The sequence below is a fragment of the Centruroides vittatus genome, unplaced genomic scaffold, assembly GCF_030686945.1.
Source record: "Centruroides vittatus isolate TY-2023 unplaced genomic scaffold, ASM3068694v2 contig_4, whole genome shotgun sequence".
NCBI classification, from domain to species: domain Eukaryota; kingdom Metazoa; phylum Arthropoda; class Arachnida; order Scorpiones; family Buthidae; genus Centruroides; species Centruroides vittatus.
Window position 1 is genome coordinate 4,290,643 of NW_027122214.1, and position 246,062 is coordinate 4,536,704.

General features: G+C 34.2%; 2 protein-coding genes across 4 annotated transcripts; one reads left to right on the top strand and one right to left on the bottom strand.

Moving 5' to 3' along the window:
- Positions 1-435: 435 nt before the first annotated feature.
- LOC136976311 (histone-lysine N-methyltransferase MECOM-like) lies at positions 436-50,539 on the top strand. Its single transcript, XM_067271561.1, is given in 7 exon segments — positions 436-540; positions 25,768-26,024; positions 38,855-38,989; positions 43,618-43,738; positions 45,013-45,154; positions 47,780-48,758; positions 48,760-50,539. Coding segments are annotated over 7 exon segments (2,892 nt in total). The 5' UTR covers positions 436-497; the 3' UTR covers positions 49,975-50,539.
- Positions 50,540-88,682: 38,143 nt separating this feature from the next.
- Camta (Calmodulin-binding transcription activator) lies at positions 88,683-235,696 on the bottom strand. Of its 3 annotated transcripts, XM_067271558.1 has the most exons (26): positions 235,405-235,696; positions 200,076-200,133; positions 183,504-183,547; positions 164,734-164,781; positions 160,992-161,089; positions 157,781-157,848; positions 154,047-154,182; positions 152,310-152,381; positions 152,095-152,236; positions 149,703-149,749; positions 145,124-146,323; positions 135,415-135,541; positions 135,200-135,331; positions 135,023-135,126; positions 132,016-132,282; positions 127,641-127,858; positions 124,825-124,889; positions 120,219-120,305; positions 119,826-120,144; positions 114,073-114,251; positions 112,719-112,864; positions 112,379-112,641; positions 112,231-112,305; positions 112,044-112,071; positions 95,745-95,870; positions 88,683-92,435 (listed from the first exon to the last, which is right to left on the bottom strand). In XM_067271558.1, the coding sequence occupies exons 3-25, from the start codon at positions 183,526-183,528 to the stop codon at positions 95,748-95,750; spliced, it is 3,969 nt and encodes a 1,322-aa protein (XP_067127659.1). In that variant the 5' UTR covers positions 183,529-183,547; positions 200,076-200,133; positions 235,405-235,696; the 3' UTR covers positions 88,683-92,435; positions 95,745-95,747. The 3 variants fall into 3 exon arrangements, with proteins under 3 accessions (XP_067127659.1, XP_067127661.1, XP_067127660.1); XM_067271560.1 differs by lacking the exon at positions 164,734-164,781; XM_067271559.1 differs by lacking the exon at positions 112,044-112,071.
- Between the last annotated feature and the right edge of the window lie 10,366 nt (positions 235,697-246,062).

Sequence of the window (246,062 nt, forward strand, 5' to 3'; positions counted from 1 at the left end):
GCAATCTAGTCAGTTTATAGCGCCGTGTTACCTACTTGTGAGTTGCATCGGGTTTCTTTATCTAAAGATAGCAAAATCAAGTGATGTTTCTCGGAAACCGATTCATACTGTGCTTCATTGTAATCGATATACAAAACCACAATTATATCTTCCGTTTGAATAACGGCAAATTTTTAACAGAAGCACAAAGTCGATGGGGTTCCGCGCCAACCGGAATCCCAAACGTGGATCCGCATCCGGAACGGTTCATCAGTCTCGCAGTAGATGGTTTCTCTTCGCGTTACGCTTCCGTTTCGAACACCTTCGGGAAAGCACCCAGCTCGATTATTCTCGTTAAGAATTCTTCGCCGCGGTCTTTATAACGCGAAACACAATACGCATGCGCTATTAGGTGGTTTTTTCCTCACGTGTGCCACCTCTCCAACAAACAGGTTTGGCCGAACGGACCCTAAAATCATATCAGAAATGTAGGGAAAGAATTCGAGTCGAAAGAAAATATGACGCGAATATGCAAAATTGATGTCGATGCAATGCGTGGAGGTAAGTTTTTCCCCCCTTAAAGTATGTTTAAGTCGATTCCTCCGGTGGAAAGGTACCTGGCGCTCCGTGAAGGCCGTACGCTGCCAAGCATTCCTTCCACTTTTACAACTGCTACTCTATTAAATTCGATTATTAAAGTATTAATTCCCGAATTATCGCTATAATTACGGCATAGAATATGATCCTTAAACACGTGATCGCATCGGATAACGGATGATAAGAGATAGACAGTTAAAACATGTGTTATTAATGTAACACATTTAACATTGACACTCGGGCATCGTTCTATGCAAATTTGAGTACGGAGCATCGTTCTTGAGAATGAAATTCACTCGACTGTGGCAGAAGTGTAAGGATGAATGTCAAAATCGAGCCTTTTCTAATATTTTGCCGTTTATCCTTCCAATCCTGTGAAAGTCCTGTAGAGAAAGAGAATTTAAAGAAAAAGCAATTTGAGATTTCTGAATTTTACTTCTTTAAATTTCTATGAATTTATTCTTGAAAGGAGACAATTAGTAATAGAAGTAATTGTGTTCAACAGTTGGAATATAGAAGAATATTTTCTGAGTAAAATCCTTCATGGAAGTGTCTAAAAAAATAGTAGAAATGATTAAAATAGCAAAAAAATTTTTATAAAACAACGTATTTCGATATGAAAGTATTCAGTTTTTCGCAGTTTATCCAGGAAAAGTACGGACAATAAATATTACGTAAACATTTGCCAGTGTCCTACTTTAATAATGTCAACATGGCTGTAAAACGTGGAAATATCTCGAGAAATAAATGAATAGAAATGTGTATAAATGCCGTTTTTTAAATGAAATCTAAAAATATCTTTACTAAAGAATATTCCGATTGAAAGAAACTGTTTTTCTCTTATTTCTAAATGGAAACTATTGTTAATAATCGCTCGTTATAACACAAGAGACTTTTGATTGTCTATAAATTGTCTCCACGCAAAATACGTTCCTTAAACAGGCAGGAAAGTTTGATTTTTTTTCTGTTTTAAAATAAAAAATGAAAAAATTAACATTAATTTCAATTAAAACAAAAATAAAACAAAACAGTATATTAAAGAACACTCCTTTAGCTGGATAAATAGAGCAAATGATTATTTATTTTTTTTTTAAGTATTTTAAATTAAAAAGTACCGCTTCCTTGTCATAAAATTGTCATTATTAAATTTAATTAAAGGTGTACATCTCAATTATTTGTAACAATAAATCACTCATCTGCCAACTCACTCCACAGACATTCGATTTTAATAAGATTCATTAGAAGATAGAAGTTCTACATTCATTACAGGCCATTAAAAAAATCTTCAAAAATATATTCCTGCTCATTTTTATTTAATATATTTTTTAGAATTATTCTAAAAATTCTTACAGAAGTTTTAATTGGCGGTAGAGACTCGTAATTATCCACTCGCGACTGCTCGAATCTGATGCGAGTACGTGTCAACTTATGATAATATACGAGTTATAAATGTTAAAATTAATGATTATTTTGCCAAGAAGAGGTTCGATTCGCTTTAAGGCGTGGTCTTTTTTGAATTTTTATTAAATTGACACTTCGGTTTTGCCTAATTTTGGAATTCCGTACATGTAAATAGGTCTGTACTGTATGTTATATCATATAAATTCGTATACATTCTCTCGTATTTAGCTTAAATTTCTTCTCGCAAATTGAAATTAGTGTGTTTCTACATAAATTCGCATACTTTCTCGAGATTTAACATAGATAATTACTACAAACATTCTAAATAAACCTTAAAATGTTTATAATGTGGCACGTTTATATATCTTGTAATTGCGTGCATTAAATTGCCAAGAGAAGGCTTCTAATAATTGCATGCATTGTGCTAGAGGAGGCTTCGACAGTATTTATTCTTGTTCTAATTCTAAAAATAGTAAAATGGAAAATAATAAGGTTTATCATTAATGGCTTTACGCTATTTTTAATTTGTACTTGAAGTAAATTGTATGCTTTAAGTCGTCAAAGACCAACTTTCATCCTTTCTGCAAAGGGGTATTAATAGAAGTATCGAGACCTGGAACAAACGGTGCAAAAATTTAAAGACGTGGAAGAAAGTTTGTCCGTCTGTCGACCGATCTTAACAGAAACGTGAAAGATTCGAAACTAAAGTAGCTCAATCGATTATTTTTTTGAAAGCTTTACTTTTACGCCGAGTCAATATCGTAATTGTTCTATCGACGAACGTCGAGTAACAGTCCTCTCGCAACTACTCGAAAATGAATTGTTTAAACGAATGCCATTCTTGTGAGTGACCGTTTATCTATACCATTTTTCATTTGCTTTTTTTTTTCTTCTTTTGTAATTTTATCATTATTAACGGATAGACAGGCGAACTTTCAAAAATCTTGTAGGCCCGTTTCTTAGGTAAACCCTCGATATAGTGAACTGTCAAAGACATTCAGTAGATACATAAAGGAGGAGGCGATTAGAAAAATCGTTCGCTAAATAGGGTGTTCACTACATCGAGAGTCCACTGAATAATACACATATTTTGCTAATTATTCTCTACGTCGGTAGTGGATTTTTTAGAATAGTTTACGAAGTAAGAAATCGATTGTTAAATTTTCTTTAAATTTCTACGTTGTTTTATCATTTATTTCATTAAATTTGGAAATTTTTTATAGCGTTTATGTATATTTTTTGATAAAATTACCTAAAATAAATGGAGTTGTTTGTGTAGCCTTTATGTGTAAAGTACAAAAGTCGTATTTATTAAGAACAATTAGAATTTGATAATTAACAAAAAGCTTTGTGTTTAAAGTTTCGTTAATTACTTTCTCAGTTGGTTTATAATATTTCAACTGATAAAATTTTGGAAATAATTATTGCTTTTTCTTGCTCAAAATAAATTAAAAAAACAAAAATGTTTTTTTAAACTGCTCTTCTAAATAACGTCACACTCGACTTAGTACCTATTTCAGTGGCAAAAAAATGGTGACGTTAAATCGAGGTTTGACTGTACTGTAGATAAAAATTAGAAGCTTAATTCTAGGATTTATTTATAAAAATATTTCTAATTGTGAAGAGAAAATTCAAGAATTTCTTGCATAAATTACTCATTTAAGACGTTCTGTAACACGATTTAAGAGTGTTATTCTGTAAAAAAAATTTTTTTTTATAAACGAATATAATTTAGTTATGCTCTATTTAATTAAATAAAATTACGCTTCATTTTTCTCATAGATTAACGTAGAACAAAAGCTGATAGTAGACTTTGGAGCATATATATTTATGAATTTTTTAAAAATAATTATTTAATAAATTACGTAATTTGTGTTAATTAATTTATCTTATTTATACTTTACTCTGCATTACGTAATTTTTATTGTCTCCCTCGTTTTATTAGTTTTAGAGAAAAATTGGAAAATCGGAGTTGCTTCAATGAAGTGTCTTCACTGAACTCTGTTACAAAATTGAACTAAACACTTCACTTACATTGAAATTATTAAAAATGATTTTATAATTAAGTATATATTTTTGAATAAAAGTTTTAATTAATTAGTCGTTTATCGTTCTGTAGTTTAAATGATGATACACGAGTAATTATTATTGTTCATTTTCACTAATTTTATTTGTTAGAGTAGTATAAAACTGTAATTTTTTTTAGATCTTTTAGATTGTCCATTGTATTCAAATTTATACAGAAATCATAATTAATTCTCCAATTTAGAGTTATACTGATGATTTTTAATAGCAAAAACTTAACTTCTGTGTTTAAATCTTCGCAATAAAACTAAACGTTATAGGCCTGTATCCCTTACTCTCATCATCATCACCATCATCCGTATTACAATAGGGAAGTAGAAGTAACAATTCTTTGCTACTGTTTCTACTTTTACTCTCATTTTCCATCCTCCTTATCTATTTATTATTTTAACTTTCGCAACTTCTAGAGGCGTTTTAGATCTTCTCACTCTCTTCGCTCTTCCACTCTACTTAATATCACCCTCTTTTTGTTAAAGAACAATATCTATAATTAACGTAAATTGAGAAATTAGTGAATTTTATAATTAAGAAGAGAAAAAAAAAAAGTAGATTTTACTTGCCCTCTCCGTAAATTGGGGGATTCCGTGTCGTCCAAATTCGTGCTTTAACTTTTATATTTAATTTGGACTGAAATACTTTTCTTCGATTGTTATTCGTTTCGGAGAGTTAATAACATCGATCGGAAAGTGAATAATGTCTATATTCGTAGAGTAATCGAAGCCATATACAGTGCATTAAAATATATCGACGGTTCGAGTACGTTTCAATCGTCTTCCACGCGCGATTCTACACACTCCACTACTTTTGAATACGCAAAACTTCCCCACTCGTCTCTAAAACTAAATTCTACTCCAAGTAACTTGGGTTTTTATATCGAAATCTGAAAATATTTTAGGTCTTTATATGTCTGCGTTCGATTGTATCCGAATAATTTTCTACCCCCTTTCATTAATAATTCGATAGCGAGCCTTCGAGGCTTTTTAGACATTTTATATAAATTTTGTCGAATCGGAGATGTATAAGACCCCGAGTAGGAAATAATCAGCCGGTCATAAACAATAATTGGCTGTAGTTACGAAAATAATAGGGTCTGCAAGTGTATAATTGTTCAATGATTGGAAGAAGGATAGGAGCGTACACATCAGTGAAGTTATCTATTGGCATTATTCATAGAGTCACTAGACTTTGCAATAATTAACTTGATTTACTATTGTTTTTAAGCTTAGATGAATAAATTAGCGAAATTCAATTCAACGTTATAATTCCTCGTATTGTTTTAAATCCTAATTTGATACCTCTCATACGGAACAAATTCCGTTGATTTTTTAAAAATCATTTTATGATATAGATTATGGTTACGGCGGTTTTATAATTAGGAAAACTCTTACGTCAACTTTCAAAATCCTTCGCGTGACTAGAGAAAAAAGAGCAGCAGCAATTCGTTAAATATCTGAGTATGATCTTAACGATTCGATCTTTCGAGGGAACGATCATCAATACAACCTTTTGTAAATCGTGTTTAACATTGAGACTTCCATTAGAATGAATGACGTGCATTTCAAATATTTAAATTTAGTTTCGTCGGTATCTTAGAATCGGATGAGATTCAAAATATTACTTTTATCTTCCACTTCATTATGACGGTAAGGTTGTCGGTTCTTTTCGTATAATCCAGTTCGCAGTGTTGTACACAGGCTATTGGTGTGTGTACCAGAGACTTAGCCTATTCCTCTTCTGGTAATTATTCCACTTTGGTGGCATTCTCTTTGTGCAAATCGACGACAAAAGTTTCAAATTGGAAGGAGGCGTATGAGTGGGAAGATGGATCAATCGAATGGCTTCTTTCTAGACACGTAATTTATTTCGTTTAGAAGTTTAAACGGATCGAAAAGTGTACGCATTAGTATTTTAAGAAGGCGAAAAAGTTTCGCTCTTCTTATTGATTAGGATCTCGATTCGACAAAAATCCCGAATGGAACGATTCGAAAGATAGATCTTTACGAGACGAAATTTGAAGAGAAAGCTCGATTGATATCTAGCATAACTCTTTGCAGTCGATTCCTCGAAAGTAGCATTTCTCCTTCTCGGAATAAAATGACTGACTCGCTTATGATTCGCGCATTTTATTTCATTTCCTAAAGAAGATGCGGAGAAATAGTTGCAAATTATCGAATGAAGAGAAGTAACTTGCGTACGAATACCCTCGAGAAATATTCATTTTTGTGTGTTTCTATTATGATTTCATCGAAACGAATCGTTATAATTAAAAAGTAATCGATTCGAACCGATAAAATAATATCCGTCGTCACCTATAACAGTTCTGAAGTGAATCCGATTTGTTTTAGAGACGAATTAAAGATTAAAAAGCAAAAATTCGAAAAAATAATCTTATTATAAAGTTAAAAACTCTTATACGAAGCGAAAAAATATTTTTTTAACAAAGCAGGATATAGCGCAATTCACATTGTGGGTCCGAACCCACGCCCTTGGACAACGCATTCCGGTTCCCACCCGGGATTAACGAATTTCCGTTCGAATCTGGATTCTTCCTTTATTAGACACGCGAGATTGATGAAATAATCGAATGGCATTATTTGTCCCTGTTTGTTGGTGTTTATAAACATTAAACGTTAACAAATAATGCTCGCGAAACACATTTAATGTTTAATAAACATCTGGCGCAACGAGAGACAGTCTCATTTAACGATACAACTGGAAAAAATGTATTGTAGCGCGTGTTTTTGAATAGGTACCGGGAGGGATCGGTGCCAGGCGAGTCAATTATTGCGTTTGTGGACGGGTCGAGTCAAAACGGGTTTAGGAGTAGAGGCGCGCATTTCGTGCGTCGAGCGGATGTGCCACGCGAACTCATCACAACGTTTCATTGACCAAAGGAAACATGAATAAAGCATACGGGGTTAATTGTCGAGAGACCCGGTGGCACGCAATTAGACTGTGTAATCTTCGGGGGCAGGGCGTGTTGTAACTCGGTCCCCGTTTCGGGAGTCCTCGATTAGCAGGAAATTGGATCCGTTTAAGTCGCCACCATCGATCTAGCGGCGCGTCACCCCAACGACGCGACCTCGAGCGCTCTCTGGGCCGGAGGTGGCGGAGATGGGCTAACGCGCGACCCCGGCACACGGTTCGTTTAGTACGGTTACCATGGCGACTCGTCCCCTGTAAACTAGCGTGGGAGACGGTCGCAGGAATTGGCTAGGTAATTAACTGCGGATCGCTAAACGTCTCGTAACGGACGGACAGCCGGACGCTCGCTTCTGTCGTCCGTTTTCAACGGGTTCTTCTCTTTCGTAATCTACGAATTGGCTTAGTTTATGCGACTTTCTCGTTTTGATTATCCGAAGAAAACGGAAGTAATTGATACCGAGAATCGAAGCAGATAAAATCTTGGAGGCGAGCCAAGCTCTAAAAAGAAACAAAAAAATGCTAATAGAGTCGATGTGTATCTGGTTTGACCTCAAAAGACTGATCTTTCTTAAACGATTCTTCTGTACGTTTGATTTTTATTCGAGAAATTCTTAAGCATTTCGTTTGGCTCAAACCTTCTCCACTTCGAGCCAAGTAAAAGTTTCGAGGTTCGTCATTCCCGGTGTTTTTGTTAGCGTTAATAGTGTATTTATACTAAAAGATTTAACTCTTTTGCAATCTCGGATACTGTTAAAGAGACAAACGTGAGCCGGAATTGGTACTCGATCGATACCAAACGTGTTTTGTTTGCAGCTAATGGCTTTAGAGCCGGAGGCGGAGTTACCACCTGTCCTTACGAAGTGACCCATTGGCGACGTTATGGGCAATCATTGCCGTTTGTGGGGTTTCCATTGTTGGCTCTAATGCCACCGATAGAACGGCTCTTCGACGTCGGATATCACAATGTCCTCCCGCGCCTCGTCTTCTAGCATTGTTCTTCATCCCCCTCCGGTTCCGGCCAAACCGGACACTTTACTAACCACGTGATGGCGGGTAAATAGTTACATCTCTGTGTGTTTGCGGTTGTAGTAGGTAGTCGGTGGTAATGGAAGGGGGTCGTCCGTGAATAAGTGCGTGCAAACAAGAAACGGTGCCCGTTCCCCGTTCGATCTTCGAACCAGCGCATCCCTCTGTTCGCCACCAATATTTGCAAGCGCAGAGTAAACAATCGGTGGGTTTGACAAGTGATGAGATTTGGCCAGCAAATTGTCTGGCTTCTTTAGCGCGACAGAGCTCCTTTGATGCGGTGATGAAACTAACCAGATCCTGACTCCTGGGTTCGAGACAGTGTCGCTTTGTCTCCGCTGCTCGCTCGTCTCGTTTTTTTCGTCCCGAGCCGGGCGGTGAGCTTCAAATGACAGGGATGTGTCAAACGAAGAAGTTAGTAGGAGTGCACACTCCCGTTCGTCTCGAGCGAAATATTCGGGGCACGCACCATATAGGAGCTTTTATCTGCCATTGTCGGAGCTTTGATTCTTCTTCTACTGTCAAAGAAAGAAGTATTACAGACCGAGCGGACATTTGCACGTGCAGCACCTCGTGGCTTCGTTCGAAACCGAATACGAGCGATTTTTTTCGAAACCGTTTCGCGGGGTTTTTCTAGCGAACGAGGCAGCGAAATGGCGAAACGGCTGACGTTTAAGGGAGTGACCAATTTGATAAAGATAGTCTGTAGCTTGATGAAGTTTGACGAGGTGTGAAACGTCATTACCTCCTCCCAGAAAGAGGGATCGGTACCGCCGAGTACAGACCGGTGATGAATTGTTTTAAGTGGATACCAGCTGCAACTGTCAATTCACTATTTATGAATCGTCTCGAGATGGGTTATTGGATTGCATTCGTCTTAAAAAAAACAAAAGAAAAAAATATTAGCGTCCTCGAACATTAAAGACCCGCTTTGATTTCGTTAGCCACATCAATCGATTTTTGGATAAAAATCGATTTTCCATCGAGTCGAGTGGTTCGGGGTTTTCACCCGAGAGTGTAATTTTCGAAACCTTTGCCTGAATTATTTAGTAATGTCGGTTGGCCACTTAGTCGATATTTCAGTCCCTGTCTAATCATCGCGGCCGAATGAAATAGCGGCCGCGCGGTCAAAGACGAAGGGAGCGCTTTTAATTACGTCAGCTATACATCACCTGAAGGGTATATAGACGTAAACTAGCAGCCACACGTCTGTAATTTACGGCTAAACTTTGGGCGGTTAACGGTTGTCGTAAATTCTCTCCCGTCCGTCTCATCTTCCTTTCGTTTGGGCTCACTGACCCCGAGTGGTGTCGGTGGCACGCTCGCCGACGTAACGATTCGGGACAGTCGCTCACCTCTCCTCTAACTAGATTGATTGATCGACGCCTACCTAAAACCTGGAACGAGTGAAAATGCCAAAGAATTAGCCATTTCCGACCAGCGCCTTGGCTAAGAATTTCCACTTTTCACAGTCCTAACACGTGCTGTGAGGCTAATCAATCGAGAAAGTGTCGCGTAATTACCAAAAAAGAAAAAAGAAAATAGTTGCCAGTGAAATCGAATCGGTTCATAAGAAAGATAATTTTGAGAGCGAAATAAAAAACAGTTTCCAGATCACTCGGTGAAGTAATGACCGGTCCAGCTGGAAAGTTATCTGGCAGCCGAATGCTGGAGTGTCATGTGATGACGGACAGCACCCTCGAAATGTCTCCCGTCGTCGTGAAATATCGCTGGCTTCTTTCAGCGCAATTCTGAAAGCAGGTAGTGGTCTGAAGGTTGCTCCGCACTCGGCCTTTCCCCATATCGTCTCCAAACATCAGAGGAGTAATATCTGCACCTCTCTGTGGGACCGTGGCTTTAGGAGATCAGCAGGTGGTATAAACTGACTGAACAGCTATCGTTCGAACGAGTGTCGCCAAAAATGACAAAGTTAGATTCTAGGTCATAAAACCGACGATAAGTTACGTTCAAAAATGAGTTAGATACTAAAGACACCCGCGTTCAGAATTCGACTAAACTCCACTTTATTTTACTTTAAAAAAAGAAAAAATAACTGGAGCAGAAATTTTATTCGCCTTTTCTTTTAAAAAAATTCGATTTTAATTTACTGCAGAAAGTGTGCAGAAATTTGATTAAAAATAGTTCCCACAGTTGGTGAAGACACACGAATGGAGTCACATAGTTCTCTTATCTGCACTCCACTTTGCTCTTTCCATCTCGTCTCTCCCATGTTTCTGATTTATCTTCCAACTTTAGACAAATATGCTTTTTCCCAGACAGGAAATGCGCCCAACGGGGTCGATATGCACCGAATATAATTCAAATTAGATAATAGGGACGAAGGAAGATTAAGTGAAGGAGAGGGTTCGACCGTTTTGCCGGACACTTTTTGATTGTTTAGTTAAAGAGATATTGGGAGAAACATAGTGTCGATCTACCGATTTACAGGATAATCGTTCCGGTTCGTTTGAGATGATGGATAAACGAAGGGCGAAATTGCGAAAGAGTCACATTCTTGCTTAGAAACACCTGCAAAGTTTCGTCGGAAAATCTTCCAGACGCCCCGAAAGGCCCATTATGGCAGAGTAGCTTCCATTCACCCCAATAAACGGCCATAAAGGTCACTTAGCTTTTAGAGGTCCGTCGTACTTCATCCTCACCACTTCCACTTCCAAGCAGGCCGTTCCCCCCTTTTTTTATATAAATTACAATAATTTCGAAGTCTGTCCTGTTTAAATAAATAGAGAGATTAGTCGGCGACCCCCGGTGACGTTTTTATGGTGTCGATCCCTTTTCCATCTGCGCGGAATTAGGGGTTGACGTATTTACTATCGGTAATATCTGTTTCTTGTCTGTGGTAACAATTAGCGTAGGGGGTCGAAGGTCGTCTCGGAGGTCATTTCTGCGATGACCAACCTCTTTGTTAGAAAGGCCTCGGGGCCCACGTCTAGTCGACAACCAAAAAGTTTGACTTTTGCTACTGTAAGGCCCCCGAAACGATTGACTCGTTAATTTGACACAGGAATTTTTTTAAATTTTCAGTATATTTATACCGAAATAAGCTATTAATTGTTTCAGTTGTAGATATGACAACGCGCTGGTATTGAGACACTAATTAATTCGAGGAAAATATTTGTGTGTATTGTAAAAATAAAAAAAATAATTTAAAAAACCCCTTAAATATTCTAATTTAGCTGTCGATTTATCTGATAGACTACGTGTTGCGTTACATACATACATGATACATATGTGTTGCGTTAGACAGTTTATTACATTTAAACTTCAGCGATCGATGAACCACAAAATAAAGATGAGTAAGGTACCAAGAATTAAACTATTCTATTGACAAGACTTCAATTGTAAACAGGTTGGAGATAAAACGAAACCCTTCTTGCATATTTGCAAATTTGTCTGTAGATATGCTCGTAAAGATTAAAGCACATATTGTAAGAATTAGTTTAAATGTGGAAATCCACATGCAAGATCTCTTCTACGTATTAAAAATAAATTAATTTTGGAAGTTTTAATAGTCCTGTGTGGATTTTGTAGCGCGTGTGAAGTATTAAAATGTGGACTTCGTTTGTTTTCGTCCGGAATTGAATCACACGTAAACAATTATTTTTATTCTAAAAGAGAATTCCTGTGTAATATTTTGTTTTTGCACAACACTTAATTGTAATTAATTAGCTGTAAAAAGTTGAATAATGTATATTACGCATTTAGGTATAGAAAGGGCACGTTGGCTATCATTTCATATAGAATACAGAAATCCGTGACGTTAACTCTAGGAAATGGACGCGTTACTAATGCAAATCATCTAGAAAATACATTATCGTGTAAACGTTAGATACAAAAAGGTACAAGTGCGCGTAACACTTCGATCACACACACACACGCGTAACACGACCGTGCAATGTAAGTGTGGAAAGAAACGCGCGAGGTACAGGATCCCAGTTTATTAAAGTTCCAAAAGGTAGCGCGCGTAGTGTGGAACGAGCCCCGTCGGCTAATTAGGTCCCCATTACCGAGCCACGCCCCATCTCGCAGGGATCGTCAAATTGTTTTATCGACCCGGTCGTCTGGCGCAACTCCCACGATATCAAATTGATTTAAATGCTCTTCGGTAAGGGGAGAGGGGGTGGAAGAATCGTCTCGTTAACCTTAAACCACATTCAAATTCGCCCGGTCGGATTGCGCTCCGTCCTCTGAAACGAGAAGGATGTAGATAAAGACGTCACGACGACAATGTGGAACGACGACGATTAAGGGAGCTGCAGTTCGACCGCTGATAGATAGACCTTGGCTTTGTTCCATTCGGTGTATTCCTTTTGGCTTTTGTAACCCCGTCTTAGGTCAAAAGAGCCCCGGGTGATTTGTTGCTTCCACTCCGGTCCGAGGGAAAACCGATAGCGACTAGACTACGTCATCCCCGTCCGAATACTCTTTTGTCCCCGTTGACCAAACGTAAAGAATGGTGGGATTTGACCGTTCGCACCCCCTCGATTCTGATTTTAGAACTCCGAAGTTGACTAGAAAAATAGAAGGACGCCAGCATTTTCTAACTGGTTAGTAAACAGGCACTTACAAAGTTGGTTCGCGGTAACGTCGACCCTCGTGATTTAATTGGGTGTAACTGTAAATAACACAACATTTTGTGACCGAGAAAGTGGTGTAATTTCTAAAAATAACACAAATATATCGTATTAGATAATGGTTATTGAATCTTAACACCGGAAACTGTTAATGTACCTTCCTTGTAAACATTGTTTCTTACGAGTAATAAAGTTGAATATAATATTATGTATTTGTATTGGTCGCACGCGGCTTGCACATATCGCGTGTGAAGAAAAAAAGTCCAGTAAATAAACAAGTGTGTGCAGGGAGTAAACAATGTTGGAATTGCCAAATAGCCAGCATAATAAAAGGTGAGCGAAGGTAAATGATTTATTTTGAAGACGTTCTGTTTGTCGGGTGGTGCGTGTGTGTGTCCGGGGGTCTGTTAAAATGTGGCAGGAAACGGGCTCATCTTCCCCACCCGACAACAAACGACGTTTCCGAATGCGATCTTTTTAAAAGATAAGAGCATCCGAGAAAGGGGAAGGATAGGTCTTTTATTAAATTCGTCAAAAGCTCGGGGGAGGGAGATCCCACCGTTCGGTCACTCGGAGCACAGACGGAGCAGAAGGTGATGTCTTTATCCGTTCTAACTATTTAGCATGACAAGGGGAGGGCAAAAATCTCCTTTACACCGCAGGTGACAATATTGACGCGGTAGAAAAAAGGGCAGGGGGTGGACTGGGATCATGTTTTCTCCGATTCTATGGCCGTCCCGTCCCCCAGAAGCTTCCTGACCCCGTAACCGGTGAATGTAGCGAGGGGTGGTCCGTCCGACAAAGGGACGGCTCCCGGACTGCCATCTGTCTGTTTCGACCAATTGTACGGTCCCGATGAAGCGATCAGAGGTACGGGGACAGGAGTGAAGCGCAGGGCAGCAACGTTTCAATACCGTCTGACGGCGCAGCTAAGGAGGAACTATTGTCTCGTTATCACTTCTGCTTCAACACTTCGTCAGAACTATCGGTGGGATTAGCGAAATCCCATAACTGTCCTCTGTCACCCCGAACAATAGGCCGGACCCTGCGACAGACGGGGAACCTTCAATGGGGGACAGGGATGCCATCTCCTCTCCGACAAACAAGAAGCACTCTATCTACTTACAGAACATCCCCAGATGGTCCCAACTCGTTCTCTTACGGGGGTTGCGGTTAACGCGCGCGCCCTCCCTCCCTCCCGGCTGCAAAACGCTCGAAAATTCTTTCGTTTTCGGCTACACTGGCGAGGCGCTCTTTTTTTTTTCTCCGGGAGCGAGTCTCCCGTTACAGAATCGTCGGTGGCACTCGTTGTTTATACGCCAACACGTGGCCGGCCGCTCGTCCTACCCTTATTGGTCAATTACGCGACGCGTTGGCGATAAAACTTCCTCAATTAGTGTTCCTACGTGACAATCGGAGCAACCAATTAGCCCCTTCATCTCGTTTCGCAGACGTTTCCTCAGTCTTATCTCTTCTGACCGCAAACAGGAATTCTCCAAACGTTACCCGAAGCTGAAACTCACTCTCCAGATAAGTTTTATCGAACGCTGCAAACTCTCCTCTATTCCATCGGTAATTATGTATTTATTTTGCCTTAAATACTCGTTCGGCGCGCGCTCGCGCGGAGAGGGGACGCGCCACGCGGGCGACTCTCGGCCATAAAAAATGTAAAGATGCCACCTCGGACCCATCCGAGTACTTACGAAGGTGGAACTCGATCACCACCGAATATCCGGATGACCCGACGGAGCGGAGGAAGCGGCCAATGGACGACTCTCCTTCTCGTCACGTGAGCACGGCGACTCCTCCCTCCGGGCAGGACCGCGAATGAAGTCCATACGTCATCGACTCGGTAGGTCGGCGCGCGCGATGGTCGCGCTGGCAATCTTCGACTCGTGCAGATTCGCGGACGACCCAAAACCCGACACCTTCCATGAAGAAGACGGAAACTTCGAACAGTTACAGTAAGTTGGAATTTCTTCTTGGTTTTGTCCTTCGCACGAGCGCCGGACGTTGGACCCCACCCGACTCCCCGAGTGGTCGCACTTAATAGGACCCGGGACGGATCCGCGGATATCGGAACACTACAACGCGTACTTAATACAGGATTAAAACTCACAGGTTGCCTTTCCTCCACTCGGACAGGTCCTTAAACGCCGGGAGTCCAACTTCGAAACCGAAACAAAACTTTCCGTGATTCATTAGTCCAAGACTGGGATATCGGCGATGATGTCACGGCAAGGAAAACGCGTATCCGACCGACGTTCCTCGATAAACTACGACAAAGTTGCCGGAATGCTCCCCGTCGAGAACGAGAAGGAACCGACGAGGCCTCACTCGACCCCTTACGGTTCACAGAAAAAGAACCGGGCCCTTTTAATATTTAAATAATTTGTTGGTGGGAAGTTTTCGCGCACCCCGTCGCACGAGCGGCGAGCGGTCCCCCAGTCTCAACCGTCACTTTGCGTTCTCCGACCGAGCTTTTGTTAGAGGCGTCGTCCGCGACGCCACGGCCCGAGATTAAGGTACTCGAAACTCGCCGTCGCCCTCGTAACTAACGAGAGACTCGTCTCCTTCCCTAAAATATCTTATTTTCTAACTTAAAGGCGACTTTGGTCGGCGAGAAAGCGAAACTTTTCCTCCCGTCAGCCATTTTCGTTAGGCCTATCCTAGTGGGGTGCGTATTATTTGCCGAGTTTTAAATGGGAAAGACGTTAGTCGAAAGGGGCGCATTTTCGTTTACTTTCCGCCCAATTTCCGGTTTCTATCTATCGGAATCGAAACGTTCTTCTTCCTATCGTAATTGGTTACATTTGCTCGATGATTCATTCCTGTCGGACGTCGGTGTTAAAGTCAAAGAAACTGTATTACTCAACACAACGTCGATACGAGGAAATGGTTTGTTGACCAAACTGTTTCTACGATACAAACAAAATGAAATCTTTCCTAAATACGGGATTTTACACCAATTTATACCTTTTGGTTTGTATGCGGAATAATGGCCAACGTCCCGTCACTTTTCGTCTGGTGTTTAAGAGTGTAATTTTGCTTCGGGGGGTGCCCAAATGCCAAACCGATGTCCGATAAGGAAGACGGTTAGCTAAATTCGAGGGACGAATCCGAAACGAAACCTATAAAGTGTTTCGGGTGAGGGAAATGAAGCGCCTGGGTTGCGTACGTGCCATCTATTTGGCTCTTGTAAGTCATCGGCCAGGCAGCTTCCTTTTCGAAACCGACTCATCCACATTCGGAACACTTATAACATCTGCCGACTCTCTCTCACTTTATTTCCATCACGTCCCGACGTCGCTCTTTCTGTTTTCATGCATTAGATGCGGCTTTATCGACTTGGACGCCCAGAAATTCGATCCCCGGCGGGATATTGTGCATTTTGGACAACCGTTTCTCTTCCCTCTTCCCGTCTTCTAGGCCTACGCTTCTTACCACGCTCCTCTCGAGCATTCTGCTTAAAAGTAAATATAATTGGTCTGTGAATGTTCTTAAATTTGATTTTCGAACAGTTCAGCTATCTGCAGTCTCCCTGCTGGTGTACTCTAGTGTTTCGAGTGTCTGGCTAGTGGGATAGGCTCATTTGTACGATAGCCTATCCGTGGCTCACCGCTCCCGGTTTTACTTCTTCGGGATCATTTAAACGCACGTTTTTTTAGTTTGAAAACTTTCGATTAGTTATAATTGTTTCGAGTATTAAATTGTAATTTTGTTGTAGAATGGGAGCCGGTAGTTACGTCACAAAAGCAACCCTGTTGTGATGTCCCGCAGCTTTGGAAAAAGCTAAGGATTATTCAAAAGTAGATTGATTTAGAAGGATTTTTATGGTGAAAGAAAAGAGGAAAAAAAATTGTTGTTCCTCGCGCCGGTGGCAATTAAAAGTGGAGGAGAACATTGCAGATTTATCAGTCTGCACTTCCTCCCCTTAATGACGAATCTGGCGAACATCACCGGCGTTGGCTAGAGAATCTAGAAAGAGAGGACTTCCCATAATTAAAACGGAGGGAAATCATTAAGATATCGTAGGATGCGGATCAAAACCGTGAAAGGGGGGAATTAGAGGGTTGACTAATTAGAGCGTTTGATAACGTTTCCGTCGGGGGGACGAGCCCGTAAACAAGAGGCACTCGTCTTCCCATTAGGGAGCGACCGAAGAAGTGTCGTTTTAATTAAAGTTTAAGAAAAGTGGCTCCGAATATAAATTCTTCGCCCGGGTCGCGCAAATGGCCCTCGCTATAACGCCATCTGTCGGCAGTAACTCATATCTATGTAGTTTTAAGAGCGAACACTACCCGCCGGCCAATTATTAGGGCAAATTTGTCGACCGCGACCGATTTGGGTAGAAAAGTTCCAAAAAAACAAGAGGAAAAAAGGAGCGGAGGGAACGGCATTAGCATAGAATGACGTCATATTTCAGTAGGAAACATTACCGAGTTTTGTGCTAAGCTAGGAGATTCTTGGACAGATAGCGACCATTACCAATGAGATAGGTGAGAGCAGAGAACGGGAAAGGAAAAAAAAATAGCTACGATTTCCTTTGGAAAATCGCCTTTGTCCATTGAAGTGACTCGGGGAAAGGGATGGTGGAAGTGACATTTAGAGGGAGGCGGTGGACGTGGGACGACAACGCTTTCAATTTTGCCAAAATCTATCTATTGCTCCTGTGGGGAGGGATCGAGAAGTAAAATCGGAGTGGTGGGTCCTTATCGGATCGCCTTATCGCTGGCGAAGTGCGAAAATGGTATTCCGGCCTTAAATAGCCTCGTCCACCCGTCCTTTTCGCTGTCGGGTGCCCCATTTGGAACGAAGATTTGTGTGCTTCGGCAATCGCCCCGCTGCCCGACGTTTAACCCTAATTGACTCGGGGGGACTATCCCGTCCCCTTCTCCCCTCGTCGTTACGGAACGTCGCTCCATCCCATAATGGAAACGGTGGCGATTCCTCTTCCCTTTAATTTACGCCATTATCGAAACGCAAACCGGTTCGGACCGGGTGCCGAAATTTCGTTCCTTACAACGTCGCGTCTTCACGCGTTACTCCTTTTAGTTACGAGTTTGATTAGAGGGGAGCGCATTTTTAATTACGTGGACGACCCGGTAATTAGAAGAGATCGGTTACTCGGCCGTAGACGAGGAAAAAAGAATAATCTTACACTCTGTGTGTGTGGACGTCGTGCCTCGGCATCGGGTCGCAATTAAAATTTTGCTGCATCACTTCGAATATTTTCGCTCCGCCGACCAAATTATATCTCGCTCGTGTCACTTTCGATTTTTGGAAATATTTCGGACAAAATATTTTCTAGAAAATCCCATTAAAACCTACACGCTTGTAGAGAAGACAATTAAAAAATTCAATTTCTCGTCGTCTCCCTTAAATCCTTCCCGTCTCTGCTGGGTTACCTGCCGTCCAACTTTCTCAATTGTCAATTTATTATACGATTTTAAAATATATAATGGCGGCCTAAGAGTTGAAGTCGTCGGAATTTGCAAACAAAAGAAGGGCCATCCTTCTCGTAATCGATGACACACGAATTTCGGCCGGGTTTGTGGAGGACCTACTTGGATTTTTACAATTTTTTTTTACTTTAACCAATTGATAGATGAGTCATTCTAATAATATAATCGTTACCGTAAGAGGTTTCATAAGGAAAAGTGTTGGTTGTCGTCGCTGCGAAACTTCTTTCCTCGTTCAAACCACTAAAATTATACATATCAATACAAATAAACAAACATCCCGATATGATTTATACTAGCTTTCTGTATTCTCGTCTTCGGTAGGGTGAGTGCTAACACGAAATTTCCGGGTCTCTCCGGGTTCATAGTAGGAACGTGGACAGTGTTAGAGGGAGAAACTGCTTTCTCCTCGATTTAAGAAGTGTCTTAGATTTCTAGATCGTTGTTATCCTATAGTTTTCTTTAGAATGTAGAATTTTCGACGTCGTTATTAGAGGGAATGGTATCTAAATCCGGGTGGCAATTTCCTACTCGGCCTATTCTGCTTGGCGGAGAGAAGTAAGAGAGGGAGAGAGAGAGAAAGTCGGGGTAAGTGCTGCCACTTTTTTCTGTCACCTGCACAATACCACATGAACCTCGGCCCGAGTGTTTTAACTGCTAAAACCTGTCGGGGCAGCGGTGAAATCGGGCGGGCGCAGCCATTCCGCTTACCTATTGGCTGTCGGGGTCTAAGCGGTAGTTCCCGACCAGTCGCCCGTAAGAGGGGGGAGGAATAGAAGAGGCCGAGATCCCGTCAATGGTTCCGGTTAAAACGTATCCCAGATTACACGGAGGTAATGGGATAAATTTGTTTCAAATGAGTTGTTTCCAGCAGAGATCTCGAGACGGGAGACCGAAATGATTTATGACGTTCGGGACGGAGGCAGATATTAAAGTGTTTTTTCCTGCACCAGCCAATACTCGGCCATAAGGTTGCGGGTTGAGGGAGGGAAGTACTCCAGATGACTCCGACTTACTTCGTAATATAGCGTCCGCGTGTCACCCGGTGGTGGGTCGGATTTCGGAGATGGGTCCCGTTTCTCTAATCGCGTGGCATCGCCGATTCCGCTCGTTCTTTTCTAATAACTCGACCCTCCGTCCAATAATTGCCAGCTCTAAGAGAATTTTTGAGAAAGGATCGCTTAAAGTTAAAGCTCAATCCCCCGTTGACGTCACCGCTGTTGACACTGGTCCTATTTCCTTCGTCCCGGGAAGCGTGACCAACGGATCGGTCCTTCTTCGCGTCACGTCTCACACTCACCGGTGTAGGATTTCTGTTTGCTCATAACCTGGACGGCTTCCTTTAATCCTCCTACGACGCCCGTTGTTTCCCCCGCATCCCCGACCCTCCTTACGAATCGAAACTTTAACCGTCGGGTTACTTAATAGTCGCACGTGGGTGATCCGTACAAACCATCGCTTTCCAATGAACTATCGAATGACCGGAAGGACGAACGTCGTCCGCACCCATCCCCAGGACAATTCGGTAACGTATGACGACGGAGATGACTCAAACAAAACACGTATTTATAAACCGTACTCGAGAGATTTAAGTGGTAGAGACGGACGGAGGAAGAGGAAATCGAATGCTTTCGACCAGCCTCTGGGTTCTGAAAGGTATTTGGTTTGTTTAAGAAGGAAGAAAGTGAATAATTCGAAAGTTTATTTAAGCGTTACTAATGTTAAACGTGGCTCTTATCGTGCCAATTATCCATAGCAATTATCCGGACATTCAACGGGTGACGTTCTGTCGTTCGGATTCGTCTATCTCCTTTATCGAAGTGATCTTCGACAATATTCCACTCTCGTCTCGGTTGTTAATTAAACAATTAAGTCCCGTTTCTATGCGGAAAAGTGCAAATTTTCACGTTTGAAGATACGAAACTCCCCCTTCTCATGAAAAAATGCATATGCTGAGGGATGCAAATGCTAATTTTAAAGTAAATTACCTTGTGTTGTAGACAATGTAACAAAGTGAGGTATTTGAAGTGTAATCGACGAAGAAAACGAAATCCAAAAATATAAATTTAGATTGCTTTTTTGGGAGCGAATCTCGTCGAATATTTGACGCATCCCTTAGAAAATTAATCAGCGACCTTCGTTTAGTAGCGTAGCAACGCACTTTTGCTTTAAATCCGGGGATGCGAATTCCCCCTTTACTCCTCTTCCGGTCCGTTCCGCTTCTCCTTCGACGGAACGTTAACGCGCAACGCGTTGCGACGCGCTGCGCGTTGGGTTAAGCGTAAAAGGAGAGTGGAGACGATGCGGAAGAACGGGCGACCCCCCTCGGAGCGAGGAAAGAGGCGAACGCATTAGCGAGAGCGTTTGGTTTACGACACGTATGCACAGATTGTTTGAACTCCGTCAATAAATGATGGCAACAAAACAGCCATCGAACGACGCGTCACGCGATCGCCATTTCCCAGAAAAGGTACAGTAAAGTACAGTACGTTCTGTCGGTCGAAGCGGCGTAAAGTCCGCGAACGGAATGCGCCGTTTCTGCTATTTCCCGCGTATTTATCGGGCTCGTTTAATTTTATCCCTTTAAACGAAACAATTTAGAACGATTGTTTTTTTTTCTGCCAAAATCTCGTCTTAGACAAATGGACGAGAGCGAAAGTCGAGTGGGATTGGGCGGTTGTTCGCGTCGACGCCCGAGAACAATACCCCGTCTTGGACCCGAACCGATTATTAAAACTAGAATAAATAGAATTGCCTTTCGATTATCGAATGGACTAATTAAGCAACGACTAATTGAATGGCGGCCTTCGTTTTCCGGCTTCCACGTCCGTATTCTTATCGTTTAATTCTCTAAAACCCTCTTACGTTACCTCGTCGTCTATTGGTCCTTTTCTCTAGTCTTTTAAAATTCGATCCAATCCCGAAAAACATACAATCCCTTTCCGCCCTAATGTATTAACGACGTTAAACACGTTAGGTTCCATCACTCTGGGGCCTTAAACTGGAATTCTTCCGCTTATTATTACTTAAGTTGGGGAAATGTTAGAAGCTTTTCTGTAGAATAGAATTGACAGGCGCTGTCTAAATTTCGATTTAGACAGCGCCTTATAGGTCTTATAATAGTCTAAACTTAATTTGGTGTTGCAGTTTGCTAGTTTATTGGTTTTTCGCCTATTAAATTCGGACGTTGGAACTCTTCCCGTTTATTGCGAATTGAAGAAAGATTAGAGATTTGTCTGGAATAGAATATTGTTCCGTTTTTAAAATACTTCTGTTATAAGTTACGTTTATTAAAATAAAAAAAAATCACATTTTAATAGAATAAATGAATGAAATTTTACAATAATTAGGCTATACATTTCGACAAGGCATTAATACAGAATATAAAGAAGAGCTTGTGGGTCCTATTTAAATAAGTTAAAACATTATTCTTTAAGACCCTTCTTGATGTTTAGAAAAGCAAAATGAAAGTTCTTTCCTTTTATTTTTTTCATAAATTTCGTTCTTGCGCGAAGGGGTTCTCTGCAAAGGGCACAAGAATGTGTTTAACACGAGTAAGTAGAAGGACGGAGGTAGATAGGCGAAGAATAGTTGGCCATATATCATTGTTGAGCAATTATAATATTTTGTTGCCGTTTTCCGGGAGCTAATTTCCTATTGGTGATCAGTCAACGGTGCAGAACCACTTACAACGGATTGGCATGTTTGGCTGGTGGCATACTTTAAGACACAAAATAGATATAAAACCCATTAAGAGAATCTAATTCCGCCTCTTTTATCGTGCTCCGATAGACGTTGTGGCACAATTCCAAATATATCATTAAACGCGTTTCATTTATCAAAAAAATAAATGTTATCGCCTCTAAAATCGCATTGTTAAAAACGCTTCTGGCCATTTTATTATAAAAAACAATTGGCCTTAAAATTACTAACGTCTGTTTAATTTAAGAGAGAGGCCTAAAGGCCAACTGTGTTATTGGCATTCGGCTTCTTCCCAGTAACTTTAATACAGAATAATTACTGATCCAGAAAGTAAATAAAAGTACAGTACATTTTCGAATGTTATATATGTCCAATTATAGGTTATTGTTATATATTATACTGTTTATATAAAAATTATTTCTTACATTTAAAGAGAAAAATTATAGTTACTTTAATTCTATATATTTTAAACTGGAGATTTATTTGATTGGACATTTCGATTTCTAGAAAACTGGCACATTTCTGTTTCGAACAAAAATAGAAATTCATATTGTTCAGATATATTACTTTCTAGGAAATCCAGTGACATATATTGTTATATTCTATATTTCGTGTGTAATGACAGGATTTGAAGCTTAGAAACTCTTGAAATCCTATCTTTAACAAACAGGTTATATTGTCGGAGACAATAAACACGAAAATTGGCACATCTTTCACACTTCTGTCGTTCTCTTGTGGCTTTTAACGTGTGTCGCACGCGCAAAAATCCAAATTTGGGTACGGCTTAAGATAGTGTTCGAAATAGAAGCGGAAGAAAGAGAAAAGGTAAGGGGTGCGGAATCTGTATTGTTCGAACTTTAACATTAAAGAGAAGAGTTTCTAGATGGGTCGTATCTGTAGGAATAAATAATTATTACGGTTAGGAACCGGTAAAGGGCGCAGCATAATTGTCGTGCTCCGCAGCTGTTTGTTAGACACATAGAATGTAAATATAAAGTCCTGGGAGAAATATTAATTTCTACGTGTCACGGGAGTGAAGGGGAATGTCTAAAATTGATCATGCGGCTGCCGTGCTGCGCGAGAGAAGCCGCTGCTGCTCGCCGCAGCAATTTAACGAGTTCATATCATACAAGACATGTGCATTAACTAGTAGCTCACGAGAGGAGGAATACTTTCCTTCGTGTCACGCTACGGGCCGGGTGGGTAGGTCGCGAGCAGGGGGCGTTTGCAAATGCCTCTATTGCCTCTCTCTGCGTGCTCTACTTTTTGATGGGAATTCATTATATTGATAGAGCCGGATCTAAACTACCGAACGTTTTAGAAAAAGGGTGATTTCCGGTTTTATTTTGAAAAATATACATATTAAATTTTAAATCCGCGGGGAGGAGAGAACCCAGAAATCTGACCTAATTAATAAATAATTATCGGATGCCGTTATTTAGAAGGTCTGATACGTTTCCCCGGGTGACTTGTCGATTGATGTGTCTGTGTCACTCCTCTTATCAACCAAAGAAGGGCGAAGGCATAGTTAAATAATCCAAACCGGATTTGATAGCCAAAACTATAAATCTGAAGCCGACGATGAAAAAATAGTATTGTTTATAAAATAAATACCGGGTGACAATCTCTGGCTATTTAAATAATCCTCAATTGAAAGCGCCGTGTTTTATTTATTCCTCGGAGACTTATTTTAATAAATATTCTAATTATTAATATACACATTTGTATGTTATGATTTAACACAAAAACCAAACGATAAGAAGAATAAAAATCTTAAATAAATACAGATAATGGTATCTATGTGTGCTACGAATCAGTCTGTCCGCATTATTTCTCGCTGCGAATTCATAAACTAGTTTTCGTCACAAACAAACGCGTTAAGTATTAGTTTTTTTTTTTTTTTGAATGTTTCGTTCTTCCAAACGAATATTTTAATATTTTATGTCTGTTTACTGTTTTGTATTCTCGTTTTTAAAGATAATTTCGATTTTTGTAAGTCGGAAGCAATTTTTAATCGAAAAAGAAGTGTCTCTTACTGGGAGTGTCGTAAACAAAATTGGAAATTGCTTATTTTGAAGAAAATAAACAAGTGTTAGAAAGCGAATGAGCAATTAAACGAATGGAGAAAATGGAAAGAAAGTTTCTAAGAAGAGAAAAACAGAGATTGGATCGATAAATGAAAGATGTAGAATAAGCCGAAGACTGTACCTGCCACTCCCAATCCTTCTTCCACCCGTAGCCAATTGGTGCTTTGCCAGAAAGACGCACTCGAGTGTTCTCTGACAGTACGGCCCTTTGTCTTAGAGAACACAGATGTCTCCGGTGCCGGTTGTTCGGTCTGATTTAAACGGCGGCGAGGGAGGAAGAGAGGGGAGTATCTACGTTCGAAAGGTGTAAGAAAGATATCTTTACAGTGTCGAATAAGTGCGACAACTATCGTTTACATTCGAGGGGGAATTATCCGGGGAACAATCGATTGTTTTTGCCAAGTTATCTGCAATTCCCGATGCAAATTAGTCTCCGCAGAAGTCATTAAGCGAGTTGCTTAACTGGGTTATTGTCAACGCCTTGTTTCCAATTACCGTTGCCAGTCTCTGGAACAAAACCAACGCGGGGCCGAGGCTCCCGAGAATTATTATTATCTGTCTATTGTACGACGCCTCTTTTGCGCGCAATCGACAAAAGGTGTGGCAAATTTCGAGCCACGCCGTCTCGGCACCCCAATCTTCGTTCTTAGTAGCTGGCGATCACGCGTTTACGCTTAAGGACGACGCATCGGTTCTACGCCCCTGAAGGAACTTTTTGGCCATCTACAGACACCGACAAGGACGTACTCGACCAGAGATTGACCAAAATATCTCTTTCTCAAACGAGGGTTATCATCCCAATTAGTAAACGAAACGTCTTTGTTTCTCGAGTGCGGCTGGTTGTAATGGGATGTGTAATTAGCACTCGAAAGCCGTGGCGGTCTCGTGTCGTTTCTGTTTAACTCTTCCGTCTTTTTAATCAGCGACACGCTGTGAGTAAACTCGTCCACGGGCTTATCTGCGGGTGCGTCAGCTGCGTCGTCCCCATCTCCACAGCGTAGTACACCATCTGGAATCATATCAGACACACATTGTGCCGTTAGGCCGTTTAATTCCCGAATCTGTTACACATTTATTCTTAGTGGTAGATAGGCGCTTCCTACCTTAGACCTCATTTTCTCTTCACTTTTACCCGCGCGTCTGGCAGAATAGAGGCGGATTAAAGGGTCGTTCTTATTTATTTTCACATATCTTTAGATCTTTTAGTTGCGAGGGTCCGATCCACCGTCTCTTCGCACCTTATACACTACACCACTCTTTGAATTCCAATCACGCGTTAAACAGGTGGTTCCTGCTACGGGGAGCTTCCATCCGGCGTAAGATGAATTGAAAAGCCAACAGTTCTAAAGAACTTTAGAATTTGGTTACCGGTGGAAAAATACTTTCCGATTGCCGAAACATCATTTCTTGCGTACCATATCTGTCTATTTTTCTGTGTAGAAGGGAGGCAAATACCTAATTAACACAAATGCACCTTCTTAAGATTACACACAATTTACTCGAGTCGAAGAGATTGAAAAAAGAAAAGGGGACACAGAAATATTAAAAATGCTTACAAGTTAGTGTTGTTTATGAGGAGGTGGGTTTGAAGTGAAAAATCGCAGCCCATTCTCTAGTTTAGTACAATTAAACAAACGTCTTCAATCACAGAAATGCAGCACAGTTTGACAGTTATTATACAGATTATGATAACTATTGAGTGTAATTATGAATAGTAGGATTAAGAACGAAAATATAATAATGCGTCAGATACAAGTAAGTAGTATTAGTTTGGAACGGATGCAGTTTAATTTTGATGGGAAAAAGCGGAAGAATTTTAGAGCCCCCCAAATCGAGTTTAGTTTTACTAGATTTTATAAAATAACGCGTATGAAATGTCGTCCATTTTCATGAGCCTAAGACCTCTTGCAGGTGACGGAGATGAAGTCCTCAACGTGGACAGTCCGTTGGTGACGCCAGACTCGGACTTCGATTCGACCCCCGGGGAAGACGGCATGGCGTGCCTCGGTCCCACCGACCTCTTGCCGAGTGAACTGGAACTGAGACCGGGTCTTCTGCCCGGCCAGGTCACCCTCTGGACCAAAATTAACCTGAAAAAGGGGACTCGCTTCGGACCCATCCCCGCACAGTTAAGAGAGTCTTCGCCTCCTTCGCCGTACGTTTGGAAGGTAGGAGTTGTTCTTTGCCAACGATCCTTTCTTAAATTATAACCGCCGTTTTTAAACACTGGGGGAATAGAGAATGGGTCACGCGACGCACGCGGAGGCGTTCGCCGGTTGGTGCGCGGCATCAACAGGTGACCAACGAACGCCTTATAGCGCTCACGTCACGCGTCGGGCCAATTGATTTAGCCAACCCCCCGCAGACGAGCGCGGGGATCAAGCGATTTCGGGACGTGGATGGGCGCGCATAAATCACACCGGTTGCCTATAACCTGTTTATTTGATTAGTGCCACGGGCAGTTAAAGGGAAGAATCCCGGAACAGATAACTCGGAGCCGGGTTAAGATAAGACCGGAGTCGATTTGGACGCCTTTGCAAAAAGGAAATAGAAAGCATTAAAGGCGGACACGGCCTGACCTACTGATAATGTGTTTAGATAGTGGATCGGCAGGCATTAAGAAAGCTTTGCCTCTGACAAGGTCCGTCAGAAACCAGGCGCGTGGCTTAGTGGTCACCCATCCCGGTTATTGGTCATATTTCTTCTGACCAAATCCCTGTCGCCGGCGAGATCCTTTTAACTAATCCCTGCAGCCAGGTGTCAGTTGTGGATGCTGAGCTCGGATTTCTTCCGTACAAACTCGTGTTGTTCCGAATTTCCAGGTTTGATTTTCTGCCGCTCGAATTCCGTCTGCGCTTAAATCTAACCGTTGCAAGTGCTCGAAAAGTTTAAATTCCTATATTTAATTTAACTATCGACACTTTTTCCCAACGTTTTACGAGAATAAATTTGCCCGGATGCACGAGGAAAAAGAAAAAATATGTGTTTGACTGGCAAATGTTTGACGACGAAGAAAAGATTTGATGTAAAATTCAATATCGGATGTAGAATGAATCGCTTTTGAATGGCAAGCGCGTGAGATTAAAATTCTCGTGGTGCGTAATAACACAGAGTGAAGGCTGGTTGTAGTAGTGTACACGTCTTGAATGAGGTGCTAGTCACTCGTCGGCCGGGTCACAAAGGACAGCTCCTCAACGTGCAAAGTTATTGAAAGGGTCTGGTGAGAATCTATTCTCGACGTGTCATCTCTTTGAAGACCGAGTCCGAGTTCGAAGGTGGTTGCTGACCCCGTAAGTAATGGCGTCGGGGAGGGTTTAACCAGAAGATACGAAATTGGGTATTTTTGTGGCTAGTTAATCGGGCGAGACGTATCTTCTTTCTGCTAGATTGCGTTTTTCCGATGATTGACAAAAATCCGGAAAACGGTTGGGTTGCATCGAAGACGGCCAAGAAATGGGGATACCTAGGAGTCAATCAATCACCGCAGCCCGGTGCTCCCTACAGATAGAATAAGATCTATCACAAACACTAATGGATATCGGTACGGATGTAATCGAATGGAGTAGCGGACGGAAAAAAGATTTCCATGTTGTCTGTGCGTTCATTATAAAATGCCACAACCAGGCGGTCAGTGATGTCAGAAGGCACTTGGTCCTCTTTACCATCTCCCCGCTCAAAGTAAATGATCTGTTTAATCACGGTGGCAGCTAGATTTAACAGGCAGAAATAATCTCGTACTCAGTCAATATTGAGTCAGAGGGAAGCGTTTCTTCCTTCCCGGACATATTGTTCCGTCAATAGACGAATTTGATTGGCGATGGTCTGTCACCGTGTTGGTGGCTCAGTCTACGTCTGATGGTGATTTGATGGGCTGTCGGAGGGACCAGGCACCCGTGAATCATAACGCCAGAACTGGACGTAGTGGATTGGCTGTAACAGCTTGCACAAATGGTCTACTGTTGGCCACTTGCCCGGTTCTAACCTCAGGACTACGGATAGAAGACTAGCAGCATCAATCACAACTCGCATACTCGGATTCTTACAGGCTCTACTGTCACTGCTACCCCTGATATTTATGGCCTTAACATGTGTCGCTGATCCACTGACTGGCTGCAAGGTAATTCTCGCAATTCGCCTTTTGTTTCGCTTCCTGTTTCCGCTCCACAGACAGCTTCTTCGCTCTTCACTGGTTTCGTTCCAACTCGTCCACTCAACCGTCTTCAGGTAAACTCTCCATTCTGCCATTTCTCCACGAATTTGCAACCGGAAATTTATCAAGAGGAAGGTCTTTTTTGCCCTTTCCCAAATAAACTCCGGACAATCTTCGCAATTTGGACAAATCCCGGCAGATTTTAGGGATTGTAACTTCGCCAGACTGATCTATATATCTCGTGATTTATAAGCCGTGAAAGAGCAAAACACTCTATAAAGGATCCAAACACTAGAAGCAAAGCATTAATTCGCATAATTTACCATTTTATAGTTATTCCTATTCCGTTTAGTTTCCCCATTGATGCGGATCGATTTTGTAAAAACAAAAAAGAGGAAAAAATTAAACCAGTCTTCTCCATTTAATACGTCATAAGAATAACCATTATGGGTCGATAAGCCAAAAACTTTCACCGCAGCCACAAAAATTCATTTTCATTAGACGATAGTCAATTCGAAAATTGCATTTCACTTAAAATAACTGGGAGATGTTTCTGATAGAATTTATATTTTATAAAAATGACATTCTTATCTTTTCTTTCATGTATATACGTTTAATAAACATTTTCTGATTTCAAATAATTTTTCGAATTTTGTCAATGTTTTAATGAAATTCGCGCTATTTCAAATATCCTTATTATGCTCCAAAAGGAGAGATTTGTTTCCTGATCATAAATTAATCCTCGAGTGAGCTACTTCAAAGAGCAATGCCAAGTATCGGATAGCTTTTGTAGAGAGGATCATTTCTTATGAAGTGTTTTAGTTGTTTGATATCCGAATTTTTCAATTCTCTCAAAATTCGCCCTTATAACTGTATGTAGATTCAAATAGGCATTTTTGCTGCTCTATTTTCAAATAGTTAGAGCCTATCGGGGGTTCTTAACTTGGAGCACATGGACCCCTTGGAGATTCTTAAATAGATTTCAAGGGGTTCGGGAATTTGTATTGGAAAAAGTTACATCGTTTATTTTCATTAACATCTGAGTATTTTCTTCAGTTTTCAATATTTTCGAAGAGAAGTCTACATGCTTACCATTGTGTATATGCTTGTCATTTGTTCCGTGCCAAAAGGACTTACCAAATGGCGCAAAAAGAAAACTCTAGCCCCTTCTCTAGAGAATACCACTAACCGAGAAACTGTATACATTATCCGTCTGATTTTAAGTATAAACTTAATAATATTTTCTACTTTCTCGGTAAAGTTAACAATAAAATACATAAATCAATTGTCAGTTTTTCAAAATGAAGATACTTTAATTACTTTAGTCAATTTTTTGATCGATTATATTAATATTAACAACAATCGAGCTATTCTGGAAAGGTTGGCGGTACGAGTGTATGTTAACACGTAGACTAGAAAGTCGTATGTATTATCAAAGAGAGCGAGCCAGATGTTTTTTTGTAATTTCGGGTACCGACGTCACTCGTATCGAGTGTTATGATATTGATTACGAGGGATAAGACTTTTATTTATATAGTAAATTACATTCATGATCTCCATGTCAGATTTTTTTTTATTGTTGAGTCTCCTTCGAATCTTCGCTACTTTTTCAAATCTAAGACGTTTGGTTTCGTTGAGCCAGAATTTGTACTAAATTATTTGTACTAAAATATTTAATTGTATTTTCTTCTGTAGATTTATATTAAGTTACTAAATGATTCTATAATTAAACAAACTCAGATTATCTTCAAACCATTTCCAGCAGTCAGATTTAATTTTTAGAATTATAAAGCTTTAATAAATTCACTTTAAGAATCGCATTTACAAATATACTTGGAACAGAACACGGTCGGTTCGCTCCGTACAGTACAATACACATGTATATTATTAACAATCAGAATATAAACTGATTTTAAAAGCGAAATAGGGATTGGAAATCTTTTGTTAATTGAACTATAAACCTGATTTTAATATAACGAATGATTTATTTAAAAATAATATATCGTGGAATAATCTTAATTTTTGATATTTTAGAAAAGAAGACAATTATTTTTCAATATATTCACGAATATGGAAAATGTAACGAGTTTTATGATGGTTCTAAGACAACAAAAGATCGTTTAGAGCCTTTATTAATTGTAATAGAGTGATTGTTCTCTCTAAATCGATATATAAATCTTCCTTCTCTTTTATCTCGTTTCTCTCAAACGACTTTATAAGATAATTTATGACAATTTTAACATTTTCATTAGGCCTATACTAAATTAGATTCCATTGCTTTATTTACGCGTGGAATAAAAGTCTAATTTATTGTTTTAAGTTAAATGCTTTAAAATATAAATATATGAAAAATTTACATTAATGTAGAGGAATAGTTTTTAAAGAATCTAAATATCTCTAAATGGTAGAATGAATAGTGAGCTTCGGAGGATCTTAGAGAATTCATCTAATCTTCAGAAAACGCAAACAGTTTTTTACACACATTTCTCAATAATTAAAAAAGGAGAGTCTTCTCTTCCTACTTGGATAAATAATTAAAAATAAATCGATTTTTAGTATCAATATTACTCCTAGGATTATCCTGTGTATTTAGAACAATAGAAATTCCCGTTTTTAGAGCAGCGTTTATTAATTTTCTCTTAAAAATTTCCCATAAAAGCCTCTTATTTTTTTTTAGTCAATATTTTTTCCAATCGCCTCCTAACAAAATTTAAAAGAATAATATATTTTATACTTATTATTATTTATCATTTCTTCCAAATAAGTCCATTATTTTTCGTCTGATAGTGTTTAACATATTCTGGCTGATGTTATTTCCCATAGTTTTTCGTACGTAAAAAATTTTTCTCTCCAAGAAATCTATTTTTATCCCTTGATAAACACTGTTTTAAATGAATAAACTGAAAATTAAGTAAGACTATTACTTACATTTTATAATATTGTTTTTATAGTTCTCGGTGTGGTTTTTATCTTAATCTGTCTTGGATATAAAAAAGTGAGTGGCCATTTCCCCTTGATACAACTTCATTGCAATTAATTCACCAGTTGTATTAATATTTTTGATTTGTTATTATCAATAAAAATAAAACAATACTTCGAACACTTCGTATAGTTTTACAAAGTTCCAAAGATGGAGATTTTCATTCTTTCGAAGATTTTTGCGTTATCGCTCGGAGTATAAAAGAGGTTGGAAAGAGGAGAGTGAAGTCGACTTGCCAATGCCATTAATGCTTTGCATTTAATTTGTTACGGGAGTTACGTCCATAATGGCCAATGTCAGAAGCTTATCACAGTGTTAATACCGAAACGTCACATATCTTCTAGTAACCGCTTACCGTAGCTATTACTCTTACTTTTCGAATTGTCCGTTTTTAACGCCAGTTCCTTCCACGAAAATGACGAAGTAAAACGATACATTTATTTCCCGTATTTAAGAAGAAAATAGAAATTGAAATTAAGCCAACTTTCAATGAAAATTAACTCGACGTTTTTAACAATTCCCCCTCCCGTCTCTCCTGTGATGGGGACGAAAACTGCTCTTAGCGCCCTCTAGAAGCAAAATTTTCAAAATAAAATAAAATAATTGTGCCCTTTGTCACGTGATTATATTATTAAAACTCTATTAAGATGTGTGTAAGTACTGTTTAAACATTCAAAATGGAGGCTTTCGAATATTTTTGAATGCCATACTCTATTCAAGTTAACGCAAAAAGATGTCGATTAGTACTATTTCTTTGGGAATTAAGAGGAATTATTAATTACATTTTTGCTTGGAAGACATTATAAATGGACAAAGTACAATGCTCTTCGATAATTTTAGCTATTTTTATAGTCATTAAAAAAAATTATAGTATGAATAAGTGAGACATTCATTTCGGATTGGAACATTTTTCTCGGTTTTTCCCGTTCACTCGTCTTCCATAGAAACGTGTTTTTTGGCTTCTTCCCTAGAAACGAGTCTTCAGCTTCTATGAGTGAAAGTCTATTCGAGAATATCTCGGTTAAAACGTTCTGGAGGCTCTCTCCACGGGTTTCTACTCCAAGTTCCAATAGCATCAACGTTCTCTCGGATTCTTTATATTCTCTCTTTCGAGTTTTCTCGATGGACACTTGTTATAGAATATATAAATATAGGTCCTACAGAGTGCGCCATATTTCTAACAATTAATCTTATTTAAATATTATCCTCACTTGAAAATTTCTTTCTTTTTTTTCAATATATTGTTCAGTCAGGCGAATTATTTCCTTCAGTTATTCCAAAGTGTTTTCTTTAAAACCCTGATAACTTTCTTCTATTCTTTCAGTATCTTTCTTCACTTGTTTTCTCCCCCTCTTACTCGGTCGTCCTCCACTCTCTTGTCACAATGCCTCAATTACAACGTTAAAGCTTAGTTCGGATTAGGAAATGACATTTAAATCTTCGAGGGAAACGACGCCATTATGGATTTGGCTCTCCTTTACTAGAATATTTCATAAGATTCGTATTCGTTTAACTTTCCGCTTTTTAAATAAATGTATTAATGGGTCGTTACTGATTATCTGCGCTTGTTAAACTTATCAAAGTAGATTTCCTCTTTAATTTCTCGAAACGTTGACGTATATCAGAATCACACTTAATATTCGTAGAATTAAACTGTAGGTTGAAACATTTAACAAATTGTGAAGAAATATGTAATGTGTAAAGGTGTAAAAAGAGTTAAGAAACGTAGAATTTCTTAAGAATTTATTCTTTTACAAGTAAGTTTTTCCGATTAAATACAACAGCAGTAGAGGCAAATTTCAAAAATAATATCGTATCCCAAATAAAAAGGCATTTTTTAGATTCGATAGGAAAATAATTGTTGTCACCGTTAGCAAGTTAGAGGCTATTTAAATAAATTAAAATTCAAAATAAGTTTATTTATTCAAACATTTACATTTCACACATTTTCCTTCAGACTTTAGGTTTCTCTCTTTGCAAATTTTCTAATAATTAAGGGAAAAAAAACTGGAATTCCGTACGAAAAAATTGAAAAAAAAGTGTTTTGGAGAGAAAGTTAATAGGTCCATTTAGAATTAAAAAAATTAATTAGTAGACATAATTATTTTTTAATTAAAATGCGAATCCACGGTTAAACTTTAAGGAAAGTGTGTGGTATAAATTTGTATTTAATACGTAAATATGAAGTGTAGGACAGAACGAAATTGAATGGCGATTAAGACGTTAGCCTCCAACATCCGTCGATTTATCATGGAAAGTAGATGTTTATGGGAGGGAGAAAGTACACGATAAGAACCGAAACGTCTTTAAGTGTCGCGCGCGCGTAATTTTTGGGCAAATCTCGGGCATATTTGAACGTCGTTATAACCGAGGATGGTAAGAATTCGTCGGGAGCGGGATGGGTTTTTGTGACGTCGACAGATTGGCTTAATTAATGCGGGAAGAGGCCCGGACAGGAAGATTTCTTTGGGGGAATTAAAATACCGGAATCGACGGCGGTTAAAAAGTGGTGTGGAGTAAATGGAGGAGCGGGCAGGCTCGTAGGAGCGGCGTAACGGTGCTGCGCCCTTCGGAGGGGAGAAGCCGAGTAATTGGTGTCGAAGCAGGAATCGGACAAGAGTCGTCCGCCATTTTTTTAATGCGGGATGGCCGAGTCGTAAGCGAATGCGGAGAAAGATAGCGGCGCGAAGCGAGCGAGGATATTTATTCAGCCAGCTGTAACTAATGATGGCAACGACAAAGGGAAGTTCTATTCGCCTCAATCGATTCCGACCGAGCAGTGATTGATAGGCTCTTCTGGAGAGTGCAATATTAAAGCGCTGTTAGAAGGCCCAACCGTGGTTCGACATTCATCACGAGCTCGGCGTCTCTCCTCCTCTACCTAATGACAAGCCTAATATAGTCCGTACTTTCCGACAGTTTATAGTTTCCAACTCCAGCCGTAAAACCGGTTCTCGGTTAAACCGGAGCAATTATGTCCGTGTCGAAGTGATAATGCGGCTCCTTTCGCTGGCTCGTTAGTGCGAAGCGTCGGAGGACGAAGAATAACGGCCGATTCTCTTCTTCTTCTTCTCGAAAGACGAGAGACTGGAGAGGTTGTCCCCCGCGGGACCGTCGGAGCGACGTTATTACCTAGCGGGATGCTTGCAGTCGACATCTGTAATTTTCCCCCGACAGCTTGCGGTATCGTTTACAAAACATTGGACACTAATTGAGGAACGACACCTCTCACACCTTGTTTGACTCGCCATCGACGGAGCCTCAGCTCGGAGTTAATGAGGCGAGCGCGGGGAGGCACTGAGCCGTCTCTCGGTCCGGGTTGGACCGTACCCGCTAAATTAAACCGAGCGTAGTTGCAACGGCTGGTCCCATCATCTCCAATAGCAAGACGTTACAGATTAAATGGTGCATCCTCGGTTCCGGCCCGGCACATTAGCATATCGTTACCTCGCTGCAGCTCGCAAATATAGTCAATAATATGCAAAATCCGGCGAAAGACATTTAACACAATCGCCCGCTTTAATTGCGGTTTCTCTTTCTCCCTCCTTTTTCAATTTCTCGTCCCCGACGCCTCCCTCGTCTCCGCCCGATTATCGCCCACCGTGCAAATTCCTTGCAACTTTAACGACTCGGTTCTGAATTTCCGACCGGGACCGAATTCTTCCTCCTCCTCCTCCTCCTAATGTAATCCCTCTTCCGCTCGAGATTTTCCATCACCCCGTATTAGTTACGGGGAAAGTAGAAATTTTTCTTTAATCTTTCGGGGGCGGCGATGGCTAATGAAAGAAAAGGCGAAGAAGCTCGGCAATCGACCCGAGCCTGGAGCAAAGAGACTCATTAAATGCGCGTTCATGTTCGTCAGGAATGCCGGAGACACGGTGATGGATCCGAAGAAACCCTACCCTTTCTGGCGGGCCGGATCTGCGGCCGGTTCCCGACACCCGATTCCTACCGTTGGGGAAAGACGACCTCTGGACCGCCGTCGCCCCTACCTATAATGGTGCGTCTGGTTGGCAACTTGTCTCCATAAATCTGTCCTCCGTGTCTACCGCCGATCTCTCGCACCTGTTGGACTCGCGATTCTTCTCTCCTCCTCACCTCCCTTACCTTTCGAAATTACTCGTTTAGAAAATTTAAATCTTTATTTTCTCGTGCCACTTCGTAAACACTTCGAGTCATGCGTGTTCTAGTGTCTTACACGTGCTTCTGCTGACAAACATCAAGTAGTTTCTAGAAAATTAAATACATGGAAACTTTTCGACGTAAAAGGGGAATATCTTCACATTTTTCTTTGTTTATTCCGTTAGAAACAAAAATTTCCCCACGAGATCTTGAAGAACAATCGCAGTTCTTCCGTAAATTTCATTAATTGGGAATCCCGTGCCACTATTTTTCTTTGTCGTCAGTTTAGAACACTTCCTTAATCCGTAAGGATATAATAAAAAATGACGTTATTTGGAGCGCGTTAAACTAAAATGAAAGACGTCTTATTTGAAAATCGTACAGACGACACGAAAAATGCAATTTTTTTAGTCTTGTTTCTTTGTGGAGGAAAGAGAGGGACGGGAGTAATTAAAACGGGAATACGTGAAGAATAAATTGAATCTCCGCTCCGCAGCCCGGATATCAGGGTTTCAGAGGGGCTCCTATTACGGTCGACAAAGTCCACTTCTTTCTGTTCTGCATTTCTTCGCTTCGTGTTAAAATTTCGGTGGACACCGAAACCGACTTCGCATCTCCCGTTGAAAAAAATAGAAAGAAAACGATAGGCCTTTTGTTCCTATGGTAAATTTCTCTCGTGCTATGTTCGGGTAATTGTTAGCTTCGCTTAATTTGAAAAACTAAATTGCCCCCTCAGCAAATAACTTGCCAACAGCGGCCTTAGTTTTAACGACAACGCCATCTTATCCGAAGCTTTTTCGTAGTTTTAACCCTTAACCAATTACGGATTGGTTGAAGTTGCACGAAAATTTGGCTTATTTGATATAAATCTGATGTTTTAATAACTGTCGGGTGGTAATAAACCGCGGACGGACGGTCCACCGGAGGGAATCGTCGCGGCGGTCCAAGGTTAGAAGGATGAAGAATAGCGGCGATTCATATACCACCTGTCAGATTAGATATCTGGGAAAACGCTGTACTATTTGATGGGCTACCATAAATTTGCATTAGCAGCTAGACCCTGGCTGACCAGAGATCACGAATTGATTTTTGGGACCGGCGTTACGGGAGAGCTATCAACACCGTGAGAGAACAAAGCGATCACCTAATGGACTTCAGACCGACTGACACCTTATATAAATGGACAGGACCGTGATAGGGGACCGGTGAAGAATGGAGCCTTTGGATCCAGAGTCTGCGGGTTGCTACAACAATGCGTAGCTATGGGTTGTTCCGTTACTTTGCACAGGAAGTGGTAAGTTCCCTTCTATTTCCGATAGATGTAAAATATTTCGTCCTTTGACGAGCATCATCGATCCGGAGATTCTCCCCTACCTTCTCTTAAAGAATCGAGTAAATCGACCACGAATCAAATAAATGACGCTAATTTTTTGGCTTCTTTGGCAAGTTAAAAAAGGAAAAAAAGAGGCTTTCTCTCTCTTCCCCGTGCGGATAGGTAAGAAGCAGTCATTGGTCACCCCGTCTGCCAATCGAAACTGGAAATTAACTAAAGGGGGATTCGATTCTAATGAATGGAAAATTTCTTAGGTAGGCGCTCGATCAATGGTGCGATTGATGCGTCAGAGTGGCCCGTCGTCCGTCCCAAATGTAGCACAAATGGTTCTAATGGATGATGGGTAATAGAGACTTCTCCATCTCCTGTCTAATTAACGGCTGATTAATGGTTAAACTTTCCATCCAATATTCATCAGTACATTTCCTACCAGATGCCGCCTGTTGGCCATCAAAAAGCAGTTCATTAATTTGCCGGAGGAAGAGGTGGTGAATAATAAGAAGCCTGCATCAGCTTTTGTCGTCATTACGGCCGGTAACTTTCTAGCACGCTAATTAATAATAAGGATTTATAAAAGAATTTCGTCCTCTTATTTCGTGCCACATCCTCGTCCCGACCGGGCTCTTTGACGACTACCACCATCTGGTGGCCGACACCTAAACTAAATAGAGAACCGGTAACCGAACGCAATGTATAAGAGTACGTAACGTCACGCGTGAAAAACGCTACGACGGATTAGAAAAAATTCTTGAGGGAAATTACGGGCCAAGAAGGAAGAGTTGTGTTCATATTTAGGAGGAAAGAGAAAGAAGTGGCTTTAATAAACAGTCGAGTAATTTGTCGTCGAGCCACAGATGGCGCTAGCAGCGTCGATCAAAGAGTCCGATCTGCCGAACGGAGGAAGCGTTATTCTCTTGCCAATTAATCTTGTGTGTCCGGCAAAAGTTTAAACGGAGGAAGGCAGAGAGGAAAAAAAGGCGCGATCGATGTTGATGGATGTCACGGAACGTTGTTTTTCTATGTCGGTTGCAAAGGCTATCGCTGTCCACCCAATCTCTTCTGGTAGCAGCTACAGATTGCCTACCTCGTTTATCACCGTCTCTCTTCTTCTTAATTTGTCCCAAAACCCGACGGCCGCCGCTTCGAACTCTGAAGAAGTTGCGACAGTTTCGACCGTTCTCTTGCCTCATCGTAACCACCGCGATTACGTCACGGGCGATAGAGAAGCGTACGGTGTAGAGAGGCGGTCGTGACTCACAGCGCGCCAGCGCGTTTCGAAATCTCCGATAATTACGGTTGTTTTCTTTCCCCCTTCTTATTGTCCGCTTCTCACTTAAGCGCTAACGAGCTATTTAAAACGAAAATAATCTTTTCTCGCCAATTCCAGCGTGGAGACATAATAAGAACTTTTTCGTTCGGCCTGAAAATTCCTATCGGTTACTTTACACTTGTAACTTTCGTTAGTTCGGGAGGGTTTAGCCACGGTTCGAAAGATACAATCGTCCCGAAATGCCAGCATAAATGGCACACGCAGCCTTTTCGAGTCTTCGCAGCATTTGCAGGTGTTTTTCTGCAATTCTGAAGGCTTTCTGCAGTACGTCGATGGTGCCAAAAACGCATCTCGAGTGCTCCTCTCTTATTTTAATTGTTTGGTGCTAAATTTTCCGTGTTCCGCGATTTTGCAATTAGATGCGGGTGATGTTTTGGACGAGATAGGATGGAGACGGTTGTGTTAGGTAATGACTTGGAAGCGGTAGTTTGTCGAGTGAATGGATGGCAGGAAGTCGGAGGTACAATAGAGTTAGATGGAGTACGTGGGCATGGCCCTATCGCTGCAGACGGAAGCAGATGGCATTCTATTGTTACTTCGACAACGGGTGCTCAAAATTAGCGGTACGATTGTCACGGAGAACGGTCGATCGCCAGAAAACGGTCGGCACCGCCGACTTTACGCTGTGGCATTCCATTTCTATACGCCCGGGGGCTACACCCCGATGCGGACACACCGGGACCGATCCACGCGACGCCAATTCTGAAAGTCGCCGACGTTTCTCCATCTTCCACGGAGAAGAGGTTGTTAGCACTCTTCTTAAGTAAAATATATTTAGACGAGTGAAGCCTACAGGCTCGCTCAAGGGCAGCTGCAAAAATTAGGCCTCGCGAGGGTGTGTCCGAAAGGCTCGACAACAATAGCCGCAGCGAAAAAAAGAATGCTGCGCCGTAAAGGTCGTCGAAATCACGCGCGGCGCACGAATAGACACGCAATTTTGACCATATGATTTAGAAAGACATCACAAAGGTCAATAAGGCCCGCTTAGCGACTTGGCTTAACGGTAGCACAGGCAATGGCCGTCGTTTAGTAATTACGCGTGGCTTGGTATTAACGCGATTCTGGTTTTTTTCCGTTTGCCAGATTGTGGATGTTTGCGGAGTGACCAAGGCCTGGGTGGACACGACGGTGGCCAGAGGGGGACAGTGGACGGCATTTTTGAGGAGAACGGAAGACAGGTTCGCCCACAACGTCACGCCGGTCATCTGTAACGGTCAGGTAATTAGTTTTATACTAGTCGTAATCGATGATCCAGCGAAATCCCCGGGAAGTCTGCCGATTTGGGGGGTGCCGGTGTTTGCCCAAGGCACGAATTCCGTAGGAGTGCGTCGTTCGCTTCCTCCCGGGAAATGAATGGCGAGGAAAGAAAATATGACAGTGACATTGTCCCGCTTCCCTTTCCACTCGACTGTTATTTCCTAATGATTGCGCACGACTCGGCGTTCTTGCTCCCGTGTTGTAAATTGTTTACGTCACAGCTTTTATTGCCTCAAACTTTTCTCCGCGTTTCGAAGACGATATTTGTCAACAATCGACATTCTTTGGTTATACAACGTTCCGTTTCGAGGTCGAGAAATGGGAATTGCGGATGCAAAAAAAAAGTAAACCGGCCCCTGGGGCCTTCGGCGTTTTTATCAAAGAGAGAAAGATCAGATTCCATCCCGACGTCCGATAAAGGTGCGGTATCGTTTTTTCCGTCCTAACGAGGTAACCGATTTGGAAGTGTCATTCCACTCTTCCCAATCAAAGGCCATTGACGGTACCTTATCTGTCCCAGAAGGGCTAATAAACCAGTTGTTGCTTCGGTACTCCTATTGTAAACCAATTAAGCAAACCGGTTCGAGCCGGAACGAAAACGGAGATGACACTACCCCATTTCTGGAGGGCGTTGCCTACTCTCCTTTCGGCCCGAGGAAAGTAGCGAAGTGTCTTTTGATATATCGATTTGTTGATATCGGGGTCGTTCACCCTCCGCGTTATTCCATTCACCTGTCTTTCCACAGGTGCCGCCAGTTAAGACATTATACCTCGGGAGGTAATATCCCCGTCCCGGGTGCGAAAGCGGAGACCGTTAGCTAGCGTGATGGCCGCAGTCAGGATGTGTTATTAGATAAGGATGGTTGGCGTATAGCGGAACGCTTCCGCACCAGACTCCCCTGCTAAACAGAGGTGAAAACCACAGCACGAAAAGTCACTTAATTACCGTTATTTGACAATCATTAAGTTTCGGCCAACTGCTCCCGTTCTGACTGTAATTACCGCCGTGATATTCACAGGCAGGAAATCCTATTGATTGGCGAAAGTCAGTGGCCATCGCTTCCGTCTCCCTCATCCCCGACTCTCTTCCGGTAACTCTGGACGCCATTTTGGCAGCGCCCGAAAATGGCTACCGGTGGGTCCCTTCGAAAAAAAACACACCGCACGCGATGATTCCCGGTGATGCGAAACTCCCAAGTTTCTCAGACATCACGCTTCCCGGCACTTCACCCCGTCGGGCCTCAACCCCTCGCATCCTCTTTTGTTTATAAGAAACACAATTCGGAACGATCTAGATTCAATAGTTTCTCACCGCCGAACAGTAGTCGGGCCGAACCCGGCGCGATCCAGTTTTTTTTCTCCGCCCGATCTTTTAAGCAAGGACAATTAGACAATTAAAGCGTATTGGTTACACGCGATGGCTTTGTATCGAGAAAGTGGAGCATTAACACCCGTCCCTCGAGTCCCGTAAACCACATAGCTTAGTCCCCCACTTTTCTCCTCTAAGTACCCGAGTTTAAACGATGCTTAAACGATAGAAAGCTGACGAGGCGGGACCACACCCCCGCGAGTGGTCCTTCTGAACGAAATTACGGTCCACCCGAGGTCGTTCCATTGTTTTTAGCCGGCACCTAACGATGTCGGTGTCGACCGGGTGAACCTGCCATTTTCTGGGTCATCGCGGAAACCACCCTCCGACACGATTTCGGGCGATTCTGCCGTCCCTTCTACGAGATTTGTTTCTGGAGAAATTCGGTCCCCGGTCCTTCACAGTCGGTCGAACATCCCTTTAATATAGCTAGGTAAAACTCAATCGCTCGGACTGTCGGTTCGTTTCGGATCCGTGCACCCGACATATCGGCTGTCTGTCGGTGAAAGAACAATCAAGTTCTGTCAAAAAACGGTAAATTGTCCGTCAGCTGAAGTTGGCATCCGGTACTGGGCACTGGCTAGCAACGACGTCACCGTCCAAAGCGATGTGCCACGGATTTTAGACGTTTGCCATCGATACGATTGTAGACGGCGCGAGGTCAAGATCTGTCTGGTTTAAGTCGCCGTCCTTGCCAAACCGACTTGGCCATAAACCGTGGGAAAATCGATCGATCCGATCAACCCCCCGCTTTATCGCTTGTGACGTCGCAGCCACCCGATTAAGCCGCATCCCGGGCGCCTGCTACCCGTTCTATTCGAAATTCCCCGTCCGGGGTAAGAACGAGTCGCCGAATCGCTTCCGCTCTCGATGACAAAAAAGGGACACGGGCCGATAAGAGTGTCGACTACAAATAAACTCGGGGTCTAAATATATCGACTGTCGGAGTTAAATATAGGAGCGCGCGCACTTATAGAATGCGGGTCGTTTTTGATGTCGACCTGTTTCGGCCCAACGGTTTTACTCTTTCTTACGCCTAATTAGGTCGAAGAGAATGGATGACAAAACAGTGACTGTCTCCGCTAAGTCACGTTCGGAATGTCTCCGTCACGTGACCACACTTACATTCGTCTTCCGACCGACGATTTCGGAAGAACGTCCGGCGGTCTGCCCGTCCCATTCGGTGCGAAATTCTAATTTTAGAAACCGTCGGACGAAGGGAATACGAACCGGATCACTTTTTTATTTATTGACATGGCCCTATAAATAACCGGAGCGAAGAAATAAATAAAAATCGAAATCCCCGGAGATAAATTTCCACTTCCGTATACAGTTACATCAGTATGCTAGTGGTAGAGAACCCAGTCGGACGTAACCGCACCCAACCTGTTCCGTACCCTTTCTGTCGTTCGCGACCACCACCCAGACGGGTATGGTGCCATACGGCAACAGGTAATGCCCCGAAGAAGGCGCCTCTGCCCAGCCCGCAGGCGCCGAGACCTATTTGTAACCGGCGAGATTATTTTCCTATCATCTAACCGGTAACTCCCGGCGAACCAGGCACGTCTTGTCACTGAACTCCCCGTATGTCCTCTGTCCTTAATGATGTGGTTTTATAGGACACTGTGTCAACGCAGTCGAGCCTCTGGCAAGGGTAGACGCCCCCCCCGCCCTAGCCCCGAGTCATCTCTACAGCTCAGAACTAGTTCCGTCCAATCTCATCTAACTTTCGAATGTTTTTATGCCGGGATGTTCGACGACCCACTTAACTCTACTTTCTTCCCTCTTTTCTAGCGAAATCGCGTTTTTCTTTTTCCGTCGCCACTCCTCATCTACACACTCGAAGCGTCCGTCGGCGCGTGGCCCGCACGCTCCTCCTCCGACTACGACCCCCCAAATAACGAGTTAATTATAACGAGCGGTCAGTAGCCTCGGCGAAAGAAAAAAAAGACTATAAATAATCTGCTTCGTTATTGTAAGGGGAGGGGTGATTGTTCGACTGCGCCTCCTCGCTCGATACTACCTTTTATCAATTTTCTTCGTATGTCACAACAGTTACGCGCCGCGGGAGCCCGAGGAATGCAGAATTTCGTCATTGCCATTATTATCCGGTAAGTAGTGTTCGTTTGGTGGTGGTGGATCGCCGGTGACGGGTGTTTGGACGCGTCGGTAGGCGCAAAATTTCGTTTTTCGGGCTACCTAACGCCAGAGGTTTTCGGCATTTTGGGTGGTAATCGCGTGCGTGACGGACGGACCCCCGGGTGGACGATCGTGACCGTCATACTCGAGTGGTTGCGATTGACGGATGATCGGCCGAACCTCGATGATCGTCTTTAATTTCTCGTCCGGAGCAGTTCAAACCCGGTCCCCATTGTGCAATGTTGATCTATGATCCGCCGTCAGAAACATTAATTACTTCTGGAAGCTGACAGTTGGCAGGATGGCATCAGGGTGTGGCAAAGCTTCTTTCGTCTGCCAATGCCTCGTTGCCATCGTTACTTTTACTGCTTGCGAAGGACTGTTGTTGTCCGTAGGATTCGTTCCGGCTCCTTTTACGTGCTGGCAAATTCTTAATTTATTCCTCCACTACTCCGCTACACCAAACTGCAACGCAATTTATTCCCCTCTTAATAATTATAATTTTTTCCATTTTCTTATTATTTTTAATCGAAATGATTCTCGGGATTGCTTCCTTAAGGATGACGCGACCTGGAACAACTTCCATTAGAAAAAAGAGGACCGTTGCGTTGCAAAAATGAATTCGCAACAGAATATCACAGATTTCTCTGGCACAATTTGCTAAGCGCGTTAATTGTTTCCTCCCTCTTAAAAGTGCTGTCAATTAAATCGAAATTATTGTACGGCACACCAAGTCCTTCGCCAGACATCCCCAAATATTTAAAAAATGGGTTTAAGTAACGTGACTTTCAGAAACACCCGGTATCTTTTGAGAAATATTTGTAAACGAACATTACTCAACCATTGTCATACACCCATCTCGGTGCGATATAGTGCAACGACCCGAGAAACCCACATATATATATATATATATATATATAAAGAAAAAAAGTCTGTCACTGCAAATAATGCCCGTTCGGATACGCAAGTGTCGGTTACAATTTCTCTAAATTTACTTTCGCGTAACAGAAGTTAAGTAACGTTCGACTTTTATTCTGTTACGATGGCTAAATAACAGATTTTTTCCCCTGTTTTTTGGTAGCCGTATCTCGAAGTCACCAGGGACATAGAGAACAGTCAAGAACTACACTTGGGGAGTTGCGAAATCCTTCTGACTAATTCGGAAAACTTCAGAATCGACCAGTCGGGATCGGCGTTGCCAGGTAAGCTTACGCGTTGGACGCGTAAATTCTTAAGAGTTGAGGGTATTTACGAACGTATTGGAATCGATCTCGGGAGGCCCAAAGAACCGAACATCTGTAAAAGCTGCTCCACCCACGACTTTGACGTCTCTCCTTTAATTACCACTCGCGCTGGCTGTCATAACTCCACCTAGATCACATCTCCCTGCCTATCACGCACATCTTCGTGATGTCACGTTACTCTCCGCCGCCATGACGTCACGCGTCGCAAATATCACGTGATGAGCTTCTGCAGTAGCGTAGATATCGGATTAGGACGGGCGATGCCCGGGATAAATTTTCTAGGTTGAGGATAAGATTCCTCCGATAAGGAGGAGAGAGAGAGAAGAAAAAAAGGAAGCGCGAAACGGCAGGAGGAAGCGACGGCAAAATGGATGGAAAGTAGTTTTTTTCGGTCGAAACGAAGCTCTATTAACCCAGATAGTTTTTTAGTCGTAGGAACGGCGCAGAAAGTGACGTTCGCTACGCCATCATCAACCGTAACGTGTAAAGTACACGCTAACAAGTATATTGTTAAATAAAAAAGTATTGTAGTTAAGGTCGCGCCTCGTAGGAAACTGTTGAGAAGAATTGCAATTAGACGAATTCTTGTGTAGGTTTTGCATAAATTGATAGGGATAAAAGGGTGAGGACGATTGTTGCGGAGTGGCAATAAATGGCGGAGAAGGTATCCAGACAAGCGTTCTTAGAGAATCGACTGGTATCCGGTTTACGTGATTCTCCCACAAAATGCGGGAGGCGTAGTCGAAATCCGTAGCCCCGGGGTACCGGAGGTGACGATCTTCAAGGTTGACTGTGTCGGCTTCCCCTCTCAGACAGCGAAACAGGTGGGTCGGTTCTTTCCCCCCGAGCGCACACAGGAAGTCCGCAACGATTCGGGAAAAGATGACAGGGGTGGCTTCGACCGTCACACCGCCATCATTTGACATCTGTATCGATCGAGAGACGGTTACACCGACCAGGTGTTGCGTCGCGCGCGTCCGGATTGCGGAATAGTCGGATCGACATTCGAGCACCTGGCGAACGGGAGGAAACGTATCGAGTGACAATACTGGAAGATCCTATCGTACTCTAGTGGTTCGCTCTCATTGGCACGTCCGACACTCGAGCCCAACCCCTCGCCCGTTTCCCGTCTCGTCGGCCAAAGCGCGCGGCCACACCGTATTTGGCCATCCACCCGGTTACCGACCCAACTTGGGTTTCGTTTTCTCTGCTGACTCGCCCGTTCTTTACAGTCTGTTCGGACAACGTTCGCAACTCGGAATCGCCGTCCAAGAGCCCCGACGGGGATCAACCTCAACCTCCACCCCTCATTCCTATCCCAGAAGAAGCGGCCAAATGCCCCGCCTGCGAAGAAGTCTTCGGTGACCGGCTCAGGTAAGTGCCACCTTCCGACTGTTACTTTCCGTGACCTTGACTTTCGCGGCAGGCGACGCGCGCGCGCTGCCGGTACGGGTCGCGGCACCCATTTTTCCTTTCACCACTGCCACCGCGTCGGGGGACAGACGGGCACGAAGAGGGTGCAGATTCTTCGTCCGATAGAAAAAGCTCGAACGAGTCGTTGCCTAATTGCGTGGAGGTAAACAATAGCCCGGAGCGAGAGCGATTTCGGCGACGATTGGCGACTGGCGTCGAAAGTTACCGCGAGTCGGATGAAATTTCTGAGGACGATCCCGGTGGCCGGCCGTGACGTCATCGGTGGACGCGGCGTTTCGAAACCAGAGTTTTCGCCCGGAGCCAAAAGAGTCGTCATCTCGAAAACAATTTCCTTTTCGTCGGCGCACGCGGAAGCGCGCGGGGATAAACATCGTTGCGTCGCGAGGAGCAATCTTTGGAGTTAGCCGGTCAGGAAAGGGAGTGGCCGTTCTCCGACGACAACGACGGGGGGCAAATAGAGAGAGACGGACGACACCCCCGGAGGGACGACCGAAAATAGCCCGGAAGACGGAAGGGTCGGTTCCGGCCGGCGAAAGCCACGCCCCACCCACCGTCCGAGATGGTACGAGAGAAGTGAAAGTCGCGTTACGCGGACAGGTAGGTCGCGTAGTCGGAGCCACTCGCGAAGGGAGGAGCCGTCGGAAAGTAGGGCACGGAAATCTGGAGCGCCGTTTAATTGGCCGCTCGGCGCGGGTCCTTGAGAAGTAACCCGTGGCAGGTGGCGGCGCGCGTCACTGTCGACGGCGTCTCCGATCGGCCAGGTGGGAAGTTTAATAAAGGCGATCCGACGAGTCGTCGCCCGTGCGGATTATATGCACCGCAGTCTCGGGATGTTCGGACCCGGTTACGCGGATAACTCTCCAGGTAACCGCCAGCTCCCTAACTCTCTTTCGGTGGCGGCACGTAACGCGCGCCTTGGCGGAACTAACTTATTTTTCTCTCGGAATCGCGTAACGTTACGTCGCGATCGATCGATTCCGGTAATTAGTTCCGATTCGGTCGTCGATAATCGTCGCGGCGGTTCGCGGGTATCGCCCGGCGACGGCAGGCCAATTTTTCCCAAACTCCGCGGCGGTACGCGACCGAAGATGGCCACCGCAGCGACTCGGCCATTGTCCGAAGGCTTTATGGGATTGCCGCGAAAAGAAACGTTAACGTTAACGGTCCCGCTGCCTCCTTTACCCGTTACGTTTCCTCGATTTTCTCATCCCGGGTGTTATGTAGGCCGAAGCCGAGCTTGCTTTCCAGGATGGAGGAAACTTTATTTTGGGGAAAGCCGTCGAGTAATCTTCTCGTTAATGAAATAAAGAACGACCCCCGGAGGTGTGCATGGGATCACGTGACCGTCAGATAGTGACCTAGAATTCGACGGGGGGAGAGGGAGACGTTTGGGAAACTCCCGCTGCCGACGACATTGTTTTAGTGTAGAGCGCGAGGGGCCTCGTCGGGACCTTTCCACTCGGTAAGGCCGTGTAAATACGGAGGAGAGAGCAGGTGTTTGCGGCTGCGAGGAAGGTGCCGTCTTTCCTTCCGCCCTAGGAAAAGTTGGTCGCGCCTTCGTCCAATGAAACGATCCTCTGCGACGGTCCGTAAAATTGGGAGCAATTAAAACGTCGACGATCTTGTGCGTCTGACGAATCTTCCAGGATGGAAAATTGAGATGCCACGCTCGGGTGGAGAAGTTTCTCTTTTCTATCTAGGTTAGTGTTCTTACGGCTCGTTACGACTTCGCTTCGTCTTTAACAAATTGTTTACTCGCTTGACACACTTTAATCACGTGAACCTTTCGAGTCACGTGATGCGTGACGGCTGGAAGAATCGGACACCCGTATCGAGTGACATTATCTGGGAAGGCGTTAAAGACAAGTTTCGTGGATGAAGTGTCGTCAATGGTTCTTAGGGACCGAACTTTATTTAGGTCGGAGAGCGCGATAAATTAAAAAATAGCCGGGTGTAACGGCTGATCCCGGGCATTTCTTTCACGCCTTTCGAGGGAGAGAGTTAAAGACGAAAAGAAATCGCCGGCCGGTCGACGATCCGGTACGTCTTAACGCGGTTCCGGGAACACCTGGTCCGTCGAGGAACAAAGAGTGTCGTCGCGTGCCTTTCGACGCCTTAAATATTTATTTTTGTGTCGGTCGCCTTATTATTTGCGCCTTCGGAGGCCAAGGGACCGCCCGAACGCGTTTGGGTTAATTAGGAGTGATTTTCCCCCGGGGGGAGAACGTATCCAAGGACGGGAGCGTTAAGTGGCTCGTGCGCGCTTTAGAGCCGGGTGGAAAGTCTTAAGCTGGGTGTGAAAACCGCCGGCGCGGCCATTCGGTGGTGTCCGACGGAGTTAGCGGGTACCGAGTCGAGGAAGTAGGTCATCTAATGAATCCGCCGACGGGGGCGTGTCCCTTTACGTGACGTTTTCTATCTGCAAAAATCGGTTGCGTTACGGATTGCGGCCGTAATTAGAAATTCTGCCGCGATAAGAAGTCGGTCGTTCGACGAGAAGCTCGGTGGCGGCCATTGTTTGCCGCTTTAATAAAGACGCCGTCTAATTGTCTCTTCTGTTCTCAGGTTAAACGACCACATTGTTGCCTGTCATTACCCCGACGAAGGAGGAAACGAACGAGAGTACAAGTGCAACCAATGCCCCAAAGTATTTAATTGGAAGAGCAATCTCATCCGACATCAGGTAGCGCATGACGAATCTCGACGCTACGTCTGCGAAAACTGCAAGAAGGTCTTCACCGATCCTAGCAATCTCCAGCGCCACATCCGATCTCAACACATCGGAGCCAGATCCCACGCCTGTCCCGAGTGCGGCAAGACTTTCGCCACTTCCAGCGGTTTGAAACAGCACACCCACATTCACAGCAGCGTCAAACCTTTCCGCTGCGAAGTCTGCTTCAAGGCGTACACTCAGTTCTCGAACTTGTGTCGGCACAAACGCATGCATGCGACGTGTCGCATGCAAATTAAGTGTCACAAATGCGGACAGGCTTTCTCGGCTGTTACGTCGTTATCCAAGCACAAGCGGTTCTGTGAAGGGACTGCTACCGCCGACTCTAGTTTCTGCGTCACCAGCACGGCGCCCGTGTCTTCTTACGAACCCGACAAGACGTCTCCTATGAGCATAACCTCTAACCCATTAGTGTTTTATCCACGTACCGGTCTGCCCCTCTATCCGCCGTCCTTATTTGGTTACCCTTTGTTTTCCGGAACATCTCTACCGGCTCCACCTCCTCTCATTCCGGACACGTATTTCGTGGTACCTCCCGGAGCATCTCCCAGTTCGACGACGAAACAAAACGTCCGATCCCTGGGGAAATCGGAAGCGTCGGAATCTGAAGCTTCTGAAGAAATCACGTCGGACACCGCAGGAGACGACATTTCCTCTTTCAGCGACATCGAGTCTGAAGGGGATCCAGTCCCCGGCTCTGGAATGTTCTCCAGTCAGCGCCAGAGTTCGCCCAAACAGGGAGCCGTGTGTCCGGAACCCACCAACATCACCCCTAACATCACCTCCAACGGTCTCTTGCGTCCTCTGTCGATGAAACTGCTCTAGTAGTGTAGATATGGAAATGCCTTTCGATCTCTCTCAAAACAAGACCAGGATACCCTCAATGGAGTGTCGCCAGTTCCAGTCTAACGCGAAAGAAGAAGGAAAGACCGACGAACCTCTGGACCTAAGGGTCATTCACAAGAAGATACCTTCCTTGGAAGACAACCAGCACAAAACTCATATATTCGGCGAGAAGGAGAGATCGCTGGCGCTGCCGCTACCGCCTCCGGTGGGACACGAACCCGCACCAATTTCTCCCAGCAAACTACCCGTGGCGTATCCTCGGCCCCTTCCTCCCATGTTTTTGGAATCGATGTACCGGCTTCAGGAAAAACCGCCTTTCAATTTGTTCGCCAGTCCCGACAGATTGATGGCGCCTCTGCAGCCACCCTATCCGTTCCTCAGTCCTCTATTGGGTAGCAAACCGACGTTCGACTTTATGAGAGCTCACATCAACAAAGTGGGAAAACCCATGCACGAGATGCTGTCGCCTCATCTGAATAAAACAAAGGAACGTTACTCCTGTAAATTTTGCGGAAAGATCTTTCCCCGTTCGGCTAATTTAACCAGACACTTACGGACTCACACCGGCGAACAACCCTACAAATGTAAATACTGCGAGAGATCGTTCAGCATCTCGTCGAACCTTCAGCGACACGTTCGCAACATCCACAACAAGGAGAAGCCCTTTAAATGCCCCTTGTGCGACCGGTGCTTCGGTCAGCAGACCAATCTGGATCGTCACCTGAAGAAGCACGAGAGCGACGGTCCTACTATTCTGGACGATTCTCCCAGAGCTCCGGAGACGGACGACAAAGACGATGCATACTTCGAAGAGATCCGCAACTTCATAGGCAAGGTGACAAATCCTCCGAATAACGAGAGCCAACAATTTGGCAACAGCGTGGACGAATCGGGAAAGCCGTCCTGCACCGTCAAAGAGGAGGAGGAGGAGGAACCGACTAGGAAGAAGTCCAAGTTGGAATCCAACGGAGGAAACTACAGTAGTTCCGCCAGCGAATGTAATTCCACGGGAGACTACAGCGACAGCGAAGCGGCATACCCTTCTCCGTCCAGGAACGGAGAGACCAACTACGAAGTGGTGATGGCTCTGAACCGAAAACTGGACTTATCCAACGGCTCTAAGGATTGGCACGAAGAGAAGTCGGACGAGAAGGGAGCCGCCAGCAAAGAGAGCGCGGAGTGACAATCCTCTACCCTAGTCAACAAATATTTACCTTCGACCTACACCAAAGAAGATCAGATGTAAAATAATGTTATAGTGACCTGTATCAAATCGGACTCGTTAACGCTCACTACCCGCAACAATGCGATCCGCTCCAAAGATTCCTGTACAAAATCCAACCGTTTCCGAACTCGATAGAGATTCTTTGGAGTCGGAAGAAGGGGCCGAAAAATAGTTATTTCTCGTCGAGGCGGCAATACCGTTACTCTGCCTGTTTTCTTTCTTCTATTTATTGCTTATAGAATCATCTAATCTGTATACGGAATTTGGGAAAAAGAATTATTCTGCGGTATGTCCTGTGCCTTATAATTTTAACTTCTGGTCATTTACGCTTCGTCCATCCTTTGTTTCGTTTCGTCAGGAGTCGCGACCAACGGACGGTGTACCCGATGGACCGGCAGCCGTTTGTCTGTACAATTTGCAATTTCTGTCATCCGAACTTAGGAGCTGTACAGATCGCTCACCGTCTCCGTTCGTGTAATGTAGAACTTTCAAGTTCACAATAAAAGAAAACGTTTACACCAGATTTCCATTTCCGACTCGTTTATTCCTTCCGTTCCGCACTCGCCTCACTCTTTTAGCCCCACGCGGCTCGAATGCGGTCCCTTCCCTCCCAATTCATTTGAAATGCCCGCCAGGATGGGTTGGTCATCCATCTTTTTTTCCATTAGTGGACGGTCGAGGCATCCGTCTCGGTCCGATTTCTGCTACATCCCAGAGAACACGCGAAAACGCAATTGCGCTCTCTCAATTGATTCCCTCCGTGACCGAATGTCTCTCTGCCGTGATTAAAATGATATTTTACGCAGTCACGTGATGGAATTTCGGCGGAAACGACCGGCAAACTGGCCAAATCGCTTCCGAAGAGACGGAAGAAGTGGACGGACGAAAACTCGGATATTCCGTGATTCGAGTCACTCCCACTCCATTAAGAGCCAATGGGCGCTCTACTCGACTGGGTGTCGTCTGCGCCTCCGATCGATCGTTTTCCCTCCTTCCGGGATAAAGTCTCTCGCGCTAAATTCTACCCCGTCCGGACGATGAGGCAAAAACTTCGATTTCTGTAGAAAGTTTCCGTCTGTAGCCGGACGGGGAAGCGGATAGAGTGACGATTTTCGTTAGTGGTAGGCGCCCGCGGCGCGTGGTCGCATCTTAGACGCGCGCCTCTAACTGATCCCCGTCCCTCTAATTTGGCTCTCCCCGACGGCGTTAGAAAGTATATGGTAAGATGCGGCATCACACCTGTCGGACAGGTGTGCCGCGAGAACGGTCGACACACTTCGCACCACCTGTCGCTGCCGATCGTCTCGTCTAGATTGGTGACCGTCCTCCTCGTTCGACCCGGGGTGACGTTTATCTTCTCAAACACGTTCGAAGAGCCGCGAGGAAAAGATGATGGACGGGGAAAAAACATAGGAAGAGGAGAGGCGATCGAGAGGCGGTGGGGTGAGGGAAAGCACCGCCATTTCTGTAAACATGTGCTAATAACCTAGATCTAAATGTTAATCGCGTTAGAAAAAGCGATTTCACAAAGACCTATTTTATAAATTATTACTCAATTATCCCCACACACCGAAAAAGCGACAACCTCGTTCCGGGATTCCTTCTCGCAATCGAGATTCCGTCCACCGTTCTTCGGGGGGATTTTCTGTTCCAGGACCAACGCCCCACTGCTCTAAACCGAGATAAAGAGAAGAGAAATTGGAAAGGACGATCGGGTGGACGGATGACGGCAGACGACCGAACCACAATAAGGTAGGAATTCAGAACACGATGAGTAGGAGAGCATGCACGTGCAGGGATGCGTGAAGAACATTTTCCGGAGCAACCAGCCAAACCGTCGAAGGATTGGGAGATTTGCAGGAATTAATAAGTAAGAAAAAAGAATTGAAGTCACCGAGTGGGATTCCAGTCGATTAGGGAGACAATAACCACCTCTGTAGAAGGTAACAGGGCGTGGTCGGTGAAAACTGGGTCAGCGAGAGGATAGGCACGGGCCGGTACGGTCCAAAGAGAAGAAAAAGGTGCCGTATGGATCGACGAAGGACGTGAGATTTTCCGCGATTCGGTGTCGAGGTGACGAGGCCGTCCGGCTCGCTCGGAGATCGTCCGGTCCGGACGACACCCGTCGCGCGGGCAATTATCTCGGACGAGTTACGCAAGGTGTCCGGGGGCCGTCCCCTTCTCCGTTCCTCATTGTATGGCGCCGCGTGCGGCAAAGTGGCATCCGACGGCGGCGGTAATGACGAGTGTGCGTCACTAGATCTTTATCTCCTCTTTCGAAATTTTCGCCCCCGCTTTCGACTACCATATCGTCTTCTTAGTGACCCCTCTTCTCTGCACGCGCCCGATCTGGCCAGGTCGTTGTCAAGTAACCTCCCGGGCCATTCGATCGGCATCTGGCCCGATGATATCAAACGAAGTGAATTTTCCTCGGTCCAAACCCCCGCGGCCGAGAGAACCTTCCATGCGTATCCGCGACAATTCATTGTTTTTTTGTTTCTGTCGAGTGACAATTAGAATCTCGGGATGGTTTCCGTCATCGTCCGACTTTCCTCCAAGAAGGGTCGTTTGGCAGAATGCCCGTCGTCATTATCCGTTTTTAATGTTCTTGCGTAACTTAAGAAGTCACGCACGTTACTGCCAAGTGGCAAAAATTTCCGAGGAGCAAATGTTTAATCTTCCTACTCGTTACCCGAGGCGACGTAACAGAAACGTCCCTGGCAATGGCGCAGTCGATTTTTCGTGTCTACTAAGAGATTTTTCGGTACTAGAAAGACAATCCGAGCGGAAGTATAACGAGGTGCACGTCCCGAACAGCGAGAAACTTAACTCCTTTCCACAACTAGGTCAAACTATGAATAGCGGCTAATTCCGATGTTAAAAATTATTTACGTACGCTATCGACAATAGCGGCGAAGCGCTCTTACGCAACACGACCAAAGACTATTCTGGTAACAATTAAATGGCATTAGCAGACGTTTAAGGGCCGTTTCTCCTAATTATTTTGGGCGTATTATTCGCAGTAGGACAGTAGAAAAAAAAACCCACGACTCTTCCGGGCTGTCATAATACGAGAAAGTGTTACAAAAGCCCTCCGCGGCGTAGAAGAGATAAAACTAGCAAATGCCATCTTAACGCCAATAAGTTACTACATTTAAGGCAGGTATATTCTAAATCAGAAAATGCGCCTTACGAAATCTTTTCCGTAAAATATTCCTTTAATTACGAGTTATGAAATGTGTTTGTTTTTGTTAAATAAATCCGACTTTACGTGCAGAAGAGGACGGAAACAAAACAGAATCTGTTAGCGTTTTCAAGGTCGCTTCGTAGTTTTCCTCCATATCAACCATTCCCGATGTCATTAGCTAATAATAACTTCTCAGCGCCCGATAATCAGACGTACCCGCCCATCTCCAGGCGGGAAATTCTCAGAGTCCAGGAAGACGTCCCTAGATAAACACGGTCCGAGCAAAAGAAAAGTTAATAGTCTGGAATGTCTGACTGAGCGGCTTCATCCCCTTTTGCAATTACGTAAAGAAAACGTCGGACATTTCGAAAGAGGAAGGTGGAAGAGAAGATGCGGCTTCCTAGGCGGAAATAGGTGATGTCACGCGAGATGCTGAACATTTTCGGAGTTAACGAACGTCCTTGTTGTCGACGATCCCTCCGCCCATAGCTCGAGCCAGAGACGGTGTCCTAGATCGACGAGTTCCCACGGCGAGTGCATGCCGAAGTCAAGGCTAAATGCGCATTCGGTATCACGTTTATTCGAGATGTGAATTAGGACAACCTTAGCGGTTCGTATCCAATCCACTTTCACACGAAACTCTTCTCGCAAACATCACCGTGACACGCCCTTCGTTGCCTCATCGCTAACCGACATTCCACCCCTTGACAATATTGACATAGTTCTCACTCGGGGAACAATTCGACTCGCCCGCGCATTGTCTACGCGTTCTTAATTATCTCGGGATCGGACGGCGACGCCCGACGAGCCGAGGATCCTTAATCTCCCGGACGCTTCTAGGTGGGTGATAGTCCGTACGTGTCACCGGTACGCACAATTTCGACCTTGGATGGTTCTTTACCAGTCATTGCTAGCCTTGAAACCGAAAGAAATCATGTGTGTGTCGGCACTTTGAATGTTTATTTCTACTTCTGTTTCTTTGTTAATGTCTGCTTTTAATTGTCGAGCCGTCGTTGTTTCTCCGCAAGGCCGATTCTTTCGTAGAACCCATTGACACTCCGAAACCGGCGACGGAACCATCCGGTCCTCCATTGTCTTGCCTAGCCGAAACGGTAATTAAGGCATCACTCGTTCTTCGTCCCTCGACTTCCGGTTATTTTAAGGGAGGAGACGAGTCCTCCAACGGGTCTGTCCACCTTCTACCGGATCGTCCAAGGACGTCTTCTAATCTACTTTCGATTCGAATCGGTAGCCGCAGATTATCCATAGTCCGAGGCGACCTTTTCCTTACCGGAACGACTCTCGGGAGGGTGAGGGGAGGAGAGAGGAGGCGAATAATCCGACACTCCATTACCTGCCGGGTGGTGAAGCACCGCGCGTCATTATTAAGAACCGGAGGCATCGAGCCCACTTCTCGGGTGAATCGTGATTGAAAGATTTGTCCCTCCACAAAAGACTCTAACGTTCTTTTGTGCTATTCACACCGTACACCTCGCGCGACAAGTGTTCGCGTCCTGTCGATTGTTAGCAAAAGTTCCTCTTAACTCCTAGAGAAACCCCCCGTCTCCACTGCATTGGTTAAGATCTCGGTCCAGTCTACGTCCCGTTTCCATCATATTCTGTGCCAATCCAAAAATAATGGGTATCGTTTTCGATTAAACGGTCACGACAGATTAAAAAACAATGGTCTATAATGAGACAGAATATGAGGAAGTTGCGACTTTATTTATTATTTTAATCTATTTTAATGTGTTAGACAATTCGTTTGTCCTTCCTCGACTTTTCTTTTTCTTTGTCCATCTCTCGCAGATATATCGATTAAGCGATAATTACACTTGTCTAATTATTACTCATTCCAATTATTTTAAATAAATAATGCACTTCGTTTCAAATAAATTCTAATGGATAACGATTAAAAATTTTAAATCTACGCGGGGAAGGTGACATCCGTTCGTTTTCATTGCTTTTCGTGCCAATTTACTTTCGAAAGGTGCGCGAAATTCTCATTTCTCACCGAAAATGTACCTTTTTTGTAGACGAATGAAAAATTATACAGTTGTCAAAGACAGGAGAAACGGAAATTTCAACACGTTTACTCATTCAATAATACGAGAGAAAATAAAAAGTATTGTAAAATAGATCCATTGCCGCTTCAGACCGTGGAGAGTAGATCAAAGTTAAAGAAAGAAGAAAAAAGAGTTTTGTTTAAATCGCTCGGGGCTTCCACTTATCCTTGGGATAGAAGTAGTCGCTAACTTTCTATTATCCGCTCGGCTTCTTTAAAATCTCATACATTTTAGTAAAAATTCAATTATCCGTCTAAGTGGTCAAACGACTCGACTAATGCATTCGAATATCTCCAGTTTCCTTAATTTCCAAATTCTCTCCACACAAAGGAATACTTTCGATAATTATTCCATTATAAATTTCAATTTAAAACTCTATAACTAACAACATAAAAATACCTTTTATTACGAAAATAATTGCAAAAAATGGATGGGAAATACCTCTCGATTTCGTCACTTTTTCATACGATCTACCCCTACCGAATAACGCGGGTGCGTATATATATATTTATACATAAAATAACATAATTATGTTGTATAATATTTCAATTGCATTCGACATACATCTATCCTTATTATACGCATGGTTTTTATCTTCAAATCTAAACGTTCGTTCACATCTTAGGGATAACTAAACTTTTCACACAAGCTACCACATAGTTTAATTGTTTAATAATAGGTTATAAAGATACCGATCCCTGTTATATATTCATTGTACTCATTATATAAGAAGTATATTGTTAATCCCTTTAGAGAATGCTGGATATTGGACTATTGTTTACAATTCATTTCATAAAGGAGGATGGAACCACGGACGTGAATGGTAGAAATTCTTATATCTTTCAGCCTGTATCGTGAGCTATTTACAGGTTAATATAATTAGAGAATGATGGATTTAAAACGTAATTTTTTACGTTTTAAATCGCTCTTTACCAGAGATAAAGTAGGGTAAGAGTATCTCCTCTCTCGCATTAATTTCTGTTTTCATTTATAGAAACACATAGAAAAGTTATAACAAATTGACGTTCGAAGATATGATTTTGTATGCATAACATAAATGATATAAATCTTGTTAATAACTTAAGAATTAGAATAGTGGCTAATTACTCGACAATGATAAATGCGGTAACAACAACGGCGATGATGAATTCGTAAGTGACTTATAAACAGGAAATTTCACAACGAAGCGTGTTCGTCATCTTTCCCCTGTCTGCGATAACATGACGAATTCTGTAGGTAGGGCCTTTATCTCTTTATATTACTCACCTTCTGCATCTGAAAGAAAGGTATAAGATGTTCTTACGAAGAATACAACTTATTTTTTAATAGAAAAGTAACGTCTTTTGCTATTTACTGCGTGACTTGTTCTAGTTTTCTCTACCTTTAAATTTGGTAAATCATTTTTACTCGATTATATCTTACGCGAAGAATTTATTTTGTGAAAGAAAGCATTTATGCTGGCAGAATTTATAGAATTTTGTCTAAAAACTGAAGAAAATAAGAGACGTGATCCAGTTAAAATGGTTTATAAAGCTACACATTTTATCATTTATCTATAATATTTATTGATATATTATCTTGTAAACAAATGAATAACATTTTATTAAGCTAAAATATATAGATTTTAACAAAAAATTAACAATAAATAAATAGAAAAATATCCAAAATATAAAACCTGACATACATAAAAACTGACTACGAAATAATAACAAACGGGATACGAACCCACGTCTTTTTAGTAACGAGTGGAGGGAGTTATCGAAGGACGTGGGTTCGATCCCTTTCGGAGGCAAAAACACAATTGGTCTGTCTGGGTCTTGGACTGGCACGCGGTTTGTACCGATTTACACTGGCTCCCTGTCTCCTCCACCCCGTGTTTCCTGTTTGTTAACATTGTCAACTACTCAGCGGGTAAATAACATTACGAATTCATGGTTTTTCTTTAAGAACATTACAAAAATGATAATCCATTTCTTCTGTATTTTATTATGCAACAGACATTAATAGAGGTGAATGGATGGATGCGAACGTTGTCGAGCAGGGGTGGCACCATTAATAACCGAAAGATTTGAGTTTTTCGGCCACTCCAACGCTTTAAAACGAAACGATTTAAGTGTATGCCACTCTCGCAATATTTTTTGGGAGTTTCCCACATAAATTTATAGCGCGACGATTCACGTTTATGGTCCTTCTCGTTATCTTCTTCGAAATCTGAGAAAAACCGATTTTACACTCGACGATATTAATACTTGATTAATATTAATGTAGAGTGTCTGGCGCATGATTAAATTTTAAAGTATCAGTAACTTTAACATCTGTAATGATTAAATTTATATTTTGTAGAAGAATGAGATACTGTTGGCAGGTTACGGGCACAATGGCAACTCCCAGAATGAGACGGGAGACATTATTTTAGGTATCAATAACGTCGCTTAGAGAGAAACTAGCACGCTATTATGCTAAAATTCTTACTTAATATGTTAATACATTCGTCAAGGATAAGAAATTACAAGATAATAAATATTTACAAACAATGATTTTGTATGAAAAAAACAAAAAAATGTTGAGCTGAAATTACCTGGAAGTGTTCATTCTTCCATTGTTATTTATTTTTTATTTTTTAAATAATAATAAATGGATAAAACGCTCAAAATATAGGTTGGTGAATGCATTAAAATATTGAAAAAAATTCGGATATTTTTCGAAATTCAACTTAAACACGTAACGTTTGATATACTTTAAAGTGGCCTTTTAACTGGCTTTTGTCTAGCCGAAAAGGAGTAAGGACTAATTCAATATTATCGCCATTAGATATATTAAAATTACATTTAAGAATTAACTAAAATCTCATTACATATCGAATAACTTACGACAAACCCCCATTTTTAGGAAAAAGGTAGGTGCTAAATCGGCTCTAAAGCGTTTATTAAGGAGTATTCTGTCTAAGGGAAATCCTTAATCCTAATTAATTCGTAAGACAGTAGTTTCTTCTGTTTCTAAATCTAAAAAAAAACAAAAATAATAAATAAAAAATTCCGATAATTGTTATTTACAGTTTATTTAAAGTTATCTTTAATAGAATAGTGTAACTGTAGCAAGAAATCCATCATCACTATTCTTTCCTCGTCACAGGAACACCGAATTAAAATCCTACAGACGAACATAATTGGAGGGGGAAATATAAAAATAACCTTTTCATCAAAATTCCGAACGGAAGTGTGATAATTACACGAATAAATACCGTGCAAACCGAGGCGACATTTAAAATATAGTAACGTGATCGATCTATCGGCGTGACATATTTCCTGTTTACCTTTTCGCAGTTAAAGGCAGGACGATCGCGTGAATTCGGTAAAATTTTAATCAGAATTTGTATACATTTTCGAAATTTTTCCACAATAATCATATTTATATCGATGGCCGGCGGTAGAAGTATTTTCACACCAGAGTAGAGACAATGAAGTACAGTACAAGAAAGCGAATAGCCATTCGGGTATCTCGTTACGTTTACAATGAGTGGAAAAAAATTTGTTAACTAAAAGAAACAAAATACGTTATTAGATAAATGTTACAGAATGATGGATTCTATAAACTTGTTAGCGTGATATTTCTTCACAGATGAGAAGATGACCCATTTCCTTTTTATGTATAATCCTCTCCTTGTACGAAACACAAATATTCTTAGAAAATGACGTTTATTACAGGGGGAATATTTTGATTATTTTTTAAATAAAAATCTACGAATTTAACACTGTTTAACTGAATAGAAAAATACGTAAAATCGGTGTGAAATTCATTTTATTTCACTTGTTTCCTAGCCTGTGGAAACGAGTGAAACGTCTTATTTCTATAATTGTCCTAATTTTAAATAATTAAACGTTTGCCTTACGTCTAGGAACTTTTAAAAGGTGAGATTTATAACCGTTTTCCTCTTGATAACTTACGCGTTACTTAATCTAATGCGTTATGATTAATGCAATCTTGGAACATAACTCTTTAAAATATATAAGATTGCTTTGAACCGGGCCTATAAATCGTTTTGCAGCAAACAGCACACGTTTGATACTTATACATTCCAATATATCTTATTAATATATATATATATATATAAGATGTTATTAAACAAATCTAGAAATTATAAAATCATCGTTTCTATGAGAAAACACTATATGATTAATGATATCCTCCTATCTTAAGCTTGTGATGAATTGAGGTCAGAGTATTATTTTTCTTTATATTTTTTTGTTTGTTAATAAGAATATTCCTTCTTTTGTATACCGTTCTCACCCTCCAGATATCGAGGATAAAAGGGTATACAATAAATAATATTCTAGACACGATTAACAGCCCCTGACAAATATCAACATTGTGATATGGTTTCTGGTAGCCTCTGTTTAAATTAAATTCGATCGCACTTTCTTCCTTGTTTGAATATTTTTAACGTTTTCTATACAAATATTTTGTTGTTTACCTCCATAAATAAACTCATTTGCATTTTATAAAACTGGTATAAAAATAAAAGTGGATTTATCCGACCATACTTCAAAGCTAAGTTACCACAACTAGAAATAGCACTTACAATAACGCGTGTGTAGACGAATTCTTTCTACTGCACGATGGGGAAAAAATCTACATTTTTTCCCTTAAATTAACTATTTTCGATCTATACCTTTATTTATGTATATATATATATATATATATATTATATATATATATAACACTTTTTTAAATACATATTAATATAACTGGCGTGTCTTCGAATTTCCTCAAACGGTAACTCCGTCTTCCAGTGTTTGTGGAAAATGGAGGAATACACTCGAACAGTCGGTCTATCTCATAACACTTTGCGGTGTTTAATTTGTCACGTGTCCGAGATTAAGGCAGGTAAACGTATGAGATGGAGTTGGCGGTAATTATAGTCTTACCCGTGTTTTTTCTCATTGTTTTGATGACGTATTTTACGCTTGCCATACTTTCGAACGGTGTACTAAAAATGACTTAACCTTCATTCATTCGGAAAATTACGATTGAATAATTATCATAATTATCGTTCTCATTGTTTTTCAGCCATCGACAGCTAGAAATTTCTTAACACAAACTTATTAATCATCGTTCGAAAATCATTTCCTATACCCTTTATTCTAATGAATTACAAATTTCCGATCTTTAAGTATACAAAATAATTGAAACAAACGGAATAATAATAATAATAATAATAATGGAAAGAATTGTAACTTGAGTAGTTTGTTGGTTGTGCCGAATTTCGTCATCGCTTTGGCATAAGGCCAGAGGAATCGTAAGTTCTGTCATTGGACAAATTACGTAAAAAGCAGACAATATTATCAACAAACGTATTAATTTATGGAGCGTTTTTTGATTTCTGGAATATGAATAATTCATCTGTGACGTCAGCATTCTGAAGGGAGAAAGATGCAAATTAAATGGCGGTCGTTATTCGATTTTATACAAAGATTTGGGATTAGCAGTTTGTTTATTGTTAGAGATATTACAGACAAGTTTCTCTACCACGTTTACGTCCCTAAAAAAAAAAAAAAAGAAAAGAAAAGTGTTAACGCTCTCGATTTGGCCACCTTCTTAATTATTATTATTTAATTATAATTTATATCCTCTAGGTAGAATTTTGTTAAGGAAGCAATTAGATTTTATCAAATTTTTTCTTCTCTTTGAAGAGGAAACTAAAATCTCTTAACACAATTAAAATCTAAGGTTCCTCATTCGATTCGATTAAACATTTCTGTACCCAATTTTCCTACATTTAAGTAAAAACTGGTACTGTTTAATCCTTGTTTTTCATTTCTCCCGAAAGATTAAAGTTAAGGAGGTTTATTTCCCATCTATTTTTAAGGATTATATAATTAATTTAATAATACCAAGTTCGTTTTTAGCGAATTTAATAAGACAGTGTGGCTATAAATGAATCGTCCAATTAATATTATTGGATAAAGCATTTGTGAATTATGTAGAAAGATTTGCTTTGAGTAACCGTAGTTAATGTATAACGAGGATAACAATACCCTACAATGTTTTTAAGTAGGTGTTTCCCAACCTTTCCTAATTGGCGACCCCCTTTCGACGTGTGGAAGACCGTGACATTACATAGGGATGTGGTTCGCGGTCCACCGGTTGACAAACAAGTTTACCCGTTGGGAAACCAATATACTCTATAATAGGCTTCCCGTTCTAATATAGAAAGCAGCCTAATTCTCCTTTGAGTTTTTATAGCAGCGTAACCAGTATTGCCTGGAGTATAGATTTTGTATAAAAATAAAAATCGTCAACAGTATACGTGAATATCTGGAAGGTACTTTGCCTATATTCAGTGATAAATTTGCTCTAAAACCGATTGAGCCCGCGGCCATTATCGAATCTACTTGGACTACTTATAAACATTATTTCTTAAAATTCTCTCGGCATATTTTTATAAAAAGCTGAAATTGTGATAAAAACAAAGCCAAAAATAACATTTAATCGTCGCCGGATCTTGCCAACTTTAACAATTAGGCCTGTGTTTAAGTGTGAAATCCGCAATTAAATTATCGAAATTCTGCGTAACACACGATGAAATTTCCGTTTTTTGATCGTGAAATTCTTTATTTAAGAACAAAAATAGGCGAAGAAAGTATGGATTTAACCTTAATTTCTCTAGAGAAATGTCTCAAGGTTTTAAACTGGTTTGGGAAAAATTGTATTACGGCTATTGCTTTGTTTGTTTAATCGTTTGTCGGTCTGTCCGTAGATACAATGTTAACTCCTAATTATTTATACGCCAGAATATTCTGGAAGGGTAATTTTTTAAATATAAATTCGTCGTGTACAATATGCCTGTATCAGGAACACAGGCTTATAAATTGGTTCACCTACGTCTATAGAACTAAATAAGGTGAGCCAATCGATGTGTACGGTACAAAATTTGGCTCAAATTCATTCCGAATATTTTTAGACTCATTTAATTCCCACTTTTTCTAACAACGAAATAAATATCGAGGTGTTAAACTGTGCCAAATATCACGGTTATAATTTTATAATTTTCATTTTTAAAATTAGCCATTCAACTGCATTTCTATCAATAAGGAAGTCGTTATTCTGCCAGATTATTCTAGAAATATCAATTTAAATCGCAGTTTTACACGAAAAAACCCCTACTAAATTGCGGGTAGAAAAAGTATTTCAATTTAAAAATAAGGGAGGAAAGTGGCGTGGATTGAAATTTATTTTGTTAAAGGTATTTTTTTTTTTCACGTCGATTTTTCTGTTAATTGATTCGACTGACAAATGCCAATTGTTTCGACTTATTCAGAAGATACGATAATCGAAATAAATTAAGCATTATGTAAGGTAGGAGGAACGTGCTTTATTCCGCTTGCTTCCAAAACACAAATCCTAAAGAATCTAGGAATGTAATTAGCCTACTTTTTTCCATTTTATTAAGTTCCTTAGATATTATTTTCAAAACACTAAACACAAATCGTTCGGTTTTCGAAAGGTCTCTAATTAATTTCATGAAATTTAATCGAGTAAAGTAAAGTTTGCTCTCTACTATTTAGCAGATTGTCCTTCTTCAACGCCGAAGATTGATACGAACGTATATCTCAATAACACTATCCTAATGCCTTTATTTTTCTTTCTTCTTCTTCTTCATACACTAAACTGCGAGTCGAGAACGTTGTACCTTTATATGTGGTGCAAAAGAAGCCTCGCAATCCTAAGAGAGTTAGCTTTAGCTATCGATCCTTCTTCTCTGCAGAAAACTATACCTTTACTGTGCAGCCACATCGATTGGTAGGTTCGTGACTATTTTTTGGACTCTAAAATTAGTAGAGATGCCTAGAAATTAGAGAATTTTTGCGTTATTTCTGTTTTCGATAAGACAATCGACACGACTTTTCTAGAGATTTTTTTTTATTTTTATAAATGGATGAGGTAAAACCGGATAATTCCAGAAATTTTCTGATATTTTAATCCATCGATTATCTAAAATTGATTATGAATTATTGATATTTTAAAGATAAAATCGAAATCCTTTACTGTAGTCCTGTATATACATATTTTCATTGGTTTCATTAAAAAATTGTGGATTTTAATTTAAATAAATCTTACTTTATTCTATTAAACACACGAATAAAACCCTACCTTCGAAATTTTTTTTTTTTGCAAAGCTAACGATTTATTCCGCGCAATCGCCCGTCTTTAAGTATAGAAATTCGAACATTTTAAAGCATATTTTTATTTTTTTCTTTTATTATTTTCTGTGGATTGTTTCACGCGATTTTATTTTATTGTAACGACAAGTTTTATTGCAATAAAATTCTTACTGTAAACCGAAATTAAAGTAAAAACTCGCAATGAAATTATTATAAAATATGGGTTTTCTAACCAGTGGGTCACGAACCATATTGTTGGCCTTCGACCAACGAGAAAAAATGACCGGACGAAAGAAATTGAGAAACATCGATAAATTGGAAAACCGCATAAAATAATGTAAAACTGTTACATTCTTCACTAAATTGTGACTGGTGGAATGTTCGGATCATTTCCTAAATTACTTATAAATAGATGTTTATAAAAGGGTTGTTTCGAACCCTTCCGATAGAACTTGAGGAAACTAACACGCGACGTATTACGTTGAACAAAAAGCATAGTTTCAAGAATTTATATGCAATAAATTGCAAAATAACTGATAAGAAAGCAAAGGAATTATTTCTAAAACCTCGATGATTTCGACTTTACCGGCTTTAAACCGAGCGTATTGTTATTTTGACAACAAATTTCACTTTCTCTGGCTGACAAAGAAAAGTTACAAAAAGAAAGTTTGGTGTGGTTGTCGACTTTCGTAACGAGTTTCAAAACTGGGTAGACCTTTGAAACTGACCTCTTCTCGTGCCTGCTTTGCCATGCACGAAACGCAAACGCTGGTGTAGAGAGGGACCGAATTCGACATTAGAGGTAAATGGGCATCTTCCGTTTCTACTTCGATCTGTAAGTAAATGAAAACGTCACGGGCAACAATGGATTCTAATTGGCACAACGGGGCAATATAGGGCAAAGGGTGTGTCTTCTCTTCTAAGGCATCCTGATGAGAAAGGCGAATCCACTCTGTTCTACTCCTTTCGCTGGATCCACCCTCACACAAAGTAAGGGTGTGGTCGACCCGCCTACCATCGGGCATTCACCACATTCCAGTCTCGTCTCTTATTTATTATGTGATAGTCGTTCGATGATAATGAACTAGCCCTATTTATTCTCATCGTCGGTCGACTCCTCGCTCCCGATGACTCAGCCGCGAATTACTTTTAAAACGTCGTAAACAAAATGGCTCCTCCGACGTCCAACGTCTAATCGAGCTCTTTACAAAGCCAGCGAGGAGTAGAAGGAGCGAGGAAAAATTGAAGAGTGGTTCTGGTGGCAGAACCGCTTTCGCTTTCTCTCGGCCACCGAATTTCCCTCTTTTCAGGGCGTGTCTCATATTGTCAACGAGATGACATATTTACGTAGTTCCCCCGCTGAGGAATAACCGAGGTCACGTGATGCGGCTACATCCTCCCGGATTAACCCTTTGGCAGGGGTGGAGTAACTAAGGACGTAGGTGTTACAGATAAAGACCGGTTCGTCGCCGTACGGCAGCGAAGAAGAATCGAGTTTTATTCTCTTCAATGTTAGATTTTTCTTCTTCCGTCACGAGTCTGTTAATGTTTACACGTTAATACGCATCGCGTTGCCGCGGTGTTTAGCGGTTGGTCGAGTGACTCACGATTTACGTGAGATAAGGTTTCGGAAAAATTGCCGGGGCAAAAACCTACGTGAGGAGGTGTTAAGATGATTTTCCGCGCACAATTTCGGAATCGAGCCTTGGCTACTATTTGTATCGGTGACCACCTCGAGAGAAAGATCCCGGGATGGGAAAGAGCAAAACGGTCACGCCCGACTTCGTGATTCGTGACTCTGACGCACTCACGATGCCAGAGATGGGACGTAGGAGGTGCCTTATCACGTCTCGATCGCTAAAAAAAAAAGAAAAAATATACTTGATTAATCAAAGCCCGGCTCTTCCCGAGGTCTTCTGCATTACAATGTGGTAATGCCACTTATTGCTTAATCTGAGTGCGGAGAAGAATAGCGTGATGCGCTTCCATTAAGTCGTGTTAATCAGGAATTACTGCCGAGCTACTGTGACTCGGCCGAACCGGGGAAGCCATTTTTCATTTCTGCAGAAAACACTAGTTCGACCGCCCATCGGACCTTTCCAAATCGGACGTTCTCTGGAGGCTCTCGAATTAGCCTTGTAAGTAAGGGAGGAGCCGTCCATCGGGCGCGACCCTACAACAGCCATTACGTCCGAACGCGACGACGAACGGACGGATGTCGAAACGAAATCGCTTCCGAACCCCGTTGTAGGCGTCGATAACAATCGGACAGAAGGGTCACGAAGGAATCACATTCGAGATGCCCTCCCGCCACCATAAATGATGACGAACGATCGATCTGCCTCGATCGAGCTTTTAATCATCCTCCATTTCTTCCAACGGGCGTTTTAATAATTCGTACCGGTCCGAGTACGCGGGGGTAAATTGCGGTTTGGAGGCGCGCGAAAACGGCGCGATTTAAGTATTTATGGGGCAGTAAACGAACGGGTGCTAAAGAGTGGGCGTCAGAGAAGACGTAAAGCCTGGGCTAATCGAGAAACTTAATCCGAACGGTGATTGATCAGAGTTGTTTTTCGTCATCGAATTGCTTCCATCGATGAAGAAACGCCTTTCCATCCATCGAGATAGCGATCGATGGCCCCTTTGTCGTTATTGCTCGCCAATGACTTCCATTTACTTCCAAGTATTAAGAAACGCGTTTCGAAAGGCCGTGACGTTTGTGCCAGGATTCGATCTCCGAACGAACGAAGCTCGGTTCGAGTTCGATTGAGAAATATCACCCGGCAAAAAAAAAAAAAAAAAAACACATCGATTCTTTCGAAAACACCACAAAAATTACCAGTTTAAGCGCAGAGAATCGCGACGATAACCAGATACGCCCCGATATAAAACTGGCCGCACCTCGCTTACACTGATTTTTTTTACGCGTCACTTAAAAACACATGCTTTTTTACACTTAATAACACCTTTACGTGTGTCGTTTCCACGTTTAAGTTGCTCTCGTTAGATTTAAATACTCTCGTTCTGTAACCAGATCTGAGCGATTACACAACTCTTCTCGATCCGAATAAGTTACGACTGGCGTGATACGCGCGAATTACATCACAATTGCTTTTCTTTTTTTTGTGTGTGTGTGTGAAATTCGGCGAACGGAACGTGTCGCGTCGTATCCAAAACAGATAATAATTTTGGAAAATATCCAAAACAAAAGAAGATAGAAGACGGCTTTCGATTCCATCGTATCGAACGTCATCTGGCGAGCGAATCGGAAAGCTGCGCACTTTTTTTTTTATGCCTCTAAATGAGTTCTCGAGTTTCGTTAAAGCGGGGCAAATCGGTCATATTTAAAAATAATCTTTGTCTAATGCCGCCATAAAAACTTGTCGCATGCAACGCGCAACCCGAAATAGCTGTGGGCGGCGCCAGGCTGCGGGCCATCGGCTTCCAGTTCAGAATCTTCGGATTAAGTAGGCAACGACGCCCGATCCGTATTTAGATGATCCGCGTGACGTCACCGATATAGGTCGCGGGCGACTTTCGGGGGGAAAAAACACTGCCGAATTAAGCTAAACCGAGGAGAAAGAACCCGCAGAGGAAGCCGGGAAGCGGAAGAAAATTCGGAAGACGGGCGATTTTGGGGCAGAGAAGTCAAGAGGGGGAAGGCGTCCGGAAATGGAAAGAAGTCGACTTCGGAATTCCAGTTTCGGTCCGCTCGACGAGCAATTTGGAGCCATCAATTCGTCTTCCGGTCGACAGTCACGTGTTTCGAATTAGCATTTTAACGAGCGTAGTGAAAAGTGGCGGGACGAAATCAATCGTGAAATGCCGAGGATCAATCTCCGACGGTGACCGGGCGGAAGACGGATTGGTTCATTTTCACGACGACAGGTGTCGCTGTACACGTCGGTGGCCCGCGCGTCAGCGACTTTAAATTAGAAATCCGTTCTTCCGAGAATTGTATAAATCACACAAACTGTCTGCCACTCGACCCGATCATTAATTTTCTCCCGTATAATAATTATTTGCTCATCGTCTCCCGCCGAAACGCCCGCGCCTCTGGCCTCCCTCCCCGCGGGAAGGTAACCGGAAGTCAAAGCGATTTTTGGGGAATTCGCTTATTAAGCGGTAACAATCGAAGGGTGGAATCCGTCCCCGAGTTTACCTAATACCCTCCGCTAGTTGACCTACATTCGGCGGAACGTAACGCTCCGCTTAACGGGCCGTGGGTCACCGGATCCAGATCGTTTCGTCGGTCACTTTCTTCCAGGGGAGGCAAAAAAGTGGCCTGGACAGGTAATCTGGCGCTTTCCCGGAAAGATTAAATTCGGACGTAACGTTCCGTTCCAATGGCCAAACTCCTTCGCCGCGCTTGCAAAATGCGTAAAGGAAATAAAAGCGGCCGGGATCGGCGACCTTGGCCATTTTCTTTTTGCACCGTCGGACCCAAGGGCTGTCCCCAACCCTAATTTCCCTGTGCGTATTACTTACCGCTTTCCTCACTCCGGTAATTACTCTCGCTTCTTTCTCGCTACCGCGAGATTTATCGGTTTCCATCGGCCCGATCTAACCTATTTCGTGTCGCCATTTTTTTTTTTCTTATAACTTAACGATTTCTTATGCCAGAAACCCCTAGGAAAACAATAAATAAAGCTTAAAACCTCTTAAGAACGTCGAGGAAAAACGCGTCTACGTCGCTAAGTTCTGGAAAATCCGTCGAAACGACTAATTTTACATTTAATTAGAAACAGAAATAAAAAGTGGAGAGTTCGTAACGAAATAATTCTTAAAAACCGTCATCGTTTACTTTACTGCATCAGTTAAATCCGCATTTCACTTCATTCTGGGCCATGAAATTTTGGGGGGGGTCTTCCATTATCGCTTAAGTTGTATTTCAAGTTAAGCTAAAATACAGTCGAGAAAATGGGACTATTCTACTTTCCTTACGTATAATACAAAAAAGAAAGAAAAAGATGAATTTATGATGGGTCCGAAAGAGCAAATTTTAAAAAGATGAAGAATTTGAGGGTCTAATGGAACGTGTTTATTTACAAAAGAGAAACGTTCGAGTTACTTTACATGACTCGTTTTTCTGGCAACGTTTACTCCGTCCGAAAAACAATTACCAGGTAATTAACAAAACAATTCTATTTAAATTGTCTATAAAAGTACGAGGGGGACTTTTATTACTTTCTAAAAATCCAACTAGGGAGCGACCCTCATATTGCCATTAGCATTAGCATATTTACTGCGTCTTTTGCGGTATATTCTCGTGATTTCCAGTTTTATCTCACTTCTCGATCGAAATTAATTTTCCTCAAAACACCTATTTCTTACGGAACCGAAAATTACTTTGGGAGATTTCTTTAGTGTTTGTAATTCCCCCTTAAGGTCACCTTCTTCCTTTAGTGATGACAAACACCGAAGCATTGTATAGAATCCGTGTAATGAATGAGAAACAGAAACCTAAAAAGTCAGCAAAGTAAATGTATTTGTAGTTAATTGATATCATTTACATATGAAAACTTCCGTATTTATACGTAGTTAACAGCATCGCAGAAGGTAAGAAAATACACAAAAAAAGGGGGCAGGCTTTTTTTAGTACAATTTCTCGATACCCTTAATTTACAATAGCTTAACGACTTCAAAATTTTATTTTATAGTTTATTTCACCTTCAGTTTTTACTTTTTGTCGCCTAGAAAACAGACAATAATTTTCGTCTCGATTAGTGTTAAATGACGAAAGTTATAAGCACATAATGGAGAATAAAATACAAGTGTTTTTGGAACGACTTAAAAAAAAAATAGGCCTATATATGACGATTGGATTTAATGTCGAGACGAAAATTTATTGGCCAGAGTCACGTGTCTGCATCATGCAAATAATATAATTAAAAAGGGGTGGCGGGGAACAACACCCCTACTCCGCCATGCTTCCTGTTTTAAGTGTTTGTTGGAATGGCGGGTGAAGTAATGTATAGAAGCATGCATCGCAGTAAGAGGGGAGGCTCGTACCTACGAGTGGAAGGTCCCGCTTTGCCTGCAGACGAATCGGTCATTTGAATGCAAAACATTCCTGACGATTCACAATGCCAGGCGTGGTCCGGTAACATATGTGGGTTGACTGCCATCGTGCTTAACGATCCTAGTTAAGGATTCGTTTCCTTTATTCTCGGACTTGTTTTCTAACGAAGCTGAAAGGAAAAACGAATAATTGATGCGTTCCGACGACTAAAAAAAAAGGAAAATATATAATATCGGGTGTCCGATTTTTCTGGTTCTACCCGCTTCGATCTTCGTTACTCTTCTTTTGGGAACGGCCCTAATGACGTGGCCAGAAACGACGTGTATATATTGATTACGTCACTGGGACTACGACTTACGAATCGAGCCGGGGATGATTTTATAAGGCTGACGGGTCACGTTTCAATTACTAAGGAACAACAAACGATTTATATACCTTAAAAGCTTATGTTTCTCGCCGTACCAGTCTGACGTGGGAAAACCTTGGTGTGTTATTCCCTCGGTAGCCAAACCACGTTCTGTAAGAAAATTGAAGGACGCCGCTTTATCAGTTTTATCATCTGTCCGCAGGCCAACATTACCAGACAATTACTTCTCCTCATCTCAACAAGGTCGATCATCCTCGCCTCTTCTTTGTTCCTCCTACCCGCAAGAACTTCTCCGACACCATTGTTTCCAACATAATTTCTGTACGAATGTTTCGGAGTGCATCATTCTCACTAACCCCAAAAAAATGATTTATCGTTGGACTAATTCGTTGATGATGAAACGTGGTTTCAATTTTCGAAATGAATCATATTCTTTAGTTATTTCTAATCAAATTCGTGGCATAGAATTTCGTACAAAAGTAGAATCTACCAAGCCATACTACGCGGGATATGTCGAATTCTCGATTATTTAACATTAAATATATTTATATATTTATTGCTCGATTATGGTAGGTTATTATATGGCACAGAACGGCTCAACAGAAACGTAACAACTTTAATTGGGTGCTCCGCATCCAGTGAATATAACTGACACATTGAAATACTCGAGAGGTCTTATCTCGAGTACTTCAGTGTGCCATTCAAGTTTCTTTAAATTATAGAGAGATATTCATTACAGAGAAAGTTGCGCTTCAAGTTGATAGGTACAGTACTTTTTGGGCCATCCCGAGATTTTTGCGTGACGTTCACGAAATGGAATTTAAAACTCGGGTTTGCGTTCCGACTCTACAATAACAAAATATCAATTATAATTTATAATTGTAAATTATTGATCAGATAAAAGGCCGTCTTTGAAGAATTCGTGCGCAGTCGTGGAATTTATGCATTACCGAATAGTTAAGTGGTCAGTAAACGTGAACGCATAAAACTCGGTCATCTCTACCAACTAAACCATCTTTTATCAGAATTAGCCTAAATCTTGGAAAAATATTATTATGGAGAAAACAGAGAAAAAGCTTTTAGACAAAATCTGAAAGCGTTTAAACTTAAAATTTCCAGTAAATTCGTGATGTGGAAAGTAAGAAGAAAATGAAATTTCTGGATACCAAAATGAATTTTGCCCAATCTAACTCCACATTTGGAGCAAGTAGATTTCAGTTTTCATGCGGGTTATGACTCTGTTTCATCTTTCTGATCTTATCTCGCTCTTCTTTCTGCTGATTAGTGGTTTCATAAATGTTCGTAAGAAGAAAATTATAGTTTCCATAGCGAAAAAATTTAGTTGTTCCTCAAAATGATATTTAAGATGAAAACAGAAGTTTAAAAGTATAAACTTATGCACTCACTTACCTCGGAAGATAAAATGCTTAAAAGAATACTTTATTGGATAAATAAGCCCTAAAAAGATGTATGTACGAGTACTAGAACAATACTTTCTCTGGGGAATTCAGTTTGATAATCGTGCCACTTTAATTAATAAAACCTCCTTAAAGACTGTTTTAATTTTATAAGAGAATTTGAGATGGCTGTAAGAAACCTGCTCGAAACAATTAAGATCTGTTAGATTTATTTTATAGAAAACTCAATTCAGTTCAACGTTGTAGATCTACTTTCACATTGAATAACTGAACTTACCGAATAACCTTTTTCGCCGTGCCAGATGGGCTATTGTTTCAGCAGTTGCGAGATGCTACACGCCCCATTAGAGTGAATTTTTGTTGCGAGACTACACAATAAGATTTAATAAGAATTTTTCGTTATTCGTCCGAATATCAATTTCATATAAAAGAAAATTGCCAACTTCATCAAGTGGTATTATAATATTCTGTAATTGTTTACACGCGTTGCACGTGTTAATGCCTCGATCATCCGGTAAGAACAAGAATCGAACTCAAATCCTCCCAATAAAAGCCAGACACGCTCTTTATCTATCGTTAAAATCCTCGTTTTAATGCCAGAAAGGTTAAAAGTTCGGCACCGCTAAAGCTAAGAATTTGGGGGAAGGGGGAAATTTTGTTCTCTACAATCTACGGTTCCGGTTAAACGATTACGGAAAAAAAGCAGAGCCGAGGGTTGGATTCTTCGAGCAATCATTAGCGAGATAATCGAGGCTCAGACCTTCGCACCAGTCACCCGACACCCGAGAGTGGTCAGACAGAAGGCCAATGGGACGATAAAGTCATTAAAAAAAACGACGTCGACCCATAACAAACGACTGGAACCAAACCGAGCATGAAAGGACCGACTAATTCTTTGCATCCAGGGCCAACATAGCCTGCCACTGCACTCTCTCGGTCTCCATTATCCGAGCGGAAGAGGCTGTTTTGGCAGAGTTTCTATCACGTGACGTCGAGCTCGAAACCCGACGATACCGGATTAAAGGGGAAAAAAACCATCTTATTTATACTAAAATCTGACCCAGACGGGACATTCCCGATTGGCAAGTGTTACGAAACAGGCTCGTTTTATCGATTTCGGTATCCGATCGAAACTCTCGATTCGCGATCAACCTAATTACCGCTTCTATATTTTGAAAACCTTTTCTGAAAATAAAAACCAGAAACGTAACTTTATATTTAGTATCTTCTATTTCCGGACCGACTTCCAGATACTTTTAGAAACGATCTCGCTTCGATACCGAAAAAAACCCGCACCGTCCGAGACGACACGAGTCGCCCGATGACGTCATAACCGTTTATTCGAAGGTACGCCAGAGGGGGGGCGGTCGACCACCAAATCGCGACGGACCGACGACGAAAAACCAGTGTGACGTAGTAACCGCGGGCTAAGGCGGCATATATCGGAGAAGAGAATATAGGGCAGGAGGGCCACCCTCGTGCCATCTACACGCAAAACGGAGAAAAAAGTTCCAGCGCCCGGGGCTAAGGCCGGGCTAAGCAGAGGTCCTTGCTCTAGATGAGACATTGTTCTCGGTTCTCTGTGTACCATATGGAAACCTGCCGCGGGTGTGGTCGACTCAGTTCGTCAGGGACAATGTGGCGGGATTTCACCACACACCGATTACCTTTCCGCCCTTTCTACCAATCCTAATTATCTATTTCCTTGTTCGTTCGAGTATCTAATTTTCGTGTTTACTTTTTGCCGATAATGCCCGTAGAGGACGTTAGGTGTCGCTCGTGGCTATACGCTTATAACGTTCGGTACAAAAAACTTCGCCATCTTGTTTTAACAATTGCATTACCTCGTAAAAATGTTAATGATCTTCTGCGAACTTTTCTTTTTTTAAGTTTCGTTGTTATTCGGCTCTAGTCTTCACCTCTAAATGTAACCGCAGCGTTTCTCGGACTCGAAAATTTTCACGAAATACCCCAAAGACCCGAAGCGAAGACCCAAATTTATTCACTGTAGAGTCGTACTTCTTTTTTTTGAATGTCCGTGTGGTCATAATTTCCAGAAAATAAAGATAAGAACGTCGTGAAAATAGCAGTTATCAGTGCACAGTAGTAAAGTATACAGTAGTGAAATCGTGTCTTCCTCCATCGCGGTTTTGATAACCCGGGGTCAAACATGACCTCGCTGTACATACTTTTCTTAAGTTTTAACAATTACATTATCTCGTCGGTCGGAATACGTCACGTTGTTTGCCGAAGCGAGATTTGTATCTTCTTCTCGAACGGACAATTGGTTTTGTGGAAGACGGCACCGATGCTCTCCGCCAAGCACTTATTGACGCCGGCCACAATTTAAACTCGTGCGCGACGACACCCGGAAAATCGACTCGTACGGATAAATAAACGCGTTTCTGCCCAAACGTTTTCTCCCCAGATAGGGCCAATCGAGTCGCACCGTCCAAGTCGCAACGTACGCCAGGAATTCGTTGTAACCCGACCTTCGTGGGAGCAGTCTTAGCACGTGACTTGGACGCACTTTAGAACGGGAGATGAAAGTAAGGTTCGTTGGAAGGGGGTTAGTCAGTGTTCCATTGTGCCGCTAACTTTCTCGTTTTCTCATCCTTCGTTACCTTAACTCGTAGACCGTTCCATTAAATCGAGACGGGTTTAGAAAACTCTCATTGGCTTTTCTTTTTTGTGTTTGGTGGAGGAACGAAAAGGAATCAAAGATCTGCGTTTTAATCCGGGCGGGAGAAAAGTAGTTCGTCTTTCATTATTGTCTCAAAAATAATCACCCGACCAAAAAAAACGATACTAGAAAAAGCCACATTTTCTCCGCAGATTACTAAACGAGATATTGTGACGTAACGCTTATTGAGGTCAAACCATCTCACCGGGACAGTCAGCGTTTCTTCTCAGCCATTCCTAACAAGGAATGCTTTGTTTCGCGGAGGATTTTTTACCTTCTTTGTAATGGCGAAACGCTCTTTATGTCCCAGCCCGTTTGTTTCGTCCCAGGCTCGTTCAAGAACAGAAAAAGTTCTTTCGACTCATCGAAAACCAGTCTGGGTGGAGTAATGTAGGTTAGGGAGATCGTTTCTTTCAATAAATAAAATTATCTGATAGGCCTATATAATGCGCGAAGGTTGAGGTGAAAGACCCGCCATATCGCTCCAATAATGTTCCACATCCAAAACCAATATCGAACTTTTTTCCATATATTTTCCGACAGTGTTCGAAATCTCGTCGATACTGGAAGAAAGACGAGACTAGTTTGTCGGATTAGTTAACGAAAACTTTCTGCGAAATCGTTACTAATGCCAGTAATTTGCCAGAAATATTTGTACATCGTTGTGTTAACGCGAATATTCTTCGAAGAACAGTCCAAAATATTCGAATAATCATTGCGGTTGCTCAAAAGTATTCCTGTAACGAAAAACCGCTGGGTGTTGGCGGTTCGGCGCGAAGAACAGAAATCCCCAGCAGCGTTATTCTTTGGGACGAGGCAGGAAAAGGTAAACCACCAAACCGTGATTGCTATTTTAATTTAGACAAAAGAGAATGGCGCCGGGAGGTGTATTTTTTTTCCGATCGAGACTCGGAAAAGCGCCCAGCAAGCGGGGTAGACGACCGAAAAGAACTCCCCACGCCCGACCCCAGAAGAGTGGAAATGCGTGCGGACGAAAGAAAGTTAGAAACACGAGACAGTTCAGTTACATGTGTGTCAAACAACCGGAGCAAAATGCCCGTCTCATCAAACGCCGCTATTAGCAACAGATGGTTATCGTGTTTGGGGTAAATACCCCGCGAGGGGCGTTGGCCAGGCCTGTCCCGGGGCCGAGAAACATCTTCCTCGTTTCTCCCGCGTCACGTTTTTCGTCCCGTCCGACTGCCGCGCCGTCGAGTCTAATATGTAAATGGCACCGGCGGTTTGACGAGGAAACGCTAAATTCTTCGACCTTTGTTAAGAAGTTCGACGAACAACAGTCGACGCGAGAATTAATTGCCTTCACTTTTTGATTACTTCGACACTTGTCGGTTTCTTAAGCGAAATAAGCACTGACAACTGTGCCGCCATCTGTCGTCTGTTTCCTAAAACGTTTCGGTTGTTATTTTAATATTTGCTAAGCAGCGCTCACTCCGTAACTGACACTTCGAACAGATTTTCGAAATTAACGAATTTACAGTCTTTGATAGATTTTATTCAAAGTGACGCTGAGCATCGTGAAGTGTTCGAGTCAAAGTTTAATTCCCCAAATATAGACGTGCGATGTACTATATTTAATTTTAATTATCATCATTAGAATTTCCTTCGATGCTAAGGATATCCTCACCGAAGAAGTCTTTTAGTTTCTCTTCCACGTTGTTTTGCCTAGAGCTTCCTTTCTCAGTCCCTTCTTATTTAATTAGCGCTTTTGTTATTTCGTCTTTCCATTTTCTGTTTGGTCTATCAATGATAACATAGAAGAGGGTTTCTCTTTATTCTTGTAATGTGTCTAAATCATCTCACTCCCCTTTCCTTCCTGCTATCTATGATGAACTGGTTCGCTTCCATTTCGTCCTGGACTTCACGATTTGATTTCCTCTTGAAATTCTCTTAAAATTCTGGCTGATCTCTTTCAAAAATCCATTTATATCGCAAAGAGTTTTCTCTATTGTACACTTCTCACTGTCCACATCTCTGATCCACACAAGAGCATTCATTGAAAAATGATTTTAAATATCAGATTTTTGTCTTTTTCAAGATGAACTCAGTTCCGTGGAGTAGCGACACGTCAAAAGCCTTCCGTGTTTTCGTAATTCTACTTTCTATTTCTTGTTTGGATGGGCATTGTATACGACTATAAAACCAACATAGTTGAAATATGTGACATTATGTTGTAACCATCAAATGTTCAGTGACCGGTTTTCAGTGCTCATATACTGTATTCCATTTTTTCGAAATTGATCTTGGAGTTCCCATTCTCTGTTTTCGTATCGTATTCTCGAAATCTTTTATATTTTGTATTGGGGTAACTTGGCTATCGATAAACAATAAATTTGATAGAAACATCCCGTTTGTTATCTCCAATTCCATTTTTCTACATTTCTTGGTCCAGGCTCTTAATTCTGCATTATTGTAGACTTTGAATAATGTGGGCATGGTTCTACAGGGATGTTGCGACATCCCCGTTAAAGACCTTTAATTGTATGGAATTCTGATATACAGGATAGGCACAAAGTCTCGTCAACCTATAGAAAATTAATCGTATGTTCCGTTTGTTGTTTGTTTCGGATCAAACAATTTAAATATCGGCCACTGTTCAAATAAGTAAACCATTGAAAAACTTGTAATCGCTAGTTGTTGGATTTATAAAACGGAAAGAACAATAGAAATTCGTGCATATTCCGGCAGAGATTTGGATGACAGCCTCCGCTAGAAAGAACACTTCGCTGGTGTGAACGTAAGATTTTTACAACAGGATAATCGAAGCAGCAGCGAACCTTCCATCAGATGTGAAAAACGCAACGAAGTCGAGGAATCTTTGCCGATGAAATAAATGCAGAAAAATTCTGTGGAACTGGGATCCTTTGCGTGATTTGTTCTAAAAATATTAAGCTCACACCAGAAAAGTATTCTTTTTAGCGGAGAATGTTGTTCATGTCTCTGCTGGAATTCTGCAGGCACCTCTTCCATTGTTTTCTGTTCTTTCCCTTTATAAATCCAACAAGTAGCGATTACACGTTCTTTAATGTTATAGTTACTTGTATTAGCCATTATTCACGTTCTTTGATCTGAAACAAGCAACAAATGAAACATACGATTAATTTTCTATAGAGTGACGGGACTTTGTTCTTACCCAATACAATGGCCTATTTTAATTTTGGATCTTTTACAGTATATCTACGCATTTAAGTTTTAGTAATTAATTATGGCATAAAAAGATGCTTTAAAAATACACCAAAACTTAGGAAATTTTTACAGAAGTTTTCGTGAACATCTTTTCCCTGTCTAAAAGATAATTTTAAAACTACACAGTTTGCTCCGACCCATAAAAAATCCAGCAACGAGTTGCTTACTTTCCCGGCGAAATTTGGCGGCGCCATCTGTTACATTTTATTTTTAAAAATATTTTTATATTTTTAATTACTATAAAATGGCAAAAAGCTTAATTTTGAGGGTAGGGATGGGTTTTATAAAAAAAAGTTGAAAATGCTAATAGCGAGTAACAATCGTTTGACCCTATTGGAGATACACGACTCCCTTTATCTTCCCACCCCCTCGATATTTAATCACTAAAATTTAGCGTCATCAATCCTCCTAATAAACAAACCTCCCTGCAAAATTTTAGACATTTTCGACAAAAATCACAGGAGTTATTAACACCCAACTAAGGGCCAGTTCCCCTATTGAAAGACCTACCGAGAGGCACTCCTCTTGACAGATCGCCCATGTATTGCGTTATCTTATTAATTTTATCTTATACGCTTGTAAGGATAGGATAGGAGAGGATAAGATAAAGTATTTTAATGTAAAAACAGATACTTAAATAATTATTTAGCAAACTTTCATTTACCCGGCTGTTATATATAACAAAGTACGGCGATCGATCAAAAAAATGACCCCTACCCTAGATTTTTACATTTTTGAATTCAGGGAAACGTCGAAAAACGGGGGGGGGAAATCGGGAATTTTCCTGTATGGGTGTGGGGGATTTTGTTTACTCTCTTTAAAGCTTAAATACGTGAAGAAAAACCGAGAAAATTCCACGTTGTTGAGGCACAAACCCGCAACCGAGTACGAATATTCTATGGTTTCATCCACTCGGCCACTGGTGGGCATCATCTTATATAAGATATTCAAACAATTTACTATCCTTCTTAATGAATTTACATGTCAAACTCAATATAACGCCCTCCTAATTATCGTCAATAGATACTCGTAAAAGGATCTTCATCCTTCAGTAACAATTATTAAATACGATGTTGTATTGTGAACGATGTATGAAGTTACTACATATATTTGTTATCGTTTGAGTTTCGTTATACTCAATATAGTGCTACTTTCAAAGGCAAACAACTGGTGGCACTAAAATGAATTTTGAAACTAAATGGTAGTACAGTAACAGGCGAAATATCCGGAAAGCCTGGGACCAGAAGAGGTCCGGATTTCTGGACACAAGCTAAATATATGCCTAACTTAATATATAAAATAAACAATGGAAATTAAAGAACGAAACTGTCTATAACTTACCTTATACCAGCAGTTATGCTGGAACAGGTGTTGTGCGACGCGTACGCCACAGAAAACATAAATCGACAATAGATTTCTACGTGCAAACTAAAACGCTCCTCTCTTTAACGTTGTGCGCGCAGATTTAATATCAGATTATAATTCTACTACAAACAATAAAATTTTGAAAACATTTCTCATCAATTTACGGAATTGTTTTAAATCTCCGTAGTTGGGGTATGTTTTCGAGAAATCAGCAATTTTCCAAGACTATCAATCATCGTTCCAATTTGTACAATCAATCTAATTTTCGTTTGCATAAATACTTGATATATTGTCTGATGTGATTAAAAAATACGAGTTTAATCAAAAATTCACAATTTTCCTTAAATCGTTGATTTCTTTTATAGACACGGACTCCGTCTTTCAGATTATATGATTTTGTTGCCAAATATAAAATTATGGCTAAAGATTTATCAATTATTATTACATATCGATTATGATTCTTCTGCAGTTTTATATACTGAAATCTTATGTTAATTAGTATTATTAGCCATTCATTATTTCTTGTAAATAATAATAAATTATTAATAATGAAACATTATCTTGTAATCTAAAACTATTAAAATTATACAAATGTAAAAATTTCCGTACATAAATGTTCGTAATTTGCAAGAACGTTCAATTACGTTCTTTCATTGCGCTCATTTGAATTGCAACGAATCGCGTGTAAAGTGTAAATAATTATAAATTCTACAGTCAATTATAATCTTACTTTTCTTTAAATTTTTCACTATTTCCGCCGGACTTGTAATGAGTACGATTTAAAGGCTCTCCGAGTTCACACAAACTGCACTGTGGGCCTAGTTGAAGCCATGATGTCTCGTCCCTGATGGTGAGGGATAAATTTGACGTATGAGGTATAGTCCGTCCTTAATTTTTTCAGCTAGTGATCTGGATTCGAACCCGATGTTAATTCCACTAAACTAAAACACTACATACATATAAAGAATATAAAGGTATCAGTAATTGAAGGATATGATTTTCAAAAACAATACTGTATTTTCGTTAATAGCCATCTACAATTCGTTAGTTCTTAAGTGAGTTTTTGGGGGTAAAAATATTCTCTATAATCTTAACGATCTCATCTAGAAATTCTCATTTACACAATCTGAATTGCGTGAATAAATGTAAACGCTCGATAAGCTTTTTAATCTAAAAAAAACTAACATTCAACTTTTAACTTTTCAACTTTGAATTCACTTCTACTTGTTACAACTTGTTTTCGTTGAAAAATTTCCCAATAAGTTACGCTTTAATTAATTCTGCAAAGTAGGCCTATAAATAAAACAGTGATTAGGTTCGAGTAAACTATGCTAATTTCAATTCATTTAAAGATACGTTTATAAAGTATTTTGTATTGAAGAATGCAAATCGAATGTACTGTACTTCCGTAGGAAACAACTGTAATGTTACCTACGGAAGAACCAATTAGTTGGTTGCATTCTTTCCAACGCTGTAATCTTTGTCTCGAAACACAAAAAACCATTCTAAAAATGTCCTCCAGTTTTTAATTATACCAAGTCTTACAGACGAAAACTACAACTGTTTTGTTCCAGTCTTCTTCTGTGTTCTTCACAACTAAAGACACCAAAGCAGCTGAATTGACATTTTAATTAAGTTCTCCCCATATGTATGTTCCTGTAGTTGCGGACAAGATTACAATTACCTTGTACTCGTCTTCATTTGTAATACTTTGTCAATACTGTATTTCGTTCTGAAATTTTAAATTTTTCAAAATTTTAAAAATACAGTATATGTACAATTACTCTGGAAATGCTATAATTTAGTTTACTTCGTTAATATCCATATGTATTAACTGTTACTGTATCACTTTGAATAATTTCTCTAAAGACACTTTAAAAAATTATTTGATAAAAGTTTTGATCACTGTCGTTAAGACTTCGTTTTCAGCCAAACACGAAAACTTCGCTCACGATTTGACGTAATTTTGTAAACGCAAAAGTAGAGAATTTATATCTTTGAATAATGAAAGGATTGAGTTTCAGTCCAGGGAGTAACGAAAACTTTATGACAAATGACATTTGACACGCATCAAACACGGGAAACACGGTAATCCGTTGTTTAATGTCATAGTTCATTAGAAACGAGTAATTAATAAATCCTTTTCTCTGGTTTGCCTATTTCAATTTTGATACTTCACTACTTTCTTTCCATAATCCATTTTAAAACTTTTCGATACTATAAACTAACTTGGATTAGTTTATATAATATACACTCATATTTTGCAAAGAATGTTTGATTTGAGACTTTTTACAGTACAGTATAGTAATAGTAAACTACATTTTAGTATATAAAAGCATTCATTTCTGAGTCGTTTTAAACGACTTTTATGATGTTAACCGTACGTAATATTCTATACAATACCTATCAAAAACCTAAAATTTCGTTAAGTCGAAACTCGAATATTTTTTTGTTGCTTTCGAAATCAATTTATAATTAAATTGTAACAATGATGAAATGAAGTTTTAGTTAGTAGAAGATTACAGGCTGTAATTGTTTTTTACGTACCGTATTTTCCGGCGTAGAAGACGACCCCCCCCCCCGACTTTTACAGTTAAAATATAGAGTTTGGGATATACTCGCCCTATAAGATGACACCCGGCGTATAAGACGACCCCCGACTTTTGAGATTTTCCTGGGTTAAAAAGTCGTCTTACACGCCGGAAAATACGGTATATTTGTTAGGAATGAAAGTAAAGTATTAATTTGAATTCAATTTTACACTCGCTTAAAAAGCAAAATTGCTTATTCTATATTTTATGAACGTAATATTCTAAGCAAATAGAAACTTACCGATGATAATCCAAAGAAATGCTCCGACTTTTGAACGCTTAATATTTATGAAATACAGTAGAGCGTCGATAAGTGGAACCAATTGGGGACTGGGGTCCTTCCAGTTAATGATTTGTTCCAGTTTCCGACTTTGTACGAAAAAATACATTAACCTGTCCGATGTTCAAATTTTTCTCCGTTGCGTATCGCTTCCTGTTGAATTTTTCTCCGTTGCGTGTCGCTTCGTGTTGAATTTTCGTCGATTTTAAGCCTAACGAAAATTTTTATAATAATCATCGAGGCTATCGTATCGTTAAAAATTATTTCTGCATTTTGTACAAACAAAATAAATATATTAAAAAATATAAAAAACACGAAAATTATACTTTAGAAGTAAATTTAGTATCAAAAACATTCGATTCAGCACGACACAGTCCGACTGAAAATCGTTCCACTTTCCGACCATTCCACTTACCGACGTTTCACTTATCGACGCTCTACTGTATAAGTATTCTTCATGTTATGCTGTAGTTTGATCTGGCATCACCCAGACAAGGACTAAAGTGATTACGGATTTTTCTAAATCTGGAGTTTTAGATTAATTATTCAATATTTTCTAAATTAAAACACAAACATCTGAGATGTAAAAAAAAATATGCGCAAAGTAAAAACTTCCGACGACAATTTAAATGACAGTAAAATTTCTTTTCTTAGTTTTTCTTTGGTAAAGATAAGCTTGGCGCTTCTTGTGGATGCCAAGCTTATCTTTACCAAAGAAAAACTCAAAAGAAATTGACTGTAGTGTAAATTGTCAGAAATTTTTTACATCTCAAATGTTTTTGTTTGGATTGCATTATTACATCAGGACATGACGGACTGTACAATTCGATCGGCGCTCAGCGACGATCGCTTTCAATACGCCGTTGGTAAAATAGTTATAAAATGTTTTAATTGGCATAAATTTGAGCTTTCGTCATTTCGAATAAAATTCATTTGTTTCCACGCAACTTTATTCTTATAAGTATGAAATTAAGCGATAAAAGTGAAATAGCTCTAGGGGAACCCCGCCGTTAACTTTAACCTATCGACCCGGAAGTTTCGGCAGCACCTCACTGATGGAGATGATTAAGTTTAAAATTTGAGCTTTCTAGACCCAACAGTTGTTTTCTATAGGAGCGTATGCATTGTCGGATGAATATACATATAACGAAATATTCAGAATTACTTTAGACGTTGGAGACGGAGAAATCGACCCCCGAAAAATCGCAACTCTAGCTCTCCTATATATGTAATTAGTCTATTTGGCACGGAATCACTGCCATGACTCTTGATAAAAAAAACGTTAATAATTTACCAATTACAAAGTATAATGCTAAAAAAAGGGAGTAAATATTGTTAAAAATTTACAGACTATACCATCGCTTATAAAATTTCTCTTTCTCCAAATGGAATTCCAACATAACTTTTTTCTTCTTTTATACATTCAAAAATCAAATTATAATTAATTTTTTTTTCAAGAAAATTCTTCTATATTTAACAATATTTAATATTGTTTTTGTTAAATGTAGAACAACTTATCCTATAAAAATGAACGTTATGTCCAGAATAACCTATACAGCGGATGCGTATCAAATCTGTATTGCACGTATGAACCATTTATAAAATTCAATACCGAAAACTATTTTATTTCTATCCAAAATTCTTTTCGATATTCAGAAACGGTCATTTTCGCCGATATTGTCGGATTGCAGGTGTTCTCGGATTACGGATTTCCTGACGGCGTGTACTGGTCTGTATCAAAAATGTCAGTAGTAATTTTCCACGTGCCGTACATTTTTAAAAGTTAAAATCCTGCTTTTAATGATAAATAATTTGTGAAATCCGAAACAGGCGTGCGTTTACAATGTACGATTTAAACCGGCATAGATATACAGGGTAGTTTTGAGATGCCCAACAAAACCTATTAAAATACTTTAAACACTTCCTATGAAATTCGAATCTATCGAGATCATTACTCGTATTTTAAGTATGGTTATCTTTTAAGTGTTTACATTAATTCCAAGAAATAGATATGCTAAAGTATTTCGAGAGGTCCCCTTTTATCAAACACCTTCGTGTTTGATAAAAGGGGACCTCTCGAAATGAATATTTCAACAGTAATCAAAATAACTCTTCAAGGAAACATTTCCATTCATGAGATATTTATGAAGTGTTCATTGTCAAAATGTGACGAGTACGTCCCGAGCGGCAATCGTGTTATATATATACGTACACGATTGCCGCTCGGGACGAATACTATTGCGATAAGCCTAAATAAAATTACAATAGTATCCGTTTCACGGTGTTCTACTAGTAATGCTAATTTTCAGTTCGTTGACGCGATCCTGTTAAGACATTTCAAATAACTTTCTTAAAAAATTAAAACTTGCGTATTTACTTTCGAATGATGCCCTGTAATTATTTTATTATAAAAAAAATAGATTAATGTTTTAGCAAACTATCTTACAATATCCAGTTTCACGGCCCTACTCAATGTTAAATATAAAGACTACGCTTATTTAACATTGAGTTCATAATAATGGAAATCACGCAACATAAAAATCAAACCTGTGATATCAAATCTTCTCAAGGTAAATATTAATATCTTAAAGAAATAAATGCTGTAAACTATTACTGCTAAGTTTTACATTGTAATTTTCCTCAGATAGTAGTCAGAGCAATATAAAGGTGCTTCAAATTACATCGTTATTCATTGGATAGGAATGTTACAAAAAGTCAGCACTCGGATGGCGAAAACGATTCTTTTTCCTGGAGTCAGTAACACGGTTTTTCACAATACTCGAATTAAAATGGTTGATTTAAAGGACGAGGAAGAATTTCGTGATAATAAACACACTTTTTATTTAATTAAACCGTTTCCAAAAAGGATACTTTTACGACCCCATTTCGTACTGTACATGACATTAAATGAATGTAGGCGGAAAAATGCCTTAAGACAAATATAAGATAATTTAAAGCTTAGCTATTTCGTATCATTTCCTAAACAATGCGTTTGTTTAGATCTAAAATAAACGTTTATAAAAAATGTCTACTTATTCTCACGCATTTTCTCATCTCTCTAAAATATGCACAGTAGATAGATACAGCCTATTTCCTGACTTTTTTTTTTCAGATCTCAACACGATACTGCAGTTTGATATTTCCAGAAACAAAACTTCCATTTACGATATCCAACCCATGGGAAATTACAATTCGATTTACCATGACTCGTCTATGGTTTTCTGAGTATTAAACAGTATTGTAAACTTAGATATTTACCGCAGGCTAAAGTGGATTTATTACATTTAGGATTCACTTTTGAAAATGAGAGAACACTTTAATATTACAACTCTTTTTTAATAGTTTATTTAAATCAACTTACGCAATTAAGCATTAATAATTAAATAATAATAGAAAAATGGTTTCTACTTACATAAACTTGCGGATATAGCTCATATTTTAATTATAATTCTCATTAATCGAAACTTTGCGGTTAAAACCAGTCTTTAATTTCCATTCGTTTTATATCTTATCAGACGATAGGTTTGGTTGGGATAAACAATTTTAAAACTCGAGGTGACTTCAAATTAAGATACAAGTCTGCATCATTCCAACCGAAAGAACAGAATAGCACGTACTTTATTTTTATCCATCTCAGATAATTAATTTTATTTTTTATTAAACAGAGCCGTCAAATTGACATAATTTTCACAATTTCCACCAAATAGCATTGCGAATACAGTATTTTCAGACAATGCATTTTTTACTTCACTTTTAATAACTGTTCAATTATTAATGATTAAATTTTGAAACTAATACTCCTTTTACGAAACAAAGGAAATTAAATTGGTCAGTTCGTTTGGGATAAAATACATTTTCGTATCAATTTGACGTCAAATTTACGTCAACGTGCACTATCTCGACGGATCCAACGGAATTATTATTAAAACAAAAACAGCTTTAATATAACAATCTATTCTAACCCGGCTCCTATTTTAACTAAATATAAAAACCGCCTCACCACTGGGTATTTCAATTTCTTTACTCAACGTTTTTCGGTTCTATTAATGAAATTTAGGATTTTAATATTAAAAAATTCGTTAACCTACATTCTTGTTAATTCCATTGTGAAATTGTAAAGAAATGCTCGATGTTGTTCCGAATTCGAACACAATTTACCCGACCAGGGCTCAAACAAGGCCGAAAAGTGTTTAGTAAAGAAATTTATATACCCCAGTGGTAAGGTGTTTTTTTTATATTTAGTCAAAAACAGCATGTTGAACAACTTAATTCAATGTTTTCCGTATGAAAATCCCCCTCGATTATACGATACATAGCATTATTAATTAATAATATTCCTCGAACTCTATGAAAATGTAATTTGAAACAATAATATTTTTCATAATTTCTACAATTTGCCATTTTTATTTGAAATGTTTGATGTTACAACCATTTATAATTAATAATTGTATATTTTACAGATCTATACAAGACATCATAGGCTATATTTAAGGTTTTTTTTTTTTTATGTAGCAGATTCAAAATCTCAAAGCAAGGAAAAAATTCATATATACAAATGGAAATGATTTCTCTCTTCCTCTTCTATTTTGATCAGATTTCTGAATGAAAAGTTGGTTTAAATTAAATTTTTTTGAAAATGAAATTAAAGTAGAAATTACATTTAATTATATTAAAAAAATATCAAATGTTACCTAAATATAGAAGCAAACATTAATCTTTAAATAAGAAATATTTTACGTTCGAAATTATTATTATTTTTTAAATGTCATACTGAATACTAGAATTCCTTTCTATATTCTTGATTGATATATTACTAATGTCCTTAACTAAAAGGGAAATTTTTTTCAAATATGGTAAAGACAATGCTAAGTACATAAATAATCTAATGTTTGTGTTTTGATTTAATTCAGATAACTTAAAGTAATTTAAGTCTTCAGGATTGTTTTAAAATTCTAAATTTATTGAAGTAACTAATTATTAGAATTAAACCTGATTCAAAATCCAAAATTCAATAGTTGAGTTTAAAAACTTTGAGATTCTGAATCTAAATTTTAATGGCTTGTATTATCTTGACACCACTTTTTTAATTGTTAAATTTTATAGTTCTAAATTTAGAATTATAACTATATTATAACTTTACAGTAATTCCAAATTTGTTTTTCTGAGAATTTCGGACAAGTGTGGCATTTCTATTAATAAATCTGGAAACAATTTGAAATGATATGTGAAATATTTTAAAATATGAATTTTTAAAGAAAACTTGTTAAATCCATTACAAAATTAAATATGTAGAAGTATCACAAAAGTGTCTTCTTTTAAATTTTAAAGTCCTTTTCACACTGAACTTTTGTGATACTTTTACACATTTAATTTTGTAATTTTGTCCTGGCATGTTTTAATTATATTTTTTTAATTGTTAAATCTAATTGATAAAATTTCCTTCCTTCCTATTTTAGAGAGAGATTTAAATAATTTAAAATAAATTTGGAGTTCTGGCATAAATTACAATTTTTTTTTTAATTAAAAAAATGGATAAAATATTTTACTTTTAACATTTAATTTGTTTTATTTGTTTTATTCTTAAAGTAATCTTTTGATATCTATATATCTATAACTAATTTTATTTTAGTAAAATGAGAGTGAGGTCTTAAGGATTTCGGGTAACTAGAACTATACTGCTCATCAAAAGTTAAGAGAAAAAGTCTAAATATTTCAAAACACTATGTATATAATCAAATGAAATTTGTCCATAGTATAATATAAAAAGATATGCAAACAAAATAGCTAAATTTTAAAATATGTTTAAAATACATTTAAACAGTATAAAAAAAAAAATTAAAATTGAATGATCCTCTTCTTCTAGACATGAAGAATGAAATTAACAGTAGCATATACTTTAAAAAAATTCTCACACAGTTCTAGATAAGATTATAAAGGTTGATAAAATCTTTTAAAAACACCCAACAAACATTCTATTGGAATATATGTTAGATCAGTGACTAGTCACTGTTTGTTGGATATTTTCACTTTCCTCTCCAAAACATTAAACCCCTATAACATTCTTGTTCTCCAATCTTGACAAAACAAGAAAGTTTCCAAACAGAATTCTATAATAATGTTGGCAACTGCAATTTAAATGGGTTTTGACAGATGTCTTTTGACATGTGTTATGATGAAATAATGCACAAAGGCCTTTTCCAACAATCATCAACATAATACAGATGATATAAACTTCACACAAAAATGGTAAGTTGTGATCATTATAAATAACTAGCAGTTAGGGCAAGAAATTAATTGTTGTCTGTTTTTAATTCTGGGATTATCCTGATCTACAAGACATCTCAGCTTGTGTCTGATTAGTCTCAAAGCTTTTAAATACTATCATAAATAACTTTTATATTGATAAGTTATTTTCAAACTTTCATAGCCAAAATACTGAAAAGTGCTTATAATCAAATAAGATTTTAACAGAAAAAGAATTTAATATTTGCATACTAAATAAATTACTTTTACCACATTTTACAAATATCAATATGCAAAGACTTCACAAAAAATTAGTTTCATATCTTAACTTTTAACAAGCAGTATATTTTGAACTTATCTACCCATTGATAGATTCAGAATTCATTTAGAAAACTTTGGAAGCTTTTAATCAGACATCATCCTTTCAAATAAAGCAGAAATATACTATAATATTTTTAATAATAATCAAAATTTATTTTGAGTATGACTTTATTCAGATAAAAAAAAAATATATATATATATTATGGATTAAAGAAGATATGAACATTTTAATCAGGTGATAAATCGGGTAATAGGGCATCGATACATCAAGGCACTGCATGACAAATTAGCTGTGCCATGCCATGCATTGTATCTGAATTTTGTGTACAATTATATTAAGTGAATAGATGAGAGAGAATTAAAAATTTCAGTTTACTAAAACTAAAATGTTCATTGCACAATATAGAACAGTAAAGAATACTGTGATAATAAGAACTATTGCTGATTTTGTTTTCTTTTTTTACAATGTTTGTATCATTTCTTTCTTTCATATATTTAACATTGTAAACAATTATTTAAACAAAAGTTTACAAAATTAAAAAAATTGAAGATACAAAATTACACATTTTGCATAAAATTATTAAGACTTTTATTGTATGAATTTAAAAAGAGCATATAATTCTTTTCTTTTAAACTATATGTTCTTTAAACTATATAATTTAGAATTAACAGACGAAAAAATATATATATAAATTCAAATCTAATGGATACCGAAGTCAGATCAACATATTACAAGTAGTAAAAAAAACAAAAAAACTTATTCACAATTTTAAAATAAAAATTTATTTCATGGAGGCAAATATATTTTTCAACTGACAGGAACTGAGGACTTTTTATTCAATTCTTTCTCTTATGAGGCACACCCGTTTAAGAACACTCCATTTTTCTTCTTTTTGCACTTCAAAAATATGGAATTTAATTTTTGTATATATAGATATATATATATATATATTTTAACTAAATATTTACAAGGAATGGACCCATAAAATAAATATAGATTAATATTTGAAATTCTACAATTATGGCTCCTTACTGGTGCCATAATTTTTATGTATAGTATATCATATACTACACTGATATATATGTATATATGTATGCATGTACAGTACACACACACACATATAATATATATATATATATATATATATATGTATCAATAACAAAAGGGATGGGAATTATACACCATTTGTAGAAGGGTAAAGAAACAAAGAACAATGTGCAATATGACTAGACATTTTATAACAAAGGAAGAAATTATAAATGGAGTATTTTTCGTTTGAATCGGCAAATATGATCAGCCGAATTACACGACGAGAAATGAATGAAGTAATATTGTTGATGGCAGAAACCGAAAGATAGCCTAAAATATTTACGGAATCACATTTAAATTTTCTTTACCTGGAGCACACATCGACTCCACCATTCTTGCTGCAATGGGAAGACGATAATGCTTTTAAAATCATGAGGAATAAATTTGAACAATTTACAGTCCACTTAAATCTTGTGTACATACTTTAGGCTAATAATCAGATTTCTGCAAATTTTGTAATTTTTTTTTAGTTTTAAAATTTCAACACAAAGAAATTTTTACAATAATATGAGAGAATTACTATTCTCTGTTAACTAACAGCATAGTAAGTCAAAGAACATTTAAAATGTTCTATCTATTATAATTAGTCACCAAAAACTGTCAATATAGAATCTTTTAGCAGCATTTGGTTTCAAACATTAAAACTTTTAAAAAGAAATATCTATTTGTTTACTACAGAGCATTAATTTTTCTAGAGTATTAACAATATTACTGATTACATTAAATATTTGCAAACTGATTATCTCCAAGTGATGATTCTACACACTGAGAAATTATACTGATATACTGCATTGAGCATTTGTACATGTTCTTTTCATACAGAGAGTACGGACAAAGTTAAAAAACACTTTCATAACTTATACAAACGGGACAAAATTTAAAAAAAAAAATTAATAATAAAAATAAAAACTGGAAAAAACAGCACATTTCTTGATTTACGGTCAAAATGGTATGAATTGCAAGCGTGCCACATAGCAGCTACACAGCATTATCTCTTGAGCGTATCTTATCACACTACCAAAATCAAGTGCTAAGCACTCATTAAAATCCATGTGGCAGCTTTCGTCACAAGTGTTGAAGAATAGAATAAACCTCTGAAAACAATCAACAATTATTTACAATAACAACTGTGGCAATTTGAGTGTTTGAAGGGCGTCTCCTAAAATGACTATTCCCATCAACACTTGTGTTTAATATTTTATGAGCTCAAAGAAGAAACGTAGCAATACGTGTCAATGTTAAAATTGCAATGTTAATACACATGATAAAATACAGATATTCCGAGAAAATTTGATGGGTGGCAGATGCTAGAGAGTTGAGTAAGGTTTTTTCTTTTTTTTCTTTTTTTTTTTATAAATTGCAACAATACAGCAGCAGTTAAAGTTGATTCTCTCCAAGCATATACTACACACCTAAGTAGCATTACTGGTAATACAACAGATGAAAGTTAAGTAATATTTTATGAATAACATATTTAGTTTTTTTTTAATTGTCACTAGTTTTATTTGGAAAGAGAAGTCAGTAAAAACTTGCCTTGTTCATTCAAAGTCAACAATTTCTTCAGGATTATTTAGAAATTAATTTCATTTTACTAATATGTCTGGAAAATTAAATGACCCTATTTTAAAATCACAGTTCGTACAATTTATTTTATTTATTTATTTTATATATATAATAAAGCAATGACTACGTCACTACCACTAACAAAAGTATTTTGGGCAGTCATCTTATATTTATAATTTGTAGGATGAATCACCCAAAATACAATCATTATAATGCCAACAATACTGATTAAATTTTAAAAAGAAAATACTTTTTAATAAAATACAATGGCAACAACATCAAATATGCCACTAACACAGAAAAATAACAAAAAAAATACTTAATAATAAATATATTTTAAATATTTAACAGCAATGAAAACATTAAGAGGAGAGTAATGCTTAGCAACTTGTTAAACATTTTTTCCCTTTTTAAACTTTCAATCAGATCTATAATATAATGTTCAAGCAAATGATAACAATCCTGGCATGCACGTGTTTTAATGCAATAAATAATCAAAATGCATAAAAAAAAAGATTCAATGGAAACTAAAAATCTCTAAAATAAAATAAAAGAGTAATGTGGAATGTATCAGTCAGGGAGAAGCTCCAAAAAAATTATTTTTGGACTGATCTACCTTAACTAAATTCAATTATAATACATTTCCATATGATGATAAATTTCTCTCTTTGAAAAACTAGTCACAATAGAATAATAAAAATATTACTATCTATACGAATGCAACCAAAAAAATATCACTATTTGTTTCTTAACTGTACAATTGATCATACAGGGTGATATCTGTACAGTGATTTTTTATTGGAGGCTTTTCTTGAAAATATTTCATTTTACTAAAAATGCCAAATATACATAGTTTCCATTTGTGTGTATGTGTATATATATTTATTTATATATACGTATATATACGATATATATAATGAAGAAAAATTAGCTGCAGTTATATTTTGCTCTAAATTTCCTCCTGTTAAAAGAATATTTATTCATACTAATAAAACGATTGCTTTGGAAATTGCCAAAGGATTAAAAATGAAAACAGTAGTCCATAAAATAAATAGAAAGATATTTACCATGACATTTTGCTGCTTTTTTAAAAAACAAATCATGACTTTGAATAAATTTCTCATGAAATTTCTGAGCTGCATGATATGTTTACTCCTTAAAACTTACGGTATGCAAATGATATGATAAACTTTTAAAATAATAAAGAACTATATATTTTTAGTTTGAAGTTAAATTAATTGATTTTGTTCATAATTCAAATATAGAGAATAACAATAAATAACAGTAAGTCCACAAGATATGTTTATCAATAACTTATCACACTAAACGAATGAAAAAAGTAAAACTGAACAAGTGAACAACTGACACAGCAGATAAATGTCATTGCATATAATAGCACTATGAGAACTTTCATTGTAACAAAAAATTATTTTTGGCAGAATATCATTCATTGAAACAAATTCTTGGAATTGGCTGTTTCATGAACACATAACAGTCAACTTATAGCACGTTAATCTCCCACATTTTCCTGAGACATTTTCTTCATCCGACATTATCTACAGCTGATCTTGCAAAATAAGCTCATCATTGTTGACTTCAGTTATTAAATATATTATGTTTACTAGTAGAAAGAGCAATATATGCCATTAAGACACCCCACAAAGAAATGTAAATGGGTGATTATTCACACTAAAGTCTGAACGATTCATTGTTTTTCGTATTCTCATTCTTGATTCAAACGTATACATTTCCTTGCCTTAAAGCACTTTCTTCGCCAGTGCTGGTTAAAACTTGTATCAGTTTTTATTACTATTATTTTTTTGACTCTTCATTATTGTCTATCAGATGCCTTCATAACTAAATGAAAAATTAATCAAAACTGTAATTAATTATAAATTTTCAATTTTGTCATATTAATAAATACTTAAGACCAAATAGTTGTTTACAGAAAAATCTTAAGTTAATAATATATATAAATAAGAATAATTATTGCTACAAGATATTTCTTATTCATTTACAAATTGCAACTGTAAATGTTTAGAACTGTGTAAAACATGATCATCATACTCAAATATCATGAAAGTAATTGTTATTTATTCTAAAATTAAAATGTATATTATTCTAATCTGTCAACTGTTTAATTTTATATTCTATTTTGTGACATGTATCTAAATTCTACTTGGTGTGTTGTTGCTGGGTTAAATTAATATAAGAAAATATTTCTAAAAATATAAATAAATGAATATCTTGATTACTTAAACTTTGCAGTTATTTTCATGATATTTAAGTAAATGTTAATTTAAATAAATCAATTACTTAAAAATATCTGTTTGGTCATCATGCATCATCAAAGACTATAAATAAAAAGCATTATCTATTTATAGTAACACAAGGAATTCACTAGAATTCCACTGCACATTGTATTAATATAAAATTTTTATGGTATCAAAATTTTGTAACATTTATATATTTATAAACAAACCAGAAATAAAATATCTGCAAATCAAAAATAAACATGTCACAAAATAAAACAATCATAAATCTTTGCATTAATATTGGGCAAATTTTGAAGATAATTATTTAAAAAACAGTACTTATTCTTTTCCCAAGCATAAAATAATATAAAAGATTTAAGTAATTGCTCTTCATTGCATCAGTAAAGGAAAAAGTTATTTTGATCTATTACTACAACTTTTTTTATGGTTTCTTATAATTTGAGTTATAAAACATGTATCTTTAAAAATAAACTTTTGAATTAAACAGAAAAACCTCAAATGAAATATATCTACAAATTTTAATTAAAGAAGAAAAAATTTACAAATTAATATTTTTATGCTGATTACTCAATTTATAGAAATTGAGTTGAAGATATTTTCTGTTTATTAAAATTATTTTTGGAAAGATTATAATTCAGGAAAAATGTAAACTATATATCATCGTATACTAATAACAAAATGATTTTTCTCAGTTGGATTATGACAGGAAAGCAATAATTACACTACCCAACAAAAATTTTTTAATATCTCTAGCATTAAAAGATTTTCATATCACCACAAGGATCAAAAGTTATACAACACATCTTTGTGTAATGGTGTATATGCAAATAGAATGTAGACATAGCACATGTATCTGTAGAAAACATTCTAAGATGGTTCTACTTATTTACACCATTTTGAATATCACCAGATGTATCAGGATAGGAATCTACATTTTTATGAGAAATTCAAACCATACTTTGATCCTATAAGATATCAAAAGATCTGCACTAAAAGTGGCTGTTCTACAAGCTAAATGTGGCTTTTATTCATATTAATATTTAATTATATTCAAGTTTTATAACACACAGTAAAATGAAAATAGAGCAAGCAATTATTTATTGTAACATTGTCACAATACCGAGCTGCAATTTTTAATCATATTCTTAATTTATTCAATTTAAAATATATGTTTCCCACTCAATTTGTAATGTCTTGCCAGTCATGTATGTAACTCCATTCAGAAAAATTTTTGAATTGAATTCACATCACTTCTGGTCTAGAATGGAAGTTTGTATGTAGTCGATTGTGGCCTCCTGCCCCCAAACTATCCATATCTGGTCTTGACTTTCATCTATCTAACATTGTTCTCAAGATTAAAGTTGGACAGACAGACAGTTGGACGACAGTTGGCACTTATAAATTACATTTTTTTCAAACTGCAGCCCAATAAAAATAAAAAATAAATTAGAAGATGCACCACTTGTCTTTTTGACAATTAGCAAATCTGTGAAGGCAGATTCCTATTTTAGCCAACTATACTCATTTCAAATAGCAAAAATTACTGTAGTGTGGCCATCAGCCATATTGTTTTCTTGTTTAGTTCATAAGTTGTAAATACATATATATATATTTTTTATCTTCCTTCTTCCTTCATTCTATTCTCTTATTTCCGTTCCTTTCTCCTTTGTCTCAACAACCTGACCGTTATCGCTGGAGGGCAGGATTACCCCTCCTGAGTAAGAACAAAAAAAGGAGAAGACGCCCTGAAGGCTAAGTGGTGGAACAAGGAACACTTTTCTACTGGACCTCGAGAAGGACGGAAGTGTGAGCCAGCGATCGATGAGAAACGGGAAAGATTGAAAGGAGGCTACAGGACCGTCGAGGTCAAAGGAATATAGACACAAAACCGAGGGAGCACAGAGGGAATCGAAAAACGTCGAGGGCAGACAGCCGGACAAGGAAAAAGAGAGAAAAACGGCTGCTATTGTGGAAATACACTCCAGCGAAAATACCGATCAACGTAGACCCGGGTACCTTCCATCTGTTTCTATATACTTTCCGTCTTTCCTAAATCTATCTGTTTCCCCTTTCCTTTTTAGTTTTTAAGGTAGATATAAGTTTAGTTTTCAGTCGGGTGTAAAAAGTTTGTGTTACGAGCGCAGGTGTGATTCTTTGTACGTGGTGACCCCCCTTCCTCAGTGAAGTTATTCCAGTTGGGATCATTTGTAATTAGAAAAGAAAAGAACCATGTTCCGGAGGAGAAATAAAAGAACTTTTAATTGTGTAACAGTCTGTGTTCATACTTGTAACGTGCATTCACGGGTTTACAAGCCTCTCTCCACGAACAACCACAGTAGTCTGTCTGATTACAATTACAATAGATTCTTATTAAATTCTGGAGATTAATATAATTTGTTCAATGTAAATGAAAATTTATTTTATTTGAATATCATCTGTTCTCAATAAACTGATCCAAGCCTAGCAACAAAGCTCAGTTCCGGTTTAGAAACACTATCGGTTTCATATTTCAACTGTTTGTTTTACTTCACTGAGAGTGCTTTCTGTGGTATTAATTCCTAATATTGGTAGTGTTATATCATCTACTTTACATTATTTAATAAATACACAAATAACTGATGTAAGGCTTCAATACCTGAAAACTAACATGTGACATTTTCATGCTGAATTTTAAAATGCAGACATCAGAATTGATAAGAAATCCCCCTTTATTTTCTTGGAGGTAAAAACCATGTTTTTTTATGTAATTTTAGTACTTATTCAAAATATAACATTTTAAACATGCCACATCAAATTATTCACAATAAATATTTAACTGAACTGAACATTTAAAACAAATACTTAAATGATAATTTCTCATTTAAATTAATTAAAAAGAAAATTGTTTTACTTTTTAGTGGTTCCATCCACTCTGTTCATAAGTTGTTCCTGGGATTTTTGGTGCAGAGCCGGTTGATTCGCTGGTTCCACTACTAGCTTCTCTTTTTCGGCTGCTAATGCACGTTCTTTCTGAACTCTACAAATTTATTAAGAAATTCCATCATTATTAAATTTATATATAGTCATTTTTACACCAATATTTTATTTGAACCACAGAATAATTTTATTTAAAAAGTTTAATTATGTAATGTATGAATAATTGTATATATGTGGTACGATCCAAAAGTTCGGGGAATGCAGTAATCTATGACAACAAAAGCATGTATTTGTAGTTACAGCGTATGAAATAGATTCTACCAAACCACCTCTATGAGTTCAGGTTAATTTCACCCATGTCATGTGATTAAACCGCAAGCGCTGCTGTTTTTTTCCGGAGATAGTTATCTTTGTTCTGCGACGTAATCAAAATGGAGTTTCAAGAACAACCTCCAACATTAAATTTTGTCAGCGTTTAGGTAAAACACCTACGAAGATTTTAAAATTGCTAAGAAAGGTGTACGGTGATTCTACGGTGAAAGGTCACGGTGAAGTCGAAATGTTAGAGGTTGTTCTTGAAACTCCACTTTGATTACAGAGATAGTTACCTTTGTCCTGCGACGTATAAACAGCAGCGCTCGCGGTTTAATCACATGACATGGGTGAAATTAACCTGAACACGTAGAGGTGGTTTGGTAGAATCCATTTCATATGCTGTAACTTCAAATACATGCTTTTGTTGTCATAGATTACTGCATTCCCCGAACTTTTGGATTGTACCACGTACATTAATAACAACAAAGTTACTTGACTATATTAAAAGACTAATATAAAATCAATCAAATAGTAAAACAAATTGCTTTTTTATACAAATACCATAACCCTAGTAAGACTTCCTTATTTTCAAAAAATTTAAAAACAATTTTTCAAATGATATTGTAATTGGTTATGAAATTTTTTGATGTCATAAGAATAGACAAAGAACATGCTAAATAGAAATTATTTTACGGTGGTGGTCTGACACTATAACAATGGAAATAATTCAAAATTATCAGCTTAAAAATATATAACATTGAAGAGGAATAATTATTTATATTGTTTATAAAAATAAAATCAAAGAATCTTGAGTAGATGACAATATTAATATTAATTTCATAACAAAAAACAATTATTTTAAATTTTGAATACCTCAGATGGTTAAATTCCTGAATTATACTTGAATATAGCTATTTTTTGATTTTGTTGTGCTAATTTCACTATGAACTTAGAAGGACAGACTTTTAGCCCTTGATTATTAAAACAATTTCATAAAAAAATCATAACACAGTACGAAAAAAATGTCAAACATAATGAAATTAAATATAAAAAAACCTGCTAATATGAAATAAATATCTGTATATTTTGTACTTTATCAAAAATTAAAAAAAGCATTAGAGAATTTGGTTAAAGTTTACCTAGGGAACCCCAACAGCCGCACTTCCAGAATCTCAATAGCATTTGCGATTAGAATGCGAATTTTTAATTTTCATGGGCTCCAGGATGCATGTTCTAATCTAACCTAACCTATTCTAATAAATTACCAAATTATTCGTTTCTTCTGTTTGCTGGAATCAGGGAACATCATCTAACCTAACCTAACCAATTCTATTCCATAATAAATTACCAATAATTTGGTAATTTATTAGGATAGATTAGGTTAGATTAGAACATGCATCCTGGGGCCCATGAAAATTAAAAATTCACATTCTAATCGCAAATGCTATCGAGATTCTGGAAGTGCGCCTGTTGGGGTTCCCTAGGTAAACTTTAACCGAGAATTCTAGTATTATGAACAAAAGAGATTATTATTAATTTTTCTATTTTAATCAATTTAATTTGTAAATTATATCACTTATGTAAATATCTAAGCCTAAATTACAAAATTGCCAAATATTAACTGCCAGAGTAATTTCAGCCTAGAACTTTGCTGCTATTAATAATCAAGACATAGTAATTTGGTCCAAAGAAGAGGTAAGTTGTTAGGTATCCCGTACTAAATTTAATAATTTAAAATATTTTGGAAAGAAAAGGGCAATTTGAATAGGGTTTGAACCCAAAACTTTGCTTACCATGAAGATGCACTACTAATTAAAGTATCAGATCTTTCCTTCCAGATCAATTAATAATTAAGAGTAATAATTTTACAGGTCACCCACTGCACTGACTGAGGATGATTTTGACAACAATCCACCAACCATATATGATTTTGTACGATTTCATATTTATTTTTAATTGGTCTGGAAACAAAGATCAGCCAGATGTCAAATTGCCTAACTGGTAACATCTGCATAGTAAGTAGAATATTCTAAATTCTAGAAAACCTAATTTTTGAATTAATATAATTATTAAATTTAGTACAAAATGAGTTTTACCCATCAATCTTCATGTCAAAGTAATTTGTATTGGTTATTATTGTAGCCACATTCTAGTCCACAACGATTACATAACACATTTAAGCAAGGCTGATTTTTTGCCAGAACACACCAGTATGCCATACCAAAAAAAGTGCCTATATAATCAGTACACAGTATTGGCAGTTGCTCAGTAGAAAAAATTCTAAATGTTCAGGAATGAAATATGGTGCCTGGCATGATAAAAATAAACAAACTGAACTGGATCACTATCACCACAATAAATGCTACTGGCCAATTGGAGATAACAAAAAAAAAACAAATGATCCATATGCTTTTTACATCATTGGGTACATCTTTCAATGAAAAAACAATAATTCACTGTATTGTATTGTCTGTCTCTGCTATGTTCTTGTTAAGAGACAAGGTATGGAGAAGTGCTAATGACAATATTTTGAAAGAAAAAGACAATAATGTGGTTATTAAAAGGGTATTTAGCAGTTGACACTCTTTCCTGTTTCTTGTTATGGATTTAAAGTGGAAACAAATATAAAAAAACATTTGAAAAATATTATAAATGCTGTAATATTAATGTATTCATTTATAAAAAAAATAAATAAATAATTAGTAAAATTAAACATTGTTTTTAGTTAGTTACATTTTTCCTAAAATCACAAGTTTTTTAATCATCATGTGTGTGTACTGGCAATAAATTTTTTTACAAAAAGAACACTATTATTTAAACATCATTATTTTCAAACATTTCATTTAGGTCCATACAGTTTATACAAATTAGAAAAGCAATAAACTAACAGAATTAGTAGATAATAAAACATCAGTACAAGTACTATATAGTGATAAACTTATGAAAATATTAAAGAAGAAAATATTCATAATATTCCAAAGAATTCCACAGCTGTAGAGAAGATGACCAAAAACTCATTCCTACTGGAAATGAAATCACATTTCAAGAAGGGATGGATTTTTGGTACACTGTAGAAAGATTTTAACTTTACTTTTGAGCAAGTTTCCTTAATATATACAGGGTGGCCTAAATAAATTTACAGCTCAATATTTGTTATTCAATCAATGTTTGAAAATAATTTTTTTGTTAGTGGTTAAGTTACAAAAGATGCTATTAAATCAGCTAAAGAACTCCTATGTACTCTCTTGAGGGAATTGGGGATTAACTCAAAATTCAAATGGAACTATATAAAATTAATGTATTTGGATTCTAAACTAAAAAGACATCAACTTTTAGGTGATGCCCTTTAATCTGGAAGATTTTCTTACATTACATTTTCTAAAAAAAAAAAAAAAAGCATTATGTAAAGTAGAAACTAACAGTTAATAAAATAGTTCAGACATTGTAAGACTGGAATACAGTATGTCAGAAAAAAAAAAAATCATCATGCAAAAAGCTGATAAAAGTAGATCAATGGTAATGTTGAAAGAAGAGAAATGCAAAGCCCTTTTAAACCAATATATCAGAGAAACTTGCTGCAAACAGATTGAAAATAACTACGTTGACGAATTTCATAGACACATCATTAAACTCACACATACAGCACGTGCCAAAAAATTAAAAATTGACAAGATGGTTATGACTTCTGATACCCCTAAACTATTTGCGTTCACAAAGATCCACAAGCCAGGCAACACTATGTGACCCATTGTTGGTAAGGCTAAATCACTTACTAGGCTTTTAGAAAAACAAAATACACAATTTATTCAGAGCATTTAAAAACCTACAGCTTCTCCATTTGTAACTCAGAGCAACTTATTAATGAATTGAGACAACTCCAAGTAACACAAAATGTTTATATTAAAACATTATACTTTGTATCATTATACCCCTCCATTCACTTACATCCATGTTTTTGCATGCTTAGAGATTATTAGAAAAAACAGTATTACCTTCATTCCTTTCTAGCATTATCTATATCAGTGTTTCCCAAAGTGGGGCGTACGCCCCACAGGGGGGCAATTTGCTGGTTGGAGGGGGGCAATTTGAGAATTGACATGACATAATTTACCCCCTTCGCTATGAGCTTTTTTAACGCAACGCTTTAGGTGACAAATAATATGAAAAAGCAATTTTTTAAATAGAGGACTTTAATTATTTATAATAATTTTTAAGATGGTATCAAAACTTAAACTATGTTATTAGAGTCCACAAGTACTGTAACTTTTCAGCTTTTCCCTTTGCTGTATCTCTTGTCGCAGAAATCTTGTATCTCTTAAAGTCGCTAAGTAACAACGTTTTTGCAAAATTTTTCTAAGAATTTAACTCTTATATTTTTAACACCTATATGTCGTAATATTTTTAATTGTCTGTCATTTATATGATTAAATGAATTTATTGATACATGTTGTATAAATATAATTTTTATGTATTGAATAATTTTTGTTTATTTTTTAAACATTTAACTTTTTATATAAGTTTTTAAAGTTTAAAACTATTGATAATATTTATAAACTAATAAACTGTGCTATTTTTGTTAGTTTGAATATCTCTAATAGGAGTGTCTTTGATAAAGGAGTCCATAAGAATTTAATTCCCGCAATCTAATCTTCTGTAATCTTCAGGGCTTGCGTTTATCCCTAGTATTACTTGCGGCAAAATGTATATCTACACAAAAACAATTTTTTCTTAATTTACGTTTACTCTGTCACATTGAATTATTTTTACAAAATTTTATTTTTTTAGCCCATAAAAAATGAGTGGAACAACAAAAAAGAAAGTTCGTCAATATTCAGAGGAATATCTGAAATATGGATTCATACCAGCAGTTAATGATGAGAGGATGCCGTTTTGCTTAATATGCCAGCAATGTTTGACAAACGAATCTATGAAATTGGGTCGGCTTGAAGCACATTTGAAGGCCAAACACAAGGACTATATTAATTCAGATTTAAGTTTCTTCAAAACATTGAAGGAAAAGTTTGAGAAAAGGATGACAATTACTTCAATATTCACGTCTAGAAATGTAACAAATAGTCGTATCCAAGAGGCTAGTTACCAAATCTCTTTGTTAATTGCTAAATCAGGGAAGAGCCACACAATAGGGGAGAATCTAATAAAGCCCTCTATTTCTGCTTTTATGAAAACCATTTTAGAAAAAGATGACGAGGATGTAGTAGCAATGCCTCTTAGTAACAATACTGTCAGCCGAAGGATCGACGAGATGGGCAATGACATTGAAAAACAACTTGTTTTGAAACTAAAAACCAGAAATTTTTCTGTGCAGATGGACGAGTCAACTCTAAGAGACAGTGAGGCCGTTCTTATCACTTATGTTAGATATATTGAACGTGGACAGTTTGCAGAAGAAATGCTATTTTGTAAACAATTAGAAAGCACTACCAAATCGAGAGACATTTACAACATATTCAAATGCTACTTGGATGACAATGAGATCCCCATGAAGAATGTTATTTCGTGTGTCTGCAGATGGTGCCCCCAATATGATGGGCAAGAAACATGGTTGTTTACAATTGATGAAAGCTGATAATCCAGAAATGACCCTTATTCACTGCGTTATTCATAAAGAAAACTTGGTGGCTAAAAACATGTCTCCTATCCTCCATGAAACACTAAATGCAGTTATCAAATGCATTAACTCGATAAAAGCCAGCGCTAAAACCGAGCGCTTATTTAAGCTATTTTGTGAGGAGCAAAATGAAGACCATGTACGATTGTTACTACACACTGAAGTAAGGTGGCTATCAAAAGGGAATTGTTTAAAACGATTTAATGAGTTGTTTGATTCGCTTAAAAAGTTTTTAATTGATAAGCCTGAAATGAAGTTCTTATTGACAACAAATGGCAAAGCATATGTAAGTTACTTAGCCGATATTTTTGAGAAGCTAAATATATTGAACAAGCAACTACAAGGACCAAGCAAAACACTGGTCGATGCCAAAGCAAAAATATTTGGTTTTGTTAAGAATCTAGAATTAAGTCAGAAACACTTAAGTAACAGAAATTTTGAACAGTTTCATTGGCTCAACAAGTGTAATGTTTCTGACTCTGCAATACTTGAAATTGTTAATCATTTAAAAATTTTAATTACGGATTTTAAAGAGAGATTTGCTGATTTAAAAGAAATGAATTTTCCGACATGGATGGTGCAACCAGGTTTGGTGGATTTAGCTGATATATCCAATCTGCAATATCAAGAAGAACTCGCGGAGTTGCAAAGTGACGAATCTGTAATAACTCTATTTAATATTAAAGGTGCGATGGCATGGCTTTGCGATGAAACAGAAGAAAAATACCCCAATACCACAAAATGTGCAAGAAAACTCTTATTACCGTTTCCATCTTCATATCTAGCTGAATGTGGCTTTAGAGCTGTGAGTGATTTGTTGACTAAAAAAAGAAATCGTCTGGATATAACACAACGTGGAGATTTGAGACTTACGCTAACTAAGCTTGAGCCAGGTATAAAATCGCTGTGTAAAAAGCATCAAGTCCACAAATCACATTAAATTAAGTTTTAAAAATATCTTATTTTTATTTATTAAAAGTTCGTTTCTTTGTTTTGACAACAGTTGTAAGAAATCGCTTTCAAAATTATCATTCATATTACTAAAAAGAACAAAAATAAATTTTTAACTAAAATTATTATATGGGGGGACATGATGATTTTAGAAATGTTAAAGTGGGGCGTGGCCTAAAAAAGTTTGGGAAACACTGATCTATATTATGTATATTGACGATATTTTTATAATATGGAAAACAAAATCAAATATAGTAGGCTTCTTAGAACAAATGAACAACAACCTATATGGGCTTTCTGTACAATTAGACCAAGCCAACAATTCAAAGGTACACTTTTCGGATCTCAATATCAGCATTATAAGTGGATTTATCCATACAAATATTTATTATAAACCATCACACCTTCCATTATTTATACATGCAAACTCCCACGACCCATACATTTACAAAATAGCTGCATTTAGATCTCTAACCAAACTTGCTTTTACCCACTGCACAAATTACAAAATCACACGAAAAGAACTAAAGCATTTGGAGGATATAGCCACAAAACATGGTTACCAAAAACACCTTATTTTGTAATTCAGCTAATGCATATTACATATTAGCTAATCCAACAGGGGTACTTGTTCTATGCCCACTAACAATATACCACAGATGGGAAACATACACAACATGCACCACATTATTCTAGATTATATCATCATCATGATAAGCTTATATAAAGAAATTGCTTGACTGAAAGGTGATAGATTAACTTGTAAACATGTTCTTACTGTATAAAATATCCTTAGAAACAGAAAGGACAACACTGACATACTTTGGGTACCAAGAGTTTATAAGACTCCATTGAAACACAAGAGATTCGAGTGTGACCTTGAGTACATTGGCACCACCAAGTGATCACTCAAAATAAGGTTTGTGGAAACAGATATGATATTGATAAAAGAAAATGTAACACTGACCTATCCTAACGAGGTATGCCACAGACAACGATGTTCCAGTCTACCTGGACAAAGCTTCCATTATACAATGATCTAAACATGACGACCAAATCAAGATACTAGAGGCCCTTGAGATATTCAAATCTGAAAAGAAGGGCTTTTGCATAAATTTCAAGGATGAACAATGATTATTATATGCATGGCAATCTTTATACCAACAATGACAGATGTAAAAAAATTTGAGATTTGAGGGTTTGATGTCACACTGATCTTTTGTTTAAGCAAGAAAGGAAGATATTATCACAAAGGTTAATTATGTGTAGATTTCTTTATTTTTGTGAGCACTTTTGATGTTTTATAATTCGTCATCCTCAGGCAGAACATAAACTCGAATAGACCTTTCGAATTAAAACTAACAATATTTAGTCCTTTAGAACAAACCAAATTTAAAATAAAAATGTAAAAAATTTGAATTAAGGCATGCGTGATGACAATGCGCATGTGCCATATTGTGTTGAATAGGTGCCAAAAGCAGAGCTAGAGATGATGTTTTAATCTTTTATATAGTCTGACCCACATTGCAGGCAACTCAAGCATGGGGGAGTTGCACAATTTAATAATATGGTAAGGAGGGCCTCCTAAACATACACCAGGCTCCTCTGATCACAATACCTGAGCATTGCCACACAGTCTCACAGTGGGGTGTGTTGATGTTGTAACACCATTCTAGCCAGCTCAGTGTCACACCTTCCTGTCCCGATGGAATGCTGGTGTTCAGAGATGCGGCAACATAACATTCTAGTTGTCGCTCTTATGTAGTGAGTGCAAATGCCAAATGTGTTTTCTAATGGGATAGAGTATACCTCAGACTTCTCTAGTATGGAGGCAGCATCCCTGTTGTTGCATAGAAGCCTCCTGAGACTTGGTCGTTAGCTTAGAACCAAGACTTAGAGCTGGAGACTTAGAAGCATCCCTGTCGTTGCATGAGCCAATCACAGCCCAGCACACGGGCTGTGATTGGCTCATGTATTTAAGTGACTCGTACAACACGGATTCATATAACACGGAACTTATCTACTGTGTTATAGGGGGTGTCTACTGTATTTAACAAAACAAATATATTGAAATTATTGATTGTAAAAAGATTAAGACTTTTTAATCAGAATTTTGCTTTATTTTAAAATATAATTTGTTTTACTTTATGTAAGAAATTACAGTCAAACCTCTGGTTTCAAACTTAATTCATTTCTAGAAGTTTTAACTAAATATAAAAAACACTTTACCACTGGGGTATTTAAATTTCTTTACTAAATGTTTTTGAACTCTATTTATGAGCCCTCATCAGGTAAATTGTGTTCAAATTTGAACAACATAACATCAAACATTTCTTTACAAATTCTTTATAAAATGGAATTAACAAGAATATAGTTAATTAATTTTTTTAACATTAAAATCTTAAATTACTATTATAATAATAAACTATCTCCAAAAAATTAATACAATAACTTAACTAATTAATATTTAAAATTGACAACAGTTTTTTATATTTAGTTAAAATAGCAGCTGGGTTAGAATGGATTGTTCTATTAAGGCTCCTCCAGCAAAAAATATAGAAAATTGGTTATTGCGTTAATCAACACCAAACTTAAATTGGAAGTTCTTCAAGAATGTAAAGAGAACAGTTTTCCTGATGTCTATATAGAGGATTACACTCCCAAAGGAATACAGTTCTTTTTCACAAAGGCAATTTTTAATGTGAGAAACACCAAGTACTCCATATTTTCGAACTAATCAAGTTTGAAAATAAGATTTATTTTGAAGGCCCTAGACAATTGGAAGAAATAAATAGATGGGTTGTACTGTTAGCTGAAAAAGTAAGTATTAAACAGAAACAAAGTATGTTGAAAAGCTAAGGTGGACCTTGAAGAAACAAAGGAAGGGTCCACAATTAAAACCCGTGACATCCCATTTGTGGTTTGGAATAACATCAACATACCACATAGAATAAAAGCCACTTTAGAGAAAGGCCCGAATTTCATTCTAGGTGGAAACAACTTATGTAATTTGATCATCCCTGAAATGGAAAGAGAACTACAGGGCTTTTATACGACTAACCTCTATTCATACTGGCCAACTCTGCTGACTCTTGGTCATATAAAGCATCTACTTTCTGTGCACTTGTGGCTAGAGCTGACTCACATTGTATGCAGCTCTCAGATACTAACAATGAGCTAGAACAAGTGAAACATATTGCATCCAATCATGGGTACAGCCACTCATTTATCAACAATATAATGTCCACATATCAGGCCATGTCAATTAACACCAATACTAATGTTAACAACACAGAAGAGAAACGGGTAGTTCTAAGTTACGAACCATCCCTCCATCATATATACAAGAGAATGGCCAAGGATTTAAATATACACATAGCGTACAAAAGGAAACCCACAGTGCTCTGCCTTTTATCTAATGCAAAGGATGAAACTGAGGATGATAGAGCACCTGGAGTTTACTGCATCCCACTACAGGATGACAGGTTCAACAGGACACTAACCTACATTGGTTCCACATACAGATTATTACAAACCCAATTACGAAATCACAGGTATGACATGGCAAAAGAAAACAACAACATGGCCCTGGGCCAGTATGCCACTGAGCCTGGAATTTTCCCCTTATGGGAAGAGGATACCCTAATACACAGGGTGTTCGACAAACAACACTTAAAAACATTAGAGGCCGTGGAAATCTACATGGCCAACATAAGAGGAGCATGTATCAACACGGAGTGCATTCCCGTACCAACTGCATGGAAGTATTATTTAAACTCTTTAAAGAAATATATGTTGCTTAATATACGTCACAGCCAATGTTCAAAACTGATTTTAAAATTGTTTAAAAATTACACGTACAACACGGCAACATTCTATAAATAGAACAGTTATTTTTGTTTGACTTTTCCTGATGAAGGCCGATTAACGAGTGACCGAAAACATTCAAATGATGAATTTGGGTGTTTTGCTGGAAATTTGATGTTTAGGTGAGGACATATATATTGTTCCAGTTTATTTTGTGGTTTTTTAGAGACAAATAAAGATTATTTTAGCTAGAAAACTGTACTGCAAGCACAGATTTGTAAAAAGAAAAATATTGTAAAGAATAATATAAAAATAACTAAAAGATGGTTGCAAGAAGAACAGCTAATACTTACTAAAGTTGATAAAAGCAAATACTTGGTAGTTACAAAAAGGTCTACATGCTTAGAAGCATTAGAGAAGTATATTGAAGATACCTAATGTATTCCTATACATTGAAGTTAATGAAAACATATTCATCTGTTATAAGAAAATTATAAAACTCCTCAATGGCCAAACATTGGATGTTCATTAAGAAATGTAAACCAACATGCCCAAGAATTCCCAGGCTGTTTGCCTTTGCAAAAATACACAAGGATGGGAAGCTATTCAGACCAGTGGTAGAAAAAAGGAATGCTCCAAACATAACTTTTAGAAAAAGATTTACATTACTTCATCAAACACTTTTTACCACAATATCAATTCAGTGTAAGCAACCCTTTTGAAGTGGTTGAGGATCTACAGAACATCCTTTTAATGCATGAAGAGCTTGCCACACTCATGGACTATGAAGCTTATACCCATCTATTGAACTCCAGCTGTGTTTTGAAGCACTTGTCAATTTTTTATACCAACAAGTTCCAGAATCAGACAGACAGAAAATATGCTAGAAATAGCAGACCTAATCTGCAACTCTTCATTTTTCTCCTTCAATAACAGAATTTTTAAACAGTGTAAAGGGGTACAATGGGTAGCCCAGGGGTGGCCAACATACAGCCCGTGGGCCGAATCCAGCCTGCGTAATGGGTTTGTGTGGCCCGTGATTAATTTTTCAATATTAGCTACTTAACTTCCAATAATTGGTCAAATGGATGATTTGCAATACTTCTTCATTTTTAAAAAAAATTCCATTGTAGAGATTTACAACTTTTGTATTCATCTGTTATAAGATTTACAACTTTTGTATTCATCTCTCTCTATTTAGTGTATAAGAATACACTATTTGAAGAATGAAAGACCCTACACTCACTGAAACTCATCTACCATTCTGCCATGTCACTCTGTTTATGCTGACGTGTGACGAACAGCGCCGCCTGCCTGTCAACGATTTTTTTTTTTTGCTTGTAGGTTTCTTCACATTGTAAAATGACATTGTGCATGCATTAGGAATTTTCTTCGAACAAACCTGACTGGCCACCCAGGTCAGTGTATTTGTATTTAACATGATTTAATTTTAATATTTCGTTCAACCCGTGAAAAAATTTTTCTTTCCAATTCAGCCTGGGGGCAAAAACTGTTGGACACCCCTGAGGTAGCCTCATGTCAGGCCTTTTATGCAAGCTAGTGGTAAGGAATAAAGAAAACCAAGTTATCCCAGAATTTGAAGAGGACATATTGAAATATAAAAGATATATTGATGATGTAAATCTTTTTAAATCTATTTGTAAATCTATTTATTTTATAGAGGAAGAAAAAGTATTTCCAGATTTAGAGATGTAGTAAATGACAACAACAAAGGATTGAAGCTAAAACTTAAAAAAGTAAGAGTAACATGCATTTTCTAGATATTGATATTATTGGAACCTGAAGCAGAGCCCAGAAGGGGTTTGAAAACATTTGTTAGTTGATATTTTTAAGTGATCACACCTTAAAAGGTTCTAGGTATGTAAATTTTTATTGATATTACCTTAGGATCAGAAAAAATCAGCACAAAGGTGTACATCAAACCAATGTTCAGCCTCTTATATTCTATGATCCAGAATGATATAAAGCATCCGCATTCAGGGCTTTAATTAAAAGAGCTCACATGTACAACATAAGTATGGTGGACAAGAGGGCAGGATAACTGAAAAACTGGGATACTCTAACAGATGGTTTATGAGTCTGGTTAATCCTTATAACAAAATCAGTACCACTAAAATGGAAACAATGAAATGGTTCAAACAAAGATACCTAAAGGAGATCAGGAATATAATGGAGGAGCTTTCCAAACAAAAGAACTCTTACATGGTATATAAAAGAGCTCCTAATTTATATCATATACTGCAAAAGGACAACAATTCACTCCCAGAAGTAACTAAAGCAGGAGTATACAGAATCCCAATAGTTAATGAAAAGCTTAACCTAAAAACGGCATGTGTTGGAGTAACTAAGAGGAATTTAAAAACCAGAGTTAAAGAACACCAATATGATGTAAGGGAAAGTGTAAGAAAACATGGCCTTGACAGAAGTCACAAATGTACAAGGAACTTCAATACTTTGGAAGGAATCTAAAATCATTAATGAAGTACACTCACCCTCTACAGCCATAAATAAAGAAAAAAAAATTAAGATTTTTAAACACAAACTTAGAAATGAATGCATTAACACCAGGGATGTAGAGCAATTTCCAATGGCATGGAGATATGCTATTAAAAAAGACTTGGGACAATTAAAAACACCTTGTAATATGTACTGTACAACATTGGACAATTGTCAATCTTAGATATTAATTAGTTAAGCTATTGTATTAATTTTTTGAAGATGATAATGATAATAGTTTATTATTATTATAATAATTTAGGATTTTAATGTTAAAAAATTTGTTAACTATATTCTTGTTAATTCCATTTTGAAGTTGAAAAAAAAATGTTTGATGTTATGTTTTCCAAATTTGAACACAATTTACCTAACGCAGGCTCATATATAGAGATGGAAAACATTTAGTAAAGAAATTTAAATACCCCAGTGGTAAGGTGTTTTTTTATATTTATTTAGGATATAAAATAGGAGCTGGGTTAGAATGAATTGTCCTAAAAGTTGTTCTAAAACCAAAACAAATTTTCCCATAAGAAACAATACATTAATGGATTAATCTGTTCCCAACCCCCAAAACAAAACCTTTTTTTAAAATACCTTTTTAGTTGTAATTCATTCATAAAAATGCATATAAAGGCAATATGTTCCATCACCACCAACCAAAACTGAAACCAACACTTTACAAAGAAATGCTACACAGAGAGTCAACTCTGCCTGCATAAAATATAACAAAATCAATCAAGATGGACAAGTACTTTATCCATACTGTCTGAAATATTGTGTTTCAATTGATTTGATTTCAATTTTAATTTAATTTTAGTTTTCATGTAAAGACCAGTTTTAATTATTATTTTATTACTTATAAATTTAATTATTATTTTTAGTTTCAATTAACTCGCTACCTAGTATTAATAAATATTAAATATTAATATTATATTAATAAATTTTTGTCATTTAATTTAACTTACGCATATTTAAACAAATTCTTGAGAGCAATTTATATTATGCAAATGTCAATTAATGAGGTTTTTATTAATTCAATTGATTTAAATTCAACTGTGGCACATACCAAAAAACAGAAATAGTAACTTTCCCACATGCAAATTGAAATTTAATTTAAATAGCATCATCATCAATGATTCATATGATGTGACATGAAGCGATCTTGGTGCCACTAATTTCTGAATTGGTAATCCTGTCATTGATTGGTCAAGGCCATCAATTTCCTTTAACACAGGAAGTATAAGAAGTTGACTATCAGTGGCTGGCTCTGCCAAGTAGCTTGTTCAGTGACCAGAGGCAAAAATGAATTCAAAATTTTGTTCATAAACTGAATTGATTGAAAATCAAGTCATTCAAAATCGAAGGTATGACTATATTTAATCTCTCATTGAAATTTGTGTTAATTTTTAAAACAAATTCAATTCTAAACAGAAAAATTCTAATGAATTCTCAGAATTTGAAGTATTTGATGCAAATAAATTTTAAAATTATTGGTAAGTTTTCTTTATCAATTTTAATAATCATTACAACAGAAATTTATAATTAGTTGTTAAAATAAAAATCACCAATTCTCAACTTTCTTGGGTTAGCAGTACACTTGAAAAATGTAGCATCTTTATCATTAAATATTAGTAATCTTTCCAACAGAAGATCATGTTCAACTAGTTAACCATGATGCTACTTTCAGTTAACATCAATTTCAAAATCTTGTTCATGTTACTACTATCCATAGTTAGTTGAGCTGGTAGGAAATCTCTTTCTTTTCTCTTGTTCTAACTCTGTATTTCACACAGAGATTTACAAATAGTCAACTGAACTCAAGATCACTAAACTATAAAATCAATCTGTCATATTTTACCAACTGTTCAACTGTAGAATTTAATATATTTTTATTAATATGCCAATTTCATATTAAATAAAAAATATAATTAAATTTAAAAATATTAATACAGAATTTATTGTTCTAAAGTTATATTGGAAGAATATTGAAAGTAAATATCAATATTCAATAAACTTAATTCTAGAAAATAAAGTGCTTCTTAATTTGTTTTTAAGTTGTACATCTTTTAAAATTTTACTACATTTTTTTAAATTGAAAATACACTTATTTAAAATTAAACAATATTCTGTAAAATAATCTTTGCATAATGACAATGTCAAAACTAATATGCAGAAACTATATGATGAAAAGTTAGTAATTAGTTTAAAAACAGTCTCTTACCAAAACTTAATGAAAAATTTCTAACAGAATAGACATTTTTCAATAAAATACCTATTAATATTCAGATAATTGTTCAATGTTGTGATCATAATTGTATACCAGATTTTGAAAAAATTCTACATAAAATTTTATTGATTGATGTCAGAATCACTGCAGTACATTCTTGAATCTACTCACTGCTTAAAAATGTTTGCACTCAAGTATTTTTTTTCAAATCCAAAAAGATTATATTATAGCCCAGATATGATTCTAAGTAATTACCACTTTTTCAGACCTTTCTAAAAGAACACTTGAATAAAGAATGTTTTTGTGCTGCAATGATTTTGACAGCATTGAACAAATGTCTGAATGTTGATAAGGATTTTGTTGAATAATGAATGTTCTACATCAGAAACTTTCTTGCTTATTTTTTGATAAGTGTCTGCATGTAACCTAATTACTGACTTCCCTCATATACAGTATATAATGAGAAAAAAAAAAGCAGATTCTACATCATCAAATTAAATTATTATCTTAAACTGCCAACAAAATCAAATACATATTAAACAATTAAACACAACTTTACAATTTATTTCCTAATTTATATTTTTCAAATATTCTAAACTCATTATTTTTAAACTATATAGTTTTTGGAAACAAAAAACTAATAATTTTCAATATTTCTTGCATTTTTGTTTTACTTTATAACTTTATTACAATATTTATTAACAGAAAAGAAAGAAATATAGCAAAGACATTAATAGTAGTAGCTTTTGAAAAAAGGGCTAAACATTGCCTAAAGAAAATAAAATCACAAAATGTTGTTTGAATAGCAACAATGGATTCAAACTCACCACTTTCCCATGCAAATAGTCCCAAATACTTCAGTGAAGTTAGCAATAGAAAGAGAGATTTATTTGTTAGTCAGTTACTTTTGTTAATAGTCTATTCAAAATAAATATTTTGACTGGATAAAATAGATCAAAATTATATTTAAACAATAAGAATTAAAATAGATTCCTATAGGATCATTTCACTAACTTGTTCTTGGATTGCCTTAAAAACTGTTGAATCTTTCTGGCAGCTTGATGTTGTCGTCTTTGAGAAAATGTTCTTCTGGAGAGAAAAGCATTTAATTAATTAAAGTCAGAATTCTAAAATAACAGCAATTTCAAAAATAATTGTTTACTTTAAAGCTGTTGTTGATGATATGCTATCCCTGTTCAGTCTTTTGTCTGAATCAGAGAAATTGTAATAGTAGTTTGTTCCATTATTACTGTTACTATTATTTCCATTTGCAGTTCCATTTGAATGTAGTGGACTTACAGTTCCTGAAAGATTACTACCATTTTCTCCTTCTTGACTCTTTTTGAAACGTTTGTGTTCACAATAATTACGAAATTGATTCTGAATAAGTTGAGCTGCTTTTGTCATTTGCTTGTAATACATATACTTTAAAAAAATTTTAAATTTGTTAAATTATTGAAATTAATTTAACTAGTTTTAAAAAAAATTTTATTTAATACTACCTGCTTATATCTTCGGTAATAACTCTGAATTAGAATTGCAGCAGCTCTTTCTTTTTCATCTTCTTCCTGCTGTTTCTGTCCTTTATAGGATCGATATGCCTTTTGTATAATTTTTGCGGCTTCATACAATTCACGCTGTTCTTGATCTACATAATATAAATACACAGTATTAGATTCTCACATGACAGTTTGTTTATCACAAATATTTTTGAATCACAACACTAAAATTAATATAATTTTGTATTCAGTGGATGATCGGTTAATGAATATAATCTGTTCCAAGACTTTGTTCGCTATCTGAATTGTTCGTTAACCGATTATCAATTTACCATAGGTTTTTATGGGAATTTGATTAATTCATTCTGGAAACTCCAAAAAGTAAAAAAGTATATACTTTCTTACTACATTTATTTATATGTAATAATAAAAATACCTATATACACAGTCTTACATTTTTATTAGTCATGTTTTTTCCGTTTATGGGTGTTAAAGAATCTGTCTAATGTCAATTGCTTTTCTCTCTTCTTCAGGATTTTTCAGAAGTAATTAATAGCATTGTAATTGTACAGATCCCCAAGCCTATTAACCTCAACCTGGTTTGGATGCCATTCTAAGACTGTTGTTCTGACATCCTCCCACTTTGTCAAAAGATCTTTAATAGCAAATATCAGCATTAATCCTCTTCTTCAGAAAAAATATATCTTGCCAAGTTTCTTGGTGTTCTTCATTCAAGGATTCTTGGCATTCTTCTGTTGTCAGATCGGTTTCAGATTCCATTATGAGCTCTTCAAGCTCTTTATTTCTCAGATGTGATTTTTGTTACTCTTTTAAGCTGCTTGAGCCTTCTTTATTATACAGTATCTTTCTTAGATAAGATTGAACTGTGGCCTACTGTAGACCTGTTCAAGCTATACTGCCCAGCAACATCAGACATCTGCTCACTCTCTACCTTTGCTATTATACTCTCACCTTTCAAAAATAAAAATCCATGCAAAACTTAATGAGTGCATGCCTGACAGTCTCGCAAATACTATAAAAAAATTGTTTCTCTCAAAAAAATAAAAGGCTGGAATTACAAGGAAGAGTTTCAGAGTTTGGAGCAATACTATCTGATCAGTATATACCGGGTTGACTGTTGATGTCGACATCTCTCGCGCTCCAAAAAGTTTTGAATTGTTGCTTGAAGACAAGGTAAGACCAATCGGTATTCATTATTTTATGTCGCTTCTTCTTGTGTTTGTTCTGTGAGGTGTTCATTGTCCGAACATAAAAATCTTTCGCGAAAGTGTTCATTATCCAATTTGTTCATTAACTGATCACCCACTGTATATTTCAAAATAAAACATCCATGTACCAGAAAGAGTAAGTTTTGAGAAATCAGTTTCCATCATTTTCCCTGAAGCTTGGAAGAATTCACAAAAATCGGCAGTTGTGGGTGGGGGTGATGGTGATTCTAAGGTGAAGCTACCAGGACTCTGAAGACAAGATGAAGCGGGACTCAATGATGATGATGGTGTGCCTACATCGCAATACCTAAAAAAAAATATTTTGTCATAATCTTACAAAATCATACTATTATGACCAGCTGACAATATTTTTCATTAGCTATTATGAGGAAGAATTGATTAAAATTTATTTTGTTAGAATGTTTTTCAGGAACAAAAACATTTTGAAAATCCTAGTTTGCAATGAAAATTTAAGCATCTATATCAAAGAACTAAACCTTTAATATCCAACATTTAATTTTTGTATGAACTTTTACCTAATTTAAACTTAATCAGCCAACATCATAGTTAAATATATTAAATATTAAACTATAAAACATCATTTCATTTCAAAAATTATTCAAGATGATCTTACAATCAAATAATTTTTGAATGATTTTCAATTCTTCAATTATTATCTGTGATGAGTTAGTTATATTTTCTTTTAAAATGGTTTTACTTGCTCCATAATAATTTACAGCATTTCTGATTATCAAAGAAGAAATTTATTCTTCTTTGTTCAATGTCTAATTTTTCTCTGACTGCACTTATAGAAAAGTAATCAAAATATTCCTATGATTTTTTAATAAAAAAATATATAATTAAATTGTATTAAGAAACTGTCAGCATATTAAGATTCCTTTCCCTTATGCACAAGAAAAGACATATTAATAAGATTAAAATTTAAAAATGAGATATGTTTAAATTTATTTTAAGAATTTTAAGAGTAAGCTAAATCAGAATGAAAAAGTATTCCAAAGATGTTATATTTAGTTAATACACATTTTGTCTGAAAATGAATTAACAAATGCTTTCAAAGAACATGTATCATTAGATTGTTTAATATGTTTACAATTTTAGCAATATTAATAAAATTGATTAAATAAGTTGAAGTTGCTTGTGGTGCTATCTGTTATAAGATTCTATTAAAAAAATAACTTTTATATTATCAATTATTATAAAAAAAGCAAAAAGTTTATTTTTGGGTAGGAGTGAGTTTTTAAAAAAATTATAAATGTAAATGCTAATAATAATAATAACTTTTATCAAGTCTGACCACTACTCATGATATTACACAATTCCCCTTATAACTCTTTATCTTCGTGACCTTTACCAAAATCTAATACTATTAATACCCCATATATGTATATATATAATATATATACTTGTTAAATTTCTGGTCCTATAAATTAACCTACCAAAATTACGAAACTTGGTAGGTTTATTCATACGACCAGAAGAATCACTTTTAGAACCATTTATTCCTTTGGTTCTGAGTTTTAATGTAAAATACATGCTGACACAAACAGAATTTTGTAAGGGTTTTTCTTAATTTTTGGGCTCTTGTAGTATTAAAACATCAAGAAAGGCAGAAACACCAGAGTGGTTAAATTTGACACGATATTTTCCTTGTTATACTCTATAAACAGCAAAGAAAGTAAAAATACATTTGACTTAATTATATGATTTGCTTAGTAATTCACTTGTAAAACTGTTACTAGAAAGACAATCTTCACCCGTGATTACCGGTACATATAAAGTCCAATACAGCCTCTTCAACCTTAAAATTTCCGGTACACAAGACGACAGTTAACAAATAAACTAACGTTTTCGATCCTCCACCGAGCTTTTCGCATTCCACGATCAAAACGAACCTGACGAAGACCTCGGTGGAGGATCGAAAACGTTAGTTTATTTGTTAACTGTCGTCTTGTGTACCGGAAATTTTAAGGTTGAAGAGGCTGTATTGGGCCTGAAAACTGTTATTGAATAATTGTTTGCTAATAGTTAAACTAATCATATTAATCAGCTACTGAAAAATTATGAGGCAAGTTCAATAGAAAATCAAAACTGTCATTAAAAGTTGAGATGGTGAGCAATAGCATAGTAAATTTTGACAAGATAGAGTTAGTTCTAATGTTCAAAATTTCCCAATTTTTAAATGGCACTTTTCAAGTTTTCTATTGAACTTGCCTTGCATTACTGTAAAATTATTATTGAATAATTATTAATCATATTAATTGGTTCCTCCACCAATTATTCGTCAAGTGATGATTAGTCTCTAATAGTCAAAGAAATTGGTAAATAAACATTCCACTGAAAAAACATTACTTTATATGTAATTATGTCCTGGCAGCACTGCCTTGCAATTGTTGCAAACATTCGCACTGATTCGGCATTCGGGTAATGACCTTGACTATTCACAAAAACATCGTATGGGCTATTCTATTTTGTGGACATATCCTACTCTCTACTAGTAAATAATTACTGTTTGTCCATTTTTTATAATGGTTTTAATTTATATAAATTTCAATCTAATTTTTTTTGTATCTGTCCTATAAGACGACCCTGGATTTTGGGGCCCTTTTTATGATTCAACTATCATCTTATCTGCCAAGATATACAGTAATAATGATAATTCAGAATAATAAATGGCAACACATCCAGTTCATTCAGAAATCACTAGCTTTTCTTATTTGCATTTTTAGTTTGAAATTTTTTCAAACTGGAAATGTTTTACTATGGTACTAATAAATTTTTAGAATTATATATTTATTAAGGAATAAACTTCAGTCTCATTCATAGACAATTACCACATTTAATCAATTTGATTTTGCCTGCTTATTTTTGAAAGAAACTTTTTGATTTTAAAAAAGTACATTGTTATTATATTGCCAATTATTTGAGTTTGTTAATTACATTGCATTGGAAAGAATATCTAATGCATCGACATAATTATGACAATCCAATTAATAATGTAAAAATGCTACCACTAGAAATATTTGCCATTGTGCTAGTTTTCTACCTAGCTATAGATGTGTTGGGTTGGATTAGTTATATTGGTCATCTGAGAATAAGAAGCAATCTGCCAAACATATTAGGAAGCATAGGAAAAGAGTTCATAAAACCCAAGCATTTTTAATTTATGAATCCTGAAATGAACATAATCGCTATTTATGTGTCAGTTATTACAGGGTTCGTACAGGTAATTCCATCTTCAATTCACTGACAGTCTCTGAGTTTCCACGACCAATTATGACATTATTCCCTGACTTAACATCTCTACATTTTCCCTTTCCATTATGTAATATTCAGCCAAGTCTATTTAAGCCCATTTTATACATAATTATATAAATTCTTTTATTAAATTAAAAAAACACTTTATTCACTTATAAAAAACAAAAAACTTCTCATAAAATCAATTAAGTAATTAACTACATCATTTCTATGTCATGTAAAAAAATTTATGACTCAATTTAAATTAATTTATAAATTTTATTTAAATAAGAAAAGACTCAATTCATAAAATTGAATTTTCTTAAAGTGAGAAGGTGGTAAATTCAAAATAATTTAAACAGAAGAAATTGCACACTCCACAAGAGTGAGAAATTGCTCATCGCATGCTCTTTTTGGTCAAGCATGGACCCATTCAAGGTCATAACATTTCTTCCCATCCTTCCCAAAAACTTGAAGTGGGACCGAGAGAGTTTTGGCAGGAAAGTGGATCATTGTCGATGGTGTTTGTGAAAACTCAACTTTAATTAACCAGATGTTCACAGGCCAAAAAAAAAATTGGGAGGGTTGTGTACAGGACACAATAAAATTATTTAAGGCATGGATCTGTCTTTGTGTTATTAGAGAAAGGATAAGATGCAAACAAATAAAGTCTTGGTGGTAATAATATTCCAAGTTAATATCTATCAGTTCAGCTGGCAGCGCACTCAAAATATTTGTGTCAAAGTTGATACACTCAGTTTTCTTACACTCACTAAATAAACTGCATCGTTCAGCCTTAGTCATTTTGGGCTTTTCTGATTCCTTTTAAATTTTTTTTTTCCAATGATATATATCTCTTACATTTCTGTTTGTATTTCCTTTGCAATTTCTTCAACATTATAAAAATTTTCTTCAACATGCACAGTTATTGGCTTATAACTTTACAAATTCTATTTTATTGGTTATTATTGCTAAATACAGTAGAGTCGTTAATCTGAACCCCGGTAATTGGAATCGCCGGTAATCGGAACAATTTTCAGTCAGACTGTGCCGTGCTGAATCAAACGTTTTTGATACTAGATTTACTTCTAAAGTATAATTTTCATGTTTTTATATTCTTCAATATATTTATTTTGTTTGTACAAAATGAAAAAAAAAATTTTTAACAATACGATAGCCTTGATTATTATTATAAAAATTTTCGTTAGGCTTAAAGTCGACAAAAATTCAACACGAAGCAACACGCAACAAAGAAAAATTTGGACATCGGACAGGTTAATGTATTTTTTCATACATAATCGGTAATCTGAACAAATCACTAATCTGAACAACCCCATCCCCAATTGATTCTGATTAACAACTCTCTACTGTAATATTGTAGATCCTGACAATCTGTACAAATTGACACAAATTTTGGCATACTATCTCTTTGCCCTCCAAATGCCACACTGTGTTGACAGTTTTGATGTTCACATGCAACCGCCATCCCCCTCTACATAGCTGCCCGCCCCTACCCACCATTTTAAATGGTGGGTAGGAGTGGACGTAAACTTTTTATTCAACAAAATTTAAATTATTAGATTATCATTTATAGTTCATGACATATAAGCACAACAAATCTTGCCATTTGTTTGGTTGCTCCAGTTTTCGTAAACCTTCCTATACCGAACTGAATTTAAAAACATGTTCAGATCAAAAGGGAGTAAGAGTGAAAGACAGGTTCCATGGTATTTATGAATTCCCTGATTTTTTTTCTGCTAAAAATCTTATTCCCTGACTTTCCAGGTCTGTACGAACCCTGTTATTAACAATGTTATTTACATTACATTACATTAATTTTAACTCAATTACATAGCCACATGCATTGTTCTCCTTCTTAGCATCTTACATATCAAGCAAGTAGGCCCAATAGAATATAATGTGAACAAGATGTTAACTATGCAAAAGAGATCCTGATTTCTTTTTATTATGTGAATATAAAAATATAATAATTCCTTTTTTATTATTATTATTTGTGTTGTGAATGTGCAATGCACTGCTAGTACACTGACTACTCTAATAGAGATTGCATCATTTCTTACTAACTAATGACAAGGAAAAAATAACAAAATCATCTCACTCCTTTGTGTAAAGATCAAATCTCCAACTACTAAAATTAATAGTAACCCAACTTCAGTGAAGACAATTTAAGTAATTTACTTTTCTGTACTTTCATACAACTTTAAACCAGAAATAAATAAAATAAATATATATTTAATTGGCAGTTACTAAGCAAAACTATTATTATAAAAGGTAAAAACTAAAATTGAAAATAAATAAATTTGAAATTTTATAAGATTTTAAAAATATCTGACAGTAATTAGTTAACAATTAATTATCCATCATTAATCAGCTAACTTGAGAATCATCCACTCTATGTAAAAATAGTTACTAAATTGATTAAAATTAAAAAATATTGTATATTTAACCAAAAGAAAGTTTCACATCAATAAAATAAACATGTAATTAAAATTAAATTAATATTCCATTATATCCATATATATATATATTACAGTATAATAAATATTCTAATATATATTCTAATAAATACTAAATAATAATAATATAAAAAATTGTAAATCTATACCTGTAATTCTGGTCACTAAATTCAAAAATAGAATTGCCATTCAATAATGTTAATGAAGGTGGAGAACCTTCAACTGAACACATTTCTGGATCTTGAGATAAGAAAGAATGAGATATATCATCTTTAAGATCTCCATTTGTATCTGAGATCTCATTTGAATTTGCCACTGTAGTAGCTTTAATATGGTCTGGCATTGCAGCTATTATTTGTTCTGCAAGAGTTAAGACATTTGTAACATGATTTTCTGTTTCTGATCCATGACTTGACGTTATGTTGATATCATTACAGTTCTCTTTCTGATTAGACATTGAATCGCCATCTGTAACAATGATTGCTCATAATTTAATACAGATTTAAAACTATAAATTCGAATTATGTAAATCGAAGACTTACTTCTTGCTAAGGATTTATTTTCTGCTTCTTCATCTGATACTCCAACAACATCAATATATGGACTTTCATTGTTATTTTGTATCTCACCTGAAACATTTAATATTTTTTCCAAAACATTATTCAGTCAATAAATGTAAAGTTATATTTCAAAGACACAATGAAAATAAATGGAAAATAATAGGAATTTTTAAACAATTTCAAAATATTCCTGTCATTAAGTTTAACATTGGAAGCAATAAATGACTAATATTTTGGTGAAGGAATAAATTAAATGGTAACAATACTGTTCAGCTAGTTGTAAATCATTTTTTAGATCACATATTCTTAATTATTAAGTTATTTTTTATTAAATTTATTGTTTTCAAATGAAAATAACTGAATGCAAAGTTAAATGTGTTATGTTTCTGTGATGGATTAGTTAGTCTGTAGATAATGATATGACAGATTTGGTTGCTAAATTAAACTTTTATGATCATTAGAAAAATGTGTGTAAACTTTTGAAAATATTTCTTTAAAAGACAATGGAAAACTTCATAAGAAAGTTAATTTCCTAAAGCAAGGTTGTAAAAAAAAAAATATTCAATGGCACCAAGAATCGAAACAAACATGTATATAGATGTCTCACACAGATACAGGAAATCCTCATTAATTTGAACTTGGATAGTTCAAAATTCCCATTAGTTTGTAACTGTACTTTTGCCCCAGCCAGGGATATAGAGATCTGAATGTTAAGGAATTTGGTTAGTTTGAAATTTAAAGTGGAAATTCTCTCTGAACTGTGATAGGCATACATTCAATCATTCATTTACATTGAGGTACTTCCATACCTTAAGAGAACAATAGACCAAGAACAACTCTACTCTGGTCAATATGATCTTGCTTTTATAGTAACATATTTTGTCACCTTACACATGGACTACCCTTTTTTCTCTCTTATCTTGTAAAATACAGCTGGTTTTCAGGATTGCAAGATTGGGTTCTGAGTAGCAGATTGAGATATTTGTAGGGCTGTAGGCTACTATATTTGGGCAACTTACTACTTTTTGGATCACATTAAAAATAATTTGAGCTATATTTTGAGGAATTCCGCTTTACTTTTATAAAACCTATGCAGCAATCTGTGAGGTTCTCACCGGACACATGTGTGGGTGCCGGGAGGCGGCCAAAGTCTCGTTCCTCCTTTTTGTCGGCTAACAGGTCCGTGAGACCTGCCCACGTCAAGATGGCGGTTCGGATGAGTTACGCGTTTTTATGCGAGTGGAGGAAGTGAATGGGGTCGACGGTAGAGCGGCGGATGATAATATTCGAATAAAGGACACTACAACGGATAATAACAACAACGATTTATTAAAGCTAGCAAGATAATTACAAAAGGGGCGCGCGACGGTCGCCTCTTTCTGGATTCGCGGAGGGAGAGTTTACATAAATTCGGGACATACCTCGTGATCCGGGTCGGTCCTTCTCTAGGTCAAGGTATCATCGGCAAGGTATGCCTTTCGTTCGGGCGGGTTCCGTCGGGACTCGGGACGCTCACGCTCTGTCTAATCGACACTACGCAACCGACTTGGGGTCGATCGGACGGACTCTATGTAACCGACCCCCTTTTTCCGCTCTCGTCGCCCATTTATTGAGGTGGTCACGTTGTTCAGCTTCACCAATCCACACCTTTCGTCGGTTGTTCCTTCTGATTCATTTTTTTCCCCTTTGACTCATATCCCTTTTCCTTCTACACGTGTGGAAAAGGATGTATCATTACCGGCTTAATTCCGGTGGGTTCGAACTTTCACACATGCAGTTTACCTCAAGTTTATTTATATTATTATTTAACAAAAATAGTATTCTGTACATGTAACCATATTCCATTTCCTTAATAAATTAAATCAGTTAAGTGGCAATCGGCATATTGTACAGAAATATGTAAATCTCAGATAATTTGAAGTCACAATTATTTCATCCCTTGAATTTCAAACTAACAAGGATTTCCTGTACAAACATACCACAAACAAATGAACAGAATTTCTCTTTTATTTATAAAATAGTACAAACAGCAGTTGTAGCAACACATCTGAGTAAAAGTTTTTCTTTATATAAAATTTATTAATGCAATTTAAAGTATAAATATAAAAATTGTTATTTTTTTCTAATCCAATATTTTGGTAAAAATAATGTCACAGAATAGAAATAGTAGTTCAAAAGTTAATATTAAATTGGTTTCCTAACACTTAAATTTGAACATATTTTTGCTATAATAAATGCTCATATTTACAAAATATTGCAAAATAATATCATATCAAACATATACATATTGCATTAATTCCTAAATTACCTACAATTAAAAAACTTTAATTTAAAATCATTATTTTTAATTTAAATTCAAAATGAATAGAAATCCAAATACTTTGTTATTTGTATTAAATCAAATAATTTTTCAAAAATTTTCTTAATCTTGAATAAACTGTATTTGATTAATTGGTATTTAAAGATTGTCTGAGAACCTATTTGAATAATTTTATAGAAAAAAAAAACAGTTCATTAATTCAGCATCGAATAATCTGGAATATCAGGTAATCAGGCACCATCTGAAAAGTAACAGATAATCTAGAATTGTTTAATAATGATCTAACATGTATTTTGCAAATCAGAATTTGTTTGGACATGTGCACTAAAAACTTAAGGCAAAAAACTGAGACAAAGGCAGGGGTGCAGCCACGCATGCTGCTGTATATTTGATTTCTCATATTCTGAGCATAGGTAGCTTTTGTGTATTGTATGTATATAACATGTCTGGAAAATAATTATTATATGTATATGTATCATTTTGAATATTAATCTTATGCAATAATGTGTTCATTAAATGATGTTTTTGCAGTACTGCAATCAATCTTAACACAGTATCAGTCATGCATTGTATTGTCTTCTGAATGATTAAACAGTGTGAATAAAACCATCTGAAGCACACATCAGTATGTGCTGATACAAAATACAAGGGCTAATCTGAAAGTTTTGCAATACAAGAAAATCATCTGTGATGAATTAAAGTATTTATTATTTTTTAATAAACTTCATCTGACACATTATGCATAAATAAATTTCATCAATTTCCCTTAATCTAAATGAGACAGATCCCCTTTCTAATAGTAACAATGAAACTTTCTAGAGTAGCACTTCATGCAATGATTTACTATAATTTTTGTGATAGACTGAATAACAAAGACTGTTATAAAAAATTGAAATTGCTTTTGGGGATGATGCTCCATCCTTTACTATTGCGTTCAGATGGTTCAAAAAATTTCAGATGTGTGATACTTCCTTCCATGATGAACCATGTGAAGGATAACCAGAACAGCAGTGACTACTAAAACTGTAACTGCTGTCCAATGTATGATTGCAAAGATGTACTGTACCTATGAAATGATACAGCAGAGACTATAAATTGGAAACTCTTCAGTTGCAGACATTCGGCATAAAGAGTTATGGTTAAAACAATGGTAGCGTCTTGATGAGTTGACAGATATCCAAAAGTCAGAGCCTGTCAGAATCTCTAAGAAAACTCTGGAAATGTTGAACCAAGGTGGGACACCAGACTATTTCCAAGATTGTCACAGATGATGAGACATACATATCATTTTATGACTGTCTCACATGTCAAGAATGTCAGGTATGGATTCATAAAGATGATTCAATTCCAACAACTGTGAAAAGGCAGAGAAATAAAAAAAAAGTCATGTTTGCTGTTTTTTCAGCAGCACTGATCTGGCAAAAGCAATTAAGCTTGATGAACAGAAGACAGTAACAGCTAATTGGTACACTATGGTTTGTCTTCCTAGAATTCTGGAATCACTGGAAATTTGAGTCAAATTTTGCATCATGATAATCCTTCATCACACACTGCCAAGAAGACTGCTGATTTCCTTCAAGCTTATAATAATATAAGAATCATTCAACATCCACCATATTCACCAGATTTGTTATTTGTGTGAGTTCTGACTATTTTTCGATTTCAAAAACATTTGAAGAGTTGCAAATTTAACACAGGATGAAATTGAAGCTTCCATGACAGAGTATTTTGATAGCATTCCAAGTAAATGAGTGGTGTCATGCTTTTGATCTTTGGAAGGAGCGATTACGTAAGTGCATAAATAAAAAATATTTTGTTTCAGGCCTTACAGTATTCCTGTATAACAAAACTTTCAGAGTCACCACTCAATGTCTGCAATGTCTGAAACATTCAGATTGCATATAACTTGCTGAATTTAGTAAAAAAAAAAAAAAACATCCAATAGTCTAATGTTTTGATAATCCAGAGCCACTCTGGTCTCTTAGGTTCTGAATTAATGAACCTTTACTGTATAATATTTTGTATCTCAAAATGAAATTCATAAGATTTAAAGGAATGAAATCTAAATTCAATGAAAAATGAGAATTATGAATGTATAAAAATAATTATTACTTGCTGCAAAATATTGAAAATTGTATACAAGGTTTTATTTTTATAATTAGATTTTGATATTTTTAATAAAAAAAAATTAATATTAAATTTTTCAATTAAACAATGTTTTAAAATAAAGCATTTTATAACAGAAATATAAGATAAAACAAATTTTACCTGTATCCATAAAACAAGGAGAAGTGACTTTTTCTTCTTTTATATGAACAGTAGAATTGTCAAACCTTGAAAAAAGTTTAAATACTCTTAAATTAATTTTTAAAAATTTAAAAAGATATATATAATGATAGAAAAAATATTTTTGAAACACTTGTTATTTAAAAATTGCTTAATAAGTTTTATAAAAATTACATTGTCCAAAGAATTACATAACTTTCATTGAGTGAAATGCTCCCTAACACCAATCCCAATTAGACATGTTACTGTATGCAAGACAATTTTACTTTTATTATGAATTTGGCAGAAAAATTAAAGAATTATTTTTGTTCAAAAAATACCCAGAGTTATCACGTAATTAGCATATGAAACAAAATTCTTCACACAAATCAACTCAGATAAAACCAAACAGAGATTATAAACAGAGATGAAATATTTGAAATTGATCGATCAGATCAAATGCTTTATTATTATTATTTGGCACTAAGTAGAAACCATCAATTGGAAAAAACTGCATTACACATTCTTGAAATAGTTATTCATTGTGTATACATCCTTTTCTATTAAACAATTGGTTAAACCATAAGAAGTGAAATTCAGAAGAAAAAAAAATCATTAAATGTTTGATTGGAGACAATGTGAAATACTGCATAGAGAATTAGGACTGAAGATGAATTTCATTATTTACACACAGCTATACCATCCAGTGAAAAAAAACTACTTGATCATGCTATGTTGCAAAAAAATTTTAAAAAAGCTGTAAAACACATTATTATTCTGTAGCATGCCAAGAGAAGCTAGCTACAGAAAAGTGTTTCAATAAAACATCACATTTGAAATTGAAGCTTCCATGACAGAGTATTTTGTATATTGAGTTAATTTTGTATTATTTTTCTGTCAAAAAATTCTATTCTCTAGCACTATAGCTTATTTTTCATTATTATTTCAGATACCAACTATATACCTATTATTTATGCAGTATCTATTTACTACAAATATTCTTGTTTCCATCACTAAAAGTGAGACCATATTTGACAAGAAACTCATAGATGGCATCTGGTAGAGGTGCACCAACTACAATTGAATCAAAATCCCCAGCTTATTACATTTAACTCATATTTGAAAATCAACATGATAAATAGGAACTGGAAACTTGAATTTATATTTGCAATGATATAATACACTGAATAAATTTTTCCAATGAAAAGAACTGGTAAATATAATCAGAAATTACACTAATATCAGTAACATTATTAATAGTATTTATTTCAAATCATAATTCTAACATTCATCCAGTACAAACTCAATGAAATTTTTTATTCCCTATATTAATTATAACACTTATATTTGTCTTCATCAATAAATTATTAAAAAATGTATAATATACATAATTAGTAACTTGAAGTAATAGTTAAATTACTAGTTATGTCTTAAGAGAAATTATTATTAAATACTAGCAGATGAGCCCAGCGTTGATCAAGCAGAACAGTAGCAAAGATTAAGATTATTACATTATAGACAATCTTACCTGTTTTCACCAGGTGCAAGAACTATGATAACCTTACTTGAATAAAATGATTAATTTTAAATTCTAAAATCTAAGAAAATTTGTTTAAATTCGTTTATTTTGGATTTATTGTTTTTGGGTTACCCAAACAGTGGAAATGATTAAAATATTTATTAATTTCCAAAATGTATACTATATGTGCCACTATTTACTTTCTTTATTACAGCAGAGCATCATTTATCCGAATCAATTGGGGACTGGGGTTGTTCAGATAACCGATTATGTACGAAAAAATATATTAACCTATCCGATGTTGAAATTTTTCTCCATTGCATGTCGCTTCGTGTTGAATTTTCGTCGATTTTAAGCCTAACAAAAATTTTTATAATAATAATCGAGGCTATTGTATCGTTAAAAATTATTTATTTATTCTGTACAAACAAAATAAATATATTGAAAAATATAAAAACAAAAAAATTATACTTTAGAAGTTAATCTAGTATCAAAAACGTTCGATTCAGCACGACATAGTCCGACTGGAAAGCTTTCAGTTAACAGATGTTTTGGTTGACCGATTTTCAGATAAACGATGCTCTACTGTATTTACATTTTATACTGACTAAAACTAACTCTCTCTTCCTTTTCCCTGGGAGAGTTGAATTTTCAAAAATCCCTTCTTAATGTGCATTTTCATGGCATACCCTACTAAAACACAGTCAAAAATGCAAAAAAACCACATCTAAAATAGTACAACAGAAGCTGAGTTCTTCAAGATAATCCTTAACCCTCTACCTCTTCCCTGCAGGATTTCCAAAAATTTTTTATTAGGGTGCATTCTCATGGTGTACCCTATTGAAGCACAGTTAAAAATAAAAAAAAATCGCATCTAAAATAGTACAGTAGAAGCTGTTTCTTAGGATAAGCCTTAATCCTCTCTCTCCCCACGAGTGATTTCAAAAAATCCCTTCTGTTAGTGTACATTCTCATGACGTACCCTGACTGTGTACCAAATTTTAACTTTTAACTCCTAACTGTTTGGGCTCTGCACTTATTATTATTATCATCATCATCATCATCATCATCAAATCTCGATTATATTATAAGATAGTGCAATTTGAATTTTAACTATCTTAATGTAACACGATAAAAAAAAAGAAAATTTTTCATACAAACTAAAATAGACACAATGTCAAATGACAATATAATCTTAACTTCATATACAGTATCAGTAAACAAGTATTTCAAAAATGCACATACACACTACATATATAGGTTTCTCCTAAAACTTTACATTATATACAGATTATATTACCTCTGTAATAGTGAATCAGTTCCAGATGTGTTAACAAGATCCTGAATTTGAAGAGATTGTTCAGTTTTTTCAATCTGTTCAACCAGATCATCGTAACCTTTCTCTTTGGCCATGGAAAGGGGATTTCTTCCTTGAGTGTCTGTCACTTTAACAGCTGTTCTGTTCCACTGGTAAAGCAACAAAGCTACTTCTTTGTGGCCCCGTTCACAAGCCCACATCTAAAAAGTATGCATCATTTATACTTTTTTTTATCATGCCAATTTCATTCAGTTTAAACTGTAACAAATATTCAAACTTATTTTATGTAATTATATAAATAAAACCTAGATATATATTTAGATTTGCTTTTATCCAAGTCCAATTATTGTTAAGAATATGAAAAGCCTTAAATTTAAAAAAAATCAACTATTGTGCTACTTAATTAAAAGTCATAACTTTGTATAAATCTTGTTTTTATTACCATTTCATGATTATTATATTTAAGATTTAAATTGAATAGTAAAGTTTAATAATAATAATAATAATAATAATAATAATGCAATATCAAAATTATTATTAATGTATTTTGTATATGTTTAGTATGTGATCCTAGACCCAAAACTTACTTGGAGGGATCACATCCACTATACTTACGACAAGATTGTAAGAATCAATCACACACTTAGGTGCATCACCCACAACTACTGGGGCTTAAACCATCAAAACAGTAGGACAATTTACAAGGGGGCCATAGAGCCAATTCTCACGTATGGTGGTGAGGTATGGGACCATGCTGTTGCAATACCCACATCTGCCATAAACTCCTCTCAGCACAATGGACTTCAGCCACTGCAATTACTAAATCCTATAGGACAGCCCCCATGGATGCCCTATTGGTTATTGCAGGGCTACTTCCTATTCACTTGACTATCTTATACAGGTATATTAAGAACCTCTTCATAAAGATGATCACAGCAGACATCAATCAAGATCAACTCCATAAAATCATCTCTGACCTTAAGCTTCCTGCTCTTACCCACTCTCTTGTCAAAGAAATTGCTAAGAATGGTGTTGACTTTAACATGAATATGGAGAACAAACACCTAGCTAGTAATATCTCTAGCAACTTTTACCTCAAAGAAACCTCTATCCCAAATGGCCTCAACTTCTTTACTGATGGTTCTAAAACATCAGATGATGTAGCTGCCTCAGTATGCCGGAGTGCCCTCTCAGTATTGGATGAGAGGGCACTCCAGCAACCTCGGGAATGATAAAGCTGACTACTTAGCCAAAAAAGCTAAGGATATTGCTGCAAATTGCAGTCACTTGTCACTCCCAATGTCCTATCTCTGCAGCAAACTTAATAATATCATCATAGTCAGGTGGCAGGAAGAGTGGGATAAAAGCAACACTGGCCACACCACTCATCAATTCATCCCTAATGTTAACAATAGGATGCTTAACAAACATGTAGATACTACACATGCTCTCACACAGATTCTGACAGTGCATGGTAACTTCAGGGCCTATCTTTGTCGTTTCTTAAAGAAAGGCAATGGTCTGTGCAATTGTGGTGTAGAAGGTGATGACCCCACCATCTAATCTTTACTTGCACTAAACATACTACTCATTGCTCCCATATGAGACAACTGGTGGAAAATGACGGACACCACTGGCCCTGCAATCTAAATACCTTCATGGACAACAGGAGAATCTACCATGTCTTTATGAACTTTGTACAGAACCTTAATCTTATGAACCACCTGCAGACCAACATAAGCAACTTGTAACTCCATATCCTCTTTGCTGTGTTACCCTACTGCTACTCAGCCTAGTGAATTGTATCTTGTTTATCTATGGCATCAACGATCTCCTTCTTATCATATTCAACCATTGTAACTTATATATCCAATGATATAAGGCTACTATTGTCATTCATCTATCCATTGTATTATGTATAACCACTATAACTTGTATACCCTTTGTTACACATATAACCATTAGTCTATGGTTATCTGTTGTTTTATGTTTAACCATAGTTCTACGTAATTCTCTTGTTATGGTGGTACCTGTAGACCGCCCCCACTAATGGTTATTGTCATGTCTAACCTTCTTACTTGTATATTACCCACATGCGGTCCCTTCTGTATCATTTGCATCCCACAATTGGTTCCCAGCAGATGCTCTGTGATCCTCTTTTCCTTCTCATTCTCACCCCACCTCACTCTCTACTTAACCATACATATCCTCCTTTCCTTCCCAAGGCTATACCATTGAGTCAGGCCTTTCCTTTAACATCCTATCCTGTATGTTTAGTATATAATTATTGTAACTTTGTGAAATAAATACTTATATACTAAATATAAATAATTAACAAAAATCAAAGTTTTTTTTATAATAAAATTAACCACCTAAGGTATAGCTAAGTTTAGACAATTATAAAATTCGATACATACATCAATGTGATATACATCATTCTGTACCAAAAACATTTTTTTCTATCTTAATCTTGATTTCTTTCTTTGAATGAATGAAATGTGTAGTCCTAGGATTTATACTTTATTTATTAACAATGTCAGTCAGTCAAATAATTTTCTGAAATATCTATTTTCAAACAGTTTTAAGTAATTTAATCAATCAATTTAATCAATTACCTTTGTAGTACGATGTTTTATTGATTATTTTTAATTTGAAAAAGTCCACATTCAGAATTGATCAATCCTTAAAATAAAACTGTTCTAGAATATGATTTGTATTCATAGAAATATTTTAAATAATCTTGTTAATAAATGAACTAAAAAGTTTTAGTGTCTAAAAATTTATTTTTGATTAAACTTTTTTGAGATATTTATCATCAAATCATCTGAAGATAAATGAAAAATACTTAATCTTGTTGATGAAAATGGAATTACTAAGCAAATAATGTAATTTATAACTGCTTAATTACCAACTCAAATTTATTAATACAGAATTACAGATTTCCATTTTTTGATTATTTGCATTACAAATAATTAAACAACAGGCTGTATTCACAGGCACTTTCTCTAAACAGCAATACTCATTAAAAGTGCATTCATGTCTAGAACATTCAAATTAGAGATGTAGCAAAAACAGACAAAATGATGACAATATCAATACAATTTACAAATGAGGTTGTTTTTACCTGTTTTTAAGTATCCAATATGCAATAATATACAAATTATCCCATATTTCAAAACTCCTTATTTGCATTCTGGTCGTCTGCACATTGGAAATAAGAATTTCAATTTTCTTACCTATGATGCTGTAATCAATGTTGACTTTTCAGCATTTGGTCAACTGGCTATGGTGGCAAATAAGTATTTTTGTTCTCTCACAAAGGAGATTGGATTGTAAAGGAAACTGAAGTTTAGTGTCAAGTTACTTGTAATTTAACAGTCAAATTTCTGGTCAAAATTTTTTACTTGTAATCAGATATTCAGTAATTATAATTTATTTATATATAATTGTTTTTGTAGGTTTTTCACTATCAACATCTAAATTAATAAACAGGGTCCCAATAATTGAGAATTGTTCAATGATTGATGTAATATTTATCATATTTTTAAATAACTTTACAATTATTATTTAAAATAATTTATTAATTAATATAATTTTAAAATAAATCTAATAAGTTGACAATAAAAATAGTATATCTGTAAATTAAAGTACCATATTTCTCAATTAACCTCAAAGAACTTAAGTTGCTGTTAAAAATAAACCTCAGCATGAGAAACACGTTGACGTACTGCAAAGTATAAGATAATGTAGTTTAGAGCAATATACATGAAATTTAAAACTGAAGAGATAACTCTTCAAATTGTCTAGAGTCAAATAGCATTCTATTCTAAGGTTCACTGGAACATTTTTGCAAACAAAATTATAAATACTGTCAAATATTGAGCATGGGAAAGTCACAAATGAGTTCATAAATGAAGAACTTATCAGCAATGGGTAATTAGGAAAACTCAAATTAAAGATGGTAGCCAAAATCCTGATTCCAACAGTGACATCAAGATGACAAATCACAATATAACAACCAAATTGGAAGAAACTGAATCTGGTTAACTATGAAAACAATAATTATTTCAAATATTGTACTTAACCCATAAATACAGTCAATAAATAGTTTTGGTAGTTTCAAAAATGTACATTTAGATTTTTTTTCAATTTTTACTCACTCATCTCCTGTTGCAAGGTAACAAACCCTAGCCTTGAAAAAATTCCAAGAGTTCAAATCCCAGGTGTATATATGTTTTAAAAATAAACTCCCCTCCAGGATAAATCAGGAAAATATGATATTTCAATGACAGAATATAAAACTCTTGAAAATATATTAATAAACTGTAAAAAAAAAATTAAATTAATGAAACCTTACCAGTGGAGTGCAATCATGTTTGTCTCTACTTAATGCATCGACTTCTGCTTCGAGTATGAGAGATGGATTTTCAGCTCGCCAATGTAACAAGGAACACACTAGACGACTATAACCAAGTGCTGCAGCTAAATGAAGTAACGTTAATCCAGGACAAGAAGAATACGTCAGAGGGCTTGCATCGTAACGCTGAACCCATGTGGCACTCATTAAATGTTGGCACAATGTTACTAATCGATCTTCAAACGAATTCTCTTTTCCAAACATAACCTATTCAAAACACAATAAAATTATTTTAATAATATGTTTTTAAAAAAATAAGTGTATAATACTTTAACATTATTTTAATTTCCCTAACCTAACAAAAAAGTTTTTTGATTCTATCTTTTTATTTTCTCATTTAATGAACATTTTAGACATTTTTACTATGTTCAGTGGGTTCTGTTCAAGTGACATACATGTTTTCATGAGCCTCACATACTAAAAAACAGTTTCCTACTCATATACAAGTAAATTAGGAGGACAGATTCCATGAATTCTGTAAGTGATATGATGAATTAATAGAATAAACCCTTCTCAGCATTGAAAAACATTTGTCTTTAAAACAATATTACCCATTAAGATTTGAAATTTCTTTAAAAAAATGTATCCAGAATTTGTCTTTCTGATCAATTTTCACATAGTAATTCTTGGTAAGGCACATTTAACACCATCCTAATCACAAAATTTTTTCACACATTTGGTTAGTCTTCTTCAAATATCATACAATAAACATTTGATAAAATGACTAGGATTACAATTGTAAAATTAATGAGTAGCCTCTAATAAAAGGTCGACTCCACCATAAGACTTATTTTCCTGAGGTGTGAGAAAGAACATCAAGAGACTCATTTGTATAGTCTTAATTGTGTATTAATCATACAATAAAATGCATGATGATGGAATGCTACTTTAGTTGTTCATATGTAAGTTAGCAGCCTGATAGAATAATGATGCTGCTGCTGCTTCATTTTTCTATTGCATCAATACTTTATTATTCCTATCAACTTGAGATTCAATCAATTTCTTTTTCATCAACTTTCCTTAATACCTATAATGAATGTGTTATTGACAATGAAACCTCCATATTTATTGCAAATCTGAGGATGCAGTTCCTTTGACTCATTACCTCACAGGTGAATCATAAAATGTATGGAAACCATCAGCGTAAATGAAAATCTTATAAAATTCATGGAAAAAACAATGGAAAAGTGTAAGACAGAACTGCTTTTTGGTAATGAAAAATACAGAATGGTCAACACCGAGAGAGGAATCTTCCGAGGTGACTCATTGTCATCTCTTCTGTTTGTCATAGCAATAATACCATTGTCATTGATCCTGCAGAAAACAAATATGAGATATCAAACAGCTAGGAATGCTCAGAAAATTTCTCATTTGCTGTGTATGGATGACCTGAAACTATGGAAAATCAGAAAGTGAAATTCATTCATTGACCATCACAGTCCTTATTTTCAGTTCAGACATTTCAATGGAATTTGGATTGGAAAAAGTCTATTGCTATGACTATAACCAAAGAAAAACTGACAAAAAGTGAGAGAATAAAAGTACCAAATGGTCAAGTTATTAAAAATAGCCAACAAGAGGCCTACAAATACCTTGGCATATTTGAGTTAGATAAACATCAAACACAGTCAAGTAAAAACAACTGTTAGCAAAGAATACACCCAAAGGGTCAGAAAAATCCTGAAGACAAAGCTAAATGGAGGCAATACAATAAAGGTCATGAATTCCTGGGCTATTCCAGTTGCCAGATACACTGCTGGCATTGTGAACTGGATGCAGGCTGATTTAGATGATCTAGATCAGAAAACAAGAAAATTGATGACAATTCACTATGCCCTATACACACAATGACACTAACAGGTTGTTGTACCTGCCCCGCAAATCTGGGGTCAAAGGTCTTTTGCAGATGCATCAAACAGTGGAAGAAGAAAAACATGCCCTAGTTGATTACAGTAACAATAGCCAAGAATGGGCACTAACAGAAGTGAAGAATTGAAACCTGCTCAGGTTCAAAGCACAAAAAAATATTGCCAAAAAATACCAAAGGACAGAGCAGAAAATTGGCAAAATAAAGTAGTGCACGGCCAATTTCTGAAAAAGATCGACAGAAAAATGGACAAAACCAAAACTTGGCAGTGGTTGATAACAGGAACATTAAAAAAAGAAATTGAAAGCCTTATCCTCACTGCACAAGAACAAGCAATTAGAACAAATGCTAAAGCTAAAGTTGAAAAATCAGCTGATGCTAAATGCAAACTGTGCAATGAATCAAATGAAACCATAGACCATATTCTCAGCTCATGCAAAAAGATTGCACAGACTGATTACAAATTGAGGCACAACAGTGTTGCCAAGATGATTTACTGAAACATTTGTGAAAACTATGGTTTACCCACCTCAAACAACTGGTAGGATAATATCATAAATGTCACTGAAAATGAGCAGATAAAAATTTTACAGGACCAGATTGCAAACCAATAAAGACCTAGTGCACACAACACAACCAGACATAACCATTGTTGAGAAGAAAAAGAAGTGGATTATTGATGTTGCAATGCCTGGTGACAGTAGGGTTAATGATAAAGAACAAGAAAAAATTACAAGATACATAGACTTGAATTATGGCACAAACCAGCAGCAATAGTACTAGTGATTATCAGCACAGTGGGTGCAGTTTCCAAAAACCCGAGGCAGCACTTAAAACAAATTAACATTGACAAAATTAACATCTGTCAATTTCAAAAAAAAAAAAAAAAAAAAGCTGCACTGCTTTGGTCTGTGAACATTGTACACAGCTACATTACAACATCCTATGTTCTTGGAAAAAACCTGATGCAAATATTAGTCAACACGAACATGTGATCTGTTTGTTGTGATTCATCTAATAGAAATAAATCAATAATAATAATAATAATAAATATAAGTGAAAAACTTAAAAATGTCATACCTGTGAAAATAATGAAGAAACTTCATTTTTATCCTGATTGTTAAAATTAATTTTTCCTCCCATTAGTTCTAATCTTTCCAGCAATGAGAATTTCAAAGTAGTTTCTAATATTAAAAAAAAAAATTATTAAAAAAGTTAATAGAATTAACTTAATGATAAACAGAAAACTCAAATTACCTTCAACATCAAACCAATTGTCTGTTTTCTGGGAAATAGAAGAAGGTTGATGCCTGTATTCAAATGTTACAGAATTGGAAATAACAAAGCCATCACAGGCAACTTGTAACGAAACTAATCCAGCTTCGTGACCTTTAAAGTAAATAAATTTATTGGATAAAATTGTTAATCTTACAAGTTAATAAAAATTGAGAATATATTAAAAATAAACTTACTTGGGCAGTAACACCTTAATACACCACTCTGCACCAGAGTGGTCGGAACACTAATTCTATCAAATAATACTGAATAGGGAGATGAAGTTGAATACCAAGGTCCTGTGACCAAGACTTTCACTCCTCCCTGAAAATATAAAAATAAATTTTATAGAATTCAGAAAATAAATACAGATGTACAATACATACAGTACATCTGTATTTAGAGTAGACCTGCGGTAATCCGACAAACGTTTTGCAAGGCGGTGTTGGATGATCGAATTTGTCGGACTATAGAGTGCTGCCACCGACCCCTTGTAGTCCAGAACTTTTTATGGATTGCTGATAGTGTGAACGACGAAAAGATGGACTAAAGCAAGGTTTTATCTTTGTAAAAAAGTTGTATTTATATTTTTGTAAATTTATTAAATGCTTAAGCATGCATTGTTGAAGATTTGCCGTAATAAATGGGCTTTGTATGTACTGTTATAGGCATGTCGGATTATAAGGGGTGCCGGATTACCGTGGGTCTACTGTATATATAATATATAAATCACTTGAAATCCATCATTTTCTTGAATATATTAAAATTTAAAAATTAATGATTAGTTTATTTATAATTATTTTATATTAAATGCCAAAATATCTTAAATTATTCTAACTTTTTTTTACTTAAAAACAATTATAAAATAGAAGTTAAACAAAATATAAAGACAGATCAGAAAGTCATGTTATAAAGTCTATATTTCACATACAATAAAGTTTAGTTGGCATTTCAATTTTTATAACCGATTGTGTACATTAAAAGATACTGCATATGAAAAGTAGGCTATGTTTTGTAACTATGATATATCTTCATAATAATAATTACAATAATGAAAGATAAAAATTTTAAATATTTCTTTGTAAGAAGCAAGCCATTTCTGTGAAACTCCGAAAGTGGGCCTAGAATATGTGCACAAAGAAAAAGGATTTTAATTTTGTATAGAAGAAAATAATTATAATGATAATTAAATGTTATAAAAAGAAACCGTCAAAGAAAAAAAGGGGGGAAAACGATAAATGAATATTTTATGTCCATAAAAGGACATGTCTGTAGAAATTTCCAAGAAAGTCAAACTACTCAGATTAAAACAATAGATGAATTTGAGTACTAAGATCGAACATCTTCAATAAGAATCGAATTGCCAGTCAGTATTGACTCATCCCACGATCTGGGTTCCGATCTCGTTACAACTCGTAATGAGGGGGGGTCAAGTCAGCATCAACCTATCGGAATGTTCGATCTGGGACCCAGAAGGAACTTATAAAAACCATGTGAAGGTAGGATGTGATGTTCTTGTTTCATAGCACTCCTCTCCTGGAATTTTTGGTGCTCCTGTCCTTCCACACCGAGGGCTTGTTCAATGTCCCAGGATTCATTTTCCTGTCCCATCAAGAACCAGCCCAGGTGCACCAGGTCATTGGAGGTTATCGCTGCGAGTTGTACTGTGCACTCTGGAGCCATCGTTCCCCACTTCACCTTCACTGATGGAACCTAAACAACTGTCGGGACATTTGGACTTTTTTTTTTTTTGAAGGACTTATTTCCCTCCATTGGATTGGATTATGCTTCCTTGGCAGCTTAGTTGTAAGAAATTTGTATTATTATTAAACGGTTTGATGATGGGGAACCCATCTCAGAGTTTTTCCTACTCCCACATGTTGGTCGTGACCGCACAACAATCCTGACTAACGTAGTCAGTCGGCAAACCTCACATTTCCATGAATTTGGTATATTGTACATCAGAAGTTTAATTACTGAATAATAATAATTAAAGATATAAAATTTTACTTCAGTGATGTGTCTCACTGCCATAATGAAAACAAGTATTAAATGATATATTTAAATATTATTTGAAAATCACCAACATTTATCTGATTTTAGGATAAAACTAAATATAACCATTATAATTACTGGATTATAATTTTTTAAATTTAGTTTTAGAATTAAGCTAACAAATTTTTTATTTATTGAAATGATCTATCACTATATTCAGACTGTACTGAAATCTGTTAATAAATGCATTTAATGATTAATTTAGAATTGTGGAAAAGAACAAGTAGTGCTCAAATCTAATTCTCACATGCAAGATGGATACATTATTAAGCCAATAAATTATATAAATTTCTCTTTAGATTACACCAATTTCAAACTTATATCTAATCAAAGCAATTAGTTTTGTCACACTAATTAGGTAATTTTGATGGTATAACATACCTGTCTAGTTTGTGAAAGCTGAAAAAGTTCCATAAAATTCCTTTTGTTTTTTCACAAATATTATATCTTCATTTATTATGTATATAAATTGATAAATAACAGCAAATGTAAAAACAAACTGTACAACAGTAAAACTAACACTTATGTGAGCCCTGGGGAGGTCGGAGAAAATCGGACGGCTCCTTCCGGTAACAGGTCATTGACCTACTTACTTGTCAAGGATGGCTGTTACATTTTGTTACACGTTACGTGAGTGGAGGAAGTCAGTGGAGCCGATGATAAGATGTGGCCGACAGTCAAGTAAAGACACCATTTTAACAACGAAACAATATTTATTAAAATCAACGAAAAAATTTAGTTACAGTTCTAAGCTTTCTTTGTAAAGCTAATTCTCTAGTCTGCGTAAGGGGTCGATAGAGAGCTACAATAATCAGTGATCATACCTCTTTGAAATTTAGGAGAGAACTTCTGGCTGAAGAAGGTCCTACGTGGTTCTGGGTCAGGGCACTGGTTATCCATGAGGCACTTGGTCAATTGTTCGCGACTGCGAGGAATAAGTAATCCGAGGTTCGTTACGCAGCACATTTGACTGCAAATTGAATGAGGTTCCCCAGAGGGGGGAAAGAAGCGGTTTTTATACTTTCGTGGTGGGAAATTATGTCACGAGGCCGATTGTTTAGAGGTTAACATTGTCGTTAGGACTAAAACAAATGACGAATCTGGACATTAAGTGTAAACTTTACGTCGTTATTGTGTGGGAACGTTTGGTTTAATAGGAAGAGTTATAAAATTTCCCACAAACTCCATTGTTCTCTTTCATAGTCATAAGAAAAATAATTTAAATATTAATAAATTAATAAGATTCCAGATCTCACACTTATATGCAATTTCCAGCAAATAACTGTAAAGTTCTAAAGTTTTCAGCCACAATTTAGAGGCCCTCCTTAGGAAATAGAAGTGTGATTTTTTGGTTTATCATTTGACTAAGAATACAATTATGTTTAAAATAGAAATTCCAAACATTCAGAAAGTTATCAGAAAGAACTCAGCAAAATGATAAACATATACAAAACACCTTTTAGTTGCAGAGAGAAATATTTAATTCAAACCAAACGTTTTCAGCCTGATTTACAGGCCATCTTCAGGTAGAAAACGAGATCGGAACTAATACATTCCATAAATGGAATACCAAAATTCAAATCAAAATTTAAATAGCCAATGGAATACAAATACATATAAATAAAATTAAGATAAAATACAAAAATAAAATTAACATAAAACCTCTAACGAAATTACTAATTATCACTGGTTATGATTTTCAGCAAATTTCTAAAAATTTGCTAAAAATTTAGAAATTTCCTAAAGATCATAACCAGTAATAATTAGTAATTTTGTTAGTGTGTTATGTTAATTTTATTTTTGTAATTAGTAATTTTGTTAGAGGTTTTATGTTAATTTTGTTTTTGTATTTTATCTTAATTTTATTTATACGTATTTGTATTCCGTTGGCCATTTAATTTTGATTTGAATTTTGGTATTCCATTTATGGAATGTATTAGTTCCGATTTCGTTTTCTACCTGAAGATGGCCTGTAAATCAGGCTGTAAACGTTTGTTTTGAATTAAATATTTCTCCTAACAACTAATAGGTGTTTTGTATATATTCAAAAAGTTGTTTGATAAGTCATGACTAGTTTAAAGCATAAAAATAAATGAAAGGAAGTAACTCTCCTTGTGTGTGTTTAAATGAAAGGCTTTCAATAATTCAATTTTCTACACAGCATAATAATAAATAAATTAAATTCTGTGCACATCTATAAAATATTTTCATGCTTGTGGTCTAGAATGTAGGTAAGTACTGTAATGACATTAGAGCAGTGATTCTCAACCTGGGGGTCGCAGTGATTAAAGGCGGGTTGTGAAACAATAATGAAATCATTTTATGAGAAAAAATTATTTATTATAAACTTATAAACATTTCACTTACAATAAGTACACGTGTAAAGAAAAGAAATTAATGTGATGGTTGCATTTGTTTTTCATTTAAAATTTTCTCCATATGTGGATCTACGTTAGAAACACACAAAAGCAAATTGTTTTCGAGTGATAAAAGACTATTCCTGTATTTAGTTTTTAGCGCAACCATAGACGAAAAACCCTTTTCACAGAGATAAGACATGGCAAAAGAAATTAATATTTTCAATGCTTCTGTGACTAAATTTCGATATTCATATCGACGAACAAACCAAAATGTAATTAAATCTTCAGATGTAAATTGCAGTTGTAGCGTTTTGCTGGCAGACATTTCGATGAAGTGGTCGTGAATCTCAACTGATAACTTAGCAGCAGCAACATCATCATTTTCACTAAATGGATTCAGTAACCGTCTCTTCGAGAAATCATTTTTATATTCCGGGAAATACCCCGTCAACTGAGTTTTTAGTTCATGCAAATGCATCTTCATGCAATTCAAACTGTGGTGAATAATAGTGTCTTGTTCATTCAAATTTTTCTCAATATAATCTGAAGTGAGTGGGAACATATCCAAATTTTTGCTTTGAAAGCGAATAATCCAGATATCAAGCTTCTTAATGAATGCATGAACTTTGTCTGTCATTAATAAAATGTTTTTATCACGTCCTTGTAAATTCACATTCAAGTCGTTTAAGTGCGAAAATACATCAGCTAAGTAAGCCAACAACAACATACACTCATTATTCTGTAAAAACAATGAGAATGGCATTTGTTTATCCTGGAAAAATATCATTAATTCATCTCACAATTCCAATACCTGGGTTAACACCTCCCCTCATGATAACCATCTAACTTCTGTATGGAAAAGAAGAGATTTTTTATTTTTGCCCATTTCATTGCATAGTTTAGCAAACAGCCTGTTCTGTAATGGTCTGTTTTTAATAACCAACTTTACAGAACTTTAAAGAATTTGATTGAGATTTTCCAGTATATTTTTTGTGACAAGAGCATGTCTCTGAAGGAAGCAGTGCGTCCATTCCACTCTTGGTATAAAATGATCTCTTAATATTTTCATTAATCCACTGTTCTTTCCTGTTATCACCTTTGCACCATCACTACATACTGCAATACATTTTGTCCAATCTATGTTAGTATAGTTTCTAGTAGCTACATAAAAAACATCAAAAAGACGTTGTCCTGTTGCATGACTGGTACTGTTTTGCAAAACAACATATTTTCTTTGATTGATGTGTCCCTATCGCATTCATACCTCACAAAACATAAGAACTGAGACATGTTTGCTACATCTGTTGATTCATCAAATTGAATACTAAAAAATTCACTCAAACTCACTTGCTGAATTATCTGTCATCGATTCGCCTTGATATTGTGTCATTAGAAAGAGGAATGTTTTTCAATTTTTTTATGTCTTCCACACCTATTAAAACACTGACCATATCAATTGCAGCAGGCAATATGAGGTTTTTGGCAATTGTATGGGGTTCGGACATCTTAGCTACTCTTAATGCTACAAGATAAGATGCTTCAAATACACTTTTATTAGAATGGCTTAACTTACAAATAGAAGTTTGTTGATTTCTCAAGGTATGTAATTTTCTTTCGAAAAATTCCAAGGGTTTGTTTTTATGAGCCGGATGTTTAGTTTCAAAGCGTCAAACTAATTTTCATGGCTTCATGCTGTCATTGGAGAGAACTTGAGAGCAAACAACGCACTGTGGCTTTCCATCCAATGAGGTGAAACCATCTTCACTTCCTTAGCAGATTACTTACAACTATACTCAAACACCAGAACACTTGCTGAGATTACAGCAATTTTAATTTCTAACGTTTTCAACCTATTTTTTATAGATCATCTTCAGGAAAATTTTACAGTTCTACATTCAAACATAAAGCTTTTGAATGCTCGCAACATTTAAAATTTTCGAATCTTTAAAAAATTTATTACATTAAAGGATTAAATAATAAATAATTTAAATAACTGTCATTGTACAACCTTCTCTTTTTACCAACTAATTCACTGGATGTAAATGGCTCACTTCGTTTTTTCACAAATTTATCCATTTCTCTTTAGAAATTTAAAAAAAATTCATTTTTATGGTTGACCACACACTAAAATAAAAGCACCACACACACGCTTTGCATTCGAAACTTAACTGAAGTGGTGCAATCGTCAGTGCCTCTTTTATACTAGTAACAGCACGACTTGTACAAACGCATCCATATGTATGTTCAAACATGCTCTCACAGCGAGTATTACAGAAGGAGATCAAATTACAAAGAACACTTACACATCAAGTTGGAACTTGTAAACTGCTCATGTATGTACACGTCATACATGCATGTTCATACCCGTCGCTATAAACGCAGTGACATAAAATAATAGGAATAGTTGTATTATATTTTTTATACTGTCGGTATTTTCTTAATGTATAAAATTAGTGCAATGTGATTACATAATATTTAAAAAAAATTACATTTATAATTATAGTCAAAATTCAATTAGTAATAGTAAAGCTTACTGTTGTTATTCCTTTGGGTGGGGGTCACGAAATATTAATTTTATTTATATTTACTATTTGGGGAGGTCGCAGAGCTAAGAAGGTTGAGAATTGCTGCATTAGAGTTAACAAAAAATCTGTTCTTCTCAGCCATGTAGATTTCTAAAGCCTCCAAGGATCATAAATCGTATTAGTCAAAAACCCTGTGTAAAAGTGTAGCTTCATCCCAGCAGTGAGAAACCTCAAGTTTGGCAGCAAAGTGGACAAGCACTGCGCTGACATTCCCCTTTGCCATGTTGTATTTGTGGTAGTGTATTCTAGCTTTATTAACTCAAATTCCACCAAATTTGGATGTATATCACTGTTGTTTTCAATGTCTGATATCAGATAAAAATAAAATTTATGAAAAGTATGGTGCTGTGGTAAAATCAGACTTGGTGATGCTATTAGCCAACCATGTTTATTGTATTGCTGCATTCACAGTGTTGCCAAACTACTTGCACCAGGTCTCATAAGATTTTCTTATACTAGATGATCAAGCAAAATAAAAGTATTAGGCCAGGAACACACAAAATTTGGCATAAAATCTAGCATAAAACAGAAAGCGTAAAAATTTTTCTGAAATTTTGGCTGAAACAGAACTGAAAAAAGAATAGAACATGTCTCTACTTTTTATGTCGTAAAATTTTTATGCCAAAATTCCTCCAATAAAGAGAAGTCTTTTCTGTGATGTCAGAGTAGACATGTGGGTTTTATTCTAACAATGGCGGCAATGAGGGTTAACCCTACAATTGTGACGGTCTCAAAAAAACAAAAAATAAATGAAATAGAGGAGTTTATCGAATCCATTTGACCACATAAGTGTCATGTATAAAGGCACTGTATTTAAACATCATTTATGGATGGCTATACATGCAAAATTTCAAACAATAGGTAGGTCTAGTAGAATCAATATATAGGCCTAGTATTTAGATCACACGTTCTTTATTTGAATTCAGAATATAAATCTATTAATTTAAATTTTCTATATTATAGCAGAGGAAGTGGAGAAAAAATGGAAGGTACAAAGGGATAGATAGCCTATATGAGAGGAAAAAATTAATAAAATTAGCACTGTTGGTGGCAGTGGTGTTTCCTATTTGGCCAGAAGTTTTACATGTGTGTGTTCTGGCATAAAAGCGTAAAACAGAAACTGAACTGAAAGATGATTTCTGATTCAGTTTTCTGCCACAAAATTTTACACGTGTGTTCTTGACCTTAGGGTGGAGAGACACATCCATTACATTTGCCAACATTGCTTACAAATCACATTTTTAAGCAGGATCTGAAAGAAAGTCACAGACAAGGTGGATGCTAGTGAAACAGTATTTCTCGTTTACTATAAAAATATTTAAAAACTAAACACAGACAAAGTTGTTGGGTTCACCAAATAAACAATGAACATCTGTGTGGCCATTTTCATACTTTATTTACTCATCTTAAAGAAGACAGAGTTTTGTACCATTTCAGAATATCTAAAAATTCTTTTGTTGAACCATCCTGCACATATAATGATCTACACTGAGGCTGAGATTTTTTTGTTCTTGTAATCTTCATGTGCAGTATCCCACAACAATGAACTTTTCTCAACTTCATATATAAGTATATCAAACATCACAAAACTAGATATGTATATAGAAACATAATCAAACAATCATCTAAATAATTGAGCTATAAATCTGCTAATTTAATGATTAATACTAAGTAATTTGCTACTAGAGGTAGACATTAGGCACCATTAGTGGAATTATAGAGCCTGATTATTTGGGCAATTGTTTGGTTATGTTTATATATATATACATATATATATATATATATATATATACACACACACACACACCTCGCCAGGTAAAATGTTAGCTGGCTGACTGCCATTGTGGAGTTGTACTTAGGCCATGGGTCCCCAGTTGGCACCATGATTAACCATGTAAGGTTATATCTAAAATTTAAATAAATGGAAGTGAAGGCTTTCTCAGGATCTGGGTGGCACAACTGGCAGACACACTGCATGGCAAGCGAAGGTCGCGGGTTCAAACCCCAGTCTGAGTCAGTTCTTTTCTTCCAGATGATTATAAATTATTTAATAAATTATTAAAATTATAATTATTAATTTAGATAAAAGATGGTGCCTAATGTCTACCTCTAATAGCATTATTATTTAGGCAATCATTTGGTTATGTTTCTATAATTTTGTATACTAATGTTTCTGTATCATTCAACATTTTGTATAAAACAGATATTAAATTTTGGAATCATGTGGTCACCTGCATTCTCTTCTATTATATGCAACAATGTGCATTGAAAAGTCTTGGCATCTATTGCAGCTTGAATACCTCAATAAGATAATGTATATCTGTTCAAATTGAAGCCAAATAATTGCTCAGTAAAATCTTGCCTTTGTACATCATACTTTTCCTGTTAGCAACAGTCATGGCAGTCATCTATCTAATTCTGTTCAGGGAGAAATTTTTGAATTGAAATAATATATAGTTAATCTGGGCCACCTGCCCCTAAACTTTGTATATGGAGTCTCTACCATCTATTTAACTCTGTTCTTGAGATTAAGGAAGGACAGACACACAGATGGATGACAGTAGAAATTTATAGGTCTACAATTTTTTTAAATTGCAGCTCAGCAAAGGGCAGTTCATTAAAATTATTTAATGAACCATTGTAAGCTGATACTTCAAGACATCAACCAGATTATGCAAAATTATATTGAAAAAAGTGGAATTAATAAAACTCTAATCTCACAAATTACATTTTGTGATGGCAACTCTGTCTTTAATTGCACTAAAGATACTAATAATAAAATCAAATGTTACTAAGCTAATTTTAATGAAGTCACTACATTTACAAAGGTTTTATGATGCATGAGCATGCTTCTAAAATAAGAAACTTGAAAAAAAAAATTTTAATTTTAATCTAAATATACATACCTCAGTATAGGACCAATCGGGTGAATAATCTGTTATATTTGCAGTTCCATCACGGTAGTGAATAATAGACTGTGGGCTATTAGATTTCACCGTCGAACCTAAACCAGATGAAATGCTTAGTGCTGAAGGACTACTCATGGAAAAACCACTGCTTGGAGCAAGATCAGGATTAATTTCATCCAAATTAGGGAGATCAGAGAGCATATCAAATGTATCTAAACTAAAAACTTCTTCGTCTGGTGTTGAAATGTCATTGTCAATAAAGTCCATTGGACTAAGATCCACTGGATCAATATTGGAATGATTTGGTTCTGTTTTCACTGAGATCTGAGATGATAAAAGACATTTAGGAGGAAGCATATTGGCAGAAAGTGGTGTCTTCTGTAAATCTTGAGGCATTGTCAAGGCATCTTCAAAAAAGCTCAGATTATCTTTTTTCTTATTTGGCAATTCATCAGCAATGCTACCAAAATTAGGATCTTTCCCATTCGGACTAGTACAAAACACAGTCTTTTCATTCTGATTATCACAATCAATAGTATCTTCAATGTGACTCATGTCGCTATTATTATTTGCGAGAGAACTTGTCAACACTGAAGTCGTTGGTTGAGTATGAGAGGTAGTTACAGTTTCTTGACCACATAAGAAGGTAACGGGAGTAACAGATGCTGAAGCTAAACCTACTTCTGTTGCAGCAGTAGCACTATTTAAAATTAAAAGTCCACTTCCTTCTTGTAAATGAGATAAATTGAGAATTAAAGATGTGGTAGCTGTTGTAGATGTCTGAGATAAGTCTTTTTGCCTGTTACTTTTCAATACAGGTTGACAGGGTGCAGCTAAAATTACACTACCTGTTCTAGTGGCAGTAACAGTTGTTGCACTTCTTGTAGTGCCCACTGTGCGTTTATTGGCAGTTTCTTCCACTTTCTGAATTCCAGCTTGACTAACAGCTACCAAAGTTGTGGATGATGAAACATGATTAGTAGTAGTTGATACTGTTGAGTTAGATGAACTCATTTTGCGTGATTGTGATTTTGGTGAGATTATACGATGCAATGTATGACTACATTTTTTATTTTCAGAGGTATTTCCCACTGACTTTGTGGTGCTATCACAGGCACATTCATGAGTCCTTACAGCAGCCTTAGCTCGCTGCTTCTCCATTAACTGTTGAACAATAGCTTCAACAGTCTCTGCAGTCTGACAAAAATAAATATATTAATTAGAAAACAATACTATTTTACATGCTTTAATTATATTTTTATGAGCTAAAATAATGGCACAAAAGACAGAAAATAGTTAGTATGTAAATTTTGTTATAAAAAAAAATTACCTGACTTTTGTTTATTTATTTATGAACTATTTTACTAGCTTTTTTCCTTATTTGTAACTAATATATTTGTCCATTTGCATGTATTCAAATGTAATAAATTTTTAATTTTAATTTAGAAAGTTCTGGAAGAAATTCAGCACATCATTTAGCTTTAGTTATTGGATTGAATGTTTATATAGAAATCCTGTTTAAACAATGTACTCTATGAACAGATGACCAGTGTGCGATGAAAAAAACAAAAGAGAAAGTGCACCACCAACATTTTCGAACTCCAGAGTTCTTCAGGTGTTAAAAGGAATTTTGACAAAACAAAAAAAAATTTGAAATACGAATATTCGATGAATCGTTCAAATCCGGTACTCAAGAAATATTTGTCATGTCGCACATGTGCATTCATATGGCTAGCAGATGTCGACATTTAAACATCTATGTCAATCAGTGCCTGCCAGGCTACCAACAAAACCAATGTCTCTTTATAACTGATGTATGTGCAGATACAGATACAGATATATTTTATTCAACACACTAGGTACAGCATATATTGGGTGCCACATAGGTATAACCCAGTTTGATACAGTGAAAATAATGACACGCTAGATAAATAGTATTGTTACAATTATTAGAGTGGATTAACAGGAATTTGTTACAGATATTTACAATTGATGATTGAATAAAATAGTTAGTAGGAGATAATAAAATTAAAAAAATTAAATTAAATATCAGGTACAATTAATTCAGTACAAATAATCAATTAATTCAAAAGGAATTAGTTACAAGTACTTATTTACAGTATATATGTGCAATGACAAACAAGTTTACAGTCCAATACAAATTAAGTCTTAGCAATCAGGTAAATTGACATAAATTTGAAGATACACAGGATTATTATGTTGATGAGATGATTGTTGCTAAAGCAACAAGCACAGAAGGACATGAATAGGACGCAGTGAGGCAGAGAAGACAAGGTAATCTTAGAGCAGAGAGGCTAGGAGTAGGCATTGACTGTGGTTTGTTCGAAGTATTTAGTGATGAGTGCTAAGAAAGCATCATAAGTGTCCTCATAGTTGAAGATTATTGTACAGCCAGTGGGCCATATTCCCCTATGTGCCTCAATAGTGAGCTTAAGGCAAAACCTCTCTGGTTCTAACATCGGGCAGTCAAAGAAGTAGCGTCGACTGCTGTCCTCGACACCGCACAGGGAGCAGTTAGGATTGGATGCATTAGAGAACCTTGTAAGGTATGAGTTGAACCTGCGATGATTACTAAGGAATTGACTAGCATGATGGCAAGGTTTGTACCACATGCTAAAGATAAAAGGCTCAATGAGAGAAATAAAATTATATGTGGTATAATGGTTATTATCATTCCAGACCTGCTACCAGGAAAGAATAAGACCCTTCCAAAGTAGGTTCTTGATGGTTTTAGAGGTTAGCTTAGTATAAGAGATAAGGAGGTTGGTGTCATCTCATGCAGATTTCGTCAGGGCATCGGCATGCTCATTACTGGGCATGCCCTGGTGGGCTCATGTCCAATAAATGAAATAGTGGTTGGTAGTGTTGTTGATGATATCTTTTATTTCATTGGTGATGGGTTGACTGGTGGCACTTTGCAGCAGGGAGATGGACGAAGCACTATCTGAAATAATGGCCACAGTGTTGTTAGTGTAGTTGGTGACTGACCAAGCCACCGCCATTTTGATGGCAAACAACTCTGCCTGGAGTACAGAACAGTGTTTGCCCAGCCGGTAACGTCCAGAGGCAATCTCATTGCTATTGTGGAAGGCCACAAAACCGCTACCCACCTTAAAGTCCACTTTTGAGCCATCGGTATAAATTTCGATGTTTGCATGCTCAGGCTGAGAGGTGATTAAATTGGGTGTTGCCGGATGCCTGGTAAGAGCATAATCAATGCTGCTTTCAAAGTCACTGCTATTGATGATATAGTTTTCTGTGTGAATGGTGTGGCCCCATTTGAAGTGCCAGAATGTTGCCTTAGAGATCAGAACTTTATCTATGGGTGTCTTTTTGGCCAGAATCTGTAGGGATGTATTGGGAGTTGTTGCATATGCTCTAGTAATGTGCATAAGTGCATTTCTTTGAGTGGATATTACTTTGTGTCTGTTGTGCACTTTGCGGACAGCCAATCCCCAGCTGCCACATGCACATGATGTTATAGGCACAAAAATTTGATTATAGATTGTGATGTATGTGCAATCAATTATAAAGAGATCATCGACGTCAATTGGTAGCCTGGCAGGCACTGATTGACATTGATGTTTAAATGTCAACATCCGCTAGCCATATGAATGCACATGCGCAACATGACAAATATTTCTTGAGCATCGGTTCAAATGATTCATCGAATATTCGTATTCCAAATGTTTTATGTTTCGTTAAAATTCCTTTTAACACCTGAAGAAGAACTCAGGGGAGTTCAAAAATGTTGGTGATCTAGAAAATGATCTTTCTGTGTGTAATAAAAGATTAAACAATAAGTATAGAATACAAAAGATTACATCTCTAAAAGAATATGTGCTATAGCTAAACAGAAGTAACTTCATTTAACTCTTATAAAAAAAGAATTATTTTAGACATACAAATTGGAATAGTAATTCAGATATTAATTTTTTCCAATAATATAGAATCAATAATTATTATACAATAGTAAAATTTTATATATTACATGCTGAATTTTTACATTTTATAAAGAAATGGAACAAAAATAAATAAATATATTTAACATAATATATATTCTTAGGCTAAATGTGACAAGAATCAAATCAAATGAGATCAACAACTCAGCCATATAATTCATAAAGAACAAGATTGAAATGAAAAACTTGATATCACATTTCAAGAAGTTACTGTTGTAATAGCCGTCGATGGTCGTACGGTAATCTTATATCAACTGGAGGGGAAGATCGGACCGAAGGTCCGGGTAGCGTAACTGGTTTATTTATTTGTTATGTATAAATCACACTAACACAAACTTCATTGTGTGCAAAAGTTGAAAACTTTAAAAACAATCTCTTCATCCAAACAAAAGATATATTTAAATTGAAAAAAATTTGTATCTATAAACTGAATTATTAGTGAGTTACACCATTCTACAGATTAAAACAAAAGTTCTACACAATTGAATGATAGTAAATAATAGAGAAAATGCAAATCTTAACAATTACAATTTTTATCTATTCTCATTTTAAATTTTGAAATATTCCTAATAATTAAAAATATAAACTCTTACTGATATTTCAAGCTCATTGTTCAAATCTGGCTCATTTTCACTATAAACTGAAATATAAAATTTTTATAATTAATTATTCTATCAATTAGTAACTTATAATATATTTGTTTATAGATCAAATAATTATTATTTCATAATAAAATATCTGAAACCAGTAATCCAAAGAATTTATAATTTATAAAAGTTTAGAAATGTATGGACACTAGGAATGAAAATATGTAAAATTCATAATTTGTTTAAAATTAGCTTTTAAAACAAAATTAGGTTTTTAGCTGGTTTTATTTATCTTTATTAAAAAGAATTAATTAAATTAAAAATATATAAGAAAATGAGAATTACTGATTTCAGATGAAAAACTTCATTGAATTAAACAATTCATTACAAACTTTTGTTTCAGATATACTGAACTGAAATTTATTAAAAAAATTATTTTCAAATTAATTTACATTTGATTTGAACATTATATAATTTGTTTTCAACTTCATTATAATACAAAAATTGACAAAATTATTGTGACATTAAAAATTGCAGCCCAGCATTGTGACAATCATATTTTTAATTTATTTAATATATGCTCTCGATTTTAGTAGTGTCTTGCCCTTGTACAGCATAATTTTCCTGATAACAACAGATATGCCAATTCCAATTTTGGAGAAAGCTGTTGAATTGAAATAAGGTGGCTCAGTACAGACCAGAAGTTTGTATATAGTTACTTATGGAAAGCTTAGGGAACCCATCTGGTCTCAATTTTAATCTATCTCTGTTCTCAAGATTACAGGAGAACAGATGCTAGTAGAAAATTGCAGCCCAGTTACACATAAAAACTAGTATTTTATAAAAATAAATAAGCTAATATTTGACAAATACATTAAAAGATTTAGATGGAATATAAGAAATACATCAAAAGTTGGAAAAAACTAAAAAATTTTTTAAAAATCTGTCTCAATAAAATGGTGTTATTATAAACAATTTTTAAATGAGTTATACAATGTTGCATTTCTCCAAAATAATAACTGATTTAATTTGGAGATTTTTTCATTAACTTTTCCTATAACTTTATATTGCAAGAAAAGTTTTTGATTTTAATAGAGACAAGATAATTTTAGAGCAACTGCAATCATATGGTCATTCATCATTTAAAAATGAAAAATCATAAAAATTATTCCATAAAAACACATATTACATCAAAAATAATTACATTAACCTTGTTTCTAGGAGTTTCATAATCTTCATTATATTAAACATTTTTTTTAAAAATCTGTAATTCTATTCCCAAAGCACCTTTAAGCATTTTTAAATTTGTTAGAAGTACAATACATTATATCATTTTTATTTTAGAATTTTGAAATTGCTCTATAAATTCATTTAGCAAATACACACACACACACACACACACACAAGGCTACCATGACTACTACCTTTTTCAGGTAACCTAAGACTCTCAAAATAAAGATAGTACACATCAGAGTATGCAAGCCATTTTTATTTTGAAATGTTTTAATAACTTATCTGAAGTAGTAATAATTTCTATTTTTTTTACACAGAATTTCTTCTTTGCAATTGAAAACAAACAAGTTTAAAAACATTTCTAAATAAATGTGAGCTTTTTAAACTCCTAATTACTTTCTACTTTTGAAATTTTATAATGTCTTTTTTCTTCTAAAAGCATATTATGTTTTCTTACTTAATTTTATGTTATAGAATATCAAAACGTTTGTCTCACACTACAGTAATCAATGCAAGACTTATAAAACTACTTATTTTTAGTCTTGTACAAGTCTTGTGTTAACTATTGAAATGCAGTAGTAGTGTTTCACTATTTCACAACTTAACATTTTAAAGATATCATTCTACAAAAGACAAAAATAAAGAATTTAAATGCCAAATGTTTTATAACAAATACTTTCAAATTTTATTTTAACATTTTTAGATTTCAAAATCCAAATCAGAAATGCAAATAAATTGTTACGTACAAAATGATCTATGCTCACATTACAATTATAAATAATTTTTCATTTGGTAACATCATTCTTATATCAAATACTCATTGTAGGATAAAATTTAATTTACTTATATATTTTACATCATTTATATATATATAAATACACATGTACTGTACATACTTGTGCAATTATTGAAAAGTTAAAGTTAAAATGTACTTACAATATAATTATTTTATAAAAATTGGAAAAAAGTCTTTTTTTTTTATTTTTAAATAAATAACTAGTTATTCAATGAGTTAATGATTCATCACTTGAATATATATACATCTATTATTCATTCAAATAATAATTGTAGAAAATATTTATTTAGTATGTAAATTAAGAAGTTTATGTAAACTTAAAGTAAACTATAGTATAAAGTAAGATTAATATAAAATATTTTTACATACACATTGGTTTTAGTTGTGATACAAGTTCCTCTTTTGTCCATTCCTTTTTATCAGCACAATAACTCAAACTTGGTGTAACAAGTAGTTTATTATCATCACTATAGGGAACATTCAGATAATGTACTAGAACAACATCCGAGTTCTGTAATATAAATCAAATACATTTATCATCAAATAAACTTTCAGATGTAAAACAAAATAAATTTATTTCTAACCTGTAGTAACCAATAGCAACGACGATGAAATGTTGGTAGAATGGCAGAATGAACATAACAACCATAAATACACTAAAAAATAATTTTTAATTTAGTAAATTTTTATTATAATTAATAAGAAATCTTAAATTTATAATATAAATAAAATAATTAAAATTATAATTCATTATAATGCTGCAATTTTTACAACAATAAAATGTGTCTTTATGTTTTCTTATAAATTTTTTAATTAAATATGTGTATCAACTTTTAATTGAACATCTTGGTAAATCAGTGCTACACAAAAGAATTTGCAGTGTGTATGACTTACATTAAATAGCTAAAACACCAACTGGCATATAATATTTTTACTGTTACTATCATAGGATTCCCCCCTTCTTTTTCCTCATCTCTTAAATTTCCTGACTTTTCTAACATTTTCCTACAAACTTTTACTACATTAATGTCAAACCAAAAAGTAACAGTTTCACATTACATGGAAAAAATATCACATTACAAAATGTATCACTTTAATAAATATCTTGGATGTTTGAATGCTATTTTGAATTATAATTAAAATCTCTTATTCTTGGTTTGTAGACTTAAGAGTAAATTTTTATGGAAAAAAATTTTTTTACATATACTATATTTAATACATACATAAGTTGGTTTCTATTTTAAATAGCTATTAATGTATTTGTATTTTTTATTTTTTTTTTTTTTTTGCTGATTTTCAGATGCTTTTTGTTCCTCTGTTGTTTGTTTATTTTGTACTTTTGTGGCACTTGAAAAAGGCCAAATGGCCATAGTGTCTTTTGAGATTAAAGAAATTCATTATAAGATATAGACAGACACACTTCTATCTCAAATCTCATCTCACAGGAATGATAAAAGAAATTTGAAATAAACAGGTTTCTTAATACAGAGGTTTAGTAGAATTTATTCTTGTGATGATAAATGTGATTGGTGTTGTTCTGTGACTTGCAAAGTCAGCCCATACCATAACAGAACAACCAAACAGCTGCTTTGAGTGGTAAGATCTATCATCTCTGATGTCATGTCTTTTGTGCTTACCCATCACAAGAAGTAATAAGACTCCCCATTACATTTTATCATGACAACTTCTTGATGTAACAAAAAATAAAAATGATTTTAGAGGAAATTTTAATCATATAGAAAAATTGTTATGTATTATATACAATGACCAAACATCTGTACCATTGAAATAGAAGAGTTTTTTAACACAAACCATGTATTATAGACAAGAAAATGTGTATATTTTAGTTTTTCCTATTTATTTTTATTGTTTTTATGTTGTCAGTCACCTCTTGTGAATAAAAATTACAGTTTTAGCCAATTAAAAATAACATTGAAAAAAATAATAGTTATAGTTGAGTATTAGATTATTATTAATTGTATTATATATATTTTATTATCATATTGTATATGAGGCAAATTAATTGCAGTTTAAAAAATAATATTTTTAACATTTCTGATTTAAGTTTATTTTTAAGAATTTTTAAACAGAACTAGGATAAAACTTCTTGAGAAAAATAATTATAAAAATATTTGAATGCAATTATTTATAAATGATGACATTATTTGTGAGATATCATTTATAAGAGTAATTTTTATAGAGCAGTAATTATAAATTTGTTTTTCTTAGTATTTCAACTTTCATACTAAATGTATCTGTACAATTAAAATTAAATTCAAATAAATGAATTAGATAGCAATAAAAATAAAATGTATCATTACTTCAGTGCCTTGAACTTTTAACTTCATGTGGTCCTCTCTTGTTGTTTTTCCATCTTTACGTTTCTTCCAACAATATCCATCACGTCGATAACGAACACGTTTTCGACTGTACAAGAGCATTGATCCACTTTTAGGCCTGTGAATTTTTAATAAAGAAATTATTTGAAGTTTTATTATTTGTTATAAGGATTTATTTAGATAAAAATTAACAAAGATTTAAGACAAATTTTGAAATTTCAAAAATATCAAAGATCATTTTTGATCTTACCAGACATTTAATACTTTAAACTTATATTGAATTCTAAAAAATATTTGTTTATATATCTAAATATAACTAAGAAATGACACAAAAAGAAATTAACTTTTTGATTTCAATACTATTTTATTGAAATAAATATAAATTGTTTATTGCCTTAATTAATGTAGCTTATTTATATTATTGAAATAAATTTAATGTATAGTTAAAACTATATTAAATAAAATTTTTATTATTTCAAGAATTAATTTTAATGATTAATGATACATTTTGGTCAAAACAAGCAAAAAAAAACTTTGGAAATCAGAGATGGCAATATCTCATCGTATTTAATAAGACACGAGACTGTATCTAAGTTATTGCAACAATGAAAGGAGAATTTGTTATGTTAAGTTGAGAAACAACTTCTCAAAAGTTGATTGAGATAATGCACTGAAAGTTAATCTGTGGTTTTAAGATTGTGCCTACTGCTTATTCCAATTATGTCTTACAAAGTGTCTCCAAGACCAAGATCACCAGATAACTATACTGCACATCTTAACCCTTTTACCACAATGTTGTCGGTTGTACTTTACCCTTCAAAACGATCCAAACTAGTCACTCAAGGTCACTATGTATTTTATTTTAAAAATTCACCAAACATTGAAGTTTTATCATAGAAATACAAAATAAAAAAATCACTTATACCTATTACTTTATGTAGTTTTCAGCAAAACAGTGTATTATTGTCCGGAGTAAAAATTACTTACAAAAAAAAATGTTAAAGTATGACCTAAATTTTTGATGTTATAAATTACTTTGACAAAAAATAAAATTGTTTGATTTTGTTATTTGTTTCTGGCACCAAGCCAGCATGAAAGAGAATATTGTTTTCTGCATGATGATATAAGATTTAAGCATATTTATCTATTTTTCATGAACATATCACTTTATATAAATAGTCTATATATATATAATATATATATATAAGTTTTCTGTTTCTCTTCAATAAACTCTCTTAGGTTAGTAGAACATTTTATTTTAAACATTAATATAAATTTCAATTTTTATCATAGATGTTAGAAAAAAAAAACATTTAATTTTATTAATATTAAATTTTAATATAAATTTAATTGTATTTATTAATATTTTCAACTAATTAAGTTCATACTTTGCCATTGCTAATAGTATAAATTTTTAAAAAATTAACGAGTTTCAAAAAAAATGTTCAAAAAATTATTATTATTATTCTGCCGAAATATAGAACAATAAAACACACTACACACACATGCCTCAATTAACGCTGATTCGATATAATGCAGTCTGCTCAAAGCCTAAAAAAAAGCTCAAAATTTACACTGATTCAAATTATTGTGGCATTTCATTCATTTGTATATAATACAATTATTCCCAAACACGAACCAATCAGCAAAAGAAGGCAATTTGTCATAGCACTGTACTTTCCTTAAATGTATGTTTGTTTGGTGCAATTTCAGAAAAAATATAACATTATGGATGCCATAGGCAATATCGGTTTCACTTGGCAAGAATTAACTGATAAATGCATGAACGTAATGTGGAAGAAGTTATGGCTGAAGGTATCCAAGAACTCTCAACGAGAAAAGCCTATCGCTGTATTGTTAACCTAATCAATACAGTATGACTAGGAGATGTAGACAAGCAGGATATTGAGAAGTTATCGCAAGTTTCTAGTGAGAGTCTTACCAATGACAACCTGCAAGAACTGGCAGAACAAGGAATTCATGTACAACTGGAAAATACAGATTTTGAAAACAAAGAACACAAGAAATTTCTCTACAGATTTCCTTAGCAAAAGTTTGGTAACGATAACCGAAATCGTTGAACAAACTTAGTGAATGATCCAGATTTTGAAAGGAGTGCAAAAGCAAGATGAGACATTCTGGATGCGATTTCCTGTTACCAACATTTATTTAACAAAAGAAAAAGAAAGCAACAAATGACACTAGATTAGTTCATTGCAAAAATCAAGAATTTCAGAAAAGCCAGGACCTTCATCACAAAAATGAACTTTATTTTTCTGTATGCATATGTTTGTGTGTTATGAAACATTATTATTATTATGCAAATTAATGTAAAAATAACTTAAAATTAAAGTACAATCTGTTTATTTTTGGTCACATGTTCCCTTTCTCTATTTACTCTGTTAAAATGACCTTGTTTAACACTGTTTCATTTAGCACTTTGTTGTCATCTAGGAACTTATCCCCCATGTTATGTGGGGTCTTACTGTATTTCAGACAATGCATAAAATGTCAGCAATCTTAACTTTGCCTAGGCAATTCTAGGATTACCAATCTTATAGATATTGCTAGTAATATATATATGTTCCTATTTAAATAAAATCAATTTATTTTCAGATAATTGTCAACTCTCTAGCAAAAAACACGTGTCTCAGAATTTGATACTTGTTGGCATAAGCAACTTATGTATACAATTTTCAAATACATAAGGCTAGAGATATCATTATTCCATCAAGTTTTGAGAGAGTAATATTAATTTTAAATAGCACTGTCTGAACCATATCCAACACTTCAAATCTTTATTATTTCAATTAAGTGCAGCAATAAAAATTTTAAATGAATTATTTAAAATTTCAATAGGAGAGTAAAATACTATTTTTCTGATAACTGTGGTAAAAACAGTAAATGAAGTTATGCTCATTTATGATAAATCAAAAATTAACTTTTGAAGTTCAATTTAGAAATACAGATTTGTGTTTGGAATAATTATAATTAATAATAATGTTAAAAAAATGTACCATATTTCCTGGATTCTGAAATGCACATTTTTGTTTTTGTAATCTTTTTTACTTGTCTAAAATAGAGATACATCTTAGAATCAATAGTATTTTACATTTTTCACACCCCAACATTAAAATATTGCTATCAATCAGTAATTTTAATTTTTGCAGTTATCACACATAGACAAATACTATTTCTAGACCAATAGATATTTTTAAGCTATATTGTTCAATGTTCATATCAGTTCAAATGAACTTTGGTAGAAATAAGTGTTTAATTTGAACTTTTTTGGCATTATGATGCTTTATTGTGATGATGCAGAAAAACAAAAATAGAGATGACCAACATTGCCTATTTTATGGCATTTATATTATTTTTGTAACTTGTTAAGTAACAAACTTTAATAGAATTGGCAGTTTAAGAATTTTTTCCTCCAAAAAATAAAAAATCTTAAAGTTTTATTTCACTCATGTTGCCTCTTAGAATTGAGGAAATATGATAATATTTACAACTAAAATAAGAAAAAAACAACACACAAATTTGAATTTGACATAAAAATATAATGGTGTTATTTATTTACATTTTAAACTATCCATGTAATACAGTTGCATAAGGCAGAATGTACAGTAAAAATTAATATTTTTAATTTATTTTCAATTAAAATTAATTATTATTTTATATTTTACTATTATTGAAAATGAATAGAATTATATTACCTAATTTTCACCTCTTTGGATAACCACTCTTCATGTTTATGAAAACTGATTAAAATTGATGCAATTTCCTATTAAAAAAAAATTGAATGTATTATTAGATTTAACAAAACTATAGACTTCTATATTAATCTAAAAATTTAAACTTATATACTAAGAAAATTAAATAAATGCATTATTAATTACATATTACTCATATGTGTCATAATTTATCCTGAAGTTTATGTATATACTTGAATCATCTTAACAATAATAAACATTAATTATATTACAGTTCGAACATGTTCAGCAGAGAATAAATTACAAATCTATGACTACCTACACATTTGCTAAAAGAAAACTTTTAATTACTAACATTTTCAGCCTACTCCCATTCTATTTGTGGAACAGTTTCTAAAAAACATTTTAGAAATCTGATGATGGCCTATAGGAGTAAGCTAAAAACATTAGTAATTACAAATTCTCTCTCAGCAAATGCATAAGTGGTTGTAGATTTGTAATTAATTTATATTAAATGCAAAACTGACAAACTTACCACATTTACAAAATAGTTAATTATATTAATTTTAACAGCTTGCTTTTTTTTTTTATATAAAATTTTTGTTATAAGTTAATAAGTTAAAAAGAGTGTTTAATCTATTGAGTTAACATTGTCAAATACATTTTAAAAGTTTATTTCAATTTTAAATATTTTCAAATAGTGTTTAAGATATCTTCTAAGATTAGTATTGGAAATTCTATTATCTTAAAGACTGCTACAGATAAACACTATTTGGTTGCTATTTTAATAAAGACATTAAAATTTTTATTTCATAGTATTCTTAATTGTTTATTTGACTTCTGTGTAACAAGTCTATTCACTTGTTATGTATGTTTAACATAACTATTTAATTCACAATAATGATGATATATTCATCATATAATCACACCCATTACAGATATACCAAAATATCTAATACTTTCTCAATAAATTATGAGCAAAAAATTATTGTCATCATTACAATGCTGGGCTGCAATTTTTAATCAATTCAATTTAAAATGTATGATCTTAATTTTAAATAATACTTTGCCCCTGTACATCATACTTTTCCTGATAACAACAGTGTCATGCCAATCATCTCACTCACTCCATTCTGGAAAAAATTTTTTAATTGAAATAATGTTACTTCCAATCCAGACTAGAAGTTTGTATACATTTAATTGGAGCATCCCGTCTCTAAGCTTTCCATATCTGGTCTTGACTATCATTTATCTAATTCTGTTCATGAAATTAATTAAGACAAGACAGACAGACATATGCCAGTGGAAATTTATAGATCTGCAACAGGATTTCTCATTTCCCAGTCTTTTGCTTATCCCGGGATTCCAGGATAAAAGTGACTGTTTCCTGGGATCCCAGGAAATCCCAGGACAAAATGAATTATTTTTAAGATATACAAAATATCATGAAATCAAATGATATAATTATTTTTCACTTTTTAAAGTAATTTAATAGGTTCTGTAACCTCCAAAATCATATTAATAATGCTGTGTAAGATCTATATTAAAAATTACCTTTGAATTACATAGAAATTTTCACAAATAGAAAAAATTTATTAAAGTTTGTTGGAAACTGCATACAACAACAACAACAAAAATGCCTTTGAATTGAGTTGAAAATTAAAAAAATGAACTTAGATCAAACTTCTAACTTAGAAGGTAAATTTTTTTTTTTTTTTTGAATAAAATATAATACAAAATATCGTAAATTTTTATAAAATTTTAAAAAGCAAAGATGGTCAATACTCCGATCACTCAATCTAATTCTTATTTTAGTAATGAAAAGTCTTGCTACCAAGAATGCCTTTTCCAATTCAATTGATATGATTGGAATCATGTTTAATGCATTTAAGAGAAGACAAATATTATGTGCTTTCATCTGTATCCTGAAAGATTTCTAGTTCATTTTCGAGATTGTAGTACTTCTTTTGTTCTCTAGTATTCTTGATTTGTCTACCTTGACTGCTTTAATAAAAACATCATAGCCCAATAATTCAGCAGTTCATTTGTCTTTAATAATCAGATTATGAAGAAAAACTTCATACTTGCAGACTTCATACTTGTTTGTATTCTTGCCCAATTTGCACAACTTGGCATTACATAGTTATTGAAGCTACTGGAAATGGTTAAAAATTAAGACAGCATAAGCACAATTATTCCAGATATTACACGTTCTGACAAGTAAAGAATTTTCAGAGTCCTGCCACAAATAAGCTACATATTGATTATTGACCATTTGTGACGTGCCATAATGAGCAAAAATTTAAAAAAACTAATAAGTAGGTTTAAAATTAATAAATACAAATGTATTCTGACAGTTTATGAGTTAATTATACTTTCTATTTGCAAAATTTCCTCAACCTTAACATAAAATAAGAAAAAAGTGAATTTTTAAGAAATTTGCAGGATTTCCTGGGTTAAAAAACAACCGGGATCCCAGGATCCCATTTGAGAAACCCTAGTCTGCAATTTGAAAATTGCAGCACAATAACTTATATCAATAATTTTAAGAGTTCCTATCTAAAAATGTTTATGATTAATGAGAAATTAGTAACAATAATATATAATATTTTGCAGAAGAAAAAGACAAACATTATAAATATGATTATAAAAGTAATTAATTTGTTCAAGGCATTTCATTTTAATTAACATTGAATTGGAAATTTGGAAATGATAGAAAAATAATATTTTTAGTTTGGATTGATATATATTTATTCCAGCAAATTTTTATTAGAAATGTGGCAAAAGATTGTTAAAACTGTGTTGAAAAAATTATATATATATAACTTTCAAACAATGTTCTAACAATTTCACAGAGATACTTAATAGAAAACAAATAGAAATTCAAAAATTAATATCAAAAAACTTAATTCTATCAAAACATTAATTATCAGAATACTAAGTGTCAAATACAAACATTCAGTTTTATTCTGCTTTTTTATTGTAATAATTTCTAAATTAATAACACAGTTTGAGGATAACATACAACATAAATAATGAAATATTTAAATAAAAATAAATATAATTAAATTTTTTCTAATTAATAAAAACTATTACTATAATTTCCCACAAAACAGCCTACACCTGGCCTTCAAGCTGACTTAAAACAGATGCTATCATGCATATAACCTGAGGTTATGGTAATTTACAATAATAATAATGATAATAATAATACCTCATTTGTGTTCCAACGATGTCTTTGTGTAGGAAAATAGTCTGCTCTGGGAATACTTTCCAAACTTTTAGGTAGTACATGTTTGCCATCTTCTGTTTCTGTTTCATAAAGCAAAATTGAGAATCATTTAAAAAAAAATTATGAAAAATATAGTATAACTATATAATTATTCATAAATAATATGTAAAATTTAAAAAATGTTTCAAAACTGCTTAAAACCTGAAAGTCTATATATCAAACTTACATAAATAAAAGTAAATTTTCTTTATTTTAAAATAAATTAAATGAAAACAACCTATTTTTCATTTTATTCAATTACAGTAGACCCTGCACTTTTGCAATTTCATTGGTTCTTGGAAATGAACTATTATCAAATCTTTCAAAGAAAGTCAACATATTTCAAAAGTCAGCAATGTAAACTGAAATTAATTTCCAGAATCGTGAAGTGTACCTACAGTGCAACTTAAATACAAAAACGTAAGTGATTAAAGATATAAACTTCTTACTGTACAATAAACTATGTACATTCTAATATTACTCTAGCTTTTCTTCACATATTGTCAAGATATTAACCATGCAGACCCATCTAGTGGCTTCCAATCTTGTCAAATTTAACATCTCTAGGTTTTCATTTCTGGTGATACATCAAAAACATAGTATGTGTTTCTCTCCAGTTTGTGTTTCTTTCATTAAAAAAGTGGTTCTTTATTTTTGTTGTGTCATATAGCCTTTGGCAATCTGGTGGTGCCTGTGGATGTCTCTTGAAAATAATGTTTTTAAATACATAAAATTAAACACACAGAATCACAAAAATCAATTATATTGAAATAGTTATCAAATAAAAAATAACTTATAATATAGTAACATCTCTATTACTATATCACAAATTTTATTAATGAATTTATAACACCTGTAAGTTACTGGACACAAAAATCTAAATTTTTTTTTTTGATCTAAGTTCACAGACACTAAAATCTATTCATAGACTCCAGAACCCTTGAAAAGAATTTGCAAGATATATTTATGAATGTTTGGTATATCCTAATTCAAAACATGTGTTAGTGTGGAATCAACTTCAATTCAGCTGAAATTTATGTGCATCACTTGTGGAAGCCATATTGAGCACATGTAAAGTATTTTGTTTATTCATAATTATATTTATTCCAGTCATAAAAGCAGCAAGTTGTAAAGCAAGAGTAAATATTATTCAATCTTACTATTATTTTTATAATATCTTATAATTTTGCAAGTTTTAACAAACAAAAAAAACTATTAAATAAGAAAATAATTTTGTTTAATTCAACGTACACTTATCTCTTTCATAATTAGTGTTTTTTAAAAGAAAAATATACATATATAATAATAATAATAACGAAATTTTAAGATTTAATATATAAAAAATGATAAAAGGTAGCTATTGCCAAATGCTTTTTTATTATACTATAATAAAAAAAATTTATTCACTATATTAAAAAAAATTGATATTGATTTTAATTTTTATGAAATTAATTTTATAAAAATATCTTCAGCTTGCAATATATTCACCTTACTTTGAATATATTTTAAAAAATTTCTTCTTTAGAATTTATTTAGGACCTTAAACACTATATTTTTTTGATTTTTATTTCTGTAATAGGCAGATAACATGTTTATAAGTTTCTTATCTCTTTTTGCATTAACTATTAAGCTTCCTTTCTGAGATAAGTAATTCCTTTTGATTCTGATGAAAACTTCTTCTTAATAACCTAATATAATTTCGTAGCAATTTATATCTATGTGAAGGACATAACTCAGAATGCCAAAACACACACACATATATATTTTTTTTAATTAAGTTAAATGATTTTGTTAAGAAATATATAAGAAATCACTTCAATCAGAAGTTATTCTCAGAAACAAATAAAACAGTTTAGTTTTATTTGCTTTAAGATTTTTGAACATTAACAAATATCACTGAATTAATAAACATTAATTTAATTAAAAAAGCTTAATTAAATTAAATGCTAATTCTGTAATTATATTAAAAGACAGAAACTAATAGTTAAGTCTAAAAAAATTGAAAGAAAGCATGAAGTTTGAAACAATTTCGCATTTGAACAATTTAAACTTCTAAAGCGAAAAAATGCATAAATATATTATTAGTACCTTAATAAAATTACAAAATAAACAATGTTTATAATGAAGATAACTGACTTAATGTTTTTTAATGTTAATAAAGTTTTATCTGAAACCTGCACTAATAAAAAATAAGAATAATAGAAAACATTAGAAAAAAATAAGAATTCTCAAAACTTTTTAAATATTTAATAATGAAAAATAATTTCAAAATAGTATAATATAATAGTAAACAAGCCATCATACTTGGTTACCATTACAGGCTCTTACTTAAATTTACTTCTAAAGATATAATTTTGGAAATAAAAAAGGTAAATTTATTAAAATATGATTGTTCACTGTTATAAATTTGCCATTTTTACAAAATTCAATAAAAATAATCTAAAATTAATATTAATATAGTAAAACCTTGATTTAAGGACTAATTCAGTAAGGAGGTATCCATTAATGCCAAAAGTCTTATTTCATAAAGTAGGTTTTCCAAATTCATGTGTTAAAAAATCGACAAATTAGTCAGTTTATCTGTTTTTACTTATGTAGATACATACATGTTTATGTAATTAAAATTAAGTAAGAAGTTTAATTAACATAATTTTAAATTTGATAACTGCAACATTTTTAAAGTTGAAAAATATTACAATAATCCTTTATAAGATTTCTTCAATGCTATAATTCAAAAAATGAGCTATTATACTTAATCCATTATAGCATGAGATTAAATCATATAAATTTACAAATAATTAATTTTACATTCTTCTTTTACAAAAAGCTTATACTCCTAGTTTAAAGTAAGCCAAAAGATATTAATATCTAACATAAGAAAACAAATATATTAAACACCATTGTCAGAGTAATATTACAACTAAATGTTATGGGAAAAAAATATGATACACTTTTAGTACAACAAACAAGTTTCCAAAATTCATAAATGAAAAGGAAAATGATACATAGTATTTAGATTAGCTGACACTTTCCTGTATACATTTATTAACAAACCAAAATTATATGTAAGTATAACATACATACATATGTTAGGTATGTAGCCTTTAAACAAAGATTGATTCTGCTGTAAGACTTATTTCCTGAGGTGTGAGAAAGACAAAAGATGACTTTTTTATTGTACAATCTTTCATTTTTGTGAATATGTACAGTACATAACACCTGAAATTTGATAGATAAATATCTTACAAAATAATGTGCAATACATGAAATTTATTTAAAAGTTTTATATTAAAGTGCCCAAAGAATTTTGTCCTAAATTTACTATATCAATATCTGACAGCAGTTGTTTTCACTTTTACATAGCAAAGGAGCTCATGATTTTTATACAGCAGTTGTGTCAAAATTCTTCAATTAATATTATATAGAAAGTTATAATTGACAAAACATATGGTAATTTTTTTTAAATATTGAAATGTGTTAATATGCAAAACATACTCCATTCTAATTTATCAGCTTCTGTAAGGACTGACATACAAATTTTCAATTATAGTTATAATACCCAAAACTGTGACTTCAATAATTAACATAGAAATGTTACATGCAGTTCCTATGAGATCACTACATATGATGAACAGATTGAATGACAAATATTTTTATATATTAATAATGATTTATTAAAACTGACCTGTTGTCACAGGCTTTTTCTCACTATTCTGTACATGAGTCACCAAACCTGCAGAGAGTAATAGATAGTTATGTTACAAACAATAGTTACTCATATTCATACATTTATTAAAGAGTGAAAATGAAATTAGGAAAAACTTTCATGCAAATATCAATTTGCAATAAACAATATTCCTCATTAATTCAAAATATGAACTACAAATTAACAGTATTTTAAAAAACTGATCTTAAACTAGAAATTTGTTATACAGGAATAAAATAAAAAGAAAATATACAGTATATTATCAAATCGTGTTTTATAAATTAATTCTAATATCTAATATAGAATTTTGAAATACAGAAAAAAGTCACATTGAAAAATTAACACTGTCATTTCATGTGGATAACTCAAGTTATCTGTGTTTAAATAGCAATTTGAAAGCATGTGCAGATGAGACAAGTTATATGCCAATTTTATATTGTAATTACAATATCAAGAAGCTTTTCCTTTGTGCACCACTGCCATTGCAATTTTTCTCAAAACTGCCAAAGACAAATGTACATATCAGTACTTCATTTTTAGATCTCGTTAGATTGCAATTTGAAAAAGTTGTAGACTTATAAATTCCCATGTTGTCCATCCACCATCATTCCTTAATTTATCGAATGGAATTAGATACATGAAAGTCAAGACCAGATATAAAAAGCTTAGGGCAGGAGGCCCCAATTACCTATATATGAACTTTTGAAGCAAGCCAGAAGTCATGTTATTTCAATTCAAAATATTTCCCCTAAAAGGAGTCAGATAGATGACTAGCATGACTCCATTGCCAACAGAAAAGTATGATGTACAGGGGAAGGACACTACAGTACTAATTTGAGGTGGAAAGTATTTAATTTTAAATTAAATAAATTAAAAATATGATTAAAAGTTGCAATTAATAAATTAAAAAATATGATTAGTAATTGCTTGTTCATTGTGTTTTTCAATCCATGTTTTAGTTATTACTATTAAACACTCTACTTGAATTTTTGTAATAAAAGCTAATTAATTTCTGGTTAATTCATGTCATCATTTCAGAAAACTATTTAGAAACGGTATCAATACTGATATAAGCTGAAACTAGACAGTAACTAGACACACAAGATATTTTATGTAAGGTATTTTGGGTTCTCTCTATTTAGAAACTGGCTGTCAAGTTTATTTTATGTCAACTCACTGCTTTTTTTTTTTTTTATTGCTATAAAGTGAATCTTTATAATTAAAATAATTATATACACTTATAACAATAATTCTAAATTGATCGTGCAATGTTTCTTCTTGTTTACACACATTACCATTTATTTCCACCAAATTAAAACCAAATATGGCATTACTATCAATTTGCTTTATCTGCTTAAATTCTATAATGTACAAATCTGTTTTATATTAAACACAATTTGTTAAAAATATAAAATTGTTATTAAATAACTATCAAATTACAAAACAGTGGTAAAATAAATTTAAGAACTGAGTGATCAATTCTCAAACTAACATCACATTGAATATTATCAATATTAAAATTATTTTCTATTTAATTTTTCTGACTTTATTTCAGCATTTTTCATCATTGCTTATTTTATAATTATGATTACATCAACAGTGAATGAAACAGAAAAAATATTTTAATGTTTGAGATAGTAACTTCTAAGTTGCAAAGTAAATAAATAAGTAGTAAATAAATGTCATGCTTTCAACAGCTACTCCAGAAGGCATGAGGGATACAATGGTAAATTTATGCAAATATTTCCTTTCCATTCTATAAATTTTCTGCAAAGTATATGCAAGCATAGGCTTAAAAAAACAGGTTATCCACATGAAATATAGTTCTTTTTTGATGATTGAATCTATTTATCACATAACAGGATCTAAATATAAAAATATGAAAAAACTTACCAAGCAAAGTATTTTTAGTATTTATTATTAACAAAAGGAATTTTTTAATTGTATTAACATTTGATTTTGTTTTATTAAACATGTTTTAGGGATAGTTATATTTGCTCTTTATTTTACTCTATATTAGTCATATGTCTTTGTGAATTTGTTATTGGAGTTATTTAATTCTTGAACCTATAATTCAGAAACTCCATTATACATAGAAAAACGTTTGAACACTTTAATGGAGTTAAATGGTTTTCTATACATTTAAAAAACTTAGGCACTTTCAAACTTCATCTTTGAAAAGGCTTTTAAAATATTGTTAGCAACAGTTTTTTTTGACACTTTCTTGAAGAGAAAGCATTAAATTTGAAAGTGCTTTAATGGCTTTTCCATGTAGATTTGAATTTTTTTAAAATTTCATTAAAATATTCTAATGTTTACTATTTTCAATATGCAATATAAATATTTTTTTTATATTTTACTTTTAATAATTCTAACATTAATGATAATTTGAACAAATGAAGGTACTGATAAAGGCTCAACAGCCTGGAAGCAGTAATACATTGTAAGTTAGTTCTGTTCATTTCAAATGCCTGCTTAATAAAAAAAACTATAATTATAAATGATGCTTTATTAACATAGAACACACTGAACATGTTAATTATAATTTTACATCATCCAGATTAATCAAAAAGCATATCTAAAAAGAACAATTTCATATAATACTTGACGTTCAGTACTTTGTGAACTACAAAATATTGAGTTTCAATTCCTAGCAGACTTTCATTGTTTACCAAAAATCACTTTTGACCAGTAGTGATTTACATGTCTACCAAAAAAAGTGACAACAGATTAACATGCACCCATGACAATCTGCCATTTTGAAAACATGCAGCATGTCCATTCTCATTTAAATTTTGCTCTGTTAGAAAGAAGTAAGGAGCAATAGTGATCAACTAGACACCCACTGGTGTGCTTCAGTCAAGAGTTACAAGTATCTGTTTTGAGGGCCTCCCATAAGTGCCCACAAGTCCTTCAGGTAGGCCCTTGTCTAATCTAAAGTTAACAAAAAGTAAACTTTTTAACATATTTGTACTGTACATTTAGTTAAGTTTCATTAAAAATCATTAATTAATACTAAAAATATATTATCTAGCAATCTTTTCTGCACACTTCTTAACATATCAGTAAACATATCAACTAAAATTTTTTTTTTATTAATAATCTGATGATTAAAATTTGACTTTTTAAAATAACTATTCAACTATATTTTAAAAATTAAATGTATAATTAAAAACTAAATTCAATCTTTCCTATATGTCAAATTTTTAGCTTTGAATATGTTTTAGAACTATTTCCAATTTCAGAATTAAAATAAAAAATTAAACTTGGAATTAAAAAATGAGAAAAAATCCTAAAAATATTCTACGGGTTAGTCTGTAAGCTAGACAAACAATTTTACCTATAATAAAAAGACTAATTGACACCTATGAGGCTAATATAGCCTCAGAGAAGTCAATTACAGTAGAGCATCGATTATCCGACCTCCGATTAACAGACTTATCGGTTAACCGACCGTGTTCTAGTCGGCAAATTCAAATGTCTGCTAGTGATGTGGCGCTACAATATTTGGTTATGTCTTGGCTACTTTATTATTATTTTTGTTAAACTTTTGTATGTTTTAGCTGGCAGCACTGGCTCGACCACGAAAGGGAGACTAGTATTTAAACCAGGCCTAATACACTATACTAATAATGTATTTTTTCATACTTTTCGGTTATCCGACTTTTCAGTTATCCGACCAACCCCAGTCTCCAATTTGATCATATATGGTGGCCAAGTGTGCTGAAGGCCCTCGGACAATGGGACTGTCCAATGGATATATACAGTGTTATTTGGGATTATTTACAGCATAGACAGGTATATTATATAGAAGGTACTAAGAAACATAGTAAATGGATTGAAAGGAGTTGTCCGCAGGGATCGGTATTGGGTCCAGAACTCTGGAATTATGTGTTTAATTCGGTTTTACAATGTATAAGAGAGATGGATATTAAGTATATTGCGTATGCCGATGACCTTGCTGTCATTATTGAGGGTAATAGTAGACGGGAATTGGAGGATAGGGGTAACTTGATGATAGCGGTCCTGGTGAACCATTTAGAACAGTTAAAATTGGAATTCTCATCTAGTAAAACTAAGATGGTGTTACTGAAGGGTAAGTTGAGTTCGGATCGCTCCCCCAGCATTCGAATGAACAATAGTCCACTGAGGATGGTGGGATCAGTCCGCTACTTGGGAATGCAGCTGGGTGCGGGTTTGAATCTTACACCTCATGTGAGATATATCGCAGATAAAGCAGTTACACAGTTTTGTAGCTTACAGAGCTTGGCAGGCCGGGGGTGGGGGCTGAGGCTTCCTGCACTCCAGATCCTGTATTCGTCTCTGTGTATACCAGTAATAGTATATGCTGCTGGTGTGTGGGGCGGCAGACTTCGACCCCTTCACCGTAGGAAACTTGAAACATCCCAACGGAGAGTACTGTTGATGGTCATCCGGACCTTTCGGACTATATCAACTCCTGCGTTGCAATTACTCGCGGGTGAATTACCTATTGATATAAGGGTTGAATTAGAATACTATAAATACTTGTTGAGGTCTAATATACCTTTTGTTTGTGGAGATACTATGTTTCAGCCAGGTTCATCGGCCGATGCAATTAAAATAAAGATGAGACAAGTACAAAGGTTATTGCTAGATAAATGGAATGATAGGTAGTGTGGGGAGACGCGTGGTCGGATAACTGCTTGCTTCTTTCCCACTGTCTATAGTCGGGATGATGCACATTGGGTTATCCCAAATTATTATTCTTGTCAAGTCTTATCGGGACACGGAGATTTTCGAGAGAGATTGTTTGGTTTTCGGTTGGTCGATTCCCCTAATTGTGAATGTGGGGAACTCGACACCCTGGAACATTTCTTATTTCATTGTCCAATATATAATAGCGTTAGAAATAATATTAGGAATGATATTTTATTATATAGTGGGAGAATAACTGATCTATATTTAAAAATAGTTGAGACTGAAGATAATTATGCTAAGTTCTTGAAAGTATTTGAAGATATGTTGAAATTAAGACAGGAGATTAGGATTTTAAGAATATAACTTTGCTTTATCTTATCAAGTTTTTCTTTTAATTCACTTATACTCTCACATTTTTAAGTTTTTATAAATTTATTATTGTTTTGACATACATTTTAAATAGCTTAATTTTTAGCAATTACTATTGTAGTATAAGGTTTTTTATATATATAGATTCAGTCCAGCTTTAGATTACAGTATAAAATATAATATATAACAAAACAATTATATTATATTAAATTATTTTTAGGACTTAGTAGCCGGTAAGTCAGATGACAGGTACGACTGTTTAGGACAACGAGAGACGGCTGTCTTCTCAGACTGGCCGTCTTCTGTTACTAAAAAAAAAAAACCCCAGTCTCCAATTAAGTCGGATAATTGATGCTCTACTGTAATTTAATTATTTTACAAACAGCAGCAACAAGTTTAATTTCAATGCACTATCATCATAATATCAAATTTTTCTGAGAAATATCATAACCGTTTCTGTTAAACTTATTAAAGTTATTAGTAACTGTAGAACTTGGCTCAGCAACAAAATATTGTATGGATCAAGCTCAAACAAGATTTTTAAAAGAAATTTTAAAAAACTTTTTCTCAATATAGTTTACTAACTTACAATATAGAATAACACAATATAGTAGACTAAGAAGGAACTAAATGATTACAAAATAAATATAAATAAAAGAAAAAATATATAATAAGTGCTTGAAAATTGCTTCTCGTAATGCCATAAACTTTAAGAAAATGTTAATACAGTAGAGACTCGTTAATCAGAACCCCGGTAATTGGAATGATTTTCAGTTGGACTTTGTCGTGCTGAATCAAATGTTTTTGATACTAAATTTACTTCTAAAGTATAATTTTCATGTTTTTATATTCTTCAATATATTATTTTGTTTGTACAAAATGCAGAAATAATTTTTAACAATACGATAGCCTCGATTATTATTATAAAAATTTTCGTTAGGCTTAAAATCGACGAAAATTCAATACGAAGCGACGCAACGGAGAAAAATTCAACACGAAGCGACACACAATGGAGAAAAATTTGAACATCGGACAGGTTAATGTATTTTTTTGTACATAATCGGTAATCGGAACAAATCACTAATCTGAACAACCCCAGTCCCCAATTGATTCCAATTTTCGGTTCTCTACTGTACTATATATTGGCATTATTATTTTTTACTTGAAACAATACTACAAGTACTTTTGACAAACTACAGATTATGTTCTTTGGATATAGAATAATGGAACCTTACAATTTAAAAAATAAGTTTGTGTTCCAAACAGCAAATTTAAAATGTATTCCATAGGATATATCAAATACACACCATACCAAAACTAGCACACTTGAAATTAAGAAATATTTACTAATGTTTTCATCCATTTATAAGACATCTTCGAGTATATATTGCAGAACAATGGCTATATCAAAATTGAACATGTCTCAATACATTGAAAAACAACAACAACAACAACAACAACAAACACAATAATAATACATAAAATAGAAATAAAAAAGGTTAGGGGTGCAAAAAAAATGTATAATTTAGAATTAATTTGAACGAAAATTTTCACAATAACTTTCTGTATAACATGCAACATATTGCCAGAAGGCTGAGCAAAGGTTTGTTACACAAACTAAGTATTGTTATGTAAAACAACTCCAATATGAAAATGACCCTGAGATCTGAGCACTGTTGGATGGCATTGGCCCATAATACATTGTAACCATTTCTACAGCATTTCTGGCAAGTTCAGTAGAGATTCTGCAATTTCTGATATCATTTTAATGCTCTTGAAAGCAGCTAGCCAATTTTATAGTTGTGGCCTCAAAATAAAATATTTTTGCTCTCATTTGTGTCTGTTGTAAAGGGACCATGTAGACTCATGACTTTTACAAAAAGATATAGCTATCCCTATCATTACATAATAATCTGTGCAGGGAAATTTGTGGTTTTATAGGAAGTACAACTCCATGTCTCTTGAAAGCACATACAATACAATGTATACTGGCCCCCAAATATAGAATGGATGGTTGAGCAAACACCCAACTCTTCTTTTTGTCATCGGATATCAAAGCAGTTGGTGAGAAAAGAGCTGTGGACAAGTACTGAATTTGGATGTCATATAACCAGCATTGTATACCATTAACAACCTGGCTCAATTCTTTGTGTATAAGTCCTCACTTGTACATAAAGAACTGAGCCAAGGTTAGTGGCTAAGGGTATAAATATGCCCTGTGAATAAGAGCAGCAATGGCTGCATTTACTTATCTGGGTGGCTAGAAGGCCACCCAGATAAGTAAATGCAGCCACTTTCAAAATGATATCAGAAATTGCAGAACCTTGATCAAATTTGCCAGAAATGTTTTAGAAAAGGTTATAATATATTATGGGCCAATGCCACCTTACTTCAACAGTGCTCAAATTGTAGGGTCATTTTCATATGGGAGTCACTTTACATAACAATGCTTAGATCATGTAATGAACCTTGGCTCAACCTTCTGGCAATATGGACCAGATTATACAGTAGGTTAGTGCAATAATTTTTGTTCAAATTAATTCTAAATTATACATTTTTTGCACCCTCAACCTTTTTTATTTCTATCTTATTTATTATTATTATTGTTGTTTTTTCAATGTATTGACACATCCTACGGAATACATTTTAAATTTGCCATTTGGAACACTAACATATTTTTAAATTGTAAGGGATTCCATTATTCTATACCTGAAGAAGACAATCTGAAGTGTGCCAAAAATACTTGTAGTATAGTTTCAAGTAAAAAAATAACACCAATAGACAGTATTAACATTTTTCTTAATATAAGAAGTTTTAAATCTCCAACAAGCACAATCTTTGTAGTGATTACTGAAATATCCATAATTTGAGTCCATTTCACAGTTGTCTGTATCTGTTTCCTTGAAAACCAAAGCAAATATATTTCTTAATCCTAAAATACTTTTGAGTTTTTCTTAGTATTTATCAGGAGAGTAGAAAAAGTTTTAAACACAAATCAGATTCTGACAATACATACTTTAACTTCTTGTCACTCCATTTCTAATGCTCACTCTCCTCTACCTCAACACCTCTTGCTGGACAGATCATATGACTCACAAACTATCTTCTCCCTATTATCACATGAACACACACTCTAGGTATTCTAAAATCCTAAATCCCTCTTTATTTCTAAACTGCCCCATGGACACATTCAACACAAAAGCCTATTCACTAACTACAAAAACAAAACTTCATAATTCACTCTAATTTTTACTATCTATTTTCATACTCGTGCTAAGGAATCACCATCCTTTACATTAACTTCTCCCAACTTCCACTTTATTATTTATCCACAACTATTCTGAAGTTTCATAGCTATCTTACCCATTTTTTATAACTAATGCTTACAGTTAATTTATGAAAAATAAAATATTAGAGACAATAGAGATTGCAATTATATACAAATTTGAGTATTTTAAAAGTTAGTAAATTTTTCTATGTTAAAAATAAGTAACTAATTTAAAAATAAAATGAAAACCTAGAGTTGCCTATCTTCATCAAGACAAAATTATACTCAATCTAATTTGTTTTTTCACTTAACACATGAGGAATCCAATAATCATGTTTTGCAACCATTCCATGTCAGTGTTTCAACAATACATGTCTGTGACACACTAAGATTTGTTGAAAGTTTATGAGTTGTTATTCATCAATTTTTAACAATTTCTTCATGAAAGTTTTCTTTGCTAACAGCTTTTGGGCACCCCATATGTTTTGTATACTTTAGTTCAAAATCACATTTGACATGTTTGACATTTAGAAGTATCTTTCCCACACACACTAGGAGTATTTTTTTACTGTTTGTATAGTGTTATACCCTTTCCAAAACTTAAGCATAATATACCTGATATGTATTTTATCTGCAGACATATGTATAGAAAACTAATAACTAATAGCTAGGAACTAGTACAGCAATCATGGCAAATCAGTAGCATGTATGTCCAATTTAGCACTAAAAAAAACTACCTGGCACAATGCAGTTCATTATTATTTTTAATTTATTTATTATTGTAAATATTCACAAAAAAATTAATATACAGATAAAATATTTCAAAAATAATATAAGCAAATATTTATTGCCACATCGTCACAATGCAGGGCTGCAATTATTAATCATATTTTTCATTTATTTCATTTAAAATGTGTGCTCTCCACCTCAAATCATCAGTAGTGGCTTTCCCCTGTAAATCATACTTTTCCCGTTAGAATAGAGTCATGCCAGTCATTTAATTCTGAATTGCCAGGTAGAAATTCTGAATTGAAATAACATGACTTTTGGTTTGCATTGGAAGTTCATTTATAGTTAATCAAGATCTCCTGCCCCTATGGTTTCTGTATCCAGTCTCATCTTTCATCCATCTAACTCTATTCTTGAGATTAAGAAAAGACAGACACTGAGAATTTATAAGTTTGCAATTTTCCAAATTGCAGCCCAACAAGAAAATGCACTTTAGATTAAATTTATATATAAAAATATATATTTAATTAGATTTATATATAAATTTGGATATTTTATATTATTTTGTCATTTCTTCTAAACTATTTAAAATAAATTGTAATTTAATTCATTATTATTACATATCTTCAAATAAAAATATCTCTATGTTTATACTTTAAAAAGTAAGTGTATTAACTTATATGTTTATATGTATATTCTTTCAAATTATAAACACACAGAATTTGAATGTAATCTGTTATAAATATTTTTAAACTTGTTTATGTATAACTTAAATTTTTTGAAAATAATGATTTGACATACAATGGTTGATATACTAATTTGATTAATGATTTGATTTTACACAAAAAATGTGAAGTAAAAAGTTTTAAAGTAAGTTTCTAAACAAAGAACACAATATCACATTAGCAATAATGTGTTCACAAGTGTTATAATTAAATCACAAATCTATGTTAAGTAAAGATAGCTGTTAAAGAACTGTCAATTAAATCTGGGATAAGCAAGGGATATCTGTAGTTTTTATTTTTCAAAATTGTTACAAATTTTTTCATTTCTTAAATAAACAATTCTTCAAAACAAATGTTTTGTATTTTATTTCACTTAAATATGTGAATGCCAATTTGAAAATCACTTCTCTCAAGTAATCAAATCCAAAGTCAAAATTCTATCCTCTTCTCCTTATATTTAAAATAATTTAAGCTAAAAATTTTGACTTGAGTTTCTGTTTCATACAGCCAATCTTTTCATTTTCCTTTGAAGTAAAAAACTTCAATCCACCAGTGTCCCTATATAAAGCTATATGCATTTCACGTGTTCTTACATCCTTTAAGCCTTGCAACCATATTCCTTTGTACTACCAATATATTTGTCAATTCATTTTTTCCTGATGTTGCATTTATAGAATAAACATTAACCTATGACTTTTCTCCAAATATTTTTTTTTGGTAATTTTTCAAAAAAATCATATCAGTTTTGCTTTCTTTTAATAGTAACTTGTTTTACCAGAAAAACTTTTCATAAAATTTTTGTGGTAATCAGAATAATGGTAAGTTTATTTTGTTCTTACTTACATTGCTAAAAGCATTGAATGTATCAGGTATTAATGTTATTGTTTATATGTATTAAAATGTATCAAGTATTAATGTTGTTGTTTATTTTCTTATAAACAAATAAGAAAATAAACAACAACATTAATACTTGATACATTTTAATTTACACTCCATCAATGCTGTAAAACATTGGGCTAGATAAAGGCTTTAATATTATTTTATTTACAAAATAATTTTATTTTTTAATTTTTAATGTTAATAAGAGATGGTGCCTAATGCCTCACTCTAGTACCAAATTATTTTGTAATTAAAATAATATTAAAGCCTTTATCTAGCCTCATATCTTACGACATTGATGGTGTGTAGATTAGAATGTATCAGGTATTAATGTTATTGTTTATATGTATATATATGCCTTGCCAGGGTTTGCAATAGCCAGTTGAGTGCCATAGGTGATGTTTATAGAATGTGGGTGCTTGATGTGTCGCCAGCCAATGTTGTAATAACCGTCAATGGTTATAATGTAAGCTTATATATATTGGAAGAGGAGATCGGACTAGAGGTTCAGGTAGTGTAACTGGCAAAGTGTCTGCAAGGTAAGCAGGAGTTGTGGGTTAGAGTCCCGCTCAGGGCTGATTTTTTCTTCCAATATTTCTAAATTATTCAAAATTATTTAATTAAATTTATTATTATTAATGTTAATAAGAGATGGTGTCTAATGCCTCACTTTAGTACCAAATTATTTCGTTGTTTATAAGATATTCATTGCACCTTAGCTTTTCTATATAAGGAATAAATATCACTTTTTAAGAAATGAGTCATTAGATTTAGTATTGTATGTAAGATGAAATGTTTCATTATAAAAAAAAAGTTCTGTATAAATAGATCATCTTTTTTCTAATTTTCAGATAAAAAGAATAATTCTGGCTTCTTTTCAAGTAGATTCTAACACTACCACTATCCATATTAATTAAAAACTAGATATAATTTTATTCTGTATTCTATTTGTTCCAAATTATAAATAATTAATGTCAAAAAATTCCAAAATATGAAAATTATATCCTAAAACAGTTTTTACAATTATATCAGAAAGGTTTCTTATTATTACAGATATTCTCTAATTTTTTGAACTTTCTATGTAATGTGAAATATAAATTATAACATAAAATAAGTATTAGTTAAGTATTAGTTTAATAAATTTTTATTCTAATTAAGTAAAATTTATTTAAATTATTATTCTTACATGAAAACAGTTGTTTAATAGAATTACATCATTAATTACTATTTACTAAACAAACAATCATGCTTTATTAAAGAGTTGCAAAGACATTCACAATTATAAATCTAAGAATTGGGTTTTAAAGAGATAACCTGAAGATATGGAAAATAATCCAAAAAGTAAACTCCAATAAAGAGAGCAGGACTATTCATAACACCTACCATTTTAAAATGTTAGTTTTTAAACTTAATGTAAACATATATAAAGTTAATATTGTTCATGAATTATTATAAATTACTACATAAACATATAGATCATCACAAAATAACAATGCATAAACTAGACTACTGAAGGCAGTCCTTCTATTACAGGGTTCGAAATTAGCAGTTGTCCAGTTGTTCCAGGCAACCAAAATTTATTTTCTAATTTTTTCTAACCTTCCATAATATTTTATTCCATACTTTTTTAGTAATAGTAATAATAATAATAATATTATTATGTTGGGTTAAGTTAGATATACTCGGTTAACACCGGTGGCTAAGTACTATGCCGGACCAAAGTCAAGGCATAGTAACCAAAACAGAAATTAAAGAAGTGTATCAGTGTGTGTGTCTGTATTCAGGAATTTTCTCACAATATGACATGTATTCAATATAGTGGCCTTCTGTAGAGTGATGTATGTGTTTCTATTCAATTCTAATGTGCCCAGGCTTTTGTGTAGTGTGTGTGGTATGACACCTGTAGAGGAGAGAACAACAGGTACAATAAGCACCCTATCCATCCTCCACAGATGCCTTATTTCCTGGGCGAGTTCTGTGTACTTGCTAATTTTTTCAGTGCATGCGTTTTGTATATTGTGAGTGTTTGGAATGGATATGTCTATAATGTATGTGATTTTATTGTGTTTGTCAATGAGTGTGATGTCTGGTCTGTTGTGGTAAATTGTTTTATCTGTGATTATGGCTCTGTCGTAGTACATTTTGTGCGTGTTGTTTTCCAATACTGTCTGTGGAATGTATTTGTAGTATGGTTCGTGGATGTCTGCTAATTTGTGTTTCTTTGCAAGCTCTTGGTGTATTATATTTGCTACTTGGTTATGTCTGTGTAAATAATCTGTCTGTGCCAAGAGCTTGCAACCAGAGGTGATGTGTTGTATAGTTTCTGGCATGATGTGACATTTTCTGCATGTGTCATTTGTGAGTGTTGCATCTTTGAGTATGTGTTTTCTGTAGTTTTTAGTATTTATGACCTGATCCTGTATGGCAATCATGAATCCTTCCGTCTCCCCAAAGAGGCATCCCCGAGCTAACCAGCTGTTTGACGCAGTTTTGTCAACAAAATCCTGGGCCAGATCGTAAGGATGCCTGCCATGGAGTGCCTTTCGAGCCCACGATTGCTTAATGGTGTCTATGCTTTTTATATGTTGTGTTGTGTCCATATGATGTGAGTGTAAGTTTAATGGTGTGTTATTCGAGTCTGCTAGAGTTACAGCTTTATGTAATTGTGATGTTTCTTGTTTTTTGTAGAAAAACTCTCGCAGTGACTGTATTTGTTTGTAGTGAAGGTTAACTATGTCAATCAGGCCACGTCCGCCATCTTTACGTGGAAGGGTTAATCTTTCTGTGGCAGATTTAGGATGATGTTGTTTATGCTTAGTAAGTGTTGTTCTTGTTTTCCTTTGGAGTTGCTCAAGATCAGTGTGAGTCCAATGTATAACTCCAAAAGAATATGTGAGTACTGGGATGACATATGTGTTTATTGCTTTAACTGTGTGTTTTGCATTTAATTGTGTTCTGAGAATAGAATTTAACGTACTTTGGTATTCTTTAATTAATCTTTGCTTTATTTGTGTATGTTCTGTTAGTTTGGCCTGTTGGAATCCTAAATACTTGTAGAACTCGCCCTCTTCCATGGATTCAATAATGTCTCCATTTCCAAGTGCAAAATCTTCTTTCTTCAGGATTCCTTTTTCTATGTGAAGTGTTTTGCATTTATCTAGGCCAAATTTCATTTGTATGTCCTTGGTGTATGAATGTGTGATTTGTAGGAGTTGATGAAGTTGTTTTTGTGTGGATGCATAAAGTTTTATGTCATCCATGTACATGAGATGTGACAGTGTAAACTGTGTTGTTTTTTCGTGTCTGATATTGTAACCATATTGCGTGTTGTTTAACATGTTGGATAATGGGTTCAGGGCTAAGCAGAACCAGAGAGGACTCATGGAATCTCCTTGAAATATTCCTCGCCTAATAAAAATTTGGTTTGTTTGTATGGAAGTGTTACTAACCCTGAGATGTAGTGTTGTTCTCCAGTGCTGCATAGTGTTTTGAAAGAATGCAATGAGTGATGGATGTATTTTGTACATGTGTAGAATATGTAGCAGCCAACTGTGTGGAACACTGTCGAATGCTTTTCTGTAGTCTATATATGCCATGTGTATGTTTCTGTGTTGTCTGTGTGCTTGCCGTAGAATGACTGAATCTATGAGTAACTGTTCTTTGCATCCCCTGTGGTTTCTACGACAACCTTTTTGCTGTTCTGTTAGAATGTTGTGTTCTTCAACGTGTTTGTATATTTTGTTTGCGATACAGGATGTCAATAATTTGTAGAGTGTTGGAAGACATGTAATTGGTCTGTATTGTGTGGGGTCTGTGGTATTGTTGTTTTTAGGTTTCATGTAGGTGATGCCCTGGGTAAGAAAATTTGGCATGTCTTGTGGATTGATGATGATGTGTGTTAGATGTTTAGCTAGTTCCTGGTGCAGTGATGTAAACTTTTTGTACCAGAAATTGTGAATGTTGTCTACACCAGGTGTCTTCCAGTTGTGTGTTCTGTTAACAGTGTATTGGAAATCATGTATGTTTATTTCAGCACAGGGCATAGTTGGTATGTTGTGCAAGTTTCTGTTCTCCTCCTCAATCCAGCCTGCATCAGCATTATGCGTGACAGCACTGGACCAAAGAGAAGACCAATATGTTGTGAGTTCTTCTTCTGTTGGTGTGCCACTGTGCTGTGTAACAGTGTTTGCTTTGTTATTGATTTGTCTGTAAAAGAGTTTTTCATTGTTTGTAAATAATTTATTTTGTTGTTTTCGTAGTGTACATGTTTTGTATCGTTTGAGTCTACGTGCTTTGGCAGCAAGTTTTTGTTTTAGTGTATCAATGTATTCTGTAATGTGTGTGTTGTGATGTTCATGTTTTGTGTGTGTATATTATTATTATTATTATTATTATTATTATTATTATTATTATTAACAACAAAATAATAAAAACTCCATTTGAGATGTCAGACTCCATTATGACGACTAATCCAACACAACCACCAGAAAATATGAGAACTGAAAACGTGAGATGGGGAAAAAAATTTAAGTACTGGCATCTGCAGGATAAATATCTACAAATTATAAAGTAATAGTAATTTGTATGAACTCTAGAACACTTACATTTTAAGGACTATTATTATTATTATATTGTCTCATATTCATTAATTTTCACTCTGTTGCATTTAAATTATAAATCTGATTCAAGCCAAAATAAAATTCTCCAGAACAGGTTACAGTATTAAAATTCCATCTTTAATATTTTGTAGTATTATATGAATTTTATTTAGTTTCATACAAAATAAAATATATAAGAAAAGGCCTATTTTTGCCAGGACTAATAATTTTTCTGATATAAAATAAAAATTTGTCTGTTCACATTCCAAAGTGAACAAATTGTACTGTGTTTTAAATACAGAAAAATCATAGGTTTCTTAAGTAACAGTTTTGCTTTAATGACTTAAGAGTGCAAACACCTGATTAAATAAATACTTTCATTCATTAATCAGATGTTTATATTTTCATTTTATTATATATAGTATTGAATATTAAATTTTATTCAATATCCAATTAGTTTTGTGTACCTATTAAAAAGAAGTTTAGCATATAATTCTTAACATAACTTTTAATACTATAACCAATTACAGATTTTTGTAGTTTTTTTTTAAAAAATCACAAAATTTTTTTTGTTTGAGTTTTTAAATATAGTTTTACTTCATAAAATTTTTTTTCTTTTTTTTTTTTATAAATTTTGAACACATCTAATAAGAATTTACAGCTCTAGTCAAAGTTTCTAAGTTGGCACCTTCTGTAAACCTTGTAGGTTGCGCAAGATGTTCAAGATTTCTTTTATGTGTAGATCTAATGAATAACCATATAGCATACAAGCAATAAAAAAAACTTTATTTTTTATGTAAATGGTAATTTTTTCATTATCAGTTAGTTTATAAAAAAACTGCACTATGCAGTTTGGACATCTGATTTCATTACAAGACAATAAAAAGTTTACAGCTGGTTGCCTGCTGGACAACTTGCAGATATTATATAATACAGGGTTAGAAATTAAGAAATCTATTTTAATCAAAGGCCTACTTTTTTTGTGCTAAAAGTTATAAAATTTCACAGTATTTTCCCACTACAAACACATTTTTGCATGGAACCAAATGCAATTTTAAGACGAAATATGCACAAACCTTTTACAAGAAAATTTATTTTACATTGAATTTTAATTAAGATTTATAAATTCACAATCTATCACTTTCTTTTAGATTTCTTGCCTTTGAGGGGTAAGCACTTGTACAAGGAAACAGTTCTCTCTGCCTCAAGAGTTTGTAAAGACACCTAAATCTTTGGCTGCCAGATTGGAAAGAATAAGAAATTTCTCAGCAGTAGATGGCATTTTACAAAACTTTACAAAAAAGATGGTTTCATCTATTCTGTGGACACATTTCAAGTAGTGAGAAATTTCACCCATAGTGAAGAGAGAGAAATATTCCTACAAAAAACTGCTGAAATTGGAAAGCTTCTTTTATCATGAATACTTGAATAAAACACAGAACACTTCAGCAATTGCATACAGGGCTGAGCAAAATTTGGACCCCAAAATGAAATAGTGGCAGAATCTTGGTTTGAATAACCAGCATTGTCAGATGATATTTAACTTTGCCAATGATTCCAAAATACTTTCTATTAATATTTTTCTCTATGGAAAGTGAGAATATTTCTCTTTAGCCATGGAATCATTCCAGCACATCACATTTTTAATCTTTTTTATATACTTGGCAAACTCTCTCTCTTAAGCACCAAAACAGATTGTGAGCAACTGCAACCTAAAAGCATACTCAGCAATAAAATTCATGATTCCTGAAAGAAATTTATCTTCAAGCATCTATTCTAATTCTTTCAACATAACTGTTGCAGGAGTGATTTCATTTTCTAATTCCATAAAACAGTTGTAAAATTCAAAGTGACAAAGCATAATAACTGATTGCCATAAACTATATACTCTAAGTCACTACAGATTTTGGAGAAAGACTTCTCTCTTCCAAGCAACTGTTCTTGAGAAACTGGAGATACTTAATTTTCCTGCCAGAGGAGTGTTTAAAAATTACCTTCATACATGCTACAAGCCTGTCAATTTTGGTAGCACAAGTTTGCCAAACATCTATTAATGAAGCAATGTGTACGTTGCATTGTCATGTCAATGTAGTCCATAAACAGAAGCATTTGATTCGAAAACCTACTTGAAGCACTGAAAATATTTTCTTCATGTTTGTATCATTATCTGAGATATCCCAATATTTGACACCAATTCCATATTCATACAGACTTCTCACTATTGATTTGTGAAACTGTTGTGGCATACCGCTTCCAAATATTCATTTACTATTAAGTATGATTGTACACAGTGAATGTTGTCAGTGAACAGGAAAATTCTCTTTGGAAATATTTTTATCTATCTCAGCAGTAATATTTTTTGCTTTGTACTTTTTAGACATTGCACAATACAAACATTAATTAAGAACTATATTAACTGTAAGTTCTGTCTTATCTGTCATTCACTTAAACTTTCACAATTGTTTTATTGTAGTTTCCTCTCACTTACAAAAAATTATTAAAACCATCAACCAAACCAACAAACATTCATTCAATTAGAGAAAACAAGTGTAGCAACTTTTCTTTTGACAATGCAGTACAAAATGAATTTGACTATCTACAGTCAAAACAATGACAATAAGTTTAAACTTTTGAATGAAATGTGAAGTTTCTCCATCTTCCCTGTAGATGAAACATTTTTTCAGTTTCATTTACAATTCTTTTGAAAAATGTTTAAATGATCTATGTTTTTACAGTTTTAATCAGATTCTCCTCAAATTGATCATTTTATAGTGCCATAGTGTTGCATCAGATATCTATAATGTAAATGAACAAAATACAGCTTAGATCTTTTTGAATTGATGCAAGTAAAAATCCAATTTAAAAAAAAAAAAACCATGATAAATAATTCTAAAAATTACACTATTTCATGTAAAATGGTAAAATTCATATTCAATAGAAATTTTGCACTTTGCACATTTTTGTGGAAATAACAACTTAGGTAGGTCTTAATTATAACAAAGGACCTATAAATGCCATCTTTAAAAATAGGTCAATGTTGATTAAATATTTAGGCTATCAACAGGAATTACAAAAAACAGATGCTAGACTTGTATTCTTATGGACTGTCTTTTTGACTGAAAGTTTACTCTTATAGATGCTAAATTTGAACAAAATTAGACAAATTATTTGTACCAACAAGAAATGTTTTTATAAGAGTAGGAGAAAAAGAATCAAATGCAATGATTCTGGCATTTTCAAATGACTGCAATTTTAAGTCAAACACAAAATGTTAAAACTTTGCAATCTAAATTGGTACACCATACTTCAATACAGACTTTCAAAACTAGTCTAGGTAAAGCAAGATAGACAAAGGTCCAGAAATTTATTCATCCTCATTTCTGTTTATTAATTCACTAATAACTATATCTGGTATTGTCACTTCTATGACTATTTAATTTAAATTTTATTCTTTCATTCAGATGTTAAAATATAACTATAACAAATCATCCATTAACTAACCTTTTGTTTTCCTTGAGAAATCCATCAAATTCTTTCACCTGAATCTACAGAAAATATTATTTATTACTTATATAATTAATATTTTCAAATTCCACACAAAATACATTGATAATTATTGTATAGTATAATTTTTCTCATTAGAGATGCAATGATTAATTTTTCATTTATTTATTAAATATTTCTAATTTATTGAGTGTGTACCATTTTGTTAAAACACAACAAAAACAAACAAACAAAAATAATGAAGGAAAAAAATGGCAGTCGTTTTGATTTTAGCATTTTATTAATCTATTACATTCAGTAAAAGATTTAAAAAATGTTTAATTTTAAATAAAACATGTAATTGATTACATCAAAGACAATAAGGTTATATTACTACAGTTTTAAAATATAAGATAAAACAGTAGCAATGCAGCTTTGATTTAATAAACAAATTTAATCTATATCTAAGTTTATAAATGTTCACAAATATAAATAAGATTTGTATTTGAATCAAATAAGTTTCAATATTATTCCTATTCTTAACTTGCCACTTTACTCAGGTAATGTTCCATTATGTCACTCTTCTACAACACCTAATTTATTACTTCAACACTTAAAATTCTCTTTTTTTTTTTTTTTAATTGTATAGCAGGATGTAATTTTTTTAATGTCTATTTCTATTGTAGCAGATAGCCCTACTATAAATATTGTTAAAGTTGAAGAGACAAGAAGAACTGAAAAGATTTTGTAATTTATTATATTAATAACTGCAATATCAAAGCTTAGATTCGCATTTTGGGATTACTAGAAAATTCTCTTTCTACAAGATTACAATATTACAAAATTTAGTTATTTATTTTGTTAATATGTTTCCATTCTGTTATAAATATACATTTGATATTAATCATATAATGTTTTTAATCTCTCCCTTTTGTGGTTTGCTCTAGTACTTTTGACTTTTCAGCAGTTTTTGATTCTCAAATTAGAAAATTTTCATAACTGAATCCTCAAGATCCAAAAATATTGCAACATATTTTTTTGATGTCCTTGATAATAAAAAACAATGAAACAATTGTTTAATAAATAAAAATTAATAAAAAGACTGTTTTTAGATTTTTGTTGAAAATAAATAAAAATACACGAAAGATTTACACTATCAAGATTCAAATGGTTGTTTTGATAAAATGTAAAGTTTTACAGTTGAAAACCATATAACCTTACATATATTAACAATTTTTGAAAGAAAATTTATATCAACATCAACAGTTATAGACATATACAGACATACTTTGCAGAATACCTATCCTGTTAATATTTTCCCAGTAGAAAATCTTTTGGCTTTCAATAACCAAACTTTATAGATCATTAGAACATTTTTGTCAATGTTTAGGTAGGAGAAACTCAAATTATCTCCCAAAAAATTCATCATGACTTTTTTTCAACAAAATAACATGTGGGAAAAGTCTCAAATTGCATTCCAAATACAGATAATAAAACCTCAATCATATGTAGACATCTTGAAAAACATAATGAATGTCAACAAATTATTGTTTATGATACAGAATGCAAACTGTACTGAACATGTTACTGTATACAATGCAACTATTCAATGAAACCAAAGTACTTGTTTGATTTACAAAAATTAGTGAAGGCATACACCACAGTTATTAAACATGAAATGTGAAAATTTATTATGCAAGCCTCTAGCTGATTTTTGTTTTCAAACTCCTGAAAGTCCATTCTATAATGGTAAAAATTCTGAAACAATTAGTCTTTCTACAGAGGTAGAGTAATAAATGTTATAAACTCTTTCCAAAATGTGTGTTTATTAATTTTCTGTTATTGCCATCCATTACCTCTGTAAAAAGAATGTTTCTTTAAAATATTTAAGCTTTGTTTCATTCTCAGTGTTCCTGAAAAAGTTTGCAATGTTACAATCAAAATATTTGAAAAATAATTAAATCTGTTTTTCACATGTTTCTATGCATTTTAACAAACAATTTAAATATTTGCATTCCATAATTGTTTGATGTTCAGGCTGCAGTGTTTTAAGGAGTTGCTTTTCATCCCAACATAATAATTTGTTATTTATATATAGAGGTATTGCATTTTTGTTTAGTTAAATTTTAGGAAATTGATTGCAAGCTTTGGATTGAAAATATAATGTAATATAATTTCTCACATTTAAAATAATGGGAAAAATACTCCCAGTTAGCTTTTTCAAGGCAATATCATTAAATTGAAGCTACTGCACTCAATGATCAAACTAAGAAATTTTTGCTGTACAACAAATTACATAAATGATCCAATTACATAATGTTATCTTATTATGTAAAGAGGCCATATTCATTTCTCTAAAAGATTGTCATCTCTCAACAAAATTTTTGGTTATCAGTATTATATTATGTCAATCATAATGTGGTTTTAATTTTTTATTTTAAACTTTGTTCTGTTAGCCTATCCATCATTACTGTCTTGGTCATGTCTATCAATATCTAAATGTTCAAACAATATTAAAAAGTGGCATTTCAAAAATCTTCTCTTTTTTTCTTCCATTTCTAGATATAAATTAAATGATTCTATTAATTCTAATACTGGCAAAATAAATAGGGAGATTGAAAGACTAGTGAATGCTTGTACGAAAGTGGCTTGGTGCCCAGAGTGATTGGTTTGTAAGAATATGTTTCCGAAGAAGGCAAGTATGATTGTACACAAGAGTGTGGTGCTCCCAACCCTGTTGTATGGTTGTGAGGCATGGGTGTGGAGAACAAAGCATAAGAGTGATTGCAGTTGAGATGAGATATCTGAAGTATGTGTGTGATGTGACAAGGCGAGATCTGGTGAGTAACAAGGATGTGTTGATGCAGTGTGGTGTGAAAAAGAATGCAATTGAGAGAGTGCATCAATGATATCTGATTTGTTTGGCCATAGACAGAATGTTGAAAGATGAGATGTGTAAGAACTTGTATGTGAGAAATATGGAGAGAAAGAAAAGGAAAAGATGGGCTGAGCAAGTGAAAGTGTGTCTGAAAGAGAAACAGATTCTGGGTGAAAGGAGATGTTGAGAGTGTGTAAAAATGGGCATGAATATGTAAGAAGAGAAAGAGGTATGTATGGATAGACAGAAACAATGCAAGATTATCAGGTATGAGTGTAGTGCATGATTTCAGCAGGTCCCAGAGTAAAAGTTTGGGTGAGTGTTCCTAGTGTGCTATGCCCTCTATATATAACATCCTTCAGAGGATTGAAGCTTGCAGGATGTGCACAGAAATTCATTTTTTCTTGACCACCCCTTTAGAGAATGCTGTGACAATATAGTAAGTAAGTAAATAAATAAATACTAGTCTACTTGTTTCCAAAGATGGGACAAAATTGAATTTGCTACATGAGTAGGAATGTATTAATAAGTCATATTTTCTACACTATTTGCTGGAAATAGTGTAGAAAATGTGACTTATTATTAAATTTGAAATTTAGCAACTCCAAACTGCAAGCCAAATATTTAATTTGAGTACTTAAAAAAAATTTAAAAAATGCTTACAAATTTTACTTCATTTAACTTTTTAATCTATATCAGAAAACCAACAATAAATTCTATAAAAGTGAAAAGAAAATAATATGTCATTATAACAAACACATTTTGCTTATTGGAAAATCCTCTTGTTCATATAATGTTGATTTTTAAACATGAGGTTCATAATTAGGATGTAACAGTAGCTTTAGGATTCTGCTTACACACTTGGTGCACACACTTTACAAAGTTTAAAATCAAATATCTTTTTTATAATTTATAAAAACCTAATACTTTCTAAACATTTAATGCAGGTACCTTGAAATCATTGCATAGTTTGTCATCACTGGACTATATCATCGTAAATGTATAATTGCAATATTACACTTACAATCAAAAATTGAACCTGTTACCGGCGTTTATCTTGTAGAAAACGTTTGTGGGACGATTTTCTACAAGATAAATGCCGATAACAGGTTTGATTTTTGATTGTAAGTGTAATATACTTCCTGTGTTAGTAAAGGGTTGAACAATATTATAATTGCAATAACCAAACAAGACCAAGGAAACCAAGTTGGCAAACTTAATAGAATTTCTTATCACAAAATAATAAAAAGTAGTGTTAAAATTACACTCAATTTTCTATTTAATAGGTATATTTTTAATCATCTTAAATAATTAGCCAATTATTAGTTATTTCACAAATTACTTATCATTGCATCCCTAGTTTTAATATTTTAAACTTCTTACAGATTTAATATAAAAAAACTAAAATGACAGATTGCTTTATTGTAAAGTATGCAAAAATATTAAAAGCTCAATCTTTCAAACCTCTTTGCCCATTTCAAATATATAAAACCATAAAACTAAATGTTTTAAAATTTTTGATTCCAATCCTGTAATTAAAAATATAAATAGTGTTCTAATTTTTGTGGTTCAAATTTCTAAAGCTGGGCAAAAGTTTAATTTTTTTTTATGACAAAGCAACCTATCAATTGATAAAATTATTTGTAGAGTATTTATAGAAAATTTTAAAATTTATTTTTCATAATATAAATTCTTAAAGATTACAATATAATATAATTAATTCTTATAATCTAAAGCAGAAAAATTCTACACATTTTATAATTATTTTTTAAACAAATTATAATAATAAAATCACATTTATCTGAAAAATTAAATTTCAGAATTAATAACAAGATATAAATTTTATATTATGGAAAATATCCAAAATAAAATTTTTAAATTTGTCCTGAATATGATTTGTTACTGGCATAAATTTACTTATGTTGAACTCTACACAAAAATCAAATATAACAGCAGTCAATAAACATTTTTATTGTCTTGAACAATTAGAACAGAACTACAAGGTGCGTCTGAAAAATTCAGTGAATGGTCCCATAGTTGAATAACTGTGCTGGTTAGGATGTTGTGCTCACGCAGACATAGTGAGAGACTTGCCAACTAGTGCCCCCTAGCGTTGAAATCATGACACTCAAACAGAAGTGCACGCAGAAAACAATGCAATGCTGTCAGTATGAGAAGGAGTGTCACTGCAAAATGGAGCAATGCGTGAACATTACGGCACTTCCTCGCTACACGCCAGGCGACAGTTCTTCAACACACTCCATATTCTCCAGATCTGGCACCTGCAGATTTCTTCTTGTTCCCCACCTGAAAGGCCTACGCTTTTCCGACATTGCGCAGATCCAACGTGTGACAATGGTTCTTCGTGCAATACCGAAAGAAGTGTTTGCTCACAGCTTCCAGCAGCTGTACAACCAATGTCAAATGTGTGTTGTTGCTAATGGAGATTACTCTGAATGCCAGTAAAGGTATTTTGTTTGTATCTCTTGTTTCCTTTATTTATGAGACCATTCACTGAACTTTGCAGACACACTTGTATATAACATCTTAATGAATTCAGAATGGGACTTTAATACTGTATTAGAAAGATAGAGTATCTTGAATACAATGATCAATCTTTCTAATACAGTATTAAAGTCCCATTCTGAATTTATTAAGATGTTATATACAAGTGTGTCTGCAAAGTTCAGTGAATGGTCTCATAAATAAAGGAAACGAGAGATACAAACAAAATACCTTTACTGGCATTCAGAGTAATCTCCATTAGCAACAACACACATTTGACATTGGTTGTACAGCTGCTGGAAGCTGTGAGCAAACACTTCTTTCGGTATTGCACGAAGAACCATTGTCACACGTTGGATCTGCGCAATGTCGGAAAAGCGTAGGCCTTTCAGGTGGGGAACAAGAAGAAATCTGCAGGTGCCAGATCTGGAGAATATGGAGTGTGTTGAAGAACTGTCGCCTGGCGTGTAGCGAGGAAGTGCCGTAATGTTCACGCGTTGCTCCATTTTGCAGTGACACTCCTTCTCACACTGACAGCATTGCATTGTTTTCTGCGTGCACTTCTGTTTAAGTGTCATGATTTCAATGCTAGGGGGCACTAGTTGGCAAGTCTCTCACTATGTCTGCGTGAGCACAACATCCTAACCAGCACAGTTATTCAACTATGGGACCATTCACTGAATTTTTCAGACGCATCTTGTATGTGATGATAAAATATACTTTAGATTTGAAATATCAGGATATAGTATTAATAAATATAGCAGAATGCTGGCCAACAAAAATACATGAGCAAGCATTCCATTCTAGTTAATCATTTTTTGTTTCATTGAAAACATTTAGACTATATTTTTTAACATCTTAACTGCCTCCATTGAAAAGACATCTCTCTCTAGGCCTTTCTTGTTTTTTCTATAGATTTATGTTCTTTTCATATCAAAAAATCCAAATTCTCTCTTTGAATTGATTTTTTTAAATATTCATGCTAATTTTCAAAGTTTCCTTTGAGGTACAATATATATGTCTCAAGGCTTAGACAAATGATCATACATGTACAAGTCTTAAGGCATACATACTGTACAGTACCTATACAAGGCCAGCCTGGCGGGTAAATGTAACAACTAAGGATGGCAATGCATTATCATATGCTTAGCACTACGTATGCGAGGAACAAGTCGTCGCTGATGCTCTGTGAGAGTGTATTATTTACGTTTATACCAGTCCCACAATTAATAGGCTTGCATGGGACACCCTATGCATTTATACATAGATGGCACGCTTTTGCAACTGTTGAATACGGTTAATAACCATATTCCAATTTTATTTTAAAATTTAACATTTGAAATTGTTCGATACCAGGCATTCTAAGTTGGAATTCCTTCTCAATTTAACCTGAAGCAGACCTCGAGTGAGGCCAAAAACATTCGTTTCACAAATTTTAAATGTTATTGGACACAAAGGTTCATCGAGTGTGTTCATTAACACCGGTAATCACATTGGAAGGTATTGTTAAATAGAAGTACAGTATGGCGTCATTTATCTGAAAGCGTTCCAGTCGGACTGTGTCGTGCTGAATTGAACGTTTTTGATACTAGATTAACTTCCAAAATATAATGTTTTTGTTTTTATATTTTTCAATATATTTATTTTGTACAAACATTTCAACACTCGGCGGTTGAAATGGAAACACACCTTGTGTGTTAATGAATCAAAAAAACTTTTAACGATACAATAGCCACAATTATTTTTAAAAATTTATGTTAGGCTTAACATTGACGAAAATTCAACGCGTAGTGACACAGAAAAATCTTTCAACATGGGATAAGTTAATATATTTTTTCGTACATAATCAGTTATCCGAACAACCCCAGTCCCCAACTGATTCGGATAAATGATGCTCTACTGTAATTAGTTTAATGTTAGGCATAATACAATCAATACTTACTTTGGTTTCATAACCGTTAGAATATATTGTACTGTACACATTTACATTTGTAATGTGTATTAATTTTCTCATAGCAGGCCTCAGAGTGCTATTTCCCCTTTGAAAAAGTGAAAAAAGTGAGTTGAAATACAGAAAAAGTGAATAAAAAGTGAGTGCAATAGTGACAAAACAAAGTGAAAACACAGAAGGAAAACTCAGCAAAACAGCAGTAAAAATTGTTATTTCTTTTTATTCTGTTATGGTTAAACACATTTTAAAAATTTCTGTATATACTGTAATATAGTAGCCACTCGTTATATCGCGTTTTTTTGGTCCCCTAAATTTTAAAAGCATTTGAGTCAATTAATTTTAAATTACCAATTACCACTGAATTTCTATTTGCAACGAAATACGAGAAAGAGCTAAATATGCAGAACAGGTGGATAGATCGATTGTCATTTGTTTCCTTTTGATATAAAAGTTGTTTATTTATTAGTTTTAAGTACAGTCTCCTCATTTACAAGTTTTTGTGAATTCGAAATTTCATACATTTATGTGAATTAACGGTATTGCGTCAATTCACATAAAGGTGTGAAATTTCGAATTCACCGCATAACGTGTAAGGAAAAGATCTCTCTGATTCTGAACGAAAACTTCTAAAATTTTTATACAGTAGTAACTTCATTTTGCTTTTTAGAGAATTTTTACTCTGTAATTTTATAAGTTTTGGTGTTCTATTATATATTCAATATTCATTTTTTTTAAATTTTCAATTACAGCATTTATAATTTTTATTGAAAAATATAAACTACACGAATTTCTAATAAGCGATTTATATAGTACTGTATAATAAAATCGCAATTGATGTTTTTATATCGACAGTATTTGTCTTTCAATGTCATTGTTAAAGAAACAATGCTAAATGGGCGTTCATGGTTTCGATGTTTACGTAAACGTCAATTACCGGTAATTCGATATAACCTACGAATAAAATTCAGGATTGAAAAACTAAGCTTATTTTATATCAGAAACACTTGCTGATGAAAGAACAGAGATTCCATAGCATGTATAATCTGTTTAGTAAAAGCCCAGAATTTTTATTACTCGGTTATATCGCGTTTTTTTTTTCTGTTTCCCGATAATCAGTGGCTTTTGTATTTTCAGTAAACCATGAATACTTGAAAAGTCTTTGGCTTCTGTAAATAATCAGTCATGAAAGATGATGTTCTTTTATTAAGATTATTCTGCATGTTATCAACTTCCTTCTATTTCGCTTCCTCTTGCTTTTGAACACTTAACACTAATAAGCATCACACGTGCTGCTTGTACTTCATTCATGTTCTTGCTGTTAATAGCCTTCTCCAGTTTTTTTGTTTGCTGCTTCTAACAAAACTTAGACTGTCGCATGTATTTCATTTTCTTCTACATTTTTCTGGTTTAAACTCAGTTGCCGTTCCATAATCTTCATGTTACGAACAGCTTTCTTTTGTTGTTCTTCAAAACATTTCTGTGCTCTTTTTTCCGTTTCTCTTATTCTTTTAACTTCTTTTCATTTTCCAATCGTTCTTGATAATTTCCATGCACCGAGGAAGCTAATTTCAGTCGTCCTTTGCAATAGGTACAAGGTGTGGGCTTTGGTCATACATGTTTAGTCCCTCCTTAACAATCAAAAGTGAATTAAGCATTCTTTCCAACACTGATGCTCTATCAGGAGAAAGTGCCCGGCATAAAATTGATCCTCTCATTCATGGGAACGGGATTTTCGATGCTGATTTCACTAATTTGGCTATTCTCGGATATTTATCATTATCAGAAACTGTTTATTTTTTAATGCTTCAAGATGTGTAAATATTGATTTCCAAATAAAATAATAAATCTGAAATAAATATACTCCAAATAATATAAGTAAAATAATATTTTATTAATGATTTCATAAATAACAAAAAACTTTTTCCTGCAGATGAATAAAAACCAACATCGTTGCAAAGTTGTTAACCTTTGGGAAGCGTGTGAAAATCTTTCTCACAAGCAATTACGTGTTGTACTTTTTACAACACTTCGAATATTTTAATTTATTTGGTAAATTTTATATGTAAATATGAATTTACATTTTCGTTTACTTTTTTAGTCTCTCAATTAATGCACAATTATAATCGGCATAAGAGAAGATTAAAAAATGGATATTTCACAAGCAAAGTAATCACACATTTTATGAAAATAACACTTACTATATGGAATAATTATACTTGTAGTCAATTTAAACATACATTTATGGGAAGATGTAGATGTGATTTAACGTTAACAATATGCTATGAAATCATTAAAGTAATTTTATTAAACTCAAGTTTATGAAATTATTTAAAGATAAATCAAGTAAAAAAATATTTTTGTAAACGACAACTCCATAACCCGATTGTTAATTAAAACCAAATAATCTGCCAAATTATTGGGCTATAACCAGGATAACTAAATGGTCAGAAACGAAATCTTTTTTAGTGGTAGGAGGTTACGCTACTATCTCGTGTTAATTTTAATAATTATATATTTTGAATTTAAAAGCGGCAGCAGTGTTGTCAGCTTGAGAGATTAATCCCTCTGCGTAATGTGCTTTCCCCTGCAAAAGGACTTTAGTGATTTTCTTAGAAAACAGCCAAAACTGCAGGGATGCTTAGAATACTTATTTTTAAACTCTGTAGAAGGAAATGCAATTCGGATAAGGTAGATTTTGGCGAATAATGAAAATATGGCATGAGTACATAACTTTACTCAACACTGGCTTCTGAATTTGTAATGAGAGGGGTTTTTTTAAGTGCATAAAAGATTTTTTTAAATACGTTAAATAAATTTTTGTTTTCTATAACCTAACGACACTGAGCGGGCAGTTGCAATTTTGAGTCTGCTCAGGGCCGCGTATTTTCTTCTAAAAAATTCTATTCTGATAGTCCGATAATTCGGCAATTCGTTTGGCTTTAAAATTATTTTTGGTTTGCCCCACATCTTAATTAAGCACGTGAAAATGACCAAAAAAGTGAGAAAAGTGAGAAAATGACCTGAAAAGTGAGAAAAGTGAGGATACTTCAGAAAAGTGAGTACAAGTGAGAAAAGTGAGCGACTCCGAGGCCTGCATAGGTATTGTAAGAAATGCAGCTGGTATGATAATTCCTCATTATATTTATTTTTTGTTTATTCTGCTATCAGATGTATTTGGTTTGTAAAATTTATTGTTTAACCTCAAATACTCTCATTCCTTTTTTCATCCAGTAAAAATGAAGACAGATATTCATTTCTGAAAATTGATAAATTGTATATGTACTTAAAATTTTTATTCCAGAAAAAGCTTTTTATACTGGATCAAACTACATATTTTTGAAATTAATATAATCACTATAACAATCTATTCTAACCCAGCTCCTATTTTCAACTAAATATAAAAACATCTTACCACTGGGGTAGTTAAGTCATTTTACTAAACACTTTTCAACTCCAACTAAATTAAACACCAGAACATTTGCTGAGCTTACTGCAATATTAATATTCAAACGCTTTCAGCCTATTCTTATACGCCATCTTCAGGAAATTATAGTTCCTCAAACAAACATAAGGCTTTCGAATACTCGTGAAATTTGAAGTTTTCGAAAATTTTTTAAAATATTACATTAAATGGTTAAATATTAAATAAACAATAAATTACTAATACATCATATAACCAAACAAATGTAAAAATAAAATACTATATCAAAAATACATTAAACTAGTTAAAGCATAACTGCCATATCCTTTTACGGGATTTTAACTTCCATTTCTTTTTCTATTACATATTTCCAGGCCGTTGAGAGAGCATTGGCGTCTTTTGCATTTAAGCAATTATTGTTGTTCACTTTACTCTTATACATTTCTATTTTCTCCATACCCAACGCAATCGTCAGAGAATGGACTGTGTTAACTATTCTCGCTTCACCCCATTTCACGTTCGCTTTTTCTGTTTGTGCCATTACTGCCAAAACGGTGTTATTATGTCCTTTATTCACGTCATATTTGTGCTCTCTTATACGTATTGCCAAGTTTATTCTAGTGACCCCAATATAATCTTTTGTCACTCCCAATTGCCGATTCTCAAAAGGAATTTTATAGATCCCAGCTTTATCTTGCATTCTTACTTCGTCTTTATCATTCCTTAGCAGTCTGTATGTTTGGTGCTTTTATGCTAAGGAATGATAAAGACGAAGTAAGAATGCAAGATAAAGCTGGGATCTATAAAATTCCTTTTGAGAATCGGCAATTGGGAGTGACAAAAGATTATATTGGGGTCACTAGAATAAACTTGGCAATACGTATAAGAGAGCACAAATATGACGTGAATAAAGGACATAATAACACCGTTTTGGCAGTAATGGCACAAACAGAAAAAGCGAACGTGAAATGGGGTGAAGCGAGAATAGTTAACACAGTCCATTCTCTGACGATTGCGTTGGGTATGGAGAAAATAGAAATGTATAAGAGTAAAGTGAACAACAATAATTGCTTAAATGCAAAAGACGCCAATGCTCTCTCAACGGCCTGGAAATATGTAATAGAAAAAGAAATGGAAGTTAAAATCCCGTAAAAGGATATGGCAGTTATGCTTTAACTAGTTTAATGTAACGAAACAAATGTAAAAATAAAATACTATATCAAAATATAGTATTTTATTTTTACATTTGTTTGGTTATATAATGTATTAGTAATTTATTGTTTATTTAACATTTAACCGTTTAATGTAATATTTTTAAAAATTTTCGAAAACTTCAAATTTCACGAGTATTCGAAAGCTTTATGTTTGTTTGAGGAATTATAATTTCCTGAAAATGGCCTATAAGAATAGGCTGAAAGCATTTGAATATTAAAATTGCGGTAAGCTCAGCAAGTGTTCTGGTGTTTAATTTAGTTGTAAGTAAACTGCTGAAAAAGTGAGGATAACTTTTCAACTCCATTTAACTCTACCTCGTCAGGTAAATAGTGTTCAAATTTGGAAGCACTTAACATCAAACGTTTCTTTACAAATTCAAAATGGAATCAACATCAAGAATATAGTTAACAAATTTTTAAAAAATTTTGCCATTAAATTCAAATCCTATTATTATAACAATAATAAACTACCTCAAAAATTTAATACATTAACTAGTTAATATTTAAGATTGATAACTGTCCAATATTGATACACCTGCTACAAGGTGTTTTTACTCATCTCAAGTCCTTTTTTAATAGTGTATATCCATGCTGTTGAAAATCACTATCCCTGGCATTAACACATTCATTTCTAAGTTTGGTTTAAAAATCTCAATTTTTTTCTTTATTCATTGCTGTAGAGAGCAAATGTACTTCATTAATGATTTTACATTCTTTCCAAAGTACTGTACCTTGTACATTTGCAATTGCTGCCAAGGCCGTGTTTTTTCCTTTTCATTACATCATATTAGTGTTTTTTAACTCTGGTTTTTTAAATTCCTCTTAGTTACTTCAACATATGTTATTTTTAGGTTAAGCTCTTCATTAACTATCAAGATCATGTATACCAGTTATCAATCTTCTTTAGTTCCTAACACTATCGTTCTTTAGTTCCGAACCATCGTCATAATAGCCAGAGCTATTATGACAACAGTTGGTTCCATTGATTTGGCTCCCTATGACTTTCCTTTTCCCAAAACTTAAAACTGTGTTGAAGGGAAAAAATCCTTTAAAGATGTGGAGGACTTTAAAGGCTTCATTGCATTTTCTTGTAAGGCCATTTAAAGTTTCAAACTGTTTCAGCAGCTCCAGAAATGCTGGAAAAAGTATTAAATTTCAAGGTGACTACTTTGAAGGAGACTCATTCTAGGTAGAGCGAAGTGTTTTCATTTAGTTTTAAAAAATAATTTTTGGAACAGATTGATCATACCTCATATACATATCTGTATATGAGTTATGATCAATCTGTTCCAAAAATTATACAATTGTAACTTTGTATTATACAAGGGATATCTCCCTTGTATAATACAAAGTTACATTCCAAAAAAGTTCTGTGTTATGCAAATCCATGCTATGCAAAACAAAGGGCTAGTACAAAACAGGATTACATTCCAAAAGTTATCAAAAGTATACTATATTCTTTTTTGTTCCTAAGAAAAATATGTTTATTAAAGCTATCAATAATTAACTAACAGTCACAATTAAACGTACTGTAGTATGTGTTAATATTAATTTTAGTTAAACAACAATTTTTTTGCAATATCATCATCATCTAGCTTTTTTGTTGATCTTGATCACAAATATCAGCATCTTCTTCATTTTTTAATCTTTATCATAAAAAATTTTTTGGATGACAAAATAAAAATTTGTTCTAGCAGGTCACATTTGTTCAGTTGAGTCCAGGGTAATTTTTTTCCCCCTGAATTTTTGTTTGGATACCAAGATACTGCTATATTTTGTTCATTTTTATGAACAATTACTTACAATTAACTAGTTAAAAAAAGTTCAATAACACTTACCTAAAAATATTTAAATCACTTTTAGTATATACAAAGATCAATCTATCACAGTGACAGTCTTAAAGGCTAAAGTCTGAAAACAACAACAACAACAACAACTGGTTGGTTGGTTGATAGGAAAGCTACGTCAATGAAGAAAAAAATTGCACTATCAGTTTTCATTAAGTAAACCTGAGAAAAGCACACAAACAGATTGAAAATTTCAATATTCTAAAATCCATGGGCCAATTTGAGACAACAATGCTTACATGAAATAAATAAATTAATTTTAAAAAATTGAATAATGGAGTGTGCACTTAAAAAGTGTGAAATTTTGTATAGAAAATTTCCCAAATTATTGAACCGTGTTAGAGCAAAACTGTGTTGTATGGAAATTTTCCCAATTTTAAAACCACATTAGAGAGAAACCATGTTATAGAAGTGCTGTGTTTTATGAGGGATACCTGTACAAGAATTTTAAAATTGATTTATTGTAATTACTCTTCTTTTTCTTCTTATTACAGTTAATTAAACACAAAAATGAGTTGTATAACAATTACACACAGTGTATTACAATAATTAATTAAACTGCAAAAGTTTTATTTATGTAAAATATGAATAAAGTGTATATGTATGTGTGTGCGCGCGCGCACGTGTGTATGTGTATGTATGTATGTATATATATATATATATATGCACATATGTTCATTCATGTAAAATGGATATACAAAGGCTGGCTGTTTGTTTTATGGACCACTAGCTGACCCAGCCACGCGTTGTTGTGGCTCAAAATGTATCTATTATAAATGTGTAACTCTTCCCCCGTGGGGGGAATATCGAAAAATCCCTTTTTAGTGTATATTCTGTTGACGTCACCTATTAAAACGCAATTAAAAACGCAAAAAACCGCATGTAAAATAGTATAAATAGAAGCCGAGTTCTTGACAGTAAGCCTTAATCCTGTTTCTCTCCCCGCTAGGGAATATCGAAAAATCCCTTTTTAGTGTATATTCTGTTGACGTAACCTATTAAAACGCAATTAAAAACGCAAAAAACCGCATGTAAAATAGAATAAATAGAAGCCGAGTTCTTGACAGTAAGCCTTAATCCTGTCCCTCTCCCCGCTAGGGAATATCGAAAAATCCCTTTTTAGTGTATATTCTGTTGACGTAACCTATTAAAATGCAATTAAAGACGCAAAAAAATCGCATGTAAAATAGTATAAATAGAAGCGGAGTTCTTCACTGTAAACCTTAATCCCGTTTATCTCCCCCCCAGTAGGGGGAGTTTCGACATGTATATTATATAAAAACACGTGCGTATTCGAATGCAACGTTGTGTCAAAATTTCAAAGGAATCGGTAGGAACAAACAAACGTTATATTTTATTTATATAGATAGGTAAAAAATGATCTGTTTTAGTCCATTCTCACAGAAAAGCATAATGCCTCACAGAAAAGCAAACTTAGGTCGTCGGAAGTTAGCGCCATCTGTTGGACATAAAAGTCTTAATCCATATATAAATATATTTTTGAAAGGGGGGAAATGGTGATCTTCACATATGCCACAAACCTTTGCGGGAGTGTATTAAACAACTTCCCAAAGTTTCATGGCAATCGGATAAATGGTGTGGTAATGCATGAAGGACAAACACACACACACACACACACACACACAGACATACATTCGTTTTTATATATATAGATGAGAGATTGAAAAAGAATGACAAATGTAAATAACAAAATGAATTTATTACCAAAACTTAGGTACAAACATGGTTACTTTTTGACATAATCAATGTGAAGATTGAGGCATTTGTCTATCTGTGGATGAGCTTTTAAATCCCCTCTTCATAGAATGTTGCTGCCAATAACGTGAGATGGGCCCTAACATTGTTTTGAAGATTGTCATTAGTCTCAAAACTCTGCCCTCCTAGCCACATTTTCAGTTCAGGAAAGAGATGGAAATCGCTTGGTGTTAAATCGGGCTATACGCTGGGTGTTTAAAAGTGGTGAAGACTTCCACTTAGTTTGGAACTTTTTAGTGTAATTATGTCAAAAAGTAACCATGTTTGTACCTAACTTTTGGTAATAAATTTATTTTGTTACTTACATTTGTCTTTTTTTATGGACCATTGAAGATTGAAAAAGAAACAGCTCTCGTATAAAGAAAACACATTTTTCAAAATTTTCATACTTTATATATATTAATAAAACAGTTTAATAATCAATAGTCTTAAATATTTTATATTCAATTCTTTCTATCTTCACAAGTTTTGTATTTGCAACTGTAAATTACTGTAATTTAATCTGACAAAAACTTTTCCAGGATATCTTCAATTATAAGATACAGTTACTGTTTTCCCAACACCCTGTTTGGGTAAGTATTCAACAATTACAGTATATTGTAGCTAATAAACACCATACTGAATAAAAATACTACAGTAAACATAGATGATATGACTGAATTCTCAATCTGAAATAAATAATTAAAAAGGAATCTATTGATTTACTACACAGTAGCATCACAAATTATGTAATAATGGTGACTCAAAAAAAATTCTATCTAAGTATATAAAGAACTGCACAAAAATCTAAGTAGATTTTGTGCAGTTCTTTATATAATGAGATAGCCTCTTTATTAACACTTATGTTTCAAGAGACCATAAATACATAAAAACACTCTGTGCAATATTAAGAGTATTTGTTTCTCACATAATTCAAAATAGAATGTTACATTCACAATATAAAATTTGATAAATTGGATTGAAACAATACATATTTAATGAGAATTATTGCCACTTACCTGCCACTTCTAGGACTGTATTTCATATGATTTGTCTTTCTATCTTTTTCCAAGTCAACTAAATTTAAAAATATTAACTAAAATTATACATGAATAAAAACCAAATATACAGTTAAAATTTTAATAAATTTTTAATGTAATAATTAAAATAATTAAAATCACTAAAATTGCCTATCTTCCTAAATGTTTTTAATTACGTACCTCAAAGCCTTTTACTGATTATGTAATTAACATCAAAAATGAAAAAATAAATTTCACAAATGTTTTTGAACCTTCAACGGTTCTTTTTCAGGCGGCGACAAATTTCCTTTAGAATGCCATTAAATATGAATATTATTGAAAATTCGAATACTTGTGTACCCAATGAAGTTTTACTAGACATGCGCACTATATACGTAGCAATTGATGAGAATTTATAGCTCTTTGTCTACTAGTGCTTGCCATGCTACACATAGATTTAATTCCTCTTTGTGGTTGATGCAGGTGTTGCTGAATTTGTAGATATATAAGGCTTCCAACCATTTTAGATATTCAGTGTATGGTGTGAACATCCTCACCACACCATACACTGAATATCTAAAATGGTTGGAAGCCTTATATATCTACAAATTCAGCAACACCTGCATCAACCACAAAGAGGAATTAAATCTATGTGTAGCATGGCAAGCACTAGTAGACAAAGAGCTATAAATTCTCATCAATTGCTACGTATATAGTGCGCATGTCTAGTAAAACTTCATTGGGTACACAAGTATTCGAATTTTCAATAATATTCATATTTAATGGCATTCTAAAGGAAATTTGTCGCCGCCTGAAAAAGAACCGTTGAAGGTTCAAAAACATTTGTGAAATTTATTTTTTCATTTTTGATGTTAATTACATAATCAGTAAAAGGCTTTGAGGTACGTAATTAAAAACATTTAGGAAGATAGGCAATTTTAGTGAAGAAATGTTTTTAAAACTATTAAAGGAAATTGATAACTGATAAATGGAATAATCAATCTGTATATATGTCAATGTTATAAAATTTGTTTGATGAAACCGTGTCTTGTTCTATTACTCAGGCTTAATAAACACTAGTGTTGTGTTGTGTTCCAAAGACACTAGTGTTTACTAAGCCTGAGTTATAAAATTTGATATAAGTAACTGAATGAATCAGTATTGGATCAGTTAGTTAAAATTTGTTTGAGATTGAAATTTTAAAATAACAAATATAACAAGGATCACCAAATTTCCTTATACAACAATTAAAAGGATGTTTAAATTTTCATTTTAACAGATATTAAAATGTCTACATAACACTACTATAATTATTATAAAAATAAATTTTAATTCTTTAACACCAAGTTTGTGTACAACAGACAAACTTGGTGTTTTGAAGCAGTACCCACAAGATTCTTATCATTTCCAACATTTCACTTTGAAGTGTCAAGCTTATCTTTACCAAAGAAAAATGCTTAAGAAAAAAAAATTTGACTGTCATCTAATGTCACAATTTAGATGACAATCAAAATTTTTTACATGTCAGATGTTTTTGCTTGGATGTCAGTTGTTTTTGTTAATGATTGTATTATTACCTCAAGACCTAAAACGATGACATACTGTATATACAGTGTAGTTCAGTCAGCACTTGATAATGGTCACTGACTGAATGCTTTCAATTCACTGTTTAGTAAAATTGTTATAAAATAATTAATTGGCATGAATTTCAACTTTTGTTTTTCTGGATAAGGGGCTGTCCATATATGGCATCCATACTGGAAAGAAGAGGGGGTTATGATGTGGCAGACAAAATTGGACAAGGGGAGCGAAAAGATAGAGCTTTAGTGGATGTCCATTTTATTTCATTATAATTATTTGGAAATTTCTTGAATCTCTTTAAAAAGAAACATACAAGAGATGTTTTTCAAAATACCTGTTTTGAGCTGGTAGCAAAGGTATAGCAAAGTTTTCATTTTTTAAGCATTAGAAGCAAATCAACATTATATTATAATATCGGTCTACTAACTTAAAAATTTGGTAGAATTTGAGCTATTTAATTCCTGGATGGTTTAAATTTTGCAGGTTTACCACTTCCTCTATCTATGGTTAGTATCTTATATTCAAGTACAGTTGAACTCTTTTATAATGAGCACTAGGGAACTGGCAAGATTTCCTCATTATAACCATGAATTATTATATCCTTGAACAGCTGTGACATAACTAGAGGGAAAATGCTTCATAACTAGGCAGCTGCTTCAGGCACAAATATGTATGGGATGTCCCGCAGGTGGCAAAATTTGTAGCTACACCACTGATGATTAGTGAAATCTCTTTTAATTTTTAATTTTAAATAAGTTGATAGATTTAAAACACAAGAATTTTAAGTACTTATATTATATGTATTTTTTATTAACAGTTATATAAACTACAATATAATAATTAATATTAAACAATTTATTTTTTCATAAAGATAATAGTAATTAAAATGCCGGATTTCAGTTTCTTTACCAAAGAAAGTCTTTTAATCTACAAGTCTTAAAATTGAAGGGTTCAGTTCTAACTGCAATATATGGTAATTTTACAATCTTAATAATGATTAGGTAAATTGGGAGAACAGACTGGAAGCTAGTCAACAGAAAGTGGAACAATCTCAAAAAAGAAAGTTAAGTGATAATTTGACCTTTAATCCATGCAGGTTGTAAAACTGATTATCCTGTGGTCATTAAACTAAGTAGCCTAACCTTTTTAGCTTTATCTCTTCCAAGAATTCATTGCCACATTTCTTACTGCTGAAACAATTAAGAATGTTCATGTGATTGCATTGTATAGAACCAAACATTCTCTCAATATATCCGTGAAGTATGCTCATAATAACCATGAGAAAATGTATGGTAATACATGTAAATTAAATCCATTACTGCAGCAAACTCAAAAATATTGCTGTCATTTGCAATTCAAGTCTATACCAAGAAACCATAAAATATAAAAAAAGCAACACACTTATTTATTTGTTAATTTTCGTCCGATGGCAATAATTATGTTTAATTAATTTTCTGAAGACAAAGTCCTTCCCGGAACATGGGACCACCATTTTTAAGTTCCAAACATTACACTTTTGGCGACTGACCTTTCCTTTTAGGCTACTGGCCGCCAAACAGTCCTTTAAAAACACAAACATATATCTAATTAAAAATATAAATATTTGTAAAGAAGCAGGAACTGGTAAAGTACAGACGTCTTCTATTCTCCATCATGCCTTCTTGGGGTTGGTTCGGCTTTTATCTACAACGAAATAGGCGCTGGTAAAATGTAGATGAGGAAAGCTACCCCCTGGCGACGATATTTTAAAATTATATTTGTTAATTTTCGTCCGATGGCGATAATTATGTTTAATTAATTTTCTGAAGACAAAGTCCTTCCCGGAACATGGGACCACCATTTTTAAGTTCCAAACATTACACTTTTGGCAACATTTTACCAGCGCCTATTTCGTTGTAGATAAAAGCCGAACCAACCCCAAGAAGGCATGATGGAGAATAGAAGACGTCTGTACTTTACCAGTTCCTGCTTCTTTACAAATATTTATATTTTTAATTAGATATATGTTTGTGTTTTTAAAGGACTGTTTGGCGGCCAGTAGCCTAAAAGGAAAGGTCAGTCGCCAAAAGTGTAATGTTTGGAACTTAAAAATGGTGGTCCCATGTTCCGGGAAGGACTTTGTCTTCAGAAAATTAATTACACTTATTTATTGTTAATTAATAATGGAAAGAAACATCTCTATTTCAGATATCAGGAAAATTTGGGCAAGAACTGTTTTTAAAACAAACAAAAACAACTAAGTCCTCAGAAAACTTTCACTGAGTGGATATCCAAATAAAATTTTAATGAAATAGTTTAACAACCACTATACAAGTATATGGAAAATAGATTTTTTTAGTCCCATACAATAAAGGACCTTTTATAACTTTGCTATATGTCAAAAAGCTTTTGATAAATGTAATAGATAAAAGATGGCAAAATCCTACTGCAAATGATATGAAATAGGTCCCAAATAAATAAAAAGATAAATATAGTGCTGATGATCATATAAAACTTCATCTCATATTTCAAGCACTTCATAGTCAATGAGGCAATCAAGCTGTTGTCATTGTGGTCGTGAAAGTGGAAATGGATTTAGAGGCAGGATGATACTCCCACATTGATCACTAATCCGAAACAGACAAGGCACAATAAGTTATTGTTTCAATGGTAAAATTTTAAAGCTAACACCTAGTACAAAATAGTAGATTTCGACTTAGTAATATACAAGCTTTTAAAAGGAAACATTGATAAAAACAAACTGTTTAAAGACTTGTTCAATTCATATAAAAAAACATTTCCCAAAGAGTGTGGATGGGAACAGCAAAAGTATGTAGTGGAAATTTGGAATAAGATTAAAAAACAGCCAAACTATGAGGATCAAGCAAAAGTGTATCTCATAAAATGGAGAGAAAAGGAAATGAAAAAGAAAGCAGAACTTCAGTTTTGGGCAGGGTTAAAAAACCTGATGCAAAAGAGGTAAGTGGTAATAGTTTTTTTATTTTAAATTAAAATAAGTAATTATAGCTAATATCATTCTTCTTCATTAGGCAAGTGCTCAAAATAACATTTTGTGACAATTAAATTAAATGCTGTGACTCAATTCTCAACCAATATCCTCAGTTTCACAGTATACAACTAAGAATTTTGTATTAAATATTAATTGCAGGTTTCAACATAAAAACAGTGTCTGCAAAAGTGATAACTTGTTCATTATCCAGTTCAGAGAGTAAACACAGTGCAAAAAAGCAAAATAAGAATGTTACAAGTGATGCTTTAGGTTCAGAATGGCATTTGAAAAATGCTTCTGCACATAAAAAATCTGTGATGAGATGTAGATTGTGAATGTGAAAATTATTGGATTATAGAAAATTCTGCAGACTTTTAACAAATGAACTAAAAACAATAAAAAAGTAAATTAGAAAAAAACAGAAAAAGAACTTAATAAACGAATCAAACATGAAATGTCAGCAGGAAAGTTGTAAAGCTAAGGTGGCTATGGAAAAGCTGTTTGAAAAGTTTCCTGAAGCAAAGTTGGACCTGAATGTTCATGAAAAGCAGGGTCAGCCACGGGTGAAACAAGATCAGCCCAAACTTCTAAAAACTATAGTAGACATAGCTATACATGGCTCACCTACTCACAAGAAGGTTTGAAGAGGTATACAGGTCTATAAAGACTGTACCCAAATTCACAGAACTAAAAAACACAAGGTTTTCAAATTAGTCATAGTGGTGTCTATATTAGATTACATCCAAAAGGAAGTTTATCAAATGAAAAAAATGACATATAAACACTATCAGTCAAGATAGCAAAAGCACCTCATGATTAATGAAAAGAACACATCGATATGAAGTTTGCAATGGCAACTATTTAGAAATTTGAAACATTAACCTCCATATTAGGTCCCGAGGAAGTAACGTTTTTAAGACAAGATGATAAGGCTAGTAATGAATGGCCTTTCAGCTGCAAACAAGCAAGTGCTATTATTAATAATTATGGAATACAGGGTGATGCTTCCTGATTGTGATTGGATTATTGCAAATTGGCATAAATTAATACCATCTGTTTATGCTGGAATAAATATTAAAGCACAGCAATTTGAAAGATCAGCTTTTGAATATTCTGGTATATGTATAACTATTTGCTCAAGGAATGATTGTTCATCTATTGCATTTTCTCATGGCCTCAATTTAGAATGCTTATATAACATGTTGGAGTTTAATCTATAACGAAAACCTCCACAAGGTATGCAGAGGTCAATATAGATAATGACAGGAGACAGTGACCTAGACAAAAATCCAGATATAGTAAAGTAATTGATATGGCTACACAATTCTTTATCCAGAAAAACTTAGATGCAATGTTTGTAGCTTGTAACACCCCTGGCAGAAGCACATTCAATACAGTGGAATGCCGAATGGCTCCACCAAGTAGCGATTTAACTGGTCTTATTTTGCCACACAATCACTATAGAAATCACTTACGACTCCAACAGGAAAATTATTGATGTAGATTTGGAGAAAATTAACTTTGATTTTGCAGGGATAAACCCTTGCCAAAGTATGGTCTACAACAGAAATAGATGGATATATGACAGTGGCCAAATATGTCAATTCTAATGAATCTGAATATACTCTTCATCCAGAATTTCAGAGACAGTGTATGAAGAAGTAATCATATCTGCAAGAATCAGTACTTGTTACAAATTCTAAAATGCAACAATTGTGTATGTTGTGATTCTTCCAGAAGTTTGATATTTAAAGTACTGCATAATTGCTTTCTGCCACTCCCAATCCCACTGAAACAATCAACTGATGAATTGGTAATTTCAGAAATGTCGAATACTTTCACTAACTTTTCTGTTTTGGTGCTGGAGTTGTTGTTAGACATAGAAAAACTGCTACCATAAACCTGACACATTGCTAAGCAGATTCCATATGGTTTGTTTTGTCCTTCTGTCCAATCAAAACTTGCAGAACGGTGTTGCAAAGTTTGCAGCTTATATCACACTTTGGTGAAGCACAAAGGCACATTCTATCAGTAGTAATCATTCATCAGAAATTGTAGTTTTAATCAGAATTTATAGACATCCTGTAAGAGTGACAGCAAAACACCAAAGAGAGTTAATGGCTATTTTTGTGTACAATTTTGGATCTGAAGACACTGAGTGGATAGATAAGAATGACATGCTATCAGATTCCAGTATTTCAAATGATATAATTTCATCTTTTGGCTGTACCTCATCTACATCAAAGGTATCTGTTTTCTGATTGGAAGATCATTTGAATCCTGTGTAGGAAGTAGAAAGTTCTTGAACATTTAACATGTTTGTGTAAGCTCGGGCATAGTTCATATTTTGAATTTAACCCTTTCCCGGCCAGGGTACCGATCTATCGTTACCCTGATTGTTTCGCAAAACGGCCAGGGTACCGATTCATCGTTACCCTGTTAAAAATCGATTTTTATAAAATTTATCGACAACAGATGTCAGCACTTGACGGTATCGTCTTGTTTATCGTCTGTTTCACATATTTTTGTCCAGGTGGTGTTTTGTCGATGTAAAAAATTTTAATTATCGATGTTTTTTCCTTAATTTTTCATTTTCTGATAATTTTTTATTTCATTTTTAGCATATTCATGCAATAATATTACTATAAAGTTCATTAATGCTATAATAAGTTTATTCAGCTATAATATGTTAATGCATTATAAATATTCAAGTTATGACCTTCAGTTCTGATATTTTATATATTTTTTTAATTTTTAATTTTTAATTATTTTTTAAATCTAAAATATCAGCAAATGTTACATCTGTTGCTACTAGTAATCATATGTTTATTACGAAAATAAATAATCTTGTTTGATATAAAATGAATAAAGTATATTAGTTCATTATATTAGTTGAAAGCAAAATAAAGTTTAGATTTTAAACAAATGTTTGATATAATGTGCGATAATTTCACAACGAATAAACGTACATGCATAAATGTTACATCAAATTGTACAGAACAATATTGTACATGGTATTTGCTCAGTGACAATAAGAATGAAGTAACCAGGCAATGTTAATTTTGACAAATAGTAACAAATTTTCAAGTCTGAATGTCAGTTATTATATATATATATTTTTTTTTCTCATAAATTTTTCAAACAAACTTTATCGAAATATGTCGTATTTAAAACTAACTATATTGATAAATATATGTGATTTTTTTCATATGAATAAAATAATAATTTAATTTTTAGTGAATTTTTAAAATAATATTGCCTGATTCACCTATTTTGACCTTGGCCGTTTTACAAAATAAGGGGGCGTGGCAAACGGCAGGCTAAGGGTTAAAATAAAACTTAAATAAAAATTTAAATTCAAAGTTTACATTATTAATAGACCAAACAAAAATATACTACTTATATTGCAATTTTATATGTACTGTACAGTACAGACGATGACATAATGTACTGTACAGTACATTATGTCATCGTCTAAATGTTACTATATAACTTATGTACTCTAAATTTTATTAAAACTTTTAAAAAGAACATGCAAAGATTATTTTTTAACAATTTATGCATGACCAAAAAGAAAACCAAATAAAAGTGTTAACATAGGAAGTAGAGCAAGGCATCTTGCACAGGTTATACTTCTGAAGATAAGGCTTTTTAATTTTGGAAATGAAAATATTATGGAAAACACTTATAACTTACTAGAAACTTTTGCTTGGATTGCCTTAAAATGGCACAGTTCAAAAACAATTCTTATTTGGTGTGGTACTTTCACTGATGATATTCTAATATTTAGTTTGACTATTTTAAAAAAAGTGTTAACTTAAAATATAAACAAAAGTTTGAAGGAAAAACTGTATAGCAACCTGGATTTGTAACTAAAATGATGAAAAAAATTCTAGTTTCTCTTATTCAAACCAATCTAACCTAGATGAAACACAATGACGATAAGAAGTATATCTATAATTTTACCCTTTGCACTTCAAGAACTTTCTAATTTGAGTCGCAACTCTAAGACACATTTTGGATCCAAGAACTCAAACGTGGATTCATAGGATAGCATAAAATAATTATAAACTTGATGCAATATGTTGATTAACAGAAATAAAATTAAATTCAGTGTGCCATGAATAATCGATTATTTTTATTTTTAGCACAGACAGTAATTAACAGACTTTTTGACATCCAAAATGCAAAATTTATTTATGATAATGACTTTAAAATTTTTATAAGGCTCAAAAATTTCAGTTAAGAATTAACTTCAAGTAATGAACACCAATAAATATTATAAAAAGGAAAATGTGGTAAGAAAATTTTTGTATTATTGAAATTATTTTCCCACCATGGCTGTTTGGTCTAACTTCTAAAGCACCCCATTACACTTTATACAGTAAATGTCAAAATCCTCCCAAAGAATGCAGGAGACTATTTTGAAAAACTGGAAAATGTTGCAAAGCACATTTAATACAAAAAACTTTATATTTATTGACTCACAAACAAAAATCAGGAAAATTCAGGAAATCCATGTACACTGGTATAGAGTCCATGGATTTCCTGAATAAGAAATAAACTTTTATTGAGGCCTACTACTATGAATTAATGTCTGGCAAATGTGTAAGACCATGCACAAGAAATGATCAGGAATATTCAAGAATGTTAGACAAAGGTGTTATCTTATTGCAGGATAATGCAAGACCACATACAACTAAGAAAACTATAGGAGGTTCTTGACAAAATACAAGTACTACTTTATCCTCACTATCTGGATTACAGTTTGATTCCCTGAACAAATATTTTTGTGAAAAAAGTTTATGAATAATGATAAGATGGATCAATAAAATTCTTCAATCACTTCATGGTCAATCAAAAAATTTCTACACTGCAAGAATAGTGTGGTAGACTGGTAAAAAAAAAGTTCCAAAAATACCAAAAGTAACAAGGAACTATGTTGAAAAATATTGTTTATTATTTCTTTCCATGTATAATATCTCTGAAGTAATAAAAATCAGCCAAGATACTTTTTACTGTCACTCTCTTGTAAATTAAAATTTCTGTTACTCTGTTTATTCGTTCTCAAGGAGTTTTTCAAATGTGTTAGTATTTGAATAACTGAGAATAAGTAAACTTTAAAACATTAGAATAGCGAGGTTGTGGCCAAAGTTTTCATCTCTAAAATGTGAATGTTACTTACAAGGAACGCTGCTTACAAGGTACGACGCTCGACGTTCATGTTTTAGAGAGGAAAACTTTGGCTGTAACCTCGCTATTATATCTTTATCCTTAGTTTATGATGTTTTTAGTGAATAAAGCTTAAAAATTTATCATGTTTAACTTTTAAAAACATTTCATAAATTGATGTTTCTTTTTTACTTGTATTTTGTTATACAATCTATATTTTCTATGTTATACAATATTCTATTATGTTATATATTCTATGTTATACAATTATATAATCTATGTTATACAATTATATAATCTATGTTATACAATATATTATACAATCTATTATGAATTTTCATGAATTCATTTTGTAATGCATATAAAGCAATTGCTTTATCTAATGTAATATCTGTCAATTGTCTTTATTTTATTATTATTATTATTATTATTAGATATACTCGGTTAACACTGGTGGCTGTGTACTATGCCGGACCAAAGTCAAGGCATAGTAACCAAAACAAAAATTAAAGAAGTGTATCAGAGTGTGTGTCTGTATTCAGGAATTTCCTCACAATATGACATGTATTCAATATAGTGGCCTTCTGTAGTGTGATGTATGTACAGTAGAGTGCCGTTTATCTGAAAGCTGGTTAACCGAAAGCTTTCCAGTCGGACTGTCATGCTGAATCGAACGTTTTTGATACTAGATTAACTTCTAAAGTATAATTTTTTTGTTTTTATATTTTTAGATATATTTATTTTTTGTACAAAATAAAGAAATAATTTTTAACAATACAATAGCCTTGATTATTATTATAAAAATTTTCGTTAGGCTTAAAAATTCAACATGAAGCGACACACAACGGAGAAAAATTTCAACATCGGATAGGTTAATATATTTTTTCGTACATAATCGGTTATCCGAACAACCCCAGTCCCCAATTGATTTGGATAAATGATGCTCTACTGTATTTCCATTCAATTGTAATGTTCCCAGGCTTTTGTATAGTGTGTATGGTATCACACCTATAGAGGAGAGAATGACAGGTACAATAAGCACCCTATCCATACTCCACAAATGCCTTATTTCTTGGGTGAGCTCAGTGTACTGTACTTGCTAATTTTTTCAGTGCATGTATTTTGTATATTGTGAGTGTTTGGAATGGATATGTCTATAATGTATGTGATTTTATTGTGTTTGTCAATGAGTGTGATGTCTGATCTGTTGTGGTAAATTGTTTTATCTGTGATTATGGCTCTGTCGTAGTACATTTTGTGCGTGTTGTTTTCCAATACTGTCTGTGGAATGAATTTGTAGTATGGTTCATGAATGTCTACTAATTTGTGTTTGTTTGCAAGCTCTTGGTGTATTATATTTGCTACTTGATTATCTCTGTGTAAATAATCTGTCTGTGCCAAAAGCTTGCAACCAGAAGTGATGTGTTGTATAGTTTCTGGCATGATGTGACATTTTCTGCATGTGAGTGTTGTCACATTCAACAAAACCTTTAATTACCAGTAACAAATTAAAGAAAACGAACATTTTCATTAATTTGTTACTGGTAATTAAGGTTTTGTTGAACGTGAACTGAAACTGAAAAAGAACCGAAAAGAAAATCCATTTTATTTCAGAACTTTTTTCAACACTACTTGATAGATGAAATTTTGTATCAGCTTGAATTAAAACAAAATAGTCACTCTTTCTCCTCAAGGAAAATTTGAAAATTAATAAATTGCACTTAAAAACTTCTGGTGTCTCTTGATTAAATAGTTAAACAAATTTTTTACCATCATTTTATAAATATTTTTTTTTCCCATATTTTTTTATATTGTAGATCTATTTCAATATTAATATTTTAAATTTTATAATAAATTTTAAATCATAAATATCGTCTTGTTTTCAAAGTGAAGAAAAATAATAATAAAGTCAGTCAAAAACTAAATAAATTAATACCTTTTATTTTAGAGAAAAATTTGCACGAATAGCATCATAAAGAAATTTTGCATTACACTGCACAACAAAAAAATGTTTTTGAATGTTTCCTTTATTTCATGAGTGAAATCTTACTAATTTTAGGGTGAGAAAATCGAATATGACAAAGAAAAATTTTTATTGGCTCTAGTTTCTGTGATATACAATAGGTGGCAGTATATGATTTTAATGGCTTAAGAGAAAACGATACATTTGCTAACAACATTGAAAGTGCTTTTGAATTTTTGAAAATGTTTGAATTTCAAATTCAAACATTTCATCAAGCCATTAACGTCACAGCAAACAACCAGATTGTTTTTCAGAAAAAAGAAAGCAGATTCCTCTGACGTTCTCTGTACTGTGAGACCCTGACATCATGTTGGAGAAGATTCCATTGCTGTAGTCTTGATCCTAGAAGTTCCACCTTATTCTTTGACAAGTCTAGGTGTTAAATGAGATCATTCAATTCCGCTAAACTCAATTTGCGGAGTATCATCTTTTACCTCAAAATCAGGGTCATGGAATGTGGAAGGCCTGTTGGGTTCTTCTCCCCCCACACTTTCTTCATTTTCTACTTCAAGCTCATAATGTTGGAGTGGAGTAGGAACTGGTAAACTGTCTGAATGTGGAATAGGTCAAATAGCAGATGGAAGATTTGGGTATTGAACTATTCCTTTTTTCTTCATTGACAATCCTGCCTTTATAGGTGGAGTCAAGCAGAAATAGCAGTCATCTGTATGGTTTGTAGGCTCCCAGCAAACCATAGGCACAGCAAAAGCCATAGATCGTTTTTTATTTTTCAGCCATTCTCATAGTATAACTGAGCAAGAGTTTCAACATATATGTGGAGCCTATGACTTATCCTGGTCCCCTACCTTCATACCAAAATAATGGTGATCGACAGTCTTTACAAGAGGCGTCAGATTGCGTTTCTGTGACAAAAATGTTACTTCACAAATATAACAAAAATTGTTTACTAAATTTACACACTTTCATGGCATTTCAGTATAACCAGTATTACTCTTCAAAAGCACTCCAAAACCAGGAATATTAACCAAAAAAACAGAAGCAATATTAAACTCGGAATCATAGTTACATTTATTATGTTTACAACCTACAAACATATGGAGAACATTTTGCTATGTCAGTTGAGAGGCGTGACAACTCCCAAAAAATAAATTTCCCCCAAAATACAAATGTAGACTCTAAAAAATGACGTGTCACTGTATCTCCAAAGCAAGAGCTAATCAGTCATTTTTATGGTGATTTTTGAATTCAGCAGATGGAAATACATAAGAATATGCAAATTTTGAGCTCAAAACATTTTCATTGTTGTGCAGTGTTATTGGACATGAAAAATATAATTAATTAGTATCTTGTGCTAAGAAAAAAGTGATGATGTTTATCATGTTTAACTTCAATTTTATTTCCATTAATTAATATACTATACCAAGTTTATAACGGTGTATGCTATTCTATGATGATGTGCTTTAATTAAAACATTTCTTAACTTAAAGAAAATGTTTTTAATTTTATTCCTACACTGATGATAATTTTTTCTATTGATGATTGTTCTCTTATAAGCATAAATATATTTTTTATTCATTGTTAAATATAGTGATTCCTGTTTTAATTTTTGATGATAAATAGAAATCTTTCCAAAATGTTATCATATGACAAAATTTCTGTAATGTGTTTCTATTTTGTCAAAAATGCTTCTTTAAATCTATTCGTTAACAATTTACTTTCAAAAAAGTTTAAGAAATTTAAAGCAAAAAAACAAAAACAAATTTATATTTAATAGAATATATTTAGTAATATGCTATATATAATAATATAAATATTATTTTAAACAACATTATTTATTTGTTAGATATTACTTAAACACATTAATCTATTTGATTTAGTATGTATATTTCAGTTATATACTGTCAATTGTTAATTTGTTGCTACAATTTGTTCATCTCTGAAATTGGTACTGAAATCAAAAAATCTCAAATAATGAAAATTAATTATAAGAAAAATAAGCTCTCTTCAGTATCCTCATGTCAATCAGAGAAACTTTTATTTTGTAATCATTGAATTATTCAGTGATGATCTGGAATTAAATGCTTGTGCCACTCAATTATTATTCCATCTATTTTTTGTTTAATTTGCAAAGTTTAAAAAAAAAGGAGAAGTTATTTATTGTGATATCTTCACAATGTTGGGCTGTAATTTTTAATAGCACCGAGCGCAGCCATGATGCAGCGCTCTTATTTTTAATTAATTTAATTTAAAATATATTCTCTCCACCTCAAAACATCAACAGTAGTGGTTTGCCCCTGTACATCATACTTTTCCTTTAAAAATAGAGTTGTGCCAGTCATCTATCTAACACTTTTCAGGAAAAAATTTTTGAATTAAAATAACATGACTTCCAGTTTGCATCAGAAGTTGTATATAGTTAATCGGGGCCTCCTGTTCATAAGGTTTCCATATCTGGTCTCATCTAACTCCATTCTTGAGATTAAGGAGAGACACATGGACAGATGACAGTGGAAATTTATAGGTCTACAATTTCTTCAAATTGTAGCCCAATGATGTCTAAACAATATGTCAAAAACAAAAAAGTAAATAAATTTAAAACTTAAAATGAATATAAGAACAGAAGTCAGTAACATAAAAAGTATAGTAGTTAAAATATAAGATTGGTCAAGTTGATCTGATAGCATGCACTATCGTGTCAATATGAGCAATAACACATGAGGATCACATGAACTTAAACACTTTATTGCGGCTCGGAATACTGTACAGGGTTTGTACGAAAAGTAATGTCAGTGATTTTACTGTGAAGCAAATACATGTCGTAGTGCGCTCGGGATCGGTGGATCAGTGGAAGGAGGAACCAGGTTGCACACATGCGGTTGCTCAATTGCCTTTGACCATCCGGAGAGTAAGGACAGGCATTTTCGTGAACCTTGTTTTCATCTCCCATGCAAGCCATGATGCAGCGCTCAATTGAGCAAAGCATCAAGTTGTGTGTGAAACTCGGCAAGTCTGCAGTCAAAACTTTTCCCATGATAAAGATGGCCTTTGGTGATGATTGTTTATTGGAACACCAAGTCTACCAGTGGCACAAGGCATTTGTTGAAGACCGTGAAGAGGTCAGTGATGAAGCCTGCACTGGAAGGCCATCAACAGCAAAAATGTAATGCGTGTGACTGAACTCTTGAACTCAGACCATCGTTTGAGTGTTCATTTAATGGCACAGACATTAAACATTCCAAAAAGTGCAGTTCACAAGATTGTGATGAACAATCTGCAGATGAAAAAAGTGTGTGCAAAGTTGGTCCCCAAAGTGTTAACGGATGACCAAAAATCGCACCGAGTTGAAACATGTCGGGAACTTTGGGACTTGTGTGAAAATGACTCCCACTTTTGAGACAATGTCATCACAAATGATGAGTGTTGGGTGTTTGAATATGACCCCAAAACAAAAAGGCAAAGTGCCAAGTGGCATACCTCAGCATCCCCTCACCCCAAGAAGGCCAGAATGAGAAAGTCAAAGATCAAGACAATGCTCATCGTGTTTTTTGACATCAAGGGGCTCATCCACCATGAGTTTGTACTATATAGTGTAACCATCAATGCCAAATTCTATGTGGAAGTGCTCAAGAGACTCAAACGAAGAGTTCATCTCATCCAGCCCGACATCGCAGATGATTGGAAACTTCATCATGACAACACACTGACCCACACCGCCTTCCTCGTGACCCACTTTAAAGGTACCACCAACAGTGCCCTAGCCACCCTACAGTTGTGACGTGGCTCTCCCTGACTTCTTGTTCCAGCGCTTGAAAATTCCCATGAAAAAACATCATTTTGGGGCAGTTGACAAAGTCAAAGAGGCTTGTACCAAAACTCTAAAGAACATTTCAAAAAAGGCCTACTGTGACACCTTTGATGCCTGGAAATCTCGCTGGAAGCGATGTATCGATGCAGGAGGAGCCTATTTTGAAACCTTTTAATGTATTGTGCCGATTGGATCAATAAATGTCTTCTAAACGACTCACTGACATTACTTTTTGAACGAACCCTGTAAGCAGATAATGACGAAACAAGCGGAGCTAGAATACATCCTGGTCTCCCCAGCAGTCTATTGTCTTCCCTTTTCCCGTCAAGCAGTGCCCTTATTGTTGTATCCCTTACATCCTCCCCACCTTGGTCTTCTGCTTTGAGTGGGAGGACCAATTGGATGGGCTGGCTGATGCACTTCTGATTGGGAAGCCTCGGACAGCATGTTCAGATGCAACCATCCATCACGGCTGGCAATCACAGCTCCTCAATTACAGCTATCCTCCACATGTCTAGGCAGAGTGCCCTCCTTAAGAACAAGAGATCCTTCACGGGGTGGTGGCAGTTTCTTCCTGACCCTGCGAACATGATGAAAACTGTAGGTTGAGCAGATATTCTTTCTGCCATCATCTCCAGAAGCTCTCAGTCATCAACTGTTGATGACTCCACTGTCTCACAAGGTCATGGAGTGGGGGGATGATTGTTAGGCTCTGGAAGGTCAGTGATTCATTTCTCTATCAGGAAGTGAGAGGGTGTGAGGGCCTTTAACTCTTTGGTGTTATAGTTGTGTATCAGAGGCCTGCTGTTGAGAGCAGCTTATACCCCAATGAGTATGGTAGACATCTGTTCTGCATTTACTAGACTTTTCCCCAGGATCTCGCAGAGAGGCTTCTCTTCAGGTTCCCCACAATTCTCTCTCACCATCCTCCCCACCAAGCCACCTTCACATTGAAGACCCAGATGATACCATGGTGGGCAGAGTAGCGGGCAATCTCTTTCGGAAAGCAATTGCCATATATCCTACAGTTCTTTATTGGCTGCATGGAAAGATTTGGCATTGTCTGAGTAAATCTTGTGAGGGAGGTGCCAGTGTTTTACAAAGTGCACATCACAGAAGACATGAATTCTAGCTAGATGTAGGTCTAGATTTGTTGTTTTGATCCCTTGTGGCAAGTGTTGTAGGTCTTCTAGCCCCTGTTTCCAATGGGTTGAGATGTCTGCTGGCAAGATTTCATCCCATTGGAGTCCACAGAGCCAAGTGTCTTGAAAAATAATTTTCCCTGTAATGGAGACAGATGCAAATAATCCAAGAGGGTCATAGAAATGGGATGTTGCAGCAAGTAGCAGGTGTTTCATACTAGGACATTCTGAGACATCTGAGATCATTGTAGTCTATGAGGAATTCATCCTTTACGGTGTCCCAGCTACTCCAAGAATTTGTGTTTTCTGAGTGTATGCTATGTTCCTGTCTTCCCACAGTTCCTTCAGCAATTCAGAATTGGTAGCCTATTTTGCCATGGGAAGGTGGATCTGACCCATCATATCTGTAATGTCCTGATATATTTGTATGACAGCAGGGTCAGTATCATCTGATGAGAAGTCGTCCATATATAGGCTCTTGTCCAGTATTTGGGCAGCTGTGGGATGGCTGGTTGTGAAGCTGGCTGCAAGTTCTCAGAGGGTAGCCGACAGGAGGAATAAACTGGATGCTAGTCCAAAAGGCAGCTGTTGGAAGCAGTAGACAGCCAACTCCTTTGTAGGATGTAGATATCTCCCTTCACCTGTGACCATCTTAAACCAGAAGTAGGTGACATCTCAGTCCTTGGGGTGCAAGATCAGACGGTGGAAGGTTTGACTGCCATCTCCCACTAATGCCCTTTTGTGAAGATGAAAGCAGAGTAGTGTCACTATGATGTCTGGCATCAGGTTGGGACCCACTTCCAAGGCATCATTGAGGGCAGAGTGCTCTTTCTCATGAAAAGATGCATCAAACACAATATGCCATTTGGCAGTGTTGTGTTTGTTTTGAATTGCTGCATGATGTGACAGGTAGTAGGTCTGTTTTAATTTTGCTTGTTCGTCATCCCATTCCACATAACCGTTGGAGAAGTAGTTGAGTATGTGGCAGGTATACGCATTGCTGAATTCTATATCTCTGCTGAATATGCAACATAGGGCCCTGAAGCATCACAGAGCAGTTGTGTAGTTTGTGGCTGTGAGACAGATGTTCTGTTTCCAATGCAGATAAATCTCTGCCCTTCCTCCTTTGATCCTGAAGTGACAGAAGTTATCGAGTAGATGTGCATCATGGACAGTCAATGATTTCTTCTCTGACTCTTGGATGCCAAGAGTATCCAGATCTCATATTGACTGTATCATCAGATCCAAAGCGGTCATAATGTTATTTACCCGGACAGGTATATCAAGATATTAATCCGGTTGCAGTTCAAAATCAGCCAAAGTGTGATGGAACTAATGTCAGGGTGTTGTTTATGTGCATGCGACTTTTGGTTTTGACAAATCACCAATAAAAGTTAGATCTAATTAGTATTTCAATGGATAAGTCACATGACTCTTGCTATGAATCTGCAAGTTCTAGAGTGGTGATATCCCCTTGACAGGATAAGTGGAATATGGTACAATCAGATGAGGGAGATATGTTTGAGGATTCGAAAGCTATTAGAAATGTAACAAATCTGACACAGCTGGATAAAGTGAGTCACACTCGACTCATAAATTGCCAATGGTTTGCATCCAATCACCTTCAGTTCCAGCGAGTCAATGAGAGGAGTGCAAACAAAACTCCTTTGGCTTCCTGGATCTAAGACACATCTAACTTGTTTGGCAGTAGCTTTTGCTCCATGACCCCAAACTCTAGCTGTTTGTAGATATGTAAAGTCTGAGTGCACATCAATTTTACTTACTGTGGCCTGAGATGTACTAATGGTTGAGGGAGCAAAAACCAGAGCAGATGTTGTGAGTTGGGTTGTATGATGTATGGGTCTGTTAGCTGCGACCATCATATGGGTTTGCCTCACATATTGAGATATGGTAATTGTGGTTACATCGTCGATATGTTAATTTTCCTCTTCAGGAGCAGTTACGAGCAGTGTGATTTTGTCCTAGGCACAGAAAACAATGGTTAGTCTTGCGCAGTTTCCCTGAGCAGTCTCTCAGGTTTGTTATAAGTGTGCAGTCAGAACTAAAGTGGTAAAAGCTGTCGCAGAAGGCACATGGGGATGGGAGGATCCTCTCCCTTTGGTGTTTCTTCCCGTAGACTTATTATTCCTTATCCGGACTGCCAGAGCTCAGGATTCTTCTCTTGTGAGAAACTAATCCTATGGTCCCAGATAGTAGCTGCAGTAATGATACCATCTATTTTGTCTCCCACAAACTTCAACAATTGGACTAGGTCTGACTCACTAGTACCCTTATGATGAGCATTAATGAGCCACCATTCACACAAGAAGTCTGGGAAGTCTCAAAGGATTTTCAGTGTTATGGTACGTCTGTAGTGGTTAATGGGCTTCCCAGGGCTTTCAGGGCATGCACCCTATTATTGCACTCAACAAGAGGTTGTTCAGTTTGGCAGCTGTAGGACAGATCAAAGGGTACAGACTCTCTAGGTAATCAATGTGTGCCTGAATTATACGATTCTTATCTCCATATTTCTTCAGTAGCTGTGCCTTGGTCTCAGCATATGTCCATGCAATTATGGCGATGCCATCTACTAGATGCTTAGCCTCTCCTCAGAGATATCCCCACAGGAAGACGTGTTTCTCAATGTCCAGTATATTTGAATCCTCATCAATGGTTGATGTAAATTGTTCCCAGTGTTGCCATTTGGCTATTTTACCTTCAAATGACTCAAGAACCAAGACGGGCTAACCTTGTGCAAGAGGCTGCTTGTGATTGACTGGGAAAAAGGGGAGTCCGGATTGTGGGGCTGGCTGGCGTCAGGCGGGTTGTGGTGTTCCTGATATCGAGAACCCATTGGACTCTAATCATAGCAATGGCCTATTCTTCCCTTTCTTCACAGGCAGCGGCGTCGGTTTCATATTCAGCATCCTTGAGTTTATCATAAATGGCCTCACCTAGTATTTTTAATTCCCTAAGCCTTTTGTTCAGCATGACTGCAGGACAGTTTGATTTTGTCAGACTGCATCGAGTCAGAAATGGAGTTGACCTTGCCAATCATCTTTGTTACTGATGTTCTTTTGATACAGCAGCAGTACCAGAACCTGCTCAATTCCTTGTTGGAATTTGAATTTTTGTTGGTTGGAGATATCTCAGCCATATTTCATAGTACCTATTTCAGTAGACAGTGACAGTTGGATACTGAAATCAGTTCTGCAAACAACAGAGAAGACAAGGCAATATGGCAGACGAGTGCAATATGATGGTGAAATTACATGGTTATGAGCAGGATGGCAAATGGAGCAGATAGTGGTGATAACAAGTAAATTGTTGTACATGTTGGCGTCAGATGTGTACAAACTCCAGTCAGAGGATACAGATAGTCTCACTGCTGGAAACGATGATGTGAGCGGTAATGTTCAAGCTGGATTGGAAATGTTCTTGATCTTCGTCAAATCAGCATATCCTGCCCACTGCACAAATTTGCATTGTGTGTCTATGAGCAATAACACACAAGGGTCACTTGAACTTAAACACTTTACTGTGGCTTGGAATACTGTACACAAATAATGATGAGACAAGCAGGGCTACAGTACATTCTGGTCTCCCCAGCAGCCTATTGTCTTCCCTTTTCCCCATCAAGCGGTGCCTTCATCATCATATTCCTCACACACTCCATAAAAGTGAATCAAATATTAATTTTGTTTAAAATAAATTTTATAAATTCTTGGAATTAAGTAGTTGTTCAGAAGAATTTTTCACTGAATATATAGAAGGGATATGTGGTTTATAGATTTTACCAGAGGAACCGGGTAGTTTTTACTCTAGCTTACAGTGACCGTAAATGAAAATATTCAGTTCCCTTTTGCGCTTGTGCATGTACATGGACAATGAATGGATTGAACAAATCATAATCTCGAATATATAAAGTCTGGCAGACACACAAAAATTCTAACATAAGCACTTCACTATTATAGTGGAGCATGCAAAAAAATTAATAGCCATTGTCTTTCAGTATCCACATTCATGTGAATTCCTTATAATTTCTGCAATTTTTGTCCAATCCAAATGAAACTTTGGTTACATTCATTTTATGTTCTGATGGAAAGTATAGGCTACTCATTTTGCAGAAATATTAGCTATAGAACAAACATTTTATCAATTTCGGATCGATGATTGCACTTATGTTGCAGTGACTTCAGTGACCTCATTTAGTTCATGCTTGATGATGAAATGTCCCTTAAGTTGCACTTTTAAATATTTTGGCAAATGACATATTTTAAACAACTTCATTAGATTTAAAATTTAAACTTTTAAAAAAACATCTGCATCATGTCATAGTGACCACATGACAATTATTATCTAATTGGAAGTAACGACCTAATGAGCCCATTATATATAAAGTGTTATCACTCATTTAACTAACATATATAAAATTCAGCTTTGTTTTATTAATGTGGAATTAAAAAAGCTTTGTTTTGACAAAATAGCAAATGTAAGAAATGTAAGAGTAAAATTGGTCAGGTAAATTCTAGATCTAAAAGAATAAGAGCAACCAATAAAAAATATTCCATCATGTTTGATGGGGGAATGTCTAGTGACTGTGTGTGTGTTATCGGCAAAACCCAATTTTACGCCAAACTAGATTTGCCTAGGCCTAACTAGTTTAGCGTAAGCATGTCAGGCCAAACTAGTTTAGAATTATTATTCAAGTATATTAATGGTTAAAATAAAAGTAAAAGGCAATCAATTAGATGAACAATATTTATTCAAACATACTCTACTTAATAATTATGGTAATTTATTAGAGCAGGTTAGTGTGAATGTACAGTATGTCTCTTTAATTCGAATAAATAAATCCGGTAGACTTCATCACAGCTATTGCTGTGATGAAGTCTACCGGATTTATTTATTCAAATTAAAGCTATTATTTTAGCTATTATTAAAGCTATTATTTATTCGAATTAAAGTTATTAAGCTAAGTCTACCGGATTTATTTATTCGAATTAAAGCTATTGCTGTGATGAAGTCTACCGGATTTATTTATTTGGATTAAAGAGACATACATTCACATTACGTATATACCGTATAGATACCACATCTGACATTGAGAAGAATAGGTTAGGTTAGGTTAGGTTAGAATGTGCATCCCCACTGTTCCCTGTCTTCTGATTGCTGGACTCAGAGACGAGCCGCCACCTTCGATACGTATAGGTAACATTAACCCCGTTTTTTATAATTAAGTAGATTATGTTTGAATAAATATTGTTCATCTAATTGATTGCCTTTTAATTTTATTTTAACCATTAATATACTTGAATAATAATTCTAAACTAGTTTGGTCTGAAACGCTTATGCCAAACTAGTTTGGCCTAGGCAAAACTAGTTTGGTGTAAAATCGGGTTTTGCCGGTAACATATATACATATTTATAGATTGGCATAATCCACTTTAAAAGTAATATAGTAGGTCACTCATTATATCACTCATTTAGATATATTAATTTTTTATCTTCCAAATATAAAAGTGCTTTAGCCAAGAATGGATAGATATGTTGATTATATCATACCATCTGATATTGCTTATTGGTTTGTCTCCATATATGTGCAATATAAGGGGTCAATGAGTGATTTCAAAAGTTAAAAAAAAAACAAAACAAGGAAATTCATAACATTTGCATGACAATCTAAAAAGCAAATGAAGACATTCAAATGAAGGTAGAATCTTCTATATAATTTAATTCATAACAAAACAAAAACAATTCTTTCAATTCAGACCACCAAAAACAAATTAGTTATTTTTTAAAATTTATATATCATAAGACAAAAGAAGTTTCAATAATTATACAAATTACCAAGTTTCAAGTTAGTATAATTCTTTCTAATTTCCAGTATAAGTTAATATGTTTATTGAAGTTTCAAGTTTTAAAATAGCTGAAGTCATTTGATTCTCCTATTAAGTAGAAAACTAGCAGCAGTATGAAACAAATCTCTGTTTATCATTCTAAACATCATCCTTAAAAAAAAAAATAAATTTAAAATATACAGTAGTTTATCAAAATTATTGAAAGTCAATAGGAAAATATAGGTATCTGACTATTTTGTGGTTTTTATTGGTGCTAGAATCATTTCAAAAATACTGTACAGTATTATTTATTTTTTGTGACTAGAATGCTAATTACTTGTCCTGTAGTAAAATGCTACTATGAAAAATAATTTTGAGCAAAAATATAACTATTGGATAATGCTCTAGACCATTCTTCAAATCCAGATTAATTTCATGAATGCATTCCTGTTGAGATGGTATCATTTCTCAAATATGACATCACTTATGCAGCAAATAGAAAGTAACTCATGTTATAGCAAGTTTTAAGATGTATCTACAGTGCACTTTTAGCCTATTAAATGAAGCCAACAACAACCAACAATTCCCAATTAAAAAGTTCTCAAAGGATTATAATGAAAATAACAAACAAGTATTAACTGCTGGGAAGAAATTACAGTCCTTTGTCTCAATATATTTGGAAAAAGTATACTGTAAGTAGGGAAAAAATAATTAAATTCAATTTAGAATTTTTACACATTAAAGTAATCGTCATACCATATTTTCATGGAATGACCAGCACGCCACATATAAACAGGAAACCAGCATGCCAGAAACCCTAGGATTACTCACATGCCAGTTAAACTGCAACCAAAATATAAAAGTAATCAGATCTACCAAAACTAGTTGTTAATTAAACATTAAAGAAAACGTTCTTCCCAGTACAATAAAATAACATTGTAATTTGACTAACTTAAAACCAGAAAGAGAGTTTTCATTTACAAAGCAATAAAACAATTAATGACTTATTGACATCAACTACACCAGAATGAATAGATATCTACAGAACACCGTTCAAATAGTGTTAGAATTTTAACAGCCAGCTTGCAGGAAATTGTATGTAGATGCCCGAGGAAGAGCCCAAAAGGGGCTTCGGAAACGTTTGCATGTATAGAACATTAACACTCCGGTTAGTAGGTTAAGGCAAGTCAGTGGTGTGCCGTCATTGGAAGTGGTGAAAGTGCCACTTCCCTTGTATTTTCTAAAATATAAATTCATATTGGGTGATTATTTTCATATTTCAATGTACTTTGAATTAATTAAAATTAATATTTTATTATAACCACATTTTGTATCTTGTTACAAATTTCTATACTACATGTGAAAAAAAAAAATAATAAGATTGCTATTGTATATTCGAATATCTGTGGCAAAATGGAAGCGCTGTATTGTCAAAACTGGAGTCAGCTTCCAAGCAGCCAGATTATAGGCATTTGGCATATGCGCTTTACAGAGAACCAACCTCCCCTGGTTTAGCTGGTGGAAGCTATATATGTATAATGCTTACAACGATTCTATCCTTTAGCCACTGGAAAGGGCTCGATCAAAGGTGGCCCTTCGATCGACCATCAAAGAACCACATCAACGCCCAGGATGTCCGAACGGTTGATTGTCCTAAAGCAAACTATTTTGTACATAGTGTATTGTTTACTTTATGTTAAAATAAACGGTTTTTGTCAGATACTTGTCGTCTTTCTCTTCCACTACCATGCATGTACAAATAGACCCTAGACCATTACTGACACACAATTAACTGATTGCCCCTGGAAGTCAGCTTCTTACAGAAACACAGCTTCCCTATCATCAAATGTCACAGCACACCACTGAGGCAAGTAGATATTTATTGACATCAGTAATAGTAGTAGTTAGTCAGTGTGGGCTACAATGACCATCCACCCCAGGAGGGGTTGTCAAACTTTTTTGATTGTTGCCCCCCCTACAAATTTTTGAAACCTCACATCAATCCCCACCAAAAAGTTTGCATTATAAGCAATAAAAAAAGCTCTTACCATTTTACATTTACTAATACATTTCTTTTAATTTTACATTTTTTACATTTACTATATATATGTTAATAATAATTTTTGTAACTGACAATCAGTGAGATGAGGAAGTTTGATCTTCAGCAAGACCAGCAATATTTCGTTGAAAATTTGTAAGTTTTAGTTTTAAATTGCCTTGAAGTTCCACATTCAACTTATTTCTCTGTTTGGTTAAGATGGAATTATCATGGCTGAAATCAGCTTCAACCATATACGAACTTGGAAATGCAAGCAAAAAAAGATTTACCATATCACAAAGTTGTGTATTTTTGTGTTACATTTATATTCATCCAGAAATTGCTCAAATTTAAATTTTTCAAAAGTATTTTTGCTTCAAGGTCAGCTAATAATTCAATAAGTTCATCTTGTAAGTTGATGTCAATGTTTTTGATTTAAGCGGAAAATGACACCATAATCCATTCTGGGATATCAATATTTTCTAAATCTGCAAAATGCTGTACTATTAAATTCATTGAAACAATATTCAAAAACATAATATGTATAGTTATATTTGTGATTTTTAGTTTCAGTTTTTCCATCTACTCCCAATAATGTTATATCGATCCCCAGGGGTTGATCGACCACTTTGGTGACCCAAGTTACCCTGACTTTAAAAATAACATCCTCCTCTCAAATTTCAAACAATGTTAATTGGTGCAAGCTGAGATAACTTACAGCGAGTTTCTTAAATTTAATATGTTTATTTTTACATTTTTGAATCAAACAACAATAAAATACATATTAAAAAAAAGCACTTTCAAAATTCCACGAGTGTTTTACGTCATCAGAAAGAAGACAAACTGAAGAAATTAAATATATAATTGTAGTTTTTGATGTAATGCTGACAGTTTCACAGTTTTAGAATAAACACTCATTCATTTTTATGTGACATAACTTGTTCATTTTTTTAATGTGCACTCTAGAGAAGGATGTATAACCTTACTTAAACTGGCTGGTGAGGTTATACAACCTGCTGGTTTTTACCACATGGAAATATCTGATATCATGGTTTCCCCTAGCTAGATCAGCATGCCGGTCATTTCGCGACAATACGGTATGAACAGTGTAGAACTTCAATGATGATAATGTAGATGACATTCAGAATCATTGGATAACACTGAAAACAAATGACTTACAATAAATGCAGAGCAACAAGTGGTAGAAGAAACTATAATGGTGTGAAAAATAACTAAAAAATTCTCACAACAAAATTATTTAAATAAACCAATATCTTTACTAATAATTTTTAGATTTTGTTAAATTAAGTAATTTGAATCTCAATAGTTTTGAATCTCAATAGTTAGAACCTGATGAAGACCGAGTTAACGGTCGAAAACGTTTGTTTTCAAATTTTTATTACTGGTTTTTAAAAGGTTGAATGTGAATTATTTGCTCACACCAGTACAGAAGTCGAACCTTTAAATTAAGTAAATTATGAATTTAAGCAAAAATCCATAGTAAAGAACACTGTACAGATAGGATTAAATTGCCAAAATTAGATGTTATTAAACTTGATGTTTTACAGCTGGCTACAGCAAGAACTATTCATCAGAAAGTCATGAAAGTTTGAGAATGCCTTAATGAAATGATGGGAATTTTTCTAGACCAAAAAAGTTAGTTCCAAAAACCAACACTAGAAGGACCTATTCAAGCTGAAATAGTGGCATATTGGCCTGTAAGATCCCCAGACGAATTCATGAAATTTTTGGCTCTGGGGCTATTTCACAGATTTGGTCTACTGTGATCCCATAACATCACTATCAGACTTTAAAGACACCATAACATGCCATGTGCATAACATTCTAAGGCATACACTGCATGAAACTGTTGAATATGCTGTTTTACACTTTCAGATGGTAGCAGACAACAGTGGCCATGTTTTAAACATGTTTTGTTTACATTAGATAGATAATGTGTGTAGCTCATTGTTATGCTCTATATAAAGCTATAATATGCCCTTTAGTGGTGATTTTTGAAACTAACTTTTTTTGCTCTAGAAAAAATTACCATCATCCCATTAAGGCATTCCCAAACTTTCATGACTTTCTAATGAATACTTTTTGCTGTAGCCAGCTGGAAAATGTCAAGTTTAATCTGGGACACCCTGGACAATTTTAATGTAAATTTGTTTGTTATTTTACATAATTTAAATAAATATAAATGTAGCATCTATATATATAATCGAGACGAGTTGATAATAATAATAATAATAATAATAATCAGTGCAGAGCCAAAACGGTTAGGGGTTGAAAGTTGAAATTTGGTACACAGTTAGGGTATGTCACGATAACGCACACTAAGAAGGGATTTTTCGAAATTCCTCCCCACAGGGGAGAGGGACAGGATTAAGGCTTAACACTTCCATTGTTGATGGAAGTGTTAAGTAACAATGGAAGTGTCAACAATGGAAATATCAACAATGGAAGTGTAAAGAGAAAGCGACGTTGCAAGACGCAGATGCAGTTTTTTTGTTTTTGCAGGAAATCGAACATATTTTTAGACCTATCTAAAAATTCTGTAATTAGTCTGGAAACGGGGGACCCAATTCTTGCATTCTGTGAAAATGGGTAAGGTTGACTATAACATAATAATCTTAATTTTCACTAAAACGGTTAGGAGTTGAAAGTTGAAATTTGGTACACAGGGTACCAAATTTAAGTACCAAAGTGTTAAGTAACAATGGAGAACAAGAGAAAGCGACGTGCACGATTTACGGGCGCTGGAAGAAAAAAAAAGAGTAATATGTTAGAACATATTCGATTTTCAAATTTAAACAGATTAGTTCGATCTTTCTCGACTTTTCTTCTTTAGAACATTTGATGAAAATTGAATTATATAATCAGAACATGCCGTGAAAATCGAACAATATTAGAACATTCGACTTTTAAATTCGACCTTTCTTTAGAAATACTTAGTTTGTTGATGAAATTACTCTTTTTCTTTTGCGACTATAATGTAATAATCTTAATCTTCGCTATAGTTACTTTTGCCCAAGCAGGCCTACCTGCTAGTACAGTAATAACATAAACATAGTTTTAATTTTAAGCAAGTTTACATTTATGTATTAAAATATTTACAACTTAGTTTAATTGAATTTTTGTAAAAAAAATTGTAAATTTTTTACAGAATAATTAAAAATGTTCTCTCTGTAATATGCTTCATACTTATTAAGAGCATTAAAACTGCTTCATTTACATTAACATAAATGCAGATTCTAGCATGTTTTCCTATAGGTCTCGCATCATTGGCTAATTTCAAAATTGATTCACAATTTGTTATGGTTGATATACTACTCACAGGATTCCAAACTTTGCTACAAAATCTTTCTTTTTTCAACTTCCTGCAACACATTAATGTTTTTAGTAATGCTTAAACACTATATTAACAGTTCTTCAAATTCCATCTGAATGACTCATTAAATATAATAAAATTTCATTAACCTCAAAAATTAGTCCAGCAGTTGTCAAAATTATTACCTTTTTAACACTTGACATTCATTAATTGTAAATCATTTATAACCACTCACCACACCGGGATATAGTTAATCACATACTCTGAACTGACATGCATATAGTATGCATATCAGTTCAGAGTACATGTGCATGAGATAACACTCAATGCTGAAGAACGTATGATAAGAAACTGAATAACAATTAGATAGTGTAAGTGTCACAATTGAAGCAAGTTGAAGTAGTTTACCATATGCAACAGATCTAGACATCTTAGCGGACTTTAACCAGACCAAGCTCATACTCGCTACACTCCCACGGAACACCTCAGATGGTTGGAGGCTACTCACATTTTTAAATCCAGTTTTACATCTAAATGCATAAATTATAAAGAGGAAATGGTTTTGTCAATGGCCTGGCAAGAGTTGATTGACAGCATGGTTTAGCCATTTGTTGAGTGCCAGTAGGGCAACTCTGCAGGCGCAACGTGGCTTTAATAATTTTTTTGAATTTATATCCAAACTCTTGTTCGAATTTTATTCCAAAAAGAAGAACCATCAAGGAATCATTAAGAAACCCAATGAAAAACTCAGGAGTTTGAAATGTTTGTTTTATAAATCGTTTAGCTGTCAATGACAGCATTTGGACCTAATCTCTCTCCTTTCTTTACAACCGGTAGCCACATGGAGAGCAGATTACATGATGGTTTTAAAAGCTAATGACCAGTATTTCTCACCTGAATCTCAATTTTACAAAGGGTTTACACAGACTGATACCTGAAATTGAACCTAAATTCAAACTCAACCCAGATAGAGTAATTGACTTTCAACAATTGATGATCCTTACAAATTAAAAAAAAAAGTATTCAGAAGCAAAAATATATTTTTGGTTGAAAAAGCAGTGTACAAAGCAAAATTTCATTATATGGAAAAATTCACTATATAGAAGTTCATAATATGGAAATTTGACTGTATATACTATACAAACTTGTATAGAGCAACTGATATATACAACATGTATATGTTATGGACAAAGTGATTAATATGGGCATTATGAATAATGACCAACAAAATCGGGCATTGTAATAAATTTCAAAAATTTATCAAATTGACCAGTCATTATGAATACTGCTACCACCTAGTCGGGCAAAGTGATAATAATACGTTGAGGAGTGATCATCTGACATATGCTAGCCAATCAGAACTTACATCTTAGTTGCGCATGCATATTGCATTTAGTACCAAATTTTAAGTTTACGTGACGAGTAGTTAATCGTTTTTCTTTGACAAAAGTAACGATCATGGAGGAATCATTAAGTGACATAAACAACCGATTAAACGAGTTAATAGCAGAAAAAGGTGAAAACAATTAAATTTTACAAAATCAGCGTATTTGTTAATGATAGAAAAAGTGAGAGTCAAAAATAGAAGTTACTTCTAACTTACCAGAAGAATATCAGTTAATAGTACTTTGAAATAATTCAGAAAAAATAAATATTTCTAAATGAAATAAGTGGAGTTTTTTTTAAGCAAATTTAAAATTCGGTACTAAACACGATACACACACGTGACCGAGTGCTGATTGACTAGTGTATGTTGGATGAATCACTCCTTCAACGTATCATCATCACTTTGCCCAACTAAGTGGTAGCAATATTCATGATGACCAGCAATTTAATAAATGAATCAATATTTATCACACTGCACGCCCTTTTTGGTCATTATTCATAATGCCCGATTAATCACTTTGTCCATAACATATATATCAGTTGCTCTTTAGTAGTTTTCTTCTTTTTACAAATTAAAAGTATTAAAAATAAAACCTTTTTTCTACTTAAAGTATACAATGATCATAAATCATTAAATGTATTTCAGTGATAAATGGTAAAAGAACCAAATAAACTTAAACTGTATTATATATATATAAAAAAAATCACAGCATTGTTTTTTACTTAAGCACAAAATTTTAAAACATTTAACATGTGCTCCATTTATGGTACATGCAATATCTGTGTTTCTTACCATGTTTTTCTTGGCATTTCAGACAATATTGTCCCAATTACTTCCTAATTCATTGTTTAAAAGAACTGACCTGGGGAAGGGCTTGAACCCACAACCTCTGCTTGCTGTGCGGTGCAATTGCCAATTAAGGATAATTGTCAAGACACCACACAGCAAGCGGAGCTTGCAGGTTCATTGTTTAAGTTCAGCAATATCATACACTTAGTGAAATTAGTGAAAGACTGTTTACAAAACCAAACTTCATAAAAAATTTAAGATGTCATGTCAGATCAAGTGACCAGTTATTTTAACTTGTCCTTCACAACCAATCCAGCAGTAGGAAATTGTGCATCCAGGTAGCTTCAATCAATTTCCAGTGTAGCAATGTATTATCCAGTAAAAAGTAAATGTTTGGTTGTCATTATTCCAACTGTGGCATGAGATAACACTCAATGCTGAAGAACACATGACAAAGAAGAAACTGAATAACAATTAGATAGTGTAAGTAATATAAATAAACATCTCTAAGCCCGATGAGTGTATAATAAATTACCAACAATCGCCTAAAAATCGGGCTATAAATTGGCTAATTAAATGATAGATATAAAGTATATTTGTTACTAGAGGTAGACGTTAGGCACCATCTCTTATCTAAGTTAATAATTATAATTTTAAATAGATATTAAATAAATTTAGAACCTTCTGAACTGACCCGGAGTGGGGCTTGAACCCGCAACCTCTGCTTGCCAGTTACGCCACCCGGACTCTGAGCGAGTCTTCGCTTTGTAAGGAACTGAGTCCGAACGTTATTTTTATTTTATTATTATTTCTGTTTTATTATCTTTTGTTTGAGGTTTATGTTTATTTAGGACGAAGGTTCCCCACCACTCTCTTGTTAGTAATGAAAAAAAATGAAGATAAAACAACTCACGGAGAAATAAGCGCCGTAGGAAAAATCTCGTGCACTTGCGCTGCCCGGCAGAAGTAACAGTCCGCAGAAAAACAAAATGGAGGGGGGAGTCCCCACACTCACTAGTGAAGAAATACTTCATAAACCGTCTTAACATCCCAGAAAATTATGATAAATATTTTGTAAACGGTTTATAAGCTTTGTCGGAAACTTAAAGCTACCAGAAAAGAAAGTTAATGTTAGCAACTAAGTATGTAAATAAGGGGAGTAACCCAGCTCAAGTGTGACGTCACCTCACAGTATAAAACCCGTACGTTAACCGAAGAAGGAGAGGTGAATTCCAAATCGAGACAACTTTGAGAGCGAGGTTAATTCAAAAGCGAAGTATTTTCTGATAGAAGTCCAGATTGATAATTGGACGATCCAAGGTGTTAAAGAGGAGTTCGATTGACGATTTGACGATATCGAAAGGATTGAGGAAATAGTATAGTGAGGTGACAGATAGACGTTTAATTAGTAAGAGATTTTGTTCATAGTTTCTAAGTATTTGATTTGTCGAATTTCAAAGGGGAATTAATATTAAGTTAAGCTAAGTAGCTGAGTTTATTGTCGGGTTGACTTGTTGATTTTCGTTAATAAATTTTCTTTGGATTATTGACATTTGTACGTAGTACATTCTAGTTACTAATTAAATATATTTGAACTTTTGATCTGACTTGATATTTAGCATTATTATTACTAAATTTTCGGTGCACGCTTAAAAGCCCAGGCCTGGCAAACTAATCTCGAATCCGCATAAAGTACCTGTTAGGTTAACGGAAGTTTTACCGACCGCAATTATAGTCGGTTTCCTAAGATACTAAAAATAGTACTTTACAGCTTCCAGAAGTATATTAATTTAGATATAACCTTACTTGGTTAAATACTGTACTGATAATTTATTATATACTCATCGGGCTTAGAGATGTTTATTTATATCATATATATACCTCACCGGGTAGTACGTTAGCTGGCTGAGTGCCGTTGTGGAGTTGTTCTTAAGCCGTGGACATAGGAGTCATCCCCAGCCAGTACATTATTTAACTAAGTAAAGTTATATCTAAATTAATATACTTCTGGAAGCGAAGACTTGCTCAGGGTCTGGGTGGCATAACTAGCAAGCACACTGCACAGCAAGCAGAGGTTGCTGGTTCAAGCCCCGCCTTGGGTCAGTTCTTTTATTCCAGAAGGTTCCAAATTTATTTAATATTTATTTAAAATTATCATTATTAACTTAGATAAGAAATGGTACCTAGCATCTACCTCTAGTAACAAATTTACTTTATATCTATCATTTAATTAGCCAATTTATAGCCCGATTTTTATGCGATCGTTTGTAATTTGTGATAGTGTAAGTGTCACAATTGGAGCAAGTTGAAGTAGTTTATAATTTTGTGCATATGTCAAAATGAACTGTTGTATGATTTGATATATAATACAGTTTTTCACTTTGGTTCATTTACCATTCATCATCGAAATCTACTTAATAATTTATGACACTTTCTATATTAAATACATTTTTGCCTACAGATATATATATATATATATTCTTATTATGTCTACGTTATTTTACCTCTAATAAAATGTATTTTAAAGTGATGTTTTTGAATGGACACATTTTGTTTAATGAGAAAATTCTGGTTATTTGATTACTCAACCTTCTCCACTTGCATAAATACAATTTATTTTATTAAAAAGTCTACTCTGTAAACATCATAATTATATAAAATTTAAAAAATCATAAAAATAAGTAATATAAACTTAGAACAGAAATATCTAACAACAAACGATAATTTAAAAAAGAGAGATTCATTTTATTAGAATCATGAACACAAATAAAATAGATTTAACATGGAAACATACATAATCAAAGAAATTTAACCATTGAACAAAATTTTTAATTAATGTAACATCTGAAAATTTAACATTTGCATGTAGTTTACATACGGTTAAATGTAGAGGTAATAAAAATTAAATCAATTTTAATATGCCATAATTTCAATTATTGGATATATAATACCCTTGACCCAGCAAATGTAGATGAAATGTATATATGATTAAAATCATAAAACATTTGTTTAATAATTCTTTTGCTAATATATATAAAAAAATTCAGGTTACAAATTTTTATCTAAGAAAAGTGAATTTCATATAACATCAATTAAAAATCCAATAATATAGTTTTATTAAAATGATTACACATTCAAACTAATGAACAAATTCTCAATTGCATATGTAATCAATTTTTGAATTACTACTTAAAATAATTGAAAATTTCACTGTTAAAAATATCTTACTTATGATTAAATTTTCTACTAAGACGAAATTAAAAATGATTTATACAGAACATGAACATACTATAAAAAAATAAAATTTGCAATCTTATAATTTATACAAATTAGTCTACACACAACTTCCACCTGAGCTGGTGAAAAGAAATGACCTTGACTGAAGTTATCACCTCAGACTATATGGAACCTCAATCTAACAAGACTATATCAATCATTATTTTAGCTATATAAATAAATTTGTTTTAAATTTTTATTTCAAATTTAAAAATTTACATTCTCATATCACAATTCCTTTCAGAATGATAACATATAAACAGGTATGTAATAATTTTGTTTTTTTTTTTAGTTTGAGGTTTCTCAATTTTTCACATATAAACTAAATATATGTGTTCTCCATCCAAGAATCCATTACTATTTTCAGTTGGTTTCAAAATCACTTTCTAAAGATTTTGAAAGGAACAATGAACTTTCTGTTGAACTTTACTCAATGTAATGATATGGCCTTATGGCTACAATGTCCTATTATTAGAATGAAAAAATTTTAGAAAAAGTTTACCTTTTCAGCCTTTCAAAGTTCACTGTTTTAGGTTATAGACTAAAAAAGATTCTACTGCAAGATTTTTAAATAAAATTTTTAAAATATCCATATGTTTTTTGTTCTACTAAAGAATTTTGAAACAAATATATTTCGGAGCTTGATAAATTACACTTACTAAATTTTTCACTAAGAAACCATTGTGATTACTGTTCATCTTTTAGATATTCAGCTTGAAGACAAGTATTTAAAAAAATTTTTCAGCTTTAAATAAATTTTGGATTTCTTGAAACGACACTTTTTCTTCTATTCAGCAATCACCTTTCAAATAAACTGTAGTTTAATGTAAAACACATAAGCAATCTTGATGAGCAAATCAAGTCATATTAACAAGAGTGAAAAATACAAAACCACAGTTCACTTTTAACCAATTCAAATAATTTAAATAAAATATATTTAAAAATAATTCTTTTAATACTTGTTACTACAAATATATTGTATAGATTATCTGTCATTACAATTTTAGTAAATGATAATGAAGATACAGATTTCAAGATTTTTCAGTTTCATTTATAAGAGAAACTTCATTTTTGCAAATTCACTTTAGTAACTAATTCTTTTTAATTTACTTGCCACTAAACAAAAATCTGCAAGGTTTAGTATGAATAAAGGACTTTAAATTGTCTAATAAAGTAAAATTATTGAACACGTAAATAAATATATATATACATATGAATATTTATTATGAATTTATCATATACTAATTACTGATTGAAATCAAATTATTTTTAATCAGAAAGAAAAAGCTACTAAACAATCAATGTATTGTTTGATTCAACAAATTTTTTTTTCTGCACAAATAATAAAGTACATAATTTTGAAAATAATACATGCATATATTTTATCGTATACTTTCATTAATGTTTTTCAACATAAAATCAAAAAAAAAAACAAAAAAAAAAAAAAAAAACACCGAAAGTTCTTATTTGAAATAATCAAATTTTACGAAGATGAAAAATTTGAAAATGCAAAGTTTCATTTAAAAAGAAATCTTAAACTAAACATTTGCATTTTTAAAAAATTCGATAAAAATTCATAAATTACGCCTCGTATCTATGAATAAAGAAAGAAACACGCATTTTAAGACATTTAAAGAAACGAAACAATTGAAACCGGCATTACATATAGAGACTTTAAACCTTAATTTTAATATTAAATTACGATTGAAAATTAAATGCAAATTATGTAAAGAAAGAATTAATTAAATAAAGATTTTAAAAAGAGATAATCCATTCGATTTATAAGAGAATGATGCATGTTATTTTAATGATAAAAGAGTTTTATCCATTTTGTTTTCATCGAGAGCCAGACCACACCCATCGACGGAGAGACCGTGGCCTAAGATAGAAAATGGTCTATTTTATTCTTTTTGGTGTGATTTCTGATTTATTTTCGGTGTTTATTCGCGATTGCATCCATCCCCAAGTTGGAATGAATCGATCAAAACTTACCAACTTCCGTATTCTTCCGTGTTGTTAATGCCATTACTCGATTAGGCCTAAATCTTCAATTACTTCATGATCGACCAACTTCGGAAATATTCATCGAATACTTTATCCGGTCATTCAGTACAGTTTTAATTACCGGATGACTACAGAAAAATTCCGACCGTATATTCCTATATCACATCGGAAAGGAATCAATGAACGTCGATGATATCTACACCTTTCTATAGGAAAGAAAGACTTCGGTAACGAGGATAAAACTAGATCGCCGCCAGATGATGGTGGCAATTTAAAGTCATCATCTTCCTTCCTTAATTAACGAATATTTTCATTTACGTTTATATTAAGCTAACTATTTTAATTTTTACTACAGTTCACTTCTGGATTAATTTAATAATATCCTAAATTAACTTCGTGGATTTAATTAATTTGCGACACACCTAACTGGAAGATTTTTTTAAAAATATATAATTATCATAAATAATTTATTCGGGAATTTTATTTATATATTAGTAATTAAGTAATTGTATTATTTTTCATTTTAATTAATGAGTTCTTATCAGATTTTTTAGACTATAATTAAATTTTGGTTAAAAAAAAAAACATATATATATATTTAAAGCAGATTCAAGTTGGATCAAAACGCGGCTCCATTCGTAGTAAACTGACGATTTACAACTTGGCCACATTTGTTATTTTTTTTTTTTTTTTTTAATTTTAGGCTAATATTTCATTAAAATTATTTTCAGTGTTATCAATTTATCGAATAATTCGCTAAATGTAACTCTCCTGTAGCATCCGTCTAGCGGTATAGAAGCTACTAGGGTTTCTCAAACGGGATTCCGGGATCCCGGTCGTTTTTTTAACCCGGGAAATATCCCGGAAAATTTTTCTTATCCCGGGAAATCCCGCAAATCTTTTAAAAATTTACTTTTTTCTTATTTTATGTTAAGGTTGAGGAAATTTTCCAAATAGAAAGTATCATTAACTCATAAACTGTCAGAATACATTTGTATTTATTAATTTTAAACCTACTTATTAGTTTTTTTTAACTTTTGTTCGTTATGGCAGGTCACAAATGGTCAATAATCAATACGTTGCTTATTTGTGGCAGAACTTTCAAAATTCTTTACCAGTAATATCTGGAATAAGTGTGCTTATGCTGTCTTAATTTTTAACCATGCTTAGTAGCTTCAATAACTGCGTAACGCCAAGTTGTGCAAATTGGGCAAGGATACAAACGAGTACGAAGTCTGCAAGTATGAAGTTTTTCTTCATAACCTGATTATTAAAGACAAACGAACTGCCGAATTATTGGGCTATGATCTTTCTATTAATGCAGCCGAGGTAGACAAATCAAGAATACTAGAGAACAAAAGAAGTACTACAATCTCGAAAACGAACTAGAAATCTTTCAGGATACAGATGAAAACACATAATATTTGTCTTCTCTTAAATACATTAAACACGATTCCAATCACATCAATTGAATCGGTAAAGGCATTCTTCGTAGCAAGACCTTTCATTACTAAAATAAGAATCAGATTGAGTGATCGAAGTATTGACCATCTTTGCTTTTTAAAATCTTATAAAAATTTACAATATTTTGTATTATATTTTATTTAAAAAATCAAAAATTACCTTCTAAGTTAGAAGTTTGATCTAAGTTCATTTTTTTTTAAATTTTCAACTCAATTCAAAGGCATTTTTGTCGTTGCTGTATGCAGTTTCCAGCAAACTTTAATAAATTTTTTCTATTTGTGAAAATTTCTACGTAATTCAAAGGTAATTTTTAATACATATCTTATACAGCATTATTAATATGATTTTGGAGGATGCAGAACGTATTAAATTACTTTAAAAAACGAAAAATAATTAAATCATTTGATTTCATGACATTTTGTATATCTTAAAAATAATTCATTTTGTCCTGGGATTTCCCGGGATCCCGGAAAACAGTTCACTTTTATCCCGGGTTTCCGGGACAACTGTAAGGTCGCCGACTGGTGGGGATAAGTTAATCCCGTGTCAGGATGAGCCTAAGGGACGTTTGCATGTGGGTGTGGCGGAGGAGGCAAATGATGACAAGTGTTTTACATAAGAAAACCCGTTTATTGGATAACATATATGCTTACATCCACAATAGATAGTCCACTTCTCTACAGTCCTTCGGAGTGGCGAGGATTTCCCTTCCGTCGAAGCCCCGGGGCGGACGAGATGAGATCGCTGGACCGATGCTCGCAGAGGTGCTGAGGCGTCGTACGTCGTTGGCGGCGACACAACACAACACAGATCACGGCTCTTTGCGGGATGCGGAGGACACTCCTTCCGACCTTGGAGATTCCGATTTTTATAATTCTTCGCTCGCTATTCCGATTTCCGATTGGCCCATCATCCCCTTTCCCGTTTTCCGATTGGTCTTTTCCTTGTTTTTAGGCAAAACTCGGGACGACCCGGTCCATGGGAAAGGTCCGACTCGGAGTGTTCATCTGGCGTCTTTTTGATCATTGTGTTCGGAGACTGTTGATAAATTTATAAGACTTGAATTATAATTTAGCCCGTTAATTGCGATTTCTGTCATCTAGGAACTTTTACGATTTAAGCGCGATGGTTTTCTATCTATTAAACTGTCCCTCTTCCAAAATTGTCTTCTTAGATCGACTATTTATGAGCACTCGAGTCAGACTTTCACCTATTTATGAGTCTTTATGTCATAATTCTATCTATTTATGGGCTTTCGTGTCAGAATTCTACTCTTCCGTTTGACATAGATGGATCGTTTTTAACATGTGTTTTGGCACGTGTTCCGGCACGTGTTCCGACACTCGTTGGTTACATCTTGCGTCGCGATGTCTAGATAAAGAGTTTTTTTTCCCTTTTTTCTCTCTTTCTTTTCTATATAATCTATTGTTGTAATTTAAATGGAAGAATTTCGTGATTTACGGACCTCGTCTGCAACCTCACACAAGCAAAAGACCGGAAAATGAGAAACCCTAGAAGTTACGTTCTCCGCCTAGCATGTTAGCGGTTTCTTATGGTATAACAGAGGGCGGAGAAGGAACGTCGCGTAGTTAAAGTTTATTTTAGTGGTTTTTTTTAATTTTCGTTGAAGAATAATACTCAAACTTTTACATAATTCATACTTCCTAAATTCATACTTCTAATTTCCTAAATTTTCATGTAGATATTTTCAAGTAGATTTAAATTTAACATAAGGTAAATAAACTATTTACCATAAGATAAACAAAACCATTTTTTTACACCAATAAATTGTGTAAGTGTAACGTTTTAATTTTTATATGCACCATTCATGTTTATTTAAATTCATGTAATTCACTGAAAAAGGCCTGTTATATTAGGTCGAAAAAGTTCTGATTTATTAAATTTACTGATGGAGTTACAAGGTACTCTGTTTATTCTGTTTCTTATTCTCCGGTTGGGTCTTATTTATTCATTTGATTTATTAGTGTTATTGAAAAAATAATTTTAAAAAATATTTTCGTAGATTACATGTTTTTATTCTTTTTGTCCTTGAGCACTAAGAAAGTCTTTAATCATACCCGTCAATGGTTCGGCCAGGCTTTGTGAATGGAGGCTGTCGGATCGAGAGAGAGAGAGATTCCGATTTATCCGAGATAGATCGCCCATGAAAAATTCTTGAAAAGTTGCTCGTCCAGATTTGATCCCAGATTTGATCCCAGATTTTCCGGGTGTCGTTTTAATCGCAACGGCCATCTAGTACAGTCAGAAGTGGGGAAGAGAACAGAGACAAGTCTTAATACCTTACAATTTATAGAAGAATCAAATTTTGGAATAAATTATATTTCTTTTCATAGAAACAAAATGAAAGTTGAATTTTGTGTATTGGCGATCTCGGGATTATTATACAGCGGTACCTCGTATAACGTACGCCTCGAATAACGGACGCTGCGAACAACGGACTTTCCGGCATAATTGGTGACTGCTCCATGGGTGCGTTCTTTAATAGCGGTCGCTCTGCGTCTCCGCTACTATGGGAGTGCGCTGCTGTTTGTAGGCATTTAGGAACGACGGTGAAAGAAAGATGGTGGCGCTCGCACTATCGATAGTATCGTGATGGAGGAATCTATAATTCTAAAATATGAGCTTTAAAAGGCAAAAGAAGGGTCCCAATTGTAAAATTTAACCATAAAATGGACTATTTGCTGAAAGAGCATTCAAAATAGCCTCGAAAAAAAATTCGTAAAGACACATCACCGCGTGCGCTAACTCGCGCTTTCACAATTTCTAAATTCTCATTCATAAAACCACATAATGGACCCGAAATCGAAACTATCTGAGGCATGGAGGATGCCATGTTGCTTTCCACCGTAAACTACTGCTACAAGCGGCCGTTTTTGCCGTTCGACGGCGCGCACTCCCACTGGAATTTAAGAACGAGTTCCGCAGGAATTTTTAAACAGATGTCGCTCGCCCAGAGTTACGCGGAGAAATAAAAGAACGCACCCATGTTAATTTTTTTATGATACAGTACGGTTATTTTATGCTGCGGAACGAATTACATGTTTTAACATGTATTTCTATGGGAAAATGCGTTTCGTATAACGGACGTTTCACTTAACGGACGTGCACCTGGAACGGATTAAGTACTGTACGTTATACGAGGTACTGTACCACTGTATATCCTAAGTTCACGAGTGCATGGAATACCATTTTACAAGTCGGTGTCTCATGCACTCGTGCAGTGTCCACTGGAAAAAAATTTGTAACATCTGTTGGTACTTCTTTAGATGTTTCGTAGCCTAAACTTTGTATGCAACGTTTACTTTTAAATAACGACACCAAGTTCCGTCTTAAACATTTTCTTCATTTTTCGATTTCTTCTGGTATCGTTTAATTTAGCGCCTTGTTGCGCTTATATCAGCATCACATAAGACCCTTTTTAAATATACGTCACAATATTCACTATAAATGACTAAAGGTTTCTTTATTCCTTGCAACAAAAAATTTTCATACAACCTATATAATCTAAAAATTCAACTAGACGAGCTAACTAGAGGAATCCTAACTTTCAGTATGCTGTTTTTTTTTTTTTTTTGTTCTCTTTCTTTACGCGGCCCACCAATGGCCAAGCGGTTCCGTTCCCTGAATACTGGGAGTTCGATCGTCGGTTCGTGCCTACCAGGATGGGCTGGCGCGTGGAGTTTTCTGGGTTGTCTCCACGTCTGTAACGCCTGAATAGGGGCCTGTTACCCTTAAAAAGATTTCCCAGAAGGCATTCCCTAAACAAACAAACAAACTTTCCTTACGCATCGCATCGATTTTTAATTCTACGCCAAAAAAACAAAGACAGTAAATCGCTTGTGACGCCACGTACTATAGATTTTATAAAATAAGGCGTTAGTGTTATGAACAAAAGGAAATATATAGAAAAAATTAAATAGATAAAAGTAAAAACTATACCATGATGTCATATAACGTAATTTTTCATTTTGTCACGTCACTTTATAAAAGTATACAGTATGCGATGATTTAGTTAAAACAAAGACAGATGATAATTTTCATATTTCATTGTATTATGTATTTTCTGAAAGTCTTAGAAAGATAATTTCTCGCAACTCCATCCATATTATTAATACAATGATAATAATAGTCTCTGATTAAGATATTTAAACAATTTAAACATCTAGCGGTTTGTTCCTAAATTTGTAGATTTCTAAACACCATCTAGCTATATTTTCCAAAAGAGATTTGGCAACCAACACAGGGCTCAAGACGACAGAGTCCCTGAAATAAAGTATCAAAAATGACGGGCAGATGGTGGCAGTCTACCGCTCTGGGGACCCAAGATCGTATTCAAACGGGTGTAAAAAATTCCAGGGATTTCCCAGATAGTTTGTCCAGGCTCCTTCCCTCATCATTCATCCGCTCCATTCTGGGCTTGGCGAGTCCATAATGAGCTTGCTAAAAATAGCCCTTTTAGTGCCCACAAAGCAGAAATAATTAAAAAAAGAGTTTATAAAAAATTTATGACGGTCGATTTATATTGTAATTAAATAAATCATAATATTTTCTGCCATTCTTTTCCAGGGCGGTCCTTTCGTATATACGAAAACTTAGTATTGGTTCGATGGTAACTGAAACTTGGGGTCAAACCGATTTTTTGTCGCTCCTGCTTTCAAAATGATTGTCAATATAAAAGATTTTTAGCACTGGCACTTTTGTATGAACTATTTAGGATATATTTAGAAGATTTTACTATATTCTGCTTTTTAATTTTTTTCTTCTTTTGAACATTTTTTACTGCTTCTTTTGCCGCCTGAGACAGTCTTCATGTCAACTCACCAATTAAGCCATCCGCATATTTACACTTCCCATTTAACGGTGCGATATTGGCCACACTGGCGTGTTGCTTTTATATTGTATTTTAAAGTCTCCCTTATAACTCCAGCCTTTTGTTTTTTGTTTTTTGAAATAATAAATTGTTTCTGTCAGAAACAATTTATTATTTTATAGTATTCGCGAGACTGTTGGGCGGACACCCGTTAAGTTTTGCGTAGATTTTTGTTTTCGAAAGGTGAGAGTATAATAGCAAAGGTAGAGAATGGGCAGAAGATGTCTGACGTTGCTGGGCAGTATAGGCTTGAACAGGTCTACAGATGGCCGCAGTTCAATCTTATCTAAGAAAGATACTGTATAATCAAGAAGACTCGAGCAGCTAAAGGAGTAACAAAAATCACATCTGAAAAATAAAAAACATTGAAGAACTCATAATGGAACCTGAATCTGATCTGATGACAGAAGAACGCTAAGAACTCTTGAATGAAAAACACCAAGAAACTCGGCGAGATATGTTTTCTTCTGAAAAAGAGGATTATTGCCGATATCTGCTATTAAAGAATTTTTGAAAAAGTGGGAGAATGTCAGAACAACGGCCTTACAATGGTATCCAAACCAGGTTGAGGTTAATAGGCTTGGGGATCTGTACAATTACAATGCTATTAATTACTTCTGAAAAATCCTGAAAAAGAGAGAAAAGCAATCGACATTAGACATTCTTTAACACCCATAAACGGAAAAAAACATGATTAATAGAAATTCAAGACTGTGTATATATGTATTTTTATTATTACATATAAATAAACGTAGTAAGTATATATTTTTTATTTTTTGGTGTCTCCAGAACGAATTAGTCAAATTCCCATAAAAACCTATGGTAAATCGATAATCAGTCAGCGAACAAAGTCTTGGAACGGATTATGTTCGTTAACCGATCACCCACTGTATATTAAAAGATAATTATATAGAATATTTATATTAAAAAATACATTTAAGAATCAAATATAATTTGTTTAAATTGATATAAACTGAATTCATAATAAGTTAAAAATTTAAGAAAATTCTTAAGTAGAGAATACATACAAATGTACAAATGAATACATAATATTTTTTTCAATCTCGGCTTTCACATTTACAGTGACAGATACAACATCGTTAATACATTCATATACAGTATTACTTTCTATATGAAACGATATTTGGACATGAAAAGATCTTTCTTAGCATATTTCAGTAAATTTTTTGTTCCCATTTTCACACACACAGTTTTTTAAATCGTTCATTTTAATCAAAAATTACAATCCAATTAATATTTTAAAATATAATTATTTATTTTTCAATCTGTCATCTTAAAATGATGGCACAGATTGAACTGCGGCCATCTGTAGACCTGTTCAAGCCATACCGCCAGCAGGGCCGGATCATCACATAGACAAATGAGACAAATGTCTAGGGCCCGTTTTTTTTGGAAGGCCCGGTCAAACCGTCTATTTTCAAAAGATTTGTAAATAAGATAGTTTACTTTTCTGTTGGACAACTATTCGCATTTTTCACCGGATGCTCGCCCTCTGGTGTTTAAAAACAAAACTATTCTATCTGGGTCGTTTGATTAATTCTTGCGTATTATCAGCAGTAAATATGAATAACAATAGAAAAAGCAAAGGTTTCTGTTGCGTTCCAAATTGCAATTTCAAAGATTTACGGGAGCCTAATATAAGTTTTCATCTATTCTCACACGAAAAACAGATGATTATTCGGAAATCGGTCGGTTATATTTATGAGCTTCTCCGAATTGTGAAAGAGTGAATTAGACTTAAGAATTGGCAGTTTCCCGATTGTCCAATTTTACACGAACAAGTTATGCTGTCAATTTTAAAAGATATTTTCTTAAAGTTAAAATGCCAGTTATTTTGTGTGGGACACAGGGTCGGATTTAAGCATTTCGAAGCCTTAAGCTGAATGTCAGTCCCCTTACCAACCCTTCACAATTTTAGAAGTCAATCATAAAAAGAAAAAAAATTAAATCAGACTATCTCTCTGATTCAATATGGTTATTGGAAGAAAAAGATGTGAGGTTTCACTAGTCTTCTGTTTTATAACTAAATTTAATTAAATTTTTATACCCATTCCTTTAAAAATCTTTTTTAAAATTGGTTTTATCATTTTTTAAAAAAAAGATTTTACGTTAATTCTTAGAAAAAAAAATTAACGAAATACTACACAAAATAAAAAGTAAAGTATGTTTTGTTAGTTTGTAAAAAAATGTTTATTACAAAATTCCACTTTAATTTTTTTTTGTTTGTACAAATGTTGGAGGCTCTTTGATAGTCGAAGCCTAAGCAACAATTTACATAGCTTTTTACTTGTAAATCTAACCCTGATAGGATCAAGCGGCCGACGGCCGGATGGCCGAGCGGTCAAGGTGGCAGCCTACCGCTCTGGGGGACCCGGGATCGAATCCGAACGGGTCGAAAATCCCCAGGAATTTTTCGGGAGGTGGTCCGTTCGGATATGTCGGGCCCCGTCCCTCACCACCCGGTCGCCCCATTGTGGGCCTGGCCGAACCCATAATGGGCCTACTAAAAGAGGCCCTCTTAGTGCCCACAGGGCGGAAAGAGTTAAAAAAAAAAAAAAAGGATCAAGCGGCCGGATGCGAGCGGTAAAGGTTAGCAGCCTGCCGCCCTGGGGGACCCGGGATCGAATCCGGACGGGTCGAATAATCCCCAGGAATTTTTCGGGGGGTGGTCCGTCCGGATATGTCGGTCCCCGTCCCTCCCACCCGGTCGCCCCATTGTGGGCCTGGCCGAACCCATAATGGGCTTGCTATAACAGGCCCTCTTAGTGCCCACAGGGCGGAAAGAGTTACAAAAAAAAAAAAAACCCTAATAGGACAATGTCAAAGCTGATGTTTTTTAACACAAAGGGCACAGACGGCCGGATGGCCGAGCGGTAAAGGTGGCAGCCTACCGCTCTGGGGGACCCGGGATCGAATCCGAACGGGTCGAATAATCCCCAGGAATTTTTCGGGGGGTGGTCCGTTCGGATATGTCGGGCCCCGTCCCTCACCACCCGGTCGCCCCATTGTGGGCCTGGCCGAACCCATAATGGGCCTACTAAAAGAGGCCCTCTTGGTGCCCACAGGGCGGAAAGAGTTAAAAAAAAAAAAAAAAAAAAAAAAAAAACACAAAGGGCACAAATATGCATAGAACGATCTCGCTCACTTGCTTCGATACCACATAATGACGTATCCCGCTAGCAATAATTGTTCTGCTACTATAAAATTTCTCGATAAACAGCTACAAGCAGCATATATCATTATATCGGGCAGTAATATATGATTAATTTTACATTACTAGTTAAAAGCGACCCAGATAAAGTAGCCATTTTGTAAAAATTCAGCGTCCTCTATAGTTCATGAAAAACGCGAATATATAATAAACCAATAAACAAAAATATATTGCTTTTTATATGGTTATTGTGAATTCTAAAATCTAAAGAAAATGTGTTCTTATGTTTCTTTTTATTGAAAGTAATCGTTCCGATAATTTAGAATTTTTTTATAGCGATAAGAATAATATTAACTACAAGATGATGAGCCCGGCGTTGCTTAGGCAAAAAATAACAACAAAGGTTAAGATTATTAGATTATTTCGTAATTCTAATCTTTTTATTATATTATATTATAGCCAGGGAGGGAGCCTGGTAAGAAAAAAATGTCTAGGGCCCAAAGTGAATTAATCCGGCCCTGCTGCCCAGCAACGTCAGACATCTTCTGCCCACTCTCTACCTTTGCTATTATACTCTCACCTTTCGAAAATAAAAACCGACGCAAAACTTAACGCGTGTCCTCCCGACAGTCTTGCGAATACTATAAAAGAATTGTTTATGTCAAAAAAATAAAAGGCTGAAGTTATAAGTGGGACTTTCAAAGTTACAATTTTTCGTAAAAAGTTTTCCAGGGAGGCACTTTCAATTTGCAGATCTCCCATATGTTTCGTTATTCCGTTAATCTTACATTCTTAAGCAGACCACGAATATTCTTTCTGTATGTTCCACGCATACTAAAAGTAGGTTTATTTCTACCATTTATAAGTTAGTTGTCAAATATTTTCGTGGACCGGAGTTGGCCCGAGAGCTGTAGTCTTCGCATCACTAATTTATAGTGCAAAAGCAGTTTCCGTCATTTTTCTTTTAAATTGCCGAATTACAGTTTTCTAAAAATGATTTTTAAAGTATTATATTGTAGCACTATACTGGACAGTTTGGCAATTTGTTTCTTTATCCGTAACGCCTAGGGAACAATAGCGATGTCAGTTGACAAAAATAGAACACATTTATTTGAATGT

Excerpts from the sequence above, each read along its gene's own strand:
- Camta (XM_067271558.1), bottom strand. The coding sequence starts at position 183,528 with ATGGATTTCTCAAGGAAAACAAAAG. Across the intron at positions 135,127-135,199 it reads CAATTGGTTTGATGTTGAAG|AAACTACTTTGAAATTCTCA; the intron begins GTAATTTGAGTT and ends TTTTAATATTAG. Across the intron at positions 112,306-112,378 it reads TCATCAACAACAGCTTTAAA|AAGAACATTTTCTCAAAGAC; the intron begins GTAAACAATTAT and ends TTTTCTCTCCAG.